The following is a 222,116-nucleotide window of genomic DNA, read 5'->3' on the forward strand; positions in this document are numbered from 1 at the left end:
CGTTGTCTTCTTTCTTTTTGGGTTCAACTCAACTCCCATGACGAATGAAAGCATTTTAAAGGTATATTATCGCTTTAACTTCAAGCGCTAACCCAGTAACCTACTTTAAAGTCTCTGTGAGTCACACAAGACAATCGCTGAGCGCTTAAGCAGCAAGGTGGGAATGCTGCTTAAACTTGGCTGTTTGTGAGGCAATAGAACTCCCACTCTCTCTTACTTTGTAATTCCTCTCTCTTATCTCCTCCCCCACCCTTTTTCCATTTTACCGTCTACTCCCCCCTGCTTCCTCTATACGGCGTGTGGTGCAGAGCCATACGGTGATGTGAGTAAAGAGGATTGTGCAGGTAACACGCGTCCGGCCGGCAGTAAAGCCATCAGAGTGGCACCTCTTTCACACAACATTAAAGCTCCACTGTTTATGGAGTTATCCTCCATAAACAATACTATATAATTCTCTTTGAACTTAACGGCTCGCGCCTCTCATAAAGTGGCACAAAATAAGGGGGGGGGTTGAGGAGGCAGAGCGCGCCAACACACAAATAAGACATTAATGTGAGCAGTGTCCTCGCCACGTGTGCCAGCAAGACTTTGAAGAGATGGCATTGGCTTCCCCTGGGAGTAAACAGCCGCAGAAGACAAATAACTATATACAAGGAACGCTCTATATGCACCAAAACGTCCCACACGGGTGGAGGGGTGGGGGGGTGGTGGGGGGGTGAAGCGTCTCCCTGCTCAGTATAGAGCTAATCAATATTTCAGCAGCACAGCCGTGATTGTTCATGCAGGCCATGAGGAGACTAATGAGGCAACGCTGCAAAGACAACGCCCTCGCCGGAGAAGCTTTTCCACTAAAGGACAAAAGTATCTTTCAGATCCCCGGATCAGCCGTGATCTGCCCAGGAGGAGCCGCCACTGAAGAGAGCCACTGGAGACCTTCCGCTGGATGAAAGCCCGTGAGTGGGAATATCTGACAGGGAGAGCCCAGCTGTGGTTCCCTGTGATCTTCTGTGGCAAAGTCCTCGCCCCTCGTATGCCGTTTGTGCCCGGCGCACTTTGAAACGCGCCCCCCCCCCCGCTTGATGGACTGACGGGGAAATGGAGGCCGAGCGGCGATGGGGAGCTCATCAAAGTTTGGTAAATCGCAAATAGATTCCCCAAATGCAATATTTAGCGGGACAAAACATCCGCGCCAGCGATGCGGAGGGGAGCCGTGCAGAAGCTCAGGAGGGGCTGAGGATGATTCACAGTTTCACATGCATGTTTCAGGTCCGCCTTCTTTTGGAGTGTACTTAAAAATGACAGATCGGTGACTTTCCTGAGTCCCGCCCCCGCCTCGGAGCTGAAGCTGCGGATGGATTCACGCCGCTTCACGTCTGACTCGGTTTGGAAAGACACTGGGTAGGAACCCCGACGCCGGTGTTAGATGGATAAATCATTTGAGCAAATTCCAAAGATGCGGATCAAATGTTCTCCATCGAAAGAGTCCTTGCAGATCTTGGAGACGCCTCCGCTTCAGTGCGTTGATCTTCCTCCCTCGTGTCCTCTCACATGTGTGCGTGAGTGGCAGGTGGGCCACAGGGGCCGCGGCTGACCTACTTCTCCCGGTGCCGGTCTGGTGGAACACCTGAGCGCCGCCTCCTCCATCGGCCTCCATCCAGCCTTCGCCAACTCCCTGTAAGTGAATTGATTTCTCTGACTGGGTTCAAATAAACACCACGTCAGGGTCGCACCTACCTGGAGGTTTTTCAAGCCGCACGACCTCGAATGTCCCCTGTGCTGAATTAGACACAGGACAGAGCTGCTTGTTTTGGTCCAGTGTTTTTAACTTCCAGTTATTTAAAGGAATCCAGAGTGCTCAGAGGAAGAAAACCACAGCGCCACCAGGAGAAGATGTCCATCGCACGCTGAAAGGCCTCCGCCCTTCACAGCAGTGAGGTAAGCATGCTAACCACACGCGCTGCTAAGGCCAAATGGCTGCATTCAGCTCAGATTAAAACAGGAAGCGCTGCAACCCTCAGGTGAATCACAGGTGGTGTTTCACACATGTAAACTCTGCAGCAGGAATATCTGCAGACATTCCGGAGACACTTCTGTGTGATTTTCTGTCTTAACGGGCCCAGATAAGGTGGGGTTGATTAAGGTACCGGCCAGTGGAGTAGACTTTTATGCTAGCTCTGACTAATGTGGACCTGGAGCGCGGAGAGCAGGCGGGAGGAGAATAATGGCTGATTCACACCCTTTGTGGAAATAAAACCCTGCATCCCTCAGCCCCAGATGGCATGCTTTTAAAATATTTCCACTTGTTTGTGTATTTTCCGCCGTTGACTCGGCGGCTAAATGGGCTTTTTGCGGAAGCATTTTTCATTAACAGTATGCAGGAACATTTTTCAGCGTAAGTGGGGCCGTATTATGTTTGTGGGACAATAAATCCAACTGATAAAGTTATAAAATGCTGTCAGCAATGCAAGAAGGGGGGGGGTGAAAAAACACAAACTTTGTAAACACAAAACCCTTGCAGGCACACGCAGCAGGCGGCCAATTATCTTTGCGCACGATAAATGAGAAATAGTCAAATTAGTGGGACGCATCTTCACAGATCAGAATATTAAAAAATAGAGGAAAACATTCTGACTCTATTCCTCCCAGAGCCTCGACACAAAGCCAAATGTAGGCTATTTCATAAAACTACAACCCAATGTCATCAAAGTGTTCCCTGCGGAGGTGTTTTTCCTGATCTGTTCTCCAACATAAGCGCCCTATTTTCTCTACGTAGTCATCTTTGTTGTCGCACGTCACCAATAGTGTGGGGGGGGGGGGGGGGGGGGGGAGACACATGAGATCTGTCTTACCATTTTGTGTCACTGGGGCGGGGGGGGGGGATGGGTGAAAAACTTTGAAAAATTTGGGCTTTGTTACCAGAGAACAGAAGGCTGACAAAGTTTTATAGAGGCAGCCATGAAGTTCTGCCTCATTAGATAGAATAGCTGTTCTATATTCAGGGTCTCTGCGGGTCTAACAAACGCCATGAGTGGGCCAAAGCGGGTTGGATCCGCCAGAGCCAGAGCCCTTTTGTTTGTGTGTGGTGGGTGGGGCTGGGAGCTGTACAGGGGCCAGGCGGGCCCTTCAAAATCCTGGATTTCACCACAGCCCGCATCAGGAGGAGGGTTTGGAAAATGGACTACATAAGAAACCCCGGAGGACATGAGGTTCAGAACCTGTTTCCGAGTGCTTTAATCTAGTGGGTTACGTCAGTGCTCAGACCCAGATGGATCCAGCGTGAACTCAAAAGCACTACAGGTGTTTGTCTTTTTTCCTCCTCACGCTGGAGCGCAGACGAACCACACGGGCTCTGGAACCACAAACGGCTCGTTACCAGCGAGGCCTATTTTTGGCAGTGTTTTAAGAACTCTCTTTAAAAGCGGTGGAAGGCTAGAGGCGTAGAATCCTGGCATATTTAAACTGCTCCATTAATGGCTGCGAAGCAGTTAGACGATCAAACATGTTAGGCAATTGTGTCGGGGTTTAGATCATCTTCAGAGGGAAAACACGTCCAGAAGTGTAAGAGGCCCTCAAATGAACGATGAATATACAGCACATTAATGATCTGAGGCTGTGGAACCTTTAATGGATGTGGAGGGTTGATTCATTACCCCGAAGCTTCCACAAAATGGCACAGATTCATCACGCATCTGTGCAAAAACGGGGATGTAATTTCTGGCTGATGACAAAGTCAATTGGATTTTGAGTGGGATCGGAACACAGAGCTGTTGTCTGCTCTCGCCGCTTTGGTTTAGTGGTTCCGGCTAATCCGGTTCATTTAAGTTGCCGATATCTGTGTGAGCAAAGATCAACGTCAGCTCTGGATTTGGGCTGCTTTAGCTCACAACCAGATTCACATTGATTGGTTGGGTCACATGACTGGTATAGGTTCTAGGTTCTAGATGCACTTTGTGCATTGGAACATTGGAAAAAATGGAGGAAAAAATTGGGCAAATTCCTTCACCGCCAGCGGCTCCATCGTGGTTGACTGACATCTGCTCCTACTGGCAGAACCAGCATCAAATCCTCTCACTGGAGAGGAGCTCTTCTGTTCTGTTGGGCTTTTCTGTGTGGGGCTTGCACGTTGCAGTACCTGCCAGTTTCTTCCAACACCATTTTGTGCCTGTCCAATCGGTGCACGTAGGGACTCCAGACGGTGTTAATGGAAGCACAGACATATGCCTCTTGCTATTTTTCTGCACTCCCAAAAGCACTGCATTAGCAGCGTGTTGCAGTAGTTTGGCCAATAAAGCCAATTTTTATTCTAAAAATGGCTTCAGGCTGTTACAGAGTCGGGCGACTCACACTCCTCCCTCACATTATTAAGGTGAAACCAGTGTGGTGAGCAAACACTTCCAGATCCCTCCTTTAACAAACAAATGCTTCTTTCTTCCCTCTTTGTTCTACGTTGATGAAACTGCAGCCTGGAAACTCTCTATATCGTCCCCCACACACTCCGGCGACCATTATTGTGTGATTATTTCTGATGTTCTATTTTCCTCAAGGTCAGCGTCTTCTTAAAGCTCCCCGGTGCAGCAGGGAAAGGACATCATATCCAGTTACGCTGCACAGTTGACACCAACTCACATAAACAACACGTCGTTGGTGCTTTAATAAGTTGCTCAGGGCATACAGCGTTGGTATTTGGATTTAGTGGCGCCGGCGTGTTTATTTTTCGCATGCGTTCAACTCTGTATTTTTAGGAGTAGTCTTGATTGCAGACGGCAGCGGATATTTAAATTTAAAAATCCACTGACACTGAGTTTGAGGACACGTCTCAGAGTTCTACTAAAAAAGATTAGAGGCTTAGGAAACCATCTCCAAGTTGCTGTTTCATGTCTGTGTCCCAGATTCGGCTTGATAGCATCTGATTGCGCAAAGACGCAGGCGGGAGAGCTTTGGGCCACCATAACAGAGAGAAATCCGATTTCCGTCATTATTTCCATTGCACAATGTTGCATCTTTTATTACAGGCTATCTCATTGATGGCGAATTGGGCTTCTTCTCTATTCATGTGGACTCACTCATTATGTGCTAATAATGCAAATGTAATACAGGCTATTAGGTGCGTAGGAGACTTGTGTCTGGAGACGTGGGTATTTGTTGGGCAGATGGACGCAGCTCCGGGGCTGCCCTCACCCCTGACCCCCACAGATGTCCCATACTCGTGCAGAGCTCCGTCACGAAGCGGTGGAAAATCAGTAATGCGCCGGAACCGACTCGTCAATACGCAGGACAATTGGGCGCGGCGGAGCTGCGCGGCGGCGCGTTGCTGCGTAAAACACGCGATGGTTACAGCCGCGGATGAAAGAGGGCGAGGAGCCATGCGGCGCCTCTCTGTGGACGCCTGCTTGACCGATGCCTCCGGCCTGAATAGAACTCTGGCGGTCATACATAAATTAAGAGGTTAAGTGAGCCATCAGGAGCAAATGTTTGCATTTATTAACCAAGAATAATGGCGAACCACCAACCTGCCCTCACTGTGGGCCAGTGTTGCTTCACTTTTGAGCATTATTTGAAATTATATAAATGTACATGTATGTGTGTGTGTAATTCGAATGCTCACATTACCTTAAAGAAGCCACTTTACAATAGATAACAATAGAAAAATCCGAACGAATTAAAAATTCGGTATCGTGATCACGGTTTGTATATGCATGCAACCAAACAAAGTCAATTAATACGCGAGAGACTAAAAACGTTCACAATGCTCGTTTATACAGAACAAACATTCCCATTCACGTGTGCGGAGGGGGGTCCCGCAGGAATGCGTGAGGCAGGTGTAAATTTAAACTGTTAATGAGGCGCATCAAAAGCATCAAAGCGGCGCCGTGCTGAGACGTTCTCGCATCAGTCCAAACGAGACAAAAGCCATCAGAGTCTTTTCCTCGCTAAACGGTGCAGAATGAGTCCGAGCAGCGGGAGTTGTATTGTGAACGCAAACCCCCGCAGACTGCACCGGGCTAACCAGCAAAGTCGTTCGAGTTTGGGCCCTAACGAGACAGATGAAACGGCGACGATTGGCCAGAACGCAGCGAACGGGCCGCTTCATCCCGAGAGAAAGACTCAGCCAGATCCTTTCAGGGAAAATGATCATAAATATGTGTTTCTAGTCATAAAGCTCAGACGTTGTGCTGAGCAGGGACCGGAAATGTGTTTTGTCCCCAAAGAGCGGCTCAGGAACTTGTCACCTCCAACCATCCAAAACACCAAATAACGTCCCCCAGTTATGGAAAAACCATGAAATCAACTATCCCACGACGCAAAAAGTGATTTTCTGAGCAACCGGGATCACGGACGTTGGGAGGCTGATTGTCTTTACGCTATGGATTAGCTAGTGTTGACATCCCAGACAAATACGTAAAAAAAACACACTTAATTAATGTAAAACCCTGCCAGTCCAAAGCTCATCAACCAATATTTACACTTTTTTTTGTCTCATTTGATCTAAAAGTGGCACAAATCCAAAAGAAAAAGGAAACTACGTCCACGATATTACTCGTCCCCGGACTTGTTAAAGGATTATATGGCGTTTGACCTCTACTATGACCTACATGAGCACCAGAAAGTGATCTGATTTTTACCCACAATCCTCTGGGTAGCGCGAAAGCTTAAGGCCGCTGACCAAAAGGGATCTCAGCGTTCAAGCAAATTTAGTTTTAGGCCTAAAATAATTGCAGATGTTTTGTAAAGTGCCAAGAAACGTCAAGAAAGAGGCGTGTTTCAGTGTATGTCACCTAATTAGGAGCCTATACCCACAAGCCGCTTGCTTGATGGCGCACAAGAAATGGCATCCTAAAGGACTATCGCTTCATGTGAATTCAATTTGAATAATTTAGCAGATGTGAATTAGAGGACTCGTTATTATCTGCAGAACAAAGTCAACTTTTACATTAGCACAGCAGCCTTGTCACATTTATTTTCATTTTCCATTTAAATTCAGGCGCGCACGGCAGCGAGAAACTTTCCAGCCTTGTTTCTGGCAATGGGAAGGAGCGTGGAATCCTCGCTAATACACGACAAATTGTCCCGAGGCCCCGGAATAACATATCTGAGTGATGAAATCCAGCACCATCCCCCTTGGCAGCCAAATTCTCTTAAATCCTTGCATCTCAGCAGGCACGTAGGGGTGGGTTTTAGGAAATGAGGTGTGCGCCTGTGCATGTCTCCCTCGGGGGCTGATAGGAGGCTTGCGTGTGCGAACGCGCGCTCGCTGTAGGTGGCTACATATGTGCGTGTCACTGAAATAAAAGGCGGCTTATGCAAACGAGCTCTTGTGACCAACCGGAGGGACGACGGCGGCGCCTCGCGCGGTCCTTATGCACAGATCCAACCACGTCGTAGAGGGAGACCGAGCGGCTCTCGATCAGAAGCGTCTATATACCACAGAGTTCAGTGCCAGACAACACTGAGGGGCCTGTGGGGAACTGTGGGGCGAGGCTGGGAAAGCAGAACTGGCACCAGTCTTGCTAGGTGACAACCACGGCGCCTGGATTGTCAGGGGGATAACAAACAAGCGCGGAGCAACTCCGTCTCCCTTCTCCTCCCCGTGTCCTCTCCTCTCTCAGCCTGTCACTCATCCCTCATCCTCGGGACAGCGAAGGTGGCGCGTCTCCAAAACATGGCCTACTTTTCCCGCTCGCGCCGAATGGAAATGAGATCCCCTTTCACTGGAAACGTCTGTCTGATTTTAATTAACATCAGAGCGCTTGTGATAGAACAAGGCTCTGTCTATATCTTACAGCAACAAGATTCCACAAACTCCTCCTGTGTGTGTGTGTGTGTGTGTGTGAGAGAGAGACAGTCAGCGGAGATTTATAATTTAGGTGAATGCCCACAAGCTGCACACAAAAAACACTGATTTCAACACGCCCCTCTCAGGCCTCGGTGCTCAAACACACACACACACACACACACACACACATGAGCGCCATACCTTCCACTGTATTTTTAATTGTTGCTCATGTTCCCCCCTCCCGCATACACACATAGGGATCAGAGCGCTACAGCGTGGCGCTCCCACTTACCCCACCTCATCAGCACATCGAGTATTTATAGCGTCTTCTGTCAGACGGGGTCGCACATTTGCGTGTATTCATTTGAAAACGATAACACCGGCAACTACTTGTGAGGCGCCGAGGCTGAGAAATGGGGATGGATTCGCTTGTAGCGCGCATCCGCTAACGAGCTGTATTGTGCTGCAGGCGATGTGTGCGATAGCTTGAAGCTGCTCGGTGTCTGTCTGTGTTTGATTGTGCATCAGCCTTCTTATTGGCAGCCGGGGGAGCAGCTGAGGTCTGAGGTTACTTCCTGTCTTTTCGCCTCCTGTTTATGCACACAATGGTTCACACGTGGTTTAACCTGATCGTGGGAATCGGTCAAACGGACGGTAAATAGCTCCGAATTTGGCGGCTACTGTTGCTGTAGCAGGAAGTGTCTGTGTTGATGGCGTCGTCTCCTTCAGCGTCGTAATGGAGGCGTGTTAAACGCCCTCCGAGCGGCGGTTTTAGCTGAATTCACAGCTAAAGACTAGATGTTGCTTCATTTAAGCGCATTTCCTGTTCTTCTCTCTGCTTCTCGCCGCCCCTGTTGCCATCATTCCGGGCGCCGCTCGGCTTTTTCTCCTCCTCTCCTCCATTTTTCACATCCACTTCCATAGGTTGTGTTCTGACACAAGCGTCTCTTCTGCGCCATTGTTCAGAGCGTGATGCATTATCCAACTCCGTTCCACTTTGTTCACTCCGCTTCAAGTTGCTGCAACTCAGGAGCGACGCGCTGCCGCACACACAAAAACACACATTCTCCCGGGCACACGGTAGTGCGATCCCATTAGCTTTAATATTTCAGCAGCGTCATAGCCCTCGCCAGCGGCCTTGTCACCGCCTGGTCCCAAGGGCCCCAGATCCTAGATCAGCCTAACCTGTCCTTACCCCCGAACATCACCGCCAGGGCTGAGTTTGCACTGTGCCCATTATTCCCAGGAGTTCCTCCCATGACCCCCATTTCACCCTCCACGCCGCCACCTCTCCTGCCGCTGCCATCCCGAGGGAGGAGCGGGAAGGAGGGATGAGCGAGCGGAAGAATGCAGGAAGCGAGGTCCGTGGGAGGGGGAGAGGGAATGGAAATGAGCAGAAGAGAGAGATGCAGAGAGAGGTTGTGTGGGTGGGCTATGGGGTGCTGATTAGGCCCTTGGTTTGAAGTGCTCAGCAGCTTACCCTTGTGGACGTGCACATATGCACTCGCACACGCATTGTTTCGCCTCTTTCTAACTGGGCTCGGCGTTAAAAGGCTCTGGAAGTGGGAGAGGACAGTGCAGGTTTAAGCATTCTGTTAGAAATTCCCAGCTCTTTGAGGGGGAACGTTTCCCTTTTGTTCCCAAATTCATGCCTCTGATCAGTTGCACGGAGAGACCAGCTGCACAACAGAGCGCCGCGCGTGCACGTGTGTACCTGTCTCATCCGCCCGTGCGCGTCGCTCCGTCCGCGTGTGTAAAACAGAGCTGAATTTTAAGAGCGGGGCTGAAATAAAAACCCTCTGTGATACCACTGGCGGGAGTTTTTGTCTTTGTGCACATGCGAGGCACCAAAATCTCCATTTTAAAAAGCGTGCACGGCTCTTTTACACGGAGCTTTCCTCCGGCCTGGCTCTGACCACTCATCAGCCTGAAGGATGCTTTGAAATCGCACAAATCCAGACGCACCCCGACACGCACAGACTGAGCTCTGTCCTGTGGGTCATAACTCATGCATGATCACAAAATGGAAACATTTGTTATCTGCACAACAATGCGTCCAGAGGAACTAAATCTTTCATCGCTCCCCTCTACCCTCCCATAGCCCCGCCCCCTTCCCAGCCCTCACACACGCGCTCACATTCTGACACACGCACACACATATGTCTGCAACATGTTGGTCATCCTCCTGCGAATCGACCTAAGGAGGACGCGGCGAGGCACGAAACACCTCGCCTCCCCAAAGCTCGAACCGCCATCAAACATTAAAAGTGGAGCTGGCGTGCACCCACCTGCGCACGGACGCGCACGGCGGCACACTCGGGAGCTTTTGCGCCCTGATAAATGTGCAGCGATGAAACATTAAAGCAAATATATCCCCATTGTCTCGCTGAAATATTTAGGCTGTTGTTCAGACTGATACGTGCGCTGCGCTCTATTTCCTATTCACGTGGACCAAACATGCAGCAGCAGCGGGGGCCAGTCTGGGCCCCCGGGCCCCCCCCCCACACACACACACACACACTCACACTCACACACACGCACACACCACCACTAACCATCCGTTTGGGTCTCCTTCTGTTTTTAAAAAAGACTCTCAAAGTTTTGACCCACCCGAACCACAGAATTGTCATTTATCAAATTCATGCGTCGCAAGTTTTGATTTTAATACTTCGTTCCTAAATCGTGCAAATTTTGTAAATGAAGTTGTTGAACTGGCAGGATGTGATTTTGCTTCCCATGACTGTTGCATGAAAATCACCCTTTCAGTTAGCTAGCATACAGCCTTTCAGAAAACATAGCTAAGTGCTAACATCCGCCTAAAATCCCACTCTCGTTCCCTATTCCCTACTCGCTATAGGATTGAGTGGACTACTTAGTGCTCTCAAAGATAAGCCGCGAGTCCCCTATTGGACGCTAAGCTAGGACGCTTTCCATGGTGTCACCCTCACAACAGATCTCTGGAAGCCATTTTATTTTTTCTCCCTTTTAATAAACATTAAACAATGTTTGTTTGTTTGTTGACGCGCTGCTGTGCCCTAAATCCTTAATTAACGACCAGCGTCATGTTTAGCTCTTCAGACGATGGGATATATTGCTTGGTTCGGCAGCATCGGGTGTACACTCTTTGTCACAATGCATTATGGGATTTATCTGGTGCACTATAGCACATATAGCAATCCAACATTCACAGAGACCCCTGCTAACTGGTACACGCTATTGTTCGAAACAAACAAGGCAACACCTTTAGAAATGTGTCGATATTTTTAAACCCACAAACACACATACACACAAATACACACATGACTGCCATGAAGTGCGTACGAGAACGTCTAATGGAAAATACACAGGGAAAAAGGGAACATTCGCTAACGCGGTATCAAACTACACATTGTTCCATTATTAATTGAGTCTGAGTTGCACCAAATGGGTTCAGATTTCCAAGGTTTCTGTTCAAATCCGCCTCTGAATTCGAGTCGTCAACAGAAGAGCAGGAAGACAATGTCCAATCTCCCAAGTAAAACATAAAAGAAAGCTTTAACGTGTGAGTCGTGGGATGGACGGAGGGATGAAAGCAGAGCAAAGCATCATTGGAAAATCGGCAGAAATCTGGCAAAGTGGAGGGACACAGATTGGGACACAAACCCACCATTCACACACACACAAAGGCCGGCCAGGACACACACATCAACACATTCACGGAGAGGCAGCCGGGTGGAAGGGAAGAGGGGTGGTTCCAATGGCACACACACACACACACACACACACACACACACACACAGAGCTTGAACCCTCACAAACAAACCCTCCATACTCCTCAGCCAACACGCCCACCTCTGTCAACATTTATTGCGCCTTCTGTGTGAATGTCTCCAAGTCTCATTCACATGTCTTCTATTGTGTGCGTGTGCGTGTGTGTGTGTGTTGTGTGTTTGTGTGTGCGACTGTGCTTTTGCGTGAGTGTGTTTGCGCCTGAATGAGAGGCCCATTAGTGATTCATTTGTGTGTAGTTAACCATTGTGAAGCGAAGGCAACATTTTATTCGGCTGAACCCAACCTCGACCATATGGCGACACCTTCGGAGGGCGGCTCCTTTTGCTCCTCTCCTCCGTCTCCCTCTGGACTTCACACTTCTTCTCCTCCTCTCCCTCACCCACATTTCATCTGTTCATCTCCCATTTGTACTCTCAGCTATAAAGTTACCTCCCTTCCTGCTTCCTTTGGCTGACTTTTTGTAGGGTGTGCGTGATGAGCGGATGTACGCTCGCGCGCGTGTGTGTGTGTGTGTGTGTGTGTGTGTGTGTTTGGTAGGTCATCCAGGACAGGCCTCTTTGAATGTCAGCTACAATCACGTGTCACGTGCACCAGTAATGTTGCGTATTGTCCGAACACATCACTGGAGGAGCATCTGAGACGTCCATTAAAGTTCAAAGCAATTTATCACCATCTCCCTCCTCTCCTCTGACTCTCCCATCATCCCTCACTCCCTCCTTCCTTTCTCCCCACGCTGTCACTATCTGCCCCTTCGACTCCCGCTGCTCTGTCTCCATCCATCACGTCCGTCCGCTCCTCCGCTGCCTTGACTTGAAACAGGATTAATTGGCAGCCCAGGCTCCGACGTTTTTGGCCGAAGAAGGTGCGAACTGTAAACGGAGATTTGTAAAGAAACACTTAAAACAAAAGAAAAAGGTTTAACACGTCTGTCGTCGGCTCACTCCGTCTGTCACACTCCCTAATGCACGATGCCCTTGACATCCAGAGTGTGATTTGTGACAAGCCGAAGGTCCTGAAGGCTTTGGGCACGTGTGTGTGTGTGCGCGCGCGTGTGTGTGCGCGTGTGTGTGTCCGAGGCCGCGTGCTTGTGTTTCCTGTGCGACAGAAGCCACCCCGGGGTATGATAACTTTAGACAGCGAGTTTAAATATTAAACCGGCCACGACAACTGACAGCTCTCTAACGCCCCATTCAACAGCCTTTCAACATGCACGCGCACAAGCGCTGCTCCACAAACACTCGCCCACACGTGTTCCAGCCTTGACAGTAAGTAGCTTTCCTCAGCAGACATGCACGTCTGCATGGATGTGACTGTACGCTGTGTGTGTGCACGTGTGCGCGCGCGCGTGTGTGTGCGTGTGTGTATGCGACACAAGGGTTGGACTTGTTTTTAATCAGTGGGATTTTGCAAATGGCCTCCAGCTGCTCCCAGGGACTAATTAGCGATGTGACTTGAGCATAATAAATAAATAAATAAACACACACACACTCGCGCACGCACACACAGAGTAATATAGCATCAAAATAGAAGAGAGAGGAGTCAGGATTTATAGATCAGATAAAAAATAAATGAATCAGAGAAGTAAACAAGCACTCAACCCTCATTCCTTCCTCCATTTCTCCCTCTTTCTCGCCTTTGCAGTGTTATTGTCGAGTTTTCACTTCCTGTTTCCCTCCTTCTGTCAGACACACACGCGCACGCACTGATTCCTCTATTTAATGTGTTGACAGCCTGCACCCAAGTGAGAGCAGAAGGTTGACGGCCTAAGAGAATTCCTCAGGCTCTTCCACACCGCACCTCAACGTGCACACATGCACACTGGCTGTGTAAACCGGAGAGATTAGCAGCTCATTACCATACCACGGAGGGGGGGGGCTACACACAGGGGATGACGCGTGCGTGCATGTTTGTGTGTGTGTGTGTGTGTGTGTGTGCGCCTCGGAGCATTGTCTTCTGGTCATAACAGCAACTGTTCCAGTGTTTGTGTGTAGGCACCCTTTAATCCGGAGGACGGGTAATCAAATATTTCCATCGCTTTGACAATTATCAGATCAAACAAATCTCCCCCATTAAGCCGCCGGTCCGTCCATCCAATCGGAAGCCGGGACAGAGGTGGCGGCACCTGGAGATGTGGAGGTGATCCAGTTTTCCTGCTCAGATGTGATGGGAGGATTGTTTCATCCGATTGATGTCTGGCTTTTGGCATGAAAAGGGGGGAGTGCAACCCAGTTTAGATTCTACTTTCATAATTATATAGACAGCTCAATGAGCCCCACACACACACTCACACACACACACACTCACACACACACACACAGACATGCACACTGTTGGCGCAAAGGTGCCTCCATTTTACAGCGTAGATGGATCCCAAAACTGGAAAAGATAGCTGATTATTTTTGGGTCGCGCTGTATTCAAATCGCCTCTTCCAACACCCCAAATTTCCTCCGAGGGCGGATGATGATGGCAACGCGGAGCTCATTCCGTCACCGCAACCGACCACCAGAGGGCGAATGAGACGCCGTGTCATGCCTCCCGTTTGATGCTCACCTTTTTAAAGCTCTGAGAACTGAAAAGGCCGCCAACTGGTTGTGGGGGGGGGACACTGGCAGCGCAGATTAACTTAGGACGCAGATAACAGCCTCCTGGTGGTGTTGGAGGGAATAACGTCAAAGGATTCTGAAGTCTGTAAGACCCCGGCTCTCAGCACCCTGGATATCTGTGCCCAATTTCACAGTAATCCATCAAATAGTTGTAAAAGTGCCGTCCCTAAAAGCAGAAATGTCAACCCAAGGGGAAAACTAAAGAGGTCAACACATCCATTAAGTGTCTGCCCAAGTTCTCATTGCAATCCACCAAGTTGGTGGGTTGGAAAGACCTTTCGGGCTGAGAGGAGACACGTAAAGCCCAATTCTGGAGTCCTGTTTACAAGGAGGGACTAAAACAACGGTTGAAATACACAAGTAAATCCGCCACAAGGTCTGCTCAGTAAATCGGAACCATGTTGTGCTCAGGTTTGAAACTCCACTGTTAAAACTTTAAAATCAGGACCGAATCCAAGCCAGCGTAGGGAGTGGAGAGCACGGCGACGTGTTTGTACCACTTAGAGTCAGTGATGCGTCGTGCAGCAACACTTTGTACTTAGTGGAGACGGTGGAGAGAAGCCCGCTTTAAAACCAGATACAATAGGCAGGCTGGGAATACATAAAAGCACCAACACCCGTTTGAACAACTAGAAACAGTGGTTGGCTTTAAATTATAGCAGTCGCTTTAATGAGCCCGGCGATCCAAGGTCGTTCCCTTATGAATAAATTTCAATTTCCAAATGCCGGAAAACTTTAATTATCCTGCGATCGAGAGTGTAGCCTGACCCAGCCGCTGCTGCGAGATAGGCTAGTTATCCATTACTGAGTTATCCGAGCAGGCCGGTTCAGCTGCTGCCGTGACCCCCGCTGGAGGTCAACAGCAACGCAGCGTTTATTACAGGCAAACTGAAGCAAATAGCAGAACTCCCCCGTTTACTCTCATGCTTGGATGTGAGGCTCATAGCTCCATCTGACCCAGCTCACAGGGGAGGATGGATGGATGGATGGAGGGAGGGAGGGAGGGATGGATGGATGGATGGATGGATGGATGGATGGATGGATGGATGGATGGGTGGGTGGGTGGATGGATGGAGGGAGGGGGGAGGGAGGGAGGGAGGGAGATAGAGAGGGGTGGATGGATGGATGGATGGATGGGTGGGTGGATGGATGGAGGGAGGGAGGGAGGGAGAGAGGGGGGAGAGATGGATGGAGGGAGGGAGGGAGGGAGGGAGGGATGGATGGATGGATGGATGGAGGGAGGGAGGGAGGGGTGGATGGATGGATGGATGGATGGATGGATGGATGGATGGATGGATGGATGGTGGGTGGGTGGGATGGAGGGAGGGAGGGAGGGAGGGATGGGTGGATGGATGGATGGAGGGAGGGAGGGAGGGATGGATGGATGGATGGATGGATGGATGGATGGATGGATGGAGGGAGGGAGGGAGGGAGGGGTGGATGGATGGATGGATGGATGGATGGTGGATGGATGGAGGGGTGGATGGATGGATGGATGGATGGATGGAGGGAGGGAGGGAGGGAGGGGTGGATGGATGGATGGATGGATGGATGGATGGATGGTGGGTGGATGGAGGGAGGGAGGGGTGGATGGATGGATGGATGGATGGAGGGAGGGAGGGATGGATGGATGGATGGATGGATGGATGGATGGATGGATGGATGGAGGGATGGATGGAGGGATGGAGCTCATATCACATGATCCCAGCTGTCCTCAGGTTCCAGGCGTCACCCCGGTGGGCAGCAGGGACCAGACACGGAACCACAGATCCTTCAATTGTCTCCCTGGACGAGGGCTCCAGCTCCAGGAAGCTCCGCCCAGACGCCCCCGAGGTCCCAGTAGAAGATCGGTGCTTCTTCCCTTAACAAAGAGGAGGAATCACATGAAGGTGAGATCAGACTAAAGGCCAAGATTTATTTATATGAACGAATCAACAGAGCCGTGGCGGCAAAAGCCAGAAAGTAAAATAAGTGATGAGTGCGCTTTGCTTATTCATTCACACACACACACACTCACTCAGGCACCAACACACACACACACACACACACACCTCTTTACAATCAGAAATCAGCGCCTGGCTGCAGAGAGAAAAGAGAATTCATTAAACTCAGCCACCCACGCTGGGCCATAGAAGAGACGGAGGTAGAGAGGGAAGAAAGACGGGGAAGACGGTGATGAGAGGGCGAGGACGGTGAGAAAAGAGGGAGGAAGATGAGCGAAGGGAGACGGAGAGAGGCCTTAGCGGGGGCCCATCAAATGAAGTGGGTAGGAGGTCAGCAGAAGAGAAAACCTCTTTAATAGCAAAGGGATGAGAGCGAGTGAGGGAGTATGGAAATAACCGAGCAGGGCAGAGATGGAAGGAACGACCAGAGAGTGGTTCGCTAGCTAACAGACGTACGTGGTTTACTAGCTAACAGACGTACTTTTGTTCCACCGGATTAATGCTGTAACTACAGCAACTACCTACCCGTGCACCACATGCTTAGTGTGTACAGTCATTTAATCTTTGGAATGTACATCAGACGTTTTACTGGGTTCTACAAGAAGCTCTGCGATGTTTTTGGGAGCTTGTTGAGGCTGAGTAAAGATTTTATCCCCCCCCCCCCCCGAAATCGTCAATCTGTCACGCCTCCGGCCGTAAACGCTGGGCGACGGCCCGATCCTGACACCTTTCTCCCGAAGTGAGGGACAGCCGATCGGATAATGCGTCGGTGGTCAGGCCGGCCGTGACCTGAGGCCAAACACGTCAACGTTCCCCTCGCTAACCTTCACAGTTCCGCCGTCACCCGCCACTAAATCCTCACTCTGCTAATCTGGTTAGCTGGAGCTGTTTTTCCAAATTAACCAAAGCCTAATCTAATTCCCATTTAGCACTAATTAAGAGATTATTGACCCCACATCCTGTTATCATAATCTGTCCAAACTGGGGGGGGGGGGGGGGGGGGGGGGGTATTGGCCCTAACAAAGGTGAGGAAGCAGCAGTGAGCTGTTATTATGTGTTGATGTTGTTGCTCCGCTCACATGCAGATACAGTGAGGAAATAATAGTGACATTAGTCTTTATGCTTCGAGGCAAGCACACACACACACACACACGCACGCACGCACACACACACACACGCACGTACACACGCACGTACGCACGCACACACGCACGCACACACGCAAATATCACCTTAAGCTTTTAATGTCCAGAATGTAGCACCATGGCCTGTCAAACAGAGTGACAGAGAGGAAGTGCCAGTCTGTGAAGAGTGTGTGTGTATACAAAAGGTGTGTGAATGTGCATAGAGAGAGAGAGAGAGAGAGAGAGAGAGAGAGAGAGAGAGAGAGATCCAGGCTGGGGGACTGAGACACACAGGAGGGAGGGGTGTCCTTGAAAGAGGACAGAGGTGTTCAGCTGTAGCTAATGTGACTGAGAAAACAACTGGAGCATACACACACACACACACACACACACACACATGTATTTCTATATTTGGGAAGACTCTCACTGGCATAATGTGTTCCCCTCACCAAACCAACCATTACCTAAGGTAAAACAGCTCTCCTAACTTAGAGAACAAACCAAAAATGTCCTCCTTTTACCACTCTGTTACTCTGCAGCACGCACACACACACACACCTCATTTACTTCTCCAACATTCCTTTCCTGGAAGACCAAAAAAAACAAACAAACATTTGTTGAGATGAATTCGCACAAACCCACAATCCGCTGGGCTAAAGCCATTTGTCCTGTTGGAGCCTCCACAGGCCAGCCTTTTATATCACCAGTGCAGGAGCAGGAGTGGGAGCGGGGCCGGGCCCCAGCCAGGCTCTCTCTGCAGCGGGCCTGAGCATCATTATCATCAGCAGCGGGTCCTCTCAGATGCGCCAGCACCAGATCAAAGGAAAGCCTCTCAATCTTCTGCCCTCACCGAGGCAGCACAGAGCTGCTCTATAACTGGCATCTTGGTCCTGCGATAATCCTCCCATTGATCTACTTCACAGAGTTCAGGCTGCACTGGGGCTTCTGGGTAGAGGCCTAAAGATGCTGAGGAATGTCTGTCAGAGTTTACAGCAGCGAGTGCCATATTTCATGAAGCTCTACGCTGGCCGGGCGCCGCTTTGTACTGTCCTTTCTATTTTCTTGCAACTTGTGGAGGTGGTCTCTCTGCATGCCAGCCAACGTGAATGCTTCGTGAGCTTTTTTTTTTTTTTTTTTCCTCACATCATTTGCATAGATTTTACACAGGTCATCACTTAGGCTTTCTTAAAGGATACAAAAATAGGTTATGTATTTTGCACGAGCAATTAAAACGCACATCCGCTTCACGCCACGTGTGGGTGAAAAAGTGCAGGCAAATTAATTCACCTTATTTTCCAGTTCCTTCCTTTCCTTTGAAGTCCATGGGGGTTGCGGTGGGGAGGAGGAGGGGGGGGGGGGGGGGTGTTGGACTGGAAGGCAGAAGGAGAGGGTGGAGGATGAATCCAGGGAACAATAGACCGGAGAGCCATTACCTCAGCCCTGCCGCCCGGCCGCGCTCCTCTCAACATTGCCATCTAGCGGCGGCTCTGCGAACTGCAGCTTCGCTGACCTGCTCTGCTGAGGCGACAACCTGAATGTTCTCTGATGATCATAACAAAAGATGAGCAAAAAGACCTCATACGGACCCTTCCTCAGTGCGTCAGTCGCCAAGACAAACGAGGGGCTGATCGATCAGGTTGATAAAGTTAAGCGAAATTTGGGTCAATTCCTGTCCAGTGCGAATCTCAACAAGAAAGTTATTTTCTATCTGATACCAGAAGGATTATTTTTGTGCTTCTACATTCTGTTTTTACTCTTCGCTCTAAGCTAAGATAACCAGCTGCTGGCTGAACACATTTATCCTGCTTACATGAAAGTCAAATTTATCTCCAGAATGTTTGTAGGGAATTAATTTTCTGTAATGTCACACGGTTGCTTTCATCATAAAACCATACAGGAAAAGAAAGGAAGGAAGGAGAGTTTGGTCAGCACAACTTTTTAATTATTGTTTTTGTTTAAAGCAACGTGTGTGTGTGTGTGTGTGTGTTTTTGTTGGAGACTTATCGTGTGTGTCCTTTTCCCGCTCGAAAAGTCTCACAAAGACAAGACACACACACGCACACCCACACACACACACCTCCGTCTAGAGCATACAATTTTCCAAGCTCTGCAAAATGCATTGATAAGCGACACACACACACACACACACACACACACACACACACACACACACTGCAGTGTGAAATTGGGTCAGCAGTGGAGAGTGGGCTTTAATGCTGAGCACATACGCTCTAAAACTGATCTCCATATTCATGTGGGTGGCTATCAAAATGACACACACGCGCACATAAATAACATGCATGTACACACTCGCCTAAACTTCCATCCCACACGTGTGCCCACATACACACAATAAAAAAGCACGGACGGCGAAGCTGAAAGGGAAGCGTGGATCTTTCCCCTGTCAGGGAGCCATGGGGGGCATTTATGTTGCTCTCATTTTAATTCTCACTCAAGAACGAGCCTCTTCTTCTCCAGTCGGTGCCCTGTCACTCATTTCCCTGCCTTTTCCTTTCATTAGTTTCTCTCTGTCCCCCCCCCCCCCCGCTGACTAAAGCAGCGGCCATCTTTGGGAGCCAAGTCTGGCTGCCCAGCGGAAAAACAGACATTACTTCAGAACAATAACAAAAGTCTTAGAAGTCTTCAAATCGTTCTGCCTCTGAGCAGAGAAGGAAGTGGAGCTGGGAAGAGAGGGAGGAAACTGAGACAAGGGCTTCCTACCTTTAGCTATAGTCGTCTAAACCCCCCTACTTTGCTTCCTTTTTTTATTTTTTCCCAGCGATGGAGAACAGTTTTCTCTGACAAAGCATTTTCCTGCTTATTTGCAGATTGGGGGAGGAGATCAGGCTCAAGCCGGAACGTGAGGAATTGAAAGGATGCAACAAAGGATTCAGAGTCGGTAAGCAGATAGCTCTGAAGGCCGCTAGGGGCCCCTGGAAGAGGGGGGTGGGGGGTGGGGTGGGGGGTGGGGGTGCTGGGAATGGTGCTGGGGATGGGGATGGGGATGGTGGTGTCTTTTGAAGAGAGAGGTGGTAGAGGAGAGAGAAAGGAGGAGATGGAGAGGCTGTGTGTGTGTGTGTGTGTGTGTGTGTGTGTGTGTGTGTGTGTGTGTGTGTGTGTGTCTCCTGAGCGTGTGTTTGGGGACCCACACCGTGCAGCCCCGTGCATGTGATTTATTTCAGAATACTAATGTCCCTTTGATCTTCTCTGCTTAAAAAACACACCCTGCTGGGACTGTGGGCACTCTCGGCGAGGCGCACGCGCACGGAACGGCGTGCGCATGTTTGTGTGCACGGCCGCGCCCGTTGCGTACCTGCGTGCACGCGCGGCCATGTTAATATTGTTGTGTCCCCTCAGCTGACTGCTAAGCAGGGCTCATTTATGCACACGCGCCGGCGTCCTCCAGGGCGTCTAATCTACTTTAACTATCCTCAAATCCACAGAGATCCAATTACAAAGATAGAGGAATATTTGTTTTTCTCTGTGCATCGTAAAAGACTAATTAAATTTTCATGTAAAGATGTAATTATTTGATACAACACAAAAGTCTCTTCATTCTCATAATTGGGAGTTAATTTGTTGTAATGGGCGATCCGGCGACTCTTCCTGCAGGTTCTGGGTTCATGTGTCACGACACGACATATTTTATTCACCTTTGACCCTTTGGCCAGAGTCATTCTGTCCCAGAATGCACTGGGCAGCAAATGCAGTCAAAGAGGTAAGAGGTAGCACCGGTCCCCACCTGTTCGCATCCCCCTCACCTGTGCACAGACAGAGCAGAACACGTTTGAGTTAGCGTCACAAAAGGAGACGGCGTAATTGAATAGAATCATTCTAGAATAGAGAGGAAAGGAAATTGAATTTGGTCACAGCGGCAAACGGTCAGAGCAGATCTATTTCCATTAAGGTGTGTTCGCACGTGCGAGCGCGGCCCCTCAGCCGGCGTGCAGGAGCGGTTCCCCTGTACTTAGACACAGTCTGGGAACAGCTAATTCAACATTTCATGGCTGTCCGTCCACTTAGTTGAGATATTCAACTGTGAACCAAAAGTGGTGTCAGCCACCAGCCCGGGGGACCTGCTCACATCACTGAATACTTCCGCTGCTGACGTGCTCGTATTTACAATTTCATTCATGCTACACGCTGTCAAACGAAGATGTGTGCGGTCGATGTGAGTCTTCGGTTGGTCTGACAAACACAAATCAATCTTTTCTCTCTTATAGTGTAATAGAATGAGCTTAAACTCCTGTTTCACGATTGGATTGTTGACATTTCAAGCCTGCAAAGCCCCTTTAATATCAGTGATGATCCATTGTTAAAATGCTAGCAAAGCTGTTGTCTTTGGGTGTTGGGTGCGATTAGAATGCACACAGTTATGTGTAAAGAGGCTTTGGTCCTCTGGTGTCGGGGCCACAGCTGGATGAGGCTGCGTTTTCTTTCGGGGCTCCTCTCCTGCTTCCACTGATCACCTGTTCGCTCTCTCCACGTTGTCTCCTGGGTCTCCTGATGAGACGCATCATGTCGGCGCCACAGCTGCGACGCGCCGGAGGAATCGGTAGAATCATCCCACATGTTCTCTGATCTGGATTGTTTGTGGTGGAAATATCCACCGTTACTGTTTACAACGTGGCCTGTTTATTCGACCCCCCATCTACCGAATTTGCAGCCTTTTATTCTCAAAGTGAAACTATATGAAGATTTTACATTTTATAAATGTAACCAAGATAGCAAGGTTTCTTGTACCTGCAAGAGATCTGAGTGTAGAGGGAAAAGGTTGCATAAGGTAGACTGAAATCTTGGTTATTTTAGCCTTAGTTAAAATAGAGAGACTATAACAACTTTTGCCCCCCAAAATAAAGAACTACTGAGACTAATAACTAAGATATGACACACCTTTATTAATCATGGTCTGATTCCATAACCTTCTGGAGGCATTGCAATATACTTCCCTGAGGCGGCCCCTTCAGAGAGGTGCCATCATCCAAAAACTGAATCAGACCAGCAGCGACATGCCCCTGAAGATGCACGCTCAAAGTGCTCATCGGCGAGGGAGCTGCAGATTCCTGAGTTTTCCAAACTAAAAGCATACCAGGGAGGGAGGCTAACCTACCTGCCATCTCTTTAACGCCTCCATGCACAGAGCTGTAATCAAACATTTCAGCCCACAGAAAAAGGGAAACTAGTCAACTAAAACTACTCACTTTGGTATTCAACTAATTATTGTACACACAGTTTAATTAAAAGCTGGGGAATTTAGCTGTTTGCTTAACTGGCAACACCTTTACGCGTCAATGGTGTGTTTGATACAGTCCAAATACCCACAATTTTGGGAGAATTATCCGATTAACGTGATTTTCATCTCAGGGAGACTTTAAAATCGGATGATCGTGGACTAAATTCGTCACCAGCCGCAGCGCCAGGTCCGATGGCGCCATCTGGCGGTGGTTCTGTGTTAACGTCACAAAGGGCGTGGCCAAACCGTTGGACGCTATGACCTCATCTGGCCGGAAGCTTACTGGTAACTCCTGGACAGCGAAATGTTTGGGAAAGAAACTGCACGTTTTAATTCCAGGGAATACATTAACTGGTTAAAAGCTTCTTATTGTTTGAAGTTACTCAAGGATGGTCTTCTTCCCTTTATCACGCTCCAAATGAAAGGTTTTCACGCGGACCTCCTCAGCCGGAACTGCCGCCTCAAGGAACCTTGCAAGAACTTCTGCAGAACCAGAGGGACCACGGTTAGATCCACGACTACTTTACCTTAATTGTATCCGTTCCAGCTGCATTTAGCCGCGGTTACCATACGAATTTTCCTAGCACCTAGCACCTGTCACTACAGGAAAAATTAGTCACTGACCAGGTCCAAAGGTTTATAGACACCAGCACAAATGGAAATTCGCTAAGCATCTACTTTACTACTTAAAGTTTCCGCATGATTTTGGCAGTACATACCTATGAATGCACAACTAAATGTGACAAAGAATAAAATTTGTGCTATCTTCAAAGAACATGGCTACTATTTGCATATAAACCACGTTTTTTCCCCCCACAGAATCCTTAACTTCAGTTTAATTTTGCACTGTACTGCCTATTTTTTAAATGGCAGGTACCTGTTTTTTCTTGGGTCATCCTTCAGTTTCATATCCGCTGCATTGTTATGCATGTATGCTGCATTTGTAGCTCTGCTCACCATGCTGGACGTGTGAAGAGTGGAAGAAAACAATCCTGCGCCATCACAGACAGAAAAATGTCACCTTGAACTGGGGTAACTGTTCCCCTCCCCAGTGGAGGACAGCCTACTGGGAACTGGCAAAGGTACAAACCAGCACACGCCACCTTACGCTTGGCACGAAGAACATTTCTTCTGATGAATAACAACAATCATCCTCCAGAAAACATGCTTGCGTCTGATAAGAGACGCTCCGTCGGTGTTTTTAGGCTTACATGCCACGGGGATATTCAGAAGTGAAGACGGTGGAACAGTGCGACGCCTCAGCGCTCCTCAACCTGATTAATTCCTGCGATTGTTTCCTCTCAGTTGACGTGGATTATGTGAGAGAGGTAAATATAAATATATAAATATATATACATGCAGGGTTTCAATAGGTACGATTCACAGGTGATTCAGCCCCAGTTGTGAAAACGTTGACATTGTTTGTGTTGGATGACCTGCATGCACACGCAGAAAAACCCCCACCGCTGTCACGTGTCTTCCCACTAAACGAGGTGTTACAGTAGGTGTTAAACCAGGTAGCATGACCTGTTTTAGAGAGTGATTTCAAACTGTAGCTGTGACAGCAGCAGCGTTTCCTCACACGTGGTTAGTTCTTCTCAAAACTTTTGTGCGTTCACGTGTGTCATCACAGGTGGTCCACCACAGGAATAAGCTGATGCATTCTGCTGAGTTTAGCGCGGAGGATGAATGGATGACGCGGTACAGACGCAGCCTGAGAAACCTGGCACAGCAGTTCAGCCATGTGCCGGAGATGGAAAACGCTGGTCAGCAGATGGAGAAGGTGAGAGTTCCGGTGTCACTGATGTCAGCTTTAACGCATGTGTTAGGCCTAAAATGTGTGGCTTTGGCCATCAGACTTGGGCGTTTAGATGTTTGTTTAATTCCAGGTGCTGAATGCAACGTTTTCAGTGCACGTGACCGATGGAGAACAAAGTGACTCTGCCAGCGAACTGGAGGTCGGCGTTGAGCTCATCAGCCAATGGGAGACGGAGTTCCTGCAGGAGAGGTTGCAGGAACTGCTGCGCGCTGCTGCCGATGGAGATCGGGATGATTCGGAGACGCAGGTACAGCCGATCGGGAAGTTGCACCGGAGTTCGCCGGAGCAAAATGGGTCCCAGGATGTCCCCCAACTGTGCGTGATGTTCACAGGGCGGCGAGCGCTTGAAGACGCTGGCGAGCTTCCTCCACGCCAACGCAGATCTGTCTCAGACGTTTTCCGCGGAACTCCAGGCCATCAGCTCGATGGAAGCCGAGGGATCCCAAGAAGGAAACGCGACGAAGAAGCTCAGAACCGTTTAGTGCCTCACGGCCTGTGTTGTGGACAATCAGGAGATTTGTGACACATTTTTAGACGCGTTTTTTTAAATTTAAATTTAAATTTTTATTGGATCTAGCGCGCTTTTTTAGTCTGTTCAGTTCTTTTGAACGACCCTCCGGCTGCTCATTTCCTGTGCTGTAACTTCCTGCTTTGTTTTCTTTTGCATTTGTCAGCTGTGGCCAAATTGATACAAATAGAATTAAAAAAACCATCTAATTTGTAGAGCACCTTGATGGCAACAGATACACCCACTTTTATTTAATCTGTGTTTTAGTTTTACTAGAATAGAATAGAAGGGTGTTAAACGGGTGGGGAGGTGGCAAAAGTGTGAAGGATGGAACACGAATGGCTGAAGAGCAAAGCCTCCTCTTCATCCAAGAGCTCTCTGCTGGGCTTTCTGCCTGTCTGTCAAATTCGGGACAACGTTCAAATTCAGGCCAGTCAGCTCTGAAAGCGACCTGCAGCTCAGCGAGCAGCAATAAATGCTTCCTGTCCTGCAACGTTGCGTCCGAATGGGAAAACTGTCCCAGGAGTTCAAACCGTTTTAGGACCTGTGAGGGATTTCTTTTTTCAGTCTTTAGTCACTGGAATGGTTTGACTTCTTCTGGCGTCACAAACGTGGCATCTCTGCAGCGTTCATGCGTGTACGAGGCAGTTACAGGAGGGAAGTGTGAAAACCAGAAAAAAAAAAGGTTTTCCTGCTTCTCACGCAGTCGTCGTTTTGCAACCTGAAGCAGCTCCGCCGAGGCAGCATGCAGGCCGAGGGGCGGCGGGTGCAGTCCATTTATTATGGGAGGATTGGGAGCGAGGTGACGGAGATGCTGCTGGCCAGGTTTGGACAGGACGGCAGCTTTCTGCTGAGGGACAGTGAGACGGTGGCGGGAGCCTACTGCCTGTGTGTCAGGTGAGATCGCCCTTAATTCTGTATCCATGGCGACTGAACTTTACGCACGCTTCAGCGACAATCGAAAACTGCAAGTCGGACAAGTTTTGTGGAACTGAATTTCACAGAAATTGATAGTAAAAGTAAAATCCGAACTCCTCGCGGGCCTAAAATAGCGCTGAGCTTTTACAAAGCTCAAGTTTTTGTCAAAATCTGCTTCTGATCATGAGCAAATCATTCAAATTTGGCTGGTGTTTTACAGGAAAGCTCCTTTTGTGCACACCTTTAGGCTTGTTCCCACCAATGATGGCTGGTTTCTTCAGGTGAGAACATGTTTCTCTCTCTCACACACACACACACACACACACACAAAACAGGCCTCTTAATCTATTCAAATGTGTCTCGTTAAAAGGAGCCAGGTGGCAGACAGCAGATTTTTAGGACTCTGGAGACATTGATAGAGCACTACAGAAGAGGCCTGACCTCTGAAGTTCAGGTCCCCCCTCTCACAGACCCGCTGGACAAAACAGAGATAGAATACACAAGCTTCGGAGAAGGTACATCACACACACACACACACACACACACAGACAAACACAAGTGAAACTGTCAGGGTGCGTTCGTCGATAAAACTGTAAAAACATTTAAAAATAAAAGGTAAATATGATTACGTGACAATTAAGAAATATAAAATAAGCCTGGCCAATAAATAATTTATACAGGGGTTCGCATTACAGCTTCTACCTTAAAAATGTAAAAAAAAAAATGTTTCATTTTTCCTTTGGAAATGTTTAAAAATGCAGAGATAATTTTAACTGAAGAATTAAAATACCAAAAATAAATGTGTATATGAAATTATGCATAATATGTGATGCATTCCGCATGTATAATGGATAAAAAGCCCACAAATGAATGCTAATTTTGTTATTTTGTTTTGTTTGCACGCTTGTTAAATGAGCTCCGTTTGTGTCTGGGTGTTTAGGGAACATTGAAAATGAGCCTCTTGGCCGATGGAGGTTAATGTCTCACCCAACTTTGCTGCTCTTCTCCACAGATTTACTCTATATGGAAACATGCGGCAGCTCCGACCACTGAGGCCAGAATGGAGGAGAAGAGTCATCTGGACCTTTCAGAACCTTTGAAGGTTTGTTCTTGTTGATGACACATGGCTGTTTCCAGTATCGGCATCATCTGAAGTGATAGAAATGTTTTTGCTGTTATGGTTTCATTTTGACAACTTCCCTGAAGCTGTGCTATTAGAACATGTGAATACTGCTTTTCTTTTTTTAACACTCAGCCTGTCTGCTGTCTTTAAAGTATCTGTTTTGCAATCAAAATAGGCCAAATTAGTCAGGCTGTGTTAAGAGTAACTCTGACCTGGTAAAGTGATAACCTGACTAAAAGTGATGGAATGACTGAAGAACCTAATTTTTATTATAATATTCATTTGAAGGAGGGTATTTTGGAACGGTTTAATGGGATCTGTCTCCGGGCCTCGTTTAGACTTGATTAGAGTTAACGTAATAAAAGAAAACCTTTGTTTATCTTCAACAGCAGTCTGGATGTGTTCCTGTCTTATTTAGCATTTGTTCTCATGAATATGAACCTCAGCAGATGTCATGAACTGATGCTTCTCTATCAGTAAAACGGGGCTAAATGCTAAAGCCAGCTAATCGGGTGTTTAAGCAGAGATGTTGCATTTAAATAAAATTTTTTAAAAAACATGCACACTTGTTTCCAAGTCTCAACAAGTCAACACCATTTTTATTTCTATTGTATTTGAACAGAATAATAAAGTGCAGTACAACGTGGAAGAAACAGAAAAGGCTTGAGAACATGCACGAGCATCTTACCTGTGGACTTGTGTCTAATTTGAACAGAGTAAATACATCATAACCACTGATATTGTCACACGCTCCTGGCATAAGAAATGAACAAAATGGCTTGAAGTTCACATATAAAAACAAACGTTTTTGCATTCGTGGCCACTTCGCAGACGCGGTTTCACTCGAATAAAACCACAGTGATCACCTCCTCCTCAGCTGGTGTGCAAGGATGAGGCTCCTGGAAACAAACAAAAAAAAAAAGTGGCACAAAAGTCGTCACATTGCCGATGTGGTGAGCGGAAGCCGCGTGGTTGTTTGTTCTTTCTCTGGCTTACGTTCAACCTGTCGTTTTTGTCCAAGGCCTTCATGTAATCCGGTGGAGGGCGAGGAATGCGAGGGAAAACGGTCTTGTACAGCCTGAAACAAAGCGAGTCTGAAACCATTAAACTGAAAGGATTAAAGAGAGAAGATGAGCCCTGCCATTCTGTGTTTTTCCTGTATGCTTCTCTTACTGTAGAACTCACACGGGAGGTTCCTGTCTGACTGCAGCTTAAAGAGCTTTTTCTTTTCACTAAAAACAGACAGATGCTCCAACTCGCACAATCTCTGTTGAGCTTCTTCTTCTACAATTTTCTAAAATAATTAAATTGAATAAAACAAACTAGAATTCCTCAGATGGGTGTTTAGTTACAATCTCAGTAGAGACTGCAAACCAGTTATATCCCTTAAGAACAAGCAGATACATGCAGCTATTTATTATTATGGAGTTAAGAATGGAAAACTTTAAAGAGAGGCCGGTTGTAAATTAGCTGGAAAGGGAAATACTTGCGTCAATCACAAATTCTTTGTAGCATCGGTCAATGGCGACTCTACCTCTGCGATCGCGCCATGAGCAGAACAGCCAGGAGGATCATGGGTAGCCCCAGCAAAATTAGGACGATCACCAGCAAGTTGAGGCGGAAACCCGGCGGTTCCACGGCTCCAGCTACGCAAGCAGACGTCAAAAACTCTGCATTGGGGGAAAAGTCAGGCGTTGACGGACAAAGTGGCACCAACCGGCATCGTTGCTCCACTTGCTCCACTCGCTCCAGTGAGGGCGTTCGTGACAGGTGATGCTCAGCCGCGTCCTTATCCTCGCCCTGTGCGTGTGGCTGGGGACCACGTTTGGCAGCGTGTAAGACAGCTCCCCCGATGCTTCTCTGGCCGGTTCCTGTTTTTTTGAAAGGATCCAATCGTCAGGACAAGATGCAGAAGAAACGCGCGTGTGCTGCTCGTTCACAGTCGCCAGCATCCACGTCGTACCCCGTCACCGATGTCCAGCTGGTACTCGTAGCAATTTGGATCAAAGAGAATTTGACTCTCTGGCAGGGACCAGGAAACCAGCAGCAGATTCTCACCCGTGACTGATGTGGAGATGTTCTCAGGAGGAGGAGGGACCTCTGAGGCACACCAACAGTTGAATAAGTGAACAAGATCTATTATGGATCAGAGATGCTAATCTTTAACAGCGTTTTTACCGAGCATGTGCTTGTCGTACACTTTGGTGTAGACTGCCCTGCTGCCCTGCAGGGTTAGGTTAAACTGAAGGACGACGTACAGAACGTCAACGTTCTGCAGGATCAAAGACGCTGACCCAGCTCTTTCTTCTTTGGAAGGGTTCAGAGACCAAAGCAGCGTCTTGTTGTTGCAAACGCTGAGCGAGCAGACGGAGACGGGAGATAAATGAGCAGCCGTGCTGAGTTCCTCATCAGAGCTGTCCTCCAAAAGTACCTGATGTGGGCGACTGCTGAATGGTCCAGTGACCAGGAACAGTTGAGAATGTTTGTCACGTAAAGCACGCAGAAAGATTGCTCGTTGATATCGCTTGCTTTGATGTCATCCTGCTCAGGGACCAAACCCTACAAACACGAAACAAGTGAGGACAAATCAGAGGAAGGCAAGATGATGGTATCTGGAGATCAAGAGAAAAGGGGTCGGAGTCTCACAGCGTCGGTAAACTCGATGTTCTCGCAGACAGTTGAGTTCATGCCATTTGTCTCTGTGAAAGTATTAAAGGCTGCAGAAAAAAGAGACATAAGTATTAATAGATTTTAATAGTCTCAGTCATTTGATCGGCAATAGCAGAGGTCACCCAGTTTCACACATGAATGTTGTTGACAGGGTGATATTATAGTAGTGTGTGTGTGTGTGTGTGTGTTTTACCAACCACTTTTTGAGGCCCGGAAAAAGAGGAAACTGAACCAAAGTGTTAAATGAACTGGAAATAACCTCATTGCCTAAACACACACATAGAGGGAGAGAAAAGCTATACAGTAAATATGAAAGTAGATACAACACAGCATGATTTAACTTTCCTTTCATTGTTTAAAAAGCATATAAACTTTCATACTGTGTTAATAATGTCACATTGTTTACCTACTGGACAGTGACAACGCCACACTTATTCCCAATGCTTGATAATGACTGTATTTCACACAGTCTTCAAAACCAAAATCATCAGCATTTTTCTTAGGGTAGATATTCCATCTAAACAAGGTCATCATCACTCTTCTCTGTGCTTTTCTATCAAATAAAGTATCATTCCAAAGTAGACAAAAGTTATGCCTGATTCAAAATCTCATTAATAATAATAATAATAGTAATAATCATAATAATAGTACAACCCTCACCGTTGACTGACTTTTGTCTGCGTGCTCGAGGTTCTTTTTTCCTCTTCAGAAAGGAGAAGTGTGACATCACATCCTATAAAGACGTCTTGAGGAAATGGGTTTCTTTATTTTCCAATGATTTTGTTTTGTTTTTGTTTTAAAATCATTAAATTGTCATTCTTACCTGAGGGTAATTTGTAACAAAGTTGTGATTAAAAAAAAAAAAAAAGATTCCTTGAGTAGATAGTTACCTCACCTATCTGTCAACAATGTTATATATAGTAAAAAAAAAAAAAGGGAAAATGTCGGTCAACTTACATTCCATATTCAGTTATATCTGAAAGTGTAATGTAACAGTAAGACGACACCAGACTTTGTTTCGTTTTGTGGAGAAAGACGAGCCGTGTCTTTCTTGTACAGCCTTCACTGGATATTTTGGGCACTGATCTATTTACAGTATATGATACTTTTTGTCTGTCGTATATTTTGTTGCTGGCCGTACGCTGCTGTAACATTAAAAACAAAAAAGAAAAAGTGAAGTTCCCTGACCGGGAATCGAACCCGGGCCGCGGCGGTGAGAGCGCCGAATCCTAACCACTAGACCACCAGGGACGGTAGCGGTGAAACATTTTAGATTATGTTAAAACTATATCATCTCTCTTCCGACCACGAGGCGGTGGAAACGCGTTGTTTTACTTCACATAAAGGATTATTGGTAAGAAAGATATTTACTTGAAATCGTAGACTTTTAGATATTCGCTTAATCACTTTAAATTAAATAATCACTGCTATTCTAGCAAAAATAACCTCTTGTTCACTTACGATGCATTCTATCGTCGCTTTCTTGGAGTTAGCCGGGTAAACTTCCTTCCAGGATGTAGAAAGCCAAAAGCTTGAAACTAGTTTAACCAGTTAACTTTCTGCAAGAATCCCACATTTCCTGTTCATTGCCGAATTGTCGCGAATCACTCTGTTTTTGTCTTTCTTCCAAAAGACATGGAGGCAGTGAGACGTAATAAAACAGCTATTGGGACGATATTCTGTGCAGACTACGGGCTAATCCTCAACAAAGTCGACGAGAAGAAGCTGATAACTCGACGCGACTACAACAACCTTAAAAACATCAATGGGGAGGATATCTGGGGTCATGTTATTGCGCTTGTGGATAAAATCATGAATAAAGGAGATGCCACATGTGAAGCCTTCCTGAACCTCCTGCAAACCGATGATGATATTAAGAGTACCTATCCCGAGCTGAAGAATATACAATGGAGCGCCACTATTCCTTTAACTCAACCTGTGCAGTCCAGCTCAGAAGATCATTTTGGTAGGTTAAACATTGGTAACCAATTACCTACTTATTACCTATTCAGTTATATTTGAAAGTGTAATGTTGCGTCGTTTTGCTTCTTTCATAGATGGCATGTCACAAGAGTGCAAGAGGATAAGAAGGGTAACGTAACAGTAAAACGACACCAGACTTTCGCATTCATTGTTTCGTTTTGTAGAGAAAGACCAGTGTTTTTCTTGTACAGCCTTCACTGGATATTAGGGCACCAATCTATACGATCCGATTTTCTATCGTATATTTTGTTGCTGTAACATTAAAAACAAAAAAGAAAAAGCTAAGTTCCCTGACCGGGAATCGAACCCGGGCCGCGGCGGTGAGAGCGCCGAATCCTAACCACTAGACCACCAGGGACTTCGAGTTAGGACCCTTATTAGCCATCTATAGAGATACACATTTTAATATATTTTTTTTTTTTTATTTACAGGATGAACAGTATGAGTTACTCAGCCAGCCGACAGGCCTCTGTGTGATCATAAACAATGAGAATTTCTTGGATATGAAGCAAAGAAGTGGAACAAACAAAGATGCTCGTATGTGGAAATGTATAAAGATTGATACCTCTTGTCCAGGATGTTAGTAATCAAGTTTTTTTGATTGTTTGTACTTGCAGAGAGTTTGGCAGAAGTGTTCACCTGGCTCGGGTTCAGAGTGCTAATGTGTAAAGACCAAACTAAAGAAAAGATGGATCGGGCGTTGAATTGCTTTGCTTCTCTCAGTGACCTCTCTCAGCTCCAAGAGTTTGATGTTAAAGAGTGGTCTGGCAGTAGATTCGTTGATCTTCAGGTGGATCCTAAACATGGTGATGCATTCATCTGCTGCATTCTGAGTCATGGAGAAAAGTCTGCAGTCCTGGGAATTGATGGGGAGCCACTCTGCATTAAACAAATTATTAGAACCTTCAAGGCAACTAGGCAGTCGGCCCTCGTAAGCAAGCCTAAAATGTTCCTAATTCAGGCCTGCCAGGGAAAGGGGACCCACCGTGGAGTGCTTTTAAAAGACCTCCAGACCGACGATTGTCATACGCTCTCCATTCCGGAGGAAGCTGATATCCTGGTTGCGACAGCCACTGTTGAGGATTACGTGTCGTTTAGGCACAAAATTGATGGAAGCTGGTTTATCCAATCTCTGTGTCAGGAGCTAAAGGAGGGCTGCTTAAGGTACAAATGTGAACCTAAATATCACAAAATGTATGGCCTTCAGTGTGCACTTCAACTAGTTTTTTAAACACTACTTTGTGGTTTTAGGGGTGAAGACATGACCACCATCCTCCATCGTGTCAACAGTGAAGTCAGCCAAAAAGAAGCATTCATTCATCCCGGGGAACAAAAGCAGATGCCTGAAGTTAGGTTCACCCTGAGAAAAAGACTTGTGTTGTCACCACATACTGCATGAAGCACATGTAATTTAACCACTTTTATCGATGCTTCATTTTTCTGCAACTCTGGCAAATGTGTGCAAGTCATTTTAAAGGTAGAAAACAGTTTTTATGTTGAAGATGCTTTGAAACTGTAATGACAGTTAAATATGATAAATGTATAATCAGCTCAGGGTGAGATTTTCTTTATTTAGCCCATGCCCAATGATTTAGTGTTGTCCTGTTATATTGAACAGATGTCTTAAGTAATGTTGCATATTAATGTTCAGGAATAAACGCTTTTTGTGTGACATGACGTGACATTTTTTTCAAATAATGTCAGCAATTTGTGAAAACATTTGTGAACTAATATTATTAAGGAAAAAGTTCGATAACTGACCGACTAAACTGGATCAATCGCCAGACTTTGACTTGCTGCGAAAGCTGCGCGCACATTACCGTCTTTACGGCACTACGGCGTCGTTTCCATGACAACGCCTGGCTTTTGTTTTTCCAGTCTCGGAAAAGAGGTTGCAGCTGTGTTCATATCGCGTGTCCGAAAAATGACAAATCCTTCGCAGTAAAAGTTAATTCCATAAAGCTTCTCCAAGTGCGCGGACACATGTTCGACTGGCGCGCGTCTGCAATCGAACCAAAGCGATTTTGACCATGGAAGACCCGCTGAAAGACGAGGCAGAGGAGGCTGTCATCAGAGAAGAGTTAAAAGCCTCTGAGGAAGCTGTTTTATTCATGGCCAGCGTTGGTGAGTGGGAATAATTTATACTCTGTAGCTGCAGCCAATTAAGAGTCAGCGTCACCTGGTTTTGACACATCTTAGTTGCCGCAAACTGTCATGGAGACTCAGCAAACAACGCTTGAAGCTGAACGTTGCAAACGTTGTTAAAGTGGACTGTATGTGAAAACCTTCCTCCTCAGAACCTGCAGAGCTGCAGAGGTGTGTGTTTGCAGACTCCTTGGTGACTGTGTCCGAAGGCGGCCGAGCCCTGGGGAATTTCACGGTCACAGTAGAGTTTGCGCGTAAAGATCAGCAGCCGTGCATGCTGCTGCATGCTCAGAGCCAAGGCACCATCGACCACTGTCCCTGTGGAACAACAGTGACGGGTGAGGGAAAGCCATTAACTGCTAACTGAGCTGTTCTTTTTCATATCTGTGTGTGTAAGCACCTTTATATCTGCACTCAAGCCTACCTGACCACAGACCTGGAGGTTTTGGAGGAACATTACCATGAGTATGTCAAGGTGAGCCTTTTCAAACTTCCTATACATTGTATTTGGAAATATTGCCAGAGGCCTGCTCATGGGCTCATCATTTTGATGATCCATAATTCCTGTCCTTTAAAGAAACATTAATTCCTTTCCAGCTTAAGGACAACAGTGTGGAAAAAAAGTGGCACATGGTGCAGCGTGGCGACCAGCTGCTGATCAATAAAGTTACAACTGTGGGAGAGGTGACAGGCAATCATCTGACAACACACCACAAAACAGGAAACTGTTACACATGCAAATTCATTATTTCTACGTGCACAGGATTTGAAAACGGAGCGAGTTTCTTATCCTCTTTCCGCTCTAAGAGGGTTGGTAACCGAGGGTTCCAGCCTGTTGCTGCTGCGCTTGATCGCTCTTCGGAAATCAGCGCCTCGACAGATGACCTTCCTCTCTTTGGACCAGGAGCTGCGCCTCGTCCACTCCACAGTTGTGCGTCATGACACTGGTCTGATTTTGTACGCCTTCTTTGCGCTGTTTGGAATTTTCAGAAGCCCCTTGCACTGTATTTCTGCTCAGCATGTGTTAGGTCTGAAGCAGCTGGACGTTTGCGGCGACAGGGTGGAGGTGTTTGGGGTGGAGAGGACTGTTGAGACCGCGGACAGTCCCACTAAATGGAAGAGCTACTTCCTGGCTGATGGGTAATAACGGCGCTTTTTCTCACACACATGTCGCCTCACAACGAATGCCAACAGCACACTTGCAATTTCTGCAGGCACCTGGCTGGCAGAGGGCAGGTAGGGTCACCTGTCATCATGAGACTCTCCCATCTGCCATTACAGTGGGAAAAAGGTAATCTTTATCTCACATGTCGGTCCTGTTTTCTTGACCAATAAGTTCAAGCTTTATGTTCTATTTTTAGGCTTACAGAAGAACCACCTGTGCATGAGAGACATGCTGCTTTGTTCCCACTCTCTCACCTGGACAGAAGTAAGATCAAAAACCAACCGTGATGATCAAAGCATCAGAGATACCTTGAAACTTGATCATTTAAGGATCAAGGCCAAATGGCTTGCAAAATATGGCATTTAACTACAAAACTATAACCCATCCTTAGAGTTGTGAATGAATACCTTGGAAAGCTGTTCGATTCTTCAGCATTAATGTGTTCTAACCGTTACCCCACTCCGTTCATCAGATGACTCAGCATAGTCCAGACCCAAATCAAGATGCCGCCCTTCCAGCACTCAGATCCTTACCCAACTTCCCAGGTTGGGAAGAAGACATGCAATTTTCCTCAAATTTCCTGGACAGGAAGGTAACCAGAAATAGTACATTAGTAAATTGAACGCATGAGTTCTTTGAATAAAATGTCTGAATTACTGTGTTGAAAAGGAGGAGCTGAAGGCAGATCATACCTCGTACCTGAGACAACATCCAGAGATCCGTGCCCTCATATCTGACTTCCTGCAGTTCTTGCTGCTGAGGAAACCTGACGATGTCTTCCAGTTTGCTCGAGAGTACTTCCTTGTTTTTGCCTCAGACGATTCTCCGGCCTGAAGGCCTCCTTACTCTAAAGGCTCGGACATTCATTTGAGTAGAAAACAAATTTCTGTATTTTCTTTGGCTTGGTCTGTTTTGCTGATTGACAGATCACCTCTCGTGTAACTGTTTTAAATTTTTTGGGGTTTTTTTGTACTTCTATTGCTGTGATCTAGGTAAATAGGCGTCTGCGGTCAGAATAAAATATTTTTGTCAAAATTCTGCCTTGACAGACAATAAAAATAAAATTCCCATAGCACAACATTGTTTGCAGGTTAAGTAATTATCACAGAAGAAAGCGGTATATTGATTCCACAAGGACGCACTTCTTTTATCACAAGCAGTGCACCACATTATCCGGTAGGTGGCAGTAATGTAGGTGTGAGCTCGTTGGAGACCCTGAACGTCCGAAGAAGAAGGTCCCCCTTCGCTCGCACAACCAAAGTGAAACCCGGGGAAAAGTTCGTCGCTAAATTTTGGGCGAGGAAGGAAAAGAAAAAATCAACCCACGAAGGTCAAATCATAACAGATATTTTCGTAAAGAAAGAGGACGTTTTTACTTCGTTGGCAGTGCGCTGACACTGGTAAGAGAAAACCCGTTTTCTAGTATTCCTCAATACTGATATGTATTTTACCAATGTAGGTTTTCATAAATTCGCCGTGTTGTTAATCATAAATAACTTCATATTCCGTTTATGTGTAGGACCGACGATCAAAGTTAAGTTACTTAAAACCGATCTAAAGTCATGTTTAGGGTGTGTAATAAGCCTGTGTAATGGCGTCACCCTCCATATACCTATGAAATCTAACAGTCAGCTTCTTCAAACAAATCTGGTCTCTGAATGTCTCTGTAGGTTATAAAGGCACAAATATACCTTACATCTTCATCAAGGGCAGTAACTGACATACATATCTTTTCTCCCACTTCTTCACTTGTTTTTTATTTATTCCTTTTTTACCTCATATCACTCCGTCTTTCTAAAACCAGTGCGTTGAAGAATCACGCCTGCGCTGGTTGTGGTGGATCTGTGATGGATCTGCGGCTGCTGTCCCAAATCGATGCTCAACTTGATTCTTTGGAGGTGGCCGCCCTTTGCTTCTTGTGTCGAGATGCTGTCAGCCCAAAAAGCCGGGAGGGGGTGAGCACATTGTGTCAAACATGCTTGAGAAATTGTGCCCATATTATACGGCAAAAATATTCCACTAATGACCAAAACACACGGTTATTGAACTGACTTAGCTGCCTCATTGCTGTACAAAATAAGCTGTTTTTCTTGTTTCACTGCTCTTCAAAGTTGCTTTCATCCTTCTTCTCCCAGATTACTGATGCAAGAGGACTGTTTAAGAAATTACATGAGAAACGTCTTCTGGAGAATAGTTCTTTCCTCTCCCAGCTGCTCCACACTATCCATCGAAAAGATCTCCTCTGCCTTCTGGAAGCAGATAGCAGCCAGCCAGAGGAAACGGATGCAAGGCCCCTCCTGTCCGAGTACAGGTAAAAGCAGAGGGATATGTTCACGAAGTTGGATTACAGGAGAGACTTTTGTTCTCTTCACCACGCTCTTGTGTTCTTCAGGGTGATGCTGTACAAACTATATGAGAACCTGGATCGGGAAGATCTTAAGAAGCTGAAGTTTTTGCTCAGCGACCAGCTGGGCAGGAGACAGATCGAGTTGTGCAAAGTGAGAACAAAACCTCTGCGCCATAGTCACAGCCATAGTCACAATCCTGATATCAAAAATGAAAGATTGCTGCTGGAAATTTAATGCAATTGGATGCAGTCGTTTTTGTAAAAAAGCGTATAAATTGAACATCCAAAGTGCATTTTTATTTGGGCCTCAAACACTTGGATCACACGGGTTTGCTCCTTTAGCTTTGATCTCGTTGAAGATATTTCCTCTGCAGAACAATGATCTCCTTGCCGCTCATTGCAGACGGTGCTGGATGTGTTTACTGAAATGGAAAAGAAGGGTCTACTCTCCAATACAAAACTCGATAAGCTGCACTCAGTGCTGAAAGAGGTGGATCAGCGTCTGGCAGCAACCGTGCATGATTTCATGCAACCTTTAAGAGGTATTCGTAAGCTTGATTGACTGTAATCATAATCATACATTCATCACTGTGTTTGAATGGAAACAGTCAAGCGAATGTACTATTTTCAGTCGTTCCCCGGGGGCCTGGAACACCACCCCCCGCTGTTATGAGCATGGTAAGTAGGTTTACATGTGTCTCTGTCACCTATATCATAGTCTGTCCAGCAGGAGGGTCACGTCTTGTGTATTTTTTTCCAACAACCTTCAGCCAGTTCCAGTTCGTCTGGCTGTACCCGAGACCCAGTCCAGAGGTAACTGCAGGCATCTTCTCATGGCGCATATCTACGATGGTGCTGTTGGTCTTACACATGTGAATGGCCGTCGTTTTGTCTCTGCAGGCACGGAACAGAATGTTTCCCCTGATGCTGAATCCATCTTTCAGTCCTCACCGCCGGCTGATGATGTAAAGCACTCACAGATGCTCGTTCCTGTCCTCCGTTCAGTCATTCGGGATCTTTATTACCATCCATCTTTTATTGTATTTTAGAATGAGTATTATGCCCTGATTCATAATCCTCGTGGTCTGTGTGTGGTCTTCAACAATGAGACCTTTCTACCGGGTGCAAACCTCCCGAGGAGAGGAGGGACGATGGAGGACCAAAGTAGGCGCACTGACTAACTACTTGTGTAATTACTCGGACTGCTCGTGCCTCTCGGCTTACTTCTGTTTTGTGTGACGCAGAACGTCTACGCTCAGTGTTCACCAAGTTCGGGTTTACAGTGCAGGTGCACAATGACTTTACGGCAGAAGCCATCTTAAGGGAGCTGAAGAGGCTGGGCAAAAGGGACTTTATGAACGAAGATGCCTTGGTGAGAGATTTAAAAATGAGTCATATTGGTAGGAAGTGTTCAATGCTTATGTGATGAAGTGCATGTATATTTTTTGATAACGTGTTAAAATTAAGCTTCAGTGTAACCTAAGACAAAGGAGTAATGTCTGTTTGACATTTCTTCTCTGGACATGAGGTCAAATCTAGTTATATTGTTAGTTAACGTGTTTATTAAGCATTAAAACCCCCTTTCAAAATTTCTCTGTCTGATCCCAGGTGGTCTGTGTGCTTTCCCACGGATTAAAGGGGTGTATTTTTGGGACCGACGGGGAGGAGGTGTCATTACAGGATTTCACGCAGCCCTTTGTGAGCAGCCAGGCCCCCACCCTGGCAGGGAAGCCCAAACTCTTCTTCATTCAAGCCTGCCAGGGGGAAAAACTCCAGAAAGGGTATGCGGCATGGCCTCCAAGGCCAGAGCAGGAGATGGCCAAGGCGGAGAGTCAGCTGGAGGAGGATGCAGGTCCTGTGAAAGCCAAGGTGGTGGCTGATGGTGCTGACTTCCTGATCGGCATGGCCACTGTGGAAGACTACAAGTCCTTTCGAAATACTAAAAATGGCTCCATCTACATCCAGGAGCTTTGCAATCAGCTGCAGAAGTCAGCAGAAAGGTACAGAAACATGGGCTCCTTCTCTCTGTCTCTCTGACCGGAGATTGTTGTGTAGAATAATTGTCTTTTCCTTTGTAGCCCAGGGCACGATCATATCCTGGACATTCTGACGCGTGTCAACAGGGAGGTGAGCGAAGGAGAATTTCTGAATCACAAACAAATGCCCGAGCCCAAGTACACCCTCACCAAGAAGCTGGTCCTCAAATACTTGTGAGCTGACAGCGATGCACTTTGCACGCAAGCGTGCCAACTTAACTAGCATCAAACTACTTTCTTATCTGAATGGCTGCAGGGGTCGCATGTGTTTTTATCTATTTTTCTATGTGTGCTTGGATGGACATCAGGAAGACAACTTTACTATGATAAGTACAAAAGAACGTTATAAACGTCTGTACGGTGAACATGTCATTTGTGCTGGATGAGTAAATAAATCAATTTCAACTGTCACAGCTGTCACTTTAAACACTGGTGTTTTATTCTTTGCACTTGCACTAAATTATCATGTGTCTTTTTTATTGAAATAAATATTGATTCATATGATTTACACACACTAAATAAGTTCTAACACTGATATTTCTGCCCTCATTTTTAGACATTAGTTTAGAAAGAGTTGTTTCTTTTTCGAGGCACTTTTTAAACCACATTCCAGAACATGACTCAGCACAACCTGCCCGTCACACACGTCACACTCGGAGCGCGCGGCCGCGCGTGTCTCCACCCTGTTACTTCACTGTTCCAGGAAATGTTGCTTTCTGCTGCACATCTGTGACCGGAGCGGCGAGAAATTAGCGTCAACGAAATCGGAATCCTTGTGGAATCTGTTTCGCGAGTCTTCGGGGCTGAACGGGCGTGTTGGGAAGGAGAGAATTTAAAAAAAGAATACTTATTTTCGGCATCGTTCTCCCCGCCATCGCTCAGGAGACGCCCGGACAGTCTCGGGTTGACTCTTCGTACGTGGTAAGTTAAGCTAATTTAAGCAGTTAGCAACAAACAGATGTGACGATCCGCCTGGGTTAAATCAAAACTAAGATTCTTGCGTCGATGAAGCCCAAAAGCAGCCGAATACCAGCGCGTCCCACCTGTAACAGGCGTTCGAATCACGTCGGAACAGGATAAACAGTTTTCGACGGTCCGGACCTGTTGGCATTGGTGACAAAACCCCAGGTGAAGGTGAAAGGTTGCAACTCTCTCCGTGCGGAGGGTGCAACCTCTTTTAACTACGGTTTGGAATAAATAAAGCCTACTTTAACACTTTGGTGTGAAAAGAGATGCAGACGTCCTGTCCATCGTGATGCAGTAGCCATCAACAAGCCAAAGTGCACCTTTTATACAATAATTCTGCCCTCAAAGACAGATTTGCTGTTAGTTTATCGTAATATAATTGATTGCTGCATTTGGTAAATGTGTCCATCTCTGAAGCTCATCACATCTATCATCTATCTAGGTGGTATCCTCATGGGGTTTCCAAATCGTCTGCCTGGAAGATGCAGAGACGCTTGAGGAAACTGAAATGTTGTTTTGCTGTTTTTAACCTGTTTTAGCAGGTTTGGGGTCTTCCAACACTGACCGTCGATGGTGACATTAAAACTTTGAGTGTTTGTGGGAAAAAAAAATAGAAATCCATATATATCGTTTACATATGAAGAAGTAACTCGGATCTATAAGGAGGCTCGATCCTGTAAATCCCCAACTTTGACCCTTTTCTGTGCTAGTTTGGTGACTGCTGTGCTCCTCCCAAAACGCATGTAGCAGTTCATGTAACTCACAACAAACGTGCCATTCCTTGGGAAACCTGTTGAATGTTTGCCTTGTTGTCAAATGGCAAAGAACGCCTGTAATGTGCTGCTTCTCTTTTCTGACGCTGCACCACAGTTTAAGCAAATATTGAATATTTTTGAGGACATCTGACTAAATTTAGAGCTCCCGCGCTGAAAGTGCGACTTAATTGGAAGTAAGGGGGGTGGATTTATGATAAGTCATTCATTTGCCCTGATTTCAATCAGTTAAATCGAGCCGTTCCTGAAAATTATGTTTGATACGGACCTTTGTATTGATTACTATGAATAGCCTTCACCTTGAAGATGTCTTTTCATACTCAATATTTACTTTCCATGTGTTCCACCTCCCCCGTGCAAACACGGGCTCGCTCCTTCAGCGGCTGCGTCTCAGCCAGCACAGCGGCGCATTGATCGGCTCGGTGGCCCGACCTGTCGCCGCCGCAGCGGCAGCGACTCTGAAGCCTTGTTTCCCCCCCACTGTTTGGTTTTCTTTCCTGTTGCTCGGCGATCTGGTTCTGATGCAATGGCAGCGTGAGGTGGAGCCAGCGTTTTGAATTCCTCGTCTGTGTGTTTTCCCCCTGAAAGTCCCAGTGAAACACTGGGAATTTGGCAAATAACCGGAGCTTATTAGAAACACACGCCAGCCCTTTCTGAACCCAACTGTCGACGTTGAGATGGAAACGTGACGGAGAAAGTCCATCCCGGGGAGGCTTTCTGTCAAAATGAAATCAGTGTCGTCAGCCAGTTTAACCTGATATGACTCTAAATATAAATCACATGTTCGGCGTAAGTGCAGGCGGGAGCTCGTTTTAAGGCTTCAGTCGCGGGAGGATTTAAAGTAAAATACATATTTATTCAGCTTTTGTTGGGTTTTTTTTAGCTGTACTTGCATTCTGTTTTAAAACATTTAGAAATGTAAAAATCAAAAATGTATTTTCTTGCCACAGGTAAAATGTCCCGCTCAGATTATCCTCCAGGCTACGAGGAATCCGGGGGCCCGCTCTATGGTGGCAATTACCCACAACCACCAGCGTACGGCTTCCCCGGGTATGGGGGCCCGCATCCAGGCCAGCCCTCTGCACCCTACCCCACTGATCCAAATACCCCACTGTATTCTGGGCAGCCAGGGGGCTATCCTGGAGGTCCATACCCAGGACAGCCTTACCACGGCGGTCCTCCAGGAGCTGGCTACCCCACCCCCCCTCCAATGCCCCCTATGATGCCACCAACCATACCATCAGATGTCCTGAGTTCCGGTGAATATTTTCCTCACGTTTCCTCTTGAACTTTGCTTTTCTAAGCCGTCGTCGCCTGATTTTTTTGTTTTGTTTTACCTCACCGCTCCGACACAGGTGACGGATTCGCGGCGCGGGGCAGCGGTTGGGACAGCGTCAGCGTCCGGCACGCCTTCATCAGAAAGGTGATCGCAAGGCTCCATCACCCGGCCTTCATTCGTTTCCCCTCTTTAAAAAGTCGGGTTTTGAATCTCACCGTGCTCGCACGTGTCTCTCAGGTGTATTTGGTGTTGGCCTCTCAGCTGATGGTCACCACGGCGATCGTGTCCGTGTTCACGTTCGTGTGAGTATGCAGCGTGTACTTTGCGTGGCTCCTCCTCCCCGTACGTGTGTTACGCTGCTGATCGTGTCTCTGCCACAGAGAACCTGTTGGAAAATACGTGAGGGATAACCCGGCGCTCTACTGGGTGTCCTAGTACGTACTCACTGGCTCTGCTTTGCTCTACTTTTCCAGTTTAAGCACTAAAGATTATTTGTTGTGTCATTTTAGCGCCGTGTACTTCATCACCCACATTGTGCTGGTGTGCTGTTCAGGCCCCCGGTGAGCGTCGCTGCTCAGTTCTAGAAACTGTTGCAAATGATAAAAGCTTTAACCTTGAGCTCTCCTTTTTCTTTTTTTTTTTTTAGGAGGAAACACCCATGGAATCTCATTCTGCTGTTGTTGTTTGTAAGTTTGACGACTTTATCTGCACAAAGACCACGTGACTCTACCAGTTTTACAATCTCCTGGGTTATTATGTTTGCGTACGTCCATCTGCATTCTTTCAGAGCGAATTCTTTTGATTCTAAATCTGCGTATTATTTTCCAGACCCTGGCTTTGTCCTACATGACAGGCACCATTGCCAGGTGAATAAAATCGGCCGATCATCCGTGAATATCAGCTCTGTGTCTCACAGAATTTAACGGCCGCCTTGTTTTATTTATTTCTTTCTTTCTTTCTTTCTTTCTTTATTTTCAGTTTCTACGATACGAAGGTGGTGTTTCTCGCTATGGCCATCACCGCGGTCGTCTGCATCTGCGTCACAGTCTTCTGCTTCCAGACGAAGGTGGGCCGAGCGGCTGTTGTGCGTTTGCACCATCCGGCATGTTAAACAGGTTCTCTCTCTCCAAAGGTGGACTTCACCAAGTGCCAGGGGCTTTTCTGCGTCCTGGGAATTGTAGTTTTTGTGACCGGCATCATTTCCGCCATCGTCCTGTCCTTTAAATACGTGAGTTCCGGCTCCTGTTGAAGCAGCGGTTCCATTCCCAACATCATGGTGCCTTCACTGTTGTTGTTTTTTTTAATTATTGTTGCAGGTTCTGTGGCTTCACATGCTTTACGCCGCTTTGGGAACCATCGTTTTCACATTGGTGAGTAAAGAGTTAACCCTCTGCAGGGGCAGGAAATGTTCTATTGGACATTATTAATGTGAATGTTCCCGCTGTGCAGTTCTTGGCCTACCACACACAGCTCCTGATAGGAAACAGGAAGTACTCCATCTCGGAAGATGAGTACGTGTTTGCCGCCCTTTCCCTCTACGTCGACATCATCCAGATCTTCCTTTTCCTTCTGCAGATTATTGGGGCCGCGAGGAAGTAATGACCGCTGTAGCTCTGCTCAGAATTCAAACCCATTTATCAAAAAAAACAAAGAAAACACCATGCGCCAGGGAAGGGACGCATATGCTATTTCCTTGTTATATTGGTTGCACAAAAATGCACTTTCCCGAGGTAAATATTTATCCAACCTCCCAAAAAATTGTTTGAAAAGACTTTCTAGCTGCACAATTTCTTTCATTATATAGTGTTGAACACTCTTTCTGCATGTTCCTGTCTTGCCATGGATGATTTAGTTTGTAAATGTTGAGGAAAATGGGAATATTCTTCATTTCTAACACACAGATTTGCCTCCGATTAGCTTTAAGGTGCATGAGGACGCAGACATGTGTCCTCTTTGAAGTAATATACTCACTAACAGCCTTGTAATGACAGTACCACCCAGTTATTGATCAATATGCGAAAGGTTATAGTTTAATTATTAATTCATATGAATGTCTACATTGTCAACAATATATCTGTCTGCACTGGGTTGTGTTGGTGCATTCAAGTGTGAATGTTGTATCATTTAGATTCCTAAAAACATGTTTAAAAATCTTAATATTTTTACAGCAACTGCCTCGTTTTCCCACTGGGTGGCGCTGGGAGACCCAGGCGTGAGAAAAAACTCTATAGGACAAATATAATTAACTATTTAACGTTTTAGTATCTTCATAGAAAGAAGCATGTGTGTTTTCCCTTTAGTTAATTTGCAGATTAGACAACGTGTGATCTCCACATTGGAGTCAATCTCCTGCATTTGTGTTTTAAAGGTTAATGCTCTGCTAGAAAAACAGATTAAAGGTAACCAAATCTGTGTTTGCCTGAAGTAGCAGATGCTGCACAGATGTGGTGTTACATGATTTATGCTGATAATGGGAGTAGTATAAAAGCTTTCATTTATACCTGCTACACATGGCAGCATTGCTTCATAATAAGCTGTTAGTGATTTCTTTGTTCATATGTGTACACAAAAAACAGTATAAACTAATGGTTCTTAGCCAATATCATTGTGCCTTTATGATATTTGAGATTCTGAAGCTGATTCTGCTGTTAAAGCAAACAATCATGGACACGACTAACTTTCCTAAGGTGACTCCTGCAGTGCTGACAAACCAAATATACTCGGACATGTCACATATAAGCTTAAGGTTTTAAATATACACAGGCTTTGTAATCACACATCAACCAATGTGTCTTTTTCATCATCCTTGAAGTTCTTGACATTTCTGAATTAAAAGTTGTGAGAAGCTTATGACAAATAATTTGATTTTTTTGGGGGGGTTTGTTGTGGGATGGAGCAGGTGGCTGGTGGTGTGTGTCAGCTTCATGGGGAGAGAGGTATAGCTTTAATGCTCCTCTCGATGGGAGAAGGGTGGGGGTCCAACATCAATCATGTCAATCATCCAGTCAGGTGATGCTGTCCTGGGTGCCAGGTGGAGGGTTGTGGGCACGAGGTGGGGCCCCCTGCTGATGGAGTGAAGTGAGAAACTTGCTGAGTCTGGACTGTCTAAAGCAGTGGACCTTCTAGGGAGTGCAAAGCCAGGAAGTCAATCAGAGCTACTTTTTAAACATCTCAGGTTATTATTTCTGGGGGGTGGTGGGTAAGAGATCAGGCTGCAAGGCGGAAGGCTTTTGGTTTACTGGTTCAAGACCAGTGCAGAGCCAAGACCTGGGACCTGCCCTGGTAGCAACATCAAGGTTCCCCTGAGCAAGGCAGCAGGTTGATAGCAACCTGGGGGGGGGCACCCCCCACCCCCCAAGCATCATCAGCAGGACCCTGCCCCCCAAAACAAGGGGCATCAGCTCTCACTTTTGATCCCAGACAGTGATCATGGGGCATCTGTCAGCCTTGGGGCCCAACTAAGAGTGAGAGTCACCTGGCAGCAAGGTAGCAGGATGATGGCATCATCCTGCCCCCCCCCCCCCATCCAAGCTGATGCTTGCTTCTGGCTCTGGACTCTCACTCTGGCTCTCACTCTTAATTGGGCCCCAAAAGTGAGAGCTGATGCCCCCTGCTTTGGGGGGCACCCACCCCCCCCCCCCCCCAGAAATAATAACCTGAAATGTTTAAAAAGTAGCTCTGATTGACTTCCTGTCTCTGCACTCCCTAGAAGGTCCGCTGCTTTAGACAGTCCAGACTGAGGACTTCACTTCAAGCCCTGGTGCAAAGCCCTGGTCATTCGTCACATATCTGATCTCAACAAATTCTAATCATCCACCTGCCAACCTGACCACCCAAAAATAAAATATTTATTATAAAAAGTCATCTTTTCATACGGGCTAAAGACTGTATTTGTGAAGTTTGGTGTGCTTCATCTGAGACACTCACACATTCATGTTTCTACAGTATTTACATCATATCATCATCATCATATCATCATCATCAGGGATCATCTTCCAGCTCTGATTTCCTGAATGTCCATGTTGCAGCGCTGCATCAGTGCAAATCTCAGGAGCCACAGGTGGTCCTCAAGGGTTGACCTTGACATCCTGTGTGGGATGGTGATAGCGGCTCCCTTCGTACTCTCCTTCGTTAGACTTTTTCATCCTCTGTCGAATCTTAAGCTGCTTCAGTCTGTTTTTGTCCACTTGCCTCTTGGCCAGTAGGAAGCCGATGATACCAGTGGGTAGGCCGATCATCCTGCAGGCAAGAGATGACTTATTTGACCCAACAGGAAATGTCCACTCTATAGATTAGGCACTTTAAAACGACAAGCAAATGTCTGTAAAGTCACCCAAGTCCCTTGTTTTTCCGAGTTAAAATGGTGACGTAGGAGAGAGTTACCACGCGTAGCCGATCTTCATCATCGGGTTCTTCGCCTTTCTCTTGGGGATGTATTCGGGACCCTCCAGATCCTCTCCCAGCCTGGAGGTGCTGCTCGCCTCGCCGCTCTTCTGTGGCTCCGTCCTGGAGCTGCTGCAGGAGGCGGCAGGAGAAACGTGCAATCGCAGACGCTGACAGGCGGCCAGGCTCCGTCTCCTCCGTGTTAGGAGCCCCCAGCGTGGGATGAGGAACGTTCCTAATGTAAGGAAAGACCTCGTTGGGTTAGTGATACGCCTTCACTGCGTTCAGGTGAAGGTTGGTTCGCAGATCTAACGAGGAAGCTAATCATTTTGGCTAAAACACAACAGCGCGGCTGTGTACATATTTGGGATGTTGGCGCTCGGAAGATTAGAGTTAAACTTAACTGACAGGTACCCGATAAATTGAATATTTGAGTATTTTACCTTGCAAAGCCGTCCTGGCTGCTGTCAGAGTGGCGGCCGCCATGTTTGTTGAGTAAGTGAGTTCGCGCATGCGCGGTTAGACCTATGCGAGTAGTTCTGCCACCTAGTGGACATCACTTTAACTTTTTTTTTTATTTAAACCAACATTTGAATCCACACAATATTACAAAAGACATGATACATTTTTAAAGAACTGATGCAGGTACAAAGAACAGCGATTACCTACAATTTAGATATTTTTTTCTAAGAGCCAAACAACCAACAAACTGGGGAAGCTGAAGATATTTACACAAGTCAGAATGACCCAATTTTTTTTTTAAAGAGCTCTAGAATCACCTGTACAATATGACAAATGTATCTCGAGGGCATTACGTATGAGGGTCCAACAACAACTGAAACAACTGTTTTGATTGAAGAATTTGTAGAGGCAGAGAAAATTAAGAAAGGACTAATCCTCCAGGATGTAGTTGGGGTTGACGACCAGGACAGCTTCTTCCTGCGTGCTCGCCGATTCTGAGCCCTTTAGTCCTGCCTGGGACAGCTCGATGAGGATATGATCCTGGCAGAAATACAAACATCGATATAAGTCAACAACGCGTTTGCAGATGTGGGATCAGCAGCATCGACGGTGGACTCACATAATGCACCAGCCGGTGGAGAACCTTCTCGATCAGACCCTTCTTATTGACCAACTCCTCCTCGGAGTCAATCTCAGACTCAACTTCCTTCAGATACCAGTTAACAACTGCGCTTTTCTTCAGCTCCTCCTCTTCCTCGGCTGCAGACAGAATGAAAACGGTTCAATAAAGGGATCCTAACAGTGAAGAGCATAAAACAAGGTTTTGCTTACCCTCTTCTGCTCTGCGCAGATGCCAGACCAGCAGGTTGGAGATGCGCTTGTATTCACTAAATGACAGGCGCAGGGCTGGTTTGGGATGGCTGCCGGGCTCAGTGTGAACACCCGCATGACCATTAACGCCATCAGCGTGTCCATTTATTCCATTAACATGGCCATTAACCCCATTCGGGACGGCGTTCCCTGCAAACACAACACATTCAATAAACTATAACAGGTAAAAAGGTTCCAGGGTCAAAACTGAGAGACAAGATTAAAGTAGACAAATGCTAAAGGCAAATTTCAAATGCTACTCTGGTGTGCCACACAATAACTGGATTTACCTTCCTCCTGCTGCTCCTCCTCCTCCTCCAGTTCTTCGTCCTGTTCAAGGTTGACATCGGGCGTCTCCACTCTGATGATGGATTTGTTCAGGAGGCGGAAGGCTTCTTTTACATGTTTGGGTTGCACCTGAGGGGAACATCAGAAGGAAAAAATCATGGTACATTGAACAAAAAATGACTATATTATTAAAAGGGTGTGGAAGAACTCTCATCAGTGCGTGTTAAGCATCTGGACGTGTGTTTTATTTGCTGCACTCACTTCATCACAGCAGTGCATGCGGGCCATGCCCTCTGAGAGGCGGATCATGCTTTCCAGCTGCCTCACGGTGATTCTCCAGGCAGACTTGGACACGCCCCCAGAACTGTCGCGCTGCCTCAGACGCTTGTACTGCTCGACGATGAACTCCTCGGACTCACTGGAGATCTGCCGGCGCAGGGACAAACCGCACGAATATTGATACAGAGACCAAGCGTGTCGGGCCTGACTGAGCTCAGACAGATGTGCACCTTGGGCTTGAACTGCCGCGCAAAGAGCAGATATCTGCGGATCTCATCCAGGGTGTAAAGTCGGTCCACAGACTCCTCGATGCGAGAGTGCAGGTCGACGATCCGTCTGGCGATGGCGTAATCGGTCACCTGGGATTCACACGGAATGACACGCGAGCGTCAGACTATCAGAGCTTCATTAATCCGTCCAGGAACGTGTTGACAGAACCAGGGTCGTACCTCGTTGCAGTCGTCCACCAGGATGAAGAAGAGGTCAAATCGACTCATGATGGGAGCAGTGAGGTTCACGTTCTGCTTCAGGCTCTTGCTGCGATCGTAGCGTCCACCAATAGGATTTGCAGCGGCAAGAATGGAGGTGCGAGCGTTCAGAGTGGCCTGCAGGAGACGCAGGGAAAGTTACAACGTTTAAAATGCCAGAAAGGCACCATTTGTCCCGACTGTTGTCTGAATAATTGACTCAGTTGCTATTGAATCGCAGGGAAAATATGCACGAACTGATGGAGTCGGTTGAATAAGCCTGTGATTACCTTGACTCCAGCCTTGGTGATGCTGATGGTCTGCTGCTCCATGGCTTCATGGATGGCCACCTGATCTTTAAGGTCCATCTTGTCGAACTCGTCGATGCAGCACACACCCTACCGGGAGAAACGCGGCCGTCAGCATCAGATGCACCTGCCAAGACTCCCCGCTGCTCCTGACACTCACGTTGTCAGCCAGCATCAGAGCGCCGGCCTCGATCACAAACTCGTGGGACTCTTCGTCTCTGACCACAGCGGCTGTGAGACCTGCCGCGCTGCTGGCCTTCCCGCTGGTGTACACCGCCCTGGGGCTGAACTCCTCTACATGCCTGGAACACACAGATTTAGTCATCAAGCTCTCCAAAACCGTTCAACACTGACAGGAGGCATTTGCATTAATCTATGGATACCTACTTTAGGAACTGACTCTTGGCCGTACTGGGATCTCCCACAACACAGACGTTGACGTCTCCTCTAAGGGAGGTTCCCTCTGTGGTCGTTTTGGGAACGCCGCCGAACAGCATCAGCAGGATGCCGCGCTTCACCTCATCGTTCCCTGCACAGACGCGGGTGCCATTTATTCAGCCGGAAGGCCTTTGATCAACGCTTTCCTGGCTATAATGTGTAATGACGCTGGCTCGAAGCCTGACCGTGGATGGTGGGGAAGAGACTGGAGCACAGGTTGTGGTAGAGATTCTTGTCTTGGCTCATTTCGAACACTTTCTCCCACTCCTTCTCCGTCATCTGGCTCTTGATGCTCTCTGCAGTCTGCTCCTCCTCCCGTATCTCCTTACCACCAAACTGCAACAGAAGGCACATTTGTAACGGAGCAGAAGGTGGGTTTGGGGCGTTCTGATACCAAAATGTCAGAAATCACTCACTCGTGGGTTAGTCGGAGCCACGTTGCAGGCCAGGAATGCTAGCCTGTAAGAAAGCTCCCTGACTCCCAAAGCTTTCAGCCCCCGAACCCCCTCGGATTCGAAGCCCTGCGGTCCTCCAGCCATGCGGGTGCTGGTCTCGGCCCGTACACCTGGACAAGAGGCGGTTGGCAGTTGTCAAACCGGAAAGTTTTAGGTCAACTGGAGGTTTCAGGACTAAAAACATACCGGGAGTGCGCATCTGAGACACATCCGGAACAACAATGAGGGTCCCAGTGAAATCGCAGCGATCACCGGCCTGAGCCGTCTCCACGGCTTCAGCCCTTAGGACGATGTCCAGGGAGCGTGGGATGGAACCGCGGGGCAGCTCTGCTTGCGTCTCCTGGATACGCACCTGGACACAGACGATGCTCAGACCTCCGTGTCTCCTTCAGCACACCGTAGAACACAAGGTCCTTCTAGGAATTACCTTCTGGAAGTCAATGAACTTTGACTTGTGTGTGTCCAGATGGAAGCGGGAGCGGTTGCTGCACACGGGGTTTCTACAGATGGTCGGCGGGGAGTATTTGAACTGCTGCGGGACGTCTTTGATCAGCGCCTGGCAGTCCATACACTGAAAAGTCCCGCTGACCTGAGACCACAAACGTCATTAACACCCTTCAAACAGCTTCAGGTCACTGTGGCGTGTCAGGGGTCAATTGTGGAGAACCTCACCAGTTCAGGGTGCACGGGGTGCGTTCTCACCACTTGACCGCTGATCTTTACAAGCGTACCGATACGCATGGATGACAACTCACGGATCCTGCATCACACATGGGAAAACAATCATATTTTATAAAATATCTGATCTGTAGAGCGCAAGAGGTCGAGCTCGTGGACGTGTCCTGTGTCGTACTTGTTTCTGGTGGGCAGATCCTCGAGGGCAACGTAGAACTCTTTGTTAAGAGGAACATTTCCATGATCCCGAGCAAAGTTCCGCACCGCTCGACAAAGGTAAGGGTAAACTCTAAAAAGAGAATCCCGGAGGTGAGTTTAGAGCCGCATCAAAAAGATCTAGAAAAAAAGTTTGGCTTCGTTTGGCTTCAACCTCTGACATCAGTGATGATGCTGTCAGCTATAACTGTCATCACTAACCTCACACATGCAAATAAATGAATGACAAGGGCATCGACACACATGTGTCCATATGTAAACACAGGTTGTTGTTCTTTTCTTAAGCAAATTAAAATAAGATATGATGTACAACCTTATGACTGTTTGCATTCAGAGAGGCTCAGGTTCCGCCGTGTTTGCCTCACCTATAGTACTCCTCCTGGATGGTGGTGGCCAGCTCCTGGTTGAAGCCCTCCAGGTCTGTGAAGCTCACCAGCAGCGTGTTTCTCTCAGGCCGAATTAGCTCCTCGGCCTCTTGGACATATTTCACCTCCCCATCACTGGTCTGAAACCTGCACACGGAAAAAGAAAACGCACAATTTTATGACGCGATCAGCTGAAATGCAACATACTGTCGCTTTAGTGTTGTCGGGGATAAAGAAAAGTTCAAGAAAGCTCTCCTAGGATAGTCATCGTGAACGCGATCGGACTTACTCCTCCAGGAAAGCTTGGAATAACTTTTGGCATTTTTCAGCCAACTCGTCCTTCACCGTCTCCCCGGCATTTTCCGTGGTTGCTGTGGCAACATCCATGACAAACTCCCACGAAAAACTGCAGCAAAAACCCTAAAAACAAATTTAGAACAACAGCCCTGCTCCGCAACACAGACAGGAAGCACGCTATGGTCTACACAACAGAGAGGGTGACTTTCGCGCGAAAAGATGGACATGTGACCTTTGGCGCGCAGTTTGGACCAATCAGCGAGGTCGAGTAAGGTCCTCCTTCCTGCGGCCAATCAGAAGTAAGTGACGTTGGGGTAGACGTCATTTCCCTTCTCCCAAATTCATAAAGTTACAAGGACGACAGTAAATTATTGCGTTAAATATGTCTCTTAACAATATGTAGACATATAATAACATTGCGTAAGAAATGTAACACTAGATACAATAATATGTTCATGATGACAAATGACTAGAACATACAGTTACCAGTTATGTCCACGAGAGGGAGACAAATAACCATTATTATCTTTTTCACATAGTACCCACAAAAGTCGGACGGATGGATGGATGGATGGATGGATGGATGGATGGATGGATGGATGGATGGATGGATGGATGGAACATCCTGACTTTTTATGATGCAATGAAGACAAACTAGATTTTTTTAAATTAGATAATGCATTACAAAGTATCACAAGATCTGTGAAGAACCCCTTAGATATTGTTTCTCCTTAATTTTAGCATCATAATAAATATATATTCTAAATAATTCTTTTTTCCAAATCATTCTCACATTTCACGTGTAGCGGTCAGTTCCAGCTCTTCCAGTTCGGGCGATTGGTTTCACCTGTCATAGTGAATTAATCCACCAGGAACAATGTAGGAAGTTTTTGCAGCCCATTTGGATTCTGACCAGTTTTTTTTACCTCCTCTTTATTTCTCCTTTTGTCTTGACCCCTGGTTTTCCCACGATTGTTTAGCAACAGGAAACTCAGCTTGTCTGAATATGAGGCAACCTGACCATCTGTAAACACACGTGGGCACACACACACACACGCACACACACACAAACACGCACACTCCCCATTGATAAATTTAAGTTTGGTTAGGAGAGTTTTATACCTTTAACCCCCCCCCCCCCAACAAAACCCATAGTTTTTATGTGATATAAACATTTCTACTTTTTCTTTCAGTCATCAATTTTTATTCTGTTAACAGTTAAGCTCAAAAAACACATGTTGATGGGAGCATGATATGAACCTTTGGAGAACTCCCTACATAACACAACACAACACAACACAACACAACACAACACAACATAACATAACATAACACAACATAACATAACATAAGTTCTGCATTGTCCTTTTATAGAAATATTGCAGCAACCTAATAAAGGTAAATATTCATAATTGAATAATTAAATAAATGCAGGCTGGACCCCGTTATTGCTGTAACTGAGCTGACTTCTAGTGTTTGTTTGTTACAGCTGTGTGTGTTTACGCAGCGTTCCTGTTGCGCCCTCGCTGGTGTCGGTGGCTCGCTCAGTCATGTCATTTATTTTGTCGCAGCTCTCGGGCGTCTGATTGTTTTAGTTGCTTGTTTTTCCTAAAATGAGCTGCAGGAAGTCTTTCCTGTTTTGAATACACTATGAATAGAACTACATGTCAAAGTGTGTGTGTGAGTTTGTGTGTGCACATGTGAACTAGAGACCGACACATGAAAAGGGGCTTCTTACTCACTAATGTCAGAGTTTTGCAAGTGTGAAGCCACGTAGGCCAAAGGCAGGATACAGTTGCAGCGCTGGACACAGTTATTCCTCCCTTCTGTCACTCAAATCTCTCCTCTTCATCCTCCTTCTCCTCTGCACCAGGAAACAGGACACGGTACACTTCCAGCTTCTGTTTTCCGCCCACTTCCAAGTGGAAGTATGAATGTGGGAAGCACTTTGTGTGAGTGAGCGTGTTGGAAAAAAACCGACCTTCTCACCCCGTCGTGCTCCCGTCTGTCTCACGCAGGGGAGCCAAACTGTTTATATCATCAGCATCCATCAAACCTGCCCCTCAAGATATGGACGCACCGATACACACGTTGATGCGTGACAAAGACACACTTTTGTTTCCTGAAAGGGATGTGAAAACGTTCCGGATCAGCGGAGTCCTGTGGCTCGGTGAGTGTGAAGTAACGCACAGAGAGAGACCGATGGACAGATTAGCCCACAATACCAACTGATTTCAGTTCATCTCCATCTGTAAACCTGCTTTTCAACCCTTTGGAAACAAACCAGTGCTTTATTTTTTTTAAAACCCAATCATGAGCCTTGCGTAATAAGATCTAGAGCTTGGTTTGATGGAACCCCCCCTCACACACACACACACACACACACACACAGGTCTTTCCTGCCCCACAGGCCAAGTCTTGAAGAGGTTTGTTCACATACTGGTCAGACTGGGTTCAAATCTGGCACATCCGGACCCTTAAAGTGTTGTGTTCACTCAGGAAACAAGAAGAGAGGAGAAGTTTGCACAAGTGTTTTTTTTTTATTCCTGAAATTCACAATGAAAAACACGATCAATCAAAAAACAGTATTTACAGGAGAGGAGTCGTGGACCAGCAGACTGCTCGATTCTATCTCAGATTCCTTATGTAAACGTCCCCACGTGCACACATATACATTTTATACAAACATACATCCACAAAGAGCACAAGCAAACACTAACTGGAATGTAAACTGGAGGATTCGGACTCTGTGGTGGTCGAGGTCCCGGGACGCCTTCGTGGTAGAATCTTCAGACTGGAGGCTCGGCTCATTGTCAGGGCTCTGCGGGCTGAATTCTTGAAGCTGGCCCCCAGGAAAGCGTACAGCAGCGGGTTCAGGCAGCAGTGAGTGAACGCCATGGGCTCCGCCACGGCCAGCCACACGCCCAGGACGGCCTCCAAGCGGCAGCTGCGCGGCAGGACCTCCAGGCGCAGCAGGGCGTCCACAGAGATGCCCGCTCCGTAGGGCAGCCAGCACAGGAAGAAGCAGAGAACCAAAACAATGGTGGTCCTGACTGCTCGTCGCTTCTGCCTCTGAGCCCCCAGGGGGCCCTGGGTCAGCCTGAGGACAATGACGCAATAACAAACCAGCAGCACCAGCCCTGGGATCACCAGACCAACCAGGACCAGCTGCAAGTGGAAAACCGCAACCCAGAGGGGAGCGTTCTCCTCTGGGTAGAAACGCTGGCAGAGTGTGGCCCCTTCACCTCCTTCCTGGGTCCTGGCAAAAACCAGGTCAGGCACCGCCAGGAGGCCCGCAGGCAACCAGGCACCTGCCGCCAGAAATAAACTATAAACATACAGAGCAATATAGAAATCTACGCGTGCGGGGGGGCCACACTTACCTGCGTAAACCAGTCTGTGTGCCAGCAGCTGCCTCAGCCCGCCGGTGTTTGTGTCCGTGGCTCGGACCACGGCCAGGTAACGGTCCAGACTGATGAAGGCCAGGATGAGCACGCTGCCGTACAGATTGACCGTGTAGATGACATGGACGCCCACGCAGGTGGCCGCCCCGAAGCGCCAGTCCGCCATGGCGGCGTCCACGGCCCAGAACGGCAGCGCCAGAACAAAGAGGAGATCGGCAGCGGACAGGTGGAGGCGGTAGCGGTCTGTGAGGCTGCACTTTGACCTGGGGAAAAACCACATCAACGGTCATCAGATCATCTGGTTTCTGTCCTCAGAAGAATGAGATCCAGAATCCGCCCGCTCACCTGCGCTGGCAGCCCAGTACCAGGACAACCAGGCCGTTGCCGGTGATGCCCATGATGAAGATGAGCGCGTAGACCACGGGCAGGAAGACCCGCTGGAGGTCGGCAGTCATGATGTGCTCCACGCCGCACGGCTCATCCAGACCAATCCCCAGCTCCCCGGAGCCTGAACCAGAGCCGGTGTCGTTGTCGTCGTACTCCAGGATGATGTGCTGAAGGGAGACGTTCCACCGCAACGATTAAAGGTCGACTCGACGCAGATTTTACCGTCGGATCAACCGCTCGCGACGTACTCACCTCGTAGTAGGACATGATGGAGACCTCCTCGCTGTCAGCGGAGTGAAGCTCAGATCTGCTCCTACAGGGGTTATATAGTTTTCTCCACGCTCCTCCTTCAAAACCCTCCGACACATCTGTGTTCCTGCTGAACCCTTCTTCCTGTTTTCGAGGTGTCAGGTGCTGATAGTGGTTCTATCACAGGATACTGTATTGTGTATGCAAACTGCTTGAATTGTTTTGGCCCCGAGACCTCTGCTTTGTGATAAGTGGGATCAATTGGCAATATGGAAAACAATGTATAAAGAGTGTCGGTGTCTCCAGGCCCCACGGTCTGCTAAAGCAATACAAGCAGCTTCGTTCGGCTCCTGATGAATCACAAACATATTTGTTCCATTTGCTGATAACACGAAGATGAAGAAGGTGATAATTCATGTGGTGTTCTGGAGGATTATCATGGCGACGCTGATAAGAGTCTGCGAGATCTTTCTCTCTCAGGGAACCATGAAGGTGTTTGTGTTATTAGCATGTCACCTTTATGAGACCAAAACAAGTGTGGTTTTAACATCAGCGCGTGTTGAAACACATCCACCCCGAGAGTCCAGGGCCGTCCTCACCCAGCGGCTGCGCTTCTCTATGAAAGGCAATCAGTCACAAGTGGAAAATGGAAAGAGTCAACGATAAATCAAAGCAGACAGTCAGCAGACACCTTTCCTGGCGAAGCAATGTTCAGACTAACAATGTCCTTCCTCTCTCGATGCATTAATCCCATAGGTAAACAGCAACGGTATCCGACTCCCCTACAGCTTAGTCCAGTGTTTGGTTCCTCCAAATTCACCATTATCAACACAAACATCTGGAGAAAAAAAAACACTACTAGACTTTAACAATTTACAAATTAGGAATGATGATGCAAGATGTGTTCCAAGTTTATTCCCAGCAAAAATTTATAACTGACCACAACACTAAACTGAACTAACAGCTAACCAGGGAGGAAATAGTGAAAATAATTAAATTTATTGATTTTTAATGATTACTGACGTACAGAATTTTAGGATGAGACAGTAAAACACTTGAATAACACATTAAATACGCAACTTACGTTTATGAACTGGACAAATGGCGCCACCTAGTGGTCATTTAATGACACGCATGCTGTTTTCCAATTAAGAATGACCAATTAACACAATGTGCCTAAATAACCACAACAAATGTGCCCAAAATAAATATGCACTGAAATAAATATGCAGTTGTGTAAGATCTGGTCGTTTAGTTAAAAAGTTAAAAAAAAAAAATTGAAAAGAGTGTCGACCTACTAACTGACCTACTCTTTGACGATTACACTGGTGTTTGCTCGCATTTGAGCGAGCAAGTCTCTAAATCCAGCCGCCTTTTTCAGAGCTTTTGGCTTGACTCTGGCCTCTTGGGGCTTTGAGGATTCTTTTCCATTGACTGAGGAGGAAATCAGCTCAAGTGTGCGATGCGTTTCTTCCGGCACATCCATTTCTTGTTCACTCCAACCATCAAATCCAGAACTAGTGCTCTGGCTGCTGCTTGGGTCCGGACTAGAGTTATCAGCCTTTACCGCACGGATATTATTGCTGGCGTGCTTGGCAAGATCGCTGCTGTGGAGACGCTGTTGTTTGGCAACGCGAGGAACCCGAGAATCTTCTCTTCGCCTCTTTCTCCTGTTCCTCTTCCTCCCAGGTTTCACTGGATCTTTAAACACCTGTTTAAGATTCCTGAGACAAAGATGTTCCACGTTAAGCTCATTTTTTGAGGGAACAAACACAATCCGTTTTCTGTGCAGAAATGTTTCACCTCTGGAGGAAAACATGTGGCCTCAAGCAGACGGGTTGTTCTTTCTCTGTCGTTACTCGATTAGTTCTTTTTTTATCACGTTTCACCAGCCTTTTCTTAACCAGATCTACTTGTCTCAAAAGCTTCCTGAAACACAGCAGTGGGATCATGAACTCGACAGCACCAACAGAGCACCAGCTCAAGCACATCCAACACATGAGGAACACTACCTTCTTGTGTTTGGCACCCTCTTTGGCCTCCATTGTTTGAGAAGGACCCACTGGTCACATGTCAGAGACTTTGGATCTGTTCAAAACATCACAAAGCAACACGGAACCTGTCAGGATGTCATGTTTTACAGGTTCACAATTATTCTCCCAAACATGCATGTGTCCACTCACCATTGTCCAAGAGCTTATCTTTAATTGGCGATTTCATTTTTTTAGCCTTCTGGTAGAGATTCCAGCAAGCTGAGCACAAACCCTGCGGGGAGCTCTGTTTTTTGGCAGTGCTGCTGTGAAGGGCCGAGGGACCAGAGGAAATGCTGCTGGTCACAGACTCACAGTCTTCATCAGAGAAATCAACTCCTTCATCAGCCACCGCAGCGCACCATCCTTCATCGATGTCCACGCGTTTCTGTTGTGCACAGTCGATAATGTCAAGGATGTCTTGGTCCGTCTCATCGGCTGTATTCGCCCCACTATCATCAACTTTAGTTTTCCATAATGTTCTCTTCTGCTTCTTAGTCCACTGGTGATGGCTAGACTCTTCATTTGGGCTGGGACTTTCCTGGAATTCCTCCTTGGATCCCTTGCTTAAACTGAATGACCGTCTGGGATACATTGGAATCTTCCGCTTCAAACAATACTCAAAAGAGCTGCAAGAGAATCCAACAATTAATATCTATGATGAAGCATCTATAACACTGAGCACGCGAGCACAGTTCACCCCACAGATACTCTACAGAAACATTATATTGTACATTTGCTTTAGAAAAGGCACAGTGAGTGCATAATTGCAAAATAGAGTCAAGAGCCTGAAAATTACAATCTGAAAATGTGTTTACATACTCTCACCTGTAACATTGTACCCTTATGGCTGATGTATATTCGAATCCATCTTCAATCGAAGGCCTGTGAAAACAATAAAACCATTTGCAATAAACTGATCTGAGTAAGACAAACAACACATAATTCATTTTCGTAGAACGGTTTCTACATTATTATAACTAAATGTTACACAAAAGCACAGGTACGACACTAAGATGCCTTAAATAAAGATAGCTACTAAAAATCTGGGTTAACTAGCTACACTTAACACAACATAAACTTGTTTTAATGAGTGAGTTTTTAGTCTTTAATTGTCTTCACGACTATTTGATTTTAACACTTACTCCGCTTCGTAGTGGTCAAACTTAATGTAATCTGACATGTTTACAACCAGTTTTACTGACAAGCAGACGCGACGAAAACGGCCGAATATGAAGCCGCGAACTAAATTCTAAATGCGTACAAATGTTTACAGACCTGATGAGTGTTTGGATCCAATTCAAGAGGCGCGCGACCGGAAAAACGCTGGTATGTCTTCTTCTACGATTTTATTTTAGTTTAAAAAGAAAGTAATCGGCTTTAGGTCGCCACCTAACGGCTGATTTGTTTAGCGTTACAAACATTGTCATTCAGCCCCCTTCCGAATGCATGATAAACGTATACAGTATACAGCCAATTTCACTAACTCCTGCTTGAAATTAAAATAAAATATTCACACACAGTATATGCACACATTCTCTGCCTTTCTGCTGAATTTGAGATGTAACTGCACAACAGTGCTCCAGATAGAATTTTAAATCTGAGTATAGTGGTATACTCTTTAAATTAATAAAAAGAATCTGAATCCATGATTTCATTTTTTTGTATGCAACGACTCCATTTAGACGGTATTTTTCCAGGGAAGCCATGTGTCCCTCATGCTCTAAATGTCTTTGCATCTCCTGAGTACTGAGTGTTACTATGTACAAAGGCCCATTGGATTTTCATTTAACTCATTCTATCTCAACCCTGAGCTTTGAACTTTGACCCTTGCTATTTGGGCATCATAATTCTACAGATAATTACTTCTGTTTTTTCCGAATGCCTTTTACTGTCTAAGCATCTGTGACATATTGTTAGATATTTGAGAAAAAAAAATGCAAACTATGTTCTGGATCTGCTGGGTATCCTTGTAGTTGGTGGGAGTAAACATATGTTGAATGCGACGGTTTGTTGTTCAGTCACTCTCATAGCACCACTCTGCTTTCACATGCTGAAACACAAGATTAGGGAAACTGGTTGGATTATAGTTATTGTATATCAAAGACACACACACTCAGGTTTCCTATTTTGATTGAAGATATATAAGCTTCTTTTGTTGTTTAGGCATACAAGTGTTCAATAAACATGTTAACTTAAGATATTACTTGTGCTCTTAATGCTCACAAAAATGTGAATGTACATATTAAGTGTAATTTGTTACTTGATCTGAAAATGTATTTGGTTTTCATGAATAAATGTAATACATGTGAATTAATGTAGAAATGTAATATTTTTATGATAGGGCAGTGAAAGTTGGGCTTGTGTTGGTTGGGTTGGTTTTTTAAGACTAATTTTATTTTCATACTATGATAATTACAGAAACCTCTGAGCAGACTCGAGGTTGCAAATGACACACGAACAGGGTTCATTTACTCTGCCTGGCTGGGCGGAGAAAGGTGAGAAGGAGTGGTTTACACATACATTTCACCACTTTGTCAGAGCTTTTTTATTAGAATTGTTCAGCAGCAGAGGAGAGGGGACAATGAGGAGCGCCGCTCTGCTTGTTATCATGCTGCTCAGCATGCAGGTGAAAGGTGCTGTTGATAAGACGGCGGGGCCTGTGGGGGGAGGGAACCAGAGGCCAGAAGAAACCAAAGGCACCACAAACACTGCTAATGACTCTGATCCACCTTTCCTGGGAAATCTGTTGGTGGTACCCATGGATGGGAGTCACTGGGTGGATCTAAAAGCCCTCGCCCAAGAAATGGGCCGCCGTGGACACAGGGTCACCGTGGTGATACCAGAGGTCTCTATGAGGATGGGTCCAGGGAAATATTACGACACAGTGACCTTTCCTGTTCCGTACGACAAGGATTTAGTTGCTTCATTAATGGGTGACAACAAGGGCATATTGGAAAAATCCACCGTGGGTTTCACTGAGAAGATACAAAATCGCATTTCCCAGTTTCAGACATTTGCAAGTTTTCTCCACACCACTGCAGAAAGCCTGCTGTTCAACGCGAGCATCATCTCACAGCTGGAGCAGCAGGTGAGCCATGCAAACACAGTCCAGTGACAAGATATTTTTTTAATTGAGCCAGTGCAAAGAACGTAAACATCAGAGGGAAAGATGCTTTAGTGATGTTTGCTGTCATCTCATCACTCCGCAGAACTTTGATGCTGTATTAACTGACCCCATGGTGCCCGCAGGGGCTTTAATAGCACGGAAATTAGGTGAGTTCTGCCACATAAATGATCTATATCCTCACCTATCTGAACATTTTCCAATTAGTTTTATTCATCTTCCATTTCCAGGCCTCCCGATTGTTAACCTGTTAAGAGGAATTCCGTGTATGTTGGATATGAAGTCTGCAGGATGCCCCTCCCCACCCTCCTATGTTCCTCGTTACATGACTGGATACACAGATAAGATGAACTTCAAGGAGAGGACTATTAACACCATGGTGAGAGCAAGTTCTCAAATAAGGGATGAATTAACCTTTAACTGTACAGACTAAATGTGTGCCATACATTAATGAACCATATCTAATTGTAGTTTCTTTATGAAGTCTTTATCAGTTCCACATGTGCCGTGCACGTTGGGTAATGTGACACAAGTTGCTCACATTAAACGGAGCTTGTTAAACTCTGTGTTTCTGTGTGACTTGCAGGTTGCTCTGCTGGAGCCGCTCATGTGCAAACTGCTGTTTTGGCAGTTTGACTACATTTCCCATCAGTTCTTAGGAGAAGAGGTGGGAATGGCTGAAGTGCTGTCAGAATCTGCTGTCTGGCTGCTCAGGTAACATAAATGCCATGTAACTTAAATTAACTTATAAGATTCACTCATTCCAGATGTCATGTATGGGAGATAAAATTTGAAAAAAGAGCACTTGGAGAGCGCAGACCGCCAAACAGGTCATTTGACCGTATGTTGCTGTTTTATTTCCTTTAGAATCAAAGCCCCTTTGGCCTTTAAACCGGGACTAACATCTGTTTCTCGGTTCATGAAAATTTCATGATGATGTTCATAACTTTTTGAGTTATTTTGCGATCAAACAACCGGGTGTCACGTGACCTTGGTGGTGGAAAAGGGGCAGCAGTCACACATTTCACGTCAAAAATGCATCCTGTGGTGGATGAGCTGAGATTCTGTGTTTCATGAGGAAATACATTATGATGACAGGATCGACATGACCCTGGAGCTCCCACGGCCTCTCATGCCCAACACGATATTGGTGGGTGGAATTAATTGCAACGTGAGAGATGCTCTGCCTGAAGTAAGTTGTGTTTCTAGGTTAAGACAATAGAACATTCATATTTTACCATTTTATCCAGTCATCTGCTCTCAGTGCAGGAGGTCAGCTGATCCATCTCTGCCTCTCTTTGTGTGTCTGCAGGATCTGCTACCCTGGGTGTCAGGAGAGCATGGATTTATAGTGTTCACTCTGGGCAGCATGGTGTCAGAGATGCCAGAGGAGACAACTACAATCTTCTTGGAGGCTTTTAGACAGATTCCACAGAAGGTACTTGATTGTATAAATGCACATATTTGAACTGTTCTCAAACACTCATCAATTATTCAGACTTCCTGTATTAATCAACTTTCCATTTTGGTGGTATTGATGTCGCACCTCTAAACATTAACATATGACACTCTTACCTTTCTATAGGTCATCTGGAGGTACACTGGACAGATCGATGGCAATGTTCCAGATAATGTAAAGATAATGAAGTGGGTGCCCCAGAATGACCTTTTAGGTGAATAAATGACAAGTAAAGGAATAAATTGATGTGTTAATTGTAACAGAGTAAGATCTGATACCTGTGTTTGTGTTAGCTCATCCTGGAGCTCGAGCTTTCATCACTCACGCTGGCTCTCACGGTCTCTATGAGGGTCTGTGCCACGCTGTTCCCATGGTGATGGTGCCACTAATAGCAGAACAGCCGGACAACGCGGAGAAGATGGCAAGTAGAGGAGCAGGAATTGTCCTGAATATTCTTTCAGTTACGACAGAGGACATTGTCCAAGCGCTGAACAACGTCATCAATGACACCAGGTGAGGTGAAACTCAGCTCAAAATATTCTGCCCCCTTTACTGAGTAAATATGTGAATGATCAAATTTACCTAAATTATAGTGAATACATGAAAATGTCAATGATTATTCAGCATTTTTACTTCCACTCATGTGGAAATAATTCAACAATTTTTCCATTCAATAAAGCAAAAATAATCAAATTGGATAATCAAATAGTTAATGAGACAAATCTTGATTTCTTTGCTTTCATGTTGAATTATCTAATTGACTCTTTTTACACAGGTATAAAGACAACATAAAGACACTGTCTGAGCTCCATAAGGACCAACCAATTAATCCACTTGAGCTTTCGGTTTACTGGACAGAATTTGTGATGCGGCACAAAGGGGCAAAACATCTCCGACCTGCTGTCCATGACCTCAACTGGATCCAGTATTATTGCCTGGATGTTGTAGCATTCTTGTTCACTATACTGCTGCTTGTTGTTGTGCTGACAGTAAAATGTTTGAAAGTATTTCTCAGGAAACTTGGTGGGAAAAGGAAGCGAGACTAATACAGCATTACACTTTACTCTTCTTACAATTGCAGTACTGTAAATGTGTGTGTTCATTCATTAAAACAGAGTGATCATTAAAATACTTCAAAATCTTTTTGAGGTTTACTGATATTTTTGTGCCTAAAAATATAACACATTGGTCTGTAATGGTTTGAATGTAGCACTTATTTTGTCTCCTAATGGTCACAATTAATGTGTGTTGACAAGTTTTAGTGACATGAAAAGTGAACCAAAACCACCAAATATGGAACAGCTGTCTTCAAACAAGAAATGTGGTCAGAAAAAAATCCTGATTGATTCTGATTTGGTGAAACCAAATCATAGAACAACAACAGAACTCAGGAATGAAATTAACAGCATTTCCACACACACAATGCGAAGGGAACACATGCGCCTGACTCTGGAGGATTGGAAGAAGGTCCTGTTGTGGGATGTGTCCAGATTCACCCTGTTCCAGAGTGATGGGGCAGCAGGGTAAGAAGAGAGGCAGATAAAGTGATGCACCCATCATGCCTGGTGCTGACTGTGCAAGCCTGTAGGTGGCGCTGTGATCTGGGGTTGCATCACTTGCTCTTGTCCAGGTTCAGCAACATTGTGTGAACAAAGATCACCCAACTCCCTGAACATGCTGAATGACAGAGTTGAACTCATCAGTGGATGTTTTTTCTTCCTAGATGACTTAAGCATATTCAACAATCCCAGTATTCATCGGGCTCAAACTGTGAAAGAGCGGTTCAGGGAGCATGAAACATCATTTTCACACATGGATTGGCCACCACAGAGTCCAGACTTTAACCCCATTGAGGATCTTTGGGATGTGCTGTAGAAGCTTTACACAGTGGTCCAACGCTACCATCACCAAGACAAGAGCTGGATGAAAAATGAGTGTAACGCTGGACGGAAATTAATGCTGACACTGCAGAAGATTTTTGAAACGATGCAGGGAACGCGTGTCATTTTCAAAGCTACCTTAGGTTGCATTATGACCAAAGCCCCTTAGCTTTGATCTTACAAAGTCCCTCGGCAACCCAGAACTTCACAAATATTTAATAATCTGTTCCTGGGCCCATTAACATTTCCTGAAAATTTTATCAAAATTCATATCATTTTGTTATTTTGGCAGGCAGACAGACACACACACACACAGAGGTCAGCTGTCACGAAACAGCTGTTATTTCTTATTCGGCCAACTATCGGCCGTTTTGATCAGCGTTACAAATATTGTCATAAGCCCACTTTGAAAAGGTGACACAGCGAATAAGATTGTACAGGATGAATGAAAGAATGTTGGCTCATATTTATTTAAAAAAACTAAGATTGACAGATGCCATTTGAATACATGTTTTTGCATTTAAAATTTCATACTACTGTTAATTTTGGAGCATATATAAAATAAAGGGGCGTGTCCCGGTGTACCCTTTGATCAAATCAAATGAACTTAAATTGACCGCTTCACTTTTATTGCACACAACTATTGTGTTTGCAGGATGTCTGTGTAGATTCTCAATCATCCAGGTCATTGTATCCAAGGTAGTTTTCTATGCTCTCAAAACATGCGGCTACCCAGACTGGGCCTTCACCAAAACCTCAAGAAAGCGAGACCCCAGCAAAGGAGAGGAGGAGAGAAACAAACGCCGCAGCGTTTCCATCCCCTACCTGTCCGGGGTCTCTGAGAAGTTTAGGAGGATCCTCCAGAAACACGACATACTGGTTCAGTTCAAACCCAGCAACACTCTCAGACAGAGGCTGGTCCACCCAAAGGACAAGACATCAAGACCCAAACAAAGTAATGTTGTTTATGCTGTACAGTGCAAGGAAGAATGCAAGGAACTTCATGCGGCTATTAGCCAACAACAGTCCGCCCACCCGGAGGCTGCATTTATTGTTGCGGGTGACTTCAATCATTCAAACTTAAAAACTGTTCTTCCAAAATTCCACCAACATGTTTCCTGCAATACAAGAGGAAACAAAACTCTGGACCATGTCTACACAAACATGGCTGGTGCCTATACGGCAACACCCCTCCCCCACCTAGGACAATCAGACCACCTTTCTTTGTTCCTCACCCCCAAGTACTCACCCCTCATCAACCGCGTCAGGCCATCAATGAAGACCATCAAGGTGTGGCCGGCGGGAGCAGACTCCGTACTCCAGGACAGGTTTCAACACACGGACTGGAGTATGTTTACGCCCCAGGGCAGCTGTGGCTCACACACACACACCGACATTGACAATTTCACCTCCACTGTTCTGGACCACATCACCACCACCATCGACAGCATAACCACCACAAAGCGGATCACCACATACCCCAATCAGAAGCCATGGATGAACAAGGAGGTGCGGCTCCTGCTGAAGGTGCGCAACACCGCCTTCAGATCAGGAGAAGCCCAGGCCTACAGCACAGCCAGGGCTAACCTGAGGAGGGGCATCAAAAAGGCCAAGCACACCTACAAACGCAAGATTGAGGGTCACTTTTCCAGCTCTGACCCCAGGCGTATGTGGCAAGGCATCCAGGCCATCACCGACTACAAACCCAACAACTCCAGCCCCACAGTCATGGACACCACCTTCCTGAACGAGCTTAATACCTTCTATGCTCGCTTCGAAAAGGACGACAAGGACACTGCCACTAGGACCCCTCTCCCAGCAGACCACCAACCCATCACACTATCATCTACCGCCGTCTACACAGCCCTCAGCCGGATCAATCCACGCAAGGCTGCTGGTCCTGATGGCATCCCTGGACGTGTGCTCAGGGCATGCGCAGAACAGCTCGCCGGGATTTTTACGGACATCTTCAATCTGTCCCTCGCCCACGCAGTGGTCCCGTCTTGCTTCAAGGCCACAACTATCGTCCCAGTTCCGAAGCATTCCAGACCAACCTGCCTCAATGACTACCGCCCGGTAGCACTCACCCCCATCATTATGAAGTGCTTCGAGCGACTGGTCCTGGCTCACCTGAAGGACTGCCTCCCAACCACACTCGATCCACACCAGTTTGCCTACCGCAGCAACAGGAGCATAGATGATGCAGTCTCCATAGCACTGCACTCTGTGCTCACACACCTGGACAACACGAACACTTATGCACGATTGCTGTTTGCTGACTTCAGCTCAGCTTTCAACACCGTCGTCCCCTCCAAGCTGATCACCAAACTTGGAGACCTGGGCATCAACCCCTCCCTCTGCAACTGGACTCTGGACTTCCTGACCGACAGACCACAGCGTGTTAGGTCAGGTCACAGCTGCTCCACCACCATCACACTCAGCACCGGTGTGCCACAAGGCTGTGTGCTGAGCCCGTTCCTCTACTCTCTATTCACCCACGACTGCAGACCTGTACATGGATCCAACTCCACCATCAAGTTTGCAGACGACACAACGGTGATCGGTCTCATCAGCAACAACGACGAGACAGCCTACAGAGAGGAGGTAGAGCGCCTGACCACATGGTGCGCTAACAATAACTTGGTCCTCAACACCAGCAAGACCAAGGAGCTCATCGTGGACTTCAGGAAAGCAAGAGGAGGCACACAGGACCCCATCCACATCAACGGGATGGCCGTCGAGCGTGTCTCCAGCTTCAAGTTCCTGGGGACCCACATCTCAGAGGACCTGTCCTGGACCACAAACACCTCCAGCATCATCAAGAAGGCTCACCAGCGCCTCTTCTTCCTGAGGACACTGAGGAAGAACCAGCTATCCTCGGCTGTCCTGGTGAACTTCTATCGCTGTGCGATAGAAAGCATCCTGACCAACTGCGTGTCAGTCTGGTATGGAAGCTGCACTATCGCTGAGCACAAGGCCTTGCAGAGGGTGGTGAAAACTGCCCAACGCATCACAAGGACTACACTCCCTGCCATCGGAGATGTCCAGAGGAAGCGCTGCCTGCATCGAGCACGCAGCATACTCAAGGACTCCTCCCACCCCGCCCACAGACTATTTTCCCTCCTGCCCTCTGGGAGGCGCTACAGAACCCTCAGGACTCGGACCAGTAGACTGAGGAACAGCTTCTTCCCCAGAGCGGTGTCCCTGTTGAACTCCTGCTGACCCTTACACACTCCACACCTCACTACACTACAGCAGTTTACACAACAACTCACTAGCTTAGTAACCAATGTAGCTACTGTTTAAACCTGTCCTGCGCACTCATGCACTTTATCATCTGTATACACGTAATTTATAATTTGCACATCTCCTCTATCTTATGTAAATAGCTAAATAGCTCCTGCACTTATAGTCCAAGGCATTTAATGTAAACACCATCTGTAAAATATGTTTATAGCACAACCCGGTAAACAATTGTAAAATAACCGCCATACTGTATTTATTAAGTTATTATCCTCACTTGCTGCTTCTTTTGCACTTCTGGTTAGATGCTAAACTGCATTTTGTTGCTCTGTACCTGTACAGGTGCAATAACAATAAAGTTGAATCTAATCTAATCTAAACTGTCCATTGGGGAAACCAAACAACCTCTCCACAGAAGAATGGCACAACACAGACGTGCCACCTCTTCGGGTCAGGACTCAGCAGTCCACTTACACTTAAAGGAGAGTGGGCACTCCTTCGAGGACAGCCAAGTAAGGATACTGGCCAGAGAAGACAGCTGGATTGAAAGGGGGGTCAAGGAAGCTATCCATGTCAAATTGGAAAAACCATCCTTAAACAGAGGTGGTGGCCTGAGGCACTTCCTATAACCCACATACAATGCAGTCCTCCACTCCTTCCAACAGCAAAACAAACATTCACACCATTCCAGGAGACCCAGTGACTCACCACCATGTGATCCAGCAGACAAAGGGGAGACACCTCAACAGAAACTAGGTGAACGACCCGGTCGACCAACGGGCCTGCTAACGACTCTCAGGTGACCACCCAGATCATTAGCATGCCAATGGTCCACAGGGGCTATATATTCAAGCTCTCTCCCCAGCGATTTCAGAACTGAAGAAGCCTTCTGGATAGAAGGCGAAACGTCTTCAAGAGAAGAAACCCAGTCCAGTTGACATAGAAAACTACCTTGGATATTGTGTTTACACTATAGTTGACAGGGGAGCCACATGCGCTTCCTGCACAGCATAACTCACTTTAGTATTGAGCTGCTCTTCCCAAGTACACAAGCCTGTTAGATATTGACTGAACTCATTTGATCACAACACTGAGCTTTGAACTTTGACCCTTGCTAATTTATCACTGAAGCAGTAATAATGGTGCGAATCAGGCCTCGTAATTCTATGCATTTACAGTTCAGGGTGCCTTTCACTGTCTGACCAACGCAGACATATGTTTTTTTTAAAAATAGTTTCTTTGCAGATAGTGGAAAATATATTTGAAAGAAATAATGTCAATGATGTAACGGCATTGCAGGACGTCCTTGTATTGTTGGAATTTGGCAACCAGCATTAAAAGAAATTGTTGCCTCTTCACTATTGTCGATGCCACAAGTGGCACCACTCTGCCTTCACAACTGCTTGGAATGTCCGAACTATTGTATTTTAACTTCACACCCTTTCACACCAGTGTGTAAACACTCCACTGTCTTCTGGGACCTGTGACCCTCAAAACTCACATGGTGGGCAGACCCAACAAGTGGTTTTTGTGGACTTTTTTCCCAACTAAACGAGAGCAATTCATTAAACCTTCTCTCCAACAACAGCCTTTCACACAGCAGTCGCACAAGGTTTCCACTCCCACCAGGTTAATCAGAACAGAATAAGCCTCTCACATGAGCCACAAAACATTGTCCAGATTCTTTCCAGTCCATGCAACTCTTTACTCTCGTAAATTCTTTATGGAATTTGGCTCTTTTTCTGTGGTATTTTAAAACATTGATTCTATTCTCAAACTTTGATTTTATCAATGGATGCATGAACATACTTAAAGTGGGAGAGGATGACATAGCAAAAAAAACCAACCATCTGCTTCGGACAAGCCAATAGGGGTTTGTTTAATCTGCCTGGCTGGGCGGAGAAAGGTGAGAAGGAGTGGTTTACAGATACATTTCACCACTTTGTCAGAGCTTTTTTATTAGAGTCCTTCAGCAGCAGAGGAGAGGGGACAATGAGGAGCGCCGCTCTGCTTGTTATCATGCTGCTCAGCATGCAGGTGAAAGGTGCTGTTGATAAGACGGCGGGGCCTGTGGGGGGGGGGAACCAGAGGCCAGAAGAAACCAAAGGCACCACAAATACTCCTGCTAATGACTCTGATCCACCTTTCCTGGGAAATCTGTTGGTGATACCTATGGATGGGAGTCACTGGGTGGATCTAAAAGCCCTCGCCCAAGAAATGGGCCGCCGTGGACACAGGGTCACCGTGGTGATACCAGAGGTCTCTATAAGGATGGGTCCAGGGAAATATTACGACACAGTGACCTTTCCTGTTCCGTACGACAAGGCTGTAATTGATTCGATAATGGTTGCAAACAAGGACGTAATAAAAAAATCAACAGTGTCTTTCATGGAGAAGATACAAAAACAGTTCACTCAGTTTCAGAAAATTAAAGGTTTTCTCCACAGCACTGCAGAAAGCCTGCTGTTCAACGCGAGCATCATCTCACAGCTGGAGCAGCAGGTGAGCCATGCAAACACCAGTCCAGTGTCAAGATATTCTTTTCAAATTTAGTGATGTTTGCTGTCATCTCATCACTCCCCAGAACTTTGATGCTGTATTAACTGACCCCATGGTGCCCACAGGGGCTTTAATAGCACGGAAATTAGGTGAGTTCTGCCACATAAATGATCTATATCCTCACCTATCTGAACATTTTCCAATGAGTTTTATTCATCGTCCATTTCCAGGCCTCCCGATTGTTAACTTGTTAAGAGGAATTCCGTGTCTGTTGGATATGAAGTCTGCAGGATGCCCCTCCCCACCCTCCTATGTTCCTCGCTTCTTTACTGGATACACAGATAAGATGAACTTCAAGGAGAGGACTATTAACACCATGGTGAGAGCAAGTTGTCAACTAGGGGATGAATTAACCTTTAACTGTACAGACTAAATGTGTGCCGTACATTAATGAACCATATCTAATTGTAGTTTCTTTGTGAAGTCTTTATCAGTTCCACATGTGCCGTGCACGTTGGGTAATGTGACACAAGTTGCTCACATTAAACTGAGCTTGTTAAACTCTGTGTTTCTGTGTGACTTGCAGGTTGCTCTGCTGGAGCCGCTCATGTGCAAACTGCTGTTTTGGCAGTTTGACTACATTTCCCATCAGTTCTTAGGAGAAGAGGTGGGCATTGCTGAAGTGCTGTCAGAATCTGCTGTCTGGCTCCTCAGGTAACATGGACAAAGGTTACACATTTTATATGTCAGAAAATGTGAAATATATACATTCTATCAGACAATATATGGCCTATAGGACCAAAAGACCTTAGAAAACATTATTTCCTGTCAAAATGTAATCAGTGGTATAATAATACCTATACATTCAAAAGAGCCTTGCAATACTCTCAAGGATGCTGTACACATGTAAAATCATATAAAATATTTAAAAGGGAAAGCAAAATAATCACAATAAGTAGGCAGATTTAAAGAGGTGAGGTTTCAGTTTCGATTTAAGGATGAGGAGTGATTTGATGTTAGGAAGGTCACGAGGTGGAGAGTTAGAGGGCCGGATTCTCTGGTGCCAGAGAGAGCTGGATATAAAAGTACGAATAATGATTTAGCAATGTTTTTGAGTTAGACTGGTAGCCCTGCAGAAGGACGGGTGTGATGTGGCGGGAGGAGGGAGTTTTGATGATTGGTGCAGCAGTGTTTTGGACAAGTTGGAGTTTATTGAGCGACTTTTGAGGGATGCCAAAAAGAAGAGTTGCAAGGAATTAAACAGGGCTAAAGATGCTGCGGAACAGAATGGTGAGAGCACGGGGGGGTGGGGGTGTCAAGGAAGGGCAGAAACAGTTGATGAAAGTATGCTGAACGAGTGATGTTATTGTGTTGTGATTGAAGAAAGTAAACTGTCGAGGATGAGCTGAGATTCTGTGTTTCATGAGGAAATACATTATGATGACAGGATCGACATGACCCTGGAGCTCCCACGGCCTCTCATGCCCAACACGATATTGGTGGGTGGAATTAACTGCAACGTGAGAGATGCTCTGCCTGAAGTAAGTTGTGTTTCTAGGTTAAGACAATAGAACATTTATATATTACCTTTTTATCCAGTCATGTGCTCTCAGTGCAGGAGGTCACCTGATCCATCTCTGCCTCTCTTTGTGTGTCTGCAGGATCTGCTACCCTGGGTGTCAGGAGAGCATGGATTTATAGTGTTCACTCTGGGCACCGCGGTGTCAGAGATGCCAGAGGAGACAACTACAATCTTCTTGGAGGCTTTTAGACAGATTCCACAGAAGGTACTTGATCGTATAAATGCACATATTTGAACTGTTCTCAAACACTCATCAATTATTCAGACTTCCTGTATTAATCAACTTTCAGTTTTGGTGGTATTGATGTCACACCTCTCAACATTAACATATGACACTCTTACCTTTCTATAGGTCATCTGGAGGTACACTGGACAGATCGATGGCAATCTTCCAGATAATGTAAAGATAATGAAGTGGGTGCCCCAGAATGACCTTTTAGGTGAATAAATGACAAGTAAAGGAATAAATTGATGTGTTAATTGTAACAGAGTAAGATCTGATACCTGTGTTTGTGTTAGCTCATCCTGGAGCTCGAGCTTTCATCACTCACGCTGGCTCTCATGGTCTCTATGAGGGTCTGTGCCACGCTGTTCCCATGGTGATGGTGCCTCTGTTGGCAGAACAACCAGACAACGCGGAGAAGATGGCAAGTAGAGGAGCAGGAATTCTCCTCAATATTTTTTCAGTCACGACAGAAGACATTGTCCAAGCACTGAACAACGTCATCAATGACACCAGGTGAGGTGAAACTCAGCTCAAAATATTCTGCCCCCTTTACTGAGTAAATATGTGAATGGGTAAAATTAAATTTACTGGCTAATAATACTTTTACATACCAATGATTGAAAAGATATATAGATTAATGTTTGTTCCTATAGAAATAATTCAGCCCAATTTCTCACATTCTTAACGGAAGAACTTTTTAGATTTGGGTAATCAAATAGTTAATGAAGACAAATCTTGATTTCTTTGCTTTCATGTTGAATTATCTAATTGACTCTTTTTACACAGGTATAAAGACAACATAAAGACACTGTCTGAGCTCCATAAGGACCAACCAATTAATCCACTTGAGCTTTCGGTTTACTGGACAGAATTTGTGATGCGGCACAAAGGGGCAAAACATCTCCGACCTGCTGTCCATGACCTCAACTGGATCCAGTATTATTGCCTGGATGTTGTAGCATTCTTGTTCACTATACTGCTGCTTGTTGTTGTGCTGACAGTAAAATGTTTGAAAGTATTTCTCAGGAAACTTGGTGGGAAAAGGAAGCGAGACTAATACAGCATTACACTTTACTCTTCTTACAATTGCAGTACTGTAAATGTGTGTGTTCATTCATTAAAACAGAGTGATCATTAAAATACTTCAAAATCTTTTTGAGGTTTACTGATATTTTTGTGGCTAAAAATATAACACATTGGTCTGTTATGGTTTGAATGTAGCACTTATTTTGTCTCCTAATGGTCACAATTAATGTGCTTTGACAAGTTTTAGTGACATGAAAAGTGAACCAAAACCACCAAATATGGAACAGCTGTCTTCAAACAAGAAATGTGGTCAGAAAAAAAATCCTGATTTATTCTGATTTGCTGAAACCAAATCATAGAACAACAACAGAACTCAGGGCTGTGTAATAATGAAATTAAGAGCATTTCCACACACACAATGTGAAGGGAACACATGCGCCTGACTCTGGAGGATTGGAAGAAGGTCCTGTTGTGGGATGTGTCCAGTTTCACCCTGCTCACCCTGAGTGATGGGGCATCAGGGTAAGAAGAGAGGCAGATAAAGTGATGCACCCATCATGCCTGGTGCTGACTGTGCAAGCCTGTAGGTGGCGCTGTGATCTGGGGTTGCATCACTTGCTCTTGTCCAGGTTCAGCAACATTGTGTGAACAAAGATCACCCAACTCCCTGAACATGCTGAATGACAGAGTTGAACTCATCAGTGGATGTTTTTTCTTCCTAGATGACTTAAGCATATTCAACAATCCCAGTATTCATCGGGCTCAAACTGTGAAAGAGCGGTTCAGGGAGCATGAAACATCATTTTCACACATGGATTGGCCACCACAGAGTCCAGACTTTAACCCCATTGAGGATCTTTGGGATGTGCTGTAGAAGCTTTACACAGTGGTCCAACGCTACCATCACCAAGACAAGAGCTGGATGAAAAATGAGTGTAACGCTGGACGGAAATTAATGCTGACACTGCAGAAGATTTTTGAAACGATGCAGGGAACGCGTGTCATTTTCAAAGCTACCTTAGGTTGCATTATGACCAAAGCCCCTTAGCTTTGATCTTACAAAGTCCCTCGGCAACCCAGAACTTCACAAATATTTCATAATCTGTTCCTGGGCCCATTAACATTTCCTGAAAATTTTATCAAAATTCATATCATTTTGTTATTTAGGCAGACAGACAGACACACACACACAGAGGTCAGCTGTCACGAAACAGCTGTTATTTTTTATTCTACTATTATATCTTCCTTCGAGCATAACTGGCACACTTTCGCCACCTATTGGCCGTTTTGATCAGCGTTACAAATATTGTCATAAGCCCTCTTTGAAAAGGTGACACAGCGAATAAGATTGTACAGGATGAATGAAAGAATGTTGGCTCATATTTATTTAAAAAAAACTAAGATTGACAGATGCCTTTTGAATACATGTCTTTGCATTTAAAATTTCATACTACTGTTAATTTTGGAGCATATATAAAATAAAGGGGCGTATCCTGGTGTACCCTTTGATCAAATCAAATGAACTTAAATTGACCGCTTCACTTTTATTGTACACAACTATTGTGTTTGCAGGATGTCTGTGTAGATTCTCAATAATCCAGGTCATTGTATCCAAGGTAGTTTTCTATGCTCTCAAAACATGCGGCTACCCAGACTGGGCCTTCACCAAAACCTCAAGAAAGCGAGACCCCAGCAAAGGAGAGGAGGAGAGAAACAAACGCCGCAGCGTTTCCATCCCCTACCTGTCCGGGGTCTCTGAGAAGTTTAGGAGGATCCTCCAGAAACACGACATACTGGTTCAGTTCAAACCCAGCAACGCTCTCAGACAGAGGCTGGTCCACCCAAAGGACAAGACACCAAGACCCAAACAAAGTAATGTTGTTTATGCTATACAGTGCCAGGAGAAATGCAAGGAACTGTACATTGGGGAAACCAAACAACCTCTCCACAGAAGAATGGCACAACACAGACGAGCCACCTCTTTGGGTCAGGATTCAGCAGTCCACTTACACTTAAAGGAGAGTGGGCACTCCTTCGAGGACAGCCAAGTAAGGATACTGGCCAGAGAAGACAGCTGGTTTGAAAGGGGGGTCAAGGAAGCTATCCATGTCAAATTGGAAAAACCATCCTTAAACAGAGGTGGTGGCCTGAGGCACTTCCTATCACCCACATACAATGCAGTCCTCCACTCCTTCCAACAACAGAACAAACATTCACACCATTCCAGGAGACCCAGTGACTCACCACCATGTGATCCAGCAGACAAAGGGGAGACACCTCAACAGAAACTAGGTGAACGACCCGACCAACGACCCTGCTAACGACTCTCAGGTGACCATCCAGATCATTAGCATGCAGATGGTCCACAGGGGCTATATTTTCAAGCTCTCTCCCCAGCGATTTCAGAACTGAAGAAGCCTTCTGGATAGAAGGTGAAACATCTTCAAGAGAAGAAACCCAGTCCAGTTGACATAGAAAACTACCTTGGATATTGTGTTTACACTATAGTTGACAGGGGAGCCACATGCGCTTCCTGCACAGCATAACTTCACTTTAGTATTGAGCTGCTCTTCCCAAGTACACAAGCCTGTTAGATATTGACTGGACTCATTTGATCACAACACTGAGCTTTGAACTTTGACCCTTGCTAATTTATCACTGAAGCAGTAATAATGGTGCGAATCAGGCCTCGTAATTCTACGCATTTACAGTTCAGGGTGCCTTTCACTGTGACCAACGCAGACATATGTTTTTTTTAAAAATAGTTTCTTTGCAGATAGTGGAAAATATATTTGAAAGAAATAATGTCAATGATGTAACGGCATTGCAGGACGTCCTTGTATTGTTGGAATTTGGCAACCAGCATTAAAAGAAACTGTTGCCTCTTCACTATTGTCGATGCCACAAGTAGCACCACTCTGCCTTCACAACTGCTTGGAATGTCCGAACTATTGTATTTTAACTTCACACCGGTGTGTAAACACTCCACTGTCTTCTGGGACCTGTGACCCTCAAAACTCACATGGTGGGCAGACCCAACAAGTGGTTTTTGTGGACTTTTTTCCCAGCTTAACGAGAGCAATTCATTAAACCTTCTCTCCAACAACAGCCTTTCACACAGCAGTCGCACAAGGTTTCCACTCCCACCAGGTTAATCAGAACAGAATAAGCCTCTCACATGAGCCACAAAACATTGTCCAGATTCTTTCCAGTCCATGCAACTCTTTACTCTCGTAAATTCTTTATGGAATTTGGCTCTTTTTCTGTGGTATTTTAAAACATTGATTCTATTCTCAAACTTTGATTTTATCAATGGATGCATGAACATACTTAAAGTGGGAGAGGATGACATAGCAAAAAAAACCAACCATCTGCTTCGGACAAGCCAATAGGGGTTTGTTTAATCTGCCTGGCTGGGCGGAGAAAGGTGAGAAGGAGTGGTTTACAGATACATTTCACCACTTTGTCAGAGCTTTTTTATTAGAGTCGTTCAGCAGCAGAGGAGAGGGGACAATGAGGAGCGCTGCTCTGCTTGTTATCATGCTGCTCAGCATGCAGGTGAAAGGTGCTGTTGTTAAGACGGCGGGGCCTGTGGGGGGGGGGAACCAGAGGCCAGAAGAAACCAAAGGCACCACAAATACTCCTGCTAATGACTCTGATCCACCTTTCCTGGGAAATCTGTTGGTGATACCTATGGATGGGAGTCACTGGGTGGATCTAAAAGCCCTCGCCCAAGAAATGGGCCGCCGTGGACACAGGGTCACCGTGGTGATACCAGAGGTCTCTATAAGGATGGGTCCAGGGAAATACTACGACATAGTGACCTTTCCTGTTCCGTACGACAAGGCTGTAATTGATTCAATAATGGTTGCAAACAAGGACGTTATGGAAAAATCAACAGTGTCTTTCATGGAGAAGATACAAAAACGTTTCACCCAGTTTCAGAAAATTAAAAGTTTTCTCCACACCACTGCAGAAAGCCTGCTGTTCAACGCGAGCATCATCTCACAGCTGGAGCAGCAGGTGAGCCATGCAAACACAGTCCAGTGACAAGATATTCTTTTCAAATTTAGTGATGTTTGCTGTCATCTCATCACTCCCCAGAACTTTGATGCTGTATTAACTGACCCCATGGTGCCCACAGGGGCTTTAATAGCACGGAAATTAGGTGAGTTCTGCCACATAAATGATCTATATCCTCACCTATCTGAACATTTTCCAATTAGTTTTATTCATCATCCATTTCCAGGCCTCCCGATTGTTAACCTGTTAAGAGGAATTCCGTGTATGTTGGATATGAAGTCTGCAGGATGCCCCTCCCCACCCTCCTATGTTCCTCGCTTCCTGACTGGATACACAGATAAGATGAACTTCAAGGAGAGGACTATTAACACCATGGTGAGAGCAAGTTGTCAAATAGGGGATGAATTAACCTTTAACTCTACAAACTAAATGTGTGCCGTACATTAATGAACCATATCTAATTTTAGTTTCTTTATGAAGTCTTTATCAGTTCCACATGTGCTGTGCACGTTGGGTAATGTGACTCAAGTTGCTCACATTAAACTGAGCTTGTTAAACTCTGTGTTTCTGTGTGACTTGCAGGTTGCTCTGCTGGAGCCGCTCATGTGCAAACTGCTGTTTTGGCAGTTTGACTACATTTCCCATCAGTTCTTAGGAGAAGAGGTGGGCATTGCTGAAGTGCTGTCAGAATCTGCTGTCTGGCTCCTCAGGTAACATGGACAAAGGTTACACATTTTATATGTCAGAAAATGTGAAATATATACATTCTATCAGACAATATATGGCCTATAGGACCAAAAGACCTTAGAAAACATTATTTCCTGTCAAAATGTAATCAGTGGTATAATAATACCTATACATTCAAAAGAGCCTTGCAATACTCTCAAGGATGCTGTACACATGTAAAATCATATAAAATATTTAAAAGGAAAAGCAAAATAATCACAATAAGTAGGCAGATTTAAAGAGGTGAGGTTTCAGTTTCGATTTAAGGATGAGGAGTGATTTGATGTTAGGAAGGTCACGAGGTGGAGAGTTAGAGGGCCGGATTCTCTGGTGCCAGAGAGAATTGGATATAAAAGTACAAATAATGATTTAGCAATGTTTTTGAGTTAGACTGGTAGCCCTGCAGAAGGACGGGTGTGATGTGGTGGGAGGAGGGAGTTTTGATGATTGGTGCAGCAGTGTTTTGGAGAAGTTGGAGTTGATTGAGGGACTTTTGAGGGATGCCGAAAAGAAGAGTTGCAAGGAACTAAACGGGAGCTAAAGATGCTGCGGAACAGAATGGTGAGAGCACGGGGGGGTGGGGGTGTCAAGGAAGGGCAGAAACAGTTGATGAAAGTATGCTGAACGAGTGATGTTATTGTGTTGTGATTGAAGAAAGTAAACTGTCGAGGATGAGCTGAGATTCTGTGTTTCATGAGGAAATACATTATGATGACAGGATCGACATGACCCTGGAGCTCCCACGGCCTCTCATGCCCAACATGATATTGGTGGGTGGAATTAACTGCAACGTGAGAGATGCTCTGCCTGAAGTAAGTTGTGTTTCTAGGTTAAGACAATAGAACATTTATATTTTACCTTTTTATCCAGTCATGTGCTTTCAGTGCAGGAGGTCAGCTGATCCATCTCTGCCTCTCTTTGTGTGTCTGCAGGATCTGCTACCCTGGGTGTCAGGAGAGCATGGATTTATAGTGTTCACTCTGGGCACCGTGGTGTCAGAGATGCCAGAGGAGACAACTACAATCTTCTTGGAGGCTTTTAGACAGATTCCACAGAAGGTACTTGATCGTATAAATGCACATATTTGAACTGTTCTCAAACACTCATCAATTATTCAGACTTCCTGTATTAATCAACTTTCCATTTTGGTGGTATTGATGTCACACCTCTCAACATTAACATATGACACTCTTACCTTTCTATAGGTCATCTGGAGGTACACTGGACAGATCGATGGCAATCTTCCAGATAATGTAAAGATAATGAAGTGGGTGCCCCAGAATGACCTTTTAGGTGAATAAATGACAAGTAAGGGAATAAATTGATGTGTTAATTGTAACAGAGTAAGATCTGATACCTGTGTTTGCGTTAGCTCATCCTGGAGCTCGAGCTTTCATCACTCACGCTGGCTCTCACGGTCTCTATGAGGGTCTGTGCCACGCTGTTCCCATGGTAATGGTGCCACTGTCGGCAGAGCAGCCGGACAATGCGGAGAAGATGGCAAGTAGAGGAGCAGGAATTGTCCTGAATGTTCTTTCAGTCACGACAGAAGACATTGTCCAAGCACTGAACAACGTCATCAATGACACCAGGTGAGGTGAAACTCAGCTCAAAATATTCTGCCCCTTTACTGAGTAAATATGTGAATGGGTAAAATTAAATTTATTGGCAAATAATACTTTTACATACCAATGATTGAAAAGATATATAGAAATATTATAGAAATAATTCAGCCTAATTTTTCACTTTCTTAACGGAAGAACTTTTTAGATTTGGGTAATCAAATAGTTAATGAAGACAAATCTTGATTTCTTTGCTTTCATGTTGCATTATCTAATTGACTCTTTTTACACAGGTATAAAGACAACATAAAGACACTGTCTGAGCTCCATAAGGACCAACCAATGAATCCACTTGAGCTTTCAGTTTACTGGACAGAATTTGTGATGCGGCACAAAGGGGCAAAACATCTCCGACCTGCTGTCCATGACCTCAACTGGATCCAGTATTATTGCCTGGATGTTGTAGCATTCTTGTTCACTATACTGCTGCTTCTTGTTGTGCTGACAGTAAAATGTTTGAAAGTATGCCTCAGGAAACTGGGCGGGAAAAGGAAACGAGACTAATACAGCATTACACTTTACTCTTCTTACAATTGCCGTCCTGTAAATGTGTGTGTTCATTCATTAAAACAGATTCCAAATCTTGTTTTGGTTCACCGATATAAAAATAATAGGGGATTCCCACGGGTGATCAAAACATTTATTTGAGAGAAAACACAGAATATTACCAAAGGACATTGCTGACTGGGCTTGAGGTGCATCTAGTTATCATTAGTGGCCACCCTTCTTTGGTGGGAACAGAGCGTATTCAACTGCCAAAGCAACAGTGAAGGCTGCAAAGCCCCACTTGAATCCTCTGAGCAGCACATCAGACAAAGTCACAGCACGAGCAAAGCCACCAGAGTATCTCCAAGCCTCATTACTGCCAACAGAAACAGAGAAAACAAAATAAGCAAGTCTAGAAAGAAAACTTAATGTCAGCTGTAATGAATATAGGTGTAAATACTGACCGTGCCCATGGGTCCTTGAGGCCCCTGGCTGCTAACCTCTTCTGTGTGAATTCAAGTGGTGTTCCCTCTGTCTTCCACTGCTGCCAGTCTGGCATGGACATCTTTCCATGGCCATGATCACCTCCCATGCTGTTAAGAGATGTAGATAAATGCAAGTTAGCACTGGGTGTATCACAAAGGTGAACTGACAGATAAGATTATTTTTTATAAATTTGTAACTTTGTATCCGTAATGACTTGGCAGATTCAATCGATTTCGTATTATCTGATCGACACAAATAACTGCTATGATTCATTTTAAGAATATAACTGCGCAAAGTGACGTTTGTTTGATGATAAACACAAGAGTTATAAGATTTACGTCCAACTCGAGATTGTAAAATTGTCCCTTTGAGTACAGTTGCCATTGAGTTGATGAGACATTTATCAAATCACATCGTCAATAAGTGCAATAGTTACTCGCAAAAACAGGTTTCTTCATAGCATCCAAGGTAGTTTTCTCTGTCAACTGGACTGGGTTTCTTCTCTTGAAGACGTTTCGCCTTCTATCCAGAAGGCTTCTTCAGTTCAGAACTGAAGAAGCCTTCTGGATAGAAGGCGAAACGTCTTCAAGAGAAGAAACCCAGTCCAGTTGACAGAGAAAACTACCTTGGATACAATGACCTGGATGACTGAGAATTTACACAGACGGTTTCTTCATAGCCTGTTTATTGGCATTACAATGTACGGCGTTGGGTTTGACAGTCATCTTTTCTTGAGCTAGCATTGCGTTAGCCATTTTGTGGCTATATAATTAAACCAGTATTTCCATTTACAACCGTGGGTACATTTATGTAGGTAATAGCATAAAACATCGCTGATAATGACAAGTTTAAAAATGTTGAGAATGTATGAACCTTATTTCTTTTCGTGGCTTACCTGGATGGTTTGTTATGACCTCTGCTACAGTACAGAAGCTCACGACAACCAAAGCTTTTTTACGGCAAAACTACGGCAGCCCATTTAGAACAAAAAGCGCAGATTCTTGGATTACCGTCACCAACCCGAACATAATTTGGATCAAAGTGGCGTTTATTTCCTCTCCCAAAATCAATTAAAACCATAGAGTGTCCTCGTACCATTTCAATAGCCTCGTATAACAAAATCAAATGGAAAGGAACGATACTCTTACTGTTTTTTGTCTGTCACAATATTGGAAGACAAATGGATTATAGGCAGTTTTGTACTCATAATTTTACAATGAATAGTTTGAGACATTTTTTTACCTTTACTATTTAATGGTTTTAATACTTCAGAATCAGATGAATACAATACATGTTTTTAAAGTGAGTACAACTAAATATACAGCATTAGGCTCAGGTGGTGACAAAAGAAGTCACTAGAGTTTGCTTTGTGGGTTGAGCAATTCTTTCATAGCATCCAGGTTCTCCCCCTCAGGAGCTTCAGGCCAGGCACTGTGGTCTGGAGGGGCAAACACCATATTTAGCATTTCTGTGCACGCGGAAAATAATGTGTATGTATTAAATTAGATCAAAATTGGATTCACGCACTTGGTATCTCCCACATTGAATGGTACAGACTCTGTCCTGCATCAACCTTCAGGGTGGCTCCAGATATGTAGGAGGCAGCAGGTGAGAGTAGGAAACACACTGCCGATGATATCTGATCATAGCCACAGCAATAAGACAAAAACATCTTGTTTATAAAATATCACAAAGCTTTTTTTTGTTTAATGAACCTTCCTTGGAGTATTTAGGTCTTTCTACCATTACACACCTCTTCTGGAACTCCTAGCCTTTTAGCAGGGCAATGTGAAACTGACATCCTGAAGAGCTGAGGCCCAAGATCCTTGTAGTTCTCCATTGCAGTTTTTGAAAAGATTGTACCCTGCAAACCGTATAAATACACACACCTGAAAGGGTAAACTTACAGTGTTTATGCCAATTAAAACCTAATCTTCACTCACTGGTGCTATAGCATTGACACGGACTCCAGAGGCTGCCCACTCAATGGCCAGACTCTTTGTCAGGTTGTCTACAGCTGCCCTTGCAGCTCCCGTGTGGCTGGCATGTAAAGGATGCACAGGGTTTCACAAACAAAAAATAAGCATGGGAGTTAAATGACTGGATGCTTTTCCTACCTCATCCCAGGAAAGCCTTTCCACATATCAGCGATGATGTTCACAATCACACCTCCATGCTGTTTCATCCATGAGGAATAGACTGTGGGTGTTTAACAATATAGAATCAGTTTTGTCTCACAGAACATACCATTAGTGTTCATTGTATGCATCATACCTGCCTGACAGCACTGGAAAGTTCCGGTCAGGTTGGTGTCTATCACAGCTTTCCAGCCTTTTGAGGAAATGTGCTCTGCCGGGCTGCTGAACTGTCCCCCACCATTATTCACCAAGAAGTCTATCCTGCCGTACTGCTTCAACACTGACGACACCAGTTCCTTCACCTTATAGACATGAGGGAATCAGAGCATGATGCAATTGTGTTAGCAGGTGCTGACAAAGTGAAACCGTTTGGAGGAAGACTTTGGAAAAGCGCACCTCGTTCTCATTTCGGATGTTACACTGAAGCGGAGTAACAGATGCTGGGCTGGATAGAGGGAGTTTTTGTCTCATCTCCTGAGCCGCGGCCTCCAGCCGTCCTGTATTCCGACTGGAGATGACCACATTGCAGCCTGAAGAGAAAGTATGTGTGCCGTCGATATACAGTCAGATACCACTTAATAGGCAATTTTGGATGAATATACAAGACAACGTATATCATCACTACAGCCCGCAAGCGTGCCAAGGAATATGCACCAAATACACCCCAGGACACACCAGTAGGATATAGGGATTTTTTTTTTGTTCCTTTCTGGGACAATCCTCGAAAATAAAATGTTCACAGAGCATATAATGAATAATTTCAAACCACTCACTCAAAATACATTTGAATTTAACAGCTCATAAGGGTGATGTTGCCATCATGATTAGTACTAATAGGAGTATTATCATCATCATCATCAGTGAAAGGCGCAGTTTTATCGGTTCACTGATGATACCGATTCAAAGGAGACACTCCGTGCAAAATTATATGACCTAATAAATTCTGTGGCAGTGCAGATTCTAGTGCTTGGTCCATCATTGTCAGGATCCGTAAACGCTTTTATTACGCATAAATGTTTACAGCTGTTGCGAACTACTGCGGCCGGCGTTGCAAAATGTACCAAAGGTCTTAATCTATGGTAAAGTTCACCCTCCGTTGCTTCGGCCAGCTCTTTAAACCGTCCTAACTGCGTATGAAAATAATGCTGTGATGAAAACATAACTGCGTACCCAGTTCAAGCAGCTCTGCAGAGATGGCTTTCCCGATTCCAGATCCACCACCTGTTACTATTGCAACTTTGTGTTTGAACAAGCCCGGTTTGAATACACTGGACGCCATTGCTCTCTGGATCTAATGCGGGCGAGGCCACGCCCCCTCGCAGAACAATGGGCGTTTCTTGTAGTCAAAACGTTCTAAAAGCGTGACCGCTTGAGAAGTACTCGGGGAAAATCTGATTATTATACCAAAGTAGAACAATCCCTCTCCACCTTGCCCAAAAATGTATGTGAGCACTTGGACATAATGGAGAAAAAAAATGTAGCAATTGTCTTCCAGGAGGGACAGAAGATCTTGATATCCCATTGTGATTTTATAGTGTAAAACATGTTATTGTGTATACCTCTTCATCTGTGGCTTCTAACAGAGCCTTAAACGTAAGTTGTTGTCTTTGTTAAAAGGATCAGTGGTTGAAATCTGCAATGAGTGAAAACTAGTTATTTTACTGAACATTTGCTGCCGATTTTAATCTCAGCATCCAAAAATTCACAAAACAATTATGAATTGAGCAACTCATTTTCAAAGCTGCCAGGATTATAATTTCCAGTTGTCTAGGATACATTAATATCTCAAGTTGCTGCCATATCCTTGGTTTGCAAGCATAAAATGGAAAAAAAGTGGTAAACTCAATTTGTGAGGGGAAAAAGCTTTTAACTTGGGTAATCCTTAATTTGGAACGTTATCAGAGGGTTGTATTATTGCCGACAACAATAGATTAACAGAGACAGTTTTCCGGTCCAGAACATTTTATTTTTGATGTAGCCATGTCCAGGTCGGATAAATTATAGAAAAAGTCCCAAATCCACCAGTGAATGACATGGTTTACTGGTCCTTCAACTCTCTCAGTCTCCTGATTGCAGACTTGACTGTGACGGCTGACGTTGTGCTGCATGACAAATGATAAAAGTTTAGAAATGGTCCAATTTCGTACAGGAGAGGCCATCCAAAAAGGCCACTAATTACTCTTTAAAAAAACAAGCTTGACAATGCACTCATTCATCAGTTTCCAATTCTCAGTTATTTACAAAACCCAACATACAATGTGAGGTAGAATCTCAAAGTATCAATGGAAAGCAATATGAATAATATAGTATTTTACACCTATGGGAAGGAGTCAAAACATTGCACTGTATACCAACTGAATGTACAATTTTTTACCATAACAAAAACACAATGACGGTGAAATGCAGAAACAACAATATACGTACTTATACGTCCAGGCACCTCCAGCCACCGTCTTCCTGCAGGACCCACAGTGCCAGATTCCAACAGCCCTTCTCTTCATCTTGGTCTGCAATTGAAAAATTCAATTTTAATAGTTTCGTAATTTCAGCTTGAACCATTTCAACAAATGCACACGATCCAAACCGTAGAACATCAATCATTGCAGCGAGGCCCCTTACCTTGCCACAGAAAGAGCAGGTGTACTTTGAATGCTGGGAGATTTCAATTTTCTTCACCATCTTCCTCAGCGAGGCGCCGTAACGCGTTCCATATTTACCAACGATCCCCACCTTCTTGGTGCGCTTGGCCTGTGAACATTAACATAGGCATTAATATAGTGTCTTTGCAATATACCCGCTACAGACTACTGGCAACATCTGCAACTGCACTGCAAGCTAGCAGTGGTGCTATAGAAAGCTGCGCTCACAGCGGTTAAAATTGTAAAAACATGAGACATTTGCACTGCGTTAATTATGATGGCACCACACATATTACGCCACATCTGGGGAAAAAATCCGGAAACCTTCATGGGAAACGAAATATCCGCGAATGCACCATATTAGCACAATACCCCTTCCTAACCTAAACAAACTGAATCAAAGAACACGCAAAGAGCAGTGTATGAGACAATATAACCTAAAGCAAAAACGTTAGGTTTAAATAATAAATTGGGTTTGTCCAAACATGTAGAGTATGAAGTACTTGAAGACTGCTAGCAGGCTAACATGATTTGCCTGCCCGGCACTGAAGAGTAGCAATGATGGCAGCCATTACTGTCCGTGTATGATACGAAAACATCGTTTTTGCAGTGAAAAGAAACACAAATCTAAAACGATGAGCACTTGGGCTAAACAATCCAGTACCCCAAAAACTGTCCTGATGTGTGACTCTTTAATTGATAACACAAAAACGATAGATTGACATGGATTATAGAGGGGACTCTGAAGGCTCACCATCGTTTCAGTGGAGACGTAGGTCCAAAGAGGGATTGCTTAGTGCGCACGCGCGATTTACCCCTCTCGTTTGTGGTGCATTGTGGGGGTTTGAGTTTTTCTTTTTTAATAACATAAAACATATATTAAACAAAATTTAAAAAATAATAATACAATTTGTGCCCTAACAAAAAGAACCCGGTAGTAGTTTTCGTGAGTATATTTGTCAAAGAATGTTTACCTGAATAATACAGGAAATGGCCGTAACTATGGACGCTTTGTAGTTATGCGCAAGCGCACTTAAATGGCGGACGTGAACATCCGTAGTGTTGATGATATGCTTGTCGATGAAGCCACCAACAATGGAACTTCTGTTGTAATATAGTGGACTTAAGGGAAAATTTTGTATTTATAGGTATCAATCTAGGTTTTGCTATGAAGCTAACACAAAAACTGGTTCTTGCTAAAGCTAAGGCTTCCGACTTGGAAAGCGTGAAGAAATTGAACTGCTGGTAAATATTCTAAATTTTATCGTGTTTTTTTTTCTTGGCATGCTTCATATTTAGTATTTAATGTAACATTACTGTGTTACTTTTCTACAGGGGATGCAACCTGACAGATGTGAGTATTCACGTACTGTATTTAAAGGCTTCCATATTCGGACGAATGCGAAATTGTCGACACATTTTTAGTGTTTTCACGGTTTAGGTTATATCCAATTGTGAATGCAGTAAACCAACCTTTCTCTCCATTCTAGATTTCAATCTTCTCCCAAATGGTCAATATTGAGGTGCTGGCACTTAGGTTGGTATTAGTAAATGTTTCTCTCACACCAAACATATAAACACACAGCTTTTTAAGGGTGATCACGGAAATTATGTCAAATTGTGCTCTTGTCTTCCCACCAGTGCCAACAGCATCTCATCCCTTTCTCCAATGGCTGGGTGTCTGTCTCTGTGTGAGCTCTACCTGAGGAAGAACATGATCCCCTCCCTCTCTGAGCTGTGCCATTTGCGTCCCATGACACGTCTCAGAGTGCTGTGTTTGGCTGAAAACCCCTGTTGTGGAACAGATCCCAACAGGTACCGCCTGTCTGTGCTGCGCTGCCTCCCTCGACTGCAGAAGCTCGACAACCAAGGTGAGTACAAGCCATTGGGAACGGAGGTAAAACTTACCATATCAGTCTGACGAGGCGTATTTTTAAAGTTGTGACAGAGGAAGAGCTTGCTATGGCGCTGGTGGAAGGTGAAGCAGTCACTACCCCACCTGAAAGTCTCAAAAATCAGCTTCCATCCAATGGATTACCTGATGCAGACGTGGAGAATGACCCCCAGTACTACAACATGAAGGAGACCAAGTAAGCCTTCTAGAATCACCGCTGTAAAAAAACACCCAACCACTGTATATTAAGGTTTATGCTTCTGTCTTGATTTTTTTTTTTTCTAAAAGTAAAATAAGGGAAGAGTTGGGAATGAAGCCTCTCCGGAGAGAGAAGTTCTCATCCCTTTCTTCTCCATCAACCAGAGAAACCAAACCATTGCTGAGAAAGGTAACTTGTCCTGGCAGTATTTCCATCATGCATGTCCTTTTAATCAAGTTACAATTGAAGGATCTCACATATGTTTCCAGTCACACACGCTCGATGCTGTTCTTCTGCTGCTGAGGGATTTAGATGAAGAGGAACTTCAAGTCGTACACATCGCCGCTCAGAACCGGCTCCAGACGTTCACAGTAGACTCAGAAACATTTGATTCCCTGCAGACCGTCAAATCTGTGGAGATGCAACAATGAAATGCACTTCGGAGGCCAAATGTCCAGATGATTTGTGAACTGGAGTCTGTTAAATTTTGCATTGGAGTTGGTTTGCGGTACCCAGATGTGAGCATGAATAATGACTTATATTCTGATCAGGACCTGATCTCTGCGCCCACCACGGTGTCCTGCCAGCTGCAAAGCTTTAACGCATATCCTACATTTGCCTTCAACCATAATTCATAGGACATTCATGCTTTGTAGAAGAGTGCTAGAAAAACGAGTCAGAAATGCACTTTTGCATGCAGCTGCTCGTGTTTCCCCGCTGATCATGCAATAATGCACGATTAAGGCACATCTAATCTCCATTCTTGATTGCAGTTTTGGTAATTATTTATACTATTGTTTACTTTAGAATCAAGTTCTGCACAATATGCGAGAGTCACTGACCAACCCCTCTCCCCCAGCTTTCATGACTGCATGCCTCACTGCCTTGTAAGAAAAAGAATGTATGTTTTGCTAAATTTAAATGTATTGCTGTAAGTAAACAGTTAAAGCAATATTGCAATAGAATCAGGCTTATCCCCCCCCCCCCAGATGCTTGAAACACCAGATACAAACACATACTGTGTGTTTTACATATGACAAATCTGTATTTCAAAGCGTGTTTGACTCAATCACACATTTGGTTGGTAAAATCAGTCGGTGGTGCATAATTTAAGGGTTCAGGTGACATAATTTGTTCTTCCCGTTGACATTTCTCCAACTCTCAGTTGCCATCCTCGTTCTCCAGGAAAGCCATCAATGTGCTTGCATCTACAGCAACCAGCAAGTATTCCACTCCATCAACACCCTAAAGGGAGAAAAATATATTTGAGGGACCTTTCAGCAGGAGAGTTTGGGTACCAAACAAGAGCTGGACACACCTTTCGTGTGCGGATCAGTTTGTGGTCTCTGAACTCGGTCAGCTGGGTCCTCAAGGTGAGGTCGGAATTGACCAAGAATGCCTCTCGGCAACGCTGGTAGAAGTCTTGGAATGACAATCCTGTGCACAGTCATCGATTAGCACCTTCTCTTGTTTGTCAAATGTCAGTGCAAATCAATTCCAAAAGCAACTCGGACATAATCTCCCAGAAACGTTTGTACAAAAAGATTGTGAATTGATTTCATTCCTACCTGTGTACGAAGGATTGTCCTTATTCTCCAGCTGAAATTTCACCAACATTTTGAAAATTCCCCTGCAAACAGTATGAATTGAGAGCCATGAGGAACACCAGCAGTGGTGAGCATCACCTGCTAAAGGTTCTGATGTATTCAGGTGTCACAATGCTGCTGGTTGTTGTGGGTAATCCCCCCCCCCCCCCCTCCCGGTCACCTGTGATGTCACATCAATATGGCTGCCATTAAAAACCTATGATCGGTGTGTGCACGGTACCTCGCATTTGGCGTCAGGCTGCGCAGCACGTGTGTGAGTGAAGACAGAGCCAGGGCGCCCGTCTGCTGCACCAGGAGCGAGTTTTCATACGACGTCTCCTCCGTGTAGTGCTGGAACGTCACACACTCCCACCACAACCAGTTAAACTGGCTCTGTTGAAACTGGTCCCATACTGGTAAAGGCAAAAGGAAGATTCATCTTAATTATAGATTAATAAAGAGCTAATTTATCTTAGTTAAAAAAACTAACCAAGGGGAGCATTTATGTGGTCTATAGACGCCACCAGGTGCAGGTTGGGCAGTGAGGCCAGCTGCCCCAGTGCACTCTGGGTCTTCTCTCCTCGCAGCATCAGTCCATCGATATTATGTATTAGCAGGTAAATATGAAGCTCTGAACCTGTCAGGATACACCTCATTTTTAAAAATTCCCCTTCACTTAAGCAAGATGGAAATCTAGACGCGGACACACGTACTGTCTTTAAGGGTCTGAGCGATGTACTGGATCTGGTCTGAGGGTGTCCGGAAACTTCCCTGGTGTTCGAGAACCTCACACGTCAGAGCGTTCAAGATCTGCAGCAGAAGCAAGTTGACAAAAAACATCCTTCTCCCAAACTGGAAACAAGCTTCCACACACTGACCGACTTAAGAGTGATGGATGGGAAGAACCCGTTGACAACAAGGTGGATTTCTTGGGACAAGTGAGAAACACGGAAGTCCTCCAGCAGATTTTTCTTGCTGCCTAAACCGTAGACCAGCACACTGAATCCCAGCCTGCAGCGAGGAAGAGATGCTTCGGTGTTCAAATAGAATTATTAAAACCGTCGAATCGGGGGAAGAAAACACTCACTGCAGCTGCAGCATCCATTTGCTAAAGTGCTTTTGGTGCTTTTTGTGGAGCTGCTGGATCTCTTTAGCATAGCATGACGGCTTTCCGCCCAAGAGTTTGACCAACGTCTCCTGCAAACACAAAAACAGAGATGCACTTTAACAGTTCGCTTGAATACTACAGAACACCGACTGCTAAGCACTGACCCTGTCGAGCTTCGGGATGTGTAAACGCTCCAAGGTCCGGTCAGATGTCAACACCTTCGAGCTGCCGTGGGCTTCAAAATACTCCTCCACCATACCGGGTTGACTGAGGGCTTCACATGTTGTCTTAGACTTTTTGGCTGGCGTCTTATAGAGAGCTGCAGATAGGCCCTTTTGGGGGGTTCTAGGAGTCTTTAAATTCTCCTTGTCTTCTTTCTTGACCTGTTCTTCTTCTTCTTCTCCATCTTCATCCACTTCCTCTCCAGAATCAGAGGGTGACAGCTCACTATCACTGTCTGACCGGAGGCTCGGAACTGCCCATTGCAAAAAGGTTTAGTTCACATGTTAAGTCCAACAGGGTACATTTTATAGTATGTACCCTGTGTAAGTAACACACAGAGAGTCCGCTTCCACTCACTTGTTATTCTCTTCCTCAGTCTGTGGGGTGTTGTCGATACAAACTGGACTTTTTTCCTCTGTCATATGGAAAGCACAGATTACAGACGCGGATGCTGCGAGCTCATTTAAATATGAGGCGACGCATTTTCATACGTACTCTCTGTGGAGTCCTGCTTTCACTCCTCTGGTCTGGTCGGAGAGACACGCACAGTGAAAGACTCGGTACATTTTCTGGATAAACTGAATTAAAAAACAGAACAGTGAATGCACACAACTCACCGCGACCCGTTCGTGTGGGAGTGGATGGTTCGATATCTGGGGCTGCGCCGAATGTCACCGTTTTTGCGGGGGTCCGAGCCAACTCGCTTGCTATGAAGACAGAACAAGTAAATCATGAATTTAAGTGTTTTGTCACAATAAGTGTATCTGAATGACTGAAGATGGAGGGGCTCACCTGTCTGAGCCATGCTGTGTCCACGTTTGACTTTCTGAAATGTGAAAATGGAGGATCCAGCAACTCTGGACATCCCATCATCATCATCTGCACAGCCAAGTCACGTGGCAAAACCTCAGTCATCACAATTTGATGGCAATAAAAGAGGGCTAATGAAACAATGCTTCACTCACCTTCCATACTGTCTGCTCCAAGAGCTTGGATGTAGTTTTGCTCACCCAGGAATCCATTTCCATCCCCGTCCTGTTCCCTGTCTCGTCGTCCAGGTGGGCTCTTCAACCTCACCATCTTCTGAACGGCCCCACTGTGGCTCTGCACATCTTTGTTTTTAGAATACACGGGAACAGTTAGCCACCCGCTAAAAAACAAGCATTCCGAAGCAGAAGAACAGTGACTGCCGCCCATACCCTCACGTTTGTCTACGATGTGCTCCAGAGCATCTCCATCGCCAATGAACTTCACCTCCAACACATCCATGGCTAGAAAGACACAGCACGCATGAGGCCATTAGCTAACAACAAGCTAGCTGCTCAGCTCGATTCGACAAACAAGAAAACTATACGATTCTTAATGTAATGTTATGTTTTCTCTACCCAGCGTAATTAAAGAGACTCCGGTTATTGTACAACCGTGGACAAATGATAACAACGTGCAATGGCTACACGTAAGAGTAAAAATCAATATTTGTGGATAGACCAACATTAACTTACTCGTTGTAGACTTTTACTTCAAAAGGAAACAGAACTTTTTTACCATCTAAAAATGATTGTATGGCTTGACAACTTCCCGCGCCATCCTCCTGAACTTTTTAAACCACGTGACAGGTGAAAGGCCACGTTACAGCCAATAGGCGCGTAGAACTACATTTCCCATAGTGCACGTCGCCATAAAGGAGACGTCATATTTCTGAGTAAATCGGATTTCACCTAGTTTGATGGATTCCATTTATATTGTAATATAATTTATATGTTAATCAGTACTTGGCAGATGATATTAACATCAATCGTAAGACATCTGTCAAATGAATCCTTATGGACAAGTCCTACGTTAAAAGTAGTTAATTTTTTATTTAATTATTCTCAGGTTACCTCTAAGAGTGTAATTTGAATAATTATCTAAAACATCAAGATGAATAAAATCTCAAAAATTACACTTTTTTATTGAATCATCAAATATATTGACCTGGTTTTGCATGTGTAATGTAACCTCAGAAGATAACAATAACATGGTATGTATGCCAATTATTTCATCATGGATACAGTTCTCTGGAAAAAAGAAAAGAATAGAAGTTGAATTTTCAAAATTCTATTTTATTCAACTCAGTTTACATGATGCCATCTGAGCAGTGGTCACCTGTTCTGAAACTATGGCAATAATTAGCAAGTTGCAGAAAAAAAAAACACCTTAAGAAACAGCAGAGCTGTTCACCACCCTCGTGTTGGGAGCCACTTCCCCACCAGATGGCCCTCAGAGTACACGTGGTACACAGAATGCATCGCTGCAGTGGCACAGGACTGAAAAAACAAAGGTCATATGGTCAGGCAGGGAATCAAACAGGTCTAGCTTGGCTCCCAATGAAGCAGGAATACTGACATGGTAGGGGATCAGAGTGAGCATTGTGCCCAGTGGGTATTTACTGTAGTCCAAAGGCCCCGAGATGGGCTCCATTCTACCATGCTCCTGAGTCATGGACACCAACCTGGAGGGAAATAACTCCCATCAGAACTGCACATGATTTTAGTTGAGAGAACAAAAACAGGGGTCGACTACAGTACTTGAGGTCTGTATGTCCTTCAATAACAGCATATCCAGTGGGGAGTGTTCCAGCTCCATCTAGACTGGGGGTAGAGTGCGTTTTTAATTAACCCAAACCCAGGACGGTAAAACCTGCTCGTTACCAGCTGGTCTGCTCTTCAAACACAAAACAGGTCAAAGGTCTGATGAAGGTACCTCAGTCCCGTCCATCCACAGTCGACCAGGAGCTGATTCCTGTGAGGAGCGTGACTTATGACTCGCGTCAAAACCTTCACAGCCACGTCCTCCAAACTGCATGAGCCAATAAGGGACTGTTGCACATCTAAAACACAGCAACAAAACCCACCGTCTCCAAAAATACATCAAAATAATGGCTACCAATAGGATAAAATAATCCTTTTGTGTGCCCACCATAGAAAACATAGTTCCCAGGGTGCACCTCACTGAGCTGGGCCATGTCTTTGACAGGGTGACTACAGGAAGGGGTGGAGCCTATGCTGGACTTACAGGTGACGCCAGCATCCTTCAATCTGAAGTGAGACAGCATTTTGATGTTTTAGTTTTGATGTTTTGATAATGCCTTAATGTGTCAGAAAGAGTCATTCTTTATGCGTCTGTCTCACTTTTCCATGAACTGCAGAGTCAAGTTGGTGGTTTCCTGGGCAACCGCCTGTATCTGCTCCACTCCTTTGCACTTGTAGGTGTTGCCACAGTGAGCGTACACGCCCGTGAGCTCCACGCCGTCCGCCTGAGCGATGGCCAGAGCAAGTTTGAGCGTCCCGGGGTCTGAATACAGGACTCCCGCTGCAACAACGCAAACAAAGGATCAGCCAACACACGTGAAGATGAGTTGTGGTGTCCCCGAGCTCTACCTCTCCCGTTGCCACAGTCAAGTTTCAGCCAGACATGCCACTGCCGGCCGTCTTTTAGCGGCCTCTTCTTGAGCTCCTCCAGAGCGTCTGGGTGATCCAGCAAAACCTGGAAGAGATCCAGTCTCTCTGACAGAGCTGCACAGTGCTCCACCTGTGAAGAGATCATACCACAATTATGCTAAGATAAACGACCCAAATATTCACCTTGATTGATGCTTTGACTCGTAAACATGGCCTCCGCTTGAATTAATTACATATAGAATCAGTCTTTTTAGTGTGTGAGTTCAGAGGACCTTATCAAAAGGAAGAGGGTAAGCGTAGAGGATGTCATCAAAACCGTGGTCGGCGTAGAAACTGGCTTCAGCAAGTGTGGAAACCACGATGCATCTCCGGGTTCCACCTGTCATTATGTCAGCGCACTCACTTGAAAAACAAACAAACAGAGATCCATCACATAAGATGACGACTGTATTAATGTATCCGTGTGTGTGTTCATACAGGGTTTTGTGGGTCTTCATGTGAGGCCGAAGTTGGACACCCAGCTTCTCATATCGCTCAGTCATGTTCTGGACATTTCTCTTCACTTTGTCCAGGTCCACCACCAGAGCAGGGGTATACAGGGATGAGAGGGCCTCGTCCTTCATAGTGGCAGAACTGGAACACGCAGGCACCAGATATTCCTCATGCAATTAAATTGCTATGCATGACTGGTTTCCTTTTAAATCTAAAACGACACTGTGTTGCCCATTGTGTTGACATTTGCTTGCCCAGTCTTGGGCATTAAACGCTAAAAAAAACTAATCGTACAAATTAAGACAAATTAAGGCTTCATCCCCACCTACCCCATAATCAACAAACGTTAAAGAAAAAAGTGTTCCGCACAATCTGGTTAAGCAGACAACGGGCGCCCCCTGGCGTCAAATACACATAATTGACTAAAGGCAAGACAAAACGTGCAAACGTTGTTGAGTTTAATTGCATCAGAAAGAACAAAAGCTAAACTACTGAATGTTATCGTTTAGGATCTGACAACGTGCATTACAACTGAGCAGGTTTTAGACAGGAACTCTACCGACTTCGACCTTCCAACTTTGCGTAACTACCGTTAGAAACACGGCGGCTGTGGAAAAACTAGGACTAAAATATCGCAACGTTGATACTTACTTAAAATAAGTTCAGAATATAACGCTGTATTTTCTTCCCGCAGCCTGAGTGGAATCTGCACACACGGTGGCTGTAATAATCCCCGCAGCATGTCAAAGGCGCAGCTCGCCGGCTACGCTGGCCTCCAAAACAAGCGAACCCAGTGCCCTTCGGCCAAAGATTGGACTGGACCTGGATTGAGACACCCTTTTTTCCCTCATACTCTGTAATGTTGCTTTATTAATCCCCCCTCTTTCCCTTAATAATATGTATCAAATGTCTTATTTAACACTCTTTATTAAAAGCTGCAGGTGCGAGGCACAGTGATTTGAGGAAAAATGCTCCACATGTGTTGAAAACATGGTACCACATTCAAACAGAAAAGACAGGATTTGGGACTCCACATCTGGGCTTTATTTGAACTGTAGGCTTACAGATTAGCATTGTTATGTATTTGCCAACTTTTTGTGTAAATAACGTGTTTCATTGGTGAGAGCGTTGTGGGGCTTTCTTTTGTATTCCAGCATGGAAAAGAAAAATTTGCATGTTTTATCCCCTGAAGAGACTACAGTAATTTTAAAACAACAAAATGTAAAAATAAACATGTTTTCATCATCGTAATTTTAGCACCTTTAATGTGAATACTGACTTGGTGAAAGACAGAGAAAAAAAAGAGACAGAGACAAGTCCTGCCATTTGAATATCCTTAAAAAAACAGAAATTAAGCCTACAACTTGTGTCCTACACATTCAATAATCACACACCTCTCCTTTGGGATATTTATGTCTTTGGTTTTAAGTGCTGACCATAGATTTGGAGTAGAACAACCATTGTAATAATCACACTACATGCGTACATTTTGTGTATGCGTGTCCGCTGGTCCAGCTGGATTGGTATATTGATCTTCACCTATTATAACTAGAGCCGCCTCAGTGCCTTATATCCAGTAATGATAGTGATGACGAGGGAGGTGGTGATACCTCTGTTGATGCATTCAGCCCAGTTTCACTTCCAAGTGTGTAAGAGATTTGCCAGTCCATTTGAGGATGTGGTTGACCCTATATTGTTTGGTCAGAGTTACAAGAGCACAGGGTTAACTGTTGCAAGGTAACGTAGCTTAATTTAGGGCAAATGTGTTTCACTCCTAAACCTTGGACAACATGGTCCAGCATGGTGGACAGGCAGGTCTTATACACACTTGAGCATGACACCAGGTTGGCTTACATGTTTGCGTTGAAGGTGCTGGCCCTTCTTTCACTCTGTGTTCTCTAATTCTTTGGTGTGCAGAGGTCCTCACTAGCATATCCAGCGGATAAAGCGCTCGAAGAATGAGGATTTGTTCAGCATGTTGTAGTTATCTGCCCTGAAGATGGCGGTTGTGTCCCCAAGGGCCACCTTCCGCAGAACCTCTTCGTCTGTGTCTTTTCCTATGGCGATCACAGTGGGAACGCCTTCCACTCGTCGCATGGCAGTTACCCCCTCATCCAGCTGCTCCCTGGATGTGATTCCGTCGGTGATGTAGATGAAGGCCAACTCGGCATGGCGACGAGCCAGTCGGTCTCCTTGCTAGAAACACAATGTTGAAAGTAGTGAGACATTTTCGTTAGGACATTGAGAGCACTCTCACATCAACGACAAGATATCTGTCTCTTTGTACCCTTGGGATCACAATATTGTTGACTGCATGGATGATAGCGCTGCCCAGAGCGGAAGAGGAATCCATGTAGTCCACATTGGCCAGCGAATCACTGATGACAGTGAAGTTGTAAGTGAGCGGGAACTCCACCCTCTGTTCTGTAGGGCTGCCATACTGCAGCAAAGCAATGCGAGCGTCCCTCTCGTCTGAGTTGCTGTTGGCCAGGTTGAGGCGGCGGGCCACGTTCTCGATGAACTCTTTGGCCCTGCGGTGGTTCTCCAATCCCATTCTCTCAGAGCCGTCCAACAGGAAGACCATGTCCACCGGCCGTCGCACACAGCTGGCCACAGCCGGCTCTGGAGGAGAAACACAAAATCAAACAACGTTGAGGCCAAAGAAACCAAAAAGGCTCAAATATACATAGTGTTCAGAAAATACAGCCATATGTTTAAGATCACAAGTAGCATCAGCAAGAAACCAAATCTTTGAGATTGCTCTGTTCTTTTATTGCTTTGAGATGACAATGTAAAAACATGAATACATTTTCTTTTCACAGCAGCATGTTAGCCAGTATAATACTCATTCAAGAGATCAAAGCAGCTCTTTAGTCATTATCCCTTTTGTCATTCTTCCTTTAAGCCAAGCCACATGCAGAAAAAGACATGCAATAGTCAATGGCATAACATAAAGTAGTTCCTTCACTGTCAATGCCAAGTCAATAAACCAAAACGCCTACTTCTGACTCATAGGCAGCTCACTGTAGCAGGTATTAAACCAGAATCTTTCCATGTGTCACGGCTTCTTCACCAGTATGAATGATTCACAGCGCACAATAAAGGCCGTAACCATGGAAATGTGCAAAAGAGCAAAAAGAAATGCTACCACAGACTTTTAGGGAGCTAGTGAATCACGGTGGATGCCACTGAGAGCCACTACACACCATGACTGTCACAGGATGGCTATCCATCACTTTCCCTGTAATCGAAAATGTTTCTCCACGAAGGTGGAAGAAATGATATGTGTCAAATCTATATTATACTCTTTCTTTTGAGGAACTCCTGACTCAAAAGAGAGGGAGCGCCCTGAGTCCATCCAACTTTAAGTTTTAGTCTGTTAAACATAGCGAACATATATGAGTACGAGCAAAATATTTGCACATGAACTGCTTCACATCATGCGATTCTTTTGCATCAGCCCAGGTGCAACAATGCACCAAATCTGACAGAAATGATTCTAATTCCAGCAATAAGCTTCATAATTACTGCCATCCATAATGGCGAGGTAGCATGGTTAGCACAACAGCACTAGCAGAGTTCCAAAGCTTTTTCTGGGTCTCCCATAATGTCTCCATAGACATATTTGAAAGAGTCGATGAATAGCTCGGTCCATTGTTGCCTGTCCGTTCCTTGGGCGAATTTGGCTCTCTGGGCTGTGTACGCCATGGTTGCAATGCCAACCCCATACTGCTGCTCGACCAGACCATTCAGCATGGTGGCCACACCCTCCATTGAGGTGGGGACCAGTGAGTGACTGCCTTCTTCGGCCAGGGGCCTCCATGGCAGAGAGGCTTGCCCTGCAGGGACACCCCCTAAAAGAAGTGGGCGGGATAACATTGTGGGCGTGGTCCCACCGAATTTGTGCATCAGCACAGTCAAAAAGAAAAGGTGCCGAGGTACAGGAAGTCTCATTAAACTTTGCTGTTGTGTGCTACTGGAGCTTATTACAATATATATTACAACATAAACCATAACCTGTTTTATTGGACACAGATTTGGGCCTCAACATGTTGTTCAGAGAAACGACCTTGTGTGTTCTTAAAGGTGACACAAATCTATTATGCACCTCCACTGAAGGGTATTAGTGCATTTAACCCTGTTGTCCAGATGTATTGGCTGAAAGAGTGTATCGATTCTGGTATTATTAATATTTTACCTGATTTACAAGGGAGATCAGGACATACAACGACAGGATCTAAAAAAAAAATCAAAAGGATAAATTATTAGCGAAAGATCATGAAGTCTTCATTACAGGCATGCCCAAATCCTGTCCTCGAGGGCCGAAGACCCTCTACCTCTGTTCCACCAGGAAGATATCCTTAGAGGAAGCTCTTTTACTGCTCGGTACAACAGAAAACCAAGCTTGACTGCAGACCTTGAAGACTGGATTTGGGCACCCCTGCTTTAGTAGCTCTACCCTAAACATTTGAATAAAAAGGTACCTGGGCAGAGAACAGTTTCTATCCTGTCAATGAACTCCTCGGCCACCAGGTCCGCAAAGCGCCTCATGCCCAACACCTTGCCATCCCTCTGGCAGGCGATGCTCTTCAGAATCTCATTCTCCTCGATCTGAGAAAACATGTCCCCGATGCCGATGGCGTTCACGTCAACATTGGGATCACTGCTCAAACAGGCCCAAGCAAGGGGACAAAAAGAGTTTGTTTCTGCCCTCCTGCACAAACTACTAATTCTTGTATTTCAGAATGATATTCCAGTGTCAGAAACCTGCACAGGTAGGTGAGCAAAGAATCATCATCTCTGGGGTCAAAGCGTCCGTCTGTGATGACCACCACAGTGACTTTGGCTTGGGCTCGGCGGCTGTCCCTGATCAGGTTGTCGTAGGCGTACTTCAGGGCGGATGGAGTCCACGTTCCACCGGCGATCCATTCCATTTGCTTCATGGCTTCCTGAATAAACAATGAGTCAGTGTGTTCGAGGCATCTACTGTATGTACCAAAGTGAACGCATTACAAATACACTTAAAATGTGCGTTGAGTGTGAGACCTTGAAAGAAGTCAGTGAATCAATCTTGGGATCATCGGGACGGATGGCCTGGAAAGTTCCACTGTGACTGTACTGAACCACACCCACTCTCGTGCCTGGGAAGATGTGTTATGTATGAAAATCATCTCCACCTTTTTTAGACTTTGGACAACATGAGTTTAAAAGGCACACAAATGTGTATGAATAAATACATTTTTTTAGGATTTACTTAAGAGAAAGCAAAACAAATCACATTTCTTGTGGCACAATTCCAAAATATATACCCTGATATACATCTACCTGTTTCTGACTTGGGGTCTTTGGTGAGGGAGCCCAGTCTGTTGATGGTATTGATGACAAAGTTCTTCTCCAGGGTGAAGTTAGTCAGACCCACTGACTCTGAGCTGTCAATCACAAACACGATGTCCAGAGCTCCACAACGTTTCTCGCAATCTGCAGAACAAAATGGAGTTTTCAGAAGCTGACAGGACATCGGTGGGTATTCAGAACCCAGCTGTGACTGGACTCACCACAGCAGCCACAGGTTTCCCTGATGTAGTTCATAACATCACATTCCTGTCGGGACATATTTACATGAAAATATCTGTGTGTCTTTTGATATGACTGAGTTACAAAACTGGCTCAAGTCCTCACGGTAAGGCCAGGATCTCCCTCAGGTCCAGGATCTCCCTGTTGAAGAGATTGAATTATTACACCCTATTCTCTTGTCCAGACCAAGTGTGAGGCTTTTCTGTTCATTCTAGTGCACCTACATTCCGTCCACCCTCTCCTCTTGGTCCTCTTTGGCCAGGTTCACCCCGATGTCCCGGCTCACCCTGGCACAAAAAAAGGAAAGATTATATAATCAAGTGCAAGGAACTATCTTGAAACCATAGGGCATGTGCAATCAGGAGGGTACGTACAGGCTCCCCAGGAGTTCCTTTATTGCCTGGCTCACCCTTTTGACCACAGTCTCCTCTGCTGCCACGAGGTCCATGGTTGCCCTTTTCTCCTCTCTCACCCTGTACATCAGATTGGCAACTTTGTCAGTCCAGCATTACTCCAGCCAGGAGACAAAAGGAAATAGGGCACATGTTACCGTTGGTCCTCTTGATCCAGGATAGTTAAAGCCAGGTCTTCCAGGATCTCCCTAAACAGCAGATGACAAAGGGAAAAAGTCAAGTCACTGAAGCTAAAAACAAAAAATAATAAATCCAAATTTAACTAAAAAATGGAGACCTTTGGTCCAGGTGGTCCGGGTTCTCCTCTTTGTCCCACATCACCTGCATCACCCCTAGTGCCCTGTAACAGGTTTTGACATAAGCTCCATGAGATTGTTTTTTTTTGGGGTGGGGGGTGTCTTTGTTTGAGGCCTCTTTTGCACTTTAAATCTGAATTTTAGCTCACATTTCTTCCAGATTCTCCGGGTGCCCCAGGTGATCCTCTGGGTCCTGGAAGACCGTTGTCTCCCTGTTTAGAGGTAGGAAAAAGATTAAAATAATCACCTCAAGGGAAAGATTAAAGTCTGAGAGGTTTCAAATAAATCTCACCTTTGCTCCTTTCTTTCCAGATTCACCTGCAAGACCTCTTAAACCCTCCGAACCCATTTCACCCTGAAACAACATAATTAGCATCATTAATTGTACATTTGCTATTAAGACACCTCAATCAATGAGATTTAGAGTGTGGGTAGGCAGGATCCAAGGACTTTTTGTGAAATATCAGGTCTGATATTTGCTGACAGTCAGTCAGCAGAGTCTGAACTGATACCTTTTCTCCTCTGGTTCCGCCTGGCCCTTGAGCACCCTTCGGCCCATAGTCTCCTCTTCTCCCCTATGAGACAAGAACAACTAGAAAACCAGCACAAACATTGAGTAAAGTATTAAGACCAACATGGCTGTGAGTGAATCTTACTGCCTCTCCTGTGGCTCCTGGATTTCCAGGGCTTCCCTAGGACAACAGACAACAGGTCAGCTGCACGGTGCATAAACAGAAGGTGTTTTGTTGTGATAAGGAGTCTTACAGCATTTCCTTTTTCTCCAGGATAGCCAGGCGACCCAGGACTACCCATCTCTCCCTGTGAAAAAAAAATTTGATTAATTTTTTTCCCGTTTCCCTTTGTTATTAAATACATATACTGACTGTTTCTGGACCTTTGAGACATTATTAGGTGTACCAGAAGCACTACTACTATGTTCCATGTTCAACTTTACCTTTGGCCCTGTGTCTCCTTCTCCACCAGGGGGACCAGGTCTTCCAGGACGTCCAGCATCACCCTTAAGACAGAGACAACCAGACAATCAGAGTCTCCTGCAGGAGAGATGGCTGATGGATTTAGTTTAGGCCAGTTACCTTCTCTCCATCAGCTCCAGAAGGGCCAAGTTCACCAACATCGCCGGGATGACCATCAGGACCCTAAAAACAATCACACACTTGGAATAAGTCACGAAACAACAAAGTTTGGATGTACAGCTTGGGATGTGAATCATACTCTGTCGCCTGGATCTCCTTTGCAGCCAGGAGCTCCGATCCGACCAATTTTACCCTGGAAGAAGAGGATCGAACGTTAGGAGGCTCTTTGAAATCGACTCTTGGCATCTTCTCTCTAACTGTGCAGCAACAAACCTTCTGTCCATCTGTTCCGTTGCGTCCCGGGACACCATCAGCTCCCTGAAAACAGCATGAGGAGACAATTAGGTCTTTTTGATGTAAAGTTTTGGTTTGGTCAAGTAATGTCCACTGTAGCAGAAGACCTACCTTTTTACCTTGGAATCCTATCTCTCCCTGTGGGCAGAAAGATGACAACAGTCATGTTATTGTTTACACTTAATCTGCTGCAAGTCATTAATTTCACATTGGAATGGTTGAAATGGGGTTATTTTGGCTCACCTTGTCTCCTTTTAAACCTGGTTCTCCCTAAGGCGGAAAAGGGAAAAGACAATTCTTAGTGCAATATAAGGTCAAACAAATATTCATACCTGTTGTGTGTCTTACTTTGGTACCGGGCTGACCAATGGGACCCTCAATACCAGGGTCTCCTGGACGACCTATTTCTCCTTTAGGGCCTGGTTCACCACTGTCTCCTTTAGCGCCCTGTTGTCAATGAGATAAAATCATATACCCACAAGGATGGAAGTGAAAAATGTGCACATTTTGCATCTGTGTGCATGCGTAAGGCTCACCTTTTGACCTCTGTGGCCTTTTGGACCAGATGGTCCTGGTGTCTCCAGACAGGACACACTGTGACACTGTCAAACAGGAAGACGCACAGTGAGTGGTGATATTGAGGGTCTGACCTCTGTGAAATCACTTACACTGCTTCCATCTGCGTTCTTACCTCTACGTACGCCAAATGTTTCTGTGAAGACAAAACAAAAAATCATAAGAGGCATGTCTCACGCTTCCTGTTTACGTCCATGAGCCTCTTCATGTTTGTGCATTACCATCGTCTTGATGATGCGGTCAATGGTCTTTGTGTGTATGATGGGTTTGCCCTCGCTCAAGTCCACCGCCATGAAGTCCCTCCTGAAGACCATCCCCGGGGAGTTGGCGATCTCCCTCATTCCCATCTCATCAATGTTCTTGGATGCCGCCACGGCAAATATATGGATACCCTCATCCCGCGCCCTCTCTGCTGACACTTTGATGCCCCCACATGGGTTCCCGGTCACATGGCCGTCTGTGATGACCACAGCGAAGCGGAGGGCCTTGGGGTCAGAGGGTGAGCGCAACATTTCCTGGGTCATGTTCATGAGGGCGCAGTCGGTGTAGGTGCCCTTGCCCAGGTATTGGATTCCACTGACGCCCTGTAAGCACAAATGAGTGCAAATTGGAAAACGCAGAAAGGATCCGATCGACCTTTATTGCACCCGCCATTCTCATTTTCTGACCTGAGCTTATTAGAAGCTTAAAATGTTGTCCTAAAGTGGCAAACATTTGAGAATAAAACTTTGATAATCAATAAACTTAAAGTGATTGAAGTAACATTGTAATGAAACTCACATTCATGAAATCAGTCTTGGATCCAATACGGCTAAACACTCTTTGCTGTTGGGAGAAGTGCAGTCCTCCGATGTTCCAGTTGATCCGCACAGCACCTCTGTACTCCGCATTTTCCAAACGCATCACAAACTGTCTGGTGAACTCCTGGTGGAGTCAGATGCAATAAACAGAGCAGAGTTGACCATAGTGGACAAATGTTTCGCGATAATGACCGTACAAAATTTCCTGTTGAAGTCGTGAAATGCTGGATAAACAAGCAACCTTGATGCTCTCCACCAGGGATCCAGGCGGCGGCTCCTGCAGGGCGATGGTCTCAGACGTGTCTATAGTGAAGTATACATCTATGGGACATTCATTCTTCACTGCAGGGAGGACACACATACAGTACATGTTAAGACTTTGGTGAAAAAGTGAACCCATGACTGATATGTTTTAAAACACGGTAACACTCACTGACACACTCTGTTGTCTGGCTGTGAGCCAGGGCTCCAAAAAGAAGGCAGAACGCAAAAACCTCCAACCCCAGCATCTTCTTCTTCTTCTTCTTCTTCTTCCCCTATCTAAGCCAAAATTAAACATAAGACTTCAAACAAGCTGTTTCTTTGCTGCTGTAATCTTAAAAATGGATAAGTTGATGTAAAAATCTGAATGGAGATGAAAAATCACTCAAAATGAAAAACTGTACAGATATTGTAAGGTTGTATTGTAATTGTAAGATATTCAGTTGTTACAAAAGTATTAATGCTAAAAAACCAGCAAGAGTATAAGTAATAAGTGAAGAATTAAAAATGCTAAATCGTAGTGATAATCGTAGTGATAATAATACAGCAAATGTGTGTCCTTATTTTCATCTTTTGTTGTTTTACAGGACTTTCCTCTCATTTCAGATTATATGATATTTATTGTTTTGAAAATGATTAAAACATCAACTGTGTTGCCAGTGAAACAAAATGGCTGCCGTGGACTTGTGTAATGACTCAGATAGCAGGACAAGACGTGAACATTGCTGCTGTTCTAGCGTTTAATACTGGGAATGGAAACGGGCCTGGCGAAAGGCTGAAATATTCAACTAAACAGTCGTAGAGATTTAACTCGTAGATATTCGGTACCAGCCATTACATCATAACTAACAAAATGCCCACATAGCCGTGCCTTCAGTCACAAAATATACTAATTTTGTGCTGCAAATGGAAAAAAACTTAACAAATGACAGCAGAGGAAAAAATAACAGAATAAATCCGTATAAGGGCCCATTTCGTGTTTCTGTTGCCCTCCCCCTCACGGGAAATCTGGGGGCCCCGCCTGTCATGGCTGCGTTTGTACGTTAGGGGGTATAGGTGCCCCCTCCCACTGATGCGCAACACATTCAAATTTCAGCAGCTCGGACCTCACTTGCTCACAATTGGGGAAAAAACTGTTTTGCAATTAATCAGTTTACCAAATGATTGACACGGGGTCTTCGCACACATGAGAGCGTGCTGAATGAAGATTCCCATCTCAAACTTTTTTTGCTTCCACAGAGCCGAGAGCAACATTTTATCAAAAAGTCCCCCCCCTTTATACTCATAAGCTAATTTTAAAAAAAAAAACCTATTTATTTCAAAGAACAAACAGGTTTATTCTTGAAAAGCTTTTGCACTTTTTCAAGCGTGTGTCAAACCATCTCGTTATTTCCCTGCCCGTGGAGCAGTTACACCAAGGAACCTCGACGTTTAAAGCCTTTTACGCACGCTCGCGAGCAAACTCGTTTTGCTGTCTCCCTCTGGCGGACACACAACTGTGCGCTCCGGCCGAGTCGCTCTTCCAGATGTTCCCTTGCCTCCGCGCGTTCAGGAGAGCAGAGGGCAACACAAATGTCCCGACCAATCAAACAAATTAAAACATAAATTTTACGGCGCAGAGGCGCGCACCAGTCACATATGGATTTTCCAGTCGATTATGGATTTTACACGACAAATCTGTTTAGCAGTATTCTTTTTGTTGGAAAACCTCTAATTTCTGTTCAAGAGCCAATCTCAAAATACATGCAAACGCATGCATGAGAGAAGAATGAGACATGTAGACCCGCAAAAGAGAGAATTTTACAGTGCCGTGCGTAAAGGCTGCTTACCTGAGCTTTTCCCCAACAACTTCTGAACTTAATGAGCAGCGGGCCTGTTGGTGGTTAACTCCTCATTTCAGCTGGAACGAAAGCCGATAAAGAAAGAGGGAATGCAGAAGGAAGGAGTGGGAAATAACGCCGCGGATGCGCGTTTACTTCCCGCAGAAGAGCGTTCGTTCCCTCGCCTGTCCCGGGCCAGCCCCAGCTACCTCTCCTGTCCCCTCCTCCTGTGCGCGCACGGCGCGCCCCAGCAGTGGGACCGACTGACCGCCTGGCGGCGCCATGGCTCTGCTGGACCTTCTGTGTGCGCGCACTCGTGCACCCGCAGCTCGTTGGACCATTATTACTTCCATACTGCAGTAAAAAGAGAATGCCAAACTGCAGCTGCACCCCTGGCTCCCAAACACGCGCGCGCAAACACACACACATACACACACCTTCACCAGGCTAATTTTGACAATCAAGAAAAGTAAGTTTACATGTGTGGGTCCAAAAATAAGGATACGCTAAGACCCTGAGGAGAATAATACAAATGCCCCTAACATAAAGCTTTTCACATATAAAATATAACACAAGCAGACTAGCCCCCACTCTTTGCTCATAAACACACACACACACACACACACACACACACACACACACACACACACACACACACACATTGCTTGCTTGTGTCTGACAGTCTGTTCACAATTAGTAGGCTGAGTAGGAGAAGTTTATACTCAGTGTAAACACTGAAAGATGGTCTATGAGCCTGCTCACTGTGTTTATACCCATAGGTGCTTCATCGGCCCGTTTACGCTATTTGTATGCACGTCAGTGATTGTGGACGGGCTGGGAGGTCTCCATTTCGGGTTCCTCACCATCCCAGCTCATGTCTACCTTTCTCAGTTTAACCCTGTCACTGTAAAGCATGATTGCATGTTGGCTGAACTAACGCGTGTATGTGCCAGTGTCCGATTTCCATGGATGTTCTCATGTGGTCTCCACGGCTGTCAGTGCCATAACCAGTAACACAACCGCTGATGTGTTATCCAGGCCAGCACACAGGAGGCGACTTAAAGAACAAGCGTTCACATCTGCTACACAGCACGCCTGATGTGGAAAAGAGATGGACCAGAGTATAAAAGCTTGTGAGAACAAGAAACTACAAGAATCTGTAATTGTTCTAATAATATCCAGTCTGTAGTTTCTAGAGAGTCGAGTTCAGACAAGTTTCAGTGTCCATATGTTTCTAAGTAGAATTTCGGAACAAACAAGGAGCTAAGGGCAAGCCAGAGGTGAGACGTCCGCCAGCACTTTACCATGGTAACCAAACGCTGAACTAAGACAAAGAAAAGGTCAGCAGCTGATGAGAGTTATTACTCTGTGATGTGTCATTGCCTTGGCCCAGGCAGCCCTTTTCCTTAAAAAGAAAAGAGAGGAGTAGAGCTTCGCCTGCATGTGTCTGTGTAAGCGCATGTGATGGAGAGATGCGTGGAGGTTGGAGGGAGGTGGGGGTTCTGGCCTCTCTTAAAAGTGTGACTCACAGAATAGGAATGACCTCCCTCCCAAAGAAACCAGTCTCTCTTTTCTTTTCCTCTGGTCTCCTTCTGTTCCGTTCACAAACTCCCTTCTCTGCTCCCCCCCCCCCCCCCCCCCCCCCTCTTTTTTTCACCAGACTGAAAGAGCTTTTTAGTGAGGGGGGATTTCAGCATAATCACTGCCAGAATCCAACTCACTTCTCTACTGCGGTAACTTTCCTCTTTCTGTGCCACAGAGCCCAAAGGCTGCTATTTCAATTTATTTTACTTTTTATGCAAATATGCACCAATGCAAGTTTGTAACACCCAAAGAAATCCACCCAATGCATGTAAATGGAGGTCCAAAGTGCAGGATCAGTGTCTGCAGCATGCACACATGCAGTGATCGACAGATCCGAAGCGTAAAGTCTTGCTGGGCGTTCCCTCAGGGGTTCCTTTAGATGTTCCCAGCAAACAGGTTATTTTATGGGAGAAATAGAAAGTTTTTCACACCAGCATCCTTGGAATCTTTCAAGACTCCTCATACAGATGTGTGTTTCAGACATAAGTGTGAGCTGGGAGTAGTTACCTTAGGGAACACTCACTCACACACACACACACACACACACACACAGAAACAGACACACATGCATGCAGACGCTCTGAGTCTGTGTGTTAAAGTTATGTCACTGCTGCTTAGATTCAGTGGAAAAGTTTCCCCTGAAGTCTCAGAGTTTGCTGGAAGTGAGAGCTTGAATCACTGCGGCTTTGAGGCAGAGGAGAACGGAGGAAATTAAGCTTCAGAAACCCGACAGATGGGCCAAGATAAATTTCTGTGGAGCTGTTGCCACATTAAATAAAACCAGGCAAGAATGTGTGCAGTTCTTTGAAGATCCTGCAGAACATTGGTGTGAACTGTTGTTCAAAGGGGCAAAGCTGTGCCCACAATTGGATGAGCGCGCACACGCTCAAACACAGACGTGCACGCATGTACGGATGTGGGTGGGGGCTCTGTGTAACGCTCTGATAAGTCTGGTTTTGGCTGCAGATAATCAAAAGAGGCTGCTACACAGGAAGCGATGTATCAAACAGTCCAGACAGAGACGGCGCACTGAGGATTCCTAATTATGCCATTAGTTCAAACAATTTGACATTACTGTAACTATGTAGGAATATAGAGACAATTCTGTGTGCCTGGCACATAAAAGGGTACCAAGAATACAAAATTGTCAAATTTCAGCTTCATCATGCACACGTTTTCAACTGTTCTGCTGGAATAGGTCAGAGACCACATGCATGCTGCCGTATGTTCCAAGACCTGTAAATTCCATGACTAATTACTCCCACGCAGACGTGCAAGTTGCAGATGCTGTTTTTTTTGGATGGTCAACTGTATATGGTTTACTTCGCCAGTCATCTGCTCGCGTACTGTTGGTATTTGTTGCGCAAGACACAACAAAAAGGCGTTTCAAGGGATCTTTGAGACCTTTGACCCCTGACAGGAGCATTCCAAGACACCCAGGCACTTTTAGCGCCGCTTTAGGGCACCTTTACAGGCATATAAATGCCCGTTGGGGTCCAATTTGGTCCTTTTGTTACCGTCATCAAAGGAAATCTTGTTATTCATCACAAGTCCAAACCAACACAAGCTAGTTTTATCAGATATGCATCTGCATTCTTAATTAACCGGTCCCATCCTCATCTCTGCCATGCACAATCTCTGTTTACCCACAGAATTTACAATAGACAACCGATTACCTCTAGAGCATTCCATACATTATCTCATCTAATCTTCTTGAAGCAGTAGAAATCGGTGATGCAATGTGTGCAATCTAGAGCACAAACGCACCCAGGAACAAGTTGGTGTATCAACCTTTATTGAAGGAGACAACATTACTGAGACTTTGGTGTCCTCAGGTTAAAAAAAATCTTTAAAAACATGGATCCTGATACACGGAGACTAATAGCACCACAGATAACGACAGCTCAGTGACTCTGCGCCACTGATGGCAGAGAAACTAAAGGACTGAACATTGAGGGAAAAAGGCACGTGTGTGAGGAACCCAAGATTTGAGTCCAGTTTGGTTTTTGTCCAGACCCCCATGTGTGACAGATGTCTTCCGCCGTCACCCATGAAGTATGAAGTCATGTTTGTGTGTGTGCGCGCACGTGTGTTTGACAGAGGTGAATAAAATAAAAGAATTCTGTCATCTGAACCAGTGACCTCAGCACAACTGTTTATGGAACAATCAACAAAGGCTTCATATAAAGAATCACCTTAACATGTGAAATTGACACTGAAGTGCTTTGAAACACACACACACACACACTCACACAGACACACACATACAGACACACACATGTTGACCCCAGATGAATTTTTTTTTCCAGGTGAATTGCCGAGGGCTTTGTGTGAAACTCGCTCTGATGTCACGTCCTGTTTTCCTTGTTGGCTAATAGAGCTTTCAATTGATGCCGGGTGTGAATTCTCACCACGCTCAGAATGTGTAAAGGCATTTGCACGGGCCAATGCTGCGAGCCTTCCAGGTACACAGCGAGGGATATAATTTAAGGCTGGAGTTTAACGTAAACATAAAATTGGCACTTCACAGATCCTAGAATCATCTTAAAGACAGTTAATGGCCAAGAACGACTGCATGTAAAACCCTAAAAAACGCAAATGATTTAAATGGCGGGTGCTCCGGGCCTGGAGAGCCCATTTTAACCCACACGGCTCGCAGAAGGAAGTGAAAGTGGACGAGCTGAAAGTGTCGCACAATACCTGCACAGATGTGTCACCAGGTAGTTGAAAGCTAGTAATGTAGTTTGGTTTTGGTTAATAAATGATGGCTCCCCAGGACCGAAGACCCACTTTAAAAACTCCTTTTTTGGCCCTGAACTTTGCCTGCATGGCTTTTCTGCCTTGTAGACAGAACTCAGGGTGAAGAAAATATGTCATTTGAATTTCTGAAGACATTTTGGTTTTGTCTGTCAGACAATCACTTGTCGTTTTGTCATTTCTTTACTTTTTTTTTTTTTTTTAATAAAACACGTACTCAAACACAGTGTATGGTAAATGAGTGAGGCTGAGTAATTATGATGGGACTAAAATTCTAAAGCGTGTTTGTCCTGTTGTTTGGAGCTCTGAATTCACAGGGACACTCTGCGGGAGACGGTTTGGTGGAAGACTCCGCGGAGCAGAGAGGGGTAGTCTGGGACACGGAACAAGTGGCGCTGGGCGAAGCTGATGTCGTCCTGCCGCCCTCTGCTCACCAGCGTGCGCAGGTTGGCTTCATTCACTTGGTTGCCGGCGGTGATGACGAAGAGCTCCACGCCCGCATCTGCCACCTCGCGAACGCGCTTCTCCAGGACCGCCTCGGTGACGGCCTGAGACCTCCCATCAGAGAAGAGGACCAGCTTCTTCTTGCCTCCCGATGCGTCGCCACGGCTACGTAGATTGTTAATAGCAAACTCCATGGCCTCCAGCACGTTAGTGCCATCATTCTGGAAGACAGCCTGATCCGTGTGATAGGCCACCAGGGTCAGATTGCTTGTCGGCACCACCTCCATACGGGCGGCCCGGCTGTACTGACCCACGCCGACTCTGACTAAAGCGCTTCCCTGCCTGTCGGCGGTCAGGAAGCGCTCTGCCAGGCGGCGGACGAACGTCTTGCTCATCTCGAAGTTCTTCTGGCCGACGCTGGCCGAGCTGTCCATCATCACCAAAATATCGGCGCTGTTGGCGAAAGAGACTGCCACACACACGGGAAAAAGGTCATTCTGTCGCGTAATCCCATGCCAACAAAGCTGAACGCATGTTTGAACTTTGAACTCGCCGACTGTCGCGGTGATTTTTCTACGTCTTATTCTATTTATCACTGAAAAATAAAAATTACAAAAAAAAACTTACTGGGACATTTGTAGTCCGGGCACTTCTTATCTGGATAGGAGGACAGAAGGGGGGGGGTCATTAACAGAGACCCCAAAATGATGCAAATCGAAGCGCATGTGTGTAAAAAAAGGCTGTACCTTGACAGATTTGGGACGTCAGGTTCTGCAGGAAAGTGTCGTCCAGCAGCTCAGCGAAATTGTCCAGAACGAACGAAAAGCCCGGTTTGGGGTCGTTCTTACACACCAAGGCGTCCAGCTGCTCCGGGTTGGGTGGGCGCCCCGAGTAGTCATTTATACCCAGACCACCCACCTGTAGACCAGTAAAGGTGTTTAGTGTGACAGTTCCAGGCTCTCTGGACGTGGCTCCCTCGGTGCCTTGCACTCACCCGGACATTATTACCACAAAGGACGTTGAGGGGAACCCTGTCCCGGATGATATCGGAACGTCCGTCAGTGAGGACGAGGACCACTCGGTTCTCCTGCCTCATCAGCCTGATTGTGTTTTTCAGAGCAAAGTCCAGGGCCTCTCCTGTGTATGTGGCCTCGGCCAACCAGCGCAGGTCCTTCACTGCCCTGGACGCAGAGACAAGCTCAAACTTAGCGGTCTTCTAACAAGGAAATGATTCACATGTGTCTGTTTACAGAGGAAAAGACAGAAACCAGACAAAGCAAATGTCTGGAGCGCTCCTGTGATTATGGATGTCATTAATGTCAGGCTGCATTGGTCCGGACTCACTGTTTAAAGTCGGTGAGGCTGTTAACGTTGCCTCCCAGCTGCACGATTTCCTGTGCTTGTGATCCGCTGTACTGGACAACGCTCACCCTGGAGTCGTTACCTGCAAACTGGACAGAGACGCATTCGATGGTGACCTCGTGTTTTTGGCTGGGTTCTGTACACAAACTCCCTTCAAGCTCTCAGCGTCCCACCCACACTGACTAATTACATCCAGACTGGAAGAGGAGCGTCATTAGAGGGACATTAAAGGAAGCCCCAAAGTCCTGGACAATATCTTTCATTCACACTTTCTATTTTGAGGCATTTTTTCTGGCATTTGCTCCTTTAAAATATTCCCGGTTCAGTTTTAAGTCAGCAAACAATCCTCGAGGGTCCCTGGATCACAGCTGCTGTAGCCAAAGGTGGATGATACATGATTTATGGACTAAGAATGATGGATTGTAAGAATTACTTTGACTTGCTGGTCTTTGGCCAGTCTGTCTATGACAGTGATGATAAAGTCTTTGGCGAGAGCGAAGTTTGTGGCACCGATGCTCTCGGAGCTGTCCACGACGAACGCCAGGTCCAGAGTTGCACATTTGCACTCTGTAAACACATAAACAATGTCCCAAAGCTCCATGAATGACAGGAAGATGAAAAAAAATGATAAAGCTGACAAACGTGCTTAAGATTTAGTGTGAACTTACCACAGCAGGCTGTGAAGTCATTAGAAGGGGGGGAAGCAAAAGCAAAAGAAAGATGATTAACTGCAGAAAACATCCTCACATTTGAGCTTTGGCTGTTCGTAAAGCTGAGCGCTGATTAATGGGGCCAACATGTGTTTTGGTTTTGCGAGTTTTGCATTGAAAGCTAAGTATTTTGACTTACAGCAGAGCTTCATGATGATATCCAGAATCTCACATTCCTGAGAACAAGAGTTGGAGATCATGTTACAGCACTTCCACGGTGCCTTAAAGCCATTACATAATGGTTTGAAGACATACGTGAAGAAAATCAGGTCACGGACCCTTTCAAAGAGCTGCTGAATGTAAGAGCAAAACCTGCCTGCTGATATTGTACCTAAAGAACTAGTCTGTGAAAGGCTATTTTCTTTTTTTTGCAAGCAGGAAATTGGTTGTGTAGGTTTGGGCGAAAGCCAAAGGATCAGTTGCTCAATCCAAACGGCGGTGCTTCCTGAAGGGAGATTAAGTCTGCGGTGTTTGTCCGTCCTGCGCTGTGGCGAAGGTTCTTATTAGGTGGACCGATTCGATTTTTAATTGCCTTTAATACTCACATCAGTTCCTGGTGGTCCAGGAGGCCCAGGAGGTCCCTGTGCAGAGGAGGAGAGCCAGTAAGACGATAATAGTGTGGCTAAAAAATTCACCCCCCCTCACTTTCAAAAACTGGCCACACAATAAGACTCATCTGCTCTTATTTCCAGAGGACAGACAAAAAAAAAAAAGATTATTCCTTGGAAATCCTGACTTTTTTGGATAGAAGCCAGGATCCCTTCGCCACTGAGCCCACATCAACACCCACGCATCCTTGCATGCTTTTATCTGCCTACAACCTCACATGAATCTTGCAAAAGTTCACTGCCACATCATTTTTGTTTTGCTTTTGGTTGCAAAAAAAACAGCATCTGGTTTGTTTTAGCGAGCGAAAATCAGTTGACAAAGACGCCAGTGAAGTCTGCACGGATGCACACAGGATAACTCGGGTTCACCAGAGAGGGGGGAGAAACCCCCGGCACAAGACCCGATGCTAAGGTTTCACAGAGAACCCCCAGAGCCAATGCAAATGCTTGGAAACAGGGAGGGATGGGAGGAGGACAAAGTGAGGGAGAGTCTAAAACAGCAGAGTCTGAGGTATTTAAAACAGATGAGCTCAAAGTGTTGAATGAAAACAGCCTTTTTCTCACACCTGCACGTGCATTTTAGCTAGCTGGAACTCTTGTTGGTGCAGGTTTGTGTTGGCGGCGTTAATGATTTCACAACATCTTTGTGAATTAGCGCTGTGGCAAGTTAAAACATGGATTTTTCATGATGATTATATATTTACAAGCCTTGGACAAATTTCAAAGCCAGATGGGGTTATCTTGAATTATTTTTGAATTATGAATATACCAACGGAACACCAACAACTCCTTTGCCCTGCACTGACTGACTGACTGACTGACTGACTGTCTGTCTGTCTGTCTGTCTGTCTGTCTGTCTGTCTGTCTGTCTGTCTGTCTGTCTGTCTGTCTGTCTGTCTGTCTGTCTGTCTGTCTGTCTGTCTGTCTGTCTGTCTGTCTGTCTGTCTGTCTGTCTGTCTGTCTGTCTGTCTGTCTGTCTGTCTGTCTGTCTTCAATACACACATTTCCAACAAAGTCAGCGAATCTTACCTGCTTGCCCTCAGGTCCTCTGTGACCTTTGGCTCCTTTTGGTCCTGAAGCTCCTGGTTCAGTGTTCTGTGAAAAGAAAAAGAATTTAAAGTGGTGCTTTGATCTGTGTGAGAATTCCTTCATTTGAGGTCATCTTCATGATCTTTGGGCAGCTACAGACATCAGTCACTGACACTGCGCACAATAAACACCACAACCGGGCTGTGGGGATGAGGGATTCTAGATAAATTCACAACATTTCAATGTTTTCCTGTGATTAAAGGTGCGGCAAACAAATGTATCACCTCGCCCAACTGGGATTTAAATAGCGGTGTCATCGATATATAAATTCTCCAATATCAGTACTGCAGGTCCAAACTGTGTTTGTCAAACACAGACAGCATAAATGATAGTATAAAACATAAAAAACTTGGTGAAAACAAGAATAAACTCTTGGTGTTTATTCTTGTTTTCAACACATCTGAAATGTCAAGTTCCCACAGACACAGGTTGTGAGGGGAACCGTGGACAGCTGCAGGGAATTACAAACGAATATTGGTTCTGGCTTTCCGACGGGAATAAAAAAGCGCGCACAGATTCGAGGGAAAAAGGTTTAAAAAGGGCCCCTAATGAGATCCGCTCCTCTCTTTTAATGTGTCACCAACCAGATGCGACGGTTTTATTTTTCTTCTTCATCACATCTATATTATCATTCCAAAAGGGTGAATAAGTCAAAAGGTCTCCTTCGCCTATTATTTTACTACAGCTGCTGTCTTTAATGTCCTGTCCCCTCTGGCCGGAGCACAGGTCTGAGCAACGCAAGTATTTTAACAATTTAAATTAGAAATCACACGCAGTTCCTCAGAAAACGGCGTGGGTTCGGGGTAGCTTGGGGGGCGCTTTGGTTTCTTAAGAGAAATGATGTCATCTTTCCTTCCACTGCGCTGTCCAAAACCCGAGGACGCAACAGCAACAAATGGGTGGTTGTTCGCATACTAAAGGAAAAAAAACAGGACGGATGAACGGTCCCCCCGGGCGTGGGGTTATCCTGGATCGCGGTGCTTTTCCCACATCGAGGGGCAAAAGCTGAATATTTATGCCACACAAACGGGGACCAGATGATAAAAGGCTAAAACAAGTGATGTTGGTTATTATTGAAGACACCCAGTAAAATCTGTCTCAGAGGTGCTGGAGAAAGGTTTCAAGGTTTCAAGGTTTCAAGGGGGGGGACCTGGTGAAACCATTCTGTGGCCCTAATCCTCCACCGGCACACATTCCTGATTGGGGGGGGTAAACTGATGTGACACTGTAAATCCTCAGCTTTTAAAGAGCGCCCTGGTGAACGGATGGACGGGGAGAGCGGACATGTGCAGAAATGTTTACGCCGTAAAACGGGGAGCCTGGAAACGCAATAATTTCAACGTAAACACGGCCAAGTTGAACCTGGGGTTGAAGTGTGGAGCCTGGCACTCTGTATTACGCTTGTGATCGCACACGTTTTCAACGACTAACACCCGTGCGGGCGCGCACTCGCGCGCACACACACACACACACCAAAAAAGCGGTGCAGTTCCCTAATCCATCTCACTCATGTCCTGGTGTCCTTGACAACCATATACACACAGCTGCATGAGCTCAAAACTTCCTCACACACACACACACACAAACATGTAGAACATTTACAGCTGCACAACAGCAGGATTGTACTGTGGGAATAAAGAGGAATAAAGAGGCAATAATTACCACGGCGCATCTTTACACTCGTACACAGAGACATCAAAGGATGCGTTAATGCATCTCATGAACAGGAACTCACGATTCACATCCTCTCACTACCACATGTCGGGATGTCATGAAAGACAACAATTCTCAAATGAAACACAGAGATTTCATTTTGGGAAGAAGACTCACATCTGGGCCAGGATCCCCAGGATCTCCATCATCTCCTTTAGGTCCGGGAGTTCCTTTGGGACCCTGAAGGTGAAGAGGACACGCCGGTAAGACAATGGGTGTATTCTACGCGTAAATATGACATTCATGGTGGCGGAGATGCTTACCGGCTCACCGGGATCTCCACGGGGCCCAGGATAACCCTAAAAAAGACACATGTCTCACGTAAAGCAACCTCATATTATCATACACTCTAGTCCAGCATCGCATACCTGGAAACCAGGACAACCGGCAGTTCCGTTTCCTGGAATACCAACTTCTCCCTGGAAAAAAAAAGTTATAGACACATTTATAGCTCTGCCTCTGCCTCACACACACGCACACACACACACACACACACACACACACACACACACAGATGTGTACAAGAACCAGAAATCAGAGTGTAAGAATGGTGGGGGGGGCCATCTGCCTCCCACACTAACCGTTGGGCCCATTGGGCCTCTGTCTCCAGCAGATCCTTTGATTCCTCTCGGTCCTTTCGGCCCCTGGAGGAAGTGGAAGTGGAACAGTCAGACAGGAAACACACGACATGTGATGTGTAACATGTTCAAAACATTTGGATCTCGTCAGGCCGGCGCGGGGCTGCAGCTCAAGGGCGTGCAAGCGTGTATTCCATGGAACCGACCTCAGGTCCAGGTGGGCCTTCATCCCCTCTGTAGCCAGGAGCGCCGTCCTTGCCAGGGTCGCCCTGGAAAACAACAGAAACCAGATTCCAGTAAAAGCGTCTCTGGACAATAAAAGCACTTTCAAATGAAAAACTGACACCCCCCCTGACACTCAGCAGGGAGGAGATTTAATGGGATTTTAAATTTATCCCTTTTAGTTTTATTGTATTTTATATAAAAACTCAGATCCGGGGACATGACAGCAATGTTACACCAGGATATTTAACCCTTTCTATGATACGTATATATCAGTTCAATGTTAACAGACGTGTGATGCAGCACAGTCCTGCTGATGCCTGGTTTGAATTACAATTTTCAAACGGATTTTTGGAATTCTTTCCAGGTCATTTTTGCCAGGCTGATATCCATTTTTCTTTCAGCTCAGACACGAGGCGGGTTGAACCCAGCCCATCTCAAGACCTGTGAGCACAAGTAAGAGCGAGCAAAGGTTCATTTATGACTGCAGGAGTGAGAAAAAAAGGAATCGTTCCGAACCATTGCCTCCGATTCAAACACAGCGCGTTGCACATCTGACACATGCGTTTGGAAATCAAAAGCAGATCTCCGCAGTGGGACAACTTAGCTTCAGACTTGGATTCATTTCCTGCGTAGAACAGCTGGATCCAGCTGCTGTGCTGAAGAACATCTGCCCTGTTGCTTTAACGAACTCCCTAACTTGGAACTCCTTTTTAAAGGAAATGGGACAAACATGTTCAAAACCAGGTGAAATCAAATCTTGCCTGTTACGGTGAATATTACGCTGGTTTGAAGGGGAAAAAAACTGAAAATATATCGCTAATGTGTTACTGTTACTGCACGTGAGGAGACGGTTTTTCCCCAGATTCTATGACGTAGATCCAACATGTCAGTTATTCCATGTTTTCTGTACCGCTCAGTTCTGATGAGGGCAGGAGGCGGCACAAAGGAGCCATTCAAGGCAGTTACCACAAGTAACCCTGTAACGTCTTTTCTTCTTCTTATTATTATTATTATTACTATTACACAGCCTGGAGACTCGCTAAGAAAACCCTACTGAGGCTTTGGCTGGAGCGGACGGACAGAAGAACTGAGTCAGAGGGGAAAGAGTGAGAGTCAGAGTTCCCAGGAGGAGTGAAGACATGGGGAATGAGAGGGGAGACGGAGCATCGAGGAGTGGGAGGAAAGCTGGGGTGCGGGCCAGGTCGGCCCCCGTTTAAGCTTCCGAAATCCCGCCTCCTCGATGTAAAATTCGGATGCTGCGGATTCGGGCGGGGGTTTATTCTGCCTTCATCTGGAAAAAGACTAAAGAGAGGTTCCAAGGGAAGAAGACGGTTGGAACGTAGGCTGTGCTGCCTCCTACACATCAGGCCACAGAAGAGTGGCTCGTTATGTCGCATATCTCTTAAATGTGTCTCAATGCGAGGGTCTTACAGGGTCTCCATTAGGGCCAGTCGAGCCCTCCCTCCCCGGCTCTCCACGAGGTCCTGGATCACCCTGTCGAGGGAAAATACAAAAAAACAACACACGTATAAGATGGTGGAGAGGCCTATATGGAAGTCTAACAATAGACAGTGAAGCAGAGAGAGCCAAGACTTAAACTGAACGACATGACTGGGATCCCATAAAAGCAGTGGGAGGCATCGCTCAGCCAATTCTGAGTCTTAGCACTAGAAATCTACAAACCGACTCGGCGAGTTTATTTTAAAGAAATCCCCAAATCTTGGACACGATGACGTAATTCGCGCTCCTGTATTATTTATGACGCGGACCGCTGACCTGAATTTTCAGCCACTTCTGATCTTTTTTCTTTGTTTTTTAACTGGCTTTCCAACCCAGCCTTGCTAACTTAGGCTAAACAGTATCGAGCTTTCCATCTGGCGTTTGGCAACATGCAGCCTCCTAAATGGTTTCCGCCCGCCTACCGTGACATGGGGCTCAAATGGACTGTAAACAAGCTATTAGTAGATTTGGGAAATAAAAGACAAATGAAAAAGAACTTCCAGGCTCCCTGAAGAGACTTTTTCCTCTGGTTTTGAGACTACAGGAAGCAGAACGCTGAGCCGGAAGCGTCAGCCTACACAACATCACTGTCACCTACCGCCTCTCCTCGGGGACCTCTGTTTCCACGGGCACCTTGCTCTCCTTGCTCTCCAATTGGTCCCTGTAAAGGATTTCAGCAGCATTAAGACAGATCGGCCGCCGCAGTCTCAAATCAGTCTGTTATTATTTGTTTACTCTCTCGCCACGAGATCCGTCTTGTCCCGCCGGGCCCTGGAACATGGAGCACACGGCATCAGATTAAACGATGCATTCAGGTTCTCTCGTCACCGGCGCCGTCGTGACCGTCCATACTCACGTCATCGCCACGCTCCCCCTTGTCTCCGAGGTTTCCTGGAGGACCTTGGTTACCCTGTCACAACAAAGATGTTCAGACATCCAGAACTTCTCACTCGGGTTTGATCGACGTCACACAGTTCTGCCTTTCTGTCATTTCACCTTAGGTCCCTGTGGGCCATACTTTCCAGGTCTTCCTGGTTCACCATCCCGGCCTGGATCTCCCTAAAACACCAAAATTGTATACATTTTTAAATTTTAAGCAATTTTTCCTTCCCCTCCCCCCCACATCAAACCTTTGCTCCTTTTATTCCGTAAGAACCAGGGTCTCCCTTGGGTCCAGCCTCTCCCTGCAGACCCTAGAAGCAGAAAACATACGCACGAGCTTTATCCATGTTGTATATGCGTGTGTGTTTACAGTATAAATGTATGGCTCTATGTTTAACAGCCTGACAACATAGAATGTAAGCAAATTAAAGGTTCTCCATCTGCCGTCCTCTAAGGGTTATCCAGATGCCGATCAGAGGCCTGCCTACAGTGATCCTGGACACACTGCGGCCGCTAACGGCTACAGGGTTACGGATGTTGGAACAGTGTTTAAAAAGATGAATCAGGAAGAGGATAAAGGGAAATCTTACATCTCCTCCTGGAGACCCTTTACAGCCAGCAAGACCGGGGAAACCAGCTTCGCCCTAGTGAGGGAACCAAAGGGAACCAGCTTCAACACCAACAAACACAGAGAACGGTGAGCACAGCTGCGTCGTCTGAAGAGGCGAGTCTCACCTTGCGTCCGTCCACTCCATCTCTTCCCCTTTGACCTTTGTCTCCCTGGGGAAGACAGAAGAGAAGTGAAACCGACCCTCGGGTCCATCTCAGAGAGAACAGCGCCCCCTGTGGCAGCTTACCTTGTAGCCTTTGTGCCCTCTTTCACCCTGCAGTGAATAGAAGAGAGGTTAATTATGCCTGGTTGATGCATTAATGCTAAATTAAACAATTAAACCTGGGAAATGACATCATATCTGCGGCTTGCGATCGTACCTTTTCTCCTCTGGGACCGCGATCTCCCTGAAAACAGAAAGGACCATGTCAGGAAGTTGACAACATGGTAAATACAGAGCCAGGGTGGCGTTTAATCAGCAGCTAATGAAGACAAGAGCTACCAAAATGCAGGGGATTTTGTTAGCTTTTGTGCTAATTTGGTTGCCATGAAAACAGTTTTCAGGGGGAAAAAATCTATTAAGATGAGTTCTATTCTTTTTAACCATCGAGCTGTATTTAATTTAAAAAACTTGTTTGTATATGCTCTGAAATGCTCAACGCTATCTTTTCATCAGCGCTAATGCTAAAATTCACTAGCATCATCTGTCTAAACCTGCATCTTTGCACTATATTCTAAATAAATACACGACAATAAATACAATACAATAAATACAGAGCTTAACAGTCATTTAAATGCACCTACCTTCATCCCACTGTAACCAGGAGGACCAGGATCTCCAATGCTGCCCTGTTAAACAGAGACAGACACATGAGACCATCAAACCTGACACTTGACATCTGTGTTGGAAGAAGAGCACAGCAGAGTCACCTACCATGTTGCCAACATCTCCCTTCTCTCCCGGCATTCCTGGTCTCCCTCTTTCTCCCTGTAGAGAAGCAAATAAAGAAAAGATGCAGACAATGCAGAAAATACGGAATTTTGACAATTTTAGGGGTTTTCTAATGATCACACCTTGGAGCCCACATCTCCACCTGGTCCTTTAGGGCCTCCTGCAGCCTGCAGGCAGAACAACAGAGTGCAACAGGTTAGATCGATAGATATGATTTCACATAAGTACAAATATATAGAAAATAAGTCAAATGAAAGGCTCACTTACATTGCAGTCAAAAGAGCAGCACTGGAGAAAAAGAAGACAAATAGGATAAATAAATACATTTTATTTACAAATACATATTTACAAATACATAAATACAATACATATTTATTAAAACACAAAATAATGTGCACGTATCTGAAGACACATACCGTGTCCTTTGTCTCATTTGTCTGAAAAGATGGAAAAGAAAGAGACGTTATTTCATTTCATGGGGTGTAAAAGCTTCTCCCGTTGCCACTGAGCGAGCGTCGAGGACACGTACGATCATGTCGATAATGGAATGGATGGTTCCTATCTTGGTGGACCTGGACTCGTCTGCAGCGGTGAAGTTCTGTCTGTAGTTCTGGTCCGTGGCGATAAGAGACAGCCGGGTGTCCTGGGGAGACACAAAACCCCAAACGGTCATCGCTGAGACGACAGACAAGTTTGGACCTGAGGTTAAACTGTGGGCCTTGTTTTAGGATTACAGTGCTCAGGTGGCCTGGTGAGAAGAACAAGCCAAATTAACCCCAAATCCATCACCACCACATTCATTTTTAGCTTGAGTTGAAACATAGACGTCCTGAGTGAGGTCTTCCAGACGAGAGGGACGTGACGTCCAACTCCTGGTGGCACCTGTGTGTCCTGCAACACATCAGCTGATGATGCGTTTGAGTGTCAGAGTATAAAGGCCACCATAATGCATGCATTTTAAAGGAGCTCTCGCCTGCAGAGAGGGTGCGATCGGCCCCTCCACACCCCCCACTTTGGACCGGGTCAGCCTTAAAGAACCGTTTTCAGGCTCAGGGTTGAGTTGCACCAGATTTAGCTGTGGTGTGTTCGTGTTCTGCAGCGTTGGGCTGCTGCTATAGTTGATAACGTTTGCTAAAGCTCTCAGAGTCTGGATTTGAGCTAAACTAGCATAGCATCACACCTCTTGGTCAGGCGAGATGGCCACGGCGAAGACTTTGACTCCGTGTTGCTTGGCTTCGTTGGCAGCCTCCTGCACGCCACCGCACGGCTCCTTGTACCCGGTGATGGGGTGGCCATCGGTCACCACCACAATGTACTTGTTCTCGTGGTAGTGGGAGCCCCTGCAGGTGGGCAAACACCACAACATCACAATGTTCATTCAGCCGTTAAAGGTTTCCCGTAGGTGCGTGTTTGTATCTTGGTAATACCCAACGAGCAGTTCAGCGAGGCCCCTCTTGATGGCGCAGTCGGTGTAGGTGCCCTTGCCGATGTATTCGATGGTGTTGATGCTATTTTTCAGCTCCTGGCGTTGAGTCGCCATGTCACTCAGCTCCTGTATCATGATCACTTCGTCACTGTAGTGAAGGGCTCCCGTGTTCCACGTCAGGATGCGGTCGCATCGGTGGCGTCTGGTCAAGCACAGGTGTTAATTAGCACTAGCATTAGCATGTAGCAGAGCCGCCGGCACAAGGCAAGGGTAAATAAATAATAATAATAAATAAATGAATTAATTATCAATGGGTTAAACATGTTAGGGCTAATCCCCACCATTAATACAAAGCAAGGTTAAATCTACTGACAGAGAATAAAGTTAATTTTGTGCGTTTAAAAAAATGTGCTGGTGGTGGGTGTGGTCAGTGATTTGTGGCCACGCCCCTCAGCGATGGAGGCATCTTTGCGTCTTGCTTTTCCTGCATTATAAACCAGGGATTTAAATTCTATATAATCATAGATGTGTGTAAAAAGAGAACCTCACATGTTCCTGAGTTCATCGATGAAGTTGCTGGTAAACCTTTTGATCTGGTCAATGTAAAAGTTGGGCGGTTTCTGTCTGAGGGCCACACTCTCAGACGTATCCAGTACAAAGAATAGGTCAACAGGGCATTCTGCACATTAAAAAAAATTGAAGAAAAGAGAGATATACAGCTGTCACAATCCACATCCACATGTGTAACCTGTGAGTGGAACCACCGGCACCGCCAACATTCACACACGATTAATTAAACAGCAACAGGTCAGGGGTCAGCCACAGGATGCTAACTGCTAAACTCTGACATCTTTCCTGTTTTACAGGCAGCTTTCACCCAGATGGGGGCCATTTCCTATCTATTCTGCACCGACCGACCCACTGACTGCTCTTCATGCTGGTGAATGCACTCATGGCTGAACAAGGGCCTGCTGAGAAGCTAGAGGCTACTGTCATCTTCTGGTCCAGCTCTCAGAAGTTGGAGCCGTGCGCCTGATTAGAGGAGCTGAGCAAAGGCGTTGCACATCTGGATGAGCTGTCCAGCTAACATCACTCCACTGACGGCTCGTTACATTCAAGCATTCAAAAAAACCAAAAACAAACATGCAACGTAATTTAATGCGTATCGCAAGTATTTTCTTTAAAAAGTACGATAAATATTAAGCAAACTTACCAGCAAACCTATTTATTTGCAGATCCTGCGCGTGCGTACCAGCCAAGAAAACGCACAGGAGCGCCAGGAGACCTCTGAGAGTCTCCATGATTCAACTGCGACAAAAGTGAGCAGTAAAATCTCACGTCGAGCCCCCGCTCCCTACAGAACACTCTCCGACCCACAAACCTGGTACCTGGAAACCGATTTTAGGCGAACTTTTTAGTGATCCAGCGCTCCGCCGCAGTTCGTCCGAGGCGAGACCAAGAGGAGCGCGCAGAGGAGGACCAGAGCGCACGGAGAGGGAGGAGGGAGGAGGAGGGGAAGGAGGAGGGGGGGAGGTTACGCGCTTTCTCCGGGGTCGATGAGATGGAAGAACGCGCACAAAGTTTATACAATTTCCAGATATGACTGCTTCCTTAAAAGGTTTCACAGGGACGTGGAGCAAACAACGTACCAGAAGCGCTCCGACGCGCGCGCATTTGGCTTCGTTTTATGATCTGAATCCTGCTCATAGGTTCATTTAAGTACACGTGCACTGCAAAATTTAGAGAGGATTTTGATTTTTCTTGGTGTGGATGCAGGTATGGGCCCCCACCTCCAGCATCCCATACAGGAAAGCAAAAAATTGCAACATGAGCGGTTTAATGCGGAGCAGACGCGCAGCATGAAGCATTTTCTACTTTTTAAGGCTCTCTTTACTGTGGAAAATGGGGGTGGGAAAAATTGGAATACATCTGGTTTACTTTGGTTCCCAGGCCTGAACAGACCGGGGGGAGGGGGCGTCTGAGAGATCCAAAGCTACACAGTGCCACCTAGCGGCCGTTATATGGAAAACCTGGCGAGGAGATTGGAAAGAGTTTTACAGGCACTTTAATGGAAAAAAACCACTGAGTGCTGAATTGGCAAAGGTGCTGACGGGGGTGAATGCTGCACAGTTGCCGCGGACATACTGTATGTGTGTGCTCAATCTGTGGGACTGTAAAAGGCTGGCGCGGACTCAGGTTTTCCACTGAGGTCAGTGTTTTGGAGGAAAAGAAAGGCCGTGTGGGGAAACGGAGAGGAAAGGAAAAGAGAGGTGATGAGAGAAGAGGGACATCTGGTAGTGATCTGTGTTTATGGGCAAACGCCATTTCTAAACATTTTGGATGTAACCACGCAGCTGCGGGGAAACGTAGACGTGATGATCACTAATTCAGGCGCCTTCGTTTGCGATGCGTTCGGAGTTCCGCGGGGGAAACGGACAAAACACGCGGAACAGATGGACGAGATTAATCAGCGTGACCCCCCAAGTCCAGCTCAACTGGAAATCTAAAGTGGGGACTTTGTTTGGGTCCCAACTTCAGGAAATAGCAGGCTAATCGAGAGCACGGAGGATAAACTGTGTAATGACAGGAAATGGGCCAGATTAACTTCCTGTGCGTTCGAGCCTAATTTCTGTTTGGGAAACCTTAATTGTGCAGAGAAAATTTCTAAATATTTAGAACCGCCAGGGACTCGTTTTTGAGAGCGGCGATACAAATATGACTTCTCTATGTTTCGGAGCAGGAAAGGAGGCGTCAGCAGGGCACTTTCATTCCAAGCTGAGGAACTTTACGAAGCTCACGGGCTGACAGACGGCGTCCTGATTTACGTTTGTGCTGGGATCTTTAGCCAACTATAAATAACTCCCAGATCTTTTAAACGGATCCAAAGGAACCCAGAAGGGCCAAACTGGAAGGGGCTGCGCGCGTTCGTTTGTGCTGATGTTAGAACATTTTGTGGGACGCGCTTCTTCGTATATTTGCTGAGGCGACGAGAACGGCCTGATTCAACTTTAGAAAAAGTCACCACCCTGTTGAAAGCTCAACACGTCCTTTATTTGATCTGTAAGACGTTTCCAACGACATCTGTTTGGCGCGTCTGCCTGTTAGCGTTAGCTTCCAGATGTTGTGCTACTCTGTGCCGGTATGTCGCTCCCAGAAATGATTTTAAATACACGTTTTCAGCAAAACAAAGTGACTAAGTGCTATTCCCAAACAGCGGACCTGATCCTTGAGCAGTTCAGGCAATCCTGAACTGGTTGCGACAGTTAAAAATCGGCAACGGCGCGGTTCTGTCCGGTTCCGCAGCGCAGCCGGAGCCTCAGGTCATGCTGGAGTGGCTCTTCAGGTGCCTCCGCAGGTGGTTCAGGCAGGTGTAGGTCTTGGGACACAGCTGACAGTGGTACGGCCGCACGCCCGAGTGGTTCAGCGTGTGCTGCTTCAGCACGCTCCCGTCCGAGAAGGCTTTCCCGCACTGGGTGCACACGTACGGCCGCTCGCCCGTGTGCACGCGCATGTGAACCGTCACCTTGTGCGCCATGGTGAAACCTTTGCCGCACACGGTGCACTTGAACGGCCGCTCCCCCGTGTGGGTGAGTCTGTGCGTGCGCATCGCCCCCATCTGAGAGAACGCCTTGCCGCAGTCCGGGCACACGTGCGGCTTCTCGCCCGTGTGCACCCTGGTGTGACTCCGCAGCCCCCCCGCCGTGGAGAAACACTGCGAGCAGTGCGTGCACTGGTACGGCCGCTCCCCCGTGTGCGTGCGCATGTGCTGCTTCAGGTCGTAGCGGTTCCGGAACCCTCGGCCGCAGACGGGGCAGCTCTCGGGCCGCTCGTCGTTGTGGCGCAGCTCGTGGTTGTTCAGGCATTTCTCCGACAGGAAACACTTCCCACACTCCTGACACTGGTAGGGCTTCTCGTGATCCACCCTCTGGTGGTACTTCAGCTCGCTGATGCCCGGGAAGGTCTCGTCACAGTACCGGCACCGGAAACGGTGGTTGGGGCTGTAGGGGAGCTGGTGCTCGCTCATCTGGTGGTTTCTCAGCAGGTGGGCCATCTTGAAGGTCTTCCCGCAGTGGGAACACTCGTACTTCGTCAACAGCTGGACGCACTGGTGCCGGACCCGCTCGTTGAGGGACCGGAAGTTACAGCCGCACCTGGGGCAAATGTGGGCGGCGTTTTTACACTTCCTCTTCCTGTGGCCCGACAGGTGGGCCTCCGTGCGGAAGGCTTTGCCGCACTGCGAGCATTTGTACGGCTTCACCGCCGTGTGGAACCTTTGGTGTTCTAGAAATTCAAAGCGATACTTAAAGCTCCGCCCACACAGCGGGCAGTTGTGCGTGACTCGCCCGCGCGGGTACAACGTTTTGACGGACGCCTTCCTGGCGGCGACCAACGCCGACGGGGCCCGGAGGGCTGACGCCACCTTCCCCTGTTTGCCTCCACTCAGCAACTTGACGCTCGCCATTTCGCCACCTTCATCGTGCCGCTGCTGATGTTTGGCGAGGCTCTTGGCGGAGATGAAGCTCTTCCCACAGCGCTTGCATTCGTAAGGTTTATCGTGATCCACCTGCTGGTGATACTTCAGGTCCCCGATCCCTGAGAAACCCGCCCCGCAGTGGCTGCACTTGAAAAGGCGGCTCTGCGCGTGAGTGAGCAGGTGCTCCTTCAGGCTGTTGGACTTCTGGAACGTCTTCCCGCACTGGCCACAGCTGTAGTTGCGGCCACGTTTTGGGCAATAGTGCCGGAATTTGTCCAGCGAGGTGGGAAAACTGTTCCCGCACTTGATGCACAGATACGCGGCATTTTTACACTTGCGGAGCCTGTGGCCGGCGAGGAGCGTGGCGGTCCGGAAGGCCCGCCCACACTCGGAGCAGTTGTAGGGCTGCAGTCCACTGTGGACCCTCTGGTGTTCCATGAGGACCGAGTGATTCTTGAAGCACTTGTCGCATTCGGGGCACTTGAGCATCCCCGGCTGCTGCCGCCCGCGCGGAGGCGACGACGCGTCCGTCCGTTTCGGCGATTCGGGGAAGTCGGCGGACGTCGAGGGGTTGGTGGAGAGTTCCTCGTCGAACATGACAATCTGGGGAACGTCGTTGTTTTCGTCATCGCAGGCACTGGGGTGTGAGGCGATGGCCACCTCCAGAGAGGGGGGAAGACACAGAGATGGGATCAGCAGGTCTTCGGACTGAAACGGGGCTGCAGGGGCGACAAAAACCATGAACCTTCCCCGTCCTAGAGAACGATACGCTCATCACTACGAAGTAAACATACCGACAGTGCTTTTAGCCAGCTTCCCGTGACACTGTTTGCTTTGCAGAAGAAATTTCAGGTCCTCTCCGTTCGACACACACTGCATGTACTCTTCCAGGACAGAGGGGGCGCCGCTGATCCAGGACGCCGTCTACGCAGAGGAACGGCAACAGCCACTTTCAGTTTCTGGCTGATATTGATCCCAAGTGTTTAACCATGAGTGCGTTTTTTTCTGTTTGTGTACCTGCTTGAAATCGGGTACTGGCAGCAACTCCTCCAATCGGGTGAAGAACTCACAAACAAGCGTTTCCAAGGCCGTGTCAAAATCGGGGCCATATTCGACCGGAAACACGTTCTGTAAGAGAATAAATAAACCACCGCACGCATTAATTTATGACATTATGCACGTCATCGTGCAGCTACTGACCAACATTGTATGTGAAACTGAATCAGACCATGTGAATTCTCCCACTGACAGGTATTCCCTTTACTCTGCTCCTCACCACGGGTTTACGTGTTCTGTTTGTGACCGTCCAAAGCTACAATGTCAATAACAGGTTCAATCCAAACTTAAAATGAACCGTACCTTGAGAAAGTGTTCTCTGCCGTCATTGTCTTCGATGAGCCCTTGAACCAGCTTCATAAAGTTGGCCTCAGGTGCTTCTACTACAGGATCATTGGTCTGCATTAGACAGAACACGTCATGCTTTATCTGAAGCAAGTGACTGATCATTTCTTTTATGAATGAATATATATATTTAGCCACAATACCTCCTCGATGCAGGAAGATCGGATTCGGCTAAGGTGAGTCTCAACGGCCTTCATATCTTCAGGATGTTCAGACCGCAGCAACTCGAGGGTCGTCTACAGGGAGTCGTTTTGTGGTTTTAATTTGAATATTCTCTTAATTCACATCACACACACACACACACACCAATACTTACCCTGGCTCTCAGGCCCAGCGAGAGCAGCCGGCCTTCCCTTTTACTCATCAGTTCAGGAACTGCATCCGTTACCATGGATACGAACTCCTCGAGCTTCCCATAGTGCTTTATGTCTCGCTGGCGGACCACCTCCCACATCACCGCTGACATGAGCCGCAGCGGGGGCACCAGGAGACCAAGCGAGGACAAGGGCACGCTGAATTCTTCTAGAAATCAAAAACAAGTCCAACTGTCACATCGGGTGCTGCAAGATCTATTACAGCCTTTCTTACAAATGTCAGCAGCTTCCACTAAATACACATATTTAATGGGAATTCTACATAGGAAACATGTGTTGCTTATTTCTCAACGTGCAGTCAATAGACTGCGGTGTCAAAGAGACAGAATTGTCTCTCCCACAACTGTGGTCGATTAAAATTAGCACGGCCCATCCAGTCAGCATCCAACTAAATAATAACTCCATTACAACCTTCTGTCTATAGCACCAGGCCTGCTAAATTTAGTTTCGTGGTCCAAACACGCCGCATCAGAAAATAAAGCAACATAGTCCACTAATAACCTGCACAGAAATTATTTCACTTTTGAAAACAGAGGAGTGACCACATGTCTTACAATAGTCTACACATTTCAAACAATCCCGGGACTCGACTATGTCGAGAAAACACGAATATAACCCTTTGGAGCAGGAAATACGTTTTAAAACAATATTACTGTCTGACGCATCCTGTTAGCCACAGCATGGCTAAAGTTGCACAGAACCACCGGCTCGTTGGGAAAGTAGTTTATGTTCCAGATATTAGTCGAGGCCTGCTCAGCCTCGGCTAATAGATTAGCTTTGGCTATTCGCCTCCCCGCGGAAGTAGCAGAACTGTTGTTCTACTGTGCTTCGCGAGCTAATACCTACCCATGTCGTTCATTTTGAGATTCTTTAATGCGGAAGATAAGAAAATTCATTTAAGATTCATAGATTTCTTTCTATCGGTGACTGTAAAAACAGAGTGCCAACGGGGCCTCAGGCGCCAACTTCTTCCTGAAACACGTCCTGGAAAGCCTTGTTTGGCCCATTCAGCAGGCTTTTTGTAGGTGACTTCGTTTTGCTTCACGGTGCAGCCCGGAGAAAGCAGCCACATTGAGCGGGGCAACCAGACCCACATTAAATTGTCGAAACGACTTTCACATCACACTTGCTATTATCATTGTTGGTATTGTGACAGTTTTGCACGTTGGATTTTCTCCCGAAGAGAAATACCTCACAATAAAATTCACAATCGGATTAAAATAGTTAAAGTTAAAAAAAAAAATCGCAATTGAAACACTATCTTTTCCAAGTAACGTTTATTACCGTAGATTCTGTAAATTTAATACCACAATCGGTACCTCTGCATATCATTGTGTGTGTGTGTGTGTGTATGTATATATATTCACTCTCTTCTGCAGCCTGCACAACAGCGAAAGTTAAATTTGCTTTTCAATCTTTGCAACATATTGCACATCCATGTTTATTCCAACAACCCAACTAGTTTCCAATTATAATGGTACATACCCTGCTATTTTCACAGCGAATGTAGTTTAACACGCTGTGATGTTTCATTTTTCCTCTAAACTTTTTGAACGCTTTATTTCAGTACTTCCGGGTTCTGCTTCTTGACTTCTTCGTTTTTCCAGTTTCAGTACGCATCCGGTTTAGCGCCACCGTGTGATCACATGCAGGATTTTGTTCAGCCACATCGACGAGAGAAAGTGAAAGGCCAAAATATTGGCTAAAGCTGGTAAGGTGGGCTGTGGGTAGTGGTTGAAAGAATAGGGACACAAATATATTAGCAGATGGAGATTAGTTCAATGACGGGCTCATGGTGAGAAAGTAAGAAGCTTTCTAGAATGTTGGGATGCCTCATCTACCACCAAATAGCAAAGAGACGCTCGATGTCCCATCACCAAATCTCGTGCTTGGGAGCACCTACATACGGTAATAACGATAATATGTGTCCGCGAGGCCATGCAAAACTTTATTGAAACATGTCAATTTACAGACTACATAACTGATAGCACTTGCAGAGTTTATTTATCTAATTTGTTATTAAAATGCACATTTTAAATAATTATAAACGTGACTCTCAGCATGTATCGAAACTAAAACGACACCCAAACCACCACAATGCAATGGGTTTTTCTTTGTCAGACTGTTGAATTCCAAGACTATTTTGTCTCTTAATGTGATTTTTAGAACCTTACTTGGTAACCAATGTTGAACGAACTGTACAATGAAAAACTGTTTAGCCTTGAAAATATAATTTTCAATTGCTAGTTAATTAAAAGAGTTGCAATAAATTGACCCCGACGTGATTTGAACACGCAACCTTCTGATCTGGAGTCAGACGCGCTACCGTTGCGCCACGAGGTCTTGATGATGTCATCGTCCCCAGACCTGATCACTATCATTCTTTCAACATTTTTATCTTCAGAAAAAGTCACCGGGGGAAATGTAATGAAACTGAATTTGATTAGCCCATCTGATGTCCAGCTCACAAAACACTTTTTGCTCTTTTTACAACAATGCTTTTATAACTATATTATGGGGAGATGTGCAACAAAATAAATAATAAGTGGCAAATTAGAATCGTCATGCTATGCAGACATCTTTAATGCATTGCAATGCTTCAATATGGGCCATTCCGTTTTGTAATTAGACATAGTGCCTTTTTAATCTTTTTTAAAATGTTTGAACTCTCTCACAGAGCTTTAATCTCTGCCACATGTTCAAATGAACAAACATCAGATCAGTTACCAAAGTCTACTTTGTTCCAGTCTTGTCTCTCTGGGGTGCAAGTGCACAAAGGTTAAATTCCGGTGTGGTGTGCGTTTGTGGTGTTACTGCGAGAACGACCCCTACCAAAACTGTGTGTGTAAGCGGGCATTGACACTGAGATAGTGTGTGAGCTTGTTCGTGTGTGTAATTAAAACAAGTGATTTTTTTTTCTATTGCTTGTTTTTTCCTTTTTTTTTACACACACAGATTATCTCTCCATCCCAGCTGGTCAGAGTTGGATTTGACCACCATGACAACCAACCAGAGAGGAAATCTCTTCGGGGCTAAATCCAAATTGGCACCCTTGCTGATGCTGTTGGTCAAATATCAACTTGAATTTGTCACAACATTTTTAGTATGTTGCGAGCGAGCGCGGCTAAATCTTCCAAAAGGGGGGGACCAAGATTACGAGGGCAATTAATCACGTGGCAGCATTTGTTTGGGTGGAGGATGCTCCGTTTTAACATACAGAGGCACATCTGTTCTGGGTTTATATGCAGAGAGGAGAGCGAGGGGGGACAGAGAGAGAGAGATTTAACAGAGCCTGGCCGTGCAAAGAGGTCACATCAGATAACCAGGTCTCCTCGTTTGAGACGGTACTCACCCCCCCCCCCGCCCCCCCCCCCCCCCCCCCCTTCCCCAACCTCTAATGTGAAACATTGTGAAAATTGGAAAACAGTTATCAAAGGGTTTTTATCACTATTTAATAAGACAATCCAAGCAACGATCCACCCAAATGTAATACAGACAATCAGGTTATCAAGGAAAGTCTTTTATATAAAAATCAACAAATTAATGTGAATATACACGTAGCATATCTTGTCATGGCCATCAATCTATGATTAAATATAAATACATTACAAAAAAATAGTTAGAAAGTAGTTCTGCATACATTACACATGCCTCAAAATCCTTTACAGATTTTAAAAAAAAAAAAAAAGAAGCACTCTTCGAACCCATGTCCATCAGATTCAGTTCAATCGTTCGTAAAGATTCAGTGTGCGGACGACAATCAAAAACAGGCACATAGTTCGGGGATTTATTAATACACACAGCCCTTCATTGTCAATGTGCATGTAAGCGAAACTTGCTGCTATTTTCGACAAAAGAATTTGACTTTGCCATTTTTTTCTATGTATACATTAAGTTTTAAAGATATGCGGGCAAAAGTGCATATAAGTGGAGAAATATGATTAAAATCGGGGGGGGGGGGGGGGGGGTATCACGTTTTGGTTGAATTTGAATTATAATACTTGAGCAAATGGAGGCTTTGGTTTAAAAAAATTAGCAACTCACAAGAACATTTATCTCTTCCTTGACATTAGCGCTCAGTAATGTTTGTTTTTTGGGGTGACTGCTCTTATAAGATGCTTGCCTATACGATTACAGCGAACAAGTGTTCCAAATTGCTCGAACAGGTGCAGTCAGTATAAAAATATTGGTTCATACACCGATTATTTTTATTAGGTTTTACAATTACAGGTGCTTAAAAAATAGAGGTGAACAAGGTTTGTTTTGTCTCAGGACCCTGAGGTAGCCACATTCTCCATAAAAAGTACTTTTTCTTTTGCTGTTTTGGTTGGAAAATGATTGACAGCAGGTTGAGATAATTATGTACAATGCTTGTAAGCAAAAATAATCCCTATAGATGTTGCATCACAAATTTAGTTATTACATAAATTCGCCATCTGAAGTTAATGGGCAGAAGGTCTTGTTGCTGTGTTAACTGTATTTCTGATGTGTATCAGGGTGAACAAACTGACCGCTAAAGCTGTTTCAGGGAGCTTCTGACTGTGCAACAAACGTTGAAACAGAGGCTGTGACCTAATTTACAGTATTGCATATTTCCACAGCCTTTATAAAACCCTGTCTTCTACTCTCTGCTGTAAACAAAGCAAAAACCGCACAAGCCCTGGCTACACGACCGAGTCTCAGAGGAACGTTTCCTCATAGTTTTCACCTGGGTCCTCCTGTTCGGTGTCCCTCGAAATGGATCTCATTACCTCCGAGAGATCGCTGCCTGCCCTGGTCACGCTTTCATAGGAAGGTGGTGAGGACAGTTCAGTATCTGCTGTCGTCTCTAGGACCTCCACCTCCACTGGTCCAAAGTGCTGTATCATGGAGGCTATCAGTCCCTCCGTTTCCAGTGCGTTCTCCACGTCCACCACGGTCTCCTGATTGATCTGCCTGTAGAGGTGAGATGCTTGCTTCATCTGCCGGCGCACCAGGTGCCTCCTGTAGCACCTCTGGATGATGGTGGCGGACACTTCCTCCACCTTCCGCCGCAGGGTGGACGTGATGGGCTCGTGGGAAACTTTCGAAGGGTTGGTCATCATGAACTTTTCCTCCATCTGCTGCTTGAGGGCGTCCATCTCGCCCGATTCCCCCAGGACGCGCTTGGTGAAGGCAAACAGGATGTCCAGACAGTGGATCCTGTCCCCGCTGACCATGGGAAGGTCCATTGAGATCAGCTTGATCATGTTGGGCTTGGCTATGCGGAGCGGTTCCGACAAGGTGTCGGCGAAGTTCGACAACATGGAAAACTCAATGAACTGCGTGGCCTCAGAGTCAAACTTCTCCCAAACCTCGTAAAACATTTCAAAGTCGTCCTCGCTCAGCGGCTCGGTGCTCTCCTCGGTGGCAACGCTGAAATTCTCCAGAATGATAGCTATGTACATGTTGACCACAATGAGAAAGGAAATGATAATATAACTAACAAAGAAAGCGATGCCCATTGAAGGGCTGCCGCAGTTCCCCCGGGTGTTGGTGCCCGTATTGACAAAGTTTACATCACACTCCGTTGGGGAATTGGCCATTATGGGACTCAGAAGGTTGTCCCAACCTGCTGATGTGCTGATCTGAAAAAGGCAGATCATGCTATTCCCAAAGGTCTCAAAGTTAAACATGTCGTCAATCCCGTCCTGTTTTTTCACGTAAGCAAAATTGGCCATGCCGAATATCGCGTAGATGAACATGACGAGGAACAGCAGGAGGCCGATGTTGAACAGAGCTGGCATGGACATCATTAAGGCAAACAAGAGAGTCCTTATTCCTTTGGCTGCACGTATAAGTCGAAGTACACGTCCTATCCTCGCCAGTCTGATGACTCGAAACAGGGTTGGAGATACAAAGTACTTCTCAATGAGATCTGCAAGGACAATCCCTGGAACGGCAAAGAAAATGATTTTGATTATGTGCAGAACACTTTCAAACCTTCTGGCTGAGCTAATAGTCAACGGCGCGCCTCTGCTTACCCACAATTGAGAGAATAATCACCACAAAGTCAAAGATGTTCCATGCAATGGTGAAGAAATAACAGCGGAGGGCAAAGATCTTGATGAGGCATTCGGTGGTGAAGATCACGATGAAGACGTGGTTGATCTTGTTGAGGATGGCCTCCATGTGCTCGGACTGCTCGTCCGTTTCCACCATCATGGTCACCATGTTAACGATGATGAGCATCATGATCATGATGTCAAAGGCTTGCTTGGACACGAGATCGAAGAAGAAAGCTTGGATGATATTCTAGGACAGACAGCAGCCAAATGAGTCATGCTCGTCACGTTATCAGGTATAGTTTCAGCCAGGATGATGAACTTGAATTCATATACCGTTGGCCTCGGTATTGGCTTTTGAGGCTTTTTGGAGCCTAGCTTCTTCATAGCATTATAGTACTTCTTCTGCTCCTCGGTCATGAAGATGTCCTGTCCACCTAAGTACAAAACGAGAAAAAAAAGAAAGCATTATTTTGACAGAACAGCATCTGAGCCGCCTCCCAGATGTGCCGTCGATACTCATCTTTCGTTTCTGCTGGTTGAAATTGTCAATGATGACGCCGATGAAGAGGTTGAGGGTGAAGAAGGAGCCAAAAATGATGAAGACCACAAAGTACAGGTACATGTAGATGTTGATTTCCCTGATTGGTTGTTCCTCCACCTGAAAGAGCGCGGAAGCTATGTGGTTACCACGGCATCTGTACCAGCCGGGCCATCGGACGCTCATACTCACTCCTCTTGAATCTACGGCTGCGTGCATGATTTCCATCCACCCTTTAAACGTCGCCTGTTATGTGACATTGCGCAACATTACCGGACTGGTTTTAGTCGCGGAAAAACTTGTGATAAAAAAAAGGGTTTGGTGAAAACGCACCACTTGCAGCAGGGAAAGGTAGCCGATTCCCACGTTGTCAAAGTTGACCTTCACCTTCGTCCAGTAGAACTGGGTGTCGTTCATGGCGAGGCAGTCCGACTTGTTGTTGACCACCGAGACGCTGTGAATGAAGCCCGTCCGGTTCACGCACTTGCCGAATTTACCGGCAAACAGGTTGACCCCCATGATGCTGAAGATGAGCCAGAAGATCAGACACACCAGCAGCACGTTCATGATGGAGGGGATGGCGCCGATCAGGGCGTTCACCACCACCTGGTGATCCACACACAAGATGCAAGTTAGGAAATTCGCATCGCTCCGAAACAAATATAAAACCATCCAGCTCATCATAAAGTCCTTTAAATAGATGATAAATAGCCTATAAATGATAAAAAATGATTATCTTACCCTCATGCCTTCAAATCTGGACAGAGCTCTTAGAGGCCTCAGAGCTCGCAGTGTCCTCAGAGACTTGATGGCAGTAAAGTCGGAATATCCCAGTGAATTTGCAGCAAGGCTTATCAAAGAGACCTGTGTGAAATATTAAGAGGATCGTAAACCTCGAGATGACACGACATCGGATGCACCAGTTCTAGTTCGTCAGCATTGGAGAAGCAGCGACTTTAGTAATGTCACAATCAGAATAAAAATGATCCCAGAAGTCAGAGAGCTGCATATAAAACTGGCACACAGGTTGGTTTTTTTAAAACTAAAAAAGAAACAAAATCAAAACATTTAAAGAGCCAAAATTGTTTGAGTTCTTTGCGTATTATGGGGCATTCCACAGTTAGGAAGACTTTTGAATTTTGAGTTATAAATTTAGGTTGTTGCAAAAAGCAAATTTAGACGTCCACTCTATTCTACACCCAAAACAAAACAAATGGCATTCCGCTGTTGAATGACCCTTGGGTGGCAGCTAGGAATGAAAATGGGATGAGAGATGGTGACAAAACACGGACAAGTATGCACATATAGACAAGTGTCCATACGTGCATCCTCAGCTATATATACATACACAATAGGGTATGTATATATATCAAATAGAGGGATTTTTATAAAGAATGCGTATCCATCTTTGCCAAATTTGTATCCAATTTGTCGAATAAGTTAATGAAAACCAAATTTGGACCAAGGAGGTCCTGTGGGTTTCTTTATAAAAGTCTATTTATGCATGAGATTTTTCAATATATATATATAAATATCTAAAGAAGATATATTTTTTTTAAATTTCTAAACCAGAGATGTGTTTGGCTCCAGTGTACCCACAGAAAAATAGAAAAACACAATAAGAGAAAGTTATATCTCATCGGGACAAACATCATGTACATAGTTCTGAAGAGCAGGCATAAAAAAAACAGCACTCCTGAGTATTTCTGAACGAATCGACACGTTAAAAGATTCAAAATGCTGCGGGAAAAGATCTTCTGTAGATAAACCTTCGTCTACATGCATTTGCTTTTGATATGAAAGCCAAGGTCCTGAGTTGAGAGATTGGCGCCAAAAAATGGTCATTATCCGCTTTGGAAACAGGACGGTGGCTTTTGATATCGCGGCAGAATCCACTTACGAGTGAAGAAACACGAGAGTTTGGGATGCGGATGCAAGAGTCCAATCTGAGTCCATACTCACCGGGGGACCGGCTATCTACAACTTACCCTAACAATAGAGCGGTCGGTGGCGACCTGTGTAGCAGCGGGTGAAATCAGAGGTCAGGTCAGGCCTCCGATGCCCCCCCCCCCAGTACTTTGGAAGACTACAGACTTACACAGCTACATCCATCTGACCCAACAGTTTGCACCAAACGCTCGCAGAATGCGGCGTAACATCGTAACATTCTAAAAAGAGCTGTTCTGTGATCTCCGCTGTTCCGCCACATGGGTCGGGCTTGTTTAAGATAAGCCGACAACACGTTTATGGTCGCTGCAGATGTACATAAGCGTTTCCCTGTGATTAAGATGACGTTTACCAGCACTTTCCTTGATGTTTCCTTTTTTTGAAGCAGTTTTTAAAAAAATAAAATACACAGTCACACAGTTTTCGGGTCACTTACATCCACAATGAGAAAGTCCAGCCAGCACCAGTAGTTGGTGAAATACTTCTTGAAGCCATAAGCAATCCACTTGAGGAACATTTCCAGCACAAAGATGTAGGAGAATACCTTGTCGGCAGCCTCCAAAACCAATTTTATGACTTTTCTCTTCTCGATGTAGATGTCTTCAAATGCCTGCAGCAGACCAGGGTTGGGAGCATGTGAGTGTCATGTGTTAGCAAACAAGCAGTAAAATGCAGCAGAAAGTTTGTTAAAATCACCCCCTTGGCGGTTAAAAGTGTTGCTAACAGGTGCTAGCGCCACCTACCAGGGCTCCACTGCTGAGCAGGATCATGAAGATGATGAAGGTCTCGAACCAGCTGTGTTCCACGATCTGGTAGCAGGTTTTCCTCAGCCTCCACCAGGCCTGACCCAGACCGCGGGTGACGTCGATATGACAGCAGTGACAGTGTCTGACACAAACTAAGAGGGGAGGAATAAGCAAAGGAGCTCGGATCACAAACTTTTTGAAGTGTGGAGATTAATAATGTGGTGTTAAAAGACTTACATTCTGGGAAGCATTCTTCCGGCTCCATGCTCTCTTCAGCCAGTTCTGAGAAGTTGTCCAGCTCTTCTCCAGGCTTCCTCAGGTCCACTGTGCTGCCCTCAGACAGACTGATCTTCTCCTGGGTGGATAAAAGTCTAATTAGAATTTACAAACTTCCAAGAACTAGGTGAAACAGAGTATTTAATAGAGAAAATGTTCCAAACTGCAACATAATACTGAATTGTTTGCTGCAGTACCACATCATACCACTGGGAGGATTTAGGAGCAAAAATATATGATGCTTTGTTGAATTTTGCAAGTTTGGTTTATATTTATATAGATATTATATAGACATTATATATATTGTTCTAAATGAACAAAGCAGTTGATTGAAATAATCTGCAATTATTTAACAAAGCACTGAAAAAGTGTTTCTGAGCCGATCCTGAGGCTTAGTTAAGCTCCCATAAGCCTTTATTTCCATTTTCCCGGGTGCATAATTCTGGTATGATGTGGAGCCCGTGGAGGGCGGCAGGGAAAAAGCAAAGCAAGCTCAGCTGTGTCTGCGTAATCTACTCTGCAGGGGCCGGCTCCACATCTGGCCTGATGCTATCTGCCTGTCAGGCAGGGCAGGCGTGTCACTACCTCCACCTGAACCCACACCCACAGGACAGCGCCAAGGCTACACTTCATATTTCTAAAACAAGTGGCACAAACTCCACTTCCAACAATATCTTGTCATAGTCTGACATAGTAATGATATTAAAATGAACAAAGTGAACATTAAATATAGACATCGAGGCTACATTGTGCGTGGCGCTGCTCCTTTATTATGAATAGTTGCAGCAAATTTTCAGCCAAAGCCCAAAACACATAAGAAGCCCCCAGAATAAATAAATATAAATGTCATTTAACATGTACAAGAATATAATAAACCATAAGTCTTTTGTGCTCCAATGTGAGCCCACACATACAGTATCGATGGGGTTGACCCACGTACCTCTTTATTGTCTTCATCATCCGAGGTGTCAGAATTCTCTTCCTCCTCCAGGAACTCCACATCGGACTCTCCTGGGGCGATGGGAACAATCACCGTCAGGTTGGGGTTGGTCATGTAACTGTCCTCCTCTGGTATGACGTACTTTTCTCCGTAAATTCCGCCGTTGCATTCCACGTGGTTTACGACCAGCTTAACGGCCTGATGAGTTTCTTGGCTCTTCGGCTTCCGGTGCTTGATTCTGCGGTTGAAGACGTTGGTGACGCTTGAGACCAGCCAGGAGACGCCGACGGTGATTCGGGCGATGGCGATCTGGATGTTGTTCAGATCGCCGTCTTCATCGGGGGCAGAGAGGTTGTCAGAACTGAAGGAGCTGAGCAGCAGGGCCAGGAACAGATTCAACACCTGTTGAATATCACAGAAAAGATTGTGTTTGCCCCGTGCTCAGCATCAAACTGTTCATCCTAGCAAGAGGATGTGCACTTAATGCGGAATAATATTCTGGAAATGTCATATTCCCACCAGATTCTGAGACACATATGGCGCTGGGTGCTTTCCACTACACTGAAGTCAAGTTACCAAATATCCAACCCCAATCTGCCTCCTAGCTTAGAGAGCAGCAGCACTGACGCCATTTCCGTACACTTAAGTGTGTATGTTTGCAAGCGTGAGTGTGTGTGTGTTGGGCACAGTTGGTAAGGATCAGTCAGAGATGGGGAGCATGAACGGATGATTAGTGATGAACGCCCTCCGACCTTCTCGCCCCTGAGCAGCCTGGATAATCCTACGGATAAACAGCTTTCCCATGATTCAAGTGCAGAGGGGCTTTCTGTCCATTAGACTCTATAAGGAGCACTTTCGGGATCTTTACTTTGCTCTCCAAAAAAAAAAACCCAACAGGAGTCGGTCATGATGACTCCAAAGACAATTCAACTTTACATTGAGCATCAACTCTTGTTTTATTTTTTACAAACTGACTCAGTAACTCACTAATTTTGACCCCATACTTCAGTGGATTAATTAGCTCTAGCTACCGAGTAAGTCAGGACAAAGATTAGATGGTTGCTGATTCTACTTTGGGAGAGCGGCTGATTAAATCAAAAGCATTATAAAATTCAAATGTTGCCATCTTACTGTTGTGACAACACCCAATGTAACGAGTCCCCATCAATAACCATGTTTTCCAGCATTCTGAGTGCACGTTACAAATGCGCAGTCATACAAATCAGTTGTCCTCTCAGCAGTTACAGATATTTAAGAGTTCTCCATCCATCATCATCTGTTCGCCGCCACTTATTTCTAATCAGCGCTGGAGTCTTAGAAAGGAACAGCGGACAGGTCGTCTGTCACCCACAGAAAGCTCACACACCATCGACCGACACGCTCACACAGGAACACAAGGGCAGCCAATCAACCCCACACAGGCCCAGGGAGACTGGGCAAACTGACCAGCCTGCAACCTTCTTGCTATGCTGCGCTACTCTAACCAGAAGAGTGCTCGGAGACAGAAATATCAGAGCATCGGATTGGAAATATGTGAATAATTAGCATGTAATAAGTGTCTAATGGGGCAATAATGAAGCGATAAAGACATAATCGCAGTCATCGTTTGAAAACAAATGTGTTATTGATGCCACTCTATCATAATTCTACCACTGCCAGCTGTCTGCGTTTCCTGGGATTTTTTTTTAATCTTATTAACATTAGCTTGCAGGACACAGCTGGACAGAAAGTCACCATATGCGTGGACAATCAAATATACGTTTCCTTGCGATGGCGGAGAGTGGCATCAGCCCTGTCGGATGAGATTTTCCCTCCGGAACCGGTTTTCTGCAAGTGGCATTACATCCTGCCAGAGTAGCTGCAGAGCTGCAGAGCTCCTGAACGCACCTTAGCTCACAGCTGGACCTCTAAATCTTCATTAGCAGCAGATAAACAACTTCAGATTATGTCTGTCGTGGCTTCTGCTTCTGCATCTCCCTCTCTATACATACATGTATTACTAAGGGGGGAAACAGATGGTTTATATGTTGGCTAGACATGATTCAGGAGGGAGGCTGCTAATGCTAATCTGCAAGATGACCACGATGACACAACTTGTTTCCTCGTGACCCGTGTATTGTTCCAACACAGGGGTTTTTAAGAAGCACCCCGAGCCACCGGCAACTGTTTAAGGATGTCCGGTCGCCATAATATGGAAACACCAATCCTCCTTGGTACCACGTAATCCCTGATTACCGCTGACATCATCATGTGGATTTGAGCAGTTACAGTTGGTCGCAGCGATGCGCAATTGGATTTCTCCCATCGGACCTCCCCTGTCGTTTTGTGCGTTATTGTCAGCAAATCCAATAAAAAAAAGAAAGAAAGAAAAAGACCTAAACGGTTTCACTGTTATTATTTTTCAGCTTCCCCTGTCTGTCCTCTATTGCTCCAGAAAATAAAAATACAGCTAAACTGTCATTTTATTATCCAAATAATCTGCTTAAAAAACAGACTGCTTAAGGTAAAATATACAACTGCAGTGGAGGATTTGTTTTATGTATTCATCCTTGAACTACCTTGATAGATAGATAGATAGATAGATAGATAGATAGATAGATAGATAGATAGATAGATAGATAGATAGATAGATAGATAGATAGATAGATAGATAGATAGATAGATAGATAGATAGATAGATAGATAGATAGATAGATAGATAGATAGATAGATAGATAGATAGATAGATAGATAGATAGATAGATAGATAGATAGATAGATAGATACTTCAGGATGTCTTTAATTCTTACCACCAAATTCCCGATGACCATGACTAACATGAACACCAGGATACAGAGAGGCTGTCCAGCCACTTCCATACAGTCCCACATGGTCTCGATCCATTCGCCGCACAGCACCCTGAAGACGATCAGGAAGGAGTGGAAGAAGTCCTTCATGTGCCAACGGGGCAGCTGACAGTCAAAGGAGATCTTGCACACGCAGTCCTGGTAGTTCTTCCCAAACAACTGCATTCCCACCACGGCGAAAATGAAGACGATGATGGCCAACACCAGCGTCAGGTTCCCCAGCGCGCCCACAGAATTGCCGATAATCTTGATGAGGGTGTTGAGGGTGGGCCACGACTTCGCCAGCTTGAAAACCCGCAACTGACGAAGAAATGGAGGTGAGAGTTCATCGTTGTCGGTCAGAATTCACCTTGCAAGATTGTGATTTTGACGTTACCAGTCTGAAAGACCGCAGGACAGACAGTCCCTCTACGTTGGAGAGCCCCAGCTCCATCAGACTGAGGCAAACGATGACGCCATCAAAGATATTCCAGCCCTGTTGGAAGTAGTAGTAGGGATCCAGTGCGATCAGTTTCAGCACCATCTCGGCTGTGAAGATCCCAGTGAACACCTTACAAACCAAACGGACGGGTGAAAGACATGTCAGGAGACGCAACGACTGCTCTTCATCAACAATTTTCATTGGGGGGCGGGGGGGTAGGCGCATAATGAGGGAATAATCGCAAACACACTAACGAGTCAACGCGCCCTCGTTTGTCCTGCTCAACACTGGCTATAAAAAACTCCACGTCCTGATATAGAGACACATTATCTGCATCAAAGCACCTCCTCTCTCGTCTCTGCTTTCAGTCACTTTTAACCCAACACTTTAAATGAAGTGGTCCGTGTGCTGGAAACTGGCCCGCCCCAGTCATTAAAGAGCCCTTACCAGATTGCCCACAGACAGCATAGTGTTGAATTCCTCAGTCATGGGGTAGTGCTCCAGGGCCATGAAGAGGGTGTTCAGCACAATGCATATGGTGATACCCAGATCCAGGAAAGGATCCATCACCATGTGCTTCACCCACTCTTTGATTTGCCTCCACCAGGGGCAGCACTCCCATATCAGGTACCTCTTGGCAAACGTGTACCAGCAGGGGTGGCACTTTTGCCTGGACTCCTCCAACTCTGCACACAGATATTATTGTAATTTGCTGAAGAAATCACTTTTGCTTTCAAACACAGTAGGTTTCAATCCACACGGGCATGATCTTTGGCCTCTGATGCTACATGTTAGCATGCTAATCTGGATTTAAACTAGCGCCTTTGTACACAGGTAAATCTCTGAAATTAGGAAAAAGGATATCTCATCTTTAGTTATTTAGAATTATATAGTATTATAGTATATAAGAATAGAAGTATAGTATATACGAATAAAGTATTGTTCATGCAGCTAAACCAGAGTATTCAGAAACATATGAACATTAATCTGGACCCACCGTCCATGGCATCGCTGAGAAAACTGACGGAGCTCAGCCCTCTTTTCCTGTGCACTGTGGGAGGTTCGGTCACTGTCGGAGACGGCTGCAGAAGAGGCCTGACAGCTGCGTCCTCTGCATGGGTGGGCCTCTGCCAGACAGAAAGCACAGGCTGTTTATTCAAATGAACTGTTATTGCTGTGGTGGAGCCAGTATGGGGGTGGTGTCGCTCACTGTGTCTTCTCTGACCCGCTCCATGCTGGGAGCAGGAATGGACGTGGGCGTGTGCAGGCCCAGGGTGGTGACGGCATTCTGGTCCAGAGAGATGTTGAGCCTGCCGTTCACATTTAGGCTGGGATTGAGGATCTGGGAGCAGTGGCTGCGCACGCTCCCCGTCCTTCTCTTCCAAGGTGTCGCCATTGAACTGGCTCGACTCCTGAAGGCGTCCCCGTGGACGCTGTACTCGTCGTCCCCAAAGTCGGCCTCGGAGTTGATCCGAGCTCGGAAAGAGCTGAAGATGCTGACCTGGCTTCCTCTCCGCGTGCTGAGAGGATGAGCGGAGAGCGTGGCCAGCAGAGGGTGGGCCGGAAGGGGGGACAGAGGAGGCTGCAGACACACAGAAGGTGGATTAGCTGAGAAAACCACGACCAAAGGAGAGAAATAAAAGGTCGGGCGATGTACAATTGGCTCATCTGGGTCGTCAAACTTCTCTTCTGAAGCTTCCCCCGCCGTTTCCTCAGACAGCGTCCTGTGTGACCTTCTTCTTCTGCTGCTGCTCCGACGTATGCTGCCTGCCTTCAGGTAAAACGGAGAAAGCTCCGGAGACAACACCGAGTCCGTCTCCTGCGCTTGTCTTTTAGCTGCCAACTGGACATGCAAAGAATTACCAATTTGCACTTGAGAAGGTGCTGGAAAATATTCCCCCCGTGTCCGCATTCAACCCACTCTTTGCTCCCTCCGAAGGTGCTCCATGGCCATCTGAAACTCCCTCTCTTTCTGCCAGGCCTCAGCAATCGTTGCCTGGTTCTGCTCCTCATAGGCCATGGCCACCACAGCCAGGATGAGGTTGACCAGGTAGAAAGAGCCCAGGAAGATGACCAAAACAAAGAAAACCATGTATGTTTTCCCAGCTGAGCGCAAAGTCTGCAGGGAGAAAAGAAAACCTGTTAAAAAAAACAAAACAAACAAAACTTGTTTCGTGTTATTTCTTTTATTTTCTTGTTTTGGTTTTTAAATCCTAAAATCACTCTTAAAGGTCTAATTTTATTCAGTGCTAGCCTGATAGCATGCTACTCCTAGTAGGTATCTCAGAATATAATGGCAATTTTTACACATTTTTTTAGGTACTTTGAGTGGATCTTGTCATGAGCTAATTGTTCAGAAATTTGGATATAACCCACGAGAATCTTGGGTTTTTCCCACCTGGTGGAACAATTTCTCCCAGCAGTCTTGTGTCATGAGCCTGAAGAGCGCCAGAAAAGCCCATCCAAAGGTATCAAAACTGGTGTAGCCGTAGTTTGGATTCCGTCCTACTTTCAGGCAGTCAAACCCATCTGGACACTTCCTGAAAGTGCAAAAGTGGTTGGAAAACAGAGGGCAGGTGATTTTGGGACAACAATGATAAACAAAGGCTTTTGCGCAGTCAAATCATTAAGACAGCTGGGGCGGAGATGGCCGCGTGGCGTGCAGACTCCTGGGGTTATAATGTGTCCGGTATCTACATGTGGCTCTGTGGCCTTTGACTCTGATGTGTGGGGAAGCAGATGAGTTGGTAAGCACAAGCGCTGCTATCAACCCTATGATGAAGAGCCCTCTTGAAATTTGTTCCAGGCTGGAGCACTAAAATGGACTAGAGTGATGGGGATTACATCGAGCCAGATGGATATCAAATTGCCGTTCAAAAAAACTGCTCAGCTCTGCGCTCTGTTCTTCATTGTCCCCGTGGCGTTATTACAGCAAATATTTAAGTCCGGCAGCGGAGAACAAACTGCTCTGCCATGTCAATCTGAGCGGGGAATAATTTCGTAATGGCCGGGAAACAGCTGGGCGGCGGAGCGCTGCTGTGAGAACAGCTGTAGGTCTCACCAAGCAGCCAGCTAAGCAGGACTGGTCGCTAATATCTGACAGTGGGGGCAGAGGAGGCTGCGTGTGACCAGCAGCATCTTCCTGCCAGGCCACTGCTTCTCCCCGCCGCACTGCTCAGCTCATCGCCAATCTGTTCGTTCCTGTGTCGGTGCTCCGTGTCAGCAGAGCACGCACAGAGCACCCGAAGGTCTCGTGATCTGTTTCAGAGAACTTGAGAGAACTAAGTTGTGATTGTTGCAGGAAAGACTGGGAGTAACCCAATGATTAACGGCCCAAGATGGACTGACCCCGGTCTGAGCTCCGCCGGGACGCGCCCTCGCCAAAGGAGCCCATCTGACCTCCACGCATTCACGGCCCGCAGGAGGAACTGATGGCGTGGCACTTTGGCCACAAGAGAAGACCAGACTGTTTAATCAAATCAGGGAGCGCTTACATAACGTTCTGTGCAGCACATTTCCTGGTACTCTTCTACCCTCGAGAATTCCCGCCCTTTCAACAAGTATTTGACTTCAACTGCTTTGTGATTATTCGGAAACTTTTGCCCGTCTAAATCAGGAAAAAAACACCAATGTCAGATACCTAAGGATATTTATAGTGGGTGATTTCCGTAAAACGAACTTAGAAAATACATTAAATCACATCTCAAGGCGCTGTTTTACGAGCAATCCTGTGTAGACAGCATGAGCAACAGTGTATGGAAAGCGCGTAATCAATCTACTGTAGTTTGTGTCGGAGCTGAGAGGACCATCTGTCGCGTGTGTGTGTGTGTGTGTGTGGGGGGGGGGGGGGTTCCACGCCTGCATCCCTCCAGCAAAGGGCAAAAGTTGAGCGATGCACAGTGGCTTTAGGATCAAAGCCCAGCCCGGACGAACGAAGGTTGCAGCGCATTGTCGTCCGGTTGCTACCCGCCTAACTTGATGCATCTGTTTAATATTGTCAGATGAGTGTGTGCGTGTGCACACGCACCCCACCACACTTCCTTGTAGTTGTGTGCGACTGTGTGTGACATCGCAACGTATCCAAAGCTTTAATTTGGAAATCTACTCAGGGATTACTTGTTGGAATACACTCAAAAGATTAAGCATCCTCTATGTTTTACGTCCTCCGTCCTGACCTGCTTAATATCTTGCCCGTCTCTACAGCGAGCCTCGGGAAGTGTCGACTTTCTCCATCATCACGGACAAAAACACAAGTCCTCCGGGTAGCTTTAGTCCATAACCTGACAGGACTGAGTCATTAATGTAACCTGGTCCTGGAATTTGACATCAAGCTGACGTGTTCTTTGGTGATGACCGAGCAAAGTTAAAAAAGTAAAGGGGCACGCAGAGATTAATCCTGCAGTCATTCAGTCTAAAAGCCACTAAAACTGCCATTACGCACAGAAAAAAAGATTAAAAAGAGCTCCGTTAAAGCTTCACAAATGGCCGAAGCGAGCAGCAGCTCCTACAGGTAAGTGGTGCCTGTTTCATTACATCCTATTATTGACTGAAATCTGATTATTCCTTCTGGGAGATGACCATGTGTCTGTAAAATACTCATCAAACTATCAGGGGAGGAGTTTATTAACTCTGAACTCTGCACTCGGTAGTTCAGGACTTTAAGGTGGTAGTTTGTTCACGCTGGTCTCTGTTGCTTGGTCACTTTAGACCAAAGCATCTGCTATCACTAAAATCAAAAAGTAATCAAAACTATATCTGCACCTTTCTTTGTGTATTTCCGCTGCTTATTAATTTATTTAGTCTTTTTTTTTTTTTGGTTTGGTTAAAAGTGGCTGTCGTCCATTATCTCGCATCATTAACAAGAGCACCTAATGGAAGCCATTTGTGGGAGCTGCAGGATTTCAGACTCACACAGATGGGTATTTAGTTTACTATTACCCTTGAACTGGGCCTGGCATGACCAGAGTCCTCCTGTTGTGCTTGTTTGAAAAGCATTTGGATTTATAGGATTATTCGGCGCCCAGCCTGAGTAGCAATATTTGGATGCCTTTCGGCTGTGCATTTTGATCAGGAATAATAACAAAAAAAAGGTCACCGGAAGAGGTTTATTTAAAAATAAATAAATAAATCGACCCTTGTTTCAGCTTAATTTAAAGGATTCGCTATAGCGACCGCGGCGGTGATCCACAACAATCTGGTTAACCTAATCATGTCATAAAGCTTTTGTGATGATGAAATCTCCAAAGACCTCCCTCTCTCCAGCTGGCATCTCCATGTTTCTCAGTAAAGGGCTCCAGTGGAGCCGTGGTGATTATCCACGCCACATGCTGCCTTGTGTGCAGCCTCTCTCACACTACGCCCCACTCTCCGACAGGCTCCTTTACCTATATAATGTGCGCATGAATCACATTTAGATGTCGTTTACCGCCATCTCTCTGCATAAACAACTGTGTGTGCGCCCCTGCTGATGATGTCACCTGACCTGACAGGGGTTTGGAAGACATTCTATGCAGACAAGTCATGTAACGGATTACCAGGGGGGAAAGCAGTGATCAATCACTTACCCCGCATCGTTTCCATATCCGCATATTAAGGCATCCTTCGCTCCTTCAATCTTGTAAAAGTTCTCTACGAAGACGGGAGAAAGTTGAAGAAACGAAATTAAAGCTAACGGCATCTGGAGTAACAGGGCAGGGATTCTTTGTGTCTGAATGTTTTCTCAATTAAAGGTCTGTCAGAGCCACCAAACACACACACACAAACACACACACACAAGGTTATTTCATATCTAAAGAAACTCGCTTTCTTTCTGATGAACTTTTAGAATATGGTATTTGGGATTAAAGCCATTGTTGGGGCTTAATTCAGAAAAGGAGACCCTCCAAAGTTGGCCTGATCCCTTGGAAAAGCACCTTACAAGTGGGAGAGCATGTGTCCTGCACGTTGATAAGTATGAAAGGAAAGCCTTAAGTGAAAAGAATGTGCTTATCTGTCTCTATCTCACAACGTACGGGTGTGAAACCCCTCTATGCCGAGCATTAAGGTCCACAGTACATGTAGCATAGGCTAGAGGAAGCATTTATGCACAGGCGCTGGTAGGTTTTCTTTTTCGTGCACTTAACAATGTCCCATTGTCTAGCTCTCCTCAAAAGGCTTTAATGATGTACAGCACAGGCTTAACATCAAGCATCTAATGAGGCTGACCTTCGCTGCTGAGGAAATCCTCCTGGGAGCTCCAGGTTCTGTTGTTACAGAGGAAAGACTCGGTGGAGCTGTACGAGGAGTTGATGCAGTGCCCGAGGCTCCGGACGCACTTCTGCCGCAGCAGGCCCATGAAGAGCTGCAGGCCGATGAGGGCGAACACGCTGAGGCAGAAGACGGTGAGGATCATGACATCGGCCAGCTTCCTCACAGACTGGATCAGAGCGCCCACGATGGTTTTCAGGCCTTCACAGAGTAGGGGAGGATAGAAAAGTCACGCTTGGGACGAGTTAGGAGAACTACGGGAGATGGTTCGGGGTGACGGGCACATTACCTGGAATGACCGAGATGGTTTTTAGTGCTCTTAGTACCCTGAAGGTTCTTAACGCTGAGACGTTTCCGAGGTCAACAAATTCTGTCACATAACTGGAACACAACACAAGGAGGTTGGTTTCTGAAATCTAGCTTTTCTGATCCATTTTGCAGCACAGATCACTGCTGCTTGACAAAATAAGCCGTGGAAACCATCAATTCGCCAAAAACACATGAATTACTGTTTATTCAGCCTGTCGACCTGCACTAAATGGAGTTTTATCTTGCTGTTGTCAAACACAGCAAATGTCTTATAGCCTGGACGATGCCGTATTAGAGGGTCACAAGGTCACCCGTCTAATCTGCTACAGCATCATATTGTAGACAGTGGTGGCCCACAGACCTTTGACCCGACAACAGGCTTATCAGGCAGGTGTGCGGAGATGACCGGAGAACACTTTTACATGGCAAGTAAATACTGATGCCGCCTATTTTCACGTTGTCTGGCTGTAAACGTCGGAAACGTCGTTACTTACGCCATGACAATGACGGTGAAGTCCAGCCAGTTCCATGGATCCCTCAAAAAGGAGAACGGCACTAAGCAAAATCCTCTTGCAAATATCTTTATAACTGACTCGAACGTGTAAATAGCAGTGAACGTGTATCTGAAAGATATTCACAGGGGGAAAAAGGCATTCAGTTCCTGAATTCAGCTTCAAAGACAGGATGGACAAAAGAATGAGCAATTTGAACTTGTTCTGATCAAATGATCTGACATGATGCCAGTCGGTCTTTTTCTCTGTGGATAGTGGAAAATGCAAAATAACATGCGTGAGCAGTTTAGAGTAAAAAATTAAAATGGTAGCGACATAATCATAAAAATGGCCCCACGATGCATTTTAATCTGGTGGCCTAGAAGTCCCAAGGTCACAAGGACAGAATGCACGCTGCACAAGCCACTGCTAAAATCCATGAGAGAGTATCTTTGTGATGAAGATGGCTGCTTAGAAAACAGGTATTTTAGGTTTTAAGGCTTCCAGACGGAGTTTATGTGATACACCGTGCCTCTTTCACAGTTCGGTTCCTTCTTAAAGGGTTTTCCGGCTCATTCATAGCGCGAAACGCTCTTCTCGAGCTATTCGTATCTGAGGAGTGAAATTTAAACGCTCTTCCGTTTCAGTGCTGCTCAGGTTTTGACAAATATTCACCGTTTACTCCAATTAAGGACCAACCGTAAAGGTTGTCTGAATACATTTCTGAATTATGTCTCAATGTGAGCAGCCACTTCCTCATACTTAGCAACCTCCCTGCTTCTTGTTAAGAGCACAGGTTGCCGTGGTGACGGTAATTGAGGCCCCTGATTCGTTGTGTGCGTGAGCTCAAGCGTGCAGGATATGGACCCCAAGACATGGTTGGTTGTGATGGATATTTTGGGGGTTTCGATGCCGACAGCATGCTGCATGCTAAACGTTGCTTTGACCCACGGATGACGACAGCTCGCCGGCGTATTCAACACCAAGCACATGATGGTATTTCTGGATGTCATCGACCCGTTTTTCATGCTTTGATTTTCTCATCCTGCGGTACATGCATCATATACTCACAGCTCCGCTTATTCTCCAAACACCACTAACAAAACAACAAGTCCAAGCAGAGTTACACATCAGAACAGAGAGTTTCAGAGTCGGGAGCTGTTGAAAACTGTTGGTACTCACTCCAGGTACTTGGTCCAGGGCGCCGGGTCGGACATGGCCATGAAGAAGCAGTTGGTCAGGATGGTGAACATGATGAACAGACTGAACAACCTGGGGAATGGGTTCAGGAAACGGCGCCCTGGCCTGCAGGTCGAATTTTTGCGTTTGCCAACAATGTGGCACATAGAGACATGATGTTTCTCATAATCCCATGAAATGCAGCCATTAGGATAAACAATCAGCGTGCCGACGGCATTAAACACAGAACACACGCAGATTATGTAAAGTAAAAGGAAATTACATTGAATGGTGAATGACAGCGGTGACATCGCTCTTTCATATAAATTATTCAAGCAGCACAAATCTGTCAACGGCTCACTCGTGAAAGTCGGTTTTAATTTCGCAGAAACTACAAATGCATCTGATCGAGTCAGCTGAATAAACATTTTATGGTCTATATTATAGCAGGACAGAGATCCAAAGGATCCCAAATGAATATAAAGTGGGAAGCAGCTGTCTGAGAACTAATAGGCTGCTGTCACATGATGTGAAATCTCCTTGCTCTTATTTCATTTTGCAGATTAAACAAGGGTTTATGAGGGAATTTGGTTTGCGATGCCAGAGAGGACCGTTACAAAGCTGTTTGGAACTACGCAAAAAATCCAATAGAAAGCCACAGCGGCGGGGGTGGGAGCAGGTCAGTAAATATTAGACGTCACATCTGCAACCAGTATTCGATGCGACTGCTAGAAAACCAACCTGTTGCATTAAATTTCCATATTAGTTTTTCTCTGTTTGTTCCTTCATGCAAAAGGATACGAGTGGACTAAAATTCTGACGGCAATCGCTCGGAGGAAGTGGAACGGGCTGAATATGTAAAGGGCGGACGTGGCACTGAATCTGAAGAGGGCCTTCCCTTTGTTAAGTACGATAAAAGTCTGCAAAGGAAGGAGAGAAGAAAAGAGAATAAGGAGCGAAACACGAACATCACACAGAAAGTAAAAACAGCATCCAGGGGCTTTTCTGGAGGGATGAGAGGCTGCGGCCGCCGCCGCCGCCTGTTATAACCTCCACCGTAAGCACCTCGGCCTCCAAGAAAGCAGCAAGTGCACATGCACGCCATAAGCGAGGCCGGTCGGGATAATGGAGACGACTCCAAAGCGGGCTGAGCGTTCCCAAACAGATGTGGCATTTATTTATTTATTTTCTATCTTGGGATAATCCTCCCATCCAGCAGTGTATCACATGCCAAAACAAAGAGACTCTGAGAATGACTGCCACGTCCTTTTTTTTTTTTTTTTCTCCCCCCTCCCATCTCTCCATAAGCAGACCGTTAATGGGCAGCAGCCTGATCTACTCTGCAAATCAAAACTTACTAATCCTATTTCTGTACCCAAAAGAGATCTAAAGTGATGCAACCGCTCAGCCCTGGTGGCAGAGAGCCGCCTGAAATGGTGACGGCTGATCAGAGGGACCGCGAGAACGGTCTGTCGAAACATCACACACACACACACACACACACACACACGGGGAAGATCTCACCCTCTGGTTCTTGTAGTAAAAGGGATCGACATCTTCCAGGGGGATCCCGATGAGTTCTGGAGGGACGTCGCCGTAGATGCGCGGCAGCTGCTTGCCTGCCTCCAGGTCGATCCTGGGTTTGAGTGGGTCTGCGTACTTGTGAGTGTTGTGGCAACCCTTGGCCTTTTTGGCCTGCTCCTCCGCAATCCGCCGCTCCAGTGCAGCCAGGGATTCGCGAGTGAACCGGCGCAAGCCATCAGGACCCGTTGGTAACAGCATGGCTGCCATCTTTTCATCCTGATTCTCCTGTCCTAGAAGTTACTCACAGCTGCAGGCGAGCGAGGACAGAAGACACATGGGGAGCGGGGGGATGTCATTAGTGGTCTTATTTTAAACGCTGATTCGCCTCTGAACTTTATCAGGACTGTGGTTCTACTGTGAATTGGCCCTTTAACCTTTATAATTGAGATTTCTGTCAGGATGTCCGTCTGTGGTGTTGATCCTGTCTCTGTCTCGTCCCTTCCTTGACCCTGTGACCTCAGTATTTTCACCTGTCTGATAGTCTCCGCCCCTTCCGTGTCTATTTCTACCCTCCATTATCTCCACGCTTTAATCTTGACTGGTTTACCTTTAATATCATGGAAATCATCAGCTCTTTTCATTTCCATTTAGAAGTGGGATTATAATATTTTACAAGTGTTGGCATCATTTTACAGTTCAACTTGGCGAATAAGATTTAAACATAAATAATGGCATCTTTTTCCATATGGCATCAACTCTATAAGCTTTTATGGCTTCAGCTGCCACAGGCTACTGACTTGTGGTGTTCTGCTGTACCAAGTTGTGTTCCAATTCTAGTTTGGTCAAATTTTTCTATAAAGAGAAGATCAGCGTGATTAAACTCTATAGTGGCACGGATGCATCAAGGTCACACGCTGAACTGATGCGAATCTGATTAGACGGCGGTGTCGAGGGACAAAAACTGTTTTAACCTTAGCAGTGACCATCAGCTTCCTGTTATCCAACTGCCTCTGTTAAACTAGGGCAGCCTCAGACCGGAGACAGAGGGATTAATTCCACTCTCTGCAGCCCAGAACTGGGGTTTTCACCAGCACTTTAGGATTCTGGGGAACTTCTGGGTCCCAAAGCCACTGTGGGGACTTTAACCCACGACCTTCTGGTCACAGGTTTGCTTAAAGGCATACCCCATTTATACTGTGGAAGCCTTTATGAATATAGAAATGTTCACTTGAGTTCTGAAAAGGTGAAAATTTGCTCTGTAGTGCATCACAATGGTGAGGATATCTGAAATAACTCTGAATGGTGAGTTTTATGTTAATAATAATAGGATATTAAAGGACCACTGAGCGTTAAAGTGGCCTAAAAATGCCACCTCGGCACCGTTAAAGTCGCTCTTACCATAAAAAAAGACAAACGACTGCTATGGATTATATAATCTCTGTCTGAACAGGGCCACAACCAGCAACCTTGGCACCACCACAAACTCTCGCCCTTGTTTCTCGCAGTGATTAAATTTATTAAAACTGAAAAGTATTTCCAAAAAGAGGATTACATGGTGTGTTCCCTTTCGACAGACAAATACCATTGTATCCCTTTCATATCGACTAAGCTGTGTAAGTCTTCCATCTCCTCCTGTCCTCAAATTCATTGATCCCTCCGCTCGTCCAACCAGACGCTAGTTATCTGCTTTGATCTGCTTATTTGGCCCAGGTTGATCTCAGATCAGCTCCTGTCTTATACTGAATCCAGGTGTTTCCAATCCCCTGTAAAAATTGGTTGAGGTCCATTTTCAAGGGATATGAACCCTGGAGGGAGTAGTGTTTCATTAGTGTTTGACTCAGCCTAATAAAACACAATGGACAGCCATATCAATAATCTTAATCTGCAGTTAAATGGAATATCTGCCATTTTGCTCTGGCTGAACACTAATGTGGGGAATTAGATAACAGAGAGCGAGGGGGGAAGATTTTAATTGAATGAAATTTAATTCCCAGAACAGCCAGATGTGATTTGGCCTTCATAACTACAAATAATTACAATAATTAGACTGAGAGGCGATCATACAAACACACACACACACATACTCACGCACACACTGGGCTCAATGAAATGCAGAACTACGATTATCACCACTTTCAGAGAATCCTGAGATGAAGCTTAGGTTGTGTAGGATTCAATGTGTAGGACAAAAATCAGCAGAATATTGGTGACTCAAACTGGAAACTATGGGAAGAGTTCCCAAAATAAGGAGGAGTTCATGTCACATTAAAAATGCTTTCATTGACTTTCTCCAGACCTGCTGCAGAGCATCATTTACAATATCAATGAGGGCTCATCTAAATCTTTAATATATAGTCAGACAAATAGAAAATATGTATTCTATATTGAACTTTTTCAACATTTTGGAAAAATTCAACCTTTTTGGTTTAATTGATACTTTTATTTTTCACTCATCTTTTCTTTTACCTACACATTTCACAGTAAATGCAGGTAAATGTGAAAAATGTAGAATATATGTCAAATATATAACTTGGAATTGATTAAATTTGTGATGTAATTAGTTGGGTTTTTTTTTAAATCATTGGGGTATCAAAGGTCTCCTGAAACATCAGAGTGGAGAAACTGGACCTCTGACTTTTGTCTTTGCATGGAGCCGACATGCATGACTGCGTGCACGCGTGTCCTCACCGAGCTGCTGATTCTAGGTACACAGACTAAACTGATGACCTAGTTCTCTGGCAAAAACCTTTCAATGTAATTACAGCAGATAGCTTAAATGCATAGGTTGAGGACATACTGTGACTTGGATGTTGAATTGATTAGAAATATGGGCGGCACTTCATCACATTTCCACATAAATGTCGCCACAGCGCTTTAAAAACAGGCTTTAAATGTCCTTATGTAATCTGTATGTCCCCATCTGAATTCAGAGAGACTGTTTATAAAATTATATGTTTTCATGATATTTAAATTGGTTACCCCCCCCCCCCCAAAAAAAAAAAAATAGAGGTAAAAGTAATTTAAGGCACACAGTTTTAATTATATCTAAGAAAACTTTGACAAATACCATATTCATTTAATTTTTAGATAAACATTAACATAGTATGATTTTTCATTCGTCTGTTTTAACATATATTGAATATTTTGTGCAGTTTTATCCTAAATACACAGAAGCAAGCAATTAGAAGACTTCAGATTTCAAGAAGTGAAAAAAAAAAAAAAACCTTACTTACATGAAACTCTGAGATTTACAGCATCACTTCCAGAATTGATTTCTTTGGAATTTCGAAAGAACAGCCGAACTCCACGTGCAAAATCCATGTTTTCTTATAATCATAATGAATTCAAACCGCAGTCCTAAAATTTTTTTTTTTTAAAAGACCCAATCCGGTCAAATCTCTCTGTCCTCTGATCACATTATACATACATGGACAGCAGCCACGAGGTTTTTTTTTTGTTTACTTATTTCGAGCGTCTCTTCAACAGTCCCGCAGAGCCAAGGTTCCGTGCGTGAGGATGCTGCGCGCTTTCCCGCAGCTGGGCAGCGGCGGTGGAGGCGCACCTCGATTTGCCCTTGAGAGCGAAGGGGAGGGGTGGATGGTGTCGGCCCACAGAGGATTACAGCTCCTATAGCTGCCCCGTGTCCCTCTCAAATATGACAGAGTCACAGTGGCAGTTTTCCATCACGCACTTTTCACAGCGCACAGCCGGATAACTGCAGCTCCGTGCGCAAAGAGGACACTTAGAACCATCTGTGGCTGTATATTGACGAGGAAAAATACTTTTGGACAAGGCGACTGCTGTTTGCGCTTACAATAAGTGTGTGCCTATTGCAGGAAGGAATTACCGGAGAACGACCTGCTATGAATTTAACTTTAACAACCAAAACCTGCTGCGTGTATCTCTGGCTTACTTGCGCCCTCAACCGACCAATATAGTTGTCTGCGTTGACCATCACAATAATGACAATAATATCGCAATTAGCTACTTTTTGAAGAAAAGAAAGCTGAAGAAACGCAGTGATTCGTTTTCTGAGCTAAGAAATACAATAACGTGTGTAATTTGCTGTAAAATAATTCTGAATGTTGACAGTAAATCCCACATTAATACAATTTGCAGGATAGTAGTGTACAGTTTTGAAACAAACAGTACAGTAATTTAAAAAACTACATTACCCACAAACCTCAGCTGCGTATGTTTTCTTTTTTTTCCGGATGTACATCACATGAATTGACTGTCAACATGCAAGATGGCCACGCATCACAGGCAAAATGCTGCTGGGCGGAGAAAAGTACAGGTATAATTCAGTAGTTGCATTATTGCTGTGCGTCTGGCAATGGCAACACTGTTATCGCCAGATCCAAAACGCGTTAAATTGAGACTTGATGGACGGTACAAGTTGCCAGCCAAAGATATGGTTGCTGATACGAGTCATGACTGAAGCCGGCTAACTTAGCTAGCTTAGCTTAGGTAGCTAGAGGTTAGCACCAGCGGCTAATAGTGTCGTCTAAATGATTTCACGATTTATTGTGCAAACAAATGTTTAAGTGCATAATAACTACATCTACGGATCGTGAAAATCCGCGTACATGTGTAATACTGACAAGGTAGTATTTATCTGTTGCATAAACGTTAATTCTATTTTAGATGTCCTGCCTGGCTCCGTCTAATAGCTGGAGCAATGTACGTGCTTCGGTGATTTTGTCACGTTAGTAGTTTAAAGAATGTTACGATTATTAAAGTCTTTGTAATTCCTCAGTGAGGATTTGTTCATGATCCATTTTAGCCACGGTCATGCTGCTCTTCTTAGTATTTCAATGCGAGAGCGTGGAACTTTACAGTTAGCTTATCCAGGCTGCGAAACGTGCACAAGGAAGTGGGTGTGTTTCTGGGAAATGTACGGGTGATTGTCTGATGCCAGCGCGCACTCGCCTCTTTCTGTATCAGGTGTCCTATGTGATTAGAGATGAGGTGGAAAAATACAACCGAAATGGGGTGAATGCACTGCAGCTGGACCCCGCTCTCAATCGGCTCTTCACTGCTGGAAGAGACTCAATCATCCGGATATGGAGTGTCTACCAGCACAAAGTAAACCTCCTTTATGTTAGCCGCTCCAGAATTATGACATCTAATTTGTTGCACTGTTGTTCTGGGGGGAAAGTGCCTTATTGTTAATTTCTGGACTCGATTGCAGCAGGACCCATACATTGCCTCGATGGAGCACCATACCGACTGGGTCAATGACATAGTTCTCTGCTGCAATGGCAAAACATGTGAGGCTGCGATCATTTCTTTACAAAGCATTTACATCCCCGTGCATCTGCTCACCGCTGCGCATCTTTCTGGTCATTTTTCAGTAATATCTGCCTCGTCGGACACAACGGTCAAAGTATGGAACGCTCATAAAGGGTTCTGTATGTCGACGTTACGAACGCATAAGGACTACGTGAAGGCTCTAGCTTATGCTAAGGACAAGGAGCTTGTGGCGTCGGCGGGTCTGGATCGGCAGATTTTTCTTTGGGATGTGAACACATTAACAGCGCTCACTGCTTCCAACAACACTGTCACCAGTAAGTGTATAAGTGTCGATGCAATCAACAAGCTATGGAGTTAACAACAGGTCCGTCACATGTATTTACATCTGACCCGGCGCTGTCTCCCTGTAGCCTCATCACTCAGCGGGAACAAGGACTCCATCTACAGTCTTGCTATGAACCAGATGGGCACAGTTATCGTATCCGGATCTACAGAAAAGGTGCGGCGGCACACCCGCGTCACCTAGAACCTGTCTAAATAATAACAAAGAAGCACGTTCCCGTCACATCCCGTGTTTACGTCTTCGTCGCCCTGCAGGTGCTGAGAGTGTGGGATCCCCGAACATGTGCGAAACTAATGAAGCTAAAAGGTCACACAGACAACGTGAAGTCATTGCTGCTAAATCGAGACGGAACCCAGGTTTGTTCGGCAAAACTGGGAGCATCCGGAAAACACACCGAGCTGGAACGTGAGCCCGCTGTTCTTCTCCGCAGTGCCTGTCGGGCAGTTCGGACGGGACCATCCGCCTGTGGTCACTCGGGCAGCAAAGGTGCATCGCCACCTACCGGGTGCACGACGAAGGGGTGTGGGCCCTGCAGGTCAACGAGGCCTTCACACACGTTTACTCTGGAGGCAGAGACAAGAAGATCTACTGCACTGATCTGCGTAATCCGGACATCCGCGTGCTCATCTGTGAGGAGAAGGCTCCTGTGCTGAAGGTGAGAAGAATTTCAAATTCATTCAGGCCTCTAAAATTGTTGCTTTGTGTCTGAAAGTCATTATTGATCAGCTAATTAGAGGCAGGGCATTTGAAATGTAAAAGTTTTAACACCTTTTTGAGTGACGACCCCATGTTCCCTTTGTTCACGGCTGAATATTTGGGGTCATTCAACCCTGTAATGTCTTTCTCTTTTGCTCAGATGGAACTGGACAGATCTGCTGACCCACCTCCAGCAATCTGGGTTTCCACCACCAAGTCATCCGTTAATAAATGGGTAAGCATGCGTGACACCTCAGAGAGGTCGCTGCTCGGCTGTCAACACAATAGCCCCCGGAATCCATTGTAGATGGAGACTTGTGCGTGTGGCCGCGTGTAATTCCATTTAACTGTAATCCTGTAAATTTGGAAACCAGCTTTGCGCAAGGGTGATAGCAATAATTATATTACATTAATCACAGCCTCTGTTGGGAGGAAAATACCACCTGATGGTTCTCAAAATCCAGAATAATCCATAGTGAGAGCGATAATCTGCGTGTATTCAGTCTCTTAAGGGAATGCACAACTTCAGATCGTCAGGGGAGTACGACAACGACTGCACCACCCCTCTGACGCCACTGTGCACGCAGCCGGAACAAGTCATCAAGGGTAAATGGGCAGATCTTCCTGCTTCAGCGCCCCCCTGCACAGACAGTGCAAACCTGTGTTGTGTCTGCAGGAGGGGCCAGTATCATACAGTGCCACATTCTGAACGACAAGAGACACATCCTCACCAAAGACACCAACAACAACGTGGCCTTTTGGGACGTCTTAAAGGTAAACGGCACCGCCGACCGTGGAGCCGATCAGCCCCCGCTCCTCGCTGCAGTGGAGACGAGGTGGCGCTGACAGATCTCCGGTCCTACCGTTACACAAGTATCAGCACTGAGCCAAAGTTTAGGTTGATAATTAATTCATTACCCTAACCAGGGTGAGTCCTGACACCCAGAGAAATGAGCTGTTATTCATCAGATTAATCACTCGGAGGTGGAGAACTCATTTCGTACTTCACCTCCAGGCTTGCAAGGGGGAGGACTTGGGGAAAGTGGAGTTTGACGAGGAGATTAAAAAGCGATTCAAGATGGTCTACGTGCCAAACTGGTTCTCTGTCGATCTGAAAACTGGGGTGAGTCCCGGCTCTAATCCTCGATGAGCTTTTTTAAAATACTGCTGGCGGTAATTGTTCTCCATTGTTGCTTGGGTTTCATGGGACAGATGCTCACCATCACGTTGGACGAGAGCGACTGCTTCGCCGCCTGGGTGTCCGCCAAGGACGCTGGGTTTTCAAGTTCCGATGGATCCGACCCAAAGCGTACGAGTGTTAAAAACGCTCTCATTTAGCCGTTTTTCCTGACGCGGCGCTGCTAACGTGCTCACTTTATCTACCCCCCCCCCCCCTTTATAGTGAACCTTGGCGGGCTGCTGCTTCAGGCTCTCCTGGAATTTTGGCCCCGCACCCGCATCAACCCCATGGACGAGGAAGAGAACGAAGTGAACCACGGTGAGAATGTCGTGCTGAACCAACAGGCCGCCGCAGCGGCGGGAGCCCGGTCGCCGCTGCTTCCTGTCAGCCAGGGGCAGGTCTGCAGTGTTTCACCCCGGGAGTGTGTTCTTGCCTCCGCAGTGAACGGAGAACAGGAGAACCGAGTCCAGAAGGGAAACGGATACTTCCAAGTGCCCCCGCACACACCGGTCATTTTTGGAGAAGCGGGCGGCAGAACTCTCTTTAGGTATTCCCGACTACCTTCATCAGTAATAAAGGGTGAATTTAAATCACGGAAGCGTTAATATTGAGCCGCCGATTCGTTTTAGGTTATTGTGTCGAGATTCAGGCGGAGAGACGGAGTCCATGCTGCTGAATGAGACGGTTCCGCAGTGGGTGATCGACATCACTGTTGATGTGAGCAACCGGAATATTACTGCGAAATACATTTATCATTTATGTTTCCATAAACTAAGGGGTATTCACCACTGGGTAAATGTATTTTATATACATATTAAAGATTGTTGCACTTTTGCAATGCATTCTGGTAGATGTAGGCCGGGTGACCTGGATTTGCACTGAGGTTCAGATGACATTGGTACGTGCTTATCTCGCCGTTTGTTTTGTTGCAGAAAAATATGCCCAAGTTCAACAAAATCCCATTCTACCTCCAGCCACACTCTTCCTCCGGGGCAAAAACGCTGAAAAAGTGAGTGCTCGCTCGCCCAGCTAAAGGTGAAAGCAGCGCGGTTCAGTCTAACGGCGCACGTTGTCCTGCAGGGACCGACTCTCGGCCAGCGACATGCTGCAGGTGAGGAAGGTGATGGAACACGTCTATGAGAAGATCATCAACCTGGACAACGAGTCTCAGACCACCAGCTCCTCGGCCAACGATAAACCCGGGGAGCAAGAGAAGGAGGAGGACATGGCCATGCTGGCGGAGGAAAAGATCGAATTAATGTGTCAAGACCAGGTAAGCGCGCACTCGCCGCCCGTACGCCTTCGCACAGCCGCTGTCCCTCAGTCTGATCACCTTTTTCCAACCCTCCCACCCAGGTTCTAGATCCCAATATGGACCTGCGAACAGTTAAACATTTTATCTGGAAAAGCGGAGGGGACTTGACGCTTCACTATAGGCAGAAGTCCACGTGAAAATCACCAATTTTGAAACAAGAACTCTGTCATTTGCCAACCACCACCCACCTCTGACATGTAGTACCCCCCCAAACCCCGTTGTGTGGTCCAGGGTTGCAGTTATCAGTGAGACCAGTAAACGTGTTAGGACGTGGCTTAATCACCGGGAACTGACGGAAGCAGCCAGGAGACGCCTGGGAGTTCAGATTTGTTGTTTTTTTTGGACAAACTATCCTCTCTTGTTTATTTCCATCTGCTCTGTGTTTTGTTGGAGTCACACCACACACTCACGGTCGTAGTGGACTGTTTTGTCTGTTCTAGTACATTCCAGAACCCGTCCTTGTTCTACAGTCACGTCTTCCCAGTTTAGGAGCACATCCCCCCCCCCCCAACCTTCGACCTCTGACCTCACCCGTCTGTTCTCTCATTTTTAGCTGTGCTGTTCTCAGTGGAGTGAACGTTCCTTTGTTTTTTTTGTGTAAATACATGTACAACATTTTTCATTTAAGTGATTTTGTTTTATCGTGTTGTACAGTTTACAGAAAACCCGAGTTAATTTTTCTGAAACCTAGCTCGCCTTCAGGGTCACGAGGGTTACGACTCAGATGTTAAAAATTGCATTTATTGTATTTACTACAACCCAGGAATTGCAGTTCACTCTTAAGAATGTTAGTAGTTGTCCAAGTCATCTTACTAATTTGGAAACTTTATATATAAGGTATGTATCCTGTCAAATAACACATGCTTATTTGCTCTGTGCTTGGGTTGCGAGTGCGACGACGGCGAGGGCTCTTTCTAATGTATATTTCATTGAGATTCTGTAGGTCGGTGAAAACACGAGTACAACTTGAAAGTGGGAGGAGGAAAAACTCAAGCACTGTGGGAAAATCACCAAAGTGAAATAAATGGTAATATCCTTTTTTTTCCTCTCGGTGTGTGGCCAAGTGGAACAAGAGAGCTTTTACATTTTCTGCAGTTAGTTTTGCCACGGTGTGTGTGTAAGTGGTGTGTGTGTGTGTGGGGTGGGGGGGGGGGGGTGAGAGAGAGACGCCATAGTGGGGAGGTGAGTTTCAACTGGCCAAAAATGTTGAGTACAACAGTGAGGCCATAACACTTAAGTTTCCCTTGTAATAATTTGTGAAATATGTATATTTTAGGCATTCAAAGAAATAAATTGGAATGGTTTAACAATGACACACTGATGGGGATTCTAAATGGATGTTTTGAGTTGTAATGCGTGTGAAAATGATCACAAGGGACATTTGTTTTTTCCAAGTAACGAATGTTTAAAACATCAGATTCACCCGTTTTACATCCATGAAAATACTGCACCCATTCCTAATAAAACATACATTTACTTCATAAAATATCTGCAAAAATACTTTCCTTATTTTACACACTTGCATCTAAGTTGTAGAAATGCTAAAAAACCCATTACAAATAGCTAAAATTGACATCTAAACGGAACTTCACGTGTTGGATTTACACCTCAACTGTTGCATAGATCAACAATAATTATAAAGGGAGGGCTAAAATCAGAAATGGGGGGGTTCATAATCCCATCAAACAAGTAGCATCAACACCCTCACCTTATTAAAACCCATATTACTCAGTCCACACTTTTAAAAACAAATCATAAATTATTTTAAATCCAGGGCAAATATGCAGGCTGATTTTTTTTTTTTTTAAATCCCTCTTTGATATGTGCAGAAAGCAGCTTATTGGACTCTTGATAGTATCTGGGGAGTGAAGGTGCAGGTGTGCCTCTCTGGAGACCAATATGTGGATCTTTGGAAGTGTTTGAGAAGTCCCATTTGCTTTACCAGAGCCAAATTCCTGCCACCTTTCCCCACATGTGCCAACATTAAAAAACCTTGTGTTTAAATGAGCAGTCGTTTAAAATTCTTACAAAAAACCCTGGCTTTCCTGCACCCTAAAGCTTGTTTCTGTAGTGTTAACGGCCCTGAAGGAGGATGTTTAGTGTTTCTTCAGGAAGCCCTGGCGATCATCTAAGATGCTTCACCTTTTTTTTATGAAGTGATGCAAGCCTACTCTTCAGGGTCCTCCTCCTCGTGATGCTCACGGCTGCTGTGCGGCTCGTCCCGGGGCTCTGCCGTGTCCTCTGCCGGTGCTTCCTCCACTTCCTGACCGGGCGAACTGTCTCCCGTCGGCTCACACATACCTGAGAACTGAAGATCAGCGGGAGGGGGTGTGGAGGCGGGGTCTTCATCGGCGACAGAGGGGGGTGCTGTACTTGCAGGTGGGCTGTTGCTTGGTTCTGACGCGGGAGCAGGTGCAGCTACACACTCTGGGTGCAGGTGAGGTGGATCAGCTGGTTGGAGGTCTGGATATGACACGCTAACGCTGGAAGTCAAAGACGAGGAGAGATCCGTGGCTGCCAGATCAGCCGGCACGGGTTGGTCGTCCCGATTGTCCGCTGATGATGACAGCGTGCTGTCCTCCAGCTCTTCTGCACGACAGAAGAGGAGAACAGTCAGAATTCTCTTTGGTCACCGTAAAATGAAGAAGCTCTTCCATCCAAACTTACCAACACCTGAGATTTCGCACTCCTTCTCCTCCTGCATCGCCAGGGCCGTGTTGGTCATGTCGATGGACGACATGGACAGATCCAGCCTGTCTATCAACTCTGCAGGATCAGGGGTCATCATTGCTGATTCGGTCTCTGAGAAACCTAAAATATGGACAATAAATGAGGAGGGCACAAATAACAGTCAGCACGGAGCTTATGTTAGAACATTCTGTGCTGACCAGGATCCATGACTCTCTGAATGGGTGGAGGAAGAGCAGCTTCCTGAAGGGTGACCTGATCCAGATCCAACAAATCCTCGCTCCGACTTGATGGCGCCACCAGAGGCGCCTGTAAACCCAAAGAGAATAAGGTGATACTAAACTACGCATTTAGGACAATCACAATCATCTCAAATGGGATTGTTTCCTTAAGTAAGTGAACTTATTGTAACTGATGTGAAGTGAAGGTTGAGCCTGACCTCAGTGAATCCGTGAGCAGGCAAGTTCACAGGCGGGTTTTCTTCGGGGGAGGGGACGGGAGGAGCTGCTGCTGATGGAGCAGGACGCGCCGTCGGTGCAGCAGGCTGTGCTGGTATTCGGTGCAAGTAGCCATAACCGATGCCACAGCCCAGACTGAACCGTGAAGATAAGATATGAAGTCACCAATGAAGAATTCATACAACCAAAATGGTGCCGTGCAGACTCTGGAGTGTTAATCCTGTGACGATTAAATGAAGCAGGAGCTTTCGTCCTTGTACACATACCTGCCCTCCCCACCCCACGCTCCGTTTGGTGTGACCATCACCTCCCTGCAGGCATCCGTCTGTGCGTTGTACACTAGCAGCTTCAGCGGTTTCCCTTCGTGCGCCTCGATCAGCGAGAAAAAGTCCTCCGACTGTAGACCAGCACTGAATTAATAGCAACTCCTAAGAGATACCGTGAAAAGCAGCAGCGTGGAGTTATCGCTCACGTCTTGCAACAGTTGGTCCGCTCCGACGATGTAGTCGCTGTGCGGCTGGAGGCCGGCCAAAGCAGCAGGAGAGCTGGCCTCCACATCCTTGGGAAAGAAATGGGGAATCAAGCGATGAAATTCAGAGCAGAGGTGGCTCAACATCGTGAGATTGTGATAAAGAACCTCACCAGAACATGCCAGACATTCTCATTTGCCCCCTGGTAGCTGCAGTAGCGTACACTAGCGCCGAGCAGGCCCTGTCCGCCCCACGTGTTACAAGGCACCACGAAGAGCTCACGGACCTGCATGGTTTTGATGCTGTACACCTCCATTTTCACCAGGCTGTCCATGTTGGCTTTCAGGACCTCCTTCAGCTGGTCGTTTTCCTCATTCTGGACAACAATCAAATTGGGTTACAAATTTATGGAGGAGCAACTTTTTTGACCTGTAAGCACAAGCAGCTTATCTACAAATAGCAGAAAGATCAAACTTACAAGTCTTCTGTTGTCAAGAGACAGAATGAAGTCAAAAAAAGGCTCCAGGCCAGCCTTTTCTGCAGGGGAACTTGGCTGAACCTAATCAAAGTAAAAGCGTTGGAAGAAGTTGACGTGTTCTTAAACAGGAACAGAAAATATCGTGAACAGAAATATTGAAGCTAAAAAAAAACCCAGCTAATTTGATACCTTCCAGGAGCCCATTTACAACAGCAAAAAATATTTTAGAGAGACTTTGTGATTCAAAATGTTTCCGACCAAACACCTCCATTAAAAATAACACCATTCCCCCGTTTACTATTATTTTCCTTTTAAATAAGCGACTTCTAATGTAATGCAATATATTTGTTTAAAGTGTGAGAGGATTCTCTGATATTTCAATTCAACAGCTGGTAATCATATTACAAGCAACAGATTTTTTAAATCGCAATTTAATAATAATAAACTGTTAGCTTTAGCATACCGTAGCAGTTCACGCTAAGCCGCTGTATCGTTAAACGCTGTCCCAAAACAGGATAAATCCCGGTTTTAACTTACCCCATGCACATGGTAGCCATACGTTCCTCCCTCTGACACTTCTGAGCTCTGCGACAAACCCATTTTGGCCACGAAGTTTTTTATTTAATTTAACATCGAGATAAAAACAAGTATTATAGTATTACCGCGGTTGACAGACGACGGCCATCTTGTCTGCAGGCTGAACCAATCGAGCTTCGCATTCATCGAACTCGATATCAGCAATTCTGATAGGAACGCTGGGAATTTTCCAATTATCTTGATTAAATCAACTCAATAATTACATAATCTCCGCCGATATCGGTGGGGAAATGGTGATGCAAGTCCTCGAACATCCCATTACTTCTCCTCCCCGAAATGTATTAGCGTATTAAAGTTAGGAAATGTTTCTTCCATTAGGAAACGTCATTCTGGAAAATAGAAATCAACACATTGTAGACAAAAACATATCGTTTTGTGTTTTAATTTTTCAATCAACAACCATGAGCTGAGTGTTTCAATAAAAACAAACACGTAATTTTCCATTCATTTCACTTCTGAAATTAAATAACACTCACACACTTTTTAAGTACAGTTATTATTTCTGTTGTTATGCAAGAGAAGAAAAAGTCATATAATATTTAATCAAGTCTGGTCCCTTTGTTGGAAAAGACCAAAAATATTCTTGGACATTAGGGGGAACAAAATAAAATAAAATAATAGTTCCTCAGTATTTTCTTTCTTTTTTGCACATTTAAATACTACAAATACATAAAGCACTGCTTTATATCCTATTTTATGTTAGTCCTATGTCAGTAGAGTCTCTAACAGTTATGTTCCGCTCTCCTCTGGGTTTGGCTCAGTCAGACCAATCAGAGACTCTAGGAGGTAGGTGCTGGACTCCTGCTGGGGCAGATGGACCGAGCTGAACAGCTGGAGTTGACATAAGTTGTCTGGGTGTCTGTGAAGCTTGAAAGAACTGTGCAGAGGCCCAGATGTGTAATCACTATCAAAGAATTCCAGATCAGAGTCAGATGAAAGACTCAGGTCCATGTAGTTTCCCAAGGAGTAGTCCACCGTGGGTGACGGCGTGTTCGGAAAGCCCTCAAGAGAGTCGTCGTTGAAGATGTCTCTGGCCTGGTTTGCATTCTCATCCAGGTACTCCGTCAGCGAGGTCCTGCTGGCGCCGTCCGTGAACGTGCTTGTGGACTGTGGATCAGTAGACGTGGAGCCGTTGTGCTGCGCCAGCGGTTCTGATATGTGCCTCAGTTGGCTGCAAATAGAGTAGTTATTGTTGTCGGAGATGCTGAGGACGCGCGACAGTCCCCCGTCCACGTCAGACAGATTCGGAGCCTCGTGAAGGCAGCCTCCCGGGTCGGAGTCCGAGGACAAGCGAGAGGAATCAGTCGCGTCACTGCTGCAGCTGTTCTCCTCCACCGCCAACCTCTCTGGGATCAAATGGAAGGACGGCGTTTCAGGCACGCTCAGAGAAAGACCTTCGTCCTCCGCGTTGAAGCCAAAGGGGCAGGTTTTTGACTGCGGACTCTGCGCCTCACGGGCCTCATCCTGGTCCCGGTACTCCTTGAGGTCTTCTGTAGGTCCCGCCTGGTCCTCGTTCCTCTCTTGGTTATCTTGGAGTCGCCGCTCCAGTTCAAGTTTCATGTTGGTGTGGATGTAATGCGTACGAACACGCCTGGAGTTGAACTCGGTGCGTCCCTGAGTGTTTCCACAGCCGTCTTTTGAGCAGCCACATGGGAAATTGAAGCGGTCCACCTGTTTGAGACATAAATTCTATTATTCATTATTTAGGTTATTTACAGATTAGAGTTTTAAAGTCGAGTCCTACCTGACACTTGATTCCTGCCAGGCTGCACGCGCAACTTTCTGGTTCACAGAAGCCCCTGCAGTTGCATCCACAGGCCTCCCTGGAGAGGCGCAGGGCATGAAGCTGCCTCTTCTCCTCCCGGTCTACGCGTTTCACCCCTGCTGCTAGCAGAAGAGCCTGCCTCTGTTTGGAGGAGTACGGCAGAAGAAAGACGGCGCCCTCCAGGTCAGCGTCGCTGACGTGGGCGTCAGTGTCATCATGCAGCATCTGATCCGAGGTCAATGCGTTTGCCTCTCTCTGATCGATGGTGCCGCTCGTGACCAGCTGCGATCAGCACAACAGAAAGTCAGAGGACCGCCGCAGCGACGGGAAAGACCAAACAGCGGAAGCAAAGCAAGCTTACTGTGTGCTTTAATGTCTGGAATCTCTCTTCTCTCCGTCGCTCCCGGAGTCGCTCTCTCCGCCTGTGCCTTTGCTGCAGGGCGTGCTCCGCCAGCGAGTACCTTTGCAGGGCGCTGTGTCGCTGCCTCATGCCCAGTGTGGCACCTCCGTGGCTCGGTACGCTGGTGAAGCCTTGGCACCGTGGAAAACTGAACTCCAACACTTGGTCAAAGCGGACATTGCTCTGTGTTCCCGAAAGCTTGGCCCTCTTCAGGATGGACCGAGCTGCAAAACAGAAAGAGGAATTTAAAAACACCAGCTGAGAAGCATTCCCAGAAAACTGTTTAAATCTGAAGTTGGTGTTAGGTGTCGATTGGACTGGGGACTTGTAATTCTCAGAGTGGCCACTAGATGACACGCTGCAGGTGATTAATCGCCAGGGTCAATAGTTTAGGACACGTGAAGACAGGAAATTCCAAGCAAAGCGACCGTGGCGACAGTGAACATGTCAGCAGCGCCCAGTGATTGGGCATCGAGGCGGAGGTTTACCAGAACAGTTTCTGCTCGTTTAACCTCCAGTATTTAACAGCTTGGTGTCAACAATTTATCAGCTCTTCGCACATAACTGAGGCTAAACTCTTGAAGCCCAAAGTGCGTAAACAGCTGAGACCAGCTGACCAAGCCGGCCCCAGCTGCTCCTCCTGTGTCTAAAGCACAGCACCGGGGCGCCCGTCCTGGATGGGCAACGGCTCTGCACAGTGTTTTCTACCTTTATAATCACAGCGGCAGCATATTCAGTGGTTGGAAGCCTCTTCAAGTACCGCGATGCTTAATAAGGTCATTTGATATGACTTGTTTAAAGAGACCTTGTTATTCAAATTGATTCCACAAGATCCTATTGCTCAGGCAAATGATCTTCTACCCATCTGCCCAGATAATCCAGAGCCAGCAATGACTGTGCATTATCCAGAACTGCCCCAAGGTTAGCATTTTCATAGCAGCGCTGCTGACGGCTGATAAGAGACGCTTGTGTTGGACTCTCGGGGGGGGGGGGGACGGTTTGATAAAGAGGTTTGCATTATTTGAAAGGTGAAGAGGCGTGTTTGGTGCCTTACTGGGTAGACTGGTGGCTGGCGAAGGGCTGTGAGGTGTGAAATCCTGCTTGTCAGACAAGCTGCTCTCCCCGTCCGACTCCCACTCGGAGGAACCGGGGGAGGAGAGGGAGGATGGAGGAGAAGACGAGTAGAGAGGATCATCATCGACGTGCACAAACTTTCTCTTGAGGATGCCTTCCATGCTTCAGCTGCGGTGTGACATTCTGCAAGAACATAGGGGAAGCGTTTAAATATTCATCTCAATGTGGATGTAAGTGCAGCACTCAATCAGAATAAAAGCCTCCAAACCCCGGAATCTTAAAATCAATGAACTCTCATGAGAACATCAACGTTTCCTTTTATTGTTGAAGCACACAATCAAATAAAGATGACAGCCGGAGGAGCGAGAGGTCTTTTCCTGCAGCTCTGCTGGTCGAGCCGGTTTCAGGGCAACAGTTTGTCTAGGCTAATCACATCCTCATAATGTCGCTGTGACAAACTGACATTTGATCAATGTGCAAATACAAACTGAAATCTGACATTTGGGCCCAACCAGCTGAACACTTGAGAACCTTATCAAACAGAATTCAATGGCTCTTTTCCCCTTTCTCCAGCAGAGTAATTAACATTCCAATGATTCTTTGAGTTTTTTGGTGAAGAATACATGGAAACAGACCGTCCATTGGCTCCTTGTAAAAGACTGGGGGTGTGTATTGGTTCAAGTTGCTGTTATTTTTGGATCAGAACACGGAGAAATTCAAACAGGAGTAATTGCAGGGATACTCCAAGATGGGTAAAAGGAAACAGGGCATGTTGTAGAGGAGGGAGGGTTGGCGCACGCTGCTGTTCGTCAGGTTCAACAAACTCTATCGCAAAAGAATCTAAACAACTGGATGTAACAATTTAAAGTTTGCATTCCAAATCACACAGCAGATTGTGACTGCTATTCATTCTATTTAGTTGTAACTTATCAATCAATTTACACCTTAATGTGTGACAGTAGCAGAAAAAATGTTTATATAGCTTTAAGCTGATCCAAATGTACATGGTGTTGTAACCAATGTGCACAAAATGGAAAAGAAACTTGCATTTCTCCACATAAGAGAGCTCAAACTGTCTGTGAGCGAAGGGTTAAACTGTTAAATCTCCGTGTGTGTGCGTGTGTGTAAATGCCTTTGAAATTTCCTGGAAACATCAAGGGTGAAACATGAGATATCATTATGCGCCTTTACATTGTTGACACTGTTTAAAGCTCTGCTCCACACGCAGCGAGGCCCCGACGCAGCAAACACTGAGGAGCATTCTGACAGAGCAAAGGTTTCTCCCTGGCAGATCACACTTTTTACAACACTTTGCTGCATATGTGGCCACTGAGGGCGCATCAATAATTTAAAGGCGCAAAGTAGCAGAAGCACGGCTACACAACACGTGCGCGTACGCGTGCAACTGGGAGAGGGGGGGGGGCGGTATTAATGCCCCATAGGCTGACACCACTGAAAGAAATCTACCGTGGACAATAATTTCACTGTGTTCCAGCACTTTTCATCCCTTCAGGAATGCGGGCGCGGGTGTCATACCGAGCTTCCATTGGAGGAGCGCAGGAGTCGTTTCCTGTTTGGCATAACAACAGTCATTAGACAGCTGACCTCCTCACCCGCACGGCGATCGTGTCAGCTCCAGTGGCAACACTGTCAGTCAGCTCTCCCCTTTTCTGCAGCAGGAACGCTGACAGGCGGGCACATTTCAATCTGAGCAAACTTCATCTGTGGCGGCGGCGGCGCGCACAGTCAAGTCGAAGTTAGATTCCCCATTCGCGTAAAACTGCCCGTTTTTGCTTCGCAAACCGTCGTTAACAATAAGGCACCTCACTCAGTTGTGTTGATTTCTCCTGACAGCAAAAATCGCCATCAGCATACGTGGTTAATAAAAAAAGAAACAACCAAAACACAATCGCCACTATAAACATCATATCTTCAATGAACAATCATCTGAAAATAAAACAATGATTTGTTACTCACCACCGTGCAAAACGAAGCATAATAGGAAAGAAGGCCGAAACTAAGTTATCGATCTCGTCCGTGGTGCGGCCAGCTGAGTGTCCCTCTGTGTTTATGTATAGCTCCACAGTAGTACCGATATGAATATGAGAGAACTGGCTGGGAGCTCCAATAGATCACATTCAGGGGCAAGATAGTACACGTCCCGGACCTCACTCGTGCTTGCAACGTACCAGGAAGCTAAAACCTAAGATATCAATTTCCATACGGACATTGACGCAGAAGAGGTCAAATCAAGGCTAAAAGTGAATGGATAAAAGTTTATTTCTGCTGCGCATACTGTCAAACTGAAAGAACGTTCAATTTTCTGCCACGAGTCTATTATTTTCGAATCCTCGCAAAGAAATCTGGTATCAAATCTGCTGCCCAGGTTCCGTCTGAATCATAATAATAATAATCATAACATAATAGGCTTCCAGGGCGTAGACATTTTTCTTCGTCATACTTCTCAACTTCAAATGTTTAAGTCATACTGAAACGCCAGCGCGTCTTCTTTCACGAAACCGGAAGTGCGTGCAGGTGTTTATCTTGCTTCGTGTTGGTTCTCTCTGTAGTTCCGAATGACTCCTCTTGACGCAGACAGTGGCGCACGCAGAGGCGCTCTCCTTTCTGCCCACGGATTCTTATCTGTTGTTTTCACGCAACCACTGATATAATGGTAAATAAATAACTATTTTAACACTAAACCGCTGATTATCAGAAGGCACTCATGACAATTTCTTTTTAACAAGATAGGGCACGTGTAGGGTAGCTGCAATGCTGAAACAAAAACTTCTCTTATTTTCTTTGGGTTTAGATTGTTCTCCAGAGTCCGACTCACAAAATGAATCGTATTTGAATTTCAAAAATATCTTTTTTTCCCCCCGTGAAAGCTCGCACTGGGGGTGGGGGGGGATTTGTTCATAACTGGCCTTTGGTCATTTTTGGGCCTCTGTCGAATGCGGCGCTGACTCCCTGCAACTCATCTTGCATTATTGCAACGTGCCTCACTGGTGCACCTCTGTAATGAAACATTCTTGAACTCCAGGGATCTATCTTCGGTGTTAAGCTGTAGGTGGACAGTACCGTCTCCGGCAAAAGAAAACAGTTGTTACAGCATTTCTCTCACACTGGCCTTTGTTAGGAGTTGAAATCTGTTTACATGGGAACGCTCATCGTAAACCTTTCAGTCAGATTTTTCAGTGAGGAAGGGTGAAATGTCTGGATTAACATTCCAGCGTGTTTTTAAAGGTAATCAGGGGCTACTCCTGCCTGCCCCAGCCCCAACTGGAGCCCAAACACAAACAGCAGCTTAACAGACGGACAGACCTGAAATGCTCTTGAACTTTCACACTGTTGCGGGTACACATCGGCACCTCAGGCTGCAGAAAAACTGCACTTGTACCTGTTGTTCCACATATTCTGGTCATGGGATGGACGCAACGCTGCAACCTCGGAGCGTGCGATGAGCCAGAGTGACCCACTTTGACTAATGCATGTGTGCGTTTCTATCCCGCTGGCCTGCAGGGACAATCACTAGAGGAATCCGTAGAAACCTGCAGTGAAACACTGCATAAAGAACAAAAAAAAAAATTGTGGATCCACTCAGATTCTGAGTCACTTCCTATTAATGCCTGATCAAACCAGCACATGAGCCCAAACAGCTATTATTAGCACAATCACAAGCGTCCATCCAAAAATACATCTGTCTGACTGGGCTTTCCTGTTTCAGATTGTCACACACACACACACACACACACACACGCACACACACACACACGCACACACACACAGGGTGTGATTCTATCCTGGTCAGGAGGTTAATTTTGGAGGAAAAGTAACAATCTGAGTCAGTGAACATGGTAATGTGGGTGATTCTGCCTCCGATCGCCCTGAACTTAGAAGGGTGGCTAAAACCTCCGCTCTGCTCTAGTCCAGAGTCCACGTTACGTAACTTATAGTTAGCCTACATCTGTGACAACCCCTCAGGTTGCTGCCACTGGCTCTGGGGGCTCCGTCAGCGATGGCCGACACACGGCGATGTGCTGACAGAGTCTGTGAGAGCTGCAGTCATCAGGGACCATCCTCGTGTCTTCAGTCTCTGCCACGACCCTTTTTTCGAAAGCCTCCGTCGCGACAGGAAGTAGCTGGTAGTACTGGGCCGTCTGCCATGACTCTCTGTTTGTGTAACCGTGTTAAGATGACAAATGGGAACAAATGCCGCCTGGCTTCCGTGGCAACGGAATCAGACAAACAGTGAAACAAGTGCAGCTCAAGCATGGCCGTAATTAACTTCCTCACTGTAATGCAATGGAGAATACTCTTTCTCTTCTCTCTCTATTTATCCATCTATCTCTCTGGTGCATGAACACAAGGTGGCTGCACAACCGCTGATGTCATATTTTGATAGTCATCTCCATGGTCGCCGGGGCAAATATAGCACGGCAGTGTCTATTTTAGAGAATGGAAAAAGGAAATGCAGTGAATCATGATTGCCTTCATCATCATCACCATCCTCGTCCTCCTCCTCCTCCTCATCATCATATCTTATCAGACATCATTTTTTGAATATTGGTTCTTACGGGTCACAGGCGGCTCAGCTGGTGTTTCCTAAGAACGGGAAAATCTGATAAAATATTTAACTCATAGATAGATGTGAAGTTCAAGGGCGCCACACTCGCTTCGTGATGGATCCCTGCCGTGCGCCCTGGTGCAGGCAGATGACTCCAAGATTCGTGGGAGCGATTTGTTTTCCCAAAACCAGCAGCATAATTGGGGGACGGTGATGCTACAAATGTCACGGAGCCCAGAGAGAGAGTGTAGCGTCTGGAGGTTGATGGTGTGCTGGGAAAAAAGCTGAAAGTTATGGTTACAAAGCAAGTTGAGAGCCATCTGGTGGCCGGCAGCAGTAAAGCAAGACGCTGAACCCGCCTCCATTATTTTAGGACAAAATGTCCCAGCCCATCATTTTATTCTGGTGCAACAGGAAGAATCAAAGAGTCATTTTACACGTTTACTGGTGAAAAGAGCAGAAACTGATGTTACTTTAATGTAAACAATAAGAAATATATTTACTTGGGTTGAGGCGCCTCATAAAGGCTCTGTCATGCAAAATTCTGGGAGGATACGGAGCAAAGTAATGATCATCTGGTTTAATGGGAATTCAACAGAAAATCCCAAAATAAAACCATCAGCTTGTGCATGAGGAGGAGTTTCCATCTCTTCTGCTTAACAAACAAACACATTCTGTCATTCTTTCCATCTTTCTGTGTGTCGTTATCAGATATATTTCCGCAGTAAAAGACCAGCATTTCCACATGAGATGAGCAGCAGCACCGTCTGGGTTACACAACAGCATTTTTTTTAACCATAACTGATCTTATCTATGGCTCTCTGTGAGCGGTGCAGGCTGGAACACACCAGCAGCTGTATGATTGGGCTGTCGTCCCTCCTCAACAATGAACTTCTTGTCCACATTAGCTACAGAGCTGACCAGGACTCACAAATGTGTGTGTTAAAATAATGACACTATTGCCAGGCAAGGGGGGGAGGAAACGTGTCTGACTTGCAGAAACAGGATGAAGCCCACATCTCTCCTGGTGTCTAATTCAAGAGTGTGCGTGTGGAAGAGCTGTGCTCTCGTGTGTTGTGCTTCCCTGTCGGACCTGCAGGGGGAGCTCGCGTGTCCTCGCAGCTCCGGTAAGGCTGCTGCTGCTGGCCCTCACATGTGGCTCCATGTGAGGTTTCTGCAGGGGCACACAGCAGCGGCGGCAGGAAGGAGTCCTGCTCCGTTCTCAGCTGATCGGGTCAGCACCGATTGTTCTGTGACGACGAGTGGGTGAGGCTGTCTGGCTGCCCCCCCCCCCCCCCCCCCCCCCACCCCCACCGTCCTTTTCATGTTCAATCGCTGATTTCCTCCCGTCTTTCTATACCTCTGGGGCCAAACACACATCACAGCTGTCAAAACAACAGCTCTCCGGGTGTGTTCATCTGTAACCGGCCATGTATTCGTGTGCATGTGCAAATTTATGAAGGAATTAACTCCCTAAAAATGATGTGCGTCCCATACAGCCGCACCAAATGGTTAACTGGAGGGGGAAAAATAAAGATTTCCCAATCCGACCAACATTTGAAATGCCGTTTCACCACGCAGATCCGTCTGTGGAGCGTGTGTCTCTGATGCCATCTCCTGGCTGTTAAATCCCCTCCACAAATGTCACGTTTTCCTGATGCATTTCCTCCGCTGGAGGTCGACAGAAATGCTCCCAACGAGTCCACCTTTCCAGACAAAGAGTGTTCATTTTAGGATAATATAAGCTAAAGCTTCAAAGCACTGGCATCAAGTCCAATCAGCTGATAATAAAAAAAAGGGCCAGTTGGCATCTGAACTTCAGCTTTTCTGCTTTTATCTTCTCCTTTTTCTGTCTTCATTCAGTTTTACATCGACATCTATTGTTTAGAACAAACAGTGCATATTAATCTTAAGATAAATCATTCATTTGAGCCATATTTAGTAAAAGCATTTAAGCTAATATATGAATGAATGACCGGTGACATCGCTTCTGAAAGCACAGTTGGGTCGAATTGTATCGCCACCCTCTGATTTCCAGCAGGCTGTAATCATCAACAGGACATGAGCGCCGCAGCTTTTGCAGCAGATGCCGCATCAGCATATTTGTGTTCCCCACTGGCACAAAAGCAGCACGTGGAGTAAATTTGAGAAAAGGCCATTAAAGCTGAATAACTGTGGCCACGGTGAACTGTCTGTGGCTCTGGGAGCTGCAACGGGAGGAATTTCATCTGACTGTGGCAGCTGCCAGAGCCCTCACAGGTCTGGTTTCTCTGTGCTCATTAAATGCACCCCCTGCTGTCATCACCTCCATGGGCGTCTAAACGCCACATGAAATACATGCATTTATGGCGACACGCCTCTCGGTTTAAGGTAGATCTGGCCAGGAAGTAAACCTGGCCAGGAAGGAATCAGGTGATGTCTCCGTAGGAGATTTCATATCAGAGGCGGAATCACAAGGTGTTTGAGGACTTTGGCCGCCACTAATTGCTGTGTCTTGTGAGAGATCCTCCTAAACCACAAGTCAGCCACAAGGAAGGAGATGTGCAGGTGACTTCTGCTTTGGCTCTACTGGTATGAGACACATTTTCTATTATTTAACAGACATAGAAGCTTGTATATAATGCAGGGCTGGAATGCAATGAGAGTATGCAAACAGAACTCAGAGGTTCCAAGGGTGACTAAATGTAGATGTAAATTTGTCAGAATTTTGGTTTTCTGCATTTTAAAATGAGGATTAGCCTCAAATTGGCTAAAAGAGGGAATGCAAAATGGGCTCAGGCAGACTATCACAAACCTCAGGATTCTGAATTCTGAATTCAGAAGCTTTAACTGGGTCACATGACTCAAAGCAAGGTCAATTTTCTTTAAATTATAACCACATTTACGTTGATGCTCTGGCTCTGTTGGATGGCGTTCATAATTAACGGACTCGGAATGTTCGAGTGAGTTCATGATTAAGAGAATATTTGTTCATTTATAGCTGCTGTAAAGAAAGACTGAAATGGAGGGGTTTGGACTCAGGAGGACCCAGTCTCTTTGGGGTGTCTCTGACTGTCTGGGGAGGTCAAAGGTCATGCCAGAGCCCAACCGCTGGGACAGAAAATCAGTGCTTCAGCTGGTGCAACAGTACGTTAGACATCATGACAAATTCTTTGATGTTTCTTCTTCTCTTCCGTTCATGAATAAATGTTGTGCTGGCACAATTCTGCTTTTTCAAAAACCTGTGACGGTTAATTGATGATAAAACATGTCTCTTCATTAACCCAGTTACCAGGGCTTTGGCAACGTCAGCAGCGCTGAACCGCCCAAACTCCAGGTAGCAACAGGCTTCCCTTTTATGTGTAGCAGCAGCAACAATCAGCATTAAAAGCTCACTGGGTGGTTTCAGGTGTCAGAAAGCTTTGTGGATGCTCGAGTGAAGAAGGGGGGCAGTAAGGAGAATGTTCCCCTGTCGGGATCCGGACGGAGCTTCAGCCTGTACAGGAGCCGCTCCATGGACTCCCTCCCTCAGAAGGAGCACATCAGCACCAAAGCTCTGTGTGCCCTGTTTGAGTCCAAGGCCAGCCCACAGGCAAGCCTCAACAGAGGCCCTCCACTGCACTCAACAGCTGCTACTGCATGGAAGGCGAGAGGAGAGCGCCCCCTGCAGGACCGCGGTGGTCACAACAACCCTGCCACTCAGGTTAGTACATATTTTACGAGGCCACAACACAACGACCAGATTTTATGACACTAATTATGATTCCTGCATGCGTAAGTAAATTCTTACCTGGAGCAAAGAAGAACAATCCAGTCATGTGTGGTGCTTGCGTCATTACGTAATCCCCAACCAAGAGCCTGCAAGCGTGAAGAAAAGCCTCAGTTTACACAAAGAATAGTTCACACGTTCCATTTAATTTAGCACAAAGTCAGGGCTTATCATTTGTAATTCTGGCATCTCCAATTACCTGAAAGTGCACCAAATCTTGATCAAGCCAGCTGTATTGTTCTCTTCTAGGTTAGCTCCTTAAAAGACAGCACAAAAAAGTTTTTGCTATTTGTTTCATCCAACATCATCCACATTCAAATAATAGGGGAAAAAAAGCCGTGTTTCAAATAAAATATTTTCTAAATGTGTTTTTCTCCCCCACAGAGGCTGACCCAGATGGACGGAGGAAAGGTTGTGAATGGGTCCCCAGATTCCAATGACAAAGCAGGGAGATACTCGCACGGTGAGCAGCGGTGCTATATTTCACGTCTGTAGTCACAGAGAGCTGAAGGAGCAGGCAGGGGTGGGAGAGGAGCCAGGGCTCCCGCAGAAGCCTGAGGTCACTGTTGTATTCCGGGGCCACGCCGGTCATCCTCGTCTCAAACATCGAAAACATGTTTTTTATGTCCTTGATCTTTGAGAAGGTTTATTTGTTCCAAACTTTTCTCGGAATAAAGCAACCGAGCCGGGGGGGGGGGGGTTTCAAGCGCATACAGAGAAAGAGAAAAACAAGTGAATAATGTTTCCAACAGTCCAAGTGTTTCCACGAACATCCCAGCAGGTTTGTATCTGTATGCCAGCGAGCTTTGTGGCTGGAGATCACAGCTAAATTAAGACAGTTGCAACACATGCTTAAGATTGGGAACAGGGCTGTCGATGACAGCGCTGACTCTGACACAGGCCTTGGCCCCGTCAGCTACGGCTCTCTGTGCCCTGAAACCGATATGACTCCGGCGTAACGTGGTTTCCTCTTTGACACCATGATGCTTCTAGCATGAGTGAGCCAAACAGACATGCCAGTGGACATCTAATCCGGAGTTTCATGACACTATTGTAAAATCAAGTAGTTATACATGAGTTGGAAATCCCTCAAGTCCATTTTAAAAAAAATAGGCCCTCTATCCCCTATACACACACACACACAAACATATATACATATATATATATATATATATGTATATGTTGTGTACCAGTTGATGAACTGACACACATACTGAAGGTCCCACCCAGCGCCTGTTATAGCGAGTGACAATGTATCTGTGGGAATGGGAGGTGGACGGGTGCCCCACTGACTAACAGTGGTGATTGACTCAGCCGGGGAGCACAGCCGCCAGCCCACCCTCCCAAAATAGCCAAAATCCTCCACTGGGGCAGCGTCCTCCGATAAAAATCAGCTGTCACCGAGGCCACAGGAGTAGAGAGAGTGACAGTGAACGAAGAGGCAGCCTGAACGCACGCCACAGCAGAGGAGATAGGACAGACACAGCACAACACCGGATGGTATTTATGTGAGTAAAATCTTATCCAGCAGGTGGATATAGATGCAAATATGTCGCTAGTAACTGAAATACTGAAGCCGATCTGTGTCAGTGATGGTTTTGCATGCGATCGTGTGTCAAAAATCTGTTTCAATGATTTAAAAGGCTGTGTTTAATCTTCTGCCAAGACGTGCTGAGAGGATTAAACAGGGACATTTTTGCTGTCCTAATTTATAGACGACTCCTCTTTGTGGGTGAAGGTCATAATGTGTTGACGGCATCTTCATTAACTTTTAAGTGGCTATCATTTTTCAGCCATTTATCCCCTGAGAGTTCTGGAATGTGTGGTCAGGCAGCAGAAACTTTCTTTCAGTTCCTAACATCAGACGAAACAAAAAAACCCAACAGTTTATTTACCACGTCAAGAATAAGGAGACTAAGAGACTCTTAGTGTAACATGCGGAGGGGCCTGACCAGCGGTTTCCATGTCTGCAGCCCTGTTTGGATGGTTTTCATTACTGTCTGTGAATGTGGCCACAGCCACCAACAGCTGATGGAGAAGGTGGTGGAGGTAGTGGTGAAGAACAAATACCAACTGCATTTCTGGACCATTTGTACAGCTGCCAGCGGCCCCAACCCCCCCACATGACTGCTCCCCTAATAGCTCCTCTTCATTGGTGAACAATGAGCCCAGATCAAAGGGATGTCAGTGAACATAGCACCAAATGAAATCTAAAGAGCCATAAAGCTTAAAGCAACAAGTCAGTTGAAGTTCTACATTGTTATATCAACTGACGCTTTAGCCGCTGGGCTGAAAGTATTAATATAGTATTCATTCTATACTATGAGGACATCTGGGGCTGTTTTCTGTCATTTTACATATTTCTTTTTTGAATTATTCTTTTTATTTGTGTGGTTTGAAGCTCCAAACGTGTTTTAAGGACCTTGAAATTCCCCAATGACAACCCCTCGCAAGATTAGCATTTTCAGTTGAATTTAAGCAGCGTTCTGGTGTGACACAGGCATGCGTCAGGGGTCATGAAGTTGACCTCTCAGTGTAGCTGTTGAGTACTTTGACAGGACATGCACGGTACGCTTCGCCTCATTCTCCCTGCTCATCCAGCCCTGAAAATGCTTTAATTCCTGGCTCGTGAGAGGCGCCAGCTTGCTGGTCCGTCCTTTTGTGCTGTGAGGGCTTAGTGTGTGAAAAGAGGAGGTGCGTTCGTTAGTTACGGCTGGATGGAGACACGCTGTGCTTTTGACCCCTCGCTGGATTTGTTGTTGAAATCCTGATAATTAGTCAGAAAAAAATAAATAAATAGAAACGATAAAACCAGTACGAATGCCAATGGTCACAGCTGCCATTTGATGCTTGTCATTTCGTTTTACAGAGCGAATCAGCTACAGGTGCCTTTGCACTGTCACATTCCTTTGGTCAGGTGTCGACAGTTTCACGACAGACTGCTCACAGTAAACAATGAGCGAGCTGCGTGCCACTCCAGCTGATCAAGCAGTTGCTGTTATTTTTATTTATCTCGTTTTGCTTTGGCCTGTCGGAATTCGGGGCGGCGAGGCAGCCAGACAGGAAGCCTGCTGCGTTACCGGGATCAAAACCGTCGTAAATTTACTCCTTTACTACTCGTATAATCACAACTGACACGTAAATCAGGCGGTGGTCAGGATCAGTCTGGACCTCACTTGAAATACATCACCCTGCCGGCCTTCTGGTAGATTAAATAGTTTCCACGAGTTCGACAGCAACGGCGACACCGTTAATTCCACGATCACTATTGATACACGCACAGTTCTAATTAAAGAGTCACTGGCCTCGCGGTATTCCTTTCTTTTCCCTCTCAGATATAATACTGGAATTACTGTCTTTTGCAGATTATAGATACAGTTCACTGGTGACTAAGGGGGACACCCCAGCGAGACAAAGCCGAGAGAGGATATCTACTTCCTCGTCAGTGAGAGAAAGATCAGCTCTTTATCTGTCAAGAGCAGCCGCTATCGACTCCCCGGGAAGCTCAGCACAACCGGTGAGTTCCTGAAATGCTTCTCATTCTCCCTCACACGCGGAGGTCAAGAGCCATGACCCATAAGCACCTCTGCCTGCTGAAAATAACCTGCTCTAATGCCCATACCCCACTGATGTATGTGTATTTTCTACAGGAAGTAATTGGGACACCAAAAACAAAGCCAAAAGTCCGTAAGGTACTGGAAAGTTATTCCTTTGGTTTCTGTGTGCATAACGTGCGTGCTGTGTTTGACTCACCCTTAACTGGTTTGGCTTAAAAACACGCTGTCGATTTCAACGTGATGCTTGCGCAACACAATGCTCTCCTGTGATTTAATCATAAGAAAAACATTATCTTATCTTAAATTACAGTCCTGACTGAGTATGAGGGGATCAAAACGGCTGTTTGCCAGTCGCAATAATATATTTTCCAACCGGAAATCAGCAGGGTGGCAGTTTTCTTTCACCCCGCTCAGTTCTAGTCCACGGGAAGGCAGAATGTGCTGTTTGCTCACTAACTGCGATGAAGTGTTTTGTTAACCCTGGCGTGAAAGAAGATGGTTTGCTGTGAAACTCATCAAGTCCACCTTAAAAGGTAAAGTAGCATCACTCGCGAATCTGCATGTCTTTCCCATAGTAACCAGTAACATTTGTTAGTACTGTAATCTTGACTTTTTTCCTCCCGTCTGTCTTTTATTTAAGATGGCGGAAGCCTCCAGAATCACAGTTTCACATTCACCTTACGACGAAGAGGATTTGCCTCCTCCCCCGCCTCCTCTCGTACCACCCAGACCCCTCGATTACGAGGGGCCAGAGCTCAGCACTCCCCCTCCTCCCCCACCTAAAGAAACCTTCACTGCCTTCTGCCAGCAGAGGCAGAAGAGTGAGCTTAAGAGGCTCTTTAAACACATCCACCCAGATCTACGGGCGCACCTTGACGATGCCGTGGATGACGATATAATCAAGGCGGTGCAGCCAGATGGTGCTCAGGCAGCAGATGCAGCCTATCAGGGTGAAGTGCAGTCGATGAAGTGGATCTTTGAGAACTGGAATCTGGACAATATTGGGGAACCCCATGAAACCAAGAAGCTGCTGTATGATGAAGAGCTGAAAGGAGGAGATGTCAGAGGCACCTCATCTAAGTTTGAACATGTTGAGAATGCCCAACAAAGGTCTACTGAGAGACAGGCTTCTGTAAGAGGGGATGTGAGGACCTCAATGTGGCTGTTTGAGACTCAACCCTTAGATGCTCTCAACCTTTTAAACAGAGAAGAAGGTGAAATGGTGGAAGCGGTGCTGAAAGAACCCATCCAGCCAGGGGATGTTCGAGGGACTCGGCAGCTTTTTGAGTCCAGGCCGCTGAGCGACCTGGGGCGCTGTGGCTCCATAGAGGACCACAGCGTTCTCAAACTCAGGTCTGAGCTTCAAGAGCAAAAAGGAGACATTCAGAAGACTCTAAAGGTCTTTCAGTCAGAACCCCGCTGTGCCATCAGGGACAACAGCGGAAACATCCATGAGATTAAATCCATCTGCAGGGAGGAGATCAATGGCAGCAACTTCAACACTGCACGCTGGCTGTTTGAAACCCAACCTCTGGATCTGATTCATGAGGAAACATCTGGGGTGAAGATTATTCGAGGTATTTCTCTGGAAGAGGCAAACAGAGGAGGAGTTGACCAAAAGAGGTGGATGTTTGAAACTCAGTCGTTTGACGCGATACAAGAGGACGTGGGAGCTGACAAGTTTGAGGGCACGATGGCCGAATGCGCTGAAGAAGCTGATGTTGTCAACAAAAGGAGGCTTTTTGAAATGCAACCATTGGCAGCACTGAAAGGAGACTCTACACAAGAGCCTTTAGAAAAGGAGGAAATTATTGGAGGAGATGTGAAGACGTCTTTGTGGCTGTTTGAAACTCAACCGATGGAAACCCTGAAAGATAACTATGAAGTTGGGCATCTGAAGAAAATAACCCTTTCGGCAGATGAACAGGGAGAAGTGAAAGGCAAAAAACAAATATTTGAGAGCTGCCACACTGAAAAGAACACCTCATTTCAGCAGGACAAGATCGAGAAGGGTGACGTTAAAGGATTCAAACACCTTTTTGAAACAATTCCTCTCAGCAAACTTGCTCATGTTAATGAGGAATTGGTAGAAATGGAAAAGGTTGATGCGGCAAATATAAGGTGTGAGACGACACCTTTATATGTCATTAAGGACTGCTCTGGAAATCTCCACAGGGTCACAACTGTCAGTCGGGAAGAATTCATTAAAGAAAAATTCCAATACTATAGATGGATGTTTGAAACCAGGCCACTGGATGAGCTGACTGAGGGAAAAGACAGTGTTGAGATTATCAAAGGAATCACCAGACAGGAGCAGGAAACCGGTGATGTGAGGATGGCAAAGTGGCTTTTTGAAACCCAGACGATAGCTGGAATCCAGGCCAAGTTCAACCAGAGAGACGATAATGCCTCTGAGGTGGAGAAAGGTGATGTCAAGACCAGGAAATGGTTATTTGAGACAAAACCAATGAAGATTTTGCACGACAAAACTGAAAAACCAAATGATAATGAGCCCCCTAAAGGTGCTGATGTCAAATCAGTTACTTGGCTGTTTGAATCACAGCCCTTTGACTCCATAAGAGATGGTGAAGAGCACAGTTTGAAGTTGTGCAACACCATAGAGGGTTCTGTCACATCAGAGGTCGACTTTCAAACCGCGAAACACATTTTTGAAACAGAAAGTCTGGACAGGATAAGAAAGGATGCAAATTCTGAGCGTGACGTGAGACTTGTCAGTAGAGTCAACTTTCAATCTGGAGACGTGTCACGGGTCAGAGAACTTTTTGAGTCTCAGTCGCTGGATGAAATAGGATCTGAAATGGAGACGCCATCATCTGATGAACAAAACGGAGAGGAGCGGGTCGAAAAGGGCTCGGTGCATAAATTTACATGGATGTTTGAGAACTGTCCTATGAACCTAATCAACAAGGACAAAAATGAAGGAGACATTCAGGAGATCTGTGTTATAGAGAGTGGCGACGTTCAGAGCAAAAAGTTTATATTTGAAACCTCTTCACTAGACAGCATCCATGACCGACCCCTGGACGAGAAGTTGATAACTGTAGAACAGCCTGTGAGCAACGTGGATGTTAAGTCCAGCACCATGATGTTTGAGTCCCTGCCGTTGTACGCTATCAGAGACAAAGAAGGACAGTTTCACGAGGTTACGACTGTGAAAAAGGAGGAGGTACTGAGCCACGACGTAAGAGAAGCTCGGTGGATGTTTGAAACCAAACCGCTTGATGCCATCAAGGCAGAGAATGAAGTTTATGTGATCCGAGCTGTCACCCAAGAAGACATCAAGAAAGGAGACGTGCAATCTGCAAGATGGAAATTTGAGACACAACCATTAGATTCCCTTACCAGCCGGGATGAGTCCCCTGTCAGGGTTATGGAAGACATTGGAAGCACTAGCGTGCAGGTCAATAAGGAGAAATTTGAATCAAATCAGTGCAGCAAGTTTGTACGAATGGTTAGCGTCACTGATGTCCAGCACGGCGATGTCAGGACCTCCACGTGGCTCTTTGAAAACCAAAGCATTGACAGTCTAAAAGGTGATTCTCAGGAAGAGAGTCCTGTTAAAACAGTCCACAGAGAAGATAGCCAGAAGGGGGACGTAAAACGCTGCACTTGGCTGTTTGAGTCGCAGCCACTGGATAAGATCAAGGAGTCAGAGGACACTTTGGTCCAAGGTAGTGAGGAAGCAATACCAAAAGCTGACGTGAAGTGCACCACTTGGCTCTTTGAGACAACTCCTTTAGATAAAATCACTGCTCATACCGTCGCTGACACCCTTTACGATCTGTGCCAGCTGGGTTTTATTCACTCAAGTGGCATCATAATAGAAGCGAATGAGAGCAGAAATGTAAACATGGCAAAATATCAGTTTGATAGCAACAACGGTGTCCAAATCCAGAAGGATGAGCTTGTTGGTGGAAACATTGTTAATATAATGCTGCAACTATTAATCAAACCAACCCTGAAGCCCCAAATAAGTCTTCTTAGAGAAGGAGAGAAGGGCAAGATCAACACTACAGTGGTAGAACTGCCGGTTTACCAGTCAACGGCAACCGTTAACTTAGAGAGCGATCAAAGAGTACAAAATATTGTTCAGATGATCAATGACTTGCTAATTCAAGACAGTATGACAACAGGAATCATAATGCAAGAGACAACCGGAGGGCAAGCTGAGATGTCAGTGTATTCGCTCATTTGTAATTCTGAAACAAAAACTGAGAGTTATGTTCTAGAAAGGGGAGATGTGAAGTCCACAATCGGAAATCTGTTAGCTACTGCTAATATTCAGAAGAGTGTAGCGTCCTGCAAAGTAGATGAAAATGAGAAAGGTAACGTAAACTTGTTCAAGACTTGCATTGAGAAAGGAGATCTTAAAAGTATTCATACGTCATCGGCAGATGAAGTTGACAGCCTTCTGGCCCAGGAGCAGATTGAAATAGTTCATGGTGATGTGAAGGAAGCAAAGAGAAGTCTCTGCCAGCAGAAGGAGCAGGTGGAGCGCACCATTTCTGATGTCTTGCCAGGAAATGTAAAGAGCACTAAGAAGGTTTTTTCATCTGAGGCTTCTTTTAGTGTTGAAAACTGTGTTCCAAAGGAAGAAATTATTCCTGGAGATGTGCTCTCAGCAAAGCAACAACTCGCAGTCCAGCCACCCCTTAAGGTAGAGAAAGAGGACATAGTGGCCGGGGACATCAAGGCAATGATGGAGTCGCTTGAACGTGCAAAACAGCAGAGCATGTATGTGGAGCGAGAGATCATTAAACCTGGAACTATCTATGACATGGATTTGTCGGCAGACGCTCCTGAGGGGAACGAAAGCCAGACACAAAAGGAAGTCATCATATCTGGAGATGTGAAAGCAGCTAAAAGATCTCTTGAAATAGCTAAGCAGCAGAGCATGCATGTGGAGCGGGACGTTATTGTCCCCGGAAAAATATACAACTTGAACATCATGGCTCAAGAGGAAAGCCCCTCAGCTGCGACGCAGCCGTCTTTGTCTCCTTCTTCAAGACAACAGCCAATCAAGACTATCCCAAAGGTCAGTGATGCAGAGAAAGATGAGGGCAGCCCTGTTTCCTTTGAGACAGGTCAACAAAGTGCAGTTCTAGGCAATTATTGTACACCAGGATCACTGCTGCCTTTTGTAAATTATGAATGTAATGGCCAGACTGCAGAGGATGAGGCAGAAGAAGTTATCAGAGGAGATGTGAAGGCAGCTATTAGGTCTCTGCAAAGTGCAGCAACAGAGCACAAGCTCTTAGATAAAGAAGATATTGTTAGGGGTAACGTCCAGATGGCTCTGCAGTCTCTTGAGAGGTCTAGTGTAAATGTAACCAAAGGAGACTATAAAGCTGCAATGATATACAGAAATTCAGGCAGGGCTTGTTCAGAAAGGAGCAAGACTATTCACAAGCAGTGTGTTGTGGTGTCTATGCCGCCATCTGACACAAAACTGTCTCCTTCAATTTCAGTAACCTGTGAGGGACAACCGCCCATTACAACACAGAATTCCCCATCAAATGCTGTAACAAATGGAAATGCTAAATCATCCACCAGTGAGACCCAGACTGCACCACCACCACCTCCACCATTCTCCCAAAAGACTTGTGAGAAACTGCAGAAACCAGCCCTGGCACCAAAGCCACAATGGATAAAATCAGTTAAAGAACAACCAAACATTTTGCTGCCTTCTGCCCCTGAAGTTGCTCACCCCAGTCAAGCAAACACAAAACAAAGCAAACACTTTCCAGCACCATTTGCAGGTAAAACACAATCTGGAGATGGAACAAATGTAGAATTCTTTCACCAAACGCACCAACAAAACTGGAATGATAAAATGGTGCAATATTCAAATGGAAAAAGTGAATGTGTGTCAGCTCTTTTGACCTCTCAAAAAATCAATATAGAAGAAACTGCACCATCTACCCTCAGCAAATCGGATGTCAATGTCAATGAGAGGGAAATGGAGAAGAACGTAATAGAGAAAATCAACGCAGCTGAGGAGATAAAGACGTGCATGAAACATTACGCAAATGCTGGTCAGCACGAGATGAACACAAGCTTGCGGGCGACACTACAGCACTTTGAAAGAAACAAAAGTGAGACAAAACAGGAAAAACCAGCCCCTTTGCTCTCCAAGAAGGTAAAAGTAATAAATGATGTTAAAAAGAATAAGCAGACCAATGAAACATGTGCTCATCCCAGCAAGGAGAAGAGCTCTGAAGACACCCTGCAACTATGCTGCACGCACCAAGAGAGTGAAAATCCACCAAAGCTTGAGGAAAAAGTCATCTTGAGACAGAAGAAAGGAAAGGAGACTGAAGATGAAAGACGACAGAGGCTTTCTGTTCACAAGGAGGAAATCATGAAAGGGAACGTGAAGGCAGCCATGGAAATCTTTGAAAATTTGAGGAAAAGAGAAGAACTCAAAGGAATCTTGTCTCAAGTGCAGGAAATAGAGGGAGAGACCAGCAGTACAGGTGTCACCTCATCAAGGACATTATATGTCCCCGATTGGATGGTCACTTCAAGCAGAAATGTGAAGAAGAGTAAAATGGAAGAAAAGAAAGTGGAAGCAGAGACACGGGATGATGACCTTGAAAGCATCTCCTCGGTTGAGACCGCGTTTGAAGATCTGGAAAAGGCCAGCAAGGAAATCCTGAACCTGAAGGAGCAAACATTAGCAAAACTTCTTGACATTGAGGATGCAATTAAAAAGGCTTTATACTCCGTCTCCAGTCTGAAATCTGAGGCGGATATCGCAGGTTTGTCAGGACTCTTTGATGAATCTTTGAAATCGGAACAAAACCTTCAACCTTCAAGCAACATCAGGAAAATAAGCATTGGGTCCAGCAAAGCCAAACCAGACCAGCCCAAAGAGATGATGGAAGTAAACGCTGCTAAAGTTTCAGACTTGCGGGAAGTGCCCAAAAAGCCACTTGTGAGACAGTCTTCTCAGTCCTCCCCTTCATTCATCTCCATTCACTCAGCTGCCAGAAGGCCCGCTGAACAAACAAAACCACCCATGTCAACGTTTAAGCCAACAGCTGACGACTGTCCTCCCAGCTGCAACAGCCCGGCACAGCGAAACGTCAGTGTGCTGGAAGTGAAAACTGCTCCAGAGGAACCTGAAGGGATCATCGGGACAAAGACCGTCAGGGAAACATACGAGGAGACCGATGGCTTTGGCAATGTCTTCTTGTCCTCTGTGACCTCCACGGTTTTCACCAAACATTCTGACACAAAATCCTCTGCTCTGTTTGACATTGACGGAAACCCCACCAGATATGCTGCCACTGCGTCCCCATTAATAAAAAGATCCGGTCGCCCTTTTGAAGACGAAGTGGCGAACACCTCCAACGATAAAGGGATGGTGTTTGTATCGTTCAGCCAACCGAAGGAAAAGCGCTAAAGCAGTCGAAGTGCATTTCACACTCCTTTAGTTTGTGTATATTACAATGTGTTTTGAGGGAAAGATTTTGTTGGTCGTATCACTGAATGGTATTTAATTGAATAGGAATTGTCTTCTAGATTTTATACTGCATCAAGACATGAAAAAGCTAAACATTGAATTGATATTGTTCACTTGTGTAAATTGTCAAATAAATAACAGTTTTAAAATATACAGAGTCCTGATTATTTTATATTACCTCGAAGAACCAATCTAAAGTAGGGCTGTTTTAAAGCAATTACTGCTTTTTTTCTGTATAAGTAACATGTTCTTTCCCCGATTCATTCAATAATAAAGCTCAGTCAGGTAAAGGTGCATACTCAAATAGGCTATTAGTGTATTGTTTTTTAAAGCATGTGAAATTTGGTTTCTTAATGTCTGGGAAAAGCTTTTTTTTTAAATAAAAATAATGCCTATACTTTATCGCCGTAGTTCCAGTTACCTGAAAGGGAAATGTGCTCTGCCTGCCTGACCCCCGTCTATCCAATGGAAAAAATGTTGGCGAATAAACTTATTCTGCACAACAACTGTTTCTGCTGTAAAACCTGTAAGAAGAAGCTCAGGTGAGACATGTTTCACAGTAAAAACATACGAATGAATCTTAATCAATACGACCATTTGTTCCAATTTAAAAAAAACTCTTAAGGTGTTCTGATTATTCAAATTATTCACAGAATTTGATCAAGCACAAAGGTTGTGGTTGTGAGTCAAGGAATTTTTGTCCAATGTTTTATTTTGCTCCTTTACAGCCTACACAACTATTCCTCCATCTATGGAGAATTTTACTGCACTTTGCACTATAAACAACTTTTTAAAGGAAAAGGGAATTATGATGGATTTGGAAACAAGCTGCAAAAAGACCAGCAGCATCAGAAAAACAGAGGCATCGATGAGCCAGATGCGTCCAGTGCAATGATGACGAAATGCTACTTAAACATGTCTGACCGTTCACGGGAGCCTTCTTTCTTTATTCCGAAGTCGTCTGTAAGAGAGGTAGGGAACACCAACAGTGTTGATGTTCAACAAAAGCTAAAAAAAAACTGGCCTCCAGAGAAGAATATTAGGTTTGAGTCAGTCCAGCAGCAAACACGTGGGAAAACTAGGATGTCTGAGAGCTTACCAGGCAATAATCAGTTCAGCATCATTCCCAATGAAGAGATAAAATACAGAGTCAAAACACTATCAAGTTCCTTCACCAGAGGGTACCAGGAACGACCCAAGATGGCACAATCTGACCTGAGAGCTGAGAAGATTCTCTCAAAGGAAATGAGAAGAAGTGATCCAGCCAAAACAGTGCTGAACCCTCCGATGTCATCTAAGGAAAATGTGGTTAGTAGCACAATCAGAACACTGCAACAGAAACACGAGGCACCCCTGCCCAAAACAAACTACAATCCAGCTCCAAACAGGTTGAATACTGATCCAAACAGAGGTAGGAAATCTGTGCGGTTTGCTCAAAGTCTCATTGGTTCTCAAACTGAAATGTCAACTCAAGCGGGAGGTAAAGCTGAGGAACAGAAATCAGGCTCAGATCAAACTGACAAGAAATCCAGTGAATTAAAAGATGTCAGTGACAAAAGTAATTCTGATCCCCCATCATGTGAGTCCAGGAAGGAACAAGTCAGTTCAGGAAGGAAAAATGAGGTGTATCTTGAAATTCATGAATATGAAAGCAAAAATAACCCAGACCTTAACCCTAACACGAACCTGAACCCGAAGTCTAGCCTAGAGTCCGACATTAGACTGGAGTCCTCACAGCCTGATGGGATGGCAACGGATAAAGTCATTAAAACGTTTGAGACATCGACTGAAAAGGTTGTCAACAAGCAAGAACTATCTGAGGGAACACAAGTGATGCCCAAAGACTCTGTAAACCCATCTGACTCAGAAAATCTTGCAGAACACAAGAATGGAGAAGAGCCTTGTGATGATAAGAATAAAAACAAAACAGAAAATGACCAAGAAAACAGTCAGAAGAAGATGAAAGCAAAGACAAATTCTCTAAAGAGTTCTACCAATCAGGCTGAAAAGACAAAGGGAAAACTGGGATCTTGGCCAACCGGCAAGAATCCTTTGTCAAAACTCTTCACATCAGGGGGGACTGAAAAAACGAATAAAAATGAACCAAAGGAAGCCAGGAAACAAGACATCAAATCAGGCCTATTAGGAAGACTGTTTCAGTCTTCCTCAGAGAAAGCTGAAGACACCACTAAATCAACAGAAAAAAATGACAAACAGCCAGCCATTGTCAGAAATACAGACGAGGCCAAGGACATTAGGGAAAAAGAGATGGAAGATGACAAGTCTGACTTTCCACCTTCTGAACACAGGGTGGATACAGAGAAACACACACAGTCTGCTGGACCTAAAACAACAGAAAATGACAAAACTAAGTCTGAAGGAACAGCTGCTCAACCATCTGACCTGATCCAAGATTCAACAACTGAAACAAAAGATGACACGACGGCTGTAGAACAGGATCAAAAGCCAGGGGTGCAAAACCACCAGACTGATCCTTCACGATCACCAAGTCAAAAATCAGAGGAGAAAATTACTCCCCCTAAACCAGAGAGTGATGAAGTTGTGGCGGAGATCTTAAATGATGATATCCTTGACGCCGGTGGACGTTTGGCCTCAGATGATCGATTGTCAATGCAGGTCGAAACTGTGGAAGCTGGCTCAAGTCCACAATGGCTCAATCCATCAGGGATTGGTCCTTCATGTCTACCAAGTCAAGAATTGGATGAGTTATTCAATCCCCCTAAACCAGAGAGTGATGGACTTGTGGCTGAGATCTTTAAGTCTGGAGGAACAGCTGCTCAACCATCTGACCTGTTCCAAGATTCAACAACTGAAACAAAAGATGACACGACGGCTGTAGAACAGGATCAAAAGCCAGGGGTGCAAAACCACCAGACTGATCCTTCACGATCACCAAGTCAAAAATCAGAGGAGAAAATTACTCCCCCTAAACCAGAGAGTGATGAAGTCGTGGCGGAGATCTTAAATGATGATATCCTTAACGCCGGTGGTCGTTTGGCCTCAGGTGATCGATCGTCAATGCAGGTCGAAACTGTGGAAGCTGGCTCAAGTCCACAATGGCTCAATCCATCAGGGATTGGTCCTTCATGTCAACCAAGTCAGGAATTGGATGAGTTATTCAATCCCCCTAAACCAGAGAGTGATGGACTTGTGGCTGAGATCTTTAATGCTGATATCCTTGACGCCAACAGCAGTTTGGCCTCAGGTGATCAATCGTTCACTCAGACCAAAACTGTAGAAGCTGTCTCCAGTCCACAGCTGCTCAATCCATCAGGTGTCGATCTTTCACAACCACCGAGTCAAGAATCAGAGACAATCAATCCCCCTAAACCAGAGAGTGATGAAGTTTTGGCTGAGGACTTTCATGATGATATCTTTAATTTCAACAGTGGTTTGTCCTCAGGTGATCACTTGTCCACTGAGATCAAACCTCTAGAAGCTGGCACAAGTCTGCAGCTGCTCAATCCATCAGGTGTTGAAGGTCTAGATCTGTTCAGTGGAGAACATCCTGATCACAGCCATGAGGAGGTCTCTGACCTTTTTGGCGAGGGAGCTCCTATGACTGCAGCAAATGTGTTCTCCTCCTCCCTGACCTTGTCTGGAGCCACTTCTATTTGTGACCAGCTTGACTCTCAACAGGCTGCAGGCGAAGCGATACTCAACATGAACGGTCAACTTCCCGTCCCCGATTCAAGTCAAATTGAGCCTCAAACCTCTGGTACAAACATCGAGACAAAACCAGACGATGCCGATATGGACATATTTGCTTCAAACGATATTCTGTTCTTTCAGTCGCCAACTGTTGCCACGGCTGAAGGAAAAAGAGCCGATACGTCTACAAACTCTTCATCTGTCTTTGGTGATAACATATTTGGTGACGGCTTAGACGTATTCATGTCAATGCCGCTGAATACGGGTACTGAAAACTCAATGAACCAGTTGCTTGGAGCAGCGGCGTCTTCCATGCCAGCTCCTTTGGTGCAGACAGATCTTTTCTCTGGTGACATCTTTGCATCAGAAGAGCCATTGCTGCATGCATCTCAAGCAAGTGATGGGAATTTATTTGTAGACAATTTTCTAACTTCTGACATTTCCGGGCCAGCAGCACCAAGTGATGTCACTAATAACAGCTGGATGGATGATTTACTCGGTTAGATAAGAGATAATGTTCAAAACGTTACTGTTGGTAAAACAAAAAAAAAGCCCTGATGGGATGATAACATTGTGATTTATTTTCGATATGATTTTTATTAATTTCACCAAAAAAAATCACTTATATCACACTACATAAACTCAGTGTATTTCAGATCAACAGGGGCAGAATCGACATGCATCAAAATGCACAAATCTTTATCCAAACCCCTCTGTAAGAATGATGGAATTTTGCTGGTGTGCCATTCAGCTGCAAATGTATTACATGACATGGAAGAATTTACCTTCAGAAGGAAAGTTGATGATGCACTGCATGCTGAGCTTATTAGGATTTTACAGGAGTGAGAAAAGAATCATAGATGGGTACAATGAAAGATGGTCTGCATGTTGCTCAGACAAAACTGTAAATATTCCCAAATTAAAGTTATGTTCGCATTAAGGTCATTGTGAGCACTGAGGCTATTTTGTGGGATGAGCCCTTAAAATTGATCAATGAATAAATGTTGAAAAAAATGTGTTTTTGTATTCTTTATTGATTATCTGATATACAGTATGAAGCACAAATACGGACTGGATACCAATTCTTGCTCTAGAACTAAATTTGATGAGTTTGTCTGGTGATAACCCCAAGTGCCCCCTAACCCTGTTATACATTTCCATTTTTTCCCCTATTCTACTGTCTCTCATTTTCCTCTTTTTCTCTTCACCATTATAAAAGTATGATTTGCAGCATTAAGGGTGTAAGCTTAATTTAGTTTAAATGAGCAGAGTGGAGAAGATTGCGTTTGGCAACCTCCTCAATTCGCCAATGTCATACCAAGGCAGATGAATTTACCTCCCTCTTGGAAGCTGGGAACAAAATTCAAAAAAATTGTCCATCTCGGTTGGTACATCATGAACTTTTCCAGACAGGTATGAGACAATCTTTAATATGAAATTTGGGAAGGCGAGTGACTGAAGCTAAACCTGACAATGCAGAGGGACAGGAGAGATAAAAGTAAGGATGAAAGTACAGATCAAAGCTTTATTTTTTTTTTTAAATATATCTAGTAAAGGTGTCAGTATTGTAAAGACAGATATTAAAGTACAGGAGACAAACTGAGAGGCAACTAGTTAAGCGAAGACAGACATGTCAAAGACAAATCAAAACAGTGAAGACATCGACCTGAAAGAATTGGAGTCGGCTCCAAAGATGATCAGGAATCAGCCAGAGGAGACAGAATCTGTCTTTGAGATCACTGAAAGGAGACATGAACTTCAGGAGACATCTTGGGAAGCTCAATATAAAGACTTGCAGGAGAGGTTTTCAGAGGTGTCCACCAGAGAGCAATTCTGGCAGGCAAAAGTGAAAGAATTAGATCATAAAAATATAGTACTTTGTAACCAGTACCGAAGACTTGAGGAAAAAATGACACAGCTTGAAAACCAACCAGTCACCACAAAAGGCTGTGACTTAAGTGTGCACAGTGTGGTGGAAGGCAATCAACTGATGGCCAGTAAATGTGAAGGCAGTAATTCAACAATCCAGCAGCTGGTCTCTCAGAACCAGACATTGATCAATAGTAAAGAAACCAACGACAGAGCACTCCAGGAACTATTAAACCATAACAAAGAGCTCCAGGATTTCATTAATAAACTTTCTGCAACAGTCAGTGAGCTGGTGCATGCCAATAATCACCTAGAGGACAAAAATAGAGCTATAAAGCCGAAATATGAGAAGTTGGAGGCAGATGTTCAACAGCTGGAGGAAAAATGTAAAAAGCAGGTGATGATTATTAATCGGTCTTTGACACAAGTCAGATGTCTGGGGAAGAGGAATGAAGAAGTGACAAAGAGATATGAAATCTCAAAGACAGAAGTCCACCAGCTAAAGAAGTTGAATAATAAGCTGGCAACAACTAGTGAAAACTCTGGGGAAACAGTCAAAGTATTACACAAAAAGAATCAGGAACTAGTGAATAAGTGTAATACCTCTGAGACACAAGTTCAAAAACTGAAAGAAATATGTCGGAATCTTGTTATGCTGGTTCAACAGTCTGACGTGCAAATCAAGCAACTAAAGAACAGCAATAATGAAATGGCTTTTAAATATGAAATGTCTCAGAAAGAGCTCCAGCAGCTCAAGAAAGCAAATAAAGAGCTGGCAATGACAACTGAAAACTTTGTGGAACGATTCAAATTACTGCACAAAATCAGTCAAGAGCTAGATAAGAAGTTTGAAACCTCTCAGACACAAGTTGGACAGATGGAAGAAAAATGTCAGAGTCTTGAGATGATGATTGAAGACTTTGAGACTTTTGTCAAGGAACAGAAGAACAGCAATGAAGAGATGGCTGCAAAATTTGAAGCCTCTAACACTGAAATCCAGCAACTAAAGGAAATCATTAAAGATCTGAGAACAAATACCAAAACGTCTGGGGCAAGAGGTGAAATACTGCGCAAAAGTAGCCAAAAACCAATCAGGAAGTGTGAAACATCTAATACACAACTTCTGCAGCTGGAAACTGAAAGCCAGAAGCCTCCTATGGCAGTCGAAAAGTCCAAGACACAAGTCCAGCAACTGAACGCAAAAGTGGAGAAGAGGCTAGTGTTGAAAAGAATAAAATGATAACAGAATATGACTAGGAAACAGCCTTGCAAATCTCCGTTAGGGGGAGGTCCCTGCAATGGTGAGGCGCATCAACATCCCCGGTCTGAAGAAAATAGCTTAAATGCCCTACAGTGGGAAGTTGCCTATGGACTACAGATCCCTCTTGGTAATTCTGAAAATTTTTAAGAAAGTGTGGGACCAAGGAAAAATTCCAGATTCTTGGAAACCTTCAGTTATAATCAATACTGAATCCAAAGATTGGATGGAATCCCTCTAATTATAGACATAGAGCCCACAGAGCAGTAAGGAAAAACAGTGGAGACAATGGTAACGGAGAGGATAATGTACTTTCTAGGAAGTACAGTTATCACTCTTCCGATTAGAATCGGATGTTTCATAGGGGGAGAAACAAGATGAATGCTGTCCTGTGTTTAGAAACAAATTAAAAGAGTGGAGACAAATAACTAAATGTGTATCACGTTTATTTGTCTGGAAGGCCAGTAGACATGTATAGGGACTGCACGCTGAAGAGAATTATTTTATCTTGTTAGCATCTTTTATCTTATTAGCATGTGTTATACTATATGTTTTGTTTTATGTTACAGTTAGTTTAGAAGTTAGGAATACTATATACTCTTTAGTAGGAATACACATAAGCAAGTCAGTTGACCCTTCCTTGACCTGAATACTGGTCAGACAGTTGGAGCCAGCCAGACAGGAAATGGTAGACCCCCATCGTAAAACATGACAACGTAGTTTACTGGTGTTGATAAGTTCCTTGGCGGGAATATGACTTCGGACCTGGCCATCTGGAGAAGATAATGGACAAGAAGGACCACACCAACACCAAAGGAGGCTGGAAGAAGAAGATGGGGTCATCCAAGAAGAAGGACTGGATTGGACTGAATTAGCATCAATAATTTACATATATCTTTCTATAAAAGACTGGGTCAAGGGACAGTTAGGTGGTTAGACTTCATGCCCTGACAATTGACTTGTTGTTGCTAGAGTTATGAACTGGCCCAGAGCTCTGTAATATTTGTATCTTGAATTGATTCTGTTTGCTAAATACATCTGTTTGCTAAATACATTTTGAAATTGACATTTGTTTACTTGAAGTCTTCATTTAAAGAACACGCGGATTGGCAGTGACACACGAGAGGTATTGCAATCCAACAACGCGCAATGGTATACAAGTGTGGCTAGAATATTTGGGAGTAGGATTTGATGAAAAGCTTGCACTAAAATGCACTAAAAGCAACTAATCTTCCCAGGGTCGAAATTCCGAGCCAAGAGCAATTATACCAGGGGTAAGTCTGTGCATGTGTATGCTTTTAATTTAACACAATTTTGTTGTGACAGCTGGCATCTGTTGTTGCCAAGTGTTAGAAAAATAATTTCAAAATTTATGAATGGATTTTAATGGATTTTTTATTGGACTTTGACCATTGAGTTTCCAAAGATCAAAGCTCCTTGGCAACCTATGTTCTGTAAACTTGTGTCACACACACACACACACACACACACACACACACACACATATATATATACATATAAAGTATGGACTGGAGGGTCCAGGTGGGAGACGCCCGCAAAAGTGCTGGAGAACAAGCAGGCCAAGATCCTGTGGGACTTCCAGATCCCACATGGTGGTGGCCGACCAGCCTGACATAGTGGTGGTGGATAAACACCGGAAGACAGTGGTGGTGATAGACGTAGCAATCCCAAGTGATAACAACATCAGGAAGAAGGAACACGAGAAGCTGGAGAAGTACCAAGGGCTGAAGGAGGAGATAGAGAGAATGTGGGCCATGAAGGCAACAGTAGTCCCAGTAGTGATTGGGACACTAGTGGCAGTAACACCCAAGCTGAGTAGATGGCTCCAACAGATACCAGGAACCACATCAGAGATCTCTATCCAGAAGAGCGCAGTCCGAGGAACAGCTAAGATCCTGCACAGAAGCCTCAGACTCCCAGGCCTCTGGTAGAGGACCCGAGTCTGAAGGAAGGAGGCACCGCCCCGGAGTGCGAGGAAGAGATTTTTTGGGTGGTTACACACACACACATACACACTGCTGATGTAAGACAGAATATGTGGGGAAATTGTCTGGTTGGTGGAGGTCTGCACTCCCTAAGTGCTTTTTAATTCTAGTGCACTCATTTTTTTTCCACACATTTATATAAAACCTGAGACAACCAAACATCCTTTGTATACCCTATCAAAATCATGTCTCTGGTATGACAATGATTATTTCACAATATATTATAGTATTAGAAATAAAAGTGTATATCAAAGATAATATATCCTTTGATGTATCTAGTAAAGTTACATTGTCAATGGCACACATACAGGAGCAATTAGTTACTTATTTTAATACAAATATGGCAGAGACAAAACAAAACAGTCAAGATAATTGCACTATTTCCAATGACTATGAGGAATTTCATTCTCCTCTAGAGGCCAGGCATTGGCCAAGGAAGAACGAAATTTTCCACCAGAACACTGAAAATAGAGGTGAGCTTCTTCAGGAGGGATCTTGGGAACATAAATATCAAGATTTGCAGGAGAGGTTTTCGGAGGAGGTTGCCAAACGAGTGCAGCACTGGAAGAAAAAAGTGCGAGAGGCGGATCATAAAAATATAAACCTTTCCAAACGGTGCAAAAGTCTTGAGATGGAAGTGGCAAAGCTTGAAGGTGAAAAACAAGAACTTGTCACGAGAATAAAGGACTGTGAATTAAGAATATATGACCTGTTTGAAGACAATCAACTGATGGCCACTAAATGTGAAAACAGTAATTCAACCATCCAGCAGCTGGTGGCTCAGAACCTGTCATCAGTCACTTCAAATGAAATCAATAACAAAGTACTCCAGGAGGTATTAAACGATAATAAAGAGCTCAAAGACATCGTCAATAAACTTGCTGCAACAGTCAGTGAGCTGGAGTACGCCAATAATCACCTGGAGGAAAAAAGTAGAACTTTGATGCAGAAATATGAGAAGGCAGAGGCAGACATTCAAAAGCTGGATGAGAACTTTCAAAAGCAGGTGATGATTATTAATCAGTCCTTGACACAAGTGCAATATCTGGAGAAGAGGAATGAAGAAGTGACAAAGAGATATGAAATCTCACAGAGAGAAGTCCACCAGCTTCAGAAACTGAATAAAGACCTGGCAACTACTACTGAAAACTCTGCGGAATTAGTGAAACTACTGTACAGAAAGAGCCAGGAACTAGTCCAGAAGTGTGAAACCTCTGAGATGCAAGTTCAGAAACTGAAAGCAAAATGTCAGAGTTTCGATACCATGTTTCAAAACTCTGAGACGCAAGTCAAAAAACTGAAGAACAGCAACCAAGAATTGTCTCTGAGATGTGAAATCTCTAACACTGAAATCCAGCAGCTGAAGAAAATGATTAAAGAGATGTGTATTTTACTCCTGTAGGCTGAGTTGAGGCATCATGATGGTGTGACATCTCTGCTGTCTTGTCAGATCCAGTCTGACAAGATGGTGGTGGCCAACCAGCCTGACATAGGGGTGGGGGATAAACACCAGAAGACAGTGGTGGTGGTGGCATCTTCCATGCCAGCTCCTTTGGTGCAGACAGTTGCACAAGCAGTTGCTCAGACAAAACTGTAAATATTCCCAAATTAATGTTCGCATTAAGGTCATTGTGAGCACTGAGGCTGTTTTGTGGGGTGAACCCTTAAAATTGATCAATGAATAAATGTTGAAAAAAATGTGTTTTGTATTCTTTATTGATTATTTGATATATGAAGCACAAATACGGACTGGATACCAATTCTTGCTCTAGAACTAAATCTGATGAGTTTGTCTGGTGTTAAGATTGTAACATTTAAAAAAAATATCAATTAGAAATTAATTTACTTTGGCATAAGGCAAGAGGAGGGCACAAGTTTGATTGTAGATATATTTCTTAAGAGTTAGGGATAACCCTAAGTGCCCTCTAACCCTGTCATAAATTTCCATTTTCCCCCCTAGAGTATTCTACTGTCTCTCATTTTCCTCTTTTTCTCTTCACCATCATAAAAGTATGATTTGCAGCATTAAGGGTGTAAGCTTAATTTAGTTGAACTGAGCAGAGTGGAGAAGATTGCGTTTGGCAACCTCCTAAATTTGCCAATGTCATACCAAGGCAGATGAATTTACCTTCCTCTTGGAAGCTGGGAACAAAGGTATCTGAACCCTAAACACACAATGGAAAGGAGACCTGTACCTGAACTTTAAAGCAACTCAGGGTTGACGAGGAACGTAATCTGTGGTCTTTGTAATTGTAAATCACCGAATCGGGTCACAAAGCTTTCGTGCAGATTTTCAACCAGTGTCTGTCTCTTTTCTTTTTCAGGGCGGCGCTGGTGACTTGCTCACTCGCTTTTAGCAGAGTGGGGAAATGCGTTAAATCTCCCTTTGGAATATGCGCCTTGAACAGCTTCAATTTGTTGACAAACCCAAACACACTTTGAACCAGGTCAGGCAGCATTTTAAATTTACCCTGCAGGGTCAGGTTCAGTCTGTCCAAGTGACACAGCATGTCGACTAAAAATGCCAGATCCATAATCCACTCGAGGTCCGAGAGCTCGGGATAGTCCTTGCCCTTCTCTTCCATGAACAGTTTCACGGCATCCAAAAGTTCAAAGAAGCGAGAGAGTACCTTGCCTTGCTGATCCGATCATGGCTGGCGCTCCATCCGTGGCTATTGCAGTTAGTTTCGGTATGGGCAGATTTGCTTTTGCAAATGCAGCCATCATTGCTTCTTTCACATATATGCCACAGGTTCTGTCTTTTAATGGCACAATATCAAGGAGTTCTTCTTTCATCATACATTCGTTTGACACAGACCGTGCAAATATTGCCAACTGAGGCTTGTCTTGTATGTCACAACTCTCATCCATTGCTACACTAAAATACTCACATGCTTGAAGGTCAGAGTGCAACTGTGATTCAATAGCCGTGTTAATGTCCGATATTCTGCGTTCAACAGTGTGGCAGGACAGTTGGACGTCTGATATGCCACGTTTTAGTTTGTCGTCATCAGGAGACAAGATTTCAACAACGTCAATGAGGCATTTTTTAATAAAGTCCCCTTCGTTGTATGGCTTTTTAGCCCGTGCGATGTTCCAAGCCATTTGATACGATGCAAGCGTTACGGTCTCTGAGTGTTTCGTAAATTTTTGGAAAAACTGCTTCTGCTTTTCTGCATGACTTTTCAAAGTGACCAACTTGTGCTTGCGAAGTTCAGTCCCTTTTGGAAATTCCTGGTCGATGTTAGTATGGAGTGAGCTGAAGTGACGCTGAAGATTCGAAGCTTTGAAATGCGCTAATGATGCCTGACATATAAGGCAGAATGGCTTGCCATTACGTTCAACAAAAAAATATAAACTCTCCCACTCTGTTAAAAACGTCCTGTGTTCTTCTTCATATTTTCGTTTGGCTGTGCTTTTTTTCCCTGCCATTTTGAGAGCGAACTTGACACTAATTGTTTACAACTGAATGATTAAATGATGTCGCAGACGTCACTCAAACCGGCTTCTTCTTCGCAAATCAAACCGGCTTACCTGGTCAGCGTGCCACCTATGGGGAATGAATGGCAGCACCACCCAAGCATTTTTGACGCTTGTCATGTGAAAGCTCCTGAAGAGCCGCATGAAACCAGCCAAAGAGCCGCATGCGGCTCGGGAGCCGCGAGTTGGCCAGGCCTGCTCTACCGCTTATCCGGGGTCGGGTCGTGGGGGCAGCAGCCTAAGAAGAGAAGCCCAGACTTCCCTCTCCCCAGCTACTTCTTCCAGCTCATCCGGAGGGATCCCCAGGCGTTCCCAGACCAGTTGAGAGACATAGTCTCTCCAACGTGTCCTGGGTCTTCCCAGGGGTCTCCTACCGGAGGGACATGCCCTGAACACCTCACCAGGGAGGCGTCCAGGGGGCATCCTAACTAGATGCCCAAGCCACCTCATCTGGCTCCTCTCAACGCGGAGGAGCAGTGACTCTACTCCGAGCTCCTCCCGGATGGCAGAGCTTCTCACCCTATCTCTAAGGGAGAGCCCAGCCACCCGGAGGAAGCTCATTTCAGCTGCTTGTACCTGTGATCTTGTTCTTTCGGTCATCACCCAAAGCTCATGACCATAGGTGAGGGTAGAAATGAAGATCGACCGGTAAATCGAGAGCTTCACCTTTCGGCTCAGCTCTCTCTTCACCACTACGGACCGGTGCAGAGTCCGCATTACTGCGGATGCCGCACCGATCCGCCTGTCGATCTCCCGCTCCATTCTTCCCTCACTCGTGAACAAGACCCCAAGGTACTTGAACTCCTCCACTTGGGGCAGGATCTCCTCCTTGACCCGGAGAAGGCACTCCACCTTTTTTCGGTTGAGAACCATGGCCTCGGATTTGGAGGTGCTGATTTTCATCCCAGCCGCTTCACATGCGGCGGCGAACCGATCCAGTGATAGTTGGAGGTCACGGGCCGATGACGCCAACAGGACCACATCATCCGCAAAAAGCAGAGACCTGATCCTGAGGTCACCAAACCGGACCCCCTCAACACCATGACTGCACCTAGAAATTCTGTCCATAAAAATTATGAACAGAATCGGTGACAAAGGGCAGCCCTGGCGGAGACCAACCCTAACCGGAAACGAGTTCGACTTACTGCCAGCAATGCGGACCAAACTCTGGCACCGATCGTACAGGGAGCGGACGGCCCGTATCAGCGGGCCCGACACCCCATACTCTCGGAAAAACCCCCACAGGAGGGACACGGTTGAATACCTTCTCCAAGTCCACAAACACATGTGGACTGGTTGGGCAAACACCCATGTACCCTCGAAGACCCTGCTAAGGGTGTACAGCTGGTCCACTGTTCGACGCCCAGGACGAAAACCACATTGCTCCTCCTGAATCCGAGGTTCAACTATCCAGCGGACCCTCCTCTCCAGTACCCCTGAATAGACCTTACCAGGGAGGTTGAGGAGTGTGATCCCCCTATAGTTGGAACACACCCTCCGGTCCCCCTTCTTAAAAAGAGGGACTACCACCCCGGTCTGCCAATCCAGCGGCACTGCCCCCGATGTCCACGCGATGTTGCAGAGTCGAGTCAACCACGACAGATGTAGCAATCCCAAGTGATAACAACATCAGGAAGAAGGAACACGAGAAGCTGGAGAAGTACCAAGGGCTGAAGGAGGAGATAGAGAGAATGTGGGCCATGAAGGCAACAGTAGTCCCAGTAGTGATTGGGACACTAGTGGCAGTAACACCCAAGCTGAGTAGATGACTCCAACACATACCAGGAACCACATCAGAGATCTCTATCCAGAAGAGTGAAGTCCGAGGAAGAGATTTTTTTAATGTGTGTGTGTGTGTGTGTGTGTGTGTGTGTGGTTATATATGTGTGTGTGTGTGTGTGAAATATATATTTTTTTATATTTTTTATAGTAGTAGAAATAAAAGTGTATACCAAAGATAATATATCCTTTGATGTATCTAGTAAAGTTACATTGTCAATGGCACACATACAGGAGCAATTAGTTACTTATTTTAATACAAATATGGCAGAGACAAAACAGTCAAGATAATTGCACTATTTCCAATGACTATGAGGAATTTCATTCTCCTCTAGAGGCCAGGCATTGGCCAGGGAAGAATGAAATTTTCCACCAGAACACTGAAAATAGAGGTGAGCTTCTTCAGGAGGGATCTTGGGAACATAAATATCAAGATTTGCAGGAGAGGTTTTCGGAGGAGGTTGCCAAACGAGTGCAGCACTGGAAGAAAAAAGTGCGAGAGGCGGATCATAAAAATATAAACCTTTCCAAACGGTGCAAAAGTCTTGAGATGGAAGTGGCAAAGCTTGAAGGTGAAAAACAAGAACTTGTCACGAGAATAAAGGACTGTGAATTAAGAATATATGACCTGTTTGAAGACAATCAACTGATGGCCACTAAATGTGAAAGCAGTAATTCAACCATCCAGCAGCTGGTGTTTCAGAACAAAGTACTCCAGGAGGTATTGAACAATAATAAAGAGCTCCAAGACATAGTCAATAAACTTGCTGCAACAGTCAGTGAGCTGGAGTACGCCAATAATCACCTGGAGGAAAAAAGTAGAACTTTGATGCAGAAATATGAGAAGGCAGAGGCAGACATTCAAAAGCTGGATGACAACTTTCAAAAGCAGGTAACGATTATTAATCAGTCCTTGACACAAGTGCAATATCTGGAGAAGAGGAATGAAGAAGTGACAAAAAGATATGAAATCTCACAGAGAGAAGTCCACCAGCTTCAGAAACTGAATAAAGACCTGGCAACTATGACTGAAAACTCTGCGGAATTAGTGAAACTACTGTACAGAAAGAGCCAGGAACTAGTCCAGAAGTGTGAAACCTCTGAGATGCAAGTTCAGAAACTGAAAGCAAAATGTCAGAGTTTCGATACCATGTTTCAAAACTCTGAGACGCAAGTCAAAAAACTGAAGAACAGCAACCAAGAATTGTCTCTGAGATGTGAAATCTCTAACACTGAAATCCAGCAGCTGAAGAAAATGATTAAAGAGATGTGTATTTTACTCCTGTAGGCTGAGTTGAGGCATCATGATGGTGTGACCTGCACTATTTCTTACTATTTATATATATACTGTACATATGTCTTATTTTATTATTTTATATCTTATTCTAATATTGTCTTTTTTATGTTGAATGTCGCAGCGTCACACCAGGACAAATTCCTAGCTTGTGTAATACTGTGTATTACATGAACAATGGCAATAAACCTGATTCTGATTCTGACGTCTCTGCTGTCAATTGTTGATTTGCATGTTTTTGCATTATTAAAATAAAACAGTTGTTTTCTGAGTCTCATGGATATAACAGTCTCTGCACAAATACAGGAAACTCTGAGGCACAAAGTGTAATACAGCACAACTAACACAAACTACACATCTGATACACAAGTTCTGCAGCTGCAAACGAAAAGCCAAAAGCCTCGTTGTCAAAATGTCTGACACAAGTCAAACCGAGCACTGATGTGTTGAAAAGAACAAAATTATAACAGACAGTGACCATAAGACGACAAATACAAGAGCAAATAAAGAGGTTCGCTAAAGAGGTTCACAAATCAGCCTAAAGATGCAGAGCAGGCTGGCAACTTGGCCAATGGTCAAGAGTTCTTCATTAGAACTCTGCACCTCAGGAAGGGGATGACAACACGGAAAAAGCTGAACCAAGAAAACAGACGTCAAATCATGGAGAGGATGCCATCCAATCAACTGTATCCACTGGGAAAAAAATGATAAAAGACAAGCAGATGAGAAAAATACCATTGAGGTAAATGAGACTCATAAAAAGAAATGAAAGATGGTGACAAGTCCACCTCCTGAACTAAAGGCGAGTACAGAGAAACACAATCTGCCGACCCCAAGACAGAATATGACACAACTAAGTCTGGAGGCACGTCTACTCAACCATCTGACCTGATCCAAGATTCAACAACTGAAGCAAAAGATGACATGTGGTCTGTAGAACAGACAAATGCAGTTGAGGACCAAAAACCCTGAAGACCCTGCCTATATTGTTCTATACTAAGGCTTTAAGTCACAATATGAGAGGTGAGGAGCCGCATGGCGGTGCTCTGCACGCTTTTAGAGTGTTTTTTCTGTCTCGGGTGGGGGTCGGCAACCCGCGGCTCTGGAGCCACATGCGGATCTTTGGCGCCGCCCTAGTGGCTCCATGGAGCTTTTTCAAAAATATGAAAATGGTAATTGTTTAAATATAATTTCTGTAGGAGGAAAAACGTGACAAACATTCTTAAAGTTTTCCAATGCTGTATAAATGTGTATAATAAATATTTAATTTCAACATCTTATTATAATGGAAATTAAACTGAAAGCGCCATCGTACAGCAGAGCGGTCACGTGGTGCGTCATTCTTTCCAGGATGCGCTGCAGGGAAAATAAACATTTCATCATGAATGGTCATTATGTATTTGTAGCCCACTTATCATTTGGAAAGTAGGTAATACAGCTAATATAGACACTTACAGCATCTATATGAGGCTTTTAATTTTTTGCGGCTCCAGACAGATTTGTATCTTGTTTTTTTTGGTCCAATATGGCTCTCCCAACATTTTGGGTTGCTGACCCCTGGTCTAGGGTCATAAAATACAACATAATAGAATAAATAAAAGCATGCATCAAAGCTAACTTTCTTTGATATATCTATTAAAAGTGTTGTCAATGGCAGACATTGAGAAGCAACTAGGTAATCAAAACTAGACATGGCACAGTCAAATCAATCCAACCAAGTCATTGATGCTCTTTCCAGCAAATTTGAGTCATCTCTTAAGGAAATCGGGAGTAAGCCAGAGGAGAAAGAATATTTCCATGAGACCAACGAATGTAGGGAGGAACTTCTCCTTCAGGAGGGATCTTGGAAAACTAAATATTCAGATTTGCAGGAGAGGTTTTCAGAGGAGGTGGCCAAAAGAGTGCAGTACTGGAAGAAAAAAGTGCAAGAGCGCGATCAGTGCAATGCGAGACTTGAGGCAAGAGTGGCACAGCTTGAAAATGAAAATCAAGAACTGGGCACGATGATAAAGAGCTATGAATTAAGAGTATGTGATCTGATGGAAGAAAATCAAATGATGGCCAGTAAATATGAAAGCAGCAATTCAACCATCCAGCTGATGGTGTCTCAAAATCTGACATCGCCCAGTCCAAATGAAAGCAATAACAAAGCACTCCAGGAGGTATCAAGCAATAATAAACATCTCCATGACGCCGTGGATATACTTGCTGCAACAGTCAGTGAGCTGGTGAACGCCAATAATCAGCTGGAGGACAAAAGTAGAGATTTGATGCAGAGATATGTAAAATCAGAGACAGACATTCGACAGCTGGAAGAAAAGTGTACAAAGAAGGTGTTGATTAATGACCAGTCTTTGACACACATTAAACGTTTGGAGACAAGCCATGAAGAAGTGGCCAAGAGGTATAAAATGGCGAAGAGAGAAGTCCACCAGCTTAAGAAAATGAACAAAGAGCTGGCAACAATTACGGAAAACCATGGGAAAAGAGTCAAAGTCCTGTTCAAAAAGAACCAGGAACTAGTGGAGACGTGTGAAACCTCTGAGGCACAAGTTCTACAGCTGAAAGAAAAATGTCAGGAACTCGATGTCATGGTAAAAAGATCTGAGACGCAAGTGAAGGAGCTGAAGAATCGCAATGAAGAATTGGTGATGAGACTTGAAATCTTTAAGATTGAAACCGAACAGTTGGAGAAAATGATGAAAGATCTGGGCGTGAATACCCAAAGCCCTAGTGTACGAGGAAAGATACCGCACAAAAGCTGCCAATACGTAATTAGGGAATGTGATCCACCTGACACAAAGTTTCTCCTGCTGGGAACCAACAGCCAGAAGCCTCCTCTGAAGGGAAGAAAGCTGATAGATAAGCAATGGGAAAGCTCTAAGAAAGAAGTCCAGCAGATGAGGGGACAAAGTCAAACAAAGATGAAAAGAAGTGAAAGTTTTGAGTCCAATGCCAGACCAACAGAGACACAAAACACACCGGCAAGAGTGAGGATCGCAGCAAAATTCAGTGATGGGTGTTTCCCGAATTCAGATTCCTGGACATATTCTCTTTGATGTATCTACTCGATAGATGTTAATGGGACAGGTTCTGTTATGGCATGATGCACCACAACCCACTTTGAAAATAAAAGCATTAAAATCAAATGAGTTATTTCTTGTCCAGTGACCCAGAGCTGCTGCTCATAGGTGTCGCTCCACCCAGAGCCACAACACGCAGACCTTGTGCTATAAATTCACATACAACTTACAAATATTTCATGTTTTTTTTCCTAGAAAGGGAAGTTAATGATGAATGATACTATGGCTGATTAGACAGAATAATGGATTCATCATGGCATGAAGCATTGTGTGAAAATTTTTATTATTCAGAGACATTGAAATTAATGTTTACAAAGCTTAAAACGATCATAAGGAACGTGGCTGTTGTCAGTGAATCGTTACTGCTGGGCAGAAACGTGTTTATGAGTGAAACTTTGATAGAGTTGGTGTTAAATGTGTAAAATTCACCAGAAGTGCACAAAGACTTGCTCAAGATAACGTCATTAGAACTCCACATGAATAAACACCGTCAACAGGACGTCTGCATCTTGCTGGATTTACTTCCTGTTGGCTCGTCCATGTTGGTCTGTCGTGTGTATCTATAGAGAGAAAGATATTTATGAGGCTTTGTGTTAGTTCAGGTAATAAATGCCTCGTGCGAGATGATGCATTTGTAATTCTGCTTCAACCAAAGTTCCATTGGGTTGACGCTACCTGACCGCTCATTCTCTGTCATTCACTCACAAAAGCCACCTTTGCCTTAATCGGGGTGTTTTGATTGGCTTACCCGTTACTCTCGGCATCAAGAATTGATTCAGGAAGCTCTTTTCTCCTGGTCTCGGGAAGCAGGAAGCACAGACTACCACTGATGATGGAAAGGCTGCTGAAAATAATGGTGGGTATAGCCGGGTGGTATATCCCCAACAGATTGACCAGAGGAGACATTAAACCACCGATTCTGCTCATAATGGAGCCTAGGCCGGAGGCCGTTTGCCTGAAACCAGTAACACACCCGGTCAGAAAAAAGCACGTATTGCCGTTCAAGCTGGATATAAAAACTCACCGGAAAGATGTCGGGAACAGCTCCTGAAGGTACACAGAACACACGGATCCAGCCCAGTTTAAGAAAATACGCCCCGCAGTTACCAACGTGGTCACAGTGACAGCGTAACCTTGGACAGAACCGAAAAGAAAAATCAACACACAAAAGTAAATCTCATAATGCAGAATTACAAAAGCAAACAGGGCTCCTCTTATTAGCAAGTCCTACCTTGAGGAACTGCCAAAACTGCTAAAACGGATAACCCTCCAATCAGAAGGGTAGCCACCAAAGACACCCTCCTACCCAGAACCTCTAACAGCCAGATGCTAAGGATGTGTGCCGGCACTTCACTCAGGCCAAATATCAACTGAGTCAGGAAGACGCTCATCCCAAAGTTTGCCACATTTAACGAAAGGCTGAAGTAGGTGAGATTTAACGAGAACCTGTGGATTTCCAGAGGATAGCACGCAATCGTGAAAAGGATATTGCAGGGGGCCGATCAGAGGTGCAGAAAAGCATAAAGAAATGGAGCTTACCAGGCCAATGAAATGGTAAAGAAGTTCTTCCTCAGCACAGGTGATTTGATAAGAGCGATGGCACCTTCCTTTTTCTCCTTTTCGTTTTCATCTATCTGTAACCCATAGCAGAGACAACCAATGACTTCCCGTTCTGTCCAGCACTGATTTCTCAAATTTGAGGTTATCTTCACGACCCAGATTTCAGCCTTAACGGGCTAAGCCACGAGTAATGTCGCTTTTTCACGTCTACCTACTCAGCTTGGGACAGTTCGGAGGCCTTTGCTGGGGTTCCAAGCATACCAAAATATGGAGGTCTGTTGACTGACCAGGGGATTGACAAGTCACCATAGCAACACGTTTCAGAAAACTCAAACCTGCCAATTTTAATATTCCGCAATGATGACAATGTGTCTTCATTTTTCAAAAGATATAATTACTGTTACAAGCAAGGCGACACCCTGGTCCGATAGGGCACATATATATTAAAAAAAGATCAAAACACCAAAGATGATTAACGCACCATCAAGAAGTGAGGCGTTCTTGGAGGGTCTGAGAGTTTTGTGACTTTCACAATCTTTTACGCCACTCAGTTGGTGGTAAGCTAATATTGAATAAACAAGGATGTTTGGCAAAATATGACAATGAGCTAGCTAGTTAGAAATCAATGCTAACTCTGCTTTCCACCGTTTGGTGGAAACTCACCAAAAGTTTCTACCCAAAAAGGAATGGACTACTTTATCCAGCTGCATCGGACTTTTGCTGTTTAAAGTACATGACCTTTTCCAGGAGACCCTCCGGAATGGTGCAATTGTTGATGGCCGCCACTTTGGTAATCAGCCGTTTCGCCTCTCCTGTCTTTCCTCTGCCCAGCAGCCACCTGGCCGACTCCAGAATGCACCTGAAAATGACCGAGTGCCGTCTCTTAGTGACCTTCGATTTAATTTCACAATGCCACAGGCTCATAAAATTAAAAATTAAAAACAAAACCCCACCATATATAGATAGTAATCACTCCGTGTAGAGCAGCTGTGACTAGTTGAGCCACTCTCCAGTTTCTGATGAAGTAGATCATACCAGCAAGGACGCACTGTCCAAGTGCACCGCACAGCTGAGTTACGCACGACCCCCACGACCTCTGGGACACACCGATCCACTCAGTGGCTGTAAAGGTCACAGTCAGGGTCAGCAAAAGAAGGGAGAGGCACAACAGTCCTATTGAGATCCCTGAAGTGAGTTACACACCTACCCAAGGACACAGGCACAGCTAATTAGCAAATTAACCACAATTATCGACCAGATGTGGCACCTGACTAATGCAACATGAAATGTGGCTAATTATACCTGACAAGACAATAGGAGATTCCAAGATTATTTAAAAAAAATAAATAAAGTACTGTACCCAATATGACGGCGTTCAGTCGGTAACCTCCATAGCCTATTCCTACCAGGAACTGAGATGCCAAATACAAATAGAAACGGGGACATAGTCCAGATGCCCCGCTAAATACGAACATCAGAACCACAGGAACCTGAGTTGCTCGCTTCCGACCAAACCTGGGAGAGACCAAAAAGAACCTCTTCCATCAGCACATGTGGGGTGGCGAGAACATGCAAGCGTGAGCATAAAAAATACACTTACGATTCAGCAAAAGGTCCAAATAATAGACAACCAACAAGAATGCCAGCCATCAACACTGTTTGTGCCACTTGCAACAAATGTGCCTGGTCACAAACTAGATCAAACTAAACCAAACCGGAAACCAGACCACATGGTTAAAATACAAACATTCTGGGTTGCTTAGAATTGGCCGGGAGGCGAACCACTCACATCTGTGACTATGGTGGCCACATACAGCGTGCTGCCGTACACCCATCCATCCGTGCACGGCTCGGTCTCGTTCAGTCCGAACCGCCTGATGGACCCGATGTCCCGGTCCACAGGGACGAACATGCGACACCGGCTGAGGGCTCCGTCCGCCCCGCGGGGCACCGTCAAGTTCAGCTGCTCCTCCGCAGTCAGGTTCGGGTGGGCACGGAGGATCCAGTCCGTGTTGCAGTGTCGCTCCGGGTCGGACTGGGTGAAGTACACGCTGGCGAAGTGGAGCGGGACGATGACGTTCGGGAAGCACAGCGCGAAAAGCGTGATCTTCTGAAAGCGCCCGAACTCCCCGATACTGTGGAGGAGCTCTCCGAACCCGGCCATGGTCGGGGAGAAGCTGCAGCTGGAGGATGGAGAAACTCCGACTGAAGCTTTCCAAACCCTGCTGAGTCACCAGCGAGTCCATGTGGGTGTTTTAGCCTCAATCACATGGTTCAATAGAAGTTCCCAATGATTTGAATAAAGTGACCAAGATGAGTTTTCGATGCTTTTGACCTTTAACACCACTAAATGTCCCCACTGATGGACTGAATCAGACCAATGTTAATATTTTACCAACTAGTAAAACAGTGATGCAACATTCAGATGAGTGAGGCTGGGTTTAAATAAATAAATATTTAAAAAGGCACCACTTTGTATTGATATTTCACTATTTCATCAATGTTTTTTTTGTTTTTTAGAAACTGCCTCCATTATTGGATTCTTGAGAATTATTTTGAAACACATGATGAAGCATAAAAGAGAAATTGGAAAGAGCTGAAAGCTCACTTTCCAATCATTTACAAAGCTTCTTTTTTTTTTAAATTTCCAGCTAACACCTTGTTTTCTGTTACTGCTGTTCAGTAAAAGATAAAGCAGAAGTGCACGGTCATAAGTGTTTTGTAAAGGCTGTTACTGGACGTTTATTCGTACGGAAACAAAACACTTAAGATAAGAAGCAGGCGCCGATCCACAAAACCCCTCTGAAAATGATCCTTTTTAAGATAAAAACAGACAGATGTTTTCAAGCAAACAACAAAGACTTCACAACAGAAGCTTCAGAAACTAAAGGGATCGTTGTCCATTTTATTTAAGACCCAAGAGAGGAATTACAAACTGGACAGAAGTCCGTTTAAGTTACGTTGCATCTGGGAATAAAGATTAGAGAAATGATTACAGAAGATTAGAGGAATGATTTTCTGGCAGCAAGCGTGTGTCAAGTGTCTGGGTTTAAATATTTGCCTGTAGAGACCAGACAGAGCAACATCGGGACTCTTGTTTTTCCAGAGTTAAAACAGGTTTGTTGAACAGGAAGGTTAACCAGCAGCAGCGCCACGTGTTGTGAGAAGAATTATTGTTGTTATTACTATTATCGTTTCAATGCTATAGTAAGTATAGTAAGTAGATTTAGAATGTTTAATTAAAAAGAATGTATGAGTGTTTGACTCAAGTATTGTAGCTGTTATGTACCCAGCACTGGGAGGTATCATGTTCAAGGACACGAGGAAGTCGTAGAGATAGGAGGAGAAGGAATCATGAGGTCAGATTGACATAAATGTTGTGTGCACCAAATAAAAGAGGAGAGCGAGCAGCAGACGGACGGAGTTGAGAGAGGAAGCTTGAACTGCTCGTCAGCTCTCCCTTGCAAGGCCACCTGTTGTCTGTGTGGTTGATCTGAGTCTAGTAAACGAACAGCGCGGGTGACCAAACATCACCCTCACAGTGTGACACGGCACGGATTGAATCCCCCTGTCCGACCCTGCGACTCCGCAGGAGCCGGACGGCCACAGACCCAAGTCCTGCTAGAGTTTGGTGGACATGCTTCCGCTGCGCTCCATCTTGCTGACGTCACTTCCTGTTTCGGTGACACGCCCCTTCCTGTAATGATAGGTATCACAACATGAACACTAGTTCTTCTTGCCGCCTCAGGCTCTGGACCCCCTCTTTACGGAACCGGAAACCTCGTTTAACAGGGCAGCTCTCTCACCTGTTCCCAACAGCCTCATTTGTGGAATCCGGAAGCTCTTTTCTTGCGGTCTCAGGAAGGAAGAAGACCAGAGCTCCACTCAGGACCGCAAGACTGCTGAAGACTATGATGGGGATGGACCAGTGGTACACGGCCAACATGTTACATGTCGGAGACAGCAAGCTGGCTATTCTGAAGCATATGGAGCCCAAACCGACGGCTGTTTGCCTGCAAGCAACGTGCACAGTCCGAATAAGCGCGTGCACGCTCAAAAAGTCTGAAATACACTTCATTTGTACCTGATCGAGGTGGGAAACATCTCCTGCATGTAGATCATACACACTGAACCGCCCGAGTTGAATAAGAACTTCCCAGTGGTCACGAGAGCCGTGATGGCGACGGCGTTTTCTGGCAATCAAACATCCACGTTGGGCACGTTACACTGGGCAGGAGGTGAACTGTGGTGTCGTGTCTGGGAGACCAGTTACCCTGAGGAAACGCCAGCGTCAGGAGGCAGAAAAAGCCGCCAGCCAGGAGGGCGGACATCAGGGATTTTCGTCTTCCTATCACCTCCACAAACCAGATGCAGAGGAGGTGCGCCGGAATCTCAGTGACCCCAAACAGCATCTGCACCAGGAAGATGCTCAGGCCAAACTTCCCCACATTCAGAGCAAGGCAGGAGTATCCCAGATTGATAGAAAACCTTCCGACCACAATCATGAACAAAAAAAACCCCATCAACGTCATAGCAGGCATCAAATCTGAAACTGCATATCAAAGGAAGCTGGACCGACCAGGCGAATGCAGCAATGGAGAAATACTTCATCAGCAGAGGGGAGGTAAAAAGGGCCATGATTCCTTCGCTTTTGACTTCTTGCTCTGCTGTTACCTTGAAGGAAAATGTTACCCATGACTGCAAATAGGTGCTACAGTGTAAAGCGGATGTCGCAGGTTACAGCCGTCTGTCACTTTAGCACGCAGCTCAGCCTTCAGTGGGTCGGTTAGAATGGCCGACTGACCTCCTGGAGCAACTCCTCGGGGATCTCCTTCTTATTGATAGCTGCTACTTTGCATATGATCCTCTTTGCTTCCTCTGTTCTTCCCCTTCCAAGCAACCACCTGGCAGATTCAGGAATGCACCTACGGGGGTAAAAAAGGCAGTGAGAGTTACCGTTAAAGCCTTCCCGGAGGCCTTCACAGTCCGTTCCGCAGGCCTTTTAACACAAGATAGATGTCGATGAAGCTTTTGCTTCAACCGATCAGGACTTTTTAAGAAAAGCTGACTGTTGTTCAGAGAGGTTGTTAAGACTATTTCTGCATGATAAAAAAATGCTTTTTAGAACCATAAAATAGTTATTTCGGGGTGATTGATTCAGCCGGGGCACTACTAAAGGCTTAATTTTGTTGCCACGGTGGCGATTCAGTGTACATTTCCAGTCGTCCTTTACACTACTACCCTGTCATCAACATATTTAAACACCCAGAAAGCTGTAAGATTGTCAAAGTCTCCCTTAAACAGGCTACACTGTGATAAGAAACGCAGGGGCTGAGACTCATTTTGTTAGTTAGGGAGGGGTTAATGAAAAAGGGTTGTTGAAACACATACCAAATGTACAAGATGATGGAGGCCTGTCCGCCAGCCAGGACATACTGTGCTTTTCTCCAGTCTCTAATAACGTAGACCAACCCAGCTGCAGCACACTGTCCCACAGCAAAAAAGCCCTGGCTCAAGCAGGACACCCAGGAACGCTTGCTGGCCCCGATCCACTCTGTTGCTGCAAACACGGCTTAAAAATAAACTCCAGGCCATACGTGTGGTAGTCAACATGCTTTAGAGGATCAAAGTGATACCCAGGACAACAGCGTTTATTCTGTATCCTCCGAGGGCAACTCCGACCACAACCAGCGACGCGAGGTAAATATATAAATTTGGAGAAAGGGCAATCACGATGACAGCGACCAGCCCCAGGACAACAGGTAACTGGGTGGCTCTCCTGCGGCCACACCTGAAGTTGACAGAACAGACGATTGTCAGATGGCGGCTCCGGCTCGCCCACGTGGTTCTCGGGTCACTTACGATTCAGCCGCAGGTCCAAACAAAAAGGAACCGGCGAGCATACCGGTCAGGAAGACCGTCTGCACCACGGCGACCATGTAGGATCTGTCGCAGACCAGGTCGAACTGGGAAAAGGGGGTTCGGGAGGATCAGCAGGGACGACAAGGCAGGTCACTATTGCTGACACATTCTTACATCAGTGACAATGGTGGCGTCATACAGCGCACTGCTGTACACCCATCCGTCCGTGCACGCCGTGGTCACATTGAGTCCCTGCTCCCTGATGGCGCCAATGTCCCAGTCCACGGGCACAAACATGCGACACCTGCTGAAGGACCCATCCGTCTCCCGAGGGACCGTCAGGTTCAGCTGCTCCTCCGCGGTCAGGTTGGGGTCAGCTCGGAGGATCCAGTCCGTGTTACAGCGGCGGTCCGGGTCGGACTCGAAGAAGAGGAGGTTGCAGCTGTTCAGGGGCAGTAAAAAGCTGGGCAGGCATAACCCAAGGAGGAGAAGTTTCTGGAAAAGACCAAATTCTCCAATAGATCCGAGGATGCTGCCAAGAGCCGGCATTTTCCACACAGCAGAGGAGCCGTGTGGCGAGGATGAGGCACAGATGATCAAAATCAATATTTAACCTTCAAGTTAGCAGTTAACTGTGTAGAGGTGTACCTTTGCTCTGCTTCAAAATCCAGGATTTGCTTTTCTCTCACACACACGCACACACACACACACGCATACACACACAGAAAAGCCGTGTGTGCCATCACCTGACGAAGAAAACATCACAACAGCCAGTGGATGTGATTACAAGCCTCGTGTATTTCCAAAAACACGCATGTTAACAGATCAATAAGGTGCCAATCAGACAAATAATCTGTGCATGATTAGTGATGCGCCGACAAAAAGGCCAACAGTGGGAAACACTACAAAGCAAATGCAACTCTGTCCACCGAGCACGGCGAGCCCCGATCCATATTTACAGGTGAAAGGTTTCCTTTTTCCCCCTCTAACAATGTGCACCTCGTCAGTCATCGACATCGTTACAGACAAACCTCGGGAAGTTCGTGCGACAGTGCATGGAATTGCCATCAAACGTACATTTACAACATGTTTACATACACCATTTACAGAAGTACCTGGATGCGGAGCTGTCCGACAGCCCTTCGCAGGCGGTACAAACGACCATACGGCGACACCGGGAGTGACGATATGAGTCTGCAGTTTAAAGGGCTATTTCACCCAATATGTTCATGATTTATCTGTTGTTGGGGGACCTTGTTTCCATTAAAAGTAAGACACTTTCACTCAAAATCGAAGAAATATTCCTAGCAGAGTAGGTTTACACGCCACCGCTGAACAGCCAACAAGTGTCTAATGAAGAGAGATTTATGAAGCGCAGCAGGACAGTTTTGGTTTTATTGGCTGAGCTCTGAGCAAAGACTGTTTCCTGTTAGAATGGAGGAAAACATGACTGTTTATGTTTTGAGGAGCCACAACTGTCACCGCTTTAGCGTGACGACATACGGGGGATCACGTTTAAGGGCATTTGTTCAAACAAACGCACGGGACAAGTTAGTATTTTGAGAATATTTCAGAAAATGGGAAGCTCCTTTGTGCCGAGAACACATGAAGTGAAGGAACATGGATCCAGCTTCCAGCATGAGTAACAGCCTAAACCTGAATTCTGGTGAACGTCTGTGTTTACAAACTCCCGTCTCCATTTTTCCAGCTCAGCGAATGAGACCAAGCCTGCCCCCACAGCTACAGGACGTAAACCGCTGTACTTTTCATCCCAATTTGGAAGAACTACCCATTTAAACTCTAAATCAACCAGGGCGGGAGCTGTGCAGGAGTTCATCAGCAATCAGCGGGCAACAGCAGCCGCCTCAGCATTCGGGATTATTCGCAGCCGTGGCGCCAACGCGCGGCTCTCGAGCGTGCCGGGAGGTCAAAGCGGACGCCGGGTTCTAGGCTGGTTGACTTCATGAACTCCCGCTGAGGTACGGACACGTTTTATTCGCCCTAAATGGGAACATGGTCAGCAACCAGCGGTCACGTGGAGAAGAGAACAGCCATTGCATAGAAGATGGGGCAGGTCTACAGGAGTGGAAATGAGGAGCCCAGCGAAGAGAGCCCACGTGGAAGGGACGACCTCACGAGCCTCATCAGAACGTCACCTCATCAGAGGATGCGCTCATGAACTCCAGATGTGGTTAAATGTACAGGAGGACAAAGCCCGAGCGACGCCGACTTCCGGACTTGATGGTCAAATTTGTTCCGACTGAGGCTGAATTTAGACTCTTTTCAATTTCACTGGAGGACAAAGTGCCAGATAACGGTGGCGCAACACTTGAGTTCTGTGGCACAGTAGATAAAAAAAAAAAATTATACTAATAATAATAATAATAATAGAATATAATAAAAGAACTAAGAAAAACACTGAAAAATAAAAGGCAATCACTTCCAGAACTGGCAAGATGGTTTGGATTGTGCTTAAGTGTGGAGGAAGAGGAAGAAATAAAGAAAGAGAAATTAGGAGTTGATATATATGATTGCATCTTTTCTCCCGTTTACTGTATAAGCGCACTATAAATGTTTCAAGTGTGATTCCTGTGATGAACCGAGCCCCTTCTGGTTATGATCCTCATGCACCCTGCAGTAGTGTCACACTCCTGCCGCTCCCACGCCTCCTCCTCCTCCTCCTCTTCATCCTCTAACTCATGCTCCGTCTCTCTTTGGCAGTAGTGGTTTCTTGGTATTGGCGACAGCGCCGCCGTCACTTCCTGTCCTTTGTTGCTGGCTCCGTTCAACTTAACTGATGCTGAGCTGTGCAAATCCGATGAGTTTAACGTCGTCGGGGATTTCAGATTCCTCCACGCCAGACGCCTGGAAGAGAGGAAACGATGGTACCGACGCTCAAAGATCCCACCCGCGCCGCATGATGTCTGCATTCTTACCAATTTAAAAGTCACATTTTTGTTATTCTGAGGATCATCGACGATCTTCTGCAAATTTGCAGCAACTGGAATGAAGCAGATGTGAGGTGAGGTGTCGCGCTAACTCGGCCTTTTCAAGCCATCCTTGTTGCTGCCTCCTCGTTGACGCCACATTGACCATCGTGCTCGGGGTGCACGTGCAACTTACCGATGACCAGGTCCCTCCCATCAACCAGACCTGCTGAGACCAACTCCTGAGAAACTCCATCAGCTGAATCTGAGCACAGAAGGGGGGGGAAATCCGGGTGTTAAGCGCTAATCTGAGCAGATTTCAGCGGCAAGTGCTCTTATTCACCAACCTCTGCCAGACATGAACTCAAATCGGATGTCATTGAGCTCCTTCTTGGAATTCCTCAGCCTGAGGACGAGGCTGATGGGAACGCTGGCATCGGCTGCAGCTGGATCCTACGAAGAGTTAATATGGCGAATTCATAGTTAATCTTTTAACAGACACGAGAATATAAAATGGAAAGAAAAAGAAGTGCCTATTGCCACTCGTTTACCTGACCAGTGGAAACATGTGAAGGGCTTCCAGTCGGGGCAGGAACCGGAGGTGGAGCCTCCTCTGTCTGACCCATGTTGGGGAGGTTCTCGCGCGCAGCCCCGGGAGGCTGCAGGTGGCCTGTGGAGCCATCTGATGGTGGGAAAAGCTAACAACACGTAGATAAATCAGTGGGAGTTTTGCATGAACGGGAGATAGGAAACAAGGAGGATACACGAAGGACAGTCATGCAAATTGCACTGATAAACCATTAAAACAAATCAAGATTTTTAAGTCATGTCCCCCACAAATACACTCACCTCTATATTCTGAGACCCGTCCTTCACCCTGGGGGACTGCAGAATGGACATGACAGATTGTCAGGATTAAATCATGCAATTTCCCTTTCATCCCCCCAATGTAAGGACTTATAGAACATCCTAGGATTGAAAGAGTTCGACACAAGGTGACTCTGAACACAGGGCTTAACTGAAATCACAGGTAACGTAAAATAAAATCCCACACCAAGACATAAGAGAATAAGTAGACAATTATGAAGAATAATTAGAAACATGTTTTCTGATCAAAAGTTTGTTTGATTGATCCGTTTTGGTGGCTTAACTCATGATATCATGGCCAAAACTGGCCTCTACAGTCACCCTGGAATTAAGCTTTAATCGTGTTGTGTAACAGCGCCATCTGCTGGTCATCTTCTAACACCGCAGAAACGACGCGGGGCGCAGACACTCACCCGCAGAGCTGAAACGGCGGCTTTGCCTTCCTCGCTCTCCTCATCCAGCTCATCGTCGCTCCACTCCCAACCGCCGTCCTCTGTCTTGTGGAGTCGCCCGCTGGAGCCAGGCACTCGACGCACCTAGGAATCACCATTAATGCCACCTCAAAGGTTCCTTCACACGGGCGTATTTCGACATGCAATGTTGAGTAAGAGCGTTGTGAAACAGTCTTAGTAATGACCAAACCTTTTTGGAGCGTTCTGATATTGTTGGACCTTTATAAAGGAGCCTCTCTTGCAAGTACTCATTGTTCTGCAAGAGATTAAGCGTTTAAATAGATAAATAAAGAGCATCCGCATATTTCTGCCAGCTAAAGCTAAAAACGCTCACCTTGGCTTTTGTGAAGAATTTATGCTTCAACAACTCTGCTGCGGTTGGCCTAAACATGAGAAAACACCAGCTCATTAAAGAGCTGAAGCCTCGTGGAACTAAAGGTCAGGATGATACCGTATTAACCTAAACCGAAGGGTTTAAAGGTCCAGGTTTGAGTATGAACTCACCTTAACTTTGGATCCTTTTGTAAACACAGAGAGAGCATCTTCCTGAAGGACTTGCCGTACTTCTTCACCATTTCCTTGTCAGTGATACCCGTCTCCAAACAGGGGGGGTCATTCTGCAACGTCAGCATCAGCACCTACACACACACACACACACACACACACACACAGGTGATTAAAACACACCCTTCATCAGAGCCGAACAGTCTGCAGAAAAAAACCCACGTGAAAGTCTTCCATTTTCACAATGAAAGAAACAGAAAGTTACCTTCATCGGTGGATATTTGTGATACGGCGCAGCACCGGTGGCCAGTTCGATCGCCGTTATCCCAAAACTCCAGATGTCGGCCTTGAAATCGTAGCCGCGGACCTGCGAAGGAGGGAGACATAAGAGGTCGTGTCTCTCTCTCTCATCTGAGAGAACGAACGCGGAAGGGTCTCATCAAACTGTCCCACCTGTTCCATGACCTCCGGGGCCATCCAGCATGGCGTCCCCACAAACGTCTTCCGAACCTTATTCCTCGTCATGTCTCCTCCAGTTGCTAAAAAGGCACTCACCCCAAAATCTAGATTTGAAATATTAAAAATATATAATTATCACGTTTCAGAAGCCACAGGAACATTCTTTGAGCTGGGGTTTAAGAACAACAACAAGGAAAAACACCAGAAAAACACCTTACCAGCAATTTGCACGGAGCCGTCTTCACCGAGAAGAATATTTCCAGCTTTTAGATCCCTGCGTGTGAAGAGCAAGAACGTGATCGGGACAGGGTGACTGAGCGGCACAGATGCTCCGGGTGCCGGTTATGGTGAACAAAGAAAGAACTGGGCAGGATGAATGACAGCATCTGTGCTACATTACTTTACTAAAACCCCACATACATAATAAGCCCACTTATTAGAAGGAAACGACACCTAAAATAACCATTTTAAACTGATATACTGTTCTATGCTGTCTGAGTCTGCTGTGCTAGCGTCTGATAATATCAGTGGTGGTTCAGCGTGTCAGCAAAGATGTTTATGTAAAGCAAAACTGCTCAATTATGCAGTTTCACAGCATTAAATATTAAAGGAGTCGGGTAGTTGAGATTAAAGAGCCAGAGAAGCCGCTCACCGATGGATCTGCCCGTTTTTGTGGAGGTACTCCAGCCCCTCCAGGACCTCCTTCAAGATGGTGGCGATGCTGGCCTCGTCCAACACTCCAGTCCTGTGTTCGCCGCGAGAAATGATGTGCTTGATGATGTCCAGAACCGAGCCTGGGGGACAGGCAGACATTCCGTCAGGATGTAAAGAAAGTCTCCAGGCTGTGAACGGAATGTTTGTGTGCCTGGACGTGTGGCTTATGTTACTGCCTGTCCTTTACAGGAAAACACATCATGATGGAGATCTTAGAGCTTTTTAGAATCAAACTAAACCCCAACTAGGTTTACACACAGCTCAGCCGCTACCAGCAACACTCACTTTTCCAGATTACCATCTCTGTAATCATCTGTAATGTTGGGATATCTGTGTTTATAGTTTTTTTTAATCCCTGTTGAGACAGACGAGCTGCTCTTGTTTTCTTCCATGTCCACCAGAGCAGCAGTGTCCTGTCTTACAGTAAAGTCATGGCGGCGTCTCAGTTGTCAACACGTGGTCTCTTATCTCCAACAATTTTTTTTTTTTTTAAAAAGCGTCCTGGCAAATGAAGCGTTAATCCCCCACATTCAGGCAAAGTTCAAACCCAGCCATATTTGAGATAAAGGTGCCAAGAGGAAGGAGTGAAGGTGAGTTACAGACAAGGTGAAGATAAGCTGGAGAAATCAGGAGCAAAGTTTTTCTTTTAACGTACCACCACTGAGCAGCTTCATGACGAGCCACAATTCGTCCTTCACCACGAAGGAGGTGTAATAAGACACAATGTTTGGATGGTGGCACTGGCTCATGGCCTGGATCTCTTTCTGCACACAAAAGTAAATTTCACATCAGAAAAAGAAGCAACAGGGAAAAGAACACTGATTTTATACTCAGATTACAAACCCCCAGCGATGCTACGGTCTAAATAGGTGCTGAACCTCATAAAACCACCCCTGGTTAAAGATCCCCAGTGCTGTAAACCCAGAACCCAAGATAAATGATGTGCAAGAGCTGGGGCAGTTGGACTCCTACTCAAGAGGCCACGAACACAAAATGTATCAGACATTCAACAACATCATTCTGATGGACTCTGCTTGAGAAACCATCAACATGATGCGATGAGGGGGAGATGAATAATGCAGAATCGTCTCCCCGACTTCCTGACTGTAATGGAGAGCTGGTAGACAGTAAATCCACATCTGTAACCATGCAACATGGTCAGGCAAGAGGGTAATGGAGGAACCGTGAGGCTGTAAAAGGCTTTCGGGAATCAAGAATGTTTTAAAACCACCGAGTTTACAATAACTGCTCGGTCGATTTGACAGGTGGATTAGATCAAATATGTTGTGACAGTAACTACAAGGTTTTCTATTAGAGATCATTTCCTGTCTAAAATCATGTTATACTACATTTTTCTTTCTTTTGAGCATCCTAAATCAAATCTGTGAAGCTCACTCCTGACCACGACAGCATAGTTTTACCTATATCTGTGTTACTAATTACCTCCAAAAATTATAATAATATGAATGATGGACAAATACCATACATCACAAACAAATAAAATGCTGGTTTTCATGCACTTTTAAGGCTTGCCTAGCAAGTTCATATGTATAACAGGCACACTGATACCTTTATACTTGCTTAAAAGGCATGTTAAATAATAAATATAAGCTGATTAATTGTTTATCCGCTGTACAGAAAGGAACTCATTCATTGGGAGTCTTGTAGTGACACGAGATGGCAGTTAAAGGTGGCAGAAGCAGTATGACAGTTGTTTGCACTTGTGAACGTCAATGGTCATAAGCCAACGTATCTTCATGCTCACAAGGAAAATGTAATAATGTCGTCTCTGATTTGTCACAGCTGCAGAACTGCGCATGTGGCGATATCAAGCTTCTGATCTGCTCTCCACCCTTCTCCATGGCAAACACACATCTGGGCCGCAGACACTGTCCAGCACACTCCCAGCTGCTTACCAACAGTTCATCCATACTGGTTTGACATTTTTCCAGGTTGATACGTTTGATGGCCACCTTTTCCTTTCTGGGCTTGCAGAATGCTGCCTGCACAACTGCAGTGGCACCGCTCCCTGAGGAAAAGAATCAAGCAGAATCATCAGTTTTATCAAGCTATGGATGGGAACTCGTATCTGATATTTGGGACTAATACCATTTTAGGGAAATAACTAGTGGAATACATAATTAGAGCAAATCGAATCATAGACCAGCATTTCAGTTTGTCGTCACCCGTCAGCCATGCTCTCTGAAGAGGAATTTCTCGCTTTAATCCGTGTCATACACTCTTTAAACCTGCACCACCACCACCCAAACTGGCAAATATTCACGCACAGTGGTTATAACTTGCGTTAGCTAGCCATTTCCTTGGTGCTAACTTGCTAGGAAGCTATATGACTTGAGCTAGCCGACGAACAGGGGCCACCAATGATTTTGGCCTTTGATGGGGGAAAATCCAGCTAACCTTGTAGCTACTTGTTTTAAGTGCCATCCTGCTGGCTACACAAAAGCAGCGCTGTTCTGCTTGATGCTGTTAGCGGCCAATCTAGATCCCGGGGAGGCTAAGGTGCTAACTTTAGCAAGCTAAGCTACTCACCTATCACCTCATTGAGTTCGTAGTCATCCTTGTCGATTGACCACGTTTGGGAGGACGGGTCGTCTGCCATGGCGTCGGTGCTATTGTGCGTAAACAAACCTTTTACGAAAAGCAAAAAATGCCGTGTGAGTACTGTATTTAGGCTCGCTCCATTCGGCTCCGGTGATGCTGGCTACCGCTGTTCCGCTGACAACTCCGACGGCTTCTGTCAACACAACTTTACGCGCGACCCAGTGACGTAAGCACGTAAGCGTGTGGCACGTGGAGCACGTCGCCATCTTGAGTGTGGCACAAACTTTCCGTAAAAAAACCTATTATGTCGTAAAACACGAAAAACTAGATCGTTTAACGTTGCAATTTTTATTCTAATTATTTGATAATTAAACTGATTTTATTTAGTCAAATTAATGTACTGCTGCTTTGCCAGAAGCCGTTTTAAAATTCGAATTATTATAATTTGGAAACTTGCATATAAAGAGTTGATAAAACCTCGTTTGTTTAGAAAAGTGACATGTTTTAGGCTCTTTGATTCATTC

General features: G+C 45.5%; 30 protein-coding genes, 2 long non-coding RNA genes and 3 other non-coding genes across 53 annotated transcripts; 13 read left to right on the forward strand and 22 right to left on the reverse strand.

The window, feature by feature from the left end:
• The first annotated feature begins 781 nt into the window (after positions 1-781).
• LOC115248047 (uncharacterized) lies at positions 782-2,131 on the forward strand. The gene is made up of 3 exons (XR_003887078.1): positions 782-1,134; positions 1,267-1,674; positions 1,843-2,131. It is a non-coding gene; the product is annotated as an uncharacterized lncRNA (long non-coding RNA).
• A 20,449-nt stretch (positions 2,132-22,580) lies between these two features.
• LOC105418162 (uncharacterized protein CXorf38 homolog) lies at positions 22,581-25,012 on the forward strand. 2 transcript variants are annotated; one of them, XM_011616703.2, is made up of 7 exons: positions 22,581-22,734; positions 22,875-22,954; positions 23,397-23,531; positions 23,655-23,777; positions 24,083-24,232; positions 24,339-24,515; positions 24,601-25,012. In XM_011616703.2, the coding sequence occupies exons 1-7, from the start codon at positions 22,707-22,709 to the stop codon at positions 24,748-24,750; spliced, it is 843 nt and encodes a 280-aa protein (XP_011615005.2). In that variant the 5' UTR covers positions 22,581-22,706; the 3' UTR covers positions 24,751-25,012. The 2 variants fall into 2 exon arrangements, with proteins under 2 accessions (XP_011615005.2, XP_029687443.1); XM_029831583.1 differs by having other exon boundaries at positions 22,713-22,954; positions 24,601-24,996.
• Positions 25,013-25,160: 148 nt separating this feature from the next.
• On the forward strand, positions 25,161-27,367 carry LOC105418163 (SH2 domain-containing protein 1A-like). 2 transcript variants are annotated; one of them, XM_011616705.2, is made up of 4 exons: positions 25,161-25,673; positions 25,915-25,975; positions 26,065-26,209; positions 26,707-27,367. In XM_011616705.2, exons 1-4 carry the CDS (start codon positions 25,522-25,524, stop codon positions 26,745-26,747), a joined length of 399 nt encoding a protein of 132 aa, XP_011615007.1. In that variant the 5' UTR covers positions 25,161-25,521; the 3' UTR covers positions 26,748-27,367. The 2 variants fall into 2 exon arrangements, with proteins under 2 accessions (XP_011615007.1, XP_029687445.1); XM_029831585.1 differs by having other exon boundaries at positions 25,942-25,975.
• A 19-nt stretch (positions 27,368-27,386) lies between these two features.
• LOC105418164 (cytokine receptor common subunit gamma-like) lies at positions 27,387-31,062 on the reverse strand. Of its 6 annotated transcripts, none has more exons than XM_029831580.1 (12): positions 30,949-31,062; positions 30,311-30,386; positions 30,159-30,232; positions 29,685-29,754; positions 29,464-29,534; positions 29,249-29,376; positions 28,996-29,171; positions 28,781-28,917; positions 28,535-28,688; positions 28,352-28,463; positions 27,814-27,895; positions 27,387-27,716 (listed from the first exon to the last, which is right to left on the reverse strand). In XM_029831580.1, exons 4-12 carry the CDS (start codon positions 29,749-29,751, stop codon positions 27,657-27,659), a joined length of 987 nt encoding a protein of 328 aa, XP_029687440.1. In that variant the 5' UTR covers positions 29,752-29,754; positions 30,159-30,232; positions 30,311-30,386; positions 30,949-31,062; the 3' UTR covers positions 27,387-27,656. The 6 variants fall into 6 exon arrangements, with proteins under 6 accessions (XP_029687440.1, XP_011615009.1, XP_011615008.1 ...); XM_011616707.2 differs by having other exon boundaries at positions 30,148-30,232; positions 30,949-31,061; XM_011616706.2 differs by lacking the exon at positions 30,311-30,386 and having other exon boundaries at positions 30,949-30,970.
• Positions 30,667-30,738, reverse strand: trnae-cuc (transfer RNA glutamic acid (anticodon CUC)). Its single transcript has one exon. It is a non-coding gene; the product is annotated as a tRNA-Glu (tRNA).
• On the forward strand, positions 30,769-33,144 carry LOC101075191 (caspase-8-like). Its single transcript, XM_003975875.3, has 6 exons — positions 30,769-30,841; positions 31,121-31,453; positions 31,545-31,579; positions 31,902-32,007; positions 32,088-32,634; positions 32,722-33,144. Exons 2-6 carry the CDS (start codon positions 31,123-31,125, stop codon positions 32,867-32,869), a joined length of 1,167 nt encoding a protein of 388 aa, XP_003975924.2. The 5' UTR covers positions 30,769-30,841; positions 31,121-31,122; the 3' UTR covers positions 32,870-33,144.
• On the reverse strand, positions 31,757-31,828 carry trnae-cuc (transfer RNA glutamic acid (anticodon CUC)). Its single transcript has one exon. It is a non-coding gene; the product is annotated as a tRNA-Glu (tRNA).
• A 164-nt stretch (positions 33,145-33,308) lies between the features above and the next one.
• catip (ciliogenesis associated TTC17 interacting protein) lies at positions 33,309-35,855 on the forward strand. Of its 2 annotated transcripts, XM_003975876.3 has the most exons (10): positions 33,311-33,594; positions 33,768-33,953; positions 34,035-34,090; positions 34,213-34,299; positions 34,379-34,546; positions 34,634-34,755; positions 34,830-34,906; positions 34,977-35,044; positions 35,253-35,372; positions 35,450-35,855. In XM_003975876.3, the coding sequence occupies exons 1-10, from the start codon at positions 33,501-33,503 to the stop codon at positions 35,612-35,614; spliced, it is 1,143 nt and encodes a 380-aa protein (XP_003975925.1). In that variant the 5' UTR covers positions 33,311-33,500; the 3' UTR covers positions 35,615-35,855. The 2 variants fall into 2 exon arrangements, with proteins under 2 accessions (XP_011615012.1, XP_003975925.1); XM_011616710.2 differs by having other exon boundaries at positions 33,309-33,594; positions 34,379-34,755.
• Positions 35,856-35,992: 137 nt separating this feature from the next.
• On the forward strand, positions 35,993-39,574 carry casp8 (caspase 8, apoptosis-related cysteine peptidase). The gene is made up of 12 exons (XM_011616711.2): positions 35,993-36,180; positions 36,585-36,735; positions 36,916-37,091; positions 37,173-37,278; positions 37,531-37,669; positions 37,759-37,805; positions 37,898-37,940; positions 38,028-38,092; positions 38,177-38,291; positions 38,372-38,499; positions 38,736-39,127; positions 39,206-39,574. The coding sequence occupies exons 2-12, from the start codon at positions 36,628-36,630 to the stop codon at positions 39,339-39,341; spliced, it is 1,455 nt and encodes a 484-aa protein (XP_011615013.2). The 5' UTR covers positions 35,993-36,180; positions 36,585-36,627; the 3' UTR covers positions 39,342-39,574.
• A 238-nt stretch (positions 39,575-39,812) lies between these two features.
• LOC101075854 (protein lifeguard 3) lies at positions 39,813-45,035 on the forward strand. Its single transcript, XM_003975878.3, has 12 exons — positions 39,813-40,084; positions 41,853-42,161; positions 42,258-42,325; positions 42,419-42,483; positions 42,562-42,615; positions 42,691-42,741; positions 42,828-42,867; positions 43,010-43,047; positions 43,160-43,247; positions 43,314-43,409; positions 43,498-43,551; positions 43,631-45,035. Exons 2-12 carry the CDS (start codon positions 41,858-41,860, stop codon positions 43,778-43,780), a joined length of 1,008 nt encoding a protein of 335 aa, XP_003975927.1. The 5' UTR covers positions 39,813-40,084; positions 41,853-41,857; the 3' UTR covers positions 43,781-45,035.
• Positions 45,036-46,004: 969 nt separating this feature from the next.
• si:ch73-71c20.5 (PNKD metallo-beta-lactamase domain containing) lies at positions 46,005-47,142 on the reverse strand. The gene is made up of 3 exons (XM_011616712.2): positions 47,008-47,142; positions 46,565-46,799; positions 46,005-46,420 (listed from the first exon to the last, which is right to left on the reverse strand). The coding sequence occupies exons 1-3, from the start codon at positions 47,075-47,077 to the stop codon at positions 46,249-46,251; spliced, it is 477 nt and encodes a 158-aa protein (XP_011615014.1). The 5' UTR covers positions 47,078-47,142; the 3' UTR covers positions 46,005-46,248.
• On the reverse strand, positions 47,125-51,903 carry mcm6 (minichromosome maintenance complex component 6). The gene is made up of 18 exons (XM_003975858.3): positions 51,677-51,903; positions 51,388-51,534; positions 50,985-51,095; positions 50,804-50,891; positions 50,559-50,720; positions 50,318-50,483; positions 50,093-50,241; positions 49,862-50,012; positions 49,626-49,767; positions 49,399-49,540; positions 49,221-49,328; positions 48,913-49,068; positions 48,694-48,822; positions 48,446-48,610; positions 48,187-48,313; positions 47,858-48,046; positions 47,646-47,785; positions 47,125-47,566 (listed from the first exon to the last, which is right to left on the reverse strand). The coding sequence occupies exons 1-18, from the start codon at positions 51,772-51,774 to the stop codon at positions 47,456-47,458; spliced, it is 2,481 nt and encodes an 826-aa protein (XP_003975907.1). The 5' UTR covers positions 51,775-51,903; the 3' UTR covers positions 47,125-47,455.
• Positions 51,904-54,208: 2,305 nt separating this feature from the next.
• Positions 54,209-62,533, reverse strand: LOC101076309 (C-X-C chemokine receptor type 4-like). 2 transcript variants are annotated; one of them, XM_029831121.1, is made up of 11 exons: positions 62,457-62,533; positions 62,120-62,204; positions 59,033-59,807; positions 58,583-58,639; positions 57,908-58,383; positions 57,737-57,812; positions 57,528-57,653; positions 55,728-57,448; positions 55,434-55,642; positions 55,068-55,351; positions 54,209-54,995 (listed from the first exon to the last, which is right to left on the reverse strand). In XM_029831121.1, exons 8-11 carry the CDS (start codon positions 55,740-55,742, stop codon positions 54,400-54,402), a joined length of 1,104 nt encoding a protein of 367 aa, XP_029686981.1. In that variant the 5' UTR covers positions 55,743-57,448; positions 57,528-57,653; positions 57,737-57,812; positions 57,908-58,383; positions 58,583-58,639; positions 59,033-59,807; positions 62,120-62,204; positions 62,457-62,533; the 3' UTR covers positions 54,209-54,399. The 2 variants fall into 2 exon arrangements, with proteins under 2 accessions (XP_029686981.1, XP_011615016.2); XM_011616714.2 differs by lacking the exons at positions 54,209-54,995; positions 55,068-55,351; positions 55,434-55,642; positions 62,120-62,204; positions 62,457-62,533 and having other exon boundaries at positions 56,620-57,448; positions 58,900-59,033.
• Positions 60,339-63,483, forward strand: LOC101076537 (UDP-glucuronosyltransferase 1-1-like). The gene is made up of 9 exons (XM_003975880.3): positions 60,339-60,845; positions 60,967-61,030; positions 61,112-61,260; positions 61,468-61,595; positions 61,980-62,073; positions 62,194-62,319; positions 62,467-62,554; positions 62,634-62,853; positions 63,116-63,483. Exons 1-9 carry the CDS (start codon positions 60,339-60,341, stop codon positions 63,384-63,386), a joined length of 1,647 nt encoding a protein of 548 aa, XP_003975929.2. The 3' UTR covers positions 63,387-63,483.
• A 5,926-nt stretch (positions 63,484-69,409) lies between these two features.
• On the forward strand, positions 69,410-72,924 carry LOC101078215 (UDP-glucuronosyltransferase 1-1-like). The gene is made up of 9 exons (XM_029831119.1): positions 69,410-69,965; positions 70,048-70,111; positions 70,193-70,341; positions 70,549-70,676; positions 71,410-71,503; positions 71,624-71,749; positions 71,897-71,984; positions 72,064-72,283; positions 72,557-72,924. Exons 1-9 carry the CDS (start codon positions 69,456-69,458, stop codon positions 72,825-72,827), a joined length of 1,650 nt encoding a protein of 549 aa, XP_029686979.1. The 5' UTR covers positions 69,410-69,455; the 3' UTR covers positions 72,828-72,924.
• Positions 72,925-76,265: 3,341 nt separating this feature from the next.
• On the forward strand, positions 76,266-79,754 carry LOC101078725 (UDP-glucuronosyltransferase 1-1-like). Its single transcript, XM_029830843.1, has 9 exons — positions 76,266-76,819; positions 76,901-76,964; positions 77,046-77,194; positions 77,402-77,529; positions 78,264-78,357; positions 78,478-78,603; positions 78,751-78,838; positions 78,918-79,137; positions 79,401-79,754. Exons 1-9 carry the CDS (start codon positions 76,310-76,312, stop codon positions 79,669-79,671), a joined length of 1,650 nt encoding a protein of 549 aa, XP_029686703.1. The 5' UTR covers positions 76,266-76,309; the 3' UTR covers positions 79,672-79,754.
• Positions 79,755-79,793: 39 nt separating this feature from the next.
• Positions 79,794-81,179, reverse strand: ndufb3 (NADH:ubiquinone oxidoreductase subunit B3). 2 transcript variants are annotated; one of them, XM_029830844.1, is made up of 3 exons: positions 81,035-81,179; positions 80,118-80,246; positions 79,794-80,029 (listed from the first exon to the last, which is right to left on the reverse strand). In XM_029830844.1, exons 2-3 carry the CDS (start codon positions 80,243-80,245, stop codon positions 79,879-79,881), a joined length of 279 nt encoding a protein of 92 aa, XP_029686704.1. In that variant the 5' UTR covers position 80,246; positions 81,035-81,179; the 3' UTR covers positions 79,794-79,878. The 2 variants fall into 2 exon arrangements, with proteins under 2 accessions (XP_029686704.1, XP_029686705.1); XM_029830845.1 differs by having other exon boundaries at positions 81,013-81,110.
• A 193-nt stretch (positions 81,180-81,372) lies between these two features.
• pecr (peroxisomal trans-2-enoyl-CoA reductase) lies at positions 81,373-83,604 on the reverse strand. The gene is made up of 8 exons (XM_003976328.3): positions 83,448-83,604; positions 82,674-82,807; positions 82,414-82,579; positions 82,257-82,338; positions 82,083-82,179; positions 81,893-82,003; positions 81,667-81,778; positions 81,373-81,577 (listed from the first exon to the last, which is right to left on the reverse strand). The coding sequence occupies exons 1-8, from the start codon at positions 83,554-83,556 to the stop codon at positions 81,495-81,497; spliced, it is 894 nt and encodes a 297-aa protein (XP_003976377.2). The 5' UTR covers positions 83,557-83,604; the 3' UTR covers positions 81,373-81,494.
• A 617-nt stretch (positions 83,605-84,221) lies between these two features.
• rpl37a (ribosomal protein L37a) lies at positions 84,222-85,765 on the reverse strand. Its single transcript, XM_003976323.3, has 4 exons — positions 85,671-85,765; positions 84,897-85,025; positions 84,702-84,784; positions 84,222-84,379 (listed from the first exon to the last, which is right to left on the reverse strand). The coding sequence occupies exons 1-4, from the start codon at positions 85,671-85,673 to the stop codon at positions 84,316-84,318; spliced, it is 279 nt and encodes a 92-aa protein (XP_003976372.1). The 5' UTR covers positions 85,674-85,765; the 3' UTR covers positions 84,222-84,315.
• Positions 85,766-85,937: 172 nt separating this feature from the next.
• cfap410 (cilia and flagella associated protein 410) lies at positions 85,938-88,140 on the forward strand. The gene is made up of 7 exons (XM_003976329.3): positions 85,938-86,161; positions 86,252-86,270; positions 86,407-86,453; positions 86,558-86,787; positions 86,856-87,006; positions 87,099-87,198; positions 87,279-88,140. The coding sequence occupies exons 1-7, from the start codon at positions 86,085-86,087 to the stop codon at positions 87,438-87,440; spliced, it is 786 nt and encodes a 261-aa protein (XP_003976378.2). The 5' UTR covers positions 85,938-86,084; the 3' UTR covers positions 87,441-88,140.
• On the reverse strand, positions 88,028-91,557 carry orc2 (origin recognition complex, subunit 2). 2 transcript variants are annotated; one of them, XM_011617252.2, is made up of 16 exons: positions 91,428-91,557; positions 91,131-91,196; positions 90,891-91,037; positions 90,718-90,804; positions 90,543-90,632; positions 90,421-90,452; positions 90,283-90,340; positions 89,868-90,178; positions 89,683-89,792; positions 89,474-89,606; positions 89,309-89,405; positions 89,086-89,232; positions 88,837-89,008; positions 88,578-88,639; positions 88,328-88,446; positions 88,028-88,254 (listed from the first exon to the last, which is right to left on the reverse strand). In XM_011617252.2, the coding sequence occupies exons 2-16, from the start codon at positions 91,192-91,194 to the stop codon at positions 88,171-88,173; spliced, it is 1,713 nt and encodes a 570-aa protein (XP_011615554.1). In that variant the 5' UTR covers positions 91,195-91,196; positions 91,428-91,557; the 3' UTR covers positions 88,028-88,170. The 2 variants fall into 2 exon arrangements, with proteins under 2 accessions (XP_011615554.1, XP_011615553.1); XM_011617251.2 differs by having other exon boundaries at positions 91,125-91,196.
• Positions 91,558-91,894: 337 nt separating this feature from the next.
• LOC101079404 (D-threo-3-hydroxyaspartate dehydratase) lies at positions 91,895-94,656 on the reverse strand. Of its 2 annotated transcripts, XM_011617253.2 has the most exons (11): positions 94,509-94,656; positions 93,843-93,998; positions 93,638-93,767; positions 93,345-93,495; positions 93,096-93,276; positions 92,884-93,002; positions 92,668-92,794; positions 92,493-92,555; positions 92,311-92,416; positions 92,121-92,231; positions 91,895-91,982 (listed from the first exon to the last, which is right to left on the reverse strand). In XM_011617253.2, exons 2-10 carry the CDS (start codon positions 93,986-93,988, stop codon positions 92,142-92,144), a joined length of 1,113 nt encoding a protein of 370 aa, XP_011615555.1. In that variant the 5' UTR covers positions 93,989-93,998; positions 94,509-94,656; the 3' UTR covers positions 91,895-91,982; positions 92,121-92,141. The 2 variants fall into 2 exon arrangements, with proteins under 2 accessions (XP_011615555.1, XP_011615556.1); XM_011617254.2 differs by lacking the exon at positions 91,895-91,982 and having other exon boundaries at positions 92,007-92,231.
• A 112-nt stretch (positions 94,657-94,768) lies between these two features.
• On the reverse strand, positions 94,769-105,207 carry col6a2 (collagen, type VI, alpha 2). Its single transcript, XM_011617255.2, has 32 exons — positions 104,995-105,207; positions 103,338-103,444; positions 103,146-103,246; positions 102,885-103,028; positions 102,326-102,688; positions 102,220-102,240; positions 102,065-102,130; positions 101,877-101,975; positions 101,772-101,798; positions 101,640-101,666; positions 101,508-101,552; positions 101,374-101,427; positions 101,235-101,297; positions 101,096-101,158; positions 100,906-100,959; positions 100,797-100,832; positions 100,653-100,715; positions 100,433-100,495; positions 100,290-100,352; positions 100,122-100,184; positions 99,982-100,032; positions 99,806-99,904; positions 99,656-99,718; positions 99,537-99,572; positions 99,413-99,458; positions 99,183-99,335; positions 98,904-98,998; positions 98,625-98,806; positions 98,342-98,520; positions 98,056-98,094; positions 96,145-96,479; positions 94,769-96,053 (listed from the first exon to the last, which is right to left on the reverse strand). The coding sequence occupies exons 2-32, from the start codon at positions 103,411-103,413 to the stop codon at positions 95,784-95,786; spliced, it is 3,039 nt and encodes a 1,012-aa protein (XP_011615557.1). The 5' UTR covers positions 103,414-103,444; positions 104,995-105,207; the 3' UTR covers positions 94,769-95,783.
• A 3,140-nt stretch (positions 105,208-108,347) lies between these two features.
• col6a1 (collagen, type VI, alpha 1) lies at positions 108,348-122,917 on the reverse strand. The gene is made up of 35 exons (XM_011617257.2): positions 122,639-122,917; positions 121,975-122,104; positions 121,427-121,627; positions 121,180-121,339; positions 120,529-120,642; positions 120,416-120,436; positions 120,267-120,287; positions 120,122-120,166; positions 119,982-120,035; positions 119,852-119,896; positions 119,428-119,454; positions 119,295-119,321; positions 119,173-119,217; positions 119,028-119,081; positions 118,686-118,748; positions 118,552-118,614; positions 118,412-118,465; positions 118,291-118,326; positions 118,154-118,216; positions 117,487-117,549; positions 116,037-116,099; positions 115,834-115,896; positions 115,621-115,671; positions 115,516-115,551; positions 115,370-115,432; positions 113,480-113,545; positions 112,388-112,423; positions 111,982-112,018; positions 111,801-111,809; positions 111,566-111,699; positions 111,115-111,221; positions 110,765-110,951; positions 110,517-110,688; positions 110,398-110,427; positions 108,348-110,239 (listed from the first exon to the last, which is right to left on the reverse strand). The coding sequence occupies exons 1-35, from the start codon at positions 122,724-122,726 to the stop codon at positions 109,638-109,640; spliced, it is 3,030 nt and encodes a 1,009-aa protein (XP_011615559.1). The 5' UTR covers positions 122,727-122,917; the 3' UTR covers positions 108,348-109,637.
• A 1,537-nt stretch (positions 122,918-124,454) lies between these two features.
• LOC115247980 (zinc finger protein 345-like) lies at positions 124,455-129,271 on the reverse strand. Of its 3 annotated transcripts, none has more exons than XM_029831184.1 (7): positions 129,160-129,271; positions 127,617-127,822; positions 127,444-127,536; positions 127,259-127,354; positions 126,917-127,027; positions 126,694-126,823; positions 124,455-126,618 (listed from the first exon to the last, which is right to left on the reverse strand). In XM_029831184.1, the coding sequence occupies exons 2-7, from the start codon at positions 127,764-127,766 to the stop codon at positions 124,742-124,744; spliced, it is 2,457 nt and encodes an 818-aa protein (XP_029687044.1). In that variant the 5' UTR covers positions 127,767-127,822; positions 129,160-129,271; the 3' UTR covers positions 124,455-124,741. The 3 variants fall into 3 exon arrangements, with proteins under 3 accessions (XP_029687044.1, XP_029687043.1, XP_029687045.1); XM_029831183.1 differs by having other exon boundaries at positions 128,521-129,265; XM_029831185.1 differs by lacking the exon at positions 129,160-129,271 and adding an exon at positions 128,328-128,370.
• A 674-nt stretch (positions 129,272-129,945) lies between these two features.
• trnaw-cca (transfer RNA tryptophan (anticodon CCA)) lies at positions 129,946-130,017 on the reverse strand. Its single transcript has one exon. It is a non-coding gene; the product is annotated as a tRNA-Trp (tRNA).
• A 2,053-nt stretch (positions 130,018-132,070) lies between these two features.
• LOC101080087 (sodium channel protein type 4 subunit alpha B-like) lies at positions 132,071-154,484 on the reverse strand. The gene is made up of 27 exons (XM_029831182.1): positions 154,397-154,484; positions 151,164-151,470; positions 150,441-150,559; positions 149,643-149,732; positions 148,464-148,592; positions 147,950-148,041; positions 147,619-147,861; positions 146,979-147,042; positions 143,813-143,954; positions 143,336-143,533; positions 143,072-143,257; positions 142,625-142,996; positions 142,412-142,541; positions 141,862-142,100; positions 141,370-141,543; positions 140,937-141,293; positions 138,148-138,549; positions 137,169-137,286; positions 136,929-137,083; positions 136,622-136,795; positions 134,980-135,102; positions 134,572-134,844; positions 134,431-134,484; positions 134,221-134,358; positions 134,034-134,138; positions 133,677-133,947; positions 132,071-133,585 (listed from the first exon to the last, which is right to left on the reverse strand). The coding sequence occupies exons 2-27, from the start codon at positions 151,428-151,430 to the stop codon at positions 132,354-132,356; spliced, it is 5,847 nt and encodes a 1,948-aa protein (XP_029687042.1). The 5' UTR covers positions 151,431-151,470; positions 154,397-154,484; the 3' UTR covers positions 132,071-132,353.
• Positions 154,485-155,361: 877 nt separating this feature from the next.
• Positions 155,362-160,992, forward strand: LOC101078344 (WD repeat-containing protein 48). Of its 2 annotated transcripts, none has more exons than XM_011617258.2 (18): positions 155,362-155,460; positions 156,111-156,251; positions 156,361-156,436; positions 156,521-156,733; positions 156,830-156,918; positions 157,017-157,118; positions 157,193-157,417; positions 157,619-157,693; positions 157,962-158,064; positions 158,135-158,232; positions 158,474-158,581; positions 158,671-158,767; positions 158,861-158,956; positions 159,080-159,185; positions 159,268-159,355; positions 159,571-159,647; positions 159,719-159,911; positions 159,995-160,992. In XM_011617258.2, exons 1-18 carry the CDS (start codon positions 155,413-155,415, stop codon positions 160,088-160,090), a joined length of 2,031 nt encoding a protein of 676 aa, XP_011615560.1. In that variant the 5' UTR covers positions 155,362-155,412; the 3' UTR covers positions 160,091-160,992. The 2 variants fall into 2 exon arrangements, with proteins under 2 accessions (XP_011615560.1, XP_003976374.1); XM_003976325.3 differs by having other exon boundaries at positions 155,363-155,460; positions 156,358-156,436.
• A 345-nt stretch (positions 160,993-161,337) lies between these two features.
• LOC101061079 (Golgi reassembly-stacking protein 1) lies at positions 161,338-164,781 on the reverse strand. 2 transcript variants are annotated; one of them, XM_011617259.2, is made up of 10 exons: positions 164,710-164,781; positions 164,585-164,632; positions 164,048-164,128; positions 163,742-163,945; positions 163,572-163,658; positions 163,366-163,496; positions 163,081-163,234; positions 162,842-162,950; positions 162,621-162,764; positions 161,338-162,542 (listed from the first exon to the last, which is right to left on the reverse strand). In XM_011617259.2, the coding sequence occupies exons 1-10, from the start codon at positions 164,764-164,766 to the stop codon at positions 162,121-162,123; spliced, it is 1,437 nt and encodes a 478-aa protein (XP_011615561.2). In that variant the 5' UTR covers positions 164,767-164,781; the 3' UTR covers positions 161,338-162,120. The 2 variants fall into 2 exon arrangements, with proteins under 2 accessions (XP_011615561.2, XP_011615562.2); XM_011617260.2 differs by having other exon boundaries at positions 164,585-164,751.
• Positions 164,782-165,010: 229 nt separating this feature from the next.
• On the reverse strand, positions 165,011-170,312 carry LOC101061306 (cysteine/serine-rich nuclear protein 1). The gene is made up of 5 exons (XM_003976335.3): positions 169,861-170,312; positions 167,864-168,066; positions 166,771-167,033; positions 166,389-166,691; positions 165,011-166,315 (listed from the first exon to the last, which is right to left on the reverse strand). Exons 2-5 carry the CDS (start codon positions 168,042-168,044, stop codon positions 165,374-165,376), a joined length of 1,689 nt encoding a protein of 562 aa, XP_003976384.2. The 5' UTR covers positions 168,045-168,066; positions 169,861-170,312; the 3' UTR covers positions 165,011-165,373.
• A 3,455-nt stretch (positions 170,313-173,767) lies between these two features.
• LOC115247872 (uncharacterized) lies at positions 173,768-176,572 on the reverse strand. Its single transcript, XR_003886935.1, has 3 exons — positions 176,398-176,572; positions 176,220-176,287; positions 173,768-174,156 (listed from the first exon to the last, which is right to left on the reverse strand). It is a non-coding gene; the product is annotated as an uncharacterized lncRNA (long non-coding RNA).
• On the forward strand, positions 174,924-191,930 carry xirp1 (xin actin binding repeat containing 1). 3 transcript variants are annotated; one of them, XM_029830612.1, is made up of 9 exons: positions 174,924-175,021; positions 175,431-175,576; positions 175,718-175,766; positions 175,839-176,132; positions 176,583-176,661; positions 179,564-179,715; positions 179,849-179,890; positions 187,656-187,786; positions 187,973-191,930. In XM_029830612.1, the coding sequence occupies exons 2-9, from the start codon at positions 175,452-175,454 to the stop codon at positions 191,418-191,420; spliced, it is 4,320 nt and encodes a 1,439-aa protein (XP_029686472.1). In that variant the 5' UTR covers positions 174,924-175,021; positions 175,431-175,451; the 3' UTR covers positions 191,421-191,930. The 3 variants fall into 3 exon arrangements, with proteins under 3 accessions (XP_029686472.1, XP_029686470.1, XP_029686471.1); XM_029830610.1 differs by lacking the exons at positions 187,656-187,786; positions 187,973-191,930 and adding exons at positions 180,396-184,811; positions 185,245-185,736; XM_029830611.1 differs by lacking the exons at positions 174,924-175,021; positions 175,431-175,576; positions 175,718-175,766; ... (2 more) ...; positions 187,656-187,786; positions 187,973-191,930 and adding exons at positions 177,414-177,706; positions 180,396-184,811; positions 185,245-185,736.
• A 14,019-nt stretch (positions 191,931-205,949) lies between these two features.
• LOC105418707 (solute carrier family 22 member 13-like) lies at positions 205,950-209,592 on the reverse strand. Its single transcript, XM_011618932.2, has 10 exons — positions 209,035-209,592; positions 208,846-208,949; positions 208,606-208,760; positions 208,199-208,367; positions 207,984-208,104; positions 207,225-207,319; positions 206,917-207,131; positions 206,710-206,818; positions 206,434-206,640; positions 205,950-206,245 (listed from the first exon to the last, which is right to left on the reverse strand). The coding sequence occupies exons 1-10, from the start codon at positions 209,407-209,409 to the stop codon at positions 206,176-206,178; spliced, it is 1,620 nt and encodes a 539-aa protein (XP_011617234.1). The 5' UTR covers positions 209,410-209,592; the 3' UTR covers positions 205,950-206,175.
• Positions 209,593-210,128: 536 nt separating this feature from the next.
• On the reverse strand, positions 210,129-213,762 carry LOC101063621 (solute carrier family 22 member 13-like). The gene is made up of 11 exons (XM_029830613.1): positions 213,282-213,762; positions 213,108-213,211; positions 212,882-213,036; positions 212,637-212,805; positions 212,050-212,170; positions 211,825-211,919; positions 211,519-211,733; positions 211,330-211,438; positions 211,052-211,258; positions 210,791-210,942; positions 210,129-210,404 (listed from the first exon to the last, which is right to left on the reverse strand). The coding sequence occupies exons 1-10, from the start codon at positions 213,654-213,656 to the stop codon at positions 210,867-210,869; spliced, it is 1,626 nt and encodes a 541-aa protein (XP_029686473.1). The 5' UTR covers positions 213,657-213,762; the 3' UTR covers positions 210,129-210,404; positions 210,791-210,866.
• Positions 213,763-213,885: 123 nt separating this feature from the next.
• LOC101063399 (serine/threonine-protein kinase OSR1-like) lies at positions 213,886-221,802 on the reverse strand. The gene is made up of 17 exons (XM_003977729.3): positions 221,581-221,802; positions 220,947-221,059; positions 219,686-219,794; positions 218,969-219,110; positions 218,535-218,590; positions 218,311-218,420; positions 218,123-218,224; positions 217,858-217,991; positions 217,688-217,736; positions 217,544-217,609; positions 217,315-217,437; positions 216,884-216,919; positions 216,586-216,732; positions 216,382-216,487; positions 216,231-216,299; positions 216,044-216,108; positions 213,886-215,972 (listed from the first exon to the last, which is right to left on the reverse strand). The coding sequence occupies exons 1-17, from the start codon at positions 221,648-221,650 to the stop codon at positions 215,898-215,900; spliced, it is 1,572 nt and encodes a 523-aa protein (XP_003977778.2). The 5' UTR covers positions 221,651-221,802; the 3' UTR covers positions 213,886-215,897.
• Positions 221,803-222,116: the final 314 nt, after the last annotated feature.

The sequence above is a fragment of the Takifugu rubripes genome, chromosome 22, assembly GCF_901000725.2.
Source record: "Takifugu rubripes chromosome 22, fTakRub1.2, whole genome shotgun sequence".
NCBI classification, from domain to species: domain Eukaryota; kingdom Metazoa; phylum Chordata; class Actinopteri; order Tetraodontiformes; family Tetraodontidae; genus Takifugu; species Takifugu rubripes.

What these genes read in the sequence shown, in the direction of transcription:
- LOC105418164 (XM_011616706.2), bottom strand. An exon ending in TTTCCGGGCCTCAAAAAGTG is followed by an intron (nt 29,535 to 29,684) that starts GTTGGTAAAACA and finishes TTTTTTCTGCAG; the next exon opens with CCTTTAATACTTTCACAGAG. An exon ending in AGCTGGACATCGGTGACGGG is followed by an intron (nt 28,689 to 28,780) that starts GTACGACGTGGA and finishes TCAAAAAAACAG; the next exon opens with GAACCGGCCAGAGAAGCATC.
- LOC101080087 (XM_029831182.1), bottom strand. Translation starts at nt 151,430, where the DNA reads ATGGCAGCCATGCTGTTACCAACGGGTCCTGATGGCTTGCGCCGGTTC. An exon ending in GTCAGAATTTTAGTCCACTC is followed by an intron (nt 149,733 to 150,440) that starts GTATCCTTTTGC and finishes CCCATTCCCCAG; the next exon opens with GTTGTTCAGTCTGTTCATCA. An exon ending in GGGAGAAATTGTTCCACCAG is followed by an intron (nt 143,534 to 143,812) that starts GTGGGAAAAACC and finishes TTCTCCCTGCAG; the next exon opens with ACTTTGCGCTCAGCTGGGAA.
- LOC115247980 (XM_029831183.1), bottom strand. An exon ending in GCAGAGAACACTTTCTCAAG is followed by an intron (nt 127,028 to 127,258) that starts GTACGGTTCATT and finishes ATTCTCTTACAG; the next exon opens with AACGTGTTTCCGGTCGAATA. An exon ending in CAGTACCCGATTTCAAGCAG is followed by an intron (nt 126,824 to 126,916) that starts GTACACAAACAG and finishes TCCTCTGCGTAG; the next exon opens with ACGGCGTCCTGGATCAGCGG.
- casp8 (XM_011616711.2), top strand. Translation starts at nt 36,628, where the DNA reads ATGGATCTGCGGCTGCTGTCCCAAATCGATGCTCAACTTGATTCTTTG. An exon ending in CCTCACCGCCGGCTGATGAT is followed by an intron (nt 38,093 to 38,176) that starts GTAAAGCACTCA and finishes ATTGTATTTTAG; the next exon opens with AATGAGTATTATGCCCTGAT. An exon ending in AGGGACGATGGAGGACCAAA is followed by an intron (nt 38,292 to 38,371) that starts GTAGGCGCACTG and finishes TGTGTGACGCAG; the next exon opens with AACGTCTACGCTCAGTGTTC.
- LOC101061079 (XM_011617259.2), bottom strand. Translation starts at nt 164,766, where the DNA reads ATGCGAAGCTCGATTGGTTCAGCCTGCAGACAAGATGGCCGTCGTCTG. An exon ending in CTGCTCACGGATTCACTGAG is followed by an intron (nt 162,951 to 163,080) that starts GTCAGGCTCAAC and finishes TTGGGTTTACAG; the next exon opens with GCGCCTCTGGTGGCGCCATC. An exon ending in TCAGAGAGTCATGGATCCTG is followed by an intron (nt 162,765 to 162,841) that starts GTCAGCACAGAA and finishes TCCATATTTTAG; the next exon opens with GTTTCTCAGAGACCGAATCA.
- LOC105418707 (XM_011618932.2), bottom strand. Translation starts at nt 209,409, where the DNA reads ATGGCCGGGTTCGGAGAGCTCCTCCACAGTATCGGGGAGTTCGGGCGC. An exon ending in GTGATTACTATCTATATATG is followed by an intron (nt 208,105 to 208,198) that starts GTGGGGTTTTGT and finishes GGTCATTTTCAG; the next exon opens with GTGCATTCTGGAGTCGGCCA. An exon ending in TTTACCATTTCATTGGCCTG is followed by an intron (nt 207,132 to 207,224) that starts GTAAGCTCCATT and finishes GGAAATCCACAG; the next exon opens with GTTCTCGTTAAATCTCACCT.
- mcm6 (XM_003975858.3), bottom strand. Translation starts at nt 51,774, where the DNA reads ATGGATGTTGCCACAGCAACCACGGAAAATGCCGGGGAGACGGTGAAG. An exon ending in TCACCAAGGCTGGAGTCAAG is followed by an intron (nt 49,069 to 49,220) that starts GTAATCACAGGC and finishes CGTCTCCTGCAG; the next exon opens with GCCACTCTGAACGCTCGCAC. An exon ending in TCCACCGGCTGGTGCATTAT is followed by an intron (nt 47,567 to 47,645) that starts GTGAGTCCACCG and finishes TATTTCTGCCAG; the next exon opens with GATCATATCCTCATCGAGCT.
- xirp1 (XM_029830610.1), top strand. Translation starts at nt 175,452, where the DNA reads ATGGAGGGGTTTGGACTCAGGAGGACCCAGTCTCTTTGGGGTGTCTCT. An exon ending in GTGCTTCAGCTGGTGCAACA is followed by an intron (nt 175,577 to 175,717) that starts GTACGTTAGACA and finishes TCATTAACCCAG; the next exon opens with TTACCAGGGCTTTGGCAACG. An exon ending in CAAAGCCAAAAGTCCGTAAG is followed by an intron (nt 179,891 to 180,395) that starts GTACTGGAAAGT and finishes CTTTTATTTAAG; the next exon opens with ATGGCGGAAGCCTCCAGAAT.
- ndufb3 (XM_029830844.1), bottom strand. Translation starts at nt 80,245, where the DNA reads ATGGGAGGTGATCATGGCCATGGAAAGATGTCCATGCCAGACTGGCAG. An exon ending in CTCAAGGACCCATGGGCACG is followed by an intron (nt 80,030 to 80,117) that starts GTCAGTATTTAC and finishes TTCTGTTGGCAG; the next exon opens with TAATGAGGCTTGGAGATACT.
- LOC105418162 (XM_029831583.1), top strand. Translation starts at nt 22,754, where the DNA reads ATGTTTGGGAAAGAAACTGCACGTTTTAATTCCAGGGAATACATTAAC. An exon ending in ACGTGGATTATGTGAGAGAG is followed by an intron (nt 23,778 to 24,082) that starts GTAAATATAAAT and finishes GTGTCATCACAG; the next exon opens with GTGGTCCACCACAGGAATAA. An exon ending in CTGGTCAGCAGATGGAGAAG is followed by an intron (nt 24,233 to 24,338) that starts GTGAGAGTTCCG and finishes GTTTAATTCCAG; the next exon opens with GTGCTGAATGCAACGTTTTC.
- LOC101061306 (XM_003976335.3), bottom strand. Translation starts at nt 168,044, where the DNA reads ATGGAAGGCATCCTCAAGAGAAAGTTTGTGCACGTCGATGATGATCCT. An exon ending in GCCAGCCACCAGTCTACCCA is followed by an intron (nt 167,034 to 167,863) that starts GTAAGGCACCAA and finishes TCTGTTTTGCAG; the next exon opens with CTCGGTCCATCCTGAAGAGG. An exon ending in TGGCAGGAATCAAGTGTCAG is followed by an intron (nt 166,316 to 166,388) that starts GTAGGACTCGAC and finishes TGTCTCAAACAG; the next exon opens with GTGGACCGCTTCAATTTCCC.
- col6a2 (XM_011617255.2), bottom strand. Translation starts at nt 103,413, where the DNA reads ATGCTGGGGTTGGAGGTTTTTGCGTTCTGCCTTCTTTTTGGAGCCCTG. An exon ending in CTGGAGAAAAAGGAAATGCT is followed by an intron (nt 100,833 to 100,905) that starts GTAAGACTCCTT and finishes CTGTTGTCCTAG; the next exon opens with GGAAGCCCTGGAAATCCAGG. An exon ending in AGAAACTGTTCTCTGCCCAG is followed by an intron (nt 98,095 to 98,341) that starts GTACCTTTTTAT and finishes TTTTTTTTTTAG; the next exon opens with ATCCTGTCGTTGTATGTCCT.
- LOC101063399 (XM_003977729.3), bottom strand. Translation starts at nt 221,650, where the DNA reads ATGGCAGACGACCCGTCCTCCCAAACGTGGTCAATCGACAAGGATGAC. An exon ending in CCCCGGAGGTCATGGAACAG is followed by an intron (nt 218,225 to 218,310) that starts GTGGGACAGTTT and finishes CCTCCTTCGCAG; the next exon opens with GTCCGCGGCTACGATTTCAA. An exon ending in TGAGTTCATGTCTGGCAGAG is followed by an intron (nt 216,300 to 216,381) that starts GTTGGTGAATAA and finishes TTCTGTGCTCAG; the next exon opens with ATTCAGCTGATGGAGTTTCT.
- catip (XM_011616710.2), top strand. Translation starts at nt 33,501, where the DNA reads ATGGAAGACCCGCTGAAAGACGAGGCAGAGGAGGCTGTCATCAGAGAA. An exon ending in CTGTGGAACAACAGTGACGG is followed by an intron (nt 33,954 to 34,034) that starts GTGAGGGAAAGC and finishes TCTGCACTCAAG; the next exon opens with CCTACCTGACCACAGACCTG. An exon ending in AGCTACTTCCTGGCTGATGG is followed by an intron (nt 34,756 to 34,829) that starts GTAATAACGGCG and finishes CAATTTCTGCAG; the next exon opens with GCACCTGGCTGGCAGAGGGC.
- orc2 (XM_011617251.2), bottom strand. Translation starts at nt 91,194, where the DNA reads ATGGATGTGTTGGAGGTGAAGTTCATTGGCGATGGAGATGCTCTGGAG. An exon ending in AAAGCAGGACTCCACAGAGA is followed by an intron (nt 90,341 to 90,420) that starts GTACGTATGAAA and finishes TCCATATGACAG; the next exon opens with AGGAAAAAAGTCCAGTTTGT. An exon ending in CGCTCAGACCCTTAAAGACA is followed by an intron (nt 89,233 to 89,308) that starts GTACGTGTGTCC and finishes GTATCCTGACAG; the next exon opens with GTTCAGAGCTTCATATTTAC.
- LOC101075191 (XM_003975875.3), top strand. Translation starts at nt 31,123, where the DNA reads ATGGAGGCAGTGAGACGTAATAAAACAGCTATTGGGACGATATTCTGT. An exon ending in AGTGCAAGAGGATAAGAAGG is followed by an intron (nt 31,580 to 31,901) that starts GTAACGTAACAG and finishes TTTTATTTACAG; the next exon opens with GATGAACAGTATGAGTTACT. An exon ending in CTAAAGGAGGGCTGCTTAAG is followed by an intron (nt 32,635 to 32,721) that starts GTACAAATGTGA and finishes TTGTGGTTTTAG; the next exon opens with GGGTGAAGACATGACCACCA.
- LOC101078725 (XM_029830843.1), top strand. Translation starts at nt 76,310, where the DNA reads ATGAGGAGCGCTGCTCTGCTTGTTATCATGCTGCTCAGCATGCAGGTG. An exon ending in TTTAATAGCACGGAAATTAG is followed by an intron (nt 76,965 to 77,045) that starts GTGAGTTCTGCC and finishes ATCCATTTCCAG; the next exon opens with GCCTCCCGATTGTTAACCTG. An exon ending in AGAGGACTATTAACACCATG is followed by an intron (nt 77,195 to 77,401) that starts GTGAGAGCAAGT and finishes TGTGACTTGCAG; the next exon opens with GTTGCTCTGCTGGAGCCGCT.
- si:ch73-71c20.5 (XM_011616712.2), bottom strand. Translation starts at nt 47,077, where the DNA reads ATGCGCGAACTCACTTACTCAACAAACATGGCGGCCGCCACTCTGACA. An exon ending in AGCCAGGACGGCTTTGCAAG is followed by an intron (nt 46,800 to 47,007) that starts GTAAAATACTCA and finishes TCCTTACATTAG; the next exon opens with GAACGTTCCTCATCCCACGC. An exon ending in ATGAAGATCGGCTACGCGTG is followed by an intron (nt 46,421 to 46,564) that starts GTAACTCTCTCC and finishes TCTTGCCTGCAG; the next exon opens with GATGATCGGCCTACCCACTG.
- LOC101076537 (XM_003975880.3), top strand. Translation starts at nt 60,339, where the DNA reads ATGAGGAGCGCCGCTCTGCTTGTTATCATGCTGCTCAGCATGCAGGTG. An exon ending in TTTAATAGCACGGAAATTAG is followed by an intron (nt 61,031 to 61,111) that starts GTGAGTTCTGCC and finishes TTCCATTTCCAG; the next exon opens with GCCTCCCGATTGTTAACCTG. An exon ending in TGAGAGATGCTCTGCCTGAA is followed by an intron (nt 62,074 to 62,193) that starts GTAAGTTGTGTT and finishes GTGTGTCTGCAG; the next exon opens with GATCTGCTACCCTGGGTGTC.
- LOC101078344 (XM_003976325.3), top strand. Translation starts at nt 155,413, where the DNA reads ATGGCCACGCATCACAGGCAAAATGCTGCTGGGCGGAGAAAAGTACAG. An exon ending in AGAGAACGAAGTGAACCACG is followed by an intron (nt 158,957 to 159,079) that starts GTGAGAATGTCG and finishes TTGCCTCCGCAG; the next exon opens with TGAACGGAGAACAGGAGAAC. An exon ending in TGATCGACATCACTGTTGAT is followed by an intron (nt 159,356 to 159,570) that starts GTGAGCAACCGG and finishes GTTTTGTTGCAG; the next exon opens with AAAAATATGCCCAAGTTCAA.
- LOC101075854 (XM_003975878.3), top strand. Translation starts at nt 41,858, where the DNA reads ATGTCCCGCTCAGATTATCCTCCAGGCTACGAGGAATCCGGGGGCCCG. An exon ending in GGCACGCCTTCATCAGAAAG is followed by an intron (nt 42,326 to 42,418) that starts GTGATCGCAAGG and finishes CGTGTCTCTCAG; the next exon opens with GTGTATTTGGTGTTGGCCTC. An exon ending in TCTTCTGCTTCCAGACGAAG is followed by an intron (nt 43,248 to 43,313) that starts GTGGGCCGAGCG and finishes CTCTCTCCAAAG; the next exon opens with GTGGACTTCACCAAGTGCCA.
- LOC101078215 (XM_029831119.1), top strand. Translation starts at nt 69,456, where the DNA reads ATGAGGAGCGCCGCTCTGCTTGTTATCATGCTGCTCAGCATGCAGGTG. An exon ending in TTTAATAGCACGGAAATTAG is followed by an intron (nt 70,112 to 70,192) that starts GTGAGTTCTGCC and finishes GTCCATTTCCAG; the next exon opens with GCCTCCCGATTGTTAACTTG. An exon ending in GCCCCAGAATGACCTTTTAG is followed by an intron (nt 71,985 to 72,063) that starts GTGAATAAATGA and finishes TGTTTGTGTTAG; the next exon opens with CTCATCCTGGAGCTCGAGCT.
- LOC101076309 (XM_011616714.2), bottom strand. Translation starts at nt 58,937, where the DNA reads ATGTCAGATTACATTAAGTTTGACCACTACGAAGCGGA. An exon ending in ATAAGGGTACAATGTTACAG is followed by an intron (nt 58,384 to 58,582) that starts GTGAGAGTATGT and finishes ATTCTCTTGCAG; the next exon opens with CTCTTTTGAGTATTGTTTGA. An exon ending in CCACATGTTTTCCTCCAGAG is followed by an intron (nt 57,449 to 57,527) that starts GTGAAACATTTC and finishes TCTTTGTCTCAG; the next exon opens with GAATCTTAAACAGGTGTTTA.
- rpl37a (XM_003976323.3), bottom strand. An exon ending in CCTGCTCTTTCTGTGGCAAG is followed by an intron (nt 84,785 to 84,896) that starts GTAAGGGGCCTC and finishes TTTCAATTGCAG; the next exon opens with ACCAAGATGAAGAGAAGGGC. An exon ending in GGAGGTGCCTGGACGTATAA is followed by an intron (nt 84,380 to 84,701) that starts GTACGTATATTG and finishes TTTGTCATGCAG; the next exon opens with CACAACGTCAGCCGTCACAG.
- col6a1 (XM_011617257.2), bottom strand. Translation starts at nt 122,726, where the DNA reads ATGGAGACTCTCAGAGGTCTCCTGGCGCTCCTGTGCGTTTTCTTGGCT. An exon ending in GTGGAGATGTGGGCTCCAAG is followed by an intron (nt 120,036 to 120,121) that starts GTGTGATCATTA and finishes GCTTCTCTACAG; the next exon opens with GGAGAAAGAGGGAGACCAGG. An exon ending in CTGGCCCTAATGGAGACCCT is followed by an intron (nt 116,100 to 117,486) that starts GTAAGACCCTCG and finishes GTTGTTTTCCAG; the next exon opens with GGCGACCCTGGCAAGGACGG.
- LOC101063621 (XM_029830613.1), bottom strand. Translation starts at nt 213,656, where the DNA reads ATGCCGGCTCTTGGCAGCATCCTCGGATCTATTGGAGAATTTGGTCTT. An exon ending in TCCATCATCTTGTACATTTG is followed by an intron (nt 212,171 to 212,636) that starts GTATGTGTTTCA and finishes TTACCCCCGTAG; the next exon opens with GTGCATTCCTGAATCTGCCA. An exon ending in CCGAGGAGTTGCTCCAGGAG is followed by an intron (nt 211,920 to 212,049) that starts GTCAGTCGGCCA and finishes TTTTCCTTCAAG; the next exon opens with GTAACAGCAGAGCAAGAAGT.
- pecr (XM_003976328.3), bottom strand. Translation starts at nt 83,556, where the DNA reads ATGGCGTCCAGTGTATTCAAACCGGGCTTGTTCAAACACAAAGTTGCA. An exon ending in ACATCCGAAATGAGAACGAG is followed by an intron (nt 82,580 to 82,673) that starts GTGCGCTTTTCC and finishes CATGTCTATAAG; the next exon opens with GTGAAGGAACTGGTGTCGTC. An exon ending in TTTCCAGTGCTGTCAGGCAG is followed by an intron (nt 82,339 to 82,413) that starts GTATGATGCATA and finishes AAACACCCACAG; the next exon opens with TCTATTCCTCATGGATGAAA.
- cfap410 (XM_003976329.3), top strand. Translation starts at nt 86,085, where the DNA reads ATGAAGCTAACACAAAAACTGGTTCTTGCTAAAGCTAAGGCTTCCGAC. An exon ending in ATTGAGGTGCTGGCACTTAG is followed by an intron (nt 86,454 to 86,557) that starts GTTGGTATTAGT and finishes TCTTCCCACCAG; the next exon opens with TGCCAACAGCATCTCATCCC. An exon ending in CCAAACCATTGCTGAGAAAG is followed by an intron (nt 87,199 to 87,278) that starts GTAACTTGTCCT and finishes ATATGTTTCCAG; the next exon opens with TCACACACGCTCGATGCTGT.
- LOC101079404 (XM_011617253.2), bottom strand. Translation starts at nt 93,988, where the DNA reads ATGAAGGACGAGGCCCTCTCATCCCTGTATACCCCTGCTCTGGTGGTG. An exon ending in TGACTGTGGCAACGGGAGAG is followed by an intron (nt 93,277 to 93,344) that starts GTAGAGCTCGGG and finishes GCGTTGTTGCAG; the next exon opens with CGGGAGTCCTGTATTCAGAC. An exon ending in TGGGAACTATGTTTTCTATG is followed by an intron (nt 92,795 to 92,883) that starts GTGGGCACACAA and finishes GCTGTGTTTTAG; the next exon opens with ATGTGCAACAGTCCCTTATT.
- LOC105418163 (XM_011616705.2), top strand. Translation starts at nt 25,522, where the DNA reads ATGCAGGCCGAGGGGCGGCGGGTGCAGTCCATTTATTATGGGAGGATT. An exon ending in GCCTACTGCCTGTGTGTCAG is followed by an intron (nt 25,674 to 25,914) that starts GTGAGATCGCCC and finishes GGTGTTTTACAG; the next exon opens with GAAAGCTCCTTTTGTGCACA. An exon ending in ATGATGGCTGGTTTCTTCAG is followed by an intron (nt 25,976 to 26,064) that starts GTGAGAACATGT and finishes TCTCGTTAAAAG; the next exon opens with GAGCCAGGTGGCAGACAGCA.